The sequence below is a fragment of the Patiria miniata genome, unplaced genomic scaffold (genome assembly GCF_015706575.1).
Source record: "Patiria miniata isolate m_02_andy unplaced genomic scaffold, ASM1570657v1 HiC_scaffold_24, whole genome shotgun sequence".
Lineage (NCBI taxonomy): Eukaryota > Metazoa > Echinodermata > Asteroidea > Valvatida > Asterinidae > Patiria > Patiria miniata.
Genome location: NW_024037063.1, coordinates 20,442,975 through 20,731,332, shown reverse-complemented (window position 1 = coordinate 20,731,332; position 288,358 = coordinate 20,442,975). Strand labels below are relative to the sequence as shown.

Genomic DNA, 288,358 nt, shown 5'->3' with positions numbered 1-288,358 from the left:
ACGCGGCTTTCAACTTTCAACACACAAGAAACATTTATGTCATCACATAATCTGTTTTTCCCTTCACTTAATCTGCTTAAGATTATAAAGTTGCATCATCCATGCCTTTCAACAAATTCATTTATTTTTGTAATAAACTGTATTTCTGGAAAAATAACAATATCAAGAACCATCTATTCTTTTGGTATGAAACTCAAAAATAGTTCGGGAATATATTTTTATAACATTTAATTGTGCAAAATTTGTTTAATTGCAATCGTTTTGCTCACCATCCATGTCATTTCTAAAAAAAAAAAAAATGAAAAAGCTTATTGTTTCGATCAGAAATTGTTTCGATCCAGGATAATATTTTTCAGGTATGCAACTTTTCCTCAGATCTGCTGATTTCCTCTTTTTTTCTTCTCATGAATGCCATTACAAGTTGAAAAACACTGTACAAAGTCTTATGTTGTTTGAAATATCCTTGTTTTTTCCCTTAATTCCCAGTTGCATGCCTGATTTTTAAAAGAGAAAACCTTCAAAAAAATTCATATAGAATTGAAACATTATGCCTTCAAACTGTTTGTGAATGTAATTCAGTCAATTCAGCAAGTAAAATACAGGGGCTCTTTTATTTCTGCATTTTTTTTGTAGACGGCCCCAAGCATATTAATGATCCGCTGAAGTAAATGCGACAGCCACTCCACAGAAATTAATTATTAACGAGCAACTCCACCCCATGTCTGTGTGTGGGGTCATTCAGGGTTCAGGCAGATGGAAATTTTTTAATCTTCCTCGATCTATCCGTCCCTTATGCTTGAGTGAACGCATAATCTGCCCAAGGGCCACACCAGACAATTAATAAACAAAATGGCCGTGCTTTGGCTGCCCCGAATCAAGATTTGAATCCAAAAAAAATGACCAGGAAAATTTTTGGAAAAGATCAGTTAGTGAAGATTAATTAGAAACCAAAGTATTAAAATTGAGTAGAATCTAGTTTTAAATATCATTCAGCTTCTTTTTTGGGGGGTGGAATTATTTTCAGTTGAATATTAACTTAGACACCGATATTCATTTTAATCAGGGCACAAACATGTTTAACACTAACAGAAGAGCTTCATGTTTTTTGTTTAAGCACTACCACAATAGTTACATTGTCCTGTACATGTATCTTACATCACCTTATTTATTTCCTTAACCAATCATAAATTCGTTATTATTTCATCAGAACTTTCTTCGGTGAATGGAGAAAGGAGAATCCTCAGAAAAAAATACATTTGATGCAAAAACTTCCAACATTCATAAAACCTACTAGCAAAACCGAAAAAGAAGAACATGTAACTCAATCACTCCGCAAATCATCATGTGCCCTGCCCTTCTTTTGCTAAATTTCCCCTACTTGGCCCCCTCAAATAAATTATCAAAAAATTTTGAAATAAATTGTCCTACATTCCTGCCTGTACCTTGGCCCATTTACCGTCCTTTTTTTTTTTTCTTCGCAAAATGAGTCATCCGGCATTGGTGCCAGGTAACCTTTTTTTTCTTCCCTTTCTTCCTTTACGTTTTCTCTCTTGCTACCTCGTTTTCACTCGCTGACAGAATGTCCTGACGGTATTCTTGATTTCCGCTTCGCTTTCCGGCTGTGTTTCGGTTGCCTCGCGTTTTAATCCCTCATTCGATTAAACCCCGTTTTTTCCCCACTCTGTACAAGAAGACCTTTTGCATGTTATGTTGATTCGCTGCAGACACGTTGACTTGCTGCACATGTTGCTCACACATGGACATGTACATGTACATGTGTAACCTTGTGTAAGTTTTTTTTCTGAAGAGTTCGGAAGATGTCATTCAGTTTGGGTGTGGTTGTACATGTACGTACATGTACATGTACTCTACATCTATATGTATAAATACATACATTTTTTGGGTTACTATTACTCTAGTTAAGTGTACATTTATACAACACATGAGTAAATCCCTGTCTTCTGATTGGTGGGTGGTTGATCACATGTCATTGAATTCTCCATCCCAAAGCATGGCCAAGCGCACCCCAAAAATATAAAGTTTTACTCCGCGGTAAATAGAAGTTCGGTTGCACGGTCACGTGATTGGTGGCTCTGACCAATCAGATGACGAGGATTTATTCAGGTGTTGTATGAAACAAATAGGCCTAATGAATGTTTCACATTTGTGCAATGGAAAGAATAATTTGTTCTGGTGACAGATGGAACGTTGCTTCGCCTCGTAGAATGGAACATTCCATCGGTCATGTCATGCAATTATTCTTACCATTGCACTCATAAGCATTCATTATTCGTATAATATCACTCTAGACCTAAACCTTTTTCATTTTTATCCATCAACATTCTGGTGAATTCATTTTACTCAGTAAAAATGTCTAAGGTTCTTTATCATACCTTTATAGCTCAGTAATTGCTACATTTGTTGTATTACTGATACAATGTATACACAATGTGCTACATTGTATTAAAGTGTATTAAAGTGTATTACAATCCTAGCTAATGGGCTTTGATTGCCTGCTTACTCAATGGACAGTTTGATACAAAACAGATTCAATTTTGAATATCATTTTTGCACTACCAGTATGTTCATTATATTCATTCCCTGGTTGAATCCATGATCCTTGGATGAACAAAGTTTGGCCTTTCGTTTTTATCCAATAATAATAGACCAGCATTACTTGTAGATAATTACCCTGTGATAAGGGTGTGTTCTACATGTATGCATTTAAAATGGCACCACATAAGGCGGAATATCAGTCATGCAAAATCTAATTTAAATTTGCATGGTTAAATTTCTCGCATAAAAATGCTTAGTCCTTTTTTGCTATTGGCATACATGTACATGTACACGTACATGTACATGTACATTGTATATTCGTGTACATGTACATGTTAGGCATTGAATCTACCAAAGCCAACTTAAGAACATGCAGTTGGTGTGAGAAGCATGAACTTGAGTGTCAATAATACACATTTTGACACGTACTACGTGATACTGCCAAATTCAATGCAGCTGGGGGTGTTCCCCCCAGCTGTCCCCAGGAATTAGAATAATTGTGCAAACCATAAAACAATATTAAAAAGCCTCATTTCCCGTGAGACCCGTGAGAACCGGCAACAATTGGGTCACCCTGCCAAACGGTGGCCTAATTGCCGATAAATCCTGGCGCCTGGCCGAACCAAAATGGTCAACATCTGGATGTGGACGCATGTATTTATGTTAAGAAACATTGATGGGGAGAAGTGTACGGAGAAGTTGTGTCGCGATTCAGGGAATATGTGCAGATGAACATTTTTTTTAAGTGGACAGGGGAGATAATATAAAAATCAACCTGGGAATTGGGGATCCGCTTCAGTTTTGGATAACAAATTTTCTTGAGGCGTTAGAAAATTGGGTGAAAAAGAGGAAAAATGAAGAGGAAAAAAGTGTGCTTGGCAATAAAAATGCTGAAGTGCTTTGTGGTTTACAAGATTTTTGAGCTAAATTTACCAGCATGAACATCGCATATTATGCATAGTTTCTTCATAGTGAACAGGATATTTCGATGATGCTTGTCGTTTCCCAGCCAACAAATTTTCAATAATGATTAATAACACTAGGTACATGTATCTATAAAAAAGATATACAGCTCGGGCGTTTACAATAAAAAAAAAAATAGTATTGTCGGCACGTTCCAGCGTTGACACGTACCACTCCAACGGCTGGGGAAACGATAGGACCCGCGACACCTCTCACCGCGCGTGCCTGAGTGGACGGGGCCGTGTTTATTTTATCATCAGGCGGCGAAGCCCCTTCGCGTTGATCAGGCGTCCGTCTGGTGCGGACTGAAAGATGGCCGGATTTATTTGCCCCGACGAAAGCCAATTTGCTCTCGCTCTGCCCGCCCACGAAATTACAACCCCCCCCCCCCCCCACTTCACCCCCCCCCCCAAAAAGCAAATCTGATTAAAACTGCCTGTTTTTCAGTGAGGGGGGTGTTATTACATGTACATGTATCTTGTCTGTGATACTGGTGAGGTTAATTCATTGAAAGGGGGGGGGGGGGTTCTGGAGGGATTAATTACAATTTACATGTCATGTCGCTCAAAATTTGTAGTTAATTTTAATTTTAGAAAGCTTTGTTTGGTATTGACCATCTAGTGTTGCATGACATATGGCAGTATTTATGAATTTAGTTTTATGTGAGCATTTGTGGTCTCGCTTGCATTTCGTCGTCTGGAGAGTCCCCAGGGACAGGTCTTGAACGACTGCCGATTATTTGTATTTCTCGTTGGCAATGCACCATTAGGTACAATCTTGTTTTACTGCAGTCTCCCATTGGGATGTCCCTGCAGTCTATACCAATTTCAGTTATTGCTGGGATTGTTTTAGCAGAAATCTCTGAATATTGTGGGGGTTTTTTTGGTTGAAGATATTTGTTGTAGCATCTTCATGGAAGAGTAAATTGAGCAGGATTTAGTAATGGGATGATCAGGATATTTTCTTGGAACACAAAAATGCCTGGAAGTTGTAAATGTAACAACATGTATCAGAAATGTAACAACATGTACCAGAAATGTAACAACATGTACCAAAAATGTAACAACATGTACCAATTCAAATTTGAACCCCAGATGTTATTTCCAGCCGTAGCCAGGTAACTCGGACGTGGCCTTAGTTTTATTAAGCTACTGTATGGTCACCTGATCAAGAAGTCGTTATCTGATTGGATGCACACTCTTTGATTGACAAGCAGGAGTTTTGAAACATGGACTTCAACTCCATGTGGCAGCATTTGGAAGTGTTAGATCCCTGACTTGGGCAGCTCCTGGGTCCATGGTCTGTTTCCTTCTTCCATGGTTTCAGGAAAATCTTAAGTTGTCCAATTAAAGATTAGAGTACATTCACTTGGGTCATGAATTGAAGGCCTCTCTCATACTTCCAAAGATTGGAGTTTACTTGAGCGAAGATAATGCTCCACAAACTAAAACTACGGGCAAGATGATTCAGAGCAAGTTCGAATGAGGACTATTATAACCAAAGTTCAACTAACTCTGCTTGAATGAAGGTTGATTGGACTCCTCTAGTCAGCTATTTGGAACCGAACCACATGGCATGGTTGCATCACTGGTTACCAATAGCGCGCGCATCATAAAAGCATGGCAGGGAGCCAGGACCAAGGAGTTTTGCGATGGCATTTTGACCATCGTTTGACTAGAGGCGTACGCACGTTGCGATTAGTTCACAGGCGTAAAGTTAAGTCACAAATCAACCACTAGTCAACTAATGGTTTTCGCCGGAGCTTGCTCTATGAGTGAAATTTAGATACAAGAGATACTTGAGATTCCAGTGGATTGAATTTGTTATCAATCTAGAATTAGCCTACTGTACGGTATGTGGCCCTTCAGTTTTCACACAAGGGCACTAGCGTGAGCTGATGTTACATTCAGGCCTACTCTACTACGGCTCCTGCACCTGTTGCTGAACAATCATTGAATCAGGATACATCCTATCTATAGCCACCCCCCTAATTCCAGGGGCGGAAGGACTCTTAAAAACCTCAGACGCCTTCAAGAGGATTCCCCCTCAGACTGGTTGTCTCAGACCTCGTCCTGTTTAAATAAGAATATTAAGGGGGTGGGGGTTTGTTAGGACTCGCCATCGATACTTCAACGTTGTTAATTACGAGAAGGAAATAAGATGGAGTAGCTTACTAATTGCGAGGGGCAGTGTGCCCAACGTGCAACCCCTATATCATTATCAATTTTGTGCGGGTTTTTATGAGCACAATGTGGCCAGCATTGATACCATGCTTGCGTGGTTTATACTAAATTCCTGTTTTTGCCGTGACGTCATGTTGTAAGTTAGGGTCAAGCAGAAGTGGCTACATGAACGGGATAGTTTGCAGGATATGAGGTCGATTTGTGTCACCAGGGGTCACGCATGACCACTGGCCGTGTCAACCTTTTTTTAGAAATTTAAGTGAGCTGAACGAAGGCTGCTCTAATGGCACCAACCCAACTCTAAACAGGGCACAATTTCATGGACGCACTGTACACTTAATAAGGGCCTTTCATACTGTCATCAATTGCCTGGATCCAACACACAGATTTCAAGAACACCTTCCACACTAAAAATCCAACACGGTTTCTACAATGGGCAACTGGCTTTCTTCACGGATAAAATCAAACCTGGTTCGGACTGGGTTGAGACCCTCAACCCAGGTAAAATAATCCAAAATCTACATCCAACCCCATGTACACACTGGTATTGTGAACGCTACGCTTAGCCTACCGGTATGCTTGGACCCGGTTCTGCATATTACAGGACCCCATGTTAATTTCCAAATTCAAAACGGTCAGGCGAGACAAGAGTATGCACATAATGAAAAGGCACTAAAGCTACAGCAAGTTTGTTGACAAGGAACACTTCCTAGGACTGTATAGTCAGACATACCTCGTACATCACTGTGTCAACATACATGCCAAGGGCTCAACTGACTAAACAAATCAGAATAATGAAAATGAAATGAATTGTGATTTCTGACATTTTTTACGGTTACGCGTACTTGCCACCACAAAGCACTTTTGAAGCTGAGAAAAGGTTTTCCACGTGCCGCACGTACGCCAACTGTCTGTAATTTGATAAATTACCGTCCATTGATAAGTTAAGTTGACTTGTTCCAGTGAATAACCATTCCGAACAATTTGAATAGAATTTTGTGCGCGCTGGGACCAGCTCTAATAGGTTCGCTTCATTTTGTTGCACCGTACCATTCTCTTAAGCGTAATCATCATTCAATGTCATTTTGTGGTTTGTAAGGCCAGATTTTATAAACAAGTAAAGCCTTAGAAAGATGAACTACAATTTTTCTTTAAGGAGGGAAATTTTTCTTCAATTAAAAAATTAAGGTCAACCTCTTCAAGGAAGGAAGCAAATTTGAGGAGTTGTTGTGTCGGAGGAAATTACTCTGGCACCAGCCGAGGCAGGATACCGGTCGCTGTAAGTTGTTTTTACGAAGACACCCGGACTCAACTCTGGAGGAGGAAAGATTGTTTTAAGGAGTCCTCATCAATTTCCTTCTTTGAGTTGTGACCCATGACAGATGCAGTTTTGTATCAACCCCCCCCCCCTCCCCCTCCTGAAACCATGAAACGGATTTATGATTAAGTATAGTCACCGAGTGACAGCATGACTGAAGTAGGTTTAAGAGGATAGGGATGTACATTTTGTTGTTTTAACTTTTGGTGAAGTACCGGTTTTCATAAGCAGTACAGGGTGAGTCAGAATCATCTGGACCCAAATTAAAGAAAGTATTAAAAAATATGTAGCAATTATCAAAACAAGTGCATATGAGGCTGGTATTTTGGACATATTTGGTGGAAGTTTCATGTATATCAATTGAACCATTTTGAAAAAAAAACGCTAGCAAAGAACACACGCTATTCACTCTGACTACACCATGGTTCAACAAATGTATTGAAATCGCGTACAGATGTGACTGCGTTTCAAACAATGCTGTCACATCAGTACGCGATTTCAATGAATTTGTTGAACCATGGAACCGTGGTCTGAGTGGTTTTGTCGTGTGTTCTTTGCTAGCACTTTTCTTCAAAATGGTACAATATACATGAAACTTTCACCAAATATGTCCAAAATATCAGGCTATCCCATATCTAATTTGCACTTTTGATAATTACTACATATTTTTAATAATTTCTTAAATTTGGATCCAGATCAGTTTGACTCGCCATGTTTTGAGGACAGAGTGATTTAAATTTTCTTTTATATTATATTTTTTTTTGGGGGGGGGGATTTTTTGGTGACTTCTGGCTTTCATACTCGTCAGCATGGACAGTAATGACCAAAAAGAATCACACATTGATTGCATACGGATGAATATTTAAAGGAAAAATTGTGAATTATGAGGTTGAAAACAAAAAACAAATTTTTTGGCCGCTTTTGATCAATACAACCGAAGCAGTGTTTAACTTTCTGAATATATTTCAACAATTGCATGTTGCATGTCGTGTGAATCTCAAAACGAGTACTTCCAATGTGTCAAGTGAAAAGAACGAAAAAAGAATTGAAAAAAGGGGAAAGAAATCTTTTCGACCTTGACTTTCAGGACGGATTAAGCCGAGATCTCACGTTGAAACAACAGATGTCATCAACTTAATTGGCTTGTCGTGTTGTTCGGCTCGAACAACAGTGATTGATAGCAGGGGTTTGCCCACTCGACGCTTTTCAAGTTCCGTGCAGAACTCGCAGAAAATTGTTTCAAAATGCTTAATTACGAGTGGCAGGCGATGATCTGAGCTGGTTGTGGCTGTCTAAAGGGATTGCGTGATCGCCAAAATTAACGGCCGTCGCCTGGGCCAATATGAGTCGGCCCGCAGGACTGGACGGATACGCCCGGGTCCGCCATGTGTCATGGTATCTCTTCCTGGAGCTCTGCGTGATGATTTGATGATGTGTTTTCTTTACTTTGAGGGTTGGGAAGAGGGGGGGGGGGGGGTAGCAGAAGAGGGGTGAGGGATAACTTTCCCCGGTACCCGTGGGGATTGCTTGTTGTTTCCTCGCGTGACGGTACCAGTGAGGTGGACTTCCTGCCGTAAAACGCTACTTTGGAGGCCGGGATTCTTCCAGCGCTCGGGGTAAAATTGGATGATTCACAGAATCGTGTAGGTTACCCACGAAGGCCAATTAAAAAACGAAATCTGCTTCACATTAAAATCGAAACTCTAAAGTTGAACTTTTACCAGATTTGTTTTTCCTAGGAAAAAAAAAAAAAGTTACCCAGCGTTACGACAATGGATTACCCTGCAAGAGTATAAAAATCCAACCAGGTCTCAAAAAACTGTACCCAATATTTGTAGATAGATTAGTCTTACCAGATTACACAAACCTGTACTACATTCTTGGACTGTGGCCAACATTAACAGAAAATCGCATGTACAAATACAAACTGGTTGCAGCAGCGTGATTACATACCATATGGAATCTGATTTGGGGTCTAAAGTACGAAAAAGAAGGCCGTAGATCCGATAACGGTGCATCGACCGTAAACACCCCTGTGGACTTTGTCACACCCACCCCTGGTCTGGTTGCGTATTCTGTACGCCAGACTCTTCTGGTAAGTGTTTGTAAACTGCGTCCCGTGCCAAAATACATACACAGATATAACTTTGCGATCTGCTTTTTGTTTTGAAGTGGACTTTTTAGTCGAATCATGGTTCGATTCTTGCATGAAAATTTGTCTGCGTGGTTTTGGTTACCAGATACCTACCACGAAGGCTAAAGGTTTAGTAGATAAAAAAACCTGGCTAATTTTCTTCAACTCGTCCAAAAGGGCCAGGGTAAATTTAGAATGGTCTCTATCGGAAATGGTGTTGCAATAATCCTGTACCACTAACACCAGAAAGATCAGCAGGCTTATTTTTGTGCTGAAATGTAATTCTTGAGAAAGTAATGGCCTTTTTTTAAAGCTCAATATTTTCTACAGGTTGACTGACCACATGGGTGTCTGGTGGGCATGTATTACTAGAGTTGTGAAAATCGAAGAAAAAAATAATCAATACATGTGGTGTTATCCTTAGCTGTGGTTACATAACGGTAATCCCTCCCTAGAATTCTGAAGGTCTTATAAATTGCAGTTTCAATAGCTTTCTAATCCCATTTGTTAGCAGGTAGGCTCTATATTGTCCTTGAACAAACACACACCCCCTCCTAACCCAGTAGCCTAATCTCAACCCAGACAAACTAATCTATACTTGATAAACACAATCCTGGGTACCCCTTCCTGGTAAACACCCCCGCGTAGATTATAGAGTGTCCCTGTGGCTGATCTTTGTTTGCAAAAGAGGGCTATGCCATTGTTTTTTTTAAGGGTATCACTATCAGTCCTGTCTTACAATGATGGAGCTGGAAAATCAAGGATTGATTCAGAGGAGCATGTACCTTGTTGTACGTTTTTTCCTTCAAGACATTCAGTTTTGGATTCAAGGGTTTCGGTGCGTCAGCTTCCGTCAAGAATATCCGATAATGGAAGGAGTGACCAGCACCTTGGCTTCTCGTGCCAAAATCTGACCGGACATGGAAAGGTCAGCTTAGGCCAAAGACCTAGGGTCCCAAAAAAAGGTTTCTACTGGTCCTAGCCTTGTACTTCAGCCGCTTAATCCAGGGCTTCCTTCTCAACACTTGAAAAGCTCTGAGCCCACACAATGGGGAACAATCAAAAGCTAGAGACAAAAATCATGTACTATGGCCAGTTTGAATTAATACTACGTTTGCCGTCCCCAGTGTCTGATTTTCCCCTGTTTTGTTCAATATTTGTGGGGTATATGAAATATATTCCCAGTGCCTTACTCTTTCGAAAATGTGGTCATTAACAAAAAAAGTGAACAATGGTAAAACCAACATTTTCCAGTGAATTAAACCAAAGCAGCTATCCTCGCTTTGTTTCAAAATCTCAATAAGGAATTTCTGTCTTCAAAAGAAAGAAAAGAATGTTCAAACTTCAATCAGAAATTTCATTTCTTTTTTAAATGGGATGCACAAGTATTCTTAATAAACTTGCAAGGAAAAAAACACAGAAGTATAATGGTTTCCTTTGTTGAAAATCACATGTATGATGTAAGTGGGTAATTAGGTAAGATTGAATTTTTGAGGAACTCAAATCGATCCACTTGACTTAGCTCCGGAGCTTGATTTGAAGACAAAAAACACTACACAAGTAACAAGTTACACGAGGACAACAGTTATTTTGGTGACTTGTATTCAAATTGGCATAATATAACACTATTCTTGCAATTTTTTAAAGATTTTTTTTCACCATGTTTGGTTGAAGAGCAAACTTCACTGCATTATAAAAAAAACAGTTCAAAAAAGTGAGTAGGTTAAAAATTCCTGTCATAAGTGGGGTTCCTTCTTTTTGCACCACCCTGTAGAGAAGGTCTAAACCGTTCTTTCGCCAGCCTGAAAATGATTGTTAACTATTTATCCTGACCAACATTCCAGTCCTAGCTTCAAAGATATTCATCTTGTTATAAAGGTTTACATATATAACAGTCTTTTTTTCCTCTAAGTAAATGTGGAAGTTGAGCATCATCCATCATCCAGACGTACTTAATTCATAGAGCAAGGACAATTCTTTGGCACCCCTCTGTTTAATCCCACCCAAATAACCCCCTTTTGTAATCCCCCCATTGTCCCCCTTGATTGCACTAGTGGCCATAGGGGTAAGGGGAGGGCCATTATTGTCCTAATCCTTTCCTGGGCGGTATTTGTTTATCAATTAGCCTGTCCAGACATATGGCTGGGGCACTGGCTAGACGTTGTGATTGGGTCTGGCTGGGTTAGTCTGGTTCCGTGAGGGCTAAATCGCGGAGCAATTCTAAACCAGCATTCATAAATACTGAGACAGTTTACCCATTCCTATTGGTCGAGAGCCTGTCACATGGGTGTTTTGAAGCTGCTGATAAAACACCGCTGCATTCTGCGCCACATTGCAGTACACTCAGCCATGCACCATGCAGCCGAGGCACATACCATTACAGACATGGCCAGAGGGGTGTTTCACAAAACATGAAGTAACATTGTTGAACAAAATCTTTGGAAATTTGTCAATGTTTGACTTTATTAGCTTTAACCTCTTGTACGAGGTCAATGTCCAGCTCCCTGGCCAGTTTTAAATGTGAAGCTGAATTTCATGATGTCTTAAAAGGGAATGTACATCATTGGCTTTTGCTGTAATTTTCAGAAATGAACTATTTGAGAGGTTAGTATAATAGATCAAATATTGTTACACTGACATTTTTTAAGTTTTGTGTTCGAAAAGGTTGGAAAAACCCAGAAAAACAAAAATGTTCAAGTAGTCTGGTTCCCTGACTCCACAAAAGATAAAATGGATCAATTTATAGATGATGGAAAATTGTAAAGCAAGCGAACCAGTCTAGCTGGCCTGCACCCGTTCATGAACATACAACCAATAGCAAACAAAATTTGGACTGAAAAAATGGTAAATTTGGAGCAGTAGTTGAAAAATAGTTAGGTTTTTCCAACGCTGGTCAGCCGACCACCGTTGGAAATGTTTACAAAAATACCATTTTCTTGAAAATGACTTCACACCAGGTGCCATAATTTTACAAGATGCTTGAGACTGTCGTTTACCAACATCCTAGTAAGGTATTTCGTAAAAACTTGGTAGTTTTATTTTTCGATGTTTGCAAATGTTGTATATTCCCTTTAATTGGTATACTATTTGTCCTGCGAATTCACAGAAGTTGAATAGATTTCAGCAATACGGCAAATTTCGCAGCATGTTTTTATGAAGTCAATTTTGTTCGCTTTCGCTTGTACATGATGTATAAAACAGCCTTAAAGGGAAGTTCATTTCTTATTAGAGAGAAACCCCGGAGGACGTGATAATTCATTTTGGCTAAATTTGAGCCAACTGCTTCAAGCAAAAACATAATCACGGCTTGCTTTTGGTATACATTATTGTAAACACCCAGGCAGAGGACACCATGCAGTATTTTGAAGATTGCTTTAATACATGTTTATCCTCAACTTTATAGTCTCGACATCTTACATGTCTATGGACATAAACTATTGCCATCAAAACACCAGTACCAGCAGAAGTGAAGTTCTATTTTTGAAACACCAAGCCTGTTTTTTTTTTTTATTGAGCCCTTGCATAGGAACTGTTATTGTCACAATCAGTTTTGTGTTGACAAACCAACCCCTTCCTTTTTTCTTTTTGTTTATCGAAGAACAAGAGTGTGTTCTGTTTGTCTGAAGTCGCTACCAGCAGGATTTTCACAAATTGCAAAATATCCGCTCTGTTGGCTCATGTCCAGTTTTAAAATAAAGTGGACGTTGACTAATGACAATGGGTCCTTGCCCTTAGTGTGCAGTGCACTTAAAATTCCATAATTTTTTGTCAAACAGTGTGACTGCATTTCAAACAATGCAGCCACATCAGTACCGCGATTGTATTTGTTGAACCGTAGAACCGTGGTCCGAGTGTTTTTAGCCTGTTTTTTTTGCTAGCGCTTTTCTTCAAAATGGTACAATTAGGATTTACACGCATGTACTATTAAACTTTCACTTATTTATTTATTTATTTATTTCTTATTTTAACTGGGTAGCCCATTCAGTGGAATCCACTGATCTCCCATGGGTCCCAGTAAAGAGAAGACAATGTGAAGAAATTACAGTTTTAGAGGTGGGAGGAAAACCCCAGAAGAGTATTCTGAGGAAAACCCAGGCAGGGACTGAAAACCCAATCCACATAATTATTGGCCCAGGCGGGAATCAAACGCGGGTCACAGCGGTGGAAGGCGAGCAAAGTACCGCTACGCCAACCTGACTCCACTTATGTCCAAAATACCAGCCTTTAACATATATCTCATTTGCACTTGTTTGATAATTGCTACATTTTTAATATTTTCTTCAATTTGGGTCAAGATCATTCTGACTCGCTCTGTATAGCCTTATGTGTTATATACCAGCAAATTAAAGTTAGTGTGTGCCATCACTTACAAACATGTAGGTATATATGCTCGTTGACATGTATGTATTCGTTAATACATAAAAACGATCTTAATTTGACCAGCACCATGGTTTGACGTATGTAAAAAGATAAATGTACTGTTGTACCTCTCAGCTTCAATTAAGCTTCCCAGTGTAGCATGCACTGGCTCCAAGGGTTATTCACCAGTTGTTGGCCAACTGCCAAATGGAACTTGGAATTTGGCACAAAGGTGTTTGTGCTGGGCTTGCATTTTTGTTGCCAGCGAATTTTTTTTTAGTATTGTCCAAAATTGTGAGAGTTTGCACTTGAGTTTGTTGTTGTGAGGATCTATTGTCTGAATAACCAAGTTCAGAGAAGTCATCCCTTATTGTTGTGTGTTTGCGCAAGTATGTTGAGATTTTCATTGAGCATCCTCCATATTGGTGTAGTGTCCTGTGATTATATTGCAATGTTTCACCCTGTTACTGGTGGCACCAGACTATTGCAGGAAGCAATTTTTCATACCTCTAGACATTCAAACGCATAATAAAGGCTAGATCAGCCCCAAAGATATTCCATTTCCTGCCCCTTCTAAAGAAAAATACCCATTGTCCAAATTCTTACCAATCCTATTCCTAAACCAAGAAAAGCACCCTTAAGTTAAACCATTTTGTAACCACCTGTCATTAATGGTACAAAAACTGAAAAACAGAACTCCTAAAGTTTTCAGAGGCAAACATTTTTTCCTTTTTGTGAAGCCTTAAAACCCATTGAGTTATGATGTAAAAGCTGGTCCTAGTCCGGTACATGTACACACATTGTACAATTACCTAATGCGTTTACATGTACATGTAATATCCCCTACCAAGAAAATGTGTCCCATGGTCCTTGGAAAAAAAATGTTGGCTGGTTGCCAACTCTACTCCATCTTGTGCCAAACATGTGCACACAGTCAGAATGCCTGCTGCTTTGGGGATAGGACTTAATCATGTAAACACTGTGTATGTGATGGAATTTCTTCTTTCATTTTTTTTTCAAGGTCTTTCAAAAACAGTTGGCCTGGCGGTTTTGATTATTGCATCCTGGCGAACCCTGGATTATTTTTTTGTTGGGGGGGGGGGGGAGGGGTGACACTTTTGTTCCCATCTTTTAAAGTGTCCATGAATGACAAAAAATCTAATAGGTGGACTGCAGTGAGACTTTAAAGGGTACTTTTGTAGGGTCGTTAAAGGAGTTTATGTGTAACTTGTGAGTTTTTAGTAGGTTGGGGGGGGGGGATTGGATTACACAATCTTTTTTGGATGAAAGTTTAGAGGCAATAAAATTTAAACCCATGAAAGCATGCAACTGACAGTGACAGAATTGGAACTTGGTTACAAATGTGATGTATTTGTCCGTTTTTTTTATGAGATTGTCGCTTTGGGATAAAAACAAGTAACCAAGATTGTGCAAAATTCTGGTTGGGATAAATAAGTTTTACAGAAACAGCAAAGGAAGAAGTTGGAAAAGGAATTATTTACACTGCAAAATAGATTTGAGGTACAGTGAAATCTCGATAAGTCAAACCTCAAGGGAACAGGTTCAAAATTTGACTTAAGCAGAGTTTTGAGTTAAGCAGGGTTGTATATCATTGTTATGGGGAATGGATTCTTTGTTTGACTTAACAGTTGTTTTGAGTTATCAGAGTTTGACTTATCAAGATTTCACTGTGTTATGGCAGAAAAGGGTTTTTGAATTGAAGGTAGTAAAACTAGCAACACACAAGTGACTTTAAAGAAAAAGGAAAATTGTGACCGCAGGCAGTACAGTTAATGTGGTCTCCCTCCAAGCTTTGTCCTACTTCATAAAATGCAGGGTCCTTCCTATGCCCCCTGACGACGTCCTGTTTGTGCGGGATAAGAAACCTGGGGGTCACGGGGTCAAAGCTTGTAAGGGATTTCTACATGGGCTCTGTTTGGCACTGTGCCAGAGTCAGGTCAAAGTTCAGGGGTCGGGTCAGTTTTTTTTAATTCAAGTCTCAGGCACTGGTCTCAGCAGCTAAGTCAATATTCTCCCAATCAAAGAAGGACTCTCTGTGCTCTTCAACGAATTCAACTTTCCTTTGGTGTTATTTTCAAGACACACAAAAATAGCTTTTTCCTTTTATTCAAAAGCAAATAACTTTGGGAATGCTAGAAAATTAGATGGTTAAAAATATCAACTAATCACGTAGATAGCAATTGGGTAAATTCACATACGGGAGTCTGTGACTAGACGTTCACATAAAACGTGAACGTTGACTGGCAAGACTTCCATGCTCTATTTGAACGTTGTTCGGAGGAGGAAGGCAAGAATTTGAAGAAAAGCACCCTTGTGCAAGTTACCGTACATGTTAATTCCTAACGTGATGTATTTTTGAATGGACAGACTTAAAGGCTTATAAACTACATGTATTTCACAGGCATGGTTAAGTCACTTATCTATAGCGCAAGCCCCTAGATACAAAAGTAAATCACCTCCAAAATGCCAGGTATTGCATTACCAATGAGTTCACCAGCGAAAATGTCATCAAACTTTTCCTTCCAAGCCCCTCCTCAAGAGAGTGTTTTGCCTGCCCCAGAAGCGGGCATTGTGTAACTATTCAAATGAAAGCAGGGAAACGGAAATCACACAATTGAAAGGGGGTAGGTTGTTTTGAAGTTTGGAAAACCACAACTGTATGGGGTTAGTTTTGCCAAGGCCAGCTGTGCTGCTGTGCTGGGGGGGGGGGGGGGGATGCTCCATGGCCTTGGCGAATGGTTTGCTCATTAGCCTAGCTGGCTTTCCAAGAAGCGATGTTGGAGCCCTAGCGCGTGGGGGGTTGAATGACATGCAGATGGAATGAAGCATGCATGTATTCATTCAGTGCCAGAGCAGATGTTAAGGCACGTTCATTGGTAAGGAAGATTTAGTTATTTTTTGGGTGAAGGACTTTTTTGTGCTTTCTGTGGAGAAAAGAATGGACAAAATATCACCCTTTGTTGGGTGTTTCAATGTATGGTGCCAGTGGTGCAACAAGTGTATTGTATGCGTGGACTATTAAGCTTGGAAATTTGCCAAACATTGGTCGTTCCTACATCAGAGCAGATTTTCTGGATGATCTGAGTTTTGCATAGGAAATGCTCTGTCATCCAGTGTGCTGAAGGAGTCCCCCCCCCCCCCTTGGCATTCATCAAACCCCGCCCACCCAACTCAAAGTTAAAAAGCTAATTGCGTTTCTAATGTTATTTAATATCGAACATTTTTAAATTAAAGAGTTGAACAGCACATTTGAAGATCGTGTTTGGCTAGCAAGGGAAACAAAGTTGCACTTGCAGAACAATTTTGCTAAAACATCAATCGCCTAATGACGTAAACATTGCAAGTTGCAGCCTTTAAAATATCTAGCAGTGTTCATGATGACCACTTTAATTTAGCCATCTGGTGGGAACAGCATGAATAATTTGTTGTGTTGCTGCCACTAATCTAGGCCATCCAGGGTAGCCTTACAAGGTGCAGTGGTGTGTGGACGTGCTACACTAAAAGAGAAAAACCAGTGGTATTCAGCTCTGGTCCAGTGTTCCATTTTCTTAGGGGGGGGGAGGGGAAAGACCTTAAGAGAAAAAAGTGGGGCAATAACTGCAATTTCCCAAGAGGCCCCCATCATATCCTTGCTAGTTCCAAGGACACCAACATTTTTACCAAGGCCGTTCTGTATGTTCCCCTCGCCCCCTTGAATTAAAGGGAATATACAACATTTGCAAACATCAAAAAACAAAACTACCAATTTTTTAAGAAATACCTTACTAGGATGTTCAATTGTTGGTAAATGACAGTCTAAAGCATCCTGTACAATTATGGCACCTGGTATGAAGTCATTTAAAAAAAAAGTGGTATTTTTGTATAAATTTCCAACGGTGGTCAGCTGACCACCGTTGGAAAAACCTAACTTTTTTTCAACTACTGCTCCAAATTTACCATTTTTTTTTTCAGTCCAAATTTTGTTTGCTATTGGTTACATGTTCATGAAAGGGTGCAGGCCAGCTAGGGCCTTACCTTACAATTTTCCGGCATCTATAAATTGATCCATTTCATCTTTAGTGGAGTCGGGGAACCAGACTACTAGAACATTTTTGTTTTTCTTGGTTTTTCCAGCATTTTCGTACACAAAACTTCAGACATGTCAGTGTAACAATATTTGATCTATTATACTAACCCCTCAAATAGTTCATTTCTGAAAATTACAGCAAAAGCCAATGATGTACATTCCGTTTAAAATGGTGGATGGTTTGTGCTATTTTCTTTTTTTTTTGGGGGGGGGGGTTCTTTGTGTTTGAAATATTCTGGCCACCAGAGATTGGTTTCGGAAGCCCAATGTATTGTGTGAACTAGGTCAATGCTTTGCTATCTTGTTGTGAAATGGCAAAAAATGTGATTGTGTCGTGCCTTGGGCTTGTTTTGACTAGATTTTTTTGGGATAAAAATTGGTCTAAACAAGGATGATTTTGGTGTGGATAGCTTCAATTTTTTTTGAGCAAATCTTCTGAATTGTTTCTGTCTGTAGTTTTTGCTGTTTAGAAATTGAACTGCGTGTTTCAACAGCGTGTTTCAACAGCCATTTCCAAAACATTTGGATTTTGTTTGATGTATTTGCTTACAAATATGACTTTTTAATGTCAATCTTGCTTGAGGCTTTTGTAAATGGTAACTGCAGCGTTGCACTTTTTTACTCTGCTGTTTAAAAATCAAATTGGTGTAGAAAATGGTTCAGACCAGTCCTTGTAAGTTGTAAATATTAAATAAAATCTTTGTTTTTTTTTATAAACGTGAGACAGACCGACTGACTGACAGTCTGACCAACTTTTGTCAGATTTTCAAGACAGTTTTCCCCCTCAATTTCTTCAGGCAATTTCTTTGCCCAATTTACATACTCATGCCATGATTAATTGAGTACTAAAAAAAACATCAGTAGACCGAGTAGTGTAAACTACTCGCAAGTACTCAAGAGTAGTACTCGAGTAGTTGAGTTTCCCTGTTCGGTTTATTTGACCATTTTTGTTTTTGTTCACAACTGCAGGGTTACGACGAGAACGGAAACGCCAAGAAGATAAAAATTGAGGATGATGCGTACAGCAAGGATGCCATTATAACATCGGCGTGGTCGGTCGACGGGATGTCCCTACAGCGACCCTCCGCTTTCAGACCTTGGTCCCCCTCTGCTCTGGGGAAAGACAACAAGGGGCTGCCTGAGCACGGCACGGTCCTGGTCAGAGACAGGTGGGTCTTAGCTATTTTCTTAGTTTTCTCACTTAAGTCTCTGGACTTGTACCCACATGTACAAGGTCTTTTCTACATGTACAAGTCTTTTCAACTAATTTGATATTTGAATATGAGACAGTCCTTAAATTTTAGTCCACTTTTTTTCCTGACCCTGTTACGTCTAATCTGACATTAGTGATTATATAATTCTGATGCACTTGTTAACCAGTTAGCGCCGGGATTATTTTGACATTGACCGGACCCAGGCGCGGGATTGTTTTTCACGAACCTCGATGCCAGACGGGTTCAGGCCGCCATCTGCAAGTTGCACACCCTGATATTTCTGGCCTCGCTGCGTGCAGGTTGCAGACAGATACTTCCGACCTCGCTTGTTGCGCGTTTATCCGTCATCCGTTCTGAATACAGCAAAACCTTTGTGTGTATATACACGTCATCCGACATGAAATGGTTAACCCTAAGGCCAAAAAAAAATAATAGTCCTGCTTCCGGTTTCTCTACCTACCTTATTCTGACTGCCCCTACCCTAATTTTTTTATTGGGAAAATGAGAAAAAACACCCAAAACCGTCAATTTCTACCTTTTACCCTGACTACACACAGACGCCTCCATATGATCGCACACCAAAAAAAAATGCAAAAAAAAAATTTCCCTACCAACCTACCCTATTTTCAATTGCCATGTAATTGAAAGCAGAAATATATATTTGTTTGGCCTAACCCCTAGGCCCTTTTGGCTAGAAACCATCCTCAATCCTGCAAAATGTAAAAATTGGATTCAGCCTCAATCCTCCTCCAAAATCATCTGTTATTTCCTGAATTTGTTCAGTGGAGGGGTGACCACTGCCTCAATCCTTCCAAATCCTCCAACAATTACTGTTAATGGGTTGAGGCAGTGCCGATGACATTCAGAAGCTGTGCGGATGATATCGAGAATAATGCAGGGTTCAGTTATGCATGGCTGAACATAAACAATACAGGGTACAGCGTACGAACTCGTCACAATGCATCCTCAAAAATCAACGGACAATTTTTTTGCAATTCAGCCTCAATCCTCTAAAATCCTTCAAAAACCGCCAGGTGAATTTTGGAGGATTGAGGAGGGTTAGGGTTAATGCGGTCGTCCTCCAAGAGTGATTATGAGTAGCAAACTAGCTACCCAACAAATAATAATAAAAAAAAGCTTCGAAGTCATTCTTAATTAACAATACTTGAATAGCAAATTGCTAAGTACCAAGGTAACAGGATCTGATACACCGTGCCCTCTGGAGACATGCACACAATAGGAAACAAAAGATTGTATATGTCTCCACATGGAAATTTCTATACATGTAGATGAATACGTCTACACAAGGTTTTCACGAAATACATATATGGATTATACTCAAAAACTAGGAATTTCCAAGGTATGTTGATCTGTCGCAAATGGTAGAGTTTTAGAAAAGGGATATTAAGTCCGAATTTCAGCCAAGGAAATTAATTCTGGTTAAAATAAGAGCATTTTGAAACTGTACTTTCAAACTCAAAAACTTTAGTACACGAGAACAAAGAAATGTCTCCACAAGGATACAAATTTCAGTATACAGGGACAGTAACATTTTCACACTTTGGACCCTAAATTTATACATGTAGATGACCCATATTTGAATTTCTTTCAACCAAATATTTCATGTTACCAGAAGTAGACGTTTGGGTCAGCAAAGCAATTGCAGTTATAATAGTGCACAAAACTTGATATAATATTTTTAAGAACGCCCATTTATGTATAACTACTGCGGGTAGCAATCCAAATTTTTTAGGGCGATTGGAATTGCTTTTTATGCGTTGGAAATACCTTTGATATTAAACTGTAAGAAATTCTCAGACAAAAAACATTTGCTTTGTGATAATGTAGGCCTATAAATTCAAATAGTGTGGAAGAAATGTGTTTTATAATCCTGGAATATCAGATCTGTTTCCAAGCATACCAAAAAGTACCCTTTTAGATATGTTTTTTTACAAATAAAAGAAGGTCATTTTTTTCAACAGAGTAGAAGTTACAAGTTTTTTATCTCTTTTTTTTAGTACTGTGTTTGAAAGTGCATGTCAGAAATTATTGTCTAAAATCAAACTCTTGTGCGTTACAATGCAAAATCAGTTAAAAAACCAGAACGTTCAAAGTACATGACATGTACATGCACACTTCATTATTGTACAGGAAACAAAGATGTATCCAGAATTTACTAATCAAAAATTCAGTGGGAGTGTTTTGCCAAATATTGACTTGATTCTCTTTGAGCAAGAAGGATTCAGGCCGGTTCATGATACTCAACGCCATAGCGAACACAAACGCAAATTTGTGAACTTGTGAAGTCGTGGCACGATTCCCCACAGCGAATTCACAAAAGTTCAACACATTTCAACGGTTACGCCAGCAAATTTCGCAGTGAATGTTTCGTGACATCCAATTCCCTTCGAATCCACACTCCGTGAAGTACTATAAAGCAGCCTTTACTCAAATAAAAATTCAAATCTCAAGATATATTGAACAAAGTAAATGTACAACATTGGAGTGCATGTACATTGTACATTGTACATGCATGTACATATGTACAGCTAAACAAGAAAATGCAGTGACTACCCTAAAATGGGCCTCTTGCTTGTTCAAGTGCTTTGTGCTGCATTTGTTTACTCTAGCTAGGGGTCACCCACATGCTGTTAATGCATGGAGTTGTGGCCAGCGCAGGCATATTAGACCCCTAGCCTGGCCTTGGGAGGTCTAGCCTGCTTAGTGGGCGGTGGCCATGATAATGGCATTGGGGAGAAAGAAAAAAAGGTCAGGTCGGGTCGTTGGGTCGGCTAGACAGTGTCTGGTCCTTCAGACACTAGACAGATTGACCCAGCCAGATATGTGATCGCCAGGAATGTTGGGTTCCTACTTTCTATACCCCTCCCCCAAGGGATCAATTTTGATTGTTTGTTTGATCCTGAATATTCTGATTTTGTCTGCTTGTTTTTTCCCCCTTCTTGTGTGATATTTTACTTTGATGGTACATGTAGGCCTATAAATTCTTTTTTCAGATTTGGATTTTCTTTTTGTTTGTGAAGATGTTTACTATTTTTCTTCATGAATTTAAGCTGATGTTGGAAAATAATGATGAATTTTGGGAAGCAGTTTGTACATAAATTAAGGGTCCATCCAAGGTGTGACATGTTTACTGTCAAGTTAAACTTGGTACATTGTAATTTGCCATTCAAGTATCATTAAGAATGACTTCAAGGAAATTTGTTTAAATGTAGGATAGGTACCGGTAGTGTGCTATTCATAACCACTCTTGGAGGACGACTGCATTAACCCTAACCTTCCCAAATCCTCCAAAATCCTCTTTGCAAAATTCAGGATTTCATGGGATTGAGGCTATATGGCAAAAAATGTGTGGCTGATTTTGGAGAATGCACTGTGTCAAGGTCATGGGCTGGACCTTGTGTTGTTTATACTCAACCGTGCATAACTTTAGGCCTAGATTATACTTGAAATCTTCCACACTGCTCCAGGATGTCACTGGCTCTGCCTCAACATATTGACAGTGATTGCTGGAGGATTTTGCACGATTGAGGCAGTGGTCACCCCTCCAAGGACCACATTCAAGAAATAACGGAGGACTTTGCAGGATTGAGGTTGCATATCCTAGCAAAAGTGCCTCTAGTTAGCGTTAAGGAGTGCATCAGAAAGCCAGAATTACAAAATCCCAGATGTCAGATGTAACAAGGACAGAAAAAAATGCAGACCCCATGTACATGTACACATGTACATGTACATGTGTACATGTACATGTACATACACATGTACATGTACATGTGTAATTCAAAGATTACTACAACATATGGAAAGGCGCCACGTTCTGCAAATAAATGCCCATTATAATCGCCACTAGAGATGTAATATTTTTTACTATACCCCTTGGGATCAAAGTACAGTATGGTATTCAGTAAGACCAAGGCTGTTCCATTTTTCAAAGACAAGTTTGGCAAGTGGAAGGTCGTTTCAATTTATTTGTTATTGTCGGGTTTTGGGGTCAATGCATGTTACATGTGCCAAGCAGGAGACTGGGGAACTATTGGTCTTTTTATGCAAATAAAGGACAGATGTTTTTAAAGTTTGCTTTTCATGGGTTTTTGGAGGGGGGGGGGGTGCCAGATCATATCAGTTGGAGTGATTAATTATGAGGTTGTCATTTAAGGGGCACTAGGTCATGAAATCCCTGAAAATTTCATGTTTTGGATTGTTTACTTATCCTATTTCAAACATGTGGTTGAAAGGAAACCAAATGTCTTACCGTTCCTGAGAAAAGAGGAAAAATCCCCGGTTGGTTTACATCGGACACGAAGGAGTGTGAATACATTTTTCGTGTCGTTCTCATACAGTGTACGATATGTACACTGTACGTTGTGTGTCTCGGGAACAGCGGTGACCAATCACCAGTGCAAACAATGTGGTTTCTTCAACGTCCGCAAAAGGCGAACACTTAATGAATGAAATCACAAGTAGCATCCAAACAGCTCAAAATTATGGGGTCGCAAAAGTGGACCCGAAATTCGTTTTCGCACGCATAATACAGGAATAACACAAAAACGCCCAGTTTTAAAAGGGTAGTTGTGTGGATGTTTATATCCTACTTTTAAATGTTATTTACGATTATCATCATCTCATTCAAAGCGCGTTTTGTAGCCCAATTGGGCTGTTCCAGGACCTAGTGTCCCTTTAACTGACTAACTGATTAACAGACTAACGGACTAACAGACTAAAGGGACTAATTAGTCCGGTTAACGGACAGAGAAACTAATGGACAGAGAGACATGATGATTTGTTGAGCTACTACCTGCAGCTAAAAAGTGTTTGAAGTCTTTCTTAATGATACTTGAATAACAAATTACAAAGTACCACCAAGGTAACAGGGACAGGAAAAATGTAAAGCTTTGGACCCTATATTGTATAAAATGACCCACATGTGCACTTTTATATCGCCGGCTGCATGAGCTATAGATTTGCCCATTAAGTCCAGTTGGCTTCCCTGATCTGTGGTTTTGGTCAGGCCCCACAGACCACCTGCCTTTGACATCAAATGGTTGATTGATAGCCAGCCACTTGTGACATGACCTTAATGAGGTTGGGAACCAGACCATCTGTTACGGTCGGCTTCCCTTTTTGTTCCCATTGGCGGTCCCATACCTAGACCGGTTCCCACTGTCCCGTGACCTTTTGTCATTGCTCAATATCTGTGGGGATATTTTTTTTATTGAGAGTTCGTGTTTTAGGCCAAAAAAAAAAAGTCTCCGGTTTCTGGTATGGAGCTTGCCCAAAAAGTGGTGTGGCGACGCGGCTTTTTTTTTCTTTTACCTGATTTTTTTGCTTCAAATCATTGAAATGTCGGCTGATGACTGCAAATGGTGCCCGACTAAACTTAGTGCAAATAGATGGGAGTCCAGAGAGGCCACATACAGCTTATTCTCGACCATAACCCAATCTAAAAACACGTTAAAATTGTGCAGCAGCAGGATTCCTGTCAAACCAGTGATTTTGGCAGTTTTGAGACATCATCTTTCATTAAAAAAAAACTTTTTCATTTTGCCGACGCGCATGGCTACGGCGACTCGCGCGCATACCAGAAACCGGAGACTTTTTTTTTTTGGCCTTAACCACTTCTTTTTTTTTTTTGCTTGTGCAAGTTGTGGACATGTTTGCCATGCTTTTTATCTGCAAATTAAGCAATGCCTCAGTATGTTTTTACATAAATTGTGGAAAATGAAAATGTTCATGCACATGTGGGGGATGTACATGTACATGTACATGTATCTTACATCACTCGTACTTAAGATAAAGTCAGCTGGGGTCGGAGAAGGTATGATACTCTCCTTTGATGATGGAAATTGCCAGGGAAATGATACCATTACAAAAGAAGAAAACACCAGAATGAAGATAGTCTAACATACAAATTTTGGAATATTTTATCAATAAACAATGTTATGATTCATTTTTTTGAATCGAGTATAAAGCCTGGTTCATACTCCACGCGAATGCGAATCGAATTTGACGTCCGGGGAGCATTCGCTGCGAAATTCGCCGGAGTTGAAAGGTGTTCACTTCAACTTGTGCGAATTCGCATCGCGAAAACACGCCCTGACGACACAAATTCGCGTTCGCGTTCGCTTTCGCGCCGAGTATGAACCGGGCTTTAAGAATTAGAAGTTGCACATTTTTGATATCAGTTTTGCATTTCCCAAGTTTCGTTCACTGGAATATTTGTTAACTCCATTTCATTTTCCTAGGGTAGTTGTTGCTGTTAGTTGAGAAGCTGTGATACTGACCCACTTACACATTTGCACTTCAGTGCATTTTTTTATCAGCACTGTTAATTTGCCATATGTCGACTATGTATGCAAATCCCTCTGTCCATTAACCTCAATTATTCAAGCTCATGGAAATTGAATAATCAATTAAGGAATTAATTAAATTGAGCCAAACCTTGTTTTCAGTGAAAGGTTATTTGTTGACCTATTTTTTTGTTGGTTGTACTCTTGATTGCTTGGGCTCTATAAAAGATGACGATATTGGATAGTTCACAAATTTTAAACTGATTTCTTAAAATTTATTGGAGAATAATGTGTATATAAAGCGCACATATCCACCAATATTGGTGCTCAAGGCCCTATGTATCATTATTACCCTGCTCATTGGGCCAATGAAACATTCCAAATACAATCTCAGCTCCCTAGGGAGTATACAGCTCCGTGCTGCCATTTTTCGGCACAAAGCAGCTAAAATCAACCACAATAACAACATTGTTACATGTATTTAAACAGCATTGATACGTACATGTATTTATGGTTTGTCTGTTTGTCTCTGTGTCTGTCTCCACAGTCGTGGCATCCCAACGTACCTCAGCATGGGCCCGCCAGTGCTTCTCAACCCAGAGAGGGTCGTGCCCCACACAGCTGCATCCAAGTAAGTAGACAAGTCCCCCCCCCCCCCGACCCTTCACCCCTCTTCCCCCTCCCAACAATACCAAGGTTATTACGCACTATTGTCGCACCTACGCGGGCTGAAATCAACGCGGGGCCACGGTTAGCGGAACCTGGTGCGACGGAAGCAACACGGATAGACAAGGCATGCCGTTCACACTGCCACTACTTTGTATGCGAGTTGGCCTTTCACTTTGGATTTTCTAACCTTGAAGAGCGTCTCAAATCTGTTCTCAACCAGGGAAGAATTTTATAAAAGCCTCCCCTCTGCCTGGCAAATTCAGCTACGCCATCACAGCAGTCAAAATCAATCAAGTGACTGTTTTTAAAAGTTTAGGAATTCCCGTGTTAATTTGATATAGCCATGCTTTGACTGGAGGTGATTGATATGCCAGCTGTACCAACCAGTTACCTCTTTTGTCTGTTGATGGAATTTGACTAGTCACAGTGTTTACATGAATGTGATCTGACTGTTTTTGACTAGTCTGTATACAAATGCATGGCAAGGGAAGTTGTAGAGATTTTTGACTATGTGTGACTGATCAAACAATAGGAGTGTTTTAATTGATTAATACCTGTGTAGAATGCACTCATGTAATGCAGTCTTGACGTGGGTACAACATAGAAAATGTTACATCAGTTCTTACTGTTAATTTTTACTCTTTCTTCCCCCCCCCCCCTGTTGCCCCTCTCTCTAGTTACGACAGTCACTACGCCCCCAACGTCACACTGGCCCCGCCCAGCAAGCCGGAGACGCCCCAGAAGAGCGACGGAACAGAATCCAAGGACTCCAGCTCCGAATCCAGAGATCGATCATCAGGTAAAGAGCATTGAATAGTGGGTCAGGTTGCCAAACTTCCCAAGATTGGATTTGATTCATCTCAGCTTGACTGCGCTTGTCACAGATCGGGGCCCAAATTTCATGGCTCTGCAATACCGTTAGCGAAACATCCCTGCTTAGTGTGGCCATGGAAAAATAAGAATGTTCTTGAACTGTAGCAGAAAATTTTGAGCTTACGGGTAAGCGTATTTCACAGGTTAGCGAGGAATTTTGACTTATGCGCATGTGTACATCCCTTAAGGCCAAAAAAAAACTTGTAGTGTTGCCTTCACATGAATGCAGTATACAATGAACTCCCTAGCATGATTTACTAGGAACCATACCCATCCCGGCAAATTCCAACACCATATGGGAAACTGCACACATATATTTCTAACTTTGATTCTGGAAGTGTGCAACCCAATGTAAAAGACTGTCAGTTTAGGGGTACTGTACCCATCCCGACAGATTCCAACAAAACATGCCGTTGGGTTTTGATGGGTTGAGTTCTGTTAGGGTTAATGCAACATAATGGCATTGCAAAGAACGGCAAGATTAAAGTTTGCTTAATTTTTTTGCAAGTTGGGGAAAAAAAAAAAAATTGGCATATTTCCAGATGTTGAGTATGATCTAAAAAGCATGACTAAAATATTTATTTGTCTAACGTTGTGTAGAATGTGGAGGCAGCCCGACCCGCAAGAGGTGGTCAGACGAGGACGCGATGGCCAGGGAATCCAACATGGAGGAGGAAATCGAAATGGTGCGCGGAATGCTGGAGAGCGACGCGGTGGAGACGCGGGCCGGGCGGGAGAAACTACTCCACGAGCTGGCCCGCATCCGTCTGCAGCAAGAAGAGCGGCTGCAGAGCGCCCTCACAGCCAAGAAAGATCTCCAGCAGGTACGCCAGTAACGATTATAATCCTGGTTTATAATTTATCCTAATCCCATTTTTCAATGAGCCAGCGTTGTTTGGAGTTCGTCACACCAGTTCTGAAAAGTCAACCACAAGTCATACAATCTCAAGTCATGTCACAACCTTTTAAACAATGCCTTAAAGTTGAAAACAACATTGAAAATATAATAGACAAAATATTTTTTACTGCCAGGCAGATTATAATGGTATTTTTGGACAGTTAACGTATTACATGGTGACCACTTTCCACTTGTGCATTCTTCTGCAAGTATCAAACAAGACAATTGTGAGCTCCTTGTAGTCTTGTCAAGGTATCCATTTCTTATTAAAATCAAATTACGGAAAAAAACTTGAGGAGAAGATGCTGTAACTTTTAATGTTAGATAGTGTCCACTTATTAGTGAAAAACCTATTTCTCTAGCTTTTATCCGCAATTTGATTTTAATCAGAAAAAAAAATTTCACTGCAGTATAATCTGCCTTGCAGTGAAAAATATGTGGCCTATTATCTTTTCAATGTTGTTTTCCACTGAAAGGGATGTTTCTCCCAACAATGTACGAGAAAACTAACAGCATGCACGTTTGGTTGCCATTATTGTGTCCTTACACATATAGGGACAGCAAAGTTATTACCTTGTTTTGTGAAAACCAAAATGATTTTTGTTCTTGTACAGGAGCTGGAGTTTGTTCGAGCGACCAAGAAAGAGAAATTGCGAGAAGCGGCAGAGACCAAGCGCAACCTGCGCAAGGAGAACGAAAGGTTGCGCACGGAGTACGAGCGCCGGCTGCGCGAGCTGAGTGACTCCAAGCAGCACCTGAGGAACGAGCTGGAATCGCTGCGCAACCGCAAAGGCTCACACGAGGGTACCGCGGGCAAGGAGCGCGCACGCTTGCGGGCGGAGAACGACTACATGCGCGAGCGGCTCGACGCAGTTGAATCCGAGCGGGACGAGCTGAAACGTCAGCTCGCTGAGATGAGCAAGGCGAGGGTGTCGAACGGCGAATCGGAGGAGACGAGAAAAGCCAAAGAAGAGAAGGCCGACGGGAAGTGGAAATCTGTCGAGGTTTGCCCGAAAACAAACAGCCCTGCTAGTAGTCCTAAATCAGCATCTGATGCGTAGAGAAGACAGGGAAAGATGAACGAATACAAATAAACACTGAGGACTCCAAAATAGCAAAAGGCTAAGAAAAATGATTCAGGAATCAGGCTTGTACAGATTGAGCAAAACACTGTAAATATATGCTGGAAAGTTTGAAAATCACGGGAACTAACAAATAAGGGTTCGGACTGCCCAGAATGCATGAGTTGTAAGCGTAATGTGCGTGTACATAACATTGAAGCATCAATTTTGGAAAGCAGTCTTTAACCAGAAAAAAAACAAAAAGTGCCAACAGTTTTATATCAGGGGTGCCGGCCTTTTTTGCGCACGCTTTTTTGATGCACATGTATTTAAAAACAAAAAATTGAAGAGAAATCGACACAAGATGAAAAAAGGGATTTCTATAAGCCTGTAGCTGAGATTTGGAAGCCTTGTGTATCAAGTAAAATTTAAAAAAGAAACTATGAAATTGTTAACAAATGTTTGCTTTAAAAACTTCCGATCAATGAATCTACCTCATTTTTTGCTTAAAAAAGAAGAAGACAATTTACAAGCTAGTGTGGATTTGAAATGCTATATATATTGTATACGGTGATTGAATTGCATTTAACTTCCAACAAGAGTGCTGCTGTTTGTGAAAAAAATTAACTGTCTCAATATATTTTTTTTGGGTGTAGGCAGAAAACATGCGATGTGTATTTTATCTTCAAAGGTTGGGGAAACTGTGAATATGTTTGTTTTTTCCCCCTGCGAAGGTTTAGGTATTTGACAAGGAAAAGGCTAGGAGGATAATTTGTCTTTTGTCTTATCTTAGGAAAAAATCCTTTATGTTGATGGCGTGGACACGTTTCAAAATACCCGGAGTAATGGGTTTGTGTGTGTGTACAGTTAAGCATTGTTTTGGTTTATTGGAGACAAACATTTACAGTGAACGAACGCGTAGACGGTGTTGCCAAGTGTAAAACTTTAAAGAAAAAAGTGGCCAGTATTAAGTCCCACGATGCGTTGTCCGAGAGGGATAGAAAAAAGAAACGTAACAGGTATTATTGTTGTCAGTGAACATGTGTAAATTGTAGCAAAGTAAGTTGGTTGTTGACTGCAAAGTTTCGAACTTTGGCCCATCGTTTGGGAGGTTTCTTTTATTGTTTTGGAAAGTGGGTAGGATTTCTTTTGGTTTTTCTGTTCGCTAGCATGTATATTCAAATGTTTTGGTGCCTTATGTATCAGAATAAACGGGACATTTTAATGCTGCAGTTTTGGAGAAATGTATTTCGCTTAAAATCTCCTTTTTTTTGGTTTTTTTAATCAAGCGTTCACCTGTAAATTTCCTCACACGCTTTAACAAATTTGACTTTATTTTGTATGTACAGATCGATTATACCCTCCTCTGGAACATAATGGTATGTTCCGGGGTTGTAATCAACGTGCAGAACAGCAGGTCAGGGTATTTGGTTTTCAGGGTTGGACGTTATAATTTGTGAATAATATATATAGAGAGTAAAATTACAAGTATATGGAGAAAAGCTAACTCTGAATTAAATTAACTGCCCTGTTGTTTTGCACATAAATATTTTATGTTTACTATAATTTGAAGTAAACAGGCTTGTATTTGTACTTTTTATGTTTTTTTGTTTTTTGTTTTTTTGCGGTTTCAATTTTTACTTTTGTGATCATCACAGAACTTACATGTATACTTAGATGTTGGCCACCCTTTCAGTACAGGACATTTTCTTATTTACCCCCCCCCCCCTCGCAAAAAAAAAATCAAATTTGAATATTCTTTATCGACCAACTGATCAGTATTAAAAAAAATCATCCTAGGTTTCAACCTATTACATTTTGTATATTTTTTTGTTTTTTTTTGATCGAATTCTACTGGCAGAAAGGATATTTTGTACTGACAAAGTTTGGATCAGTGCCAATTCGCAAAAGCCCAAACGTAATCAGAGCGAGCCGTTCTTTCCCAAATATTTACCCGTTCTGAAAAAAAATTGCCCTGGATACGCATTACAGAAACCCCTATTTTCGTTAGGATTACAACAAGCTCGGCTTTATGAGAGTGAATCGCCATGACGACCCTGTAGTAGTCTGGGAATTTGGACCGTTGCCAGACGTGGAATTATGCTGTTTTTCTCCACGAGAATTACTAAAAATAAACATAAGTCCAATCATTGGCTTGTCCCGTTTCTTAGAAGGTGGCCAACATCTTCCCACATGTCAAATTTTTTTTTTGAGAATCTAAGGGATAAAAATGAAATCGAAATTTAAAACTCAATTTTAAATCACGGGTATATTATTTAAAAAAAAAAAAAGGAAAGATTTTTTTTCAGATATTTCATGTTGTTATATTCTAATCGTAGCTATCAAGGCATGTAGTCAGCTATAAAACCTTGTAGTCAACTGAATTTCTTTCTGGAAAAAAAAAATTCCCAAAAAAAATTAATGCTTTTTAATTTTTGCCGCAGCTTTGTCAGAACTCGGCGTTAAGAAACTGAAATACACCGACAAAGAGCGAGCTATATATATTTTTTTTTGAAAATAGTATAACAGTAATTTTGCAGGAAATATTACATTGAAATGATTTGCCGGCTGCCGTGCCGATTTTCGATTTTTTGCTGTGGTGTTTTGCCAAAAGTTGGAATAAAAAACCTAATCATGATGAAATGAATGGATCAGCTTTTTTGAAAAAGAATTGAGGGAATTGGCAAATAGCGTTGGATTAAGCACAGCGGATAACAAGACAGTAATATGAAAGGGTTACCAGTGATACGCATAGAGTTTGCTTTGTAAAGGCAGGACGCCAGCCAGTATGTTATTTATTGTATATACAGTTGTAAATCCTGACTGATTTTGAGCGTTTTTTTTTTTTTTACTGGAAATTTTATACTGAAGAATTGTTTTCCACTGAGTTCCTCATACATCATTTTGAAAATTGGACAATGGATATACATATTGCTGTGCTGAATTAAGCTGGAATTGTTGCCAAATATAACAAATTCGCACAGATTTAGCCAATTTTTCCGCCACAACTTTGCGGCTTTTGTACAATATTTCTGGCCCAAAATCTCAGAGGAAATGGACAAATAAAAAAACAAAGAGCAAAATTTGCATGTAAGTTGCTTCTGATAAACAGTCCTGTCAGAAAAGTCCTGAAGCATGTAATTTGCAAAATAAAATGATTCAGATTGTTTGTTGGAATAAAAATGACTCGAAACAAGTTTAAAATAAGATCCATTTTATGTCATACTAACATTTTTAAAGATGCTGCATGAGTAAATACACAATTAATACACTGATTTTTTGTTTTGTTTTATATTACATATATCTGTTACATGTGTACCGCTCTATACAACTTGTAGGCTTGTCAAAATAAAGACAAAATCTTAATTTCATTTTTGTTTTTCTACTTTTAAGCGCGCATAAAGTGTTCTGTACAGTGGGGTTAAACTGTAGTATGTATGTGTAAAGCCATATTTCATTTATGTGTACAGTGCATGTCAAAAAAAATGCAAGAAACAAGTTAAAAGCTTATTCTTGCTTTTGAAATCTGCTGTATATATCAATGTTTTACTCGTAAATTTGATTTCATTTTGTCTTCATTGTAATGCATGATTTTAACCTACGTTTGCTTTGACTATAATTGAATCTGTTTGCAAGCTTTTAACGGCAGATTTATTGATGATTAATTTCGTAAACTGTGAGTTTCAAGAACTTTGTGCTTTACAAACATGACATTTTCTTGTAAATAAACGCAAGAGTAGGAGTATGCAGTTGATGTAGACATCCTATGCATGTTTAATAGGTGTCTGTGTATGTACGGCAGCCATTGTGGTCTTGTACCTGACTGCAGCTGTACAGAACATAATGGGAGGAGACACTATACAAACAGGCACCAGTCTAGATTTGGTGCTAAGACTTGTCCTTATAAATGCAGACATTTCGGGCTACGACTTACACTGTTGTCATTGACTGCAATGCAAGGATTAGCCACAGCCGCAGAGAGAAGTGCCCAGCATGGACACAAAATGCCTATCATGCATATAAATACTGACTAATTGTAGAGAAAGCCCCGCAAAATTAGAGTTTTCAAATTTGTAAAACGAGGGGCGAAATTGAAGTAAGGTATTCAGATAATTTTTTTTCTTTTTCATTTTCGGGGAGAATTACAGTGAAATTTACATAAAAAGGAGTTATGCTGATTTCGTGTACATTTGTAGATATGAACATTTGTGATACCATTAACGGGCTAATGTCTAGCGTTGATCAAAGTTGTCTGCACCCCCCTCAAAAAGTGGCTTTAATTGTTAATCAGCGTGGTTTTGAACGTTGCACACAATTTGGAGTTTTGTTGGGCGAAAATGGCGATGTTTTCGTTTTGTGCATTCACGCAATGAAACACACTTGCACTTTTTCCTATTTGAATGGATTTCAAGAAAAAAATCAATGAAGTTTCACCCATAAGAAATTTTCGGACATATTTGCGCGGCTACAGTTTTGTCTTTGTTTTTGTTTTGTGTGTACAGTAAATGCACCAACTATTGAATTATTAGAGGATGTTTTTTGGGTATAAACAGCTGTTATTGTATCTATTCATTTTAAAATTTTCAGCTTTTATGTAATTAAAATTAACTTGTGTATACTTAAACGTGGCTGTTCATGCAAAATATGTTATATTGAAAAAGCAAATTCAAAAATTTAAATTGTATATATTAATTATTATTATATTAAAATTATAGCAAGCAAAAAGAATTATTTCGACACATTATGTGCTTGTAAAATGTAACACGTATACCATTTTTGGAGTCTTTATGAAAGAAGGGGGGGGGGGAAAACTGTAATCTTACATATTGTAATTACAATTGTGCCGTAAATTATCGCATGGATGAACTGAAATTGTCACACACAAAAAACATGCAGCAAAGTATCGTTATCGAGTTTCAAAAAATTGAAAATGCTGAAATGAATAATCTGTATTAATGAACGGAAGGAAAGAAAAGATTTTCAAGAAACTGCAAGGATGGTTAGGATTTCAGGCGTGTTTTTGGATTGTCAGACGTGGCTTTCTGTCTGCCGTGCGGGCCTAGTGCTGTGGTGGGGAACAAATAAAAGTGTAGTAACTGGAAGTAACGAGATTGGACAGGACAAATAAAATGTATGCTTAAGCTACCTCAGGGAAGATATCGTGTAATGGTCGATATTTCTGTGTTTCTTGCCTTTGCATTGGATGATAGTCACTGTTTTGGCCCAATTCTCAAAACCTGATTCATCAAGTTAGGTTTTCTCTTTTCACCGACGTTTAAACACTGTATACTCAGTGTGTTACCTCCCGAGTGAAAGTTCGAAAAAAAAACACTCAGGTGGGACTCAAACCTGTGACCTGCTTTCTAGTGCAGATGTCTTACCACTCGACCACCGAGCTAACAGGATCGGTTGGCTGGTTCGAATTTAATCCGAGTGATTTTTTCCAACTTTCACTTGGAAGGTTACACACTGAGTATACAGTGTTTTTACGTTGGTGAAGGGCAAAACCTAATTTGATTTACATCACCCCGACGCAAAAATTCCATCTTAAAAACCTGATTCCTTTTCTAGCCAAGCATGTAACTTTTCCTCGGATCAGCTGATTACCTTTGTTTCATTTTAGACTTATGCCATTAACCTTCCTGCTGTCTAAACAGTCACAGACAGTTAAAAAAAAAAAAATCTTCTTCCCTGCCATGCCTTTTACACAGGCTAGTCACCAACAGTCATATCATATTTCAAGCAAGCTCCGTGACTAGTCAAATTCAGTCAACAGACCAAAGCAGACAAGTCAGCACAGCTGGCTTATCAAACACCAACAGTCAAAGCATAGATTTGTCAAGTCACAACCAGTCAATCCTGCTTTCTGTACGCTACGAGCTTTTAACTGTTAAAAACAGTCACTTGATTGATTTTGACTGAAAGGACAACTTTGTGCATATTGAATGTTTGCAAAGGAGGGTTACAAATTGAGTATAAAATCTCGTAAAACTTTAAATTGCCCCCTTTTAAAATGTTTATCAAGGGGGTTTAATGATACCTTTACCATAGCTCCATGTTTTTACCAAGGAAATGTTTCTGACAAAATTTGGATGAAATTTTGCCCAAATTGTAGTATATTTAATTATTATTTTGTAATGGAGGGATCAAATTTCAAAATAGGGAAATATCTCCCCCCCCCCCCCCCCCTCTCAAAAAAAAATCATGATCCCAAAACTTTATACAGAAAGCCAAAAATCAAGCTTATACTATGATGTCTTTTTTAACACCTTGGAAAGTTTGAGAGAAATTTTCATGAATTCTGGAAAGTGGCGTAGCTAGTCACGTGGGGGTATTTAAATTTAACACGTGGGTATTTAAATTCAAGTCTGGGACCCTAGACTTCATATCTAACAACTGTACTGATAACTAGTTAGGGTACCATACGGAAATTCAATTTGGTTCAGAGAAACAAAATGGCGGCGTTTTGTGCGAGTTGTCTCTTCAAAAAATGGAAATTTTGGTGGTGTTTGAGGACTGTCTTCTCTCTTGTAAAGGCACAAAGAAAGGTTAGGATTTTCTGCCAAAATGTGACAGAAATGCTCTCTCTATATTGATAGCTGGGCTTCGGTTTTGAACAGTGTCAACCAGTTGAACAGCCATACGGTCAAATGACGGTAGAACTGGAAAGCTGAACAGGATTTCTGCACGTGACCGGAGTCGGCAAACAAATTAGAGAAAAAAATGGTGAGTTGTTTTTATTTTCTTATTTCAATTTTTTTTTTTAGAAACAGCAGTAGTTGTGACGTTGTTACTCATTCTGGGAATGAATATATGTGTAGATGTAAACTTGTACGTGTTTGTAGTCTCTTTTCATCAGTTTATCATCAAGTCGTACGTCATGTACATGTACATGATGTACGCGCGTACGAAAGCGCACACGCACGCTAGTGCCCTCCTTTTGTTTAGTTTTGGTTGGAACAGTGACGCCACTCCAGCCAACCGAAGTCACGAAAACGCTCAACCAATGACCAAAGCCGAAACATATTTCTGGTAACTGTCGCGAAAACACGCTCGGTCATTGGATAGGCGACCGCGCCTACAAGTTAGTGCGCATGCGTATGAGGGCGGTTACTAAGCAAATCGCGCGTGCGCACTGCGCGTTCATGTTGCACGCCAGTACGTACGCCATGTACGACTAGACTCGGTCATTGTCAGTACGTGTGAGAAACTAATGAAAAGAGTCTACAAAAACGTACAAGTTTAATGTTGCTTTAGAGTTTATTTTCCTGATTAACGTCGGTCAGCATCGCATATGGAATTCGTGAACCCCCCCCGGATCAATAGATAAGGACACATAGAATACTAAGACGTAAAAATTACCTTCTCCAACAAGGTAAAAATATTGAAAATATTGGTCATAAATTTTTGCGCCTGGTTTTGAGCACTTCATACCCTGGACTCCCTCCGTGATGTAGGGAGGAAAGGGAGTCCACCTGGGCTAGAAAATGGTGAGTGCTTATGGAAGTTATGGTGAATAAACTTGTTAACTTTTTTAGTCAGTGTGTATGACAAATGGTTGTAAATATTTGTATTTTAATTACGGATTGGGAAAGAATTGCTTGATCGGACTCCTCTTTTATTCAAAAGTTGCTTCCTGTATGATTATTTCCTCCATTTTCCCTCCTCGACTCTCACCTTTTCCTTTCTTCTGTTCCTCTTTCATGTCTTTATTAATAATTTTGTAGTTAGCTATCGTCGTGTAAGTCTTTTGTCTTGTCTGTCTCGTCCGTGTGTCATTATAACGTTGTTTTTCTGTTGTTAGTGTTGTCTGTAAGGGCTGTTTCCTACAAGCCTCGGCTTACTTAAACAGCCCCATACTCCTTACTTTCTTTTGTACATAAATCGAAATAAGTTTATCATTTCTTCAAAGCGTATTTTACTTTTATTATTATTTTTTTCGAGACATATTTATTGATTTTGTTATCTTGTTATTTACCAGATTGCTTTTATTTATGGATGTATTCTCTAAAGGAGTGTGGAATAAATGTCTTTTTGAATTGAATTGAAATCAGTTACATGCGCCCATCATAGAGCATTGGAGCTGGAGTTATGCGCCTCGGTAGCAACCCACTCAAGTTTGAGTCCCAGCTTGACCAATGTTTTTGAAACTTTCTTGTTTGTGTCCCAAAAAATAACAAGTGTCTTCTTTTATTGCTTTAAATCGGATCCTACACTTAATTGCAGTGTATTTAATCTTCTTTAACCCTTACCCTACTAGACCCTCCAACGCATGCCAATATGTGCCTCAAGAAAATCTCCTATGTTTTTTGCATGGCCCTCCAATATCTGCCATGTCATTTCAAGGGTAACTGGACAGGCACTCCAATACATGCCACAGAGAACAATGAGAGTCCTCTGATAACAAAGTGAGTGCCCCCAGCTGGTCAGTATCAGGCACCCTCCAGGGCCTCCAACTCCTGCCAATTGGAGCCTTCACTGTTAAGACAAACTATCTGCCAATAAACTGCAGCTGGAGGGCATTGGCATAACCAACTGACATGCAGTAAACTACCGTCAGAGAGTAAGGGTTAAGTTTCTGATTCAGCGCTCAGGAGTATTTTTGTAAAAGGGAAATAAAGTCCAAAAATGCAAAAGGTCTGACTCCCATCTCTTTAACAAGAAGCCACAAAGATAATGTTACTAGCGCGAAACCAGACGAAGATTCGTCACTACAAATTTTTAACAAGTGGGGGACCGGTTCACGGTCAATTTTCCACTGCCTGTATATTTTTTTTGGGGGGGGGGAGGGGGAGCGTGGTCAGTTTTAAGCTCTGAGCATTTTGAGATAAAATGCAATAAAAATCTCCAAGTAACCATTCTGGGTACTTTCTTAGAACAACTACACAGTTGAAAAAAGGCAGTTGTCGATATTGCGATGCATCGTGGAAATGATTACCTATGGGGAGTTGGTGCTTCCTTGCCATACGATTAAACTATTTAAGAGGGCACAAATGGTCCAAATTTTCTTCCTCACCTCCTGGCATACTGTGTACAAACCAATGGGGGTCTTGACCAATATAGACCCAAGTAATAACATGGCTCACAATGCATGTTTCCATAGGAGGGTTAAGGAAAGCAACAAATTGCACTTTTTTTAGGGTGGGGGTGATTTAAGTTCACCGCCCTGAACTTTTTCAAATCTTAAAAAGTAACCATTCTTATAGGACAGCTGTTATATTTAATGAATTGAAGACAGCTGCACAGTCAAACTCAAATGTACTTCTTTCGTTCAGCCATACAAATGGTAGTTTGTTGATAAATATTCGCACGATATCACTGACTCTGCTCACGCAATTTTCCAGTTGGCGTTGGACTTCAGCGCTAAAAGCAACTGACACCATGGCACTCAATGTCAAAATCAATTAAATCGGTTACAGTTAAAGTAGGGCTGAAAGTAAAGGTGACGATTCACAAATTGTGAGGCCCTAGACGGTCATAGTGTCCTGAGCTCTGAATCACGTGTTTTTGTGATTTGACCCGTGCAGACCATCCCAATGACCCAAGGCCAAGCTTGACCATACTGTAATTATTCACATGTGCCCTGGCGACCCAAATCTTCCCCCCACAATTATGACACGCATCTCGCTTGTGGGGCTTTGTGCCATGGTGTGGATGGTGGGGTCGTGAGTCAGTTATAACCATTGGTGAACCGAATCGGAGAGGCTAGTGGCGAAGGGGGAGGGTTGGTCAGGGCAGTTACAGTGTAACGTTACGAGGAAGGGGAATGGGGGGGGGGGGGAGGACAGGGGGAGGGGGAGGGCAGACCTGTGTCGCCACCCATTTGTCCCATCTTCCTAACCACACAGAAGTTGGGAAAGAGTGTTGCAACCTGACCCTACTTCAGCGGTTGTGTACAAAGTCTATGGAGAGTCAAGAACATTTTCTAAGTATTTCTTAACAAAATTGGAAATGTTTCTCAGTCCCAGATTCGTGTCTTATCTTTTTGCAATAACCGACCTTTATTGAGATGATATATGAAGAAAAAAGCAGCGTCAGGTTGCAACATTCTTTCCAGAATTTGGAGGCGAAAAACAAGATTGTATGATAGTTTAATTAAAACTATGTTAAGTAAACCCCCACCCCAAAGAGCCCCCACCCCCAAGAGCCCCCGCCCCCAGCCTACTCTACTCCCCCAGCCACAATTTGGAGGCAAATTTTATTTACCGAAACCATGGAGTAATCCCCCACTCCCACCCAAAAGAGCCCCTCTACCCATGTCTCCAAGAACCCTCCCCCCCCCCCCCATATGAAACTGTGTTTGGGGTGGACCTCATCTTACATTATTGGGTGTTTTTTTTTCCATTTTCATCAATAACTTTTCGTATGACACAGGTGCTTCCAAATTTATAAATTTATGTTGGAACAATTGGAGTATTTGACCCCAAAATAATGGTCTGAAAAGCTATGCTCTGTATCTAAAAGTTAGGTTTACGTAAAATTAAAGGAAATGTACCGGTACAACATTTGCTCTTGCTGCAATTAAGCGGGTTTGGAGTATTAGAATGTTATAGCAAAAATTGTTAAACTGACTTGTTTCATCTTTTGGGCTTGAACATGCTGGAAAACCAAGAAAAACAACATGTTCTTCTAGTCTGGGTCCCTGACCCCACGATTTAACAGTTTGAGCAGTTTGTTGACTTTTGGGAATTGTAAGGTCAGAGAATCAAGTCCGGAAGGCTTGTACCCCTTCACAGGCGTGTAATCAATTGCAAAGAAAATGCGGAAAAACTTTTATGAAAATAAGTGCAGTTTTTGAAAAAAAAAGCCAGTTTTTCCAACGCTGGTCGGCTGACCAGCGTTAGAAAAATACCAGTTTTTTTGAAAATGTCAGCACACCAGGAGCCATGATTTTACAGGGTGCTTCAGAATGTCATGTCAATCCAGTAAGGTATTTCGTGATAATTTGATCAGTTCCTTTTTTTGATGTTTGTGAATGTTGTATCTTCCCTTTAGTCAGTAATCTGAGGAAAGCGGGATCACTTAGCTTTTTGTCACATCAAATCTTAGGGTTGTGCTGAAAAAAGTACAACCTTGCACGTACCAATCTCTAAAAAAATACTCTTTAATTCCTCAACATTCTTTAAGGTCTCTCTGGCATAAATTTCCCATTTCCTATTTTTTTCTCTTGCCCAGCATAAATTTGACACTTGGTTATCCGTTTTTACCGCTACCCTTTAAGACTGAGCCGACTGGCGCGCAACACTGGGCAGTGGATTGACCAAAAAGTTCATCTTGATAATGCCAGGGACAAAATTGGCCGGGAATTACTTTTTTTAAGCAACATCTTTTCTATCTCTCTGTAACAGAGAAGGATGACTGTAGATCCACGATTGTAAATTTTCTTAATCCTGTTTGCTCAAAACAAAACTTAGAAAACGGTTATTGCTAGAACGATGACTTTTTAAATTGCTGTGTTGGTTGTCTCAAGATTTCATCTAGCTGACTGATTGACCCTGCCAGACAGGAGACTTAGCAAATTAAAACAAATCTAACTCCACTTAAACCTTATCTTTAATCTCGAAATATTTGTGTTTTGGATTTTCTGTCAGGCACTGGGAATCAGAAAAAGGAACTGTTAAATTTAAAAGGAGAGGGTGAGGCAACAAGAGAGGCCTGGGAATTCAATTTGAAAGTTTTGTATGACTTACTGGGAGTGTACTATAAAAAAAGGTCAGGATTTTGTTTTTATAAAAACTAGATAGTTCTGAGTATGTGTATTTGAGTAACTTTATTTTCATTCTAAAATCCAGTTTTTCATTCAGAAATACAGTTCTGTTTTTAATAGGCACATATTCTTATCAACATGCAAAAGATTATTCTGATTATCACCTGTTGTCCAAGGAGCCCTACAGTATCTTCTGTCTAAATGTCTGATATCTAAGCATGCAGCTTTATGCGACCCCACGCCCCAGCCAATCGGAGTTGATAAATAAATTGTGACGTCATTTCATTCCCAAATCAGGACTAAAATCGTGATTGGTCAATTTGGCAGTGATTTTGAAAGACAGCAACAGCCGGGTGGGCAAAGATCTTCAAAACCTAGACACGACCATGATTGGCTGGCTCTATTATTGCTTGGCGTATCGCTTAACATTCATTATGAAAAGTAGCGCGCATCTGCTCAACCGGAAATGTCCACACAAGCTTTAACGTGGGGAAATGACCACAAATATAGCCCATTTTTACACTAAATTCCTTGTATCTTCAGAATGGACGGTCGCACAAATCTGGGGGTTGCAGATTATGAAAATTCATTCGTCTGGCTTTAACTCTATCTATGTCTGGCTTGGAACTTTAGGCAGAAAAACCACTGATCATTTTTTTAATGAAAATGTGGGGTATGAGGCAATTGCCTATGGAGCGGAACAGAAAATGACCATTTGTGAAAGACCTTTGGTTGTTTATCCCAACGTATCTCGAGAACCCAATGTCAGAGCACACTGGGGGTAGCGGTTTTGTAAAGAGGATGAAGTTCTCTTTCCATTCATATAAGATTCGATTTCATTGGTTAAGAAACCACTGATCATTTTTTCGTCAAAGTTTTCCCCCAATGACTGGATTTCTTGCAGAGGTCAGTTGTGTGAGTGCACGTGGCCAGCGTGTTGCATGTGGTACGCAAACCGCAAGGTCAATTGGGCAAGCTGTGGAGCTGTCTCACACACATTGATCTTTTGCGCGTTTGGGCCCCAAACTTTTCATTATGTTACAGAGCGCGTGACCGCAGCCAAAAGAAAAGTCTATGTCTATGATGCGACGATGGGTATAGAATTAGCGCCCGCTGAATGGTCAGAATCTTGAGGTGAAGACGCAGTCTTTTTGCATAATTAATCACTGAATCTGCCTACATTTGCCAGGGTCTATTGCACTAGAAAAAGTTTGGGTTGTTTTTAACCCATGACAACTTTTGTTGTACAATCTCAGCTCAGCTTGATGCTGCCGTTTCAGCACAAAGCTGCAGCTAAAATCAACCACGATAACCATATCTGCCGTCACAGGTACCCATTTACTCCTGGGTGGGGAGAAGCAATGAGTGACAAAGTGCCTTGCCCAAGGGCACACGCACCATAGCCCCAGGCTGGACTCGAACCCACAACCTGCAGAATTACCCGCAGACCATGAGTACAATACTCCAGACCATGAGGTCATGGCACTCCACAGTTTGAACATTGAACTAACCATTATTTTGTGGAATCCATTTTTGGTTTGTAAATCACCACGTTCAACCCGTGTGCATGTGGCTTCAACAGTGGTCCCTGAAACGCTCTGCGGTTTCCACCCAGAATGAAACTCAGACAGTATTTATGCAGGAAAAAGGAAATCGGGTGTGGCTCATTGCCGGGGGGAGAGGGGCCAGAGGAAAGAATGGATCCTTTTTCAATCAAAACCCCAAGATGGACGACATTACGTCCACTGGATTTCCCCGTCAATTTATTACCTTCTCAAAAAAATACCGCACGTGTTTTGGTTTTTGTGTCTCCAGGCAACCCCCAGACTTGTGGTAGCCTTTTTTACTTTAAGTCGGTGCCAAACTTTTTGCCAATAATGTGAAGCGGAGACGGTTGCCATGGCAGCGGATTTGCAGCAGACGGGAAATCCGGACGACACGCAGATCATGTGACAAATCATTTCAACCCAGGAGATATGAAATAAAAATAAATGACGCAAAGTGGGTGTTCGATGCGAGCGACTCGTTAATAACCAGCGTGGCTGCAACCATCGGAGACCACCCGGCTTTCTCAAAATGTGGCATTTATTTAACCAAGTCCACTCGATCAAATGTTACCCGAACATGATGCGGCCAATCTTGCAATTCGAGACTGACGGATCGGGAAGATTGACCGCAAGATTGCATGGAATTTCAGAGATTGCTTGTAGCTGTCCTATAACTTAAAGGGAAAATACAACATTTGCAAACATCGAAGAATAAAACTACCAAGTTTTTACGAAATACCTTACTAGGATGTTGGTAAATGACAGTCTTACGCATCCTGTAAAATTATGGCACCTGGTGTCAAGTCATTTTCAAGAAAATGGTATTTTTGTATACATTTCCAACGGTGGTCGGCCGACCACCGTTGGAAAAACCTAACTATTTTTCAACTACTGCTCCTAATTTACAATTTTTTTTTCAGTCCAAATGTTGTTTGCTATTGGTTACTTGTCTATGAACGGGTGCAGGCCAGCTAGACTGGTTCCCTTACCTTACAATTTTCCGACATCTATAAATTGATCCATTTTATTTTTAGTGGAGTCTGGGAACCAGACTACTTAAACTTTTTTGTTTTTTCTTGATTTTTCCAGCATTTTCGAACACAAAACTTCAAATATGTCAGTTAAACAATATTTGATCTATTATACTAACCCCTCAAATAGTTCATTTCTGAAAATTACAGCAAAAGCCAATGATGATGTACATTCCCTTTAATATTGATCACTACTTTTTAGATGATCGAGTGTTCGAATCAAATTGATATCCATACATTGTACAGGGTGGATAAAAAAAAGAAACCGAGATGTTATTGCTAATTGGAACAGAAGTAGGGCACATGTGAATCAAAGGGAGATATCCTCTGTTAGGGTTGAATCTTCTCTTTAAAATGACACCCTGATCATGTCATTACATTCACGGTTGACTGAGCAGTGACCAATTTTATGAAAGGGTCTATTAAGAGAATTGCGCCACTTTTCAATTGTGGTTTTTGTGGTGTCATTTGTCACTGAGTGAAAAGGCTATGGTTGCCAATCAAGGCAGGTGGAGGAAAAAGAGATTTCACCATGAAAAGTGGCGCAATTCTCTAAATAGACCCTTTCATAAAATTGGTCACTGCTCAGTCAACCGTGAATGTAATAACATGATCAAGGTGTCATTTTAAAGAGGAGATTCAATCTTAACAGAGGATTTTTCCCTTTGATTCACATGTGCCCTACTTCTTTTCCAATTAGCAATAATATCTCGGTTTCTTTTTTTTTTTAATCCACTCTGTACACTGTCCTCACATTTTGCTACATATCCCCTCATGATCTATTCTAGAGTCCGTAGGGGTGGGGGGAGAGGGGTGATTCCAGTGCTATGCAACTTCTGCTACTTGCAAAAACGTTCTTTCGATATTTTTACAAAACAAAACTTAATGAAAGTCTTCCGAATTAGGCAGCTACCATTTTTACCCCTTTGGTGTGTCTGTCAATTAAAAAATTTGTCAGGTACTTTAAAAGATGGGAAGCAAGCATGGGTGTTTCTGTTCCTGACTTCTGGCAGAAACCGTCCCAGTTTATTACAACACACAGTGGCATATTTCAAGGCTGTTTCAAATTCTCTAACTCCTTCTTGTCGCGAACAATTTGTTGCATCCCCAAGACCAGAAATGAATTGTTCCTATATTCATGAACGGCAGCCACGTGGTGCAGGGTTTGTTTCAAGCGAAGGAAGACGCTTATAAAGAATTGGAGGAGACGTAATCAGTGCCTGCTGCGTGACCATAAAAATAATGAACATTAACGTTCCACATGTGAAAAACAGGGCCTGTCATTCGTCAGATGTAAACTGTGTCTCGGATCATTGGTATGTTGTAGGGGAAGGGGGATTATTGCTAAAGAAAATTTCTCGGAAATTGAACAATGTGTTTTCCAATGGTGCATGCTGTGCTCAAGCGAATACTGTGTTATTAACTTTCAAACTAGAAATTCATATGAAAAGAATTTTGTTTGCGTGTGGTGGGATTAATTACGCTTTCCTTATTATTTTTATCTCAATGCTAATTGGAAAATGGAGCATTGTGTTTTTTTCAAGGATGTGCTTGAGGGAACACTGCATCTTGTCATTAATGAAATTCTCAGAAAAGCATTTTTTTTTCCTTCTGTGTGCAGGTTTCTTCATGTGTTATCCTTTCTAAGACTTTTTTGTTTGTTTTGTTTTGTATGCTTGCAGGTATGCTTTAGGCCATTCACATCTCAATTGAACATGTACTACGTTTTAAAAATGTGTCCTGCGTTTGATCCTAACTAACTCTGTTGTTTACCAATGGAATTAAACCAAAATTTCAGATTATGTAAACAAGGCATGACAAAATTGTATGTGAGCGAGTTTCATCAGCTTTGTGCAAGAGGGTGAGATTTAACCATCTGCGCTCGGATTATTTATGCCGAAACTTTGCTTTTTGCAAAAGGCTAAATTTTCCAGCCAACTTCTGCCTTTAAAACCCTAACCGCCCTGAATCCTCCAAAATCCTTTTTGCAAATTGGAGGAATTTGCAGGATTGAGGTTACATGGCAAAAGTGCGTTGCTGATTTCGGAGTACGCACTGTGTCAAGATCTTGGGCCGGACCTTGTGTTGTATAAGCTCAGCCGTGCATAAATTTAGTCCTTGATTATACTTGACATCCTCCGCACTGTTCCAGGATGTCACTGCCTCTGCCTCAGCCTATTGACAGACATAGCCAGAGGATTTTGCAGGATTCAGGCAGTGGTCATCCCTCCATGGACCATATTCAAGAAATAACGGAGGAATTTGCAGGATTGAGGCTATATGCTATTTTTCCATGAGGCCAATTGGAAGAATTTTGCAGGATTGAGGCTACATCCTAGCAAAAAGGCCTAGGGAGTTAGGGTTAAACAGCCAAATGTCACAAATTTAAACAGTATTTGTACAATATTTCTTTCTGAAACCTCAAACATGTGTGCACTGCAGCGTAAATTGTTCAACAATAGGCCGTGCACAACGGCCAATACAAGATCAACAAGGTCCGCCTCCACAGACTTCACGGACTTTGTGTATGTTTACAAAAGGCACGAGGGATAAGCGTGTTTAGACGTCACCCGGAGGCGAGTCGAGGCAATCTTGACGTCTTAACCCATCAGCCGCACCTGTGTTTAAAAACAGTCCTCCGGCGCAAACTGGTTAACAGTTTTAACTTGCTCTTGTATTGGGCATATTTTATTAAGTTCAATCAAGTTACTGATTTGACATCTGACCGATGATTTGATGATATTACCCCACCAGGTCCTTGAGAACATACATAGGAGGCCTCATCTCAGCAGGAGTCTTCATCTATGAGAATGGGCTATTACCATTCCAGTCGGCCACACTTCATGAAACAGCCTATGGACTCCTGGTGGAAAAACAACGGCGCAGGCTGCATGAGAGATACACCATCAACTTAGAGCAACGTTACCTCGGATTCATCAAGGAAAAAAGTAAGACAATTTCATTTACGTATAAAGGCCACAAAAGAAATAAGTCTCTGGTTTCTGGCTGGCGCGTGCATTGCCGTAGCCGTGCGCGTCGGCAAAATTAAAACAAAACTAGAGATCTATGTCTGTTTGAAAACAGAACTATGGGGCTTTTCCACTTATTATTTTTGTATGACTTGATGCTTTTTTGCCAATTTGCAGTCGTGTAAATTATATTTTTTTGTTCAAAGTTCATAAAAAGATATATTGAGCTACCGCCATGTGTTAAATTTTGGAAGTGGAATGAAATTGTAAATGTTAGGCAATTTCATTAAAAAAATAAACCAATGACGTCATGGTGACGTCATTTTGGATTTTGCATACTGGTACCATTATCCAGCTATCCACCAAGTTTCATGACCATCGGACTTTCCCTTAGATGTGTTTTCAAAAATCACTTTTTTGATGATGTCATGATGACGTCACACATTTTCCAAATTTTTTGCATATACCTATTACCTAGCAAAGAGAATGCAAACGAAGAAGAAAAAGAAGGAAGAAAAAAATCAGAACTAAAACAAAGGCTTTTCCGCAACTTTGCGGAAAAGCCAGAAAAAAACATTTTTGCAATGTAAGATGATGTCTCAAATCCGCCGAACTCACTGGTTTGACTGTAACCCTGTTTTTTCACAATTGTATGTGTTTATAGATGAGGTTACGATAAGCTTTATGTGGCCTCTCTGAGCTCCCATATATTTGCACTAAATTTAGTCGGGCACCATTGGCAGACGATGTTGTACTTTTGTGATCGTGCGTCTGGAAGCCAGACTGAGGGATCGATGGTCGTGTATGTGGAACTTGTAAATGCTTTTTAATTAGCGTAATATGTAAGGGAGCAGACTAATGACCAGCCTGGCAGCTCATGCACGATGTCGATGTCGCTGTATGGTCTGATGTTACCGTTTTTTCTGATTTTTGTTTTGACTATCCAAATTTCCCAAATAAAGAATGTTCGTGTCGGTCGAGATCGTAAGCCGTGTAGAATTCTCGAGCCGTATGGCCTGACTGAGGTCACCTCAAGCTCCCCCCGAAGGATACTTTTGAGAGTTTTAAGGGGAACGAAGTGTCATCTGCGACATCAGCCGACATTTGAAGAAAAAAAGTTTGTAGGGGGGAAAAAAGTGCCGCCGCACCACTTTTGGGGCAACTTCCGTACCAGACACCAGAGACTTTTTCTTGGCCTAATCAGATAAATTTCAACCAAAAAAATGCTTATCATGAAGTACAAATTCTAACCCTTGCATACTTCTAAAGGCCAAATAAAAATGGTTTGCTTCCAATTACATGGCATTTAAAAATAGGGTAGGTAGGTAGGGATTTTTTGGGGGGGCCAATTTCTTTGTGCATGATCATCTGGAGGCGTGTAGTCAAGGGTAAAAGGTAGAAAATTGATGGTTTTGGGTGTTTTTTCCTCATTTTCCCCTTAAAAAATTTAGGGTAGGGGATGTCAGAATAAGGTAGGTAGGGAACAGGAAGCAGAACTATTATTGTTTTGGCCTTGTGTGCAAATTATATCTCAAATTTCACCAAAATGTGCAATTTGGAATACACTATTTTGGTATTGCTTAAAGACAAATAATGCAATTTTTGTGATTGTATTTTGACTTGCCTTTTGATGTTCATAGTTCTTCTACTGAATTTTAAAATGTTTTTTTTTTTTCGCCACAGTTAAAAAAATATTTCCCCCCACAGCTTAAAAAAAAAAATGAAAACAAGAAAAACCAAAAACAAAACTTTTTGTTTGTCTTCATGTTTCTTAACTTTTTTTTTCTTTTTTTCTTTTTTAAAATTTTCCCTTTCAAATGCGCTAACTCCCTCACTTGCCATCCCACCCACCCAGAAAAAAGCTGTTCTGATGTGCTTATCTGGGCTTCACGGATGTTACAGCTTCGAAAAGCTGTCTTGCCCACTTTGGGGGTTTGCCCGCAGCATCGTGCATGCTCAGTAACCTTTCCAAAATTGACCTGCATACCTAATAAGCTTTCCCAGCTGGCTGCAGATAATAGTTAGGAATTCTTTTTGTCCAGGCTACTTCAGTGTTATATAATCAGGCCTTTGAGTAAAACAGCCAAAAAAGCTCCATCAAAAAAGCCTGCACCCCCCCCCTCCCAGTGTGTAGAGTTACAGTTATTGTATACATGTAGGTTCACTTGTTAAAAAAACACAATGTAGGATTAAAGATGTTCTGTCCATGCTTCTCAATCTGATTAAAAAAATGTAAACAAAATTTAAAAACAAAATTTAAAAAAATTTAAATTTTTTTTTTCTATTTTCTTAACTAATTTTCAACTTGAAATTATACTCTATTAATCGGAAAATGCGTTGTTTGCAAAAAAAGCTGTAACAAATTTGGTTTTTCAGAATTTATTTTCAACTTAAAGTTTGTTGAAGAAGCGCGCCCATTACTGTGCTCCCAGTACAGTGTAAAACGATTGCCAAATCTTTTTCGCGAGTCATTTTCATGTGGGGACAGGATGCAGCGAGCACAATGTTCTTGAGCAACACTAATCCGGGGGGGGGGGGGGGGGGGGGGTGTCATGCCCCCACCAAGAAAAAGAAGAACCCAATTATCGCACTAAAGGCAGCCACTGTGTACACCACCATCTTTTCCTCAAAAACAAAATTGGTTAAAGTGGTCAGAAATTGCCTCAGATCGCACCACCTGGGAATCTAGAATCCAACAATTTGTTGGGGCTCTTGTAAGCGGGCCACGAAACCCACGCCGTAATTTTTTGGACCCACTGTTTGAGGGACCTCAATTTTTTTTAACGTCCTCCAAATTGACCTATCGCCGCCCCCCCCCCCCCCAAATTGACCTATCGCCGTCCCCCCCCCCCCCAAATTGACCTATCGCCGTCCCTCCCCCAAATTGACCTATCGCCATTTGCGAGTTAGCCACACCCCTTAGACAACCCTATGGAATTTTGGTAGGCTAAGTTTTGTTTGTCTCAGATGTTGGGCGTTCTGCGTCCATTTGTAAATCATGTAATTGGACAATGTTTCACAAGCTGCATTGACGCAATTCTAACGCGATTGTAATGCGATTCTAACGCGATTGTAATGCGATTCTAACGCGATTCACCGTGACAGGTCAATTGTGTTCTGGATCCACCCTTGCCTGATCACTAACGCTGGCCCAAATGCAGCCAGCACGCCAGCTCCTTGTGTAGGAGGGGCCGTATCATACGCCCGACGCCTCATAGGTCCAACGCCTCATAAGTCCGAAATTTCTGACTTATGAGGCGTCGGACTTATGAGGCATACATTTATTTATTCCGCCTCATAGGTCCGACGCCTCATAAGTCCGACGCCTCATAAGTCCGACAACGGAAAAACGAGGCGTTTAATTTGTCGGACTTAGAAGGCGTCGGAGCTATGAGGTGTCAGACCTATGAAGCGTCGGACTTATGAGGCGTCGGACCTATGAGGCGTCGGACTTATGGGCCTTTATTTGGTTAGTGGATGCAATTTTGTCGGACTTATGAGGCGTCGGACCTATGAGGCATCGGACTTATGAGCGGACCCCATGTAGGACACATGACCGCATTGGAAATGCACACTGGTTTGCAGGCTAGCCTGATTGCAAAGTGCTACCGCGGCTGGCCCATACTAGTTGCAGCTTGCACTGATGGCGCGCCCTCTATTGATCAAATAAGACTGGTCATGTGACTGCACATCGGGAAACCCCGGGCGTGGTTCTTGCGAATTGCATGATTGGCCCAAATTGGCTAACACTGGCCCAAATGCAGCCAGCACGTTGGCGGTCCAATCGCTGGTTCCTTGTGGTGGACACGTGACTGCATTGGACACGCATGCCTGGCTTTCAGGCTTTCGTTCCAACACGCATGTTCTGTCAGCAAATTTTGCCCCCCCCCCCAAATTCAAATCGGTCTTGGGACATCCCCACCTAAGTGCTGACACTGTGCCAGTGCAAAACTCAATCTTTTCATTCACTTGGACTTTTCAAACCCCTTTTTCTAGGGCTGTCCATATTCGAATAATTTAACATTCGAATATTCAAAACTGCACTTGACCGATTATTCGAATATTCGAAGCTTGCTGATCAAGTTTTACACACGCCAGCTGCAGCTGCCTTCCTCGCTGGTTAAAAGTTGCATACAAATGAAAAATTGCATGTGGTGTTGGATGTTATGGGCCACTGGAGTGTTATGCAGTGCGTACTGCATGTCCTGGGACTTCACTTAGCTAAAAGAATGGGACCAGTAAATAGTGTTGACAGAAAGTTAGGCGACAAAAAAAAGTGGCCTCTGACAAAAACAACAACCAACTTTACGATTGAAATGACATAGTCGTGTGTGCATGTGCAGTTTTTTTTTTTGAATATTCAAAAAGGCAAAAACTGTTTGAATTTTCAGTTGATGATCGATTATTTTGAATATTTATTGATAGTATCTGGTTAGCCCAAGCTTTTTCCTTTCCAATCTCACTTTTCCTTGTTGTCGCTGATTTTCTGGACAGCCAAACACGCCCACTTTCCTGTTTTGACCACTGTGTGATCATCACTTACATTCGTTCTTGTCTTACAATGTATGTCGCCAAAAAAAAGAAAGACTTGAGTTGAATTTTGTGATTCATTAGAAGTTAGAACTACACGTCCATCCTTTTCTTTTGTTATTCCATTTTTTGTCTAATTTTGTACCAGTCGGAAAGACTTTGTTTCCAAAAAAAAATTACGGGAAATTAGATTTTTGTCGATTTACAGTGTCATTATGCAAAACGAAATTAACATTGACAGCTATTGTGGGGGAGTCTAGCTTTAAATAGCCTTTTCTGCAAATCTCTCATCTTGAATCTGAGTGGGTCTTATTTAGGAGAATTAATCATTTTGCAAATGCGAGTGTACAGACCCTTCGCGGGAGCGAAAGTTGGATCACAGTCGGTCGAGGTGGCGTTTAATTGTTGTCAGGAAAGGGCTCTAGCGCCGTGCTGACGGACACAATTAAAACGGCCCATATCGAATTTCCACAAACCTTGGGGGTGCATTTCCTTTCAGGGGGGGGGGGGGGAGAGACATGTTCAAACCCCCTTTATGGCTTTGACAGGGTGGGATGGGGGGGTTGAATGCAGCACCCTTCAATTCCCCTCCTCCCTAGTTCGACAAGAAAAGGGTAAAGGGTGGTGATAGGAGGGGTAGACATGCTCCAATCCCCACCCCACGTCTCTCTGTGTCTCTGACAATGTGTGCGTAGGGGTGGGGAGGGGTTCTATCAAGGGTGGGGGTCATTCCCTGTCTTAGTGCAACACAAGTTGATGATAGATACATTAGGGACTTTGATTATACTGAAGCACTAGCTTACGGCACAAGTCAGAAAATCAAGATTTGACCTGTGACAGGCCTTGAAATCACCCACATGTTGCACAGAACTTTCAGGAACAGTTTTAGTTGTGTGAAAGATGCTCACCAGATGTGGACTTGCAGGCGGGATAGATTTTGTTCATAAGTTGACATCTTTTGTGAAGAAAAACATTCTCAACATGAGCTCAAATCTGAGCACACTTCAGCCAATCTGACACATGTAGGCCTAATTACTGTTACTGCAGCTGTATCCAAAAAGTAACTGATGAAAAAAAAGCTTATACTTGGTTAAAAGTTAGTAATGGCACTATATAAACACCCTGTGGAATCATTCTTTCTGGCATGTTGTCTTTTTGAAAAAAAATAAATAAAAGAAGGCATTTCCTATTAGATATGCGTCAAGTGACGCATTTTTGTAAATTTCCATTAGTATTTGGTTTTTAATTTTAAAGTGAATCTGTGAATGGGTGAGCGCAAGCATTGACACGAGGAACATGAGCGCGCGGTTGCTATTTTTTTCAGATCAGTGCATGACATCGCGTAGCTGCAACTGGGCCGAACGAGAACATGTCCCGGACGCTGATTTTTGGCGCAGTTCAAAACAAAACTCGGCAACTTTTGAATTGAAACCGAGATCGTAGAATATTGTTTTCTCGGAATAAACAGTACTCACAGACTTAAAACTTAAGATTTTGAGCACTTTTGTTGCTTCAAACCCAAAAAACAATAATGCACAGGTGACAAACGATCCGCCCTACCTTTAAAGACCGGTAGCCTTTTACATTAAAATGAAATATTTGTGAACTCAAGAGAGACTAGTGTTTTTTCTGCCCCAAATCAAGAATTCATGATTGACTGGGCTCAAGTACCGTACAAGCATCTTTTGTTCAGGATGGAAATGACAAATGAAAGTCCGAGCGAAAAGGAAAACAAAATGCTGCCAAGCCTATGATTGTGTATTAGTCACAGGTCTCAGACATGTATGTAAATGCCACGTTTTCGTGATTTACCTAGTTTGACTCAAACAGTTTTTCCTGAAGTTGGGTGTGGTGTTGTGAGGTACAGACTTCTGCAGACTTAGCCTTGATCAAGGCGTTCGATGATGAAATCCGATGATTGGAGGTTATATAACCGGTTGGCCACGAACAAACGCACTCTTGTCACACATAACTTTGCGAAACGCTCATTTTGATATTTTCGTTTTGATATATCAAGTTGTATGGTCTGAAGACTCCAACATTTTTGGAGAATATGTAGCCACAAATTAAAAGAAAAGCCTTCAAACTGGTGAAATAAAGATGAGTTTTTCTTCATGAAAACGAAAATTACCAATTCAGTGCACAGTGTCGTGAAAACAAAATTTACTTGTTTCTGTCAAATCGTTTTTGCATCATTCTTGGACAAGTTGGAACTGCACATGTAGCATTGACTCAATTTATAAAATTTTAGCCCCACCCCACACCCCCCCCCCTCCAAAAAAGGAAAAATATGTTACTTTTAGTTTCATACCGGTACTTTGTACAAAAGCAGTTTGAAAATCAACCAGAATTATTTCAGACTACAAATAATTCGAAATTTGTAAAGCAATTTTTTTTTAAATTAAGATAAGGTTCTTTTTCTTACCCTGTCTCATTCAAATATGAATAATTGGGTATCGGTAGCTGTTTAAAAAACAATACATCATTTTCTTGGGATGATAGCGCACACAGGGGTGAAACTTTATAACAAGATAGTAGTGAGTGTTTATAAAGCGCACATCCACCAGGGCTGGTGCTCAAGGCGCTACATCATTATTACCCCTGCTCATTGGGCCCATGAAACATTCCAAATACCATCTCAGCTCCCTGGGGAGTATACAGCTCGATGCAGCCTGTGACAAAGTGCCTTGCCCAAGGGCACACGCACCATGACCCCAGGCTGGACTCGAACCCACAACCTGCAGCTTTACCCACAGACCATGAATCCAATGCCCTTAACCACGAGGCCACAACACTCCAATGTTTTATATGTGCAGGCCTTTAGGCACTCGGGCTTCGTTGCCATTCTAACAAGGCTCCATTTCCTCATCGTTCTTGGTCTTTCGATGATGAGTTCCTTCCCATCGCATCTTGTGAAATCAATTTTCTTGCATCAGCTATGTTGTCCTTGAGTTGAGACTTCTAATCTTGGAAATTCATTTAAAAAATCTTCACGTAATTGATGAAAACTTTTTTTTTTGCCAAAGGTCAAATGGTAATCATGACACTCCCTCTAGTGACCTTTTATAGTCCTTGAACCGTCATTAGTTGATTTTCAGAAGCAGAATTTGTCTCTTATCACCGAGCCTCAGTAATTTTTTTGTAACTTTCTCTAAGGCAAAATGATATCAAAGGAAATGCCTAATTTCATTTGAGCCGTTCACGTGACATCCCTCAAAATAATGACTTTTGAGGAATCCTCCGTTTTAATTTGTATCCACGCTGAAACTTGAGTATGTATTCGTGTCTCCCCCCCCCCCCCCCCCACACACTAAAAATAGGCATATTATGCAAGGGGGGGGGGGAGAAATTGGTCAAAGATTATCAAACGTTTTCATAGGTTTGTTGGTTCTTTTGTGATATTGCTGAGTTACTGCTGCTAGGCTAGGTAGCAAACTAGTAGCAATACGCGGACATTGAACCACGTAACAACTGCTTTTGCACCATCAACATGTACATGGCCTCCAGTGAAATTTCTTCTTTGAAGTTTTAATATTTTGCATGGGCTATTCCCAAAGTACAGTTAGTAGAGTTTGGACCATTTTTAAAAAATGTTCTGCATGTAGAATTATCAAAGGCTATGAAAGCCCAATTAATAAGCCTTCTTTTAGTGCAAGAATCATTCAAATCACTCGTGTACTTTTCACGTTATGGAATTTTAAACACAAATGCCGTTTTAAAGTTCTGTCCACGGATAACAAAAACGGCAAGTGTTCTTTCAGCAAAATGAAAACAATTCTCATAGGGCTGTATGTGAATTGTGTTTGGGCGGACCTTGGATTTAATTGTTTTAATTCAAGATTGCTACGAACGTTATGTAATGCACGTTTGACCATTGATATGAAGACAGTTCAATTTAAACTTATTATTATTGGTTCATTGGTGTCGTTAGGGTTGTGTTTTGTGCTCTGTTTTATATTTATAACTAAATATCCTATTTTTTCATCTTCTTCAGTTTATCACAGGAACAAGACAAATATTTTCATCATCTGCAAGAACCAAAGGTCGCTGACACCACCTACAGTGTGCGCTCCAAACCCATATCGAGTAAGTGCAATTAGATGTATTCTGCCACACGGCGGTCGTTAAGTTTCAGGCACGATGGCACATTTGGAACACCATTCCTTTCGCCAATTTTCATTTCCTCCTTCTGGATACAGTCCAACCACTACACAAAATACCAGGACTATAACATTACTGCACATATCTTGCCTCCGCTAACACAATTTTCATAAGCAACTTTACAAATTGTTACAAACAATTTAAGAGTGCATTTGACTATCTACAATTATTGGACTTTAATAGTCAATGAAAATAAATTTGTTCGAAATTTAATTGTGGAATAGAACAGATCTCTCAAAGAATTTCTGGGTGTTCGTTTTCAAGAAGTCCATCACCTTGATTGTTTTGAACAGTATGCATTTAATTACAACCGTTCTTTTGGAGCAAATCCAAACTTCATCTGTCTCCTTTTTGTTCTTTGTATCAGCAGCAAGATAGTCAGCCATTCAGTCATTCGGCCGGGGAGCCAGCCAGCCATTCAGCCCGCTGGCCGACCGGCCAGCCAGCCAGCCGGCCGGGGAGCCAGCCAGTCAGCAAGAAGGTAGGACTAACCATTTGGTTCAGCCATTGATTAAACTTATTTTTTGTCGAATTTTGATAACAATGCAATGCTAACACCTTACGATTGCAAAGTTGTGATAAAAATTGGTTTTTGTCTGATTTTTATACAAAATGCAAGGCTATAACTGCCAATGATGTGGAATCTTTGACAACAACAAAAAATTTGTCAAGTTTTGATAAAAAAAAATATGACCATTTTGAATTTCAAATAAGGATTTTTTTGCTAAATTTTGATAAAAATGTAAGGCTTACCCCTTACCATTTTGAATTTGAAAATAAAAAAAATCTTTGCGAAATTTTGATAAAAATCAAAACTCGGCAAGGCTAACTAATCCCTTACCATTTTTAATTTCAATATCAATCAATTTTTGTCCAATTTTGATGAAATGCAAGGTTAACAGACCCTTTGAATTTTTGATGAAGCTTGTGTTTCATTCAATAAAAATGCAAGGCTAGCCACTTACCATTTTCGGAATTTGAAAAAAAAAAGTCTAAACGTTTTGTCAAATTCTGATTAAAAATTAAAGGCATTATGATTTTCAATCCTTGATAATTCATTTTTGTCAAATGTTGATGAAGTTTCAGCCAGCCAGCCTCCCAACCAAACAGCAAGAAACAAGTCAACCATTTTGTTCAGCCATTGATTAAACTTATTTTTAGCCCAATTTTGATAAAAATACAAAGCTAAGCTGTCAAAATTTTCAATTTTTTGATGAAATTACTTACTCCAATTTCAGCCAGCCAGCAGGCAACAAGTCATCCAGATGTGTTCACTAAGGTGGGACTTGCCGTTTGGTTCAGCCATTGATTAAACTTAGCAAGAACTAAGTCAGCTATGTGTTCACTAAGGTAAGACTAACCATTTTCTTTCAGCCACTAGCGCTCAAATTGAGCCAGTGAACACCCAAGACCCTGGAACTCAAGACCCAAGTACAGTTTGCAAGTGGAGTCGTTCGATGGATTGTTCAGAGTGAGTCAGACTCTCAGATGTTTATGTGGAACCCAGCGCGCTCTCCAAATTGTTCAAACTCTTCCGCGTACAATCGGGAAAACCGACTTTTTGACAGTACCGGTACATGTTGTGGTTGTGGGGTCAGTGGTGGTTGGTTTTGTGTGGGGTGGTGGTTTCTCCACAGATCATCGGCTCAAATTGAGCACGTCGGGCGAATGGAGTTGGAGTGCGGCGTAACCCAGTTAATCAGAGTTTGACTGGTGCTCTGATTGAAGTGCGGCGTAACCCGGTTAATCAGAGTTTGACTGGTGCTCTGATTGAAGTGCGGCGTAACCCGGTTAATCAAAGTTTGACTGGTGCTCTGATTGAAGTGCGGCGTAACCCGGTTAATCAGAGTTTGACTGGTGCTCTGATTGAAGTGCGGCGTAACCCGGTTAATCGGGGTTGGACTGGTGCTCCGGTTGAAGTGCGGGGTAAACCCAGTTACAAGGGGCGAGTTGCGTCCGCGTGGTAGGTCCGCCTTCCACGTGGGGCGTGGGTCCTACGCAGCGGCCTGGAAACCCTAGGATGCCGTGCCATAAAGGAGCAGGTAGTGCGTCCCTCTTTATAGGGGCGTGGCCCTGTATTCACAGCCGGCAAACGCTGCTACTTCCTATCAGACCGCATGAACCCGTAAGGGGGATGGACTTAGGGGGGCGTGCATATAGGTTAGGGTGCTTTCCTGGTCCTTCGGGGCTGGGCGGGCGGACCGGACAGTCGATAACTGTGTCTGGCCCTCCGGGGCCTACCTTTTATCCAGCAATGGGCCTGACGATACTGAAAGCGCGTTGGGGCTGGTATCCTGGGACCTTCTCGTGGTGGCCCTGTTTAAACCAACCTTACCAGGATTTTTGACCTGGGCCCAATTTCATGGCGCTGCTTAACAGTTAGAAGAAAAGTTGTGCTGCATGGCAGAATATGTGCTAACCTTAAGCACTATTTCACGGCGCTGATGTGCTAATGGCTGCGTGTGCATGGAGATTTCTATTGTAACGTCACCAAGTTAAGCAAATTTTTCCTCTGAAGTAAGCGTGCCTTTTGCTGTGCTTATGCTTACTGTCTCCATGAAATAGACGGAGGCTCTGTTGGCATAAAAATGTGTGCTTAGCAGCGCGGTGAAATTGGGCCCTGCTCAGTGAACAGTGTTACTTTGTCTTTCTTGCAGCTATATTTGTCTTGCTCAGTGAACGATGATCACATCATATGCCATATATTCAATTCTTTGTAGGTTCTGCCATTACTTATGGCAGCTTGACGTTCAATTTCACAGACAAAAGTTTGAAATGAAATTGCAAACTGAATTTGCAAGCTGAATGTTAAAAAAAATGCAAGGGTACTAAAACTCTGTTCTGTTTTGAATTTGTGCTAAAAACTTAGTTTTGCCTCGTTTTAATGAACATACAAGGCTTTAGTGCCTTATACTGTTTTTAATGTGTGATAAAAATGCATTGCTAACCGCTTTATACCTGTTTTGGATAAAAATTTGTCCCGTTTTGAGAAAAATGCAAGGCTATAAATAAACCCCTTACCGTTTTAAATTGGGGATAAAAAATTAAGTTTTGCGTCGTTATGAAAATGCAAGGCTACTGCCTTACCGTGTTTAATTTGTAGCAAGATGCAACCCCTTACTGATTGGAATTTTTACTACGAACATATTTGTCCTGAATTTAAAAAAAAAATGCTAGGCCTGCCCCTGACCGTTTTGAATTTGTGATAAAACCTTAACTTTTGCCCCGTTTTAAAGAAAATGCAATACTGTTAAATCATGATAAAAACTTACATTTTGCCCCATATATTTACCGTTTATAATTTGTGATAAAAATGCAAGGCTACATGTACATGCATAAACCCTCACTTTTTTGAATTTGTACTACAAATGTATTTTTCCTGAATTTTGATATAAACGCTAGGCTAACTCCTTACAGTTTTGAATTTGATGTCATCACATTTTGATAAAAATGCAAAGCCAACCCCTTGCCAGTTTGAATTTGAAATGACACCTTATTTTTTTTGCTGAATTTTGATAAAAATACTAGGATAACCCTAACCGTTTTGAATTTGTAATAAAAACTTAACTTTTGCCCTGTTTTAAAGAAAATACAATACCGTTAATTCGTGATAAAAACTTAACTTTTACCCCATTTTAATGTAAATGCAAAGCTATTGCCTAATTACCGTGTTGAATTTTTAATACAAAATGTATTTTTCTTGAATTTTGATATCAACACTAGGCTAATGCCTAAAGGGCCTGTCCCATTACATGCGCTCTCATAGGAGACCTTACGGCGACCAAATGTTTTTCATAAATTTAACAATCGCAGCGAAGATGCAAGAAAATGACAACTTTCTCTCCAAAGAAGCTCAAGCTACGCTCATACTGTGCTCTTCCCGCACTTATGATGCGTGCAACTCGCTCTCTATGCGCCCCTGTCAAGCCCAATTACTCGATCTAGTCGCTGCCTCTGCGCTGTCACTGCACCCACACTACGCTCTGCTCGCTGTTGATACGTCCTAGTAGCTCGCGTCGCGCTCTCTATTCGACCAAAGTACGCTCATGTGACGTCACTTGCGCTGTATAAATGCCACGACAAAACGGTCAATACACAGTCCAGTTTCAAAAATTATTCTACAAGTTCATCGCAGTCGAGTTACTTTATCATGGAGACTACATCGACTGCCTTGCGCATAAGCTGCCTCAATGCCACTTCAATGTTGCACGATTCACGCTCGCACAGCGCCCGAGTTGCGTCATTAGGGCGCCCTGGCCAGAGCGCAGAGGTGTTGCGATTGTTTTGAGCATGTTCAAAGACCTTTGCGATCATCGAAGACCATTAAGACCCTCTGGCGAACATGTTGCGACCTATGTAGTGGGCGCTGCGATGTAGTAGTTGTTGTTGCGCCTCATCTATTTTTCAAGGACGCAGTGAGAGCGCATATAAGATCACAGACAGTGTGACAGGGCCTTTACCGTTTTGAATTTGAGTGCGTCCCATTTCGATACAAATGCAAGGCTAACCCCTTACCGTTTGAATTGGTGATAAAAACTTAACTTTTGCCCTGTTTTAATGAAAATGTAAGGCTAATGCCTTACCGTTTGTAATTTGTGATGAAAATACAAGGCTAATTAACCCCTTATTAAAACATTGCTATGACGTCACACTATTGTTAAAAGTGTGTATTCGGATCTACGAATCTGTTACGCTGGTCACAAAGTGTGGATTCGGAATTACGAACTATCAATTTGTCGACGGAAGGAGCCGTGACAAATGTTGCAACCTACCGCCACTTTTTTTCCCCCATATATCATCTCAATGAAAGGCATTCATTGCAAAAATGATGATAAGACATGAATGTGGGACTGAGAAATATTTCCAATTTTGTGAGAATATACTTGAAAAAAAATCTTGACTCTCCATAGACTTTGTACACAATCGCGGAAGTGGCGTCAGGTTGCAACATTTATCCCAAGTCTTTTCATCTCCACTTACTGTTAATGCCAATACTTCTTTTGACGCAATGGTTAAAGTCGAAGAATACACTCGCAAGTGTGGATTCTTAATTTACGAATTCACTCGGCGCTTCCCATTTGTTATAAAAAATGCAAGGCTAACCCCTGACCGTTGTGAATTTCTGAGAATAAATTTAATGTAGTTGCGATCAATTTCGATAAAAAGAATGGAATAGTCCAAAATGGTTGATCCAAAACTGAGATCCAAAAGTGGCGTCGTAAATTTTTTAATTTTTTTTTTTTGAAAAAAAATTTCCACCTAAGGTTCATATGTTAGTTCAGAGTTATTCTTTCAGAGATGTGTTTGGCAAGTAGTGAGAACTCTCCTCTCCAAAGTGAGAGGTTGTGGGTTCAAATTCCAGTTGGGTCTTTTTAGTCTAGTTTTATAGATTGAAACCTGTGAGTTAAGTTTATTAAAAACGTATTTCTACCGGGGGACCCGGATTGTGTAGTAGGTAGGTGTTGCGACCGGGAAGCGGCGGGTCCCCGGATCGAGTACAGCCCTGCGCCAACCCTCCCCCCCCCCAAACCAGCCCTCCGCCTACCTCCCCCCTCCCCCACAAGCCTGCCTGGTCAAGCCCCTCCCCCCCGATTTGTACTTGGGTGCGAATTTTTGGGTGCGAATTTTTGGGTGCGAATTTTTGGGTGCGAATTTTTGGGTGCGAATTTTTGGGTGCGAATTTTTGGGTGCGAATTTTTGGGTGCGAATTTTTGGGTGCGAATTTTTGGGTGCGAATTTTTGGGTGCGAATTTTTGGGTGCGAATTTTTGGGTGCGAATTTTTGGGTGCGAATTTTTGGGTGCGAATTTTTGGGTGCGAATTTTTGGGTGCGAATTTTTGGGTGCGAATTTTTGGGTGCGAATTTTTGGGTGCGAATTTTTGGGTGCGAATTTTTGGGTGCGAATTTTTGGGTGCGAATTTTTGGGTGCGAATTTTTGGGTGCGAATTTTTGGGTGCGAATTTTTGGGTGCGAATTTTTGGGTGCGAATTTTTGGGTGCGAATTTTTGGGTGCGAATTTTTGGGTGCGAATTTTTGGGTGCGAATTTTTGGGTGCGAATTTTTGGGTGCGAATTTTTGGGTGCGAATTTTTGGGTGCGAATTTTTGGGTGCGAATTTTTGGGTGCGAATTTTTGGGTGCGAATTTTTGGGTGCGAATTTTTGGGTGCGAATTTTTGGGTGCGAATTTTTGGGTGCGAATTTTTGGGTGCGAATTTTTGGGTGCGAATTTTTGGGTGCGAATTTTTGGGTGCGAATTTTTGGGTGCGAATTTTTGGGTGCGAATTTTTGGGTGCGAATTTTTGGGTGCGAATTTTTGGGTGCGAATTTTTGGGTGCGAATTTTTGGGTGCGAATTTTTGGGTGCGAATTTTTGGGTGCGAATTTTTGGGTGCGAATTTTTGGGTGCGAATTTTTGGGTGCGAATTTTTGGGTGCGAATTTTTGGGTGCGAATTTTTGGGTGCGAATTTTTGGGTGCGAATTTTTGGGTGCGAATTTTTGGGTGCGAATTTTTGGGTGCGAATTTTTGGGTGCGAATTTTTGGGTGCGAATTTTTGGGTGCGAATTTTTGGGTGCGAATTTTTGGGTGCGAATTTTTGGGTGCGAATTTTTGGGTGCGAATTTTTGGGTGCGAATTTTTGGGTGCGAATTTTTGGGTGCGAATTTTTGGGTGCGAATTTTTGGGTGCGAATTTTTGGGTGCGAATTTTTGGGAGCGAATTTTTGGGAGCGAATTTTTGGGTTACTACTCGATTCAATGTTACTACTCGATTCATTACTACTTTTAACTCGATAAAATGCGAACCCGATAAAACAGGACTTTTTTAATATTGTTACTATATAAACAAGATTAAATGCAATCACGATAAAATAGTTCATTTTTATTATTGTTACTATATAACTAGATAATATTGTTCTATATTATTGTTACTATATAACTAGATAATATTGTACTATATTATTCATGTGATTCTCTATTATTCTATATCCTCTATTGTTGTAATAACACAGTAATAATTCACTCTTTCAAATATGAGGTTTATCTTTGCCTGTTCTCTCTTTTTATTCCAGTATATATTCAATCGTTAATATTCACCAACATTTATTAGTCACTTACCTTTTTTATAAACTTTGCCAGCAAATAAAACTCGTACAACTCGTGCATTAAGACACGATAATCAGGTGTGTTTTTTTTTTTAACTCTAGGACAAATATGACTAAAGTTCATTAAACATAAGATCATTAATCATTAAGAGTAGAAAAGCAAAAGTACTGGTGAACTAATTACAGAGCTAAATCCATTAAAATGTCATCCACATTTGAAAATAAACAATCTGAACTCCTTTTTAAATCTTATTTCCAAAACGCTAATGGGTTGGCCTTGCTTAAGGAAAAAAATAACATTAACATAACATATTCAAAACGTTACGTGGATTGCCTCTATATTTTATATAACAATAAATGGTTTGAAATTAAAGTGAGTGTTCATCAACATTTTGTAACGGTCAAGGTAATAAGCCATTATTATAACATAACATTAAAATACTTTAAGTGGTAAACCTTCAACTTTAAATTCTGAGAAAATTCAACTTTAAACTGTTCAACTTTATTTCCACGTAAATCCTATGGTAAAATTGTCCTACGAGACATTGTTTAGACACATCACTGTTGGAGATGACCCGCATCATGTCATACTTCTGTGGCTTCTTCTTTCAATGGCGAATGTGTGAATTGTAACTTTTCATCTATAGGCCTCTCATAAAATAAATCGGTTCCGGCACACAGAACAGCAGCATGTTGTGTAACTCCTCTTCAGTGTCAGCTCAAGCTGGGCCAAGTAATGCAGGCTCCTTGCATCTCGAGCTTGAAGATGCAGTCCTCAAACCCCTGAAATTAAAAAGACAAAATCCAAGTCAGAAAGCTTGAAATCGAGGATCATCTGCTTTAGTACGGTCAGTGGCCGTGTCATGCGCAGAGCCCTGTTTGACTTCAGTTTCTTGCCTAGGGATCACGCACACATGTCCCGAAAGTATTCGCGAAATTTTATGAGATTGAATTGGAGACATCAGAAATACGTGATAAATACCTGAAGACTGCACTGTTCGGCCAAGATAGCGATATAAGTGAAAAGGTGTGCTTGATTTTGATGGCAAATACAAAGTTCTGCTTTTGACAAAATTGAAGTGTTGTAACGGCACATCAAACAAAAATCATAATAACAAAATCAAAGGCAGATTGTTCGTACCTGTAGGTGCACATTCGACTCTTAAAAAAGGCCGATACCAATGGCAAGTTTCAGTAGGTAGAGGATAGTGTACGCTTCATACAGGAACCTTATGTAATTTTGGTCCAAATCGCCGGTCTTTCAAATGGAAGAAAATAATTTTCAAAGATTTGCCCGCCAACGAAATCAGCATTCTCAATCGCATGGCTTCAGGGGGATGCTAGAACGGCACTGTGTGATAGGGGCATTAGTTTTTAGCTTGCTAAAATATAAGCATGTTTGACAAAACGTAGTGTTCCAATTGACTTTCACAAAGGAAACAACGATCTCATCCTAAAAACCGCAAGGAAGGCAATTGAGGAACTACAGTGGAACTTTTTTTATAACGGACATCGTGGGATCCACAGAAATTGTTTGTAATAGCGATCATTCGGTACAGCGATTTTCACATTAGTGGCGACCTCTTTTGATCATTGTTAATGTGTAGTTGCATTTACAAACCATGCCCGGAGTCACTTAACATGTCCATTAATACTTTCAATTCCGTAGCAGAACTAGTAGTTACTGAAAGACAACTTCCAACACGTGCGATTATTGAATTACACAGTTTTTGAGCTTACATGGGTGGCTTTTTCCTACTATTTGTTGGGGAAGTAATAGCCATTTGTCGCTCTTCTGTTGACATTTCCGACAACAATGTTCAGTACCTTTTGTACATAAAAATTGGGAGCCAAGGATGATGTTCGGTATAGCCAAATGTTCGGTATAGCCAAATGTTCGGTATAGCAGTGTTCAGTATAGGGACGTTCCACTGTATTTGATTGACGGTTCAACTCACCTCTGCGGAACCATTGGACTCTTCTTTTTCGGCTGAATGTCTTCCTTTCTGAAATCAACAAAAAACAATTCAAAATAAGATTAAGGTTCAGGCAAGAAAAGGTTTCAGGTTTAGCTCAACCACGGATCCTCTACACAAGTATAAAAGACTCCTCTGGGCTTGTGTACGATGCAAAAAAGATGTAGAAGAAAATGCGATTGTCATCATCGCCGACAGAAATGTGACCGCTGAAAGACTGCAGTAGACTTTTGAACATCAAAGAAGGGCAAGTCAAAATAAAATGAAATAACCACAATGTGAGCTCTTTTAAATCGTTTTTTTTTTCTCAAAATACCAAAAAATTGCGATACGACAGTTCATGGTGTGACTGATGATAAGTTTGTACAGTTAAGATTTTTCTACTTCAGAACAAGCATTTTTTCCCCCATTTTTTGATTACCACTGAATGATTTTGCATCAATATGGCAGAGAGCTTAGTGTGCGAGTGTAAGACCATGTCAGTAAAAGAATAAAGTTGTCTTACTTTTTTCGTTGATGGATCCGAGGTAACGTTGCTCTAAGTAGATGGTGCATCTCTGATGCAGCTTGCGCCGTTGTTTTTCCACCAGGAGTCCATAGGCTGTTTCATGAAGTGTGGCCGACTGGAATCGTAACAGCCCATTCTCATAGATGAAGACGCCTGCTGAGATGAGGCCTCCTATGCTCTCAAGGACCTGGTGGGGAAATATCAAATCATCGGTCAGATGTCACATCATCAACATGATTAAACTTATTGAAATATGCTTATTACAAGAGAAGATTAAAACTGTTAAATGTAAGGGAGGGAGGAGAACCAGATTTAAAAGACTCAGAGTCTCGAAGTAAAAGATCGAGCTCTAACACAACATCTTCAAGATGTCACAACCACAGAAATTGGCAAATTGGTAACTAGTAGTTACTGAAAGACGACTTCCAACACGTGCGAGTATTGAATTACACAGTTTTTAGCAATACATGGGTGGCTTTTTCCTACTATTTGTTGGGGAAGTAATAGCCATTTGTCGCTCTTCTATTGACATTTTCAACAACAATGTTCAGTACGTTTTGTACACAAAAACTGGGAGCCAAGGATGATGTTCGGTATAGCCGAATGTTCGGTATAGCGACGTTCCACTGTATTTGATTGACGGTTCAACTCACCTCTGCTGAACCATTGGGCTCTTCTTTTTTGGCTGAATATCTTCCTTTCTGAAATCAACACACAAAAAATTCACAATAAGTTCAGGTAAGAAAAGGAATGTCAGTTTACACATTTCTAACTGTATTGGTAAGACAAAACGCTTTATCCTTTGCATACTTCAGTGAACCGTTTAAGGAAAATTGCCCATGCTTCTTCCAGGTTCCCCAGAAAATAGAGAACTTGAAAAGTTGCTAGTTAATAGCAAGTCAGAAGTCAATTTCTTTCAAATGAGACACTGAATAAAAACACGTTTAGCTCAACCATGGGTCCTCTACACAAGGTAGAAGAAAATGCGAGTGCCATCATCACTGACAGAAATGTGACCACTGAAAGACTACAGTTGCGCGATGAGTCTCACACATGCACGCACGGCGCGCTAGTACTTGCCATATCACGCCTCAACCAGAAATTTGGTGAAGTCATTTACCCTTGTGTTGAGAATCCATGGTTAAATTGTTTTAGATTCAGGAGCATGGACAGAACATCTTGACTGCTACATGTAAACAGTTAACAAGTTAAGTCTTATTTGCAAGAAATTTTATGTACAAAACTGACACCAGAAAACTGGTAATTTTTAAAGCAATAAGTGTAACTCTGCCTAATACAAACAGTGCCTGTATACCTACATGGTTGTAACATGCATGGGAAAAATGTGCTTTTCTGATGGAAGCTTTTTGGCTGTTTTAACTCAAAGGCCTGATGATATAACTTTTGACAATAAAAATTCTTAACTATTGTCAGCAGCTAGCTAAGAAAGCTCATTAGATAGGCAGGTCAAGAGTGTAAAAGGTTACTGAGCATGGCAGACGCTGTGGGCAAACCCCCAAAGTGGGCAAGACAGCTTTTCGACGCTGTAACATCGATGAAGCCCAGATAAGCACATCAGAACAGCTTTTTGCAGGGTGGGTGGGATGGCAAGTGAGTGAGTTGTCTCTTTTGAAAGGAAAGTTTTTTTTTTTTTTTAAAAAGTAAAGGTAAAAAAAAAAAAAAATTTTTGAAGTTGAAAAAGTATTTTGATTTGCTTTTTTTTTTTTTTAATGCAGTGGGAACAAAAATGGTTTTTAATTTCAGCAGCAGACTCATCCTAAAAACCGCAAGGAAGGCAATTGAGGAACTACAATGGAACGTTGCTATAACGAATATCGTGAGATCCACAGAAATTGTTTGTAGTAGCGATCGTTCGGTACAGCGATTTTCACATCAGTGGTGACCTCTTTTGATCATTTTGTTATTGCGTAGTTGCATTTACAAACCACGAGCAGAGTCGCTTAACATGTCCATTAATATTTTTTTAATTCCGTAGCATAACTAGTAGTTACTGAAAGACAACTTTGAACACGTGCGATTATTGAATTACAAAGTTTTTGAGCTTACATGGGTGGCTTTTTCCTACTATTTGTTGGGGAAATAATAGCCATTTGTCGCTCTTTTGTTGACATTTCCGACAACAATGTTCGGTACCTTTGTACATAAAAATTGGGAGCCAAGGATGATGTTCGGTATAGCCGAATGTTCGGTATAGCGGTGTTCGGTATAGGGACGTTCCACTGTATTTTATTGACGGTTCAACTCACCTCTGCTGAACCATTCGACGCTTCTTTTTTGGCTGAATGTCTTCCTTTCTGAAATCAACAAAAAAAGAATTCACAATAAGTTCAGGCAAGAAAAGGAATGTCAGTTTTTAACTGCATTGGTAAGATGAAACGCTTTATCCTTTGCAGACTTCAGTGAACCGTTCAAGAAATATTGCCCATGCTTCTTCCAGGTTCCCCAGAAAATAGAGAACTTGAAAAGTTGCTAGTTAATAGCAAGTCAGAAGTCAATTTCTTTCAAATGAGACACTGAATAAAAACACGTTTAGCTCAACCATGGGTCCTCTACACAAGGTAGAAGAAAATGCGAGTGCCATCATCACTGACAGAAATGTGACCACTGAAAGACTACAGTTGCGCGATGAGTCTCACACATGCACGCACGGCGCGCTAGTACTTGCCATATCACGCCTCAACCAGAAATTTGGTGAAGTCATTTACCCTTGTGTTGAGAATCCATGGTTAAATTGTTTTAGATTCAGGAGCATGGACAGAACATCTTGACTGCTACATGTAAACAGTTAACAAGTTAAGTCTTATTTGCAAGACATTTTATGTACAAAACTGACACCAGAAAATTGGTAATTTTTAAAGCAATAAGTGTAACTCAGCCTAATACAAACAGTGCCTGTATACCTACATGGTTGTAACACATGCATGGGAAAAATGTGCTTTTCTGATGGGAGCTTTTTGGCTGTTTTAACTCAAAGGCCTGATGATATAACTTTTGACAATAGAAATTCTTAACTATTGTCTGCTGCCAGCCAAGAAAGCTCATTAGATAGGCAGGTCAACAGTGTAAAAGGTTACTGAGCATGGCAGATGCTGTGGGCAAACCCTCAAAGTGGGCAAGACAGCTTTTCGACGCTGTAACATCGATGAAGCCCAGATAAGCACATCAGAGCAGCTTTTTGCTGGGTGGGTGGGATGGCAAGTGAGTGAGTTGTCACATTTGAAAGGGAAGATTTTTTCCATTAAAAAAGTAAAAAAAAAAATATTTGGAAGTTGAAAAAGTTTTTGGATTTGCTTTTTTTTTTTAATGCAGTGGGAACAAAAGTGGTTTTTAATTACAGCAGCAGACTCGCCCTAAAAACCGCAAGGAAGGCAATTGAGGAACTACAATGGAACGTTGCTATAACGAATATCGTGGGATCCACAGAAATTGTTTGTAATAGCGATCGTTCGGTACAGCGATTTTCACATCAGTAGTGACCTCTTTTGATCATTTTTGTTATTGCGTAGTTGCATTTACAAACCACGGGCAGAGTCGCTTAACATGTCCATTAATATTTTTTTCAATTCTGTAGCATAACTACTAGTTACTGAAAGACAACTTTGAACACGTGCGATTATTGAATTACAAAGTTTTTGAGCTTACATGTGTGGCTTTTTCCTACTATTTGTTGGGGAAATAGCCATTTGTCGCTCTTCTGTTGACATTTTCGACAACAATGTTCGGTACGTTTTGTACATAAAAATTGGGAGCCAAGGATGATGTTCGGTATAGCCAAATGTTCGGTATAGCGGTGTTCGGTATAGGGACGTTCCACTGTATTTGATTGATGGTTCAACTCACCTCTGCTGAACCATTCAACTCTTCTTTTTTGGCTGAATGTCTTCCTTTCTGAAATCAACAAAAAAAAAAAATTCACAATAAGATTAGGGTTCAGGCAAGAAAAGGTTTCAGGTTTAGCTCAACCACGGATCCTCTACACAAGTATAAAAGACTCATCTGGGCTTGTGTATGATGCAAAAAAGATGTAGAAGAAAATGCGAGCGTCATCATCACCAACAGAAATGTGACCACTGAAAGACTGCAGTTGCGCGCCGAGTCTCGCACATGCACGCACGGCGCGCAAGTACTTGCCATATCACGCCTCAACCAGAAATTTGGTGAAGTCATTTACCCTTGTGTAGAGAATCCATGGTTGAATTGTTTTAGATTCAGGAGCATGGACAGAACATCTTGACTGCTACATGTAAACAGTTAACAAGTTGAGTCTTATTTGCAAGAACATTTTATGTACAAAACTGACACCAGAAAACTGGTATTTTTAAAGCAATAAGTGTAACTCGGCCTAATACAAACAGTACTGGTATACCTACATGGTTGTAACATGCATGGAAAAAATGTGCTTTTCTGATGGGAGCTTTTTGGCTGTTTTAACTCAAAGGCCTGATGATATAACTTTTGACAATAAAAATTCTTAACTATTGTCAGCAGCTAGCTAAGAAAGCTCATTAGATAGGCAGGTCAACAGTGTAAAAAGGTTACTGAGCATGGCAGATGCTGTGGGCAAACCCCCAAAGTGGGCAAGACAGCTTTTTGACGCTGTAACATCGATGAAGCCCAGATAAGCACATCAGAACAGCTTTTTGCAGGGTGGGTGGGATGGCAAGTGAGTGAGTTGTCTCTTTTGAAAGGAAAGTTTTTTTCAAAAAAGTTGTTAAAAAAAAAATTTTTTTTTCAAGTTGAAAAAGTATTTTGATTTGCTTTTTTTTTTTTTTTTAATGCAGTGGGAACAAAAATGGTTTTTAATTTCATTTTCAGCAGCAGACTCATCCTAAAAACCGCAAGGAAGGCAATTGAGGAACTACAATGGAACGTTGCTATAACGAATATCGTGGGATCCACAGAAATTGTTTGTAATAGCGATTGTTCGGTACAGCAATTTTCACATCAGTGGTGACCTCTTTTGATCATTTTTGTTATTGCGTAGTTGCATTTACAAACCACGAGCAGAGTCGCTTAACTTGTCCATTAATATTTTTTCAATTCTGTAGCAAAACTACTAGTTACTGAAAGACAACTTTGAACACGTGCGATTATTGAATTACAAAGTTTTTGAGCTTACATGGGTGGCCTTTTCCGATTATTTGTTGGGGAAATAGCCATTTGTCGCTCTTCTGTTGACATTTCCGACAACAATGTTTGGTACGTTTTGTACACAATATTTGGGAGCCAAGGATGATGTTCGGTATAGCCAAATATTCGGTATAGCGGTGTTCGGTATAGGGACGTTCCACTGTATTTGATTGACGGTTCAACTCACCTCTGCTGAACCATTCAACTCTTCTTTTTTGGCTGAATGTCTTCCTTTCTGAAATCAACAAAAAAAAAAATTCACAATAAGATTAGGGTTCAGGCAAGAAAAGGTTTCAGGTTTAGCTCAACCACGGATCCTCTACACAATTATAAAAGACTCATCTGGGCTTGTGTACGATGCAAAAAAGATGTTGAAGAAAATGCGAGCGTCATCATCACCAACAGAAATGTGACCACTGAAAGACTGCAGTTGCGCGCCGGGTCTCACACATGCACGCACGGCGCACAAGTACTTGCCATATCACGCCTCAACCACAAATTTGGTGAAGTCATTTACCCTTGTGTTGAGAATCCATGGTTAAATTGTTTTAGATTCAGGAGCATGGACAGAACATCTTGACTGCTACATGTATACAGTTAACAAGTTGAGTCTTATTTGCAAGAAATTTGATGTACAAAACTGACACCAGAAAACTGGTATTTTTAAAGCAATAAATGTAACTCGGCCTAATACAAACATTACTGGTATACTACATGTACATTGTTGTAACATGCATGGGCAAAATGTCCTTTTCTGATGGGAGCTTTTTGGCTGTTTTAACTCAAAGGCCTGATTATATAACATTGGACAATAAGCATTCTTAACTATTGTCTGCCGCCAGCCAAGAAAGCTCATTAGATAGGCAGGTCAACAGTGTAAAAGGTTACTGAGCATGACAGATGCTGTGGGCAAACCCCCAAAGTGGGCAAGACGGCATTTTTGCTGTCGGGGGAAAAAAATGGTTTTTAATTTCAGCAGCAGATTTTTGAAGATCAAAGATGGGCAAGTCAGAATAACATTTGAGGGTTTTTTCCCCCTTCGATCAGCACCAAAAATTGAGTACAATTGCACATGATAAAAATTGTTTCAATTTTGGGGAAAACACAGCAAATCAATGTACAGAAAGTCCATGGAAAATGCCGGCCAAATTTGCAAGCAGCAGTTTTTCCCTCGCAATGAAATGAAAGCTTCAGATATAGGCCTATATAATTTGCATGAAATGTCAGTCGCACCACGAACCGTCGTATCGCAATTTTTGGTGTTGTGAGAAAAAAAAAACTACTTAAAAGTGATCACATTTTGGTCGGCTTATTCCTTATACATGTACTTCCTGTTTAAGAATTCAATCCGTTTCATTTCAGCTAGAAAATTATAGTATAAATTGCATCGCACGCAATCCCTTTGCTTCTGAATTGCTTAATTTTAAAGATATTCAGCTCCCAAGATATACACGTCACTTTGTAAAACTTACTTTATTGTATTTCATACAATTAACGCTTGTAATTGTGGCCACGTCACAGATACGAGGATACGCCGGTGTAGCATGAATTTAGGTTTCATGAAATACGGACTCATTGGTGGTATTTTGCATGCTCATGCATAGATAATTAGGAGAGGGACCGGTCACGTTAGAGTGTTTAACCAATAAAACGGGAAAAAAAGCGTCCGATTTTCATACGAGTCAGATTTTCATATGACACCAGTTCGTGAAACGATAAATTCACACTTTTCATGCTGGTGCTGTTTAGTTACGTCACAGTGCTACAGGAAATAGCGTGCGAAGCAGCATAATGGTGCAACTTTTTTTTAGAGATATGCTGCATAGTCTAATTAGCCTTCTTAGTTAAGACCTCGGATCAGAATAAAAACATGTGAAAATGAGCACTTGACAAAATAAAAACCAAGTCAATTTGGCCCAAAAATCGAGATACGACGGTTCATGGTGCTACTGACGATAAGTTTGTACAGTTTAGATGTTTTTACTTCAGAACAAGCATTTTTTTTGCAATTTTTTTGATTACTTGAATGATTTTGCATCAATATGGCAGGGAGCGTAGTGTGCAAGTGGCGCAAGTGTAAGACCATGTCAGTAAAAGAATAAAATTTTCTTACCTTTTTCATTGATGAATCCGAGGTACCGTTGCTCTAAGTAGATGGTGTATGTCTCATGCAGCTTGCGCTGTTGTTTTTCCACCAGGAGTCCATAGGCTGTTTCTTGAAGTGTGGCCGACTGGAATCGTAATAGCCCATTCTCATAGATGAAGACTCCTGCTGAGATGAGGCCTCCTATGCTCTCAAGGACCTGGTGGGGAAATATCAAATCATCAGTTAGATGTCAAATCCTTAAAATAACACAATTTTCACTTTGGCATGCACCCTTTGAAAAACACAGTTCAATTTCCGATAAATTTTTTTCAATGATAAATTGCCCCTTCCCCTACAAAATGAAAATGAAATTCTGGGAGACACTTTACATCTGACGAATGACAGGCCCTGTTTTTGCATGTGGAACATTAATGTTCATTATTTTATGGTCACGCAGCAGGCACTGATTACGTCTCCTCCAATTCTTTATAAGCGCCTTCCTTCGCTTGAAATAAACCCTGCACCACGTGGCCGCCATTCATGAATATAGGAACAATTCATTTCTGGACTTAGGGGTCTGAGGAACACATTGTTCATGACAAGATGGAGTGAGAGACTTTGAGTAGTTCCTGATCCGATCAGGACTACCCTGCTAAATCCAACAGAGTTCAACCGGATTTGCTCTGCTCAATCCACATGCCTTATTTTCAGTTGTCTGCTGAATCCAACTGAGTCCAACAATGCGTTATAATGCGGTTCAGTTGCCTGCTGAATCCAACATTTGCATCAGGAATGTACACAAGGAATTTACTGCTCAATCCAACAGGCTCCATCAGGTATATGATATAGTTGGATTCTGTTGGATTCAGCAGGGTTAGGGTTGGACAGACACAACAAAGGGTAAAAATCATATCTGATTTCACAAGACTTTCATTGAGTTTTGCACTATAAAAATTAAAAACCACTTTTTCAAGTGGCAAATTTGAGAAGTTGCAATGCATTGGACTTGCGCCCCCCCCCCTCCCCCCACTCTAGAAATTACATGTATGACATACAAGTCATGAGTCTGCATGTATATAATGTCTCCAACTAATTTGGTAGATCAAATACATTAACAGCGGAGTTTGTTCCCTTATACTAAGGAACCAGGCCCTTAGACACACGATCGACAGGGATGACACCCCTCATTTCATCAATCATTGTGAATTAATCAAATACTCTTCACTTCAGGAAATAACAACCCCAAAAACTCATAAAAACAAATAGCTCATGTTTTGAAGAAGATGCCACAGTTTGTAGCCTACACAAATGTATAAAGTACAAATTTCATTTTTTTTTTCAATCATGTTTCCATCATGCATTCTGTCTTTTAAGTAAATCCCAGTGTATGGTTTACACTGTGTGTGTGTACATACATGCTGCTTGACCCAAAATGTGTTTTCCTTTTAATTCTTATCCCTAAAAAATTCCTCCTCCATCCCTTCCCTCCATGTTTTATCATCCAACATTATTCAACCATTTCAAACATGATTTTCCGCAGCACCGTGTTTTGTCTAAAAAGAATGCTACGTTCATTGCAAAATACATTGTTTTTTTCTTTTGATGAAAATATGTGACTCGAGTCACGAGTCACCATACAAGCTCGAGTCTGAGTCATTTTTCCATGTGACTCGAGTCCGAGTCACAATAAATGTGACTCTAGACCTACAACACTAATTGCCATTTCACCGAAATACCACTGCGCCAAATTACCACTTTGCCGAATTAACACTTCACCTATTTGCCACTTCTCTGAATTACCTCTACGCACAATTTCCACGTCGCCGAATCGGCACTTCGCCCCTTTTGCTACTTCGCCCACGTCCATGCTTGCATGCGCGCATGCTTGGAGCTATAAGGAAAAGAGTTCGACCGTTTGACAATTTCCACGTCGCCGAATCGGCACTTCGCCCCTTTTGCTACTTCGCCCACGTCCATGCTTGCATGCGCGCATGCTTGGAGCTATAAGGAAAAGAGTTCTGTATGTGAAAAATGGCGGAGGCCGGGAATTTTATTTATTTAAAAATTACTAAAATTACTAAAATGGTCCTTTTCCCCTATTATCCAAACCCAGATGAGATGCCTTTACTAAATGCCTTAAGGCCTAACTGGAATTTCACAGACATAGAAATTTCATCAAGTTCTAACACTCCCTTTAAATCGCAAGTTTATCTACCGGTACAAGTGACAAAATTAGCCTGAGACGTATATTTGGGCATGCTTATCCGATTCTATTTCGAAGTGCACTGAGTGAATCTTTGAAAATGCCCCCAAAAAATAACAAAATAATTTTCTGCCCGTAGTTGGGTATACATGTATGTAAGTAGATATTATAATGGTTTTTCAGAGTTGATCATTTAAGCTGGAATTTTCCAACAACTCGACCGTTGAAACAACTTGACCGTTGAGACAACTCGACCGTTGAGACAACTCGACCGTTGAGACAACTCGACCGTTGAGACAACTCGATTGTTAAGACAACTCAACCATTGAGACAACTCGATAATTGAGACAACTCGACCGTTGCGACAACTCGACCATTGCGACAACTTGACCGTTGCGACAACTCGACCGTTGCGACAACTCGACCGTTGGGACACCTCGACCGTTGGGACAACTCGACCGTTGGGACAACTCGACCGCTGGGACAACTCGACCGCTGGGACAACTCGACCGCTGGGACAACTCGACCGTTGGGACAACTCGACCGTTGGGACAACTCGACCGTTGGGACAACTCGACCGTTGGGACAACTCGACCGTTGGGACACCTCGACCGTTGGGACAACTCGACCGTTGGGACAACTCGACCGCTGGGACAACTCGACCGCTGGGACAACTCGACCGCTGGGACAACTCGACCGTTGGGACAACTCGACCGTTGGGACAACTCGACCGTTGGGACAACTCGACCGTTGCGACAACTCGACCGTTGCGACAACTCGACCGTTGCGACAACTCGACCGTTGGGACAACTCGACCGTTGGGACAACTCGACCGTTGGGACAACTCGACCGTTGGGACAACTCGACCGTTGGGACAACTCGACCGCTGGGACAACTCGACCGCTGGGACAACTCGACCGTTGGGACAACTCGACCGTTGGGACAACTCGACCTTTGGGACAACTCGACCGTTGGGACAACTCGACCGTTGGGACAACTCGACCGTTGAGACAACTCGACCGTTGAGACAACTCGACCGTTAAGACAACTCGACCATTGGGACAACTCGACTGTTGAACTCGTCCATTGAGACAACTTGACCGTTGTGACAACTCGACCGTTGGGACAACTCGACCGTTGAGACAACTCGACCGTCGTGTTTGGGTTTGATCATTGGGTTGGGGTTGCTTGACGGGATACAATTGGGTTGAGCTCGGCTGAGACTCCCAGTGACGCAGTGGGGATCTTGTTGCTGTGTCCAGCCATGGTTGGTGCGGGCCGGTTTGATGGGCTGGGGTTGCTGGATGGGGTTGGCTTATTAGAAAATGATGGCGCTATCCCATTCATTGGCACATTTTTAACTTTGGGACTCACCCGAGTAGATGACGTTGACAACCATTTTGTATACATGTATGTATTTCTGCAGGATTAATTTTGCAGAAAGACGACAGGGTTTGAATTCTGATTTCTTTTGGTAAAACCACCACAGCTACAAAACTTATGAACATGGCGACTAATTTAAAAAGTGCGCCCTCAGGTGTTTACAATGTACATATACAACTTCATTACAAGCTGGTTTGGTAAAACGTCGCTGATTCGTCGATGAAAATTTCTATTTAGAAGCCAACTTTTGGACTCAATTAAATAGCAATTAACAACACCATATTAAACAACTGCAGGATTATTATTGCGGAAAGAGGGCAGGGTTTTGATATTTGAGGGAAATTGTGGGGTAAAATGACGTAAAAAAAAAATGAAAATGCTGAAAACAGACTTGGCAATAGTGTCCAAGCAGTTTGGCAGACCGTCGGTGATTGGTTGATGTAGTGCAGCCTGCTTCCCTAGTTCTCGTTCCACATTAATTAAAAAATACATGCTATTTAGTATATTTTGGTCTGGGAACCAGACTAGCTTCCATACCGCGGTGCAGTGTGTCAATTCACATGCTTGTTTAATACCGGAAAATCAGGTTAGAGAGCCGATTAAATAATTAGGGTCAGAACATTGGGGAAGCGACAAAACTTTTTTTAAGAATATCATAGAAAGGAGGTGTCCTCAACTACACAAACCGAGAAGGAAAGATTCCCATATCTGGCCATCAGTAATTTTTCTCTTAAATGACCTAATAAACCTATGTCCTAAAAAAAGTCAAAATTAGCAAAGACAAATTTCGAATTTTTACTGAGAAAACAGACCAGTCCCATAGGGTTTGTGCACAGGGTGACAAGTCATGGCCAGATAATGACATGGGAATCATTCCAAATATATAGGCCTACTCACCATTTCCCATTTGCATATATGCGCATTCCTTCTGAACTTTCCAAATCTATACATAATATATTTGTTCCCAGAATCAGTTGCAAGTTCACATAATATTGCTGTTTTTCAAAACTTTCACACACAAAAAATTCACTCACCATTTTCCCATTCGTGTGCTGGCGCATGGCTCAGACCACGTGCAGAAATGCCGCGACATTCAAATCCCATTTTCAGCCGCATGGTTCTTCAAGTCAAGACTCAAACCCAGCAATTCACAGAGATACACAGTTTCTGACGGATTTCACCAACATCTAAACTTGTTCTTGTGGCAATAAGTGAGGCAAGCAACCTCCAAAACCACGCATTTTCAACAATTTTTGAGAAGAAAACCTTCCAAAACGAAGTCATGCCGTCCATGCTGCCGCATGCTGCAAACTAGAAGTTTCGTCTGGTACCTAACTACCACTACAGTCTTTTATTTCTATGTAGACTGAGGTACCAGACTAGAAAATGATCACCTCCTTCCCAGTCCCACAAGAAAATTTCTCAACCTCTCTCCCAAAGACTTCCATAGTAAAAGCTTTATTTTTTATAGCTTTCTGTTGGATTTTTTTGGTGATAAATTTGGCGATTTTATTTTTTCAGAATTTCCCTATTTAGTAGTTTTATCCCTCCACTGCGATAAGAAATAAGTAAATATAGTTTGGGCCAAATTTCAAATGTTTTTTTTGTGTTCAGAAATACTTTAAGTATCATGCTAAAACTTCTTGTTAGATAAAAATTTTGATGTGAAAATGAATGAACAAACAATGAAACACCCAAATTTGGCCATTAATTCATAGATATTGAGCTTGAAATCAAAGCTAGACAGGCATACGTGCAACTAGGAAGTATGAACTACGGAGCTCTGGAAGTGCCATCTGACTTATTTGGATCTTGACTTAATTTATCCTATGATGACGACATATTACAGACAAGATGATGTCATCATGGGATAATTTATCAAGGGATGACGACGTCTTCAGATAATTTATCAAAGGATGACGATATCCTGCAAGTACAGTTGGATGACCATATCTTCAGACAAAACGGGACGACATCCTGAAAGTAGTAGGATGACGACATCCTGAGATAATTAGGATGACAACATCTTGAAAATGAGACGATTATTGTCCTTTTTTGATGAAAATGCAAGGCTAACCCCTTACTGTTTTGAAGGTTTGATACAAAATGATTTTCGTCGTGTTTTGATGAAAATGGAAGGCTAACCCCTTTCCGGTTTGAATTTACAATGTGTGATGCAACCTAATTTTTGCTGAATTTTGATAAAAATGCAAGGCTAACCCCTTACTGTTGTGAATTTTTGCTGAAATTCAATCAAACTGATAAAAATACAAGGCTCAAATATTCAAAATTGTAAGGGGTTAGCCTCGAATTTGTATCCGAATGCGGCAGTAATTATCTTTTGCTTGCATTTTTATCAAAATCGGACAAAAAGTAAATTCTATCAAAAATTCAATTGCGTTTTGATTAAATTTTAAAAAAAATTCAGTTTTATCACAAATTCAAATTGATAAGGGGTAGCCTTGCACTTTGAAACTGAAAAAAAAAGTTTTTCAAAATTAAAAACAGTGAAGGGTTAATAGCCTTGCTTGTTTGATCAGACCATTAACACGATAACTTTTGTCCAACTACGAATAAAAATGCAAGGACTCATGAATTCAAACCATTTTTTCATGAGATTTTTATTCTTAATATTCAGTACATGATTTTATACAGAAAGATTGCCACTTAAAATAGGGTACTAAAAGAATTATACAGTTGATAGGTTTTATACAGGCGAGTAGGTTACAGAATAAGCATATTCATTTGAATTCTGCTGAAATCCTACAATATTGAGCTACATATTCGTGCATTGTCTCCCCTTCACTTTGGTTTAAACATTACATTGGGGTCCTCGGGTCGAGCACCAAAACAAGAGGTAGGCCTACATGCAGTTGGTATCATCAAAAGCCATGTCAGATTTTCCTTGTGGCTTGGGCTAATGTATTGTGCCCTTGACATGCCCACATGGACCACACTTAGCCACAGCCAATCCCTTATTATAGCCACTGCCTCGCTGTCTGATTACAATAAATGTTTGTTTTCTGAATTGGAATACAACGATCAACTAACGATCGACGCTGATTAATTATGTACAAAAACTTGTCGAATCTTTTAAGGAATTAATTTTGTACAAACATTCTACAACTTCTTCCAAGCAATGCTACATGCTTTGAAGGGTGTGGTACTCGCTGCATGAAAACTGTGCAAACAAAATGCTTAAAATAAGTTCATCAATGCAGTTGTTTGGATTAGGTCTTTTCCTGAAGTACTGACAGGGCTCAACTTAACACGTCCTTCACAAAACAACAAAATCTACCCCTTTCCTACCCTTCAAAGGTAGAGTACATCATTTGCAGCTATCCAAAAACTAACTGATGAAATGATTGTTGAAACACTTACTTGGTTTAAAGATATTATTAAATGATACTAAAGTCTCTGTGAAATTATTCTTTCTAGCATGCTGTCATTTGAAGAAAACTTCCAAAGATGTATCAAATGGCACATTTTTGGAAATTTCCGTTAGTAAAGTGGCTTTTAATTCGGTGAATGGGTGCACACAAGCGTTGACACGATGCATACGCGGCGCAGTTGCTATTATTCGTCAGTTCAGTGCGTGACATCATGTAGCTGCAATCGGCTGAATGAGAACGTGTCCCAGGCGCTGATTTCAGGCGCAATTCAAAACATGACTCGGCAACTTTTGAATTGAAACCGATATCTTAGACTATTGTTTTCTCGGAATGTACACACATTCACATTCACTCAGGTTGTTAAAGCACCCTTATTTAGAGTTTGAGCACTTTTGATGCTTCTAAAAAAAACACTTCACAAATGACAAATGACAAATGATCTACTCTACCTTTAAATCATCAAAACTGAAATCTCGTTCTTTGAATGAAGATTTCTGATCTGAAGCACAAATCCTGAACTTTTACCGACAATGAGGATGCAAATTTCACAGAACTCTCAAAAGTGCAAGCTGTAACGTACAAGCGATCGTGGGTCGTAATTGCGTGAGGGTGGATGCCCACCCCGCAATTCAGATTGCACTTTCGCTTGTCGGCTAATCTGCAATGGTGAGCTCGCTCAGTCTTGCGAACGTCGGCCAGAAATTGACTTTGACAGCGTGCAGCCTAAATGCGCGTCAGTTCAAAGGTCTGGGACCTGTGACGGCCATTGCACTGGACAATCAACGCATTACAAACGCGCAGTTCGCAAGTTAACTGTGAATTATGCATCATTGCGCAACCAATGGATGGGCATTGTACAGTCAGTAATTCCATACAAGTACACCACATCTGATTTAACCTATCAACAATCTACAAAAGTAACCATTTAATAAAAAAAGTCGTCAAACCATTTTACATGCGCTTGTGTGTATAGAGTCATTCATAATCACTTTGCCAACAAAAATATATAATCCTCATCGTAATTACAAAGTTGCACATTCAGATCTGTATTTTAAATTATTTAAAATTTCGTTGTAAATTGTTGAAACATAATTCATAAGAGTGGTCAGTCGAAGTTATAACGTTGTACATATTCCAGTGATTTAAATTCTACATACTAATTTTTTGACCTTCTCAAACAATGTTTTCACAATTGCATTTTTGGCATGCTTATTCTAAATCGATTCTAAAATGTTATTCACTTTCATTCTGAGTTGGAAATGGCCATTTTTGTTCAAATGAAATAAAAAATGCTTTCTTACACGTCTCTTACAAACGAGCATTATTGTATGTACATGTATGCTTGAGGTGTTTTAAAACTTCTGAATTCGTTAAAAATAATCGTCTTTAATCGTTAACTTTTTAATTTACGCTGCAAAAGTAAAACAAGCATGCCAATTTGAGCTATAATGTCATTATCTGGGTTACTACTGGTATGTTAAAAACATATTACACATTACTTTAATAATCATTTTGTAAACATTTTTTAAAAATACAAATAAATCCTTTTAAAACATACGTATCAGTTCGTTGTACAAGAAGCATGTATTTCAGTTGCAAGCAAAAATAAGCAAAACTCAAAGACACCACACAAGTCACAAACATGAATATTTATAAGCACCCATCTGTAAAATTGTTACACCCCCCATGGATTGGGTATCCGTTTGTATATGTAAATCACAGGTGCAAAATAAGCACCGTCTATATCAGAATTGTCAATAATCAATATCTCGGAAATCCAATATCGAGAATATTCGATGAATCGATTATCCCATGTAAAAGTTAAGGACAATAAAGATGACACTTTGATAAAAAAAAATAAAGTGAAGTCCCAATTTCCCATCTCTGGAGCATATTGCTAAAACTTTTTAAAACAAATCTCAGCACTGAGAGTTTATCCAGAACGGGCGTTTTTTTTACATTTTTTTTTTATAGTTTTACATTGGGGAGAATGCAAATTCTAGCGAACGCAGAGCACAAAGCGATGCCGCTTGGCATTTCCCGATGTTTTTATTTCGAGTCCAAGCACAAGTTGCCAACGAATTGTATTTCACTTTACAGCAAACGATAACCACAAAGTAAAAGCATAAATGGGAGATTTATTTTGGCGATAATCTGACGCATTTTCGATATTTTCGATATGATTCCTCAAAATTGAAAATTTCGATATTTCGATATGATTAAAAAATTGCTATCGGTGATATCGATATCAAAATAATATTGAATAATCGAGTAATATCGATATATCAACAGTGCTTTGTGCAAAAATTGACCTCAATAAGTGCAAAAAATTGAAACTAAATGTAACAGCAACTGTCTAACACAAATCCAGTGTTACGGTACAACATATAGTTGAGTCCGTTCCAACTATGGCAAATCTTGTGGTGAAAACATGTACTGCTTTCTATCAAATTAGTTTAATACCGTTCGCAGCAACTATAGATGGTAAAACAAACGCTATTTAATTTGATTCAACTCCTATACAATTTGGAAAACCTGGTTTAATACATGTATCGGTATATATATTGGCTGAGATATTTCAAAAGACTGCTGAATAATCTGTCATATTTTGAAATCGGGCGAAGCCTACAAACAAATCTGCAACATGTTTCAGTGTCCTAATTTCTTTAACAACTAGCACTGGTCAATTTGTCAAATTGGCTCAATTCATTATCTATAAAGAAATTCAACCAAAATGGTTTTTTTCACTGCGCAAAGGTACATTCTGTCAGGATGCGAAGGAAGATTTTGCCGTGTTAAAAAAAAAAATACACAAAAATCTGCACCACGTTCAGTGTCCTAATTTCTTCAAAATAGCTCTGGTCATTTTTCAAAACGACAAAATTCAGATTTCAAAGATTAAGAATTTCATCCAAAACTATTTTTTTTCACTGCACAGAGGTTCCATCCATAAGGATGCAAAGGAAGATTTTGCTGTTATAAAAAGAAAGTATCTATAAAAAACTCAGCCTTTTCAAAAGGAAGTATATAGTAACCTATTTTTAAAATAACGATTTTGACCTCTGACCTATTGATCCCAAGCATTTAGTTTACTGAGTTTTCGTTTGGTAACACAACATTTCTCACTTTGAGATTGTTAAAAAAAGTCCCTTGCAACATGTACACATAAATTGATTCAGAAACCGTATTTCCAATTTCTCACAAAAGTGATTTTGGTAAAGCCTTTGAACGTCAACGTTTTGACCCAATTCCTGTATTTTTACGGATAAACCTTCAATTATTAAAGAAATCATCTCCGAAGAAGTTAGGCAGTATCTGAATCACTTGGCTATGCCAGGGAATAACATGCGCATCTATGAAAGCCACTGGCTAGTAGTTGCAGCCAGTTCCCATAGACTCATGTGTTATTTCTGGCTTCAGGCAAGTGTCAGGACCCTGCCTTATACATGTAATATCTTCCAAACAAATACACAGATGGACAGACTGATGCACAGACCATCATCACCAGCATACATTCTACAGCACCATTTGCCTTTTTCTATCAAACAAAGAAAGTACCAAACGAAACTATTTCTACACGGAAGGCATTTGTATCTAAGTTTGATACGCACCATCTTTAACTTAAAAGCTGCGCCAAATTTTCGGACTTGGCATCAAATTAAAGTTATGTAGTGAGACATGTACAACTATATCTCGTTTCATTACAAAAATATAATCTAAAAAGCGTGGTGGGATTGATAATGTGCAAGCTATAAACAGGAATTTAATGCTTTGCAGTGCTCTGATATTAGGCCTAAAATAACCTAGGCCCCGCTCGATATACAGTTGCACATGCACATAGCAAAAGTTGCAACGCAAGTCTTTGGCACATGTGAAAACGAGTTTCTGAATTAAAAAAAAAAGATTCAAAATCACATGTCAAATATTCCTCTTACAAAAAAAACCACCTGTATATTTGCAAGTACATTGTATCTTGTTGCCTTCAATTATTTCTGAGGAAAAACTTTTTGCACGTTATTTTTTAAATAGTTAAAAAAAACAAAAAATGATGACAGTGCAACTTTTTCTCAGCTGAATTTTGTCTGATTTACAACTTGCCAAGCCCCGACGAAAAAGGAGATTTCAAACATAGGGCTGGACAGCTCAGTTGGTAGAGCACTGAAAACGGTGAGATCAGTTGAGTTTTATCTTACACGCATGTACGTAAAATGGCCCCACACTATGTACAAAAACAATCTAAATGCCTCTTTGCAACATATTCATCCTTTAGTTGTCATGGTTTTTAAAAATTCAGACATTCTTAAAAAAAAGGTTAAAACCAAAAGCAGTTATTTTTCTTAAAAAAAAGTCAGAGGCAGTGAAACACATGTTTTCTTTTCTTAAAAAAGGTCGTAGCCCACACTACATGTAGAAAACCCAAAAAGACTGCACTGCTCAATTTTCCAACCTCGTTGATTTTTTTGCCATTTTCCTCATAAAAACGCCACTGGCTGTATAAGACTATGTAACAGGCTCCCAAAACAAAAACAAAAAAGTGCGAGATAAAAATATCCCAAATTGGATAACAACTTAGGAAATGATGTTACCTTGTTGATTACATATTCTTTCTTTTTTTATCTGCGTACTAAGGAATTAAAATCATTGCAAGACAGTGAAGTGTATGTAAAGGGCAGGCTTCCTTAAAAGGTTGCAAAAATTTTGTTTGCAATAAATAAGTAAGCTGAATTTTAAAAAAAGTCATCAAATTGTTGATAATTATTATCAGATTGCAACCATTTTCTCAGTTTTTTTTACATCAGCAAAAAACGTATATTTTAGTTGTGTCAGACGTGATTTTTCCTTAAACTACAATTAAAAACTTTTGACTCTGATCTGATCTTGTGTGCACAAAGAATCAAATTCCAAAGTATAAGTGGCCAATCAAGAATTTTGACATTGAACTGAGAAACGTTCACATGTGAACTGTGCCCCTTGACCTCATCTGCATATTAACACTTGATTGGCTACATGGAAACTTGCCAGACCAGAAGCTCCGCCTCCCGACCTTTGAACTCCGACCCCTCCTGCATCAGGTAGTTATGGCCCTCTCCGCCGCACAGCACCAGGCTGGTGGTGCTGGTGATGCTCGCCGACACCTGGTCCGTGTGACCTTTGACCTTAGGCACGATGTCGCCTCGGCCGCTCTCCTCCGAGAGATTGCTGCTGCAGGCGCCGCTGTCTGTCGTGCTGGGTTTGTCGTCATCGTTGTCGTCCGCTTCGTGGAAGGCCAAGGAGAAGTACTCGGTCATCGGGGACATTGCAGAGGTGACAAGGTTAGCGGTGTGGGCGCTGGCTTTGGTCCGAGGGGGCGTGGCACGGGCGGGGACCTCCTCCATCGGGGTGGAGTGAGGCGTTTGGGTCGGCGTTGGTGTGGAAGCTGCAAAGATCAAGGAGAGATTAAACACTCGTCAAAATACAGTATCAGCTGCTGGATGAAATGAGAGACTGCTTTTTTAAAACGAGGAATATGTTGCTGAGTGCGCCATCGAGTTAAGCATCGCTGAGTGGTGTTTTATTTGCGAATTGGACACTTTTGGGCAATTGTTCTTTGCCAACCAATATCGAGTTGGAACAACCTCAACGTATGCTCCGATGATTATGTAAACGAGTTACATGTACATAATCAATGAATCATGGATTCCAACTAAATATTGATTGGCAAAGAACAATAGGTAATCATAAGATGGAATAATATTGATTAACAATAGGTGAGTTTGGGGACAGAGAGATTGCATGTTAATCTCCTTTCATCCACTTTGCTGCAAATTGGACCACATTGACATATTTTCCTTTCAATTAACTGTCTATATCTCTTGATGTAGGTGTTGAGAAATAATCATTCTTTAAGCGTATATAAGTTTTTATTAAACAAAATAGGAGCTAGAATTTTTAATATTTTTTCTCCAAATGTATCAAATTTGTTTGTTATTCACACTGTACAGGGTGAGTAAAAAAAAACACCGAAATGTTGGGACTATTGTTTTCGTGAAGTTCTGCATGTAGCCCTTTCAAAATCTAGGATATGAAAGCCCAAATCATAAGCTTTCTTTTAGTGCAAGAATCATTCAAACCACTCATGTACTTTGCAAGTTACAGAATTTTAAAATGGTAGTTGTGTTTAAAATTTCGTAACTTAAAAAGTACATGAGTAATTTCAATGATTCTTGTTCTAAAAGAAAGCTTATGAATTGGGCTTTCATATCTTAGATTTTGAAAGTGCTGCATGCAGAACCTCACTAAAACAATAGTCCCGACATTTGGGTTTCGGTTTTTATTACTCACCCTGTATAGGGCTGAAGTAGTCCTCTTTTCATGAATCAAATACTTGCTTTTATATTCATCCCAGTTATCTGTGACCTGACTAGTGATTTACTTGTGACCGACAAAACCTACAACTCCACAAACTCACACGATTACATGACTGTGATTATGCAAGGCATAACGACAAAGTCTCATGTCTCACTTGGGAAAAGACTCTGGTTCCATTCACTCGTCAGGTTATTCATTCTTTTCCTCTGAGGACTAACATCCCGAACCCCACACAGAATTAACAAATCGTAACTGCGGGTCAGTTTTGCGGCCCTGAGTAATCTAAATCCAGAGATGCACACAACCCTCCAAGGTGACTGGGTCACTTCTTGGCGGAGGGCGACGCTAATTGGCGCCAAAATTAAGCCACATCTTCACCCCCCGGGAAAACAGTACACAGGGTTGAACCCACGGTGGCTGGTGTACATCAGAGCCTGTACAGGTCACCTTCTGAGCTTTCTAAGAACGGAATATGTGAGGCGTTTGTCAAAATGAGACGGAACTGGGCACAGGCCGTAGTGGAGAAAAATGAAGGAAATAAAACAAATAAGGGCTATTTTTTTCCCCGATTTTCAGATTTATTGATTTTTGTAATGTGTCTACAACACATGTTTTAAAGAAACAGTATAAAACTTGTGGAATAACAGTGTTTTTAAGGGAAAATATATTGGCATGTTTCATTTTCACGAATACAAAACTAGAACTTTCAAGGCCTTTTTCTCAGTATTTTACTTTTTTTGACACGAACTTTAAATAGCCATAACTTGTCAACGGAATGTCCGATCGAAATGCAACAAACAGCATGCATTGTAAGGAGAATTTTTCAGCATGCATTGTAAGGAGAATTTTTCAGCATGCATTGTAAGGAGAATTTTTCAGCATGCATTGTAAGGAGAATTTTGTTCTCTTTCCTAATACCTGCAAACCCTCATTTCGACCTCTGCCCAGTTCTGTCTCATTTTGCCAGAACGCCGCACATATTACTTACTGCTCGGCCAAAACGACAAGCAAATAGCAATATTCAGTACGCTAAATATTTGCCTAGCACAAGTGAAATCACAAGTCCATCACAAGAAATACTTGAACAGCTTGAAACTCGACTTGAGACCGGTCATGTTGTTGACTTGTGATTAACTAGCGACTCATTTGTGATAGACTTGCTATGACTTGTGACTTGCTTATGAATGACTGTAATGAACTTGTGATTATTTGTGCTTGACTTGTGATTGAGTTAAGATGGACTTGTGATGGACTTGTGATGGACTTGTGATGAACTTGCGATTATTTGCGATTGACTTGCGATGGACTTGTGATGGACTTGCAAAGGAATTGTGATTGACTTGTGATTGACTTGTGATGAACTTGCGATTATTTGCGATTGACTTGCGATGGACTTGCGATGGACTTGAGATGGACTTGAGATGGACTTGTGGTAGACTTGCGATGGACTTTTCATTACGTTATGATTACTTGTGACTACTTGTGACTGACTTATGATGACTTGTGATGGACTTGTGATTGACTTGTGTTTGAGTTATGATGGACTTGTGTTTGACTAGTGATGGACTTGTGATGGACTTGGGATTAACTTGGGATTAACTTTTGATTAATTTATGATTACTTGTGACTACTCGTGATAATTGTTATGACTGGTGTTGACTTATGAAGAATTGTTACTTGTGATTACTTGTGATTGACTTATGATGACATGTGATGAAGTTGTGATGACTTGTGATCATTTTAATCACAACTGGCTTGATTCAGTCCACATTGTCATTCATTTTGCATTTTCAATGGCACAGTTCAAACTACGCAACAACTCTGGAATTTGTCTAAAATGTTGAGGAAACTTACTGTCATTGCTGTCCTCCTTGGATGAGTAATGGATGCGATCGCTCTGTCGGTTGATCTCCAGTCCCAGCATGAATTTGACCGGCCCCCCGTGGGTGTGATAGGCCACCATGGCCGGCCCATTGACCAAGGGGACACCCTCCAGCCTCGGCAGGGGGAAGTTGACTAAGATGCCCAGGTCACTGCCCACCCACAACGAGCCATGGCAGGCCAGGAGATTGCTGACTTGGACCGAGTGGACGTTCTGGAAGATGGCTTGGGACTTGGGATTCAGACCTTGACGTAAAGCAGATCAAGAAAAGGACAATCAATAACTGGTACAATTATTTATGTATCCTAAGGGCGGTGTCACACAGGGTAATTTTAGGCAACTACTTCCATGCAATCTCCAAGAAGAAAACAACATGGATATTTCGTTGGTTAAAGAGTAAAACCCAATAACTGAATTTATATAACTGACATACAGATCCTTGTCATTTGATTGGTGGAACTCACATCTCGTGACATTCATTATTGCTCCCATTCACGCCGGGGCTCAAAAAGTCCCATTCGCCCATGGGAATGGGATTTACTATTCAACAGTTAGGATCGTCCTTGTTCCATGGTGCGGTATTTGTGTGCAAATGCATGCTGGTGTGCACGTTGAGCGTTGCGTGTATTGCTCCCAAGAGCCAGTAGCTACAGAGTTGGGTTCAAACATTTCATGAAGGGGTGGTTTGGAAGAGAGAATTACATTTCCTACCAATTTTGTATTGAAACAGAAGTTCATTTTAACTGTGAATCAAATGACAAGGATCTATATGTCAGTTACATAAAACATATATTGAGTGGCTTTAATTTGTGAAATGGGAGGAATATTATCGCTGGGTAAAATCTGGACTTTTCCATTTCACGAGGCGAAAGTCCAGATTTTACCTTGCGATAACATTCCTCCCATTCCACTCTGAGCTTCTCAATATTTGTAAATTACATCACCCCGACACAAATTCCATCTTATGAAAAGGAAATTGCAAATTTTAAAACAAAATGTAAGTAAAGTCTGTCACGAGCCAATGTGGCCCATCAGGCCAGTATTTATCTCCGGTTTCAGTGGCATGAAACGACTGAGAATATTTCTATTCCCCCTGGATGGGATGCCGATCCATCGCAGGTTACTCCCCAGCTAATGCCGGCACCCATTTATACTCCTGGGTGGAGAGAGGCAAGTGGGATGAAGTGGCTTGCCCAAGGACACTACGTATGGCCAGCAGCTGGATTCGAACCCTTGACCCTCTGATCATGAGTCACAAACTAAAACCACTAGGCCACACTCCCCACTATTTCACATTGTAATGCCATGTACTGTTTTGAGGAATTTCCATCAACCGTCGCAAAAATGTTCCATTTGGATTAGCTGTTGTTCTTTTAGTTTTGGGGAAGCAGACTTGCAAGGCTGACTCCTGTAGGAGTAAGATCTCTTCATGCAACAGCCAGTGTTCCCACCTACCCCCTACCTATCTTAGCCCCTCCCCTCCCCTGTCACCCACCTGCTACCATCCTGCTGATAGGACTGGCAAGGCTGATGTCTTGCAGGACTTGTAAAGTCTCCGTGTGGAACAGACGGATGATGTCCGACGTTTGGAAGGCCACCCAGACACCGACGCCGGCCACCACCATGCTCTGAACACCTTGGGAGGTATCCTGGTGAACCTCAAAGTCAGTCTGGAGACACAGGAAAGCAAAATATAATACTTAAAAATTCATGTTTGCCATTACGCCAAGAAGAAAAGTCTCCGGTTTCTGGTCTGCGTGCCCATCGCCATAGCCATGCACTTCGGCAAAATTAAACAGTTTTTTTTTTCAATGTAAGATGATGTCTCAAAACCGCCACACTCACTGGTTTGATTGGTGCTGCACAATTTTAACAGATTTTTAGATGGGGTTATGATGGAGTATATGTGGCCTCTCTGAGCTCCTATATATTGTGCACTAAATTTAGTTGGGCACCATTTGTAGAGGGTGTTGCAATTTTGTCATTGTGTGTCTGGAAGCCAGACTGAGTGTATCTGGAACCAGTAAACGCTTATTAATTAGCACAATATGTAAGGGAGCAGACTAATGACCAGCCTGGCAGCTCGTGCACGATGTTGATGTCGCTGTATGGTCTGACGTTTTCTCTGATTTTTGTTTTGACTATCCAAATTTCCAAAAAAAATGTTCGTGTCGGTCGAGATCGTAAGTGGGTGCAGCATTCTCAAGCCTTATGGCCTTACTGAGGTCACCTCAAGCTCCACCCTGAAGGATATTGTTGAGAACTTAAAGGGGACCAAAGCATCATCTACAACATCAGCCATCATTGAAGGTTTTGATGTTCTGCCAGACATGAGACTGAGCAGTTGACCTTGCAGTTCTCATTGCGCGAAGCTAGCAAGCCAGCAGGTTCCACACGCAATGAACGCAGTGAAATATCACTATCTCCACGTAAAAATGGATATAAGTGTGCAACATGCATTTTTATAGACCAGACACGTGGCCGTTCTAGACCAATGAAATAACAGTATCCAAGCACACGATATAATAATGACCATAATCAGGGATGATAGTTTCATATTGACCATCACATGTAATTTCTTCAAATTTACCTGTGAGAATTCGCTCTCCGTGTCAATGATGTGGATATGGTTGCCACAGCCGCACCACATGTGCTGCTTGACGGCTAGGAGTGCCGTGACGGGATTCGAACCAAGCTCTGATATTCTAGGCTCCTTCACCTTCCATTCACCCTCTGGGGCGGGCCAGGAAGGAGGGGGAAGGAAAATTAGAAGAGAATTAACAGTCTACGATATGTTTCTTTTTCATTCCATATCAATTTATCCAAAAAATGTCCAGGACTTTACCAGAAATGTTCATGCTCGTAATCAAACAGACTTTTTGCAAGGCAGCCATCTTACCGTAGCTACAAATTAAAAGGTCTATTCATGCATGACCCAGTGGAACAAAACAACCGCCCTTTAAAACTCTGCATCAGGTTTATATTTACAAGAACTAAAGTTCCTTTCTATGCTTGGCAAGTGTAAGTGCTTTCTTTTCAAAATATTTTTTTGAGCAGCTGTGCCAGGTTTCCTGAAATCGATCTTAAATTTATTGCGCAGAGCTCTGCACAATAAATTTGTTGCGTCTTACGTTTGGTGAAACAGATCCTAGAACGAGTTGCGAGTTAAGATGAGTAATTCTTCCTAAAACGCATCTTAGAGTTTCGTGAAATCGGCCCAGCTAGGGTCTAGCTACATACCTTCTGTCCTGTGGTATATGAGAACCGTGCCGTCCTTCTGGGCTAGAAACATGCGATTGTTCAGGTATTTCATGGACGTGACAGAGCGGGGAACCTTGAAGCTAACCAGACACTGGTTCTTGTCTGTCTGGCTGGCCTCGTAGATGCAAATCCTGGCAAAGAAAGAAAGACGCAGTCAAAAAAATAAGAATTATTCAAACGACAAACTATAACAGGTTTTGAACAGCGCCTTATGGTGGAGTCCAATTTACAGGGGGACACTTAGATTCAAACACCGTTCAAGAGTCAGTCATACAACTCTTAATAATACTAATAATATCGGAGTTTTAAATAGCGCATGTATCTACCAACTATTAGGTACTCAAGGCGCTGGAGATATGTCTATTTTTAAAGAAAGGTAAATAAAGTTTATGAGAGATATGAGACCCATTATGTAGCACCTTATAAGGGTGTACAAGGTGCTGCGGCGCATATTGCAGCCACTGCCAGAAACACTGGGGCAAACCCCTTCTCTTAGTGATAAGTGTTACTGGGTTCTTTAACGTGCATTACACAACACACGGGACCTACGGCTTCACGTCCCATCCGAAGGACGAAGCAATAATGGTAAAGTACCTTGCTCAAGAGCACAAGCACCATGTTCCCATGGTCAGAATTCGAACCCATGTACCACGGCAGACGAGTCGAACACCCTAACCATTGGACCACAGCACCCCTTTTTTTTTATAAAACACCTCTTGCTGGTTTTTTATCCTGGATGGCTGAAACACGGTCACGTGTGATTTACTAATTTAGGTTGGTTCTTGAAATTTGAGTCAGCGTGAACTAGACACATGCGTATTATACTCAAAATTGTTGACAGCTTATTTTTGACAGGTGACAGCGCCCTCCTTATGTCACAAGAGAACATTCTCAATGAATTTGCAACATCTCCTCCGAGACCTGTGAACTTTCTTTCTCACCATGATGTCAATAGCAACCCAAAAACTTTCAACTACAACTTTCATGGATGTGTGGTAAATATTCAAAACCACTAAGCGTACACTCACATGATGTGAACAGCAACTCAAAGCATTCCTTTAATTATGAAACTGCTTATTGTTGAATTGTTTATGAGTTAGTTGTTGAATTAAAACAGTTCAATTATAAAACCCTGAAAATGCCTTCTCCATTTTATAATTTGGACAGAGGTGAGTTATAAAACACATGTGGACTGGCATAATTTGGTCACTAGTGCACGGTCCGGGGTTCGAATCCAGCCGCTGGTCATATATTGTGTCCTTGGGCAAGGCACTTCACCCCCACTTGCCCCTCTCCACCCAGGAGTATAAATGGGTACCGGCATTAGCTGGGGAGTAACCTGCGATGGACTAGCATCCCATCCAGGGGGAGTAGAAATATTCTCAGTCGTTTCATGCTACTGAAACCGGAGATAAACGCCGGCCTGATGAGCCACATTGGCTCGGGACAGACTTTACTTTACTACTAGTGCACGTCTATTACCCCTGGGGCCTGTGAGTGACCAGAGAAGGGTTATATTTCCCTCGGCCATCAGCCTCAGAAAATAGTCCATATTCTTGAGTAATTCAACCTGAATAACCCACCTCCCGCTCTCTGTGCCCAGCCACACCGTCGGCTTCATCAGGCAGAACTCACTCCTTCGCACGCTCTCCCTGAAACTCTTCCCCTGCGTGCCGGCCAGGCCAGCGTTCCGGGTGACCCCCGGCACGGACTCCGCGCACAGAATCCTCAGCTCGCCCAGCTCAAACGTCTCCAGGATCTTGGGGGCCGGGGGCTGGAAGCCTACGATGCTGATGTAGGATTTCTTGTTGTCGGAGCTGACCACCCAGAGACAATTCCTGGTGGCTTCGCTCTCAAGGGTCCTTTTCCGCGTGCTGCGGGAGTAGGCCGGTTCCAAGGGGCACAAGACTGCGCACTGGATCTAAGAGTAAAATAGACTCTATTAGTTATCCTGTGAGCGCGAGTGGAACACGAAATAATGTAGTGCTTCTGTGTCCTACATGCTGCGAGGCCAAAAATATCCCTCGCATAAAATACTTTAAGTTGCAACTGATAAGTATACCTTGGAAATTTCTACTTTTTTAGTAAAATTCATATATTTATTTTGTGAAATCCTTGTGGAGACCTCAGTATTCACCTTTAAGGTTAAAAAAAACCATTCATCGTCACTTCTTTGGTTTAACAATTAAAAAAAACAAAAGGTTAATTATTCAAAAACAGTGGGCCTTTCTGTTTGTTGGTTACCTTTGCTGATTGTCTGGTCGTGAATACGGGCAAGGGTTTCATGAGAAGCGGGACGCCGTAGTTCATCTCGGCGTGAGCGTTGTCGCTGTCCTCCGACGTGTGCCAACCGGGGTTGTTGTGAGGCTCTGGCAAAATCAAACGCATATTTCAATAAATTTAGAAGCCAAAGTGTCACATTTTTCCTGTCCCTGTTACCTTGGTACTTTGTAATTTGCTATTCAAGAATCATTTAGAATAACTTAAAGCAATTTTTAGCTGTCGACAACAGATCAACAAATGGTCGTGACTCTCCATTAGTTGGTTCGTTGGTTTGTAACATACGTCAGCAACAGCCTTGCATGGCTATCAATCTCCTCGTCCCTCAGGCCCTTAATGGGTCTCCACTGACCGCCTACCAATTTATGCAGTCCTGGAAAATTGGTTGGTTGGTTAGTTAGTTAGTAACAAACGTCAGCAACAGCCTTGCATGGCTATCAATCACCTCGTCCCTCAGGCCCTTAATGGGTCTCCACTGACCGCCTACCAATTTATGCAGTCCTGGAAAATTGGTTGGTTGGTTAGTTAGTTAGTAACAAACGTCAGCAACAGCCTTGCATGGCTATCAATCACCTCGTCCCTCAGGCCCTTAATGGGTCTCCACTGACCACCTACCAATTTATGCAGTCCTGGAAAATTGGTTGGTTGGTTGGTTAGTTAGTAACAAACATCAGCAACAGCCTTGCATGGCTATCAATCACCTCGTCCCTCAGGCCCTTAATGGGTCTCCACTGACCACCTACCAATTTATGCAGTCCTGGAAAATTGGTTGGTTGGTTGGTTAGTTAGTAACAAACGTAAGCAGCAGCCTTGCATGGCTATCAATCACCTCGTCCCTCAGGCCCTTCATGGGTCTCTACTGACCGCCTACAAATTTATGCAGTCCTGGAAAATTGATTGGTTGGTTGGTTAGTTAGTAACAAACGTCAGCAGCAGCCTTGCATGGCTATCAATCACCTCGTCCCTCAGGCCCTTAATGGGTCTCCTACCAATTTATGCAGTCCTGGAAAATTGGGTCACTAGGGTCAAAACCTGATGTCTGTACTGAAAACACTACTCCTTCCAGAAATAACATGGCACAATCACCTCACACATGCATGAACATGAACGCATAAAATCATAGATGTCAGATGAAGCAGGGGCAAGTCCGTAAAAATCCAACATACGTCCGACCACATGATGTACAAGGTCGTTAAGGTGGTGGTACCGGTACCTTAGTTTGGTCTGTAATTGTTTACTACTCATTAGATGTCACATAATTAGTGATGAATCACATTCACTTTTCAACAGCAGCTCATTAAAGTGTCTGACATGTACGTCCGAATTCATGGAATCGCCCAGGGAAAACCTTACAGAATAACCCATGAAGGGATTTGCCATCGATGGAATTATAGTTTGCAACCAAAACCCATGATTCTGACATTCTCCTCACTAGAATAAACAACAATAACCATGGTAACTGGACTTGACGACTTACGCAAGGCCAGCTTGGCTGTCTCCAAGGCAGTGATCCAGTCTAATCTGGTTTTAGAGCTGACCGCATCGAACACCAAATTCACTCGCTTCTCCCTGCAGACAAAAAAAAAATCGCAGAATTAAAAAAAACAAATCAATGTCTTCATTTGCTGGTTTTGTTTCTTTGCATACACTGAGCCAATTTGTACATGCTTAGTTCACTTAATTAGCTGTTTCGGTGTACACACCGAAACAGCTCTTGTTTTTGTTATTTTTTTTTTTCTCTTTTTTTTTCTTCCACTTTTTTTCCCATAGGATAACACGTGTTTTCGTTCTACAACGCACTTTTGGACTTTTTTCAATTCCGATCGACTTCAAACCTGGCACACATTTAGACCACCATCTGAAGATGTATGCCGAAACTTTTCGTCATGCTGACGTCATCACATGTCACGTGACGTCATCCTCAAAGAGCATACTTTAAGGCCCTATATCTACAGAACCGGAAGTCCGATTTGGTTCAAACTTGGTATGCAAGTATTCCGGGACGTGTTATAGACGAAAATTGCAGTGACGTCATGATGACGTCATCATGTGATTTTATATGAATTATTCAATTTTTGGACCTTTTACTCATATCTCATAAACGGAATGTGGTAAAATCGAAATTCTTTTTGTAACAGGTTTGTTAGGTCATAGATAGATGCACACAATTTCGTAAAATGTGTGACGTCATCATGACGTCATCAAAAACGTGATTTTTTGATTCACATATAAGGGTATGTCCGATCGTTATGAAACTTGGTGGGTAGGTAGGTATAGATAACAGCATTCAAGATCTGAAGTGACGTCATCATGACGTCATCTGATTTTTTATGAATTTTTCAAATTTTTATATTTTCTTCAAATTTTGCAAAAAATGTATAAAATACGGTCCGATCGACTTCAAACCTGGCACACACTTAGACCACCATCTGAAGATTCAGGTCGAATCATGACGGCATCATGACGTCATCACGTGTCACTTGACATCATCCTAAATCTGCATAGTTTAAGTCACTATATCTAGAGAACCTGAGGTCCGATTGGGTTCAATCTCGGTATGCAGATATTCCAGGAAGTGTTATAGACAAAAATTGCAGTGACGTCACGATGACGTCATCATGTGATTTTATATGAATTATTCAATTTTTGGACTTTTTACTCATATCTCACCAATGGAACGTGGTTAATTCGAAATTCTTTTTTGCAAAAAGTTTGTTAGGTCGTAGATAGTTACAGAATTTTTTTTTAAATGTGTGCCGTCATCATGACGTCATAAAAAATGTTTGTTTGTTTTTACATAGGATGGACACTTTTTGTATAGAATACGCATGTACATGTTCATTCGACCTGGATGAAACTCCTTTACGGCAGTCATTAATAAAACGGTCGAAACAGCTCAGTGTTTGTCCACAAACACATTTCTAGTTTTTATTTTGTCTTCATCAAGGAATTCATTTTGAAAATAAAGAATTCAACTTAATAAGTGTCAACTATTAGTGCTGAAAAAAAATATTGCCTCATATGCTAGGATTTGATGTTTCTGAAGTAGAAAACAGGCCTACTGGTGCATGTGTATTGAGAAAATGTGCCCTAAACGTAACAATAATAATAATAATTATCTTCAAGTAAACTTGAATCCTCAATCCTGATTGGTCGATCCATGGCAACAAGCCGTGCTAAATATAACCATGTAGCACGGCCTCGGTCCATACCGCACTCCGCGTACTGCGCTGTTCCAAGATGCGAGCAACATTACAGATGCATACGCTAAACTGCTGAATGTCTGTGTAAAGCGTGCGAGTTCCAACTGTAATCTGCGTCAAGTTTGCTTGAAGATAAATTCGTTATCACGCTCGCGCTCGTGGAACACGGAATTATGTAGTGGGTCTGAGCCCCACATACCACTCAGCCTTCGGCCTCGTGGTATGTGGGACACAGACGCACTACATTATTCCGTGTTCCACTCGCGCTCGCGGGATAACTTATATTATCTTCAATCAAACTTGTATCCTCTATCCTGATTGGTCGATCCATGGCAACAACAGTGTGATATTATACTGTATCGCATGGTCCATATCGCACCCTGCGTAATGCGCTATTTCATGATGCGAGTGACATTCCAGCTGCATGCGCTAAACCGCTAAAAGGATCTCATGAAGCGTGCTAGTTCCAACTTTACTGTGCGTCAAGTTTGCTTGAAGATAAATTCGTTATCATACCACTCGGACTCGAGGTATGTGGGACACAGACGCACTGCATTATCCACGAGTGTTCCACTCGTGTTTACGGGATAACTTGTATAAGGTGTATTTATAAAGCGCACGCATCCACCAGTATTCGTGCCCAAAGACAATCTCAGCTCCCTGGGGAGCAGACAGCTCGATGCTGCCATTTTGGAGCAAAGCAGCTAAAATCAACCACAATAACCATCTCTGCCCTCACAGGTACCCATTTACTCCTGGGTGGGGAGAAGCAATGAGTGACAAAGTGCCTTGCCCAAGGGCACACGCACAATAACCCCAGGCTGGACTCGAACCCACAACCTGCAGAATTACCCGCAGACCATGAATTCAATGCTCCAGACCACGAGGCCAGGGCGCTACACTCGCAGTGGCTTAAATTCTAGAGCTGGAAATGGAATCAAAGCCAAGATTTTGTAAACGGCTTTTTCTTTGTGGTCTAGTACCCTGACTTACAATGCTACAGCCAGCAGTGATAGCTGTATCTTACTGACATCAGCTTGTTTGATTTCCTGACTCTTTTTTCTGAACAAATTTTAGAGCCTGTAGCCTAACCAGAATCAAGGCCAAGATTTCGTAAAAGGCATTTTCTTCTTCGTGGTCTAGTATCCTGACTTACAATGCTACAGCCGGCAGTGATAGCTGTATCTTACTGACATCAGCTAGTTTGATCTCCTGGCCCTTTTTCTGGATGAGTTTTTGGATGATCTCGGCCCAATCTTCCACGTCCTCTTTGGTCAGTGTACTGTACGAACCCTGCGAACAAAAACAAAATGAACAAATCAAATGTTTTTTTTAAGTTGTTACATTTTACTGTTTATTTTTAAAAAGATTATATTAACGCTGGTCCCAGAGTGCACACAATTCTATTCAATTGATTCAGAACGGTTAATCATGGATGCCTGTCCATGCATCCCATTGGGGAATGGGTAATCCTATACAATATGGGTAATCCTATACAACAGCACTGCCCGACTCACAAGTGACATGCAGTTAATCAGTGCGTCAGTGCGATAGGTACAAAGAGAATGCTAGGCTGCCCGTTGGGAGCACCAATCATCTACATGTCATCATCCGATTTTTATCAACTGCTGTGAGTTACCCCATACTCTAGACCAGTTCATACTCCGCGCGAACGCAGAAGCGAATCTGAGACGTCATACCAAGTTTTTGCGCTGCAAATTTGCAAAAGTTGAGCAAATGTCAATTCCAAATGAAAAGTTGTAGAAAGAAATTGACTGGAGCGACCTCTGAGTAACCGTTCCGTTGCTCTACCAACTGAGTTATTCAGCCCTATGTTGGCGGTTGCCCATTTTGTCAGTTTCTTTGTTCAAGGGGCGCTAGTCAGAAACCATAAACCAGTATATGCCATATAGTCAGGGATCACGCCAGGTGAATTATTTTTGAAAAGCCGTATCCTCTCTGAGTGATCCCCGTTTGCCATTTCCCAGGTCTGTATCGTGACTTGGGCGTGATCCCTGGCTGCATGGCGTATAAAGGTTTATGGCTTCGGACTAGCATCCCATGAACAAAGATATTGACAAAATGAGGAACCGCCAACATAGGGCTGGATAGCTCAGTTGGTAGAGCACTGGAACGGCAATCCGGAGGTCGCAGGTTCAAGCCCTGCTCCAGTCAATTTCTTTGTTCAACTTTTCAACATTTCAATTCCGACGAATTTCGCAGCGAAAGTTTTGTGATGTCAAATTCGCTTAGCATTCACTTTCGTGTGAAGTATGAACCAGTCTTCATGCACCACTTGCATTAAAAAAAGCCAGAAGTGGAGAACTAGACGTGGAAATGTAAGAATCTTCTTGCATGTCGACACTCGCCTGTAGATATGCCCTCTTTCTTACCTTGAGTGTGGTGAGGAGAGCGCCGATTTGTCTGACGACGGCCATGTCATGCATCAGATCGTTGCGTTCCTGGTACATCTGTCTTGCCGAACCTGTGTACGTGTAGTCTGAAAACAAAACCACTGATTATTACAAAGGATGTAGTCTACAATTTAAGTTATTAAATAGCTTCATTTATTGAAAAAAAGAGAAGTATCAAACATCCTAATTGATCATTTTTTTCAAAAGATGAATTGGATAAGCAAATGGTTAAAGATCATTTCTGAAAACTATGCCTCCACAGACTTCACGGACTTTGTGTGTGTGTACAAAAGGCACCAGGGATTAGCGTCTTTAGACATAACCCGGAAGCGAGTCGAGAATCTCGACGTTTTAACCCATCAGCCACGCCTGTGTATAAAAACAGCCGGTGTTATCACGTCCTCCGACTCGAACTGGTTAAGCAAAACACACATTATGTTTGCTGCTAAGCTTTTTTTGGCAAAGCAATTATCTTGTGCTTAGCAGATTTCAGTGCTTCTTACCTGGTTCCTCAGCCTGCTGCGTGGTGATCGTCAGCTTCCCCGGTTCTTGAGACACCTCCACTTCTGTCCCTCCCTCCCCGGACGGCTCGATCACCTCCACCTCACTCAATGGAACGCTCCACCTGTGCTTGCATCTTGGCATGTCAAAGCCAGGAGACAAGCCTGGGGACAAGGTTCTGAAAGGGAGGGACCATTTTGTAAAAAAGGGGTGATATGCACTTCAGTAAGTTCTTCAATAACCACTTTCATAGTGGTGTTTCAAAGTCTCACCAAACTGAATGTTTGTTTTTTAAGTTGAACAAAGAAATTGCCTGGAGCGGGGTTTGAACCTGCGACCTCCAGATTGCCGTTCCGGTGCTCTACCAACTGAGCTTTCCAGCCCTATGTTGGCAGTTCCCCATTTTGTCAATGTTTTTGTTCAACTTTTAAAAATTATTCATAAATGCATAAGACAGTCTACCCATTCCTATTGGTCGAGTTTTAAACGGTTGATAAAGACTGGCTGGCTGGTCTTAAACACTTTTCCATAGTCACATGAAATGTGGACTCCTATGAAGTCTGGTCCCTTTTACCCTTTTATTGGTTGAACGTTCACAATCCTCACGTAGGCATGCGCAATACTAACAGTGAGTCAGTATTTTATGGTCCTAACTTCACACTACACCGGCACAGCTGTGTTCTGCGCCACATCACGCGCCGATCTCCATAAAAGGAACTGTTTACGACTACCCGGAAATTTATAATTTTTGACTTGTTTTGACTTTTGGACCGAAAAGTTTATATTTCCTTTGAACGAAAAGGTATTTATGAATGGGAATAAATATATGCTTGGCCGGTATTAAACACAATATTTAAGACCAGTTTGGAGTCTGGATGCTGATAATGACCCTTGCCTTCAACTCGGGTAATTATCAGCATCCAGACTCCAACCAGTCTTAAACAGAGTGTTTAAAACATCCCAAGCACACATTTATTCCCTTATTATAACGCACCTAGTCAGTTTCCCTTTGTGTTTATTTGAAAATAACTAAATTGTTCTTAAGATTTTAATCAACTATGCGAAAAGTTGGACCTTTTGTACGATTACTGACAACGAACTCACTTTGACACGACCGTCGTGCAGACAAGAAGATCGTTGAGCATGAAGAGACGTCGTTCCTTGCATTTAATAATCTCCCCATGACTGTCATAAGTCTGAAATTGGAAACAGAAAATTACAGAAAACAAAGATGGTGAATTTTGAAAGGATTTGTCTGTTGAACCATGCTCTCCCATGCAACCGCAAGCAATAAGAAAATTTAGTGCAGTTTCAAAGATCAACGGAGATTGTGGGAAGGAACAAAGAAAACAGAAATGGGAACAAAGGACTCCAAGATTAACCGGGCGAGTAACCTAAGAACTCAGTTACTTCCGAGTGTTTGTGACTCATTCTGTTCATGGTTTTTCATCTACTCGAGTACTCGTCTGGCTGAGAAGAAATAGGTACTCATGAGTAGCGATTTGTTTTTACAAGTGCAGATAAGGTTTCAGCAAGAAACATCGTACAAATACTGTTGAAATGACTCTTGCGAATCAGTATTTGTGGCGTTTGGCTGTATCAAAAGTTGGTTGATATATATTGCCTTTTTCAAGAATCTAAATTTTTGGCAAAAAAATCCTGGTACGAACTGATTAACAGAAATGTACTTGAGTACTTCCAAATAATGCCGAGGTGAAACAAATTTTTAACAATGACAAATATTGGTTTGTGCAAGATGTGAGCATGCTTTGTGAGGTGCATGCTAAATTAGTTCAACACATTCACACTGGCCTAATGGACATGAAAAGTCCCCCTATTGATTTCTGATAAGTGTGTGGCAGGCAAAACCTTATAGACAACAGGACACATCTTTTAATACATGTCTCAAGATAGTTACTGTCAGCACAGATCCTCTACACACGGATAAACGACCCCCAAATTCCTGGTTACATGCGTGATACGGCCCGTGCACATCATGCGTGCGCTTACACATGCGGGACTCAGTGCGCAACACTACAGTCAAATTTCTGACGGGTTTCAACAAGATTTCATGTAGGCCAGCGCCCGCTGTCGGTGATCATGACGCGCGCATTGTTCTACATGTTGTATGCATTGTTCTAAGCGCGTATGCGGCATATCAAGCATGTAGACAATTCGTTCCATGCATTTTGTACACAAACTCAGACAAGTCGTTTATCCTTGTGTAGAGGATATGTGGTGTCAGTAACTATCCATCCTTGCATGCATTTACGGTGAAATTTTGGATTATTGTTAAAGACAGTGCAACAAATCAGATTCGCGGATCTGTGTGCGTAATTCATTTAAGTTTACTACAGTGCAATGCATAGTGCACAACGAATTGCATATTCATAGCTGCCAACTTTTCAAAATCCCAATTAGTAAGCAACCCGCGCGGTCATTTTCAACTGCTCCTAATCCTATTATCAAAAGTGTATGTACCAGCTTCCCCAACATCGAGTACAGGTACATGGTTTACATGTGCATACCATTCTTGTTGTGAATAATAATGTACTGTAGGCCAAAAGATAATTAAAAAAAAATGATAATAATATATTTTTTTTAATTCATTTTGTTTTACTGTCTGTATATGTTGTTAAAGTCAAATAAATAATAACAATAATAACATGTGCGCATTTTTTTTTTTTGAGATGCATGCTATCGATGTTGAGTTTTCGAGTTCGTATCGTGTTTTTACACATAATGATTTAGGGCCACCGTATGCAATAAAAATATCTTGCCAACATACCTTGCAAACGCATGCTGATTTATCTTTTCTGGACGTTGTGATAAACTCAAACTCTATTACCAATTATTCCAACCATACTGTTATTAAATTCCATGATTAAAATGTCGCACTGATAGGTCTCATCCCGGCAATAAGCGACCAAATGTGCTCACGATCGTCATTGAAAAGTACTCACACATACAGTACACACAACCACACATCCACGAGATGCACACAAATGGCACACCATTGAAAAATATTTTTAGTCTGGTGCTCAAATACTCCAATGCGCACACTGCAATGATGTCTATCAGGTGCTTGACCGCATTGCTTATTAGACTTGTCACCGGTCCATCCTTTATCCCATCATTTCGCCAGAAACGATACTTTACAAGTATTTTTTTTTTGTTAGGGAGAAAATGGGAAATTCGTAATGTTTTAGTGGCAAATCGTATTTTCGTAATTAAACAAACAATTCGTAATCATTACGAAAAAATCGTAACAGTTGGCAGCTATGCATATTCATTTAATATGCAAAACATGTATAGAGTTGCATTATCGTGCACCCAAAATACACACAGTATGTGTGAAAAAAAAATTAACAACCAGCATGCATTGTGACCAAATGAAACAGAAAGAAATTAGTTTTCAGAAACTGCTGGTGCTAAACTCTGTTTTCCCAAGAGTTTCTCGAGTCTCATTTCCAGAAGTTGCAGCAAACGCATGCATGTTTCAATACAGAAACCATACACACATCACCTGGAGACAAGGATAACGGCTGGAGTGGGAGACCACTTCAAGTGAGAGAGCTGTGAATGGGTCCAAGAGGGTTTACTGTACGACACCAAGCACAATTCAAAATAGGGTAACACCAATGAAAAGGACACACCATGTTTACGTCTACGATCGGCCATATGTTTGAGAGAATGTAACACATTAACAATGCCATTTTTTAAATGAACACTAGAAAAATCTTGTTTACTGAAGAGCTTTTGTAACTTTACTTCAAGCTAAAAAACGAAACAATATAAAATTGTAATTTTTGAATTGTAGCAATTTGTTAACTTTACGTCATTCACCTTTGATTCATGTCCGTTTATTTCCACAAGATGGCATTGTGACTGTCCCTCAATCGTTCGTATACAGGGTGAGTAAAAAAACCGAAACCCAAATGTCGGAACTACTGTTTTATTGAAGTTCTGCATGTAGCACTCTCAAAATCGAGGATGTGAAAGCCCAATTCATCAGCTTTCTTTTAGTACAACAATCATTCAAATCACTCATGTACTTTTTAAGTTACGGAACTTTAAACACAACCACCGTTTTAAGGTTCTGTCCACAGATCACAAAAAAGGTGTGCATTCTTTCAGCAAAACAAAAACAATTCACACACATCCCTATGTGATTTCATTTCATTTTGTTGAAAGAACACTGATCATGTTTGTGATCCGTGGACAAAACCTTAAAACGGTGGTTGTGTTTACAATTCTGTAACTTGAAAAGTACATGAGTGATTTGAATGATTCTTGTACTAAAACAAAGCTTAAGAATTGGGCTTTCATATCCTAGATTTTGAAAATGCTACATGCAGAACTTCCCTAAAACAATGGTCCCAACATTTGGGTTTCATTTTTTTTTACTCACCCTGTATGGCCTATTAACACCGAGTATAGAATGGACTTGTCCAAAGGGTTAATTGGGATGTCCCATGCTCTGCGTGAATTTGAAGTAAGACACATTACATGTAACTGCTCGGACGAAACAAACTACCAAAATCAATTTGGAGCCGTCACATGCAATTTTAGAATGCGCTTTTGGAACAAAAGCTGACGATGCGCATCTGATTATTGATGGGACAAGTTTTTTGTTTAGTTGTGAAATTTCTGGCGTCTGCCTGAAATTTCACCCTCTACTTTGTTAGTTCTGTGAGGTGAAGTGAAATAGAATTGTCCAACGACTTAAAAGGTAATATACAACATTTGCTTTTGCTGTTATTCTCAGAAATGGATGGATGGGGGGGGGGGGGAGTTAGTACGGTATTTTACAGCAAATATTGTTACACTGACTTGTTTGAAGTTTTGTGTTTGTAGATGCTGCAGAAACCAAGAAAACAATGTAGTCTGGTGACCTGACCCAACTTATGATGAAATGGAGCAGTTAATATGGACGTCAAGGAATGGTAAGGTCGGGGAACCAGTCTAGCTGGCTTGTACTGTTTCAGAGGTGTGTAATCAATTGCAAACAAAATGCAGACTAACTAAATAATGGAAATTGGGGGCAGTATTTAAAAAAAGTCAGTTTTGTCCAACGCTGGTCGACCGACCAGCTTTGGAAAATCTACAAAAATACCACTTCTTTTTAAATGACAGCACACCAGGTGCCATGATTTTACAGGATGCTTTAGACTGTCATTCACTAACAGTCCAATAAGGTATTTCACAATGATTCAGAACGGTTTTTGATGCGTGCAACTGTTGTATATTCCCTTTAAGTTTCACCCAGAAATGACAAGAATTTGTCCAAGAGTTGTGCATTTGATGCTCATTAAATTATGTGCATTAAAATACAAAATGGCTTTGAAAAGTAACGTTTGAAAAGTACTACAATGTGTTAACCCCACGATGAATCCTTAAAACCATAGCGTGGTAGTGCGGTTTGGGGCGGTATAAGGAGTAACAGGCAGGGTGCTTTTGGGCGGTACAGGGTGAGTAAAAAAAACCCGAAACCCAAATGTCGGGACCATTGTTTTAGTGAAGTTCCGCATGTAGCACTTTCAAAATCTAGGATATGAAAGCCCAATTCACAAGCTTTCTTTTAGTACAAGAATCATTCAAATCCCTTTTTATTTTGTAAGTTACGGAGTTTAAAACACAACCACCGTTTTAAGTTCTGTCCACAGTTCACAAAAAAGTGTGGGTTTTTTTCGGTAAACCAAAAACAATTCACACACATCCTTATGTGATTTGCTTTCGTTTTGCTGAAAGAACACTGAACTTTTTGTGATCTGTGGACAGAACCTTAAACGGCGGTTGTGTTTAAAACTCCGTAACTTGAAAAGTACATGAGTGATTTGAATGATGCTTGTATTAAAAGAAAGCTTATGAAGTGGGCTTTCATATCCTAGATTTTGAAAGTGCTACATGCAGAACTTCACTAAAACAATAGTCCCGACATTTGGGTTTCGGGGTTTTTTTTACTCACCCTGTACATGGTCTAATGGGTTAGGTTTTTTTTGCACTTTGAAAGTCATATGGGCTTGTGTGTGTTAGTGAAAATGGAGGTCAAACGGCAAGTCAGAAATGAGTTGAAGAGTCGATTACTTTACAATTTTTTTAGTGTTCAAGATGTGAGATCACAGTACGCAAACACACCACAACAAGACAGAGGGGTCAGGGAACCGATCGTGCATCACATCCGACACGAAGTTGAGTCATTGTCAACGAGTTATCGCCAGAGTTTCCAGTTAAAAGATTACACACCTTATTTTCTAGACGCAGGATGCATACCCACATTTCAAGAACTGCAAAAACTATCATGCTGTTTTTTTTTGTTTTTCTTAAAGATTTTCGTGATTTGAACATGATATCTATTAAAATTCCTTAAATGTGATCGCAAGATTATAAAATACCGCCCACAAGTCATTGACTTTTAAAACTTTTTTCCAGGTTTCTGCGCAACTCGGATCAAATGACTCAACTTATTATTTCGAATTTCAAATTTTCGAACTTCTGGGGGAAAACAAAATCTCTTTATACTCACTTCACTCTGAAATCGTTATCAGCCATCGACGTAAGAGATACATGTACATGAAAAATAGTCACGTCAAATTATGCGTGGAAAAAATTGCAAACAAAGACAAACAAACACTGGCTGAGCAACAACCAAAGCATGAATTAAAAGTAGCAAATTTTGCAGAATAAGCTGAGAACTGTTTGACTGGGAGCAAGTCTAATATGACAATTATACATGGTAGTGTCCCCAACATTAGACACAATTTAAAGGTAGAGTACATCATTTGTCATTTGTGCATTTTGTTTTTTTGTTTGAAGCAACAAAAGTGCACAAAGTCTAAAGAAGGTTGCTTAACAACCTGATGAAGTTTTAGCTTAGTGAATGCTGTATATTCCGAGAAAACAATATTCTAGGATCTCGGTTTCGATTCAAAAGTTGCCGAGTCATATTTTGAATTGGGCCTGAATGCAGCGTCTGAGACATTCTCATTCAGCTGATTGCAGCTTCGCGATGTCGCGCGATGAACCGACGAATTATAGCAACCGCGCGCGTGTGTGCGTCGTGTCAACGCTTGCGCGCACACATTCACCGCTTCGCCAAATTAAAAACGAACTACAAACGGAAATTTACAAAAATGCGTCTTCAGACACATCTTTGGAATTGACCTTCTTTCATTGTTTTCTTCAAAATGACAGCATTCCAGAAAGAATAATTTCACAGGGAGTTTAGTGCCATTACTATCTTTAAACCAAGTAAATTTCTCAACAATAATTTCATCAGTTACTTTTTGGATAGCTGCAAATGATGGACTCTACCTTTAATTTTTGCGAGTCAAAAAACAACCTCGTACAAAAGCCAGAATATTTTTTCTAGTAGTAAATTAAAACACCTGTTACAGCTGTCCCACCAAATTCCCTATTTTTTTATTAACTGCATTAGGATTGGCAGCTGAATTTGATTAAAAAACTGAATTTGATAAAAAAAAACTGAATTTCGTTAATTCCGTTCCATTTTCCGGTTGTGGAAAAAGTGGCCAAATCTCCATTTCGCTTTTCTAAATACCAAAACAATTTTTTGTTTTGAGACAGGACATTGTTAAAATGTATGTCAAAGTTATGAAGCGAGTGATTTTAGTATATACAGATAATCCCAAAATAATTGTGCAAGCAGATATCCTTTAATTTCTTAAAAACTACTTAACATGAGTATTTCATCTTGATGGAGCACATTAATTATACTCTGGTGTATTATCAGTGAAAATGCCATGGAAATCCGTTCATGCAAACCAGAGATCTAACAGATTGTAAAAGGCTATGGGTTTTTCACCCATTCCAATGGGATTTACCGTTAGTGATATCATTGAATCAGATTGTCATGGCGTTTTTACTCTGATGTAAATTAAGTTAACTGTGTAAATCCCATCCCATTGGAATGGGTGAAAAACCCATAGCCGTTTATAATCTGTTAGATCTCTGGTTTGCATGAACGGATTTCCATGGCATTTTCACTGATTATACACAAGAGTATAACTAATATGCTCCATCAAGATGAAATACTCATGTTAAGTAGTTTTTGAGAAATTAAAGGATATCGGCTTGAACAACTTTTTTGGGACGCCCTGTATAAGCACAAAGCTGAAGCAAAAGCTTATTGAAAAATTGGGACATGTACGAAGTGAATGCTTACAGAAAGTTGAAATTGTTAAATAAATAGTGATTTTACTTCTTTTATGTAATTTAACATTATAAATTTGTTTGAATGGATGAATTATTCATAAGCAGTTGATCGTTTTGTTTGCAAAATATCTAAATGTACTCACAGTTTGCAGCATATCGTCTTGTCTGATCAACCATCGACTTCTGTCGTTCTTAAACTATTAGAGACAAACGAATGAAAACGATGACTTTATAATGTTGTTTATGAATAAGCCTAGTAAGTCTATAACCGATTCGCTATTTTTCGCCGTCATGGGCTCCGTGTACAAGTACCCCCTCAACGGTAAGAAAGGGAGAGTTGGGGGAGACCACTAGGAGAGACATTTGAACGCATTGCTGACGACGCATGACGCTCACGCGATGACGCTATGGCTTTATGCGTACTTTGCTTCATATGTGCGGCAAACCAGTACACGCACGCGGTGTGTCGAAAAGCGCCCTCTCATGTCTGTGCACGGAGTCCATAACCATGACATTTGTTTTGCTACACAGACCAGCAATGACTGTCTCAATGTACAGTATAAAGGTGAATCTCGCTGAGTAAATAAAAATTCTCATCTAAACACCGAAAAAAAGTCCACACTCATTAGAGGGGTCATAAGTTTGAATCTGATCGTCTGATGATGACATCATTTATATAGACCTTTCGGGAATGTTGTTAGCTACATTTTGATACTTCGTTTGCTACCAAAGACTGTAAATCGTCCAAGATTGACAACGGCTTTAATATGAAAAATGATGCAGTTAGAAAAGTTGCAAATTTAAAGAGTACGCAAGTGGAAATTGCTGCGTGACAATGACACTGCCCGAAACGAACGGCAAGGAATATCGATCGCACAGTGCTTGTTTGCATGGAAGCACATGAAATTGAATTACCTGCATTGTTCAGGCACTTTGCAGTCTTTAAATTGCAACTTTTTAAACTGCATCATTTTTCATAAACCGTTGTCAATGTCGGACGATTTACAGTCTTTGGTAGCAAATGGGGTATCAAAATGTAGCTAACAAAATTCCCCAAAAGCCTATATAAATGACGTCATCATAAGACAATCAGATTCAAAACTATGACCCCGCCAATGAGTGTGGACTTTGTTTTTAGCGGTGTGCAGTTTAGTTTTAAGAACAGCATTTCATTGATAGTGCTGTTATCACGGAATTGTGACTGTACCAGTAAGTGTAGAAGTTTATAGCAAGCATAGCAGTAAATTTCGGCTGGTTGGGAACCAAGTTATGGAATGACTTGGATACACATATGTATGAAAGCCTAAAAGCCACTGGCTAGTTGCTGCAGCCACTTCTCATAGACTTGTGCATTATTTCTAGCTGTAGCCAAGTCATTCGGACCCGGTCTTACTGAATTTTCTAACCTTGACGGAGAACTTGACGTTGAGACATTTCATGAGTTGCTTGACGGCGTAGCGTTGCTCGCTCTGCCGTTTCCTCTCGTTCAGCACGCTGGCCAGGGTTTCTAGCTTAGTCAGGGCTAGCTGGAGCGGCATGCGGTCCGCGTGACCGGCCGGCGTACGCTTTAAGAGATCCTGGAGTAATAAAACACACAAAAGAAAAACAGATACTGCATAAAGTAGCCGCTTAGCGGTTAAAATGAGAGAGTTTGGGGAGACCACTGGTAGGGACATTTGTATGCATTGTTGATGATGCCTGATGGTCACGCGAAGATGTGACAGGTTTGCGATGAGTCAGAATAACTTTGTCGCGCTTACGTCATGCCACACGCATGCGAAATGGCCAGTTTACTGGTTTGCAGGGGGGTGTTGCCTAGTGGTTAGACTACGTGACTCATGATCAGAGGATCAGGGGTTCGAATCCAGCTGCTGGCCATATGTTGTGTCCTTTGGCAAGCCACTTCACCCCACTTGCCTCTCTCCACCCAGGGGTATAACTGGGTACTGGCATTAGCTGGGGAGCAACCTGCGATGGACTAGCATCCCATCCAGGGGGAGTAGATATGGCCTTGGTCGTTTCATGCCATAAACGCCGGCCTGATAGGCCATAAACACCAGCCCGACGGGCCATATTGGCTCATGACAGACTTGACTTTATACTGGCCAGTTTACCTGCCAATTTGCAAGCCAGTTTGCCAGCCACTTTGCTGGTCTTTGAGCAAGGCAGCCAGTTGGCCAGTAACACATCCAGCCAATCAATCACAACACAACTTCACATCAACATACCATGTACCTGGAGAAGACATATGGCCAGTTTACCTGCCAATTTGCAAGCCAGTTTACCAGCCAGCTGGCTGGCCTTTGAGCCAGGCAGCCAGCTGGCCAGTTAGACATCCCGCTAATTAATCAAAACAAATCTTCCCATCAACGTACCTGGAGAAGACATATGAATTGCGGGAAGCGCTGAATGGGTTTCAGCATGAGTGCATAGAGGCTGAGACGATCGCTGCTACTTGTCTGCCGAGTCTGGAGAAAGGAAAGAAAGACATCCAAGAGAATCTTAGCCAATGATCAAAAAGGTAAGGGTGGGAAGGGGTTGAATCAGCACAGAGTTTTACAGGATACCTCGGAATTCAACGTCAAGTTATCGCTCGTTTCATTCTCCTCAACAAGTAGGCTAAAGGTCCATCACAAATCAACCTCTAGTTGGTCAATGGTGCTTGCTCTTAACTTGATCTAGAATCTACAATACTGGCCAAAATGGTTTGGACACTTCCTGAGCCTGCCACGGTCACCCACTCCCCCGCTCCCCCGGTTAAAGGTTGTCCTCTCCAGCTGATGGAGCACACACCGCGCAATGAGAGACAACATTGAAAGGGGGCCGGGGGGTTGGGGGCCCAGCGAGATTTGGCCAGGATTGTAGTCCACCAACCCACCCACCTACCCACTCACACAAGCATGTATTTGCCTGCAATCGGGGACCCCCTGTTGTCCCTCTTTTGTTTGTACCCTAGCTTTTTAGGAAGACCTCCCATATGTTTTGTACACGAATCCAAATCCGGGACCTCTCGGGAATTGGGGACCCTATTGTCCTCTATTGTTCAACGTCCCCAATTGAATGCAGAAACAAACTCAACAACCCAACCACCAACATAGCGGCCTCACGCTTAAGTTTTGAGGGGTGCTGTGGTCCAATGGTTACGGTGTTTGACTCATGTGCCGTGATACATGGGTTCAAACCCTGACAGGGAACATGGTGCTTGTGTTCTTGGGCAAGGCACTTTACTATGATTGTCTCTCTCCACCCAGGTGTAGTAAATGGGTACCTGGTAGGAAGAAATGCCTTCAATGCTTCAGCCCCGTAATGGCAGCCGTGCTAAAGCCAGGGTAATAATAAGAGCGCCAGGAGCGTCACTTCATGACGGACATGAACGATATAGAAGAAGCCAATATTGTTATTATTAGAAGACAAATCGGTCTGTTTTTCTATTTATTTCCTCACCTCAATGAAGTTTCTGAATGCTGGCTTCTGGGCGGCCGCTCTCTTGGCTACTTCCATTGCATTGGTGAAGTTGTTGACGTAGGCACTGTACACATCCAACACCATCGCCTTGGAAAACTGGGGCATTAGGAAGACGGAAGAATTGGTTAAAACGTTTACAGCAGGATTTTTACAGAAATCAGTGATTGATACCAGCAGATTCTTCTTATTTTTTTTTCAATGGAATCCTGTTACAATACACCTGCGAAGCCAAACAATTGCTGCAAACATCAGAGTTGCAATCTTGCCACAACGTCACTAGTTTGCATTCGCTTTGGTGACTGGTATTAAATGGTCTTAGTCTTACCGAGGCAGCGAAGACGTCCCCGATTTGATCCAAGGAGTCCCAGTTCTTGACGCGGCTGGACAGTGCGATCTGGAACATGAGATGGCACTGGTAGATGCCACGGACTCGGTAGAAGATCATACGCACTTTCTCCTTCTCTAGAAGAGGCGGGTGACTGTCTAGAAGGGGCTTTTCGTAAGCCTTGGGGAAGAGAGAGGGAGAAGAAGAAGAAAAAACAAAATTGCTCAAAATCTTTAATGCTGCATAATAACAACCTGTTGTACATGTAGTTTTACGAATAGCTCAGTGGCTACTACACATTTTGAGAATACGGAGGAGAGATATGTAACAGGCTTCCTTTGCCAATGCATGTAAAAAGTGTGACTGCGGGCACACTTTTTTGAAACCACCTTCAGTGATCGTTTTCTTTTGATCAAGACCATTTCTGGTGGAACATTTTCACAGGATATTTCGAACCGTCCCTATCTTCGCTTTGAGCAAGTTTTTCCTCATAAATTTAGTAGTTAAGATTCCGGCTGATTACCAATGTTCTCCGTGCCTTTAATCGCAAGATGTTTCGTTACATCAGTACTCAACTCTTTCAAGAATGTCTAAATGAGACGTTAATTTAAGTTACTTCATCCGTGCTCTTCAACAAATTCAATTTTTGTTCTCTTGATCAATGTTAAACTTGTCTGTTTTATTCCAATTTTTTTGGCCATCTGCAACTCCTGAAAAAAAAAGGGTTTTATTTTTGGCCACACAAAAGAGTCGAGTTACGAGCAGACTAGTTCCCAGCATCATACACTATCGATACTGATTGTGGCGCAGGAACCAACATACCCAGCGAGAACAGAATTATTTTCGGGACAAGTAATTCAAAATTTGCAAATTAATAATTCAAAAACTGAGGGGGGGGGGGGATTTTTTTTTCAGTTGACGTCTCATTCAAAAGTGAATAACTTTTGTATCGCTAGAAAAGTATCAATTTTAGAAAAGGAATCTATTTTTCAGGATGAAACTGGACAACATCTTTAATAATACCTGGATTAGCCGCTGAAGTGATAGCATGTAAGACCTCTCACTGTCAATGATGGATTGGACCACATGTCGACGGACAACCTCCTCAGTTGTTAGGCCCTTGGGTTGGGGAGGCAGAGCCGGGGGCGGGTGCTTAATCTGCGACAGCTTGACGTCAATGTAGTGGATATCATCCTTGTCTGAAGATGGTGAAAATTAAAAAGGACTTGTGTGGAAAAAGTCTGTCACATGTTTCGCTCTCATCAACCTCAAGTGTTGGGCAAAAAATGCAAGATTTTTGTTGTTGTTCGTTTTGTCTGACTTCCATTTGCAACTCTTAGACAAAATCTTGTGTACAACTATTTTTGCTGTCTACTTCCCAGCTTTGAGGCACGAAGAGCAACTGTAGTCTGGACATGGCTGGATACAATGAAAAAGTGGTTAGGTTAGGTTAGGTTTGGTTCGGCTTGGTGGAGTTGGGTTGTATTGAGTTGGGTCTGGTTGGGTCGGGTTGGGTTGGGTTGGGCTAGGTTCGAGTGGGCTGGGCTTGGTTGGATTGGGCTGGGTTTGGTTGGGTTGGCCTTGGTTTGGTTGGGTTGGGCTGGGCTTGGTTGGGTTGAATTGGGGTGGGTTGGTTTGGGCTGGGTTTGGTTTGGTTGGGCTGGGTTACACTTGACCGATTTGGCTTGGGTTGGGCTAGGCTGGTCTGGGCTGGGCTGTGTTGGGCTTGGTTTGAGTGAGCTGGGATTGGTTTGGTTGGGTTGGGTTTGGTTGGGTTTGGTTGGGTTACACTTGACCGATTTGGCTTGGGTTGGGCTAGGCTGGTCTGGGCTGGGTTGGGTTGGTCTGGGCTGGGCTGTGTTGGGCTTGGTTTGAGTGAGCTGGGATTGGTTTGGTTGGGTTGGGTTACACTTGACCGATTTGGCTTGGGTTGGGCTAGGCTGGTCTGGGCTGGGTTGGGTTGGTTTGGGCTGGGCTGTGTTGGGCTTGGTTTGAGTGAGCTGGGATTGGTTTGGTTAAGTTGGGCTGGATGGGCTAGGCTGGACTAGGGTGCACTGGGCTGGGCTGGGCTGGGTTGGGCTGGGCTGGGCTAGGCTGGCTGGCTGAGCTTGGATAGGTTGGGCTGGGCTGGGCTAGGCTAGACTGGGCTTGGTCGGGTTGGGCTGAGTTGAGTTGGGCTGCGCTGGGTTGGGTTGGGTGCGGCTGGGCTTAGGTGGGCTGGATTGGGTTGGGTTGGGTTGGGTGAGCTGGGCCTTGGTTGGGTTGGGTTGGGTATGGCTGGGCTGGATTGGGTTGGGTTGGGTTGGGTGCGGCTGGGCCTTGGTTGGGTTGGGTTGGGTACGGCTGGGCTTGGGTGGGTTGGGTTGGGTACGGCTGGGCTTGGGTGGGCTGGATTGGGTTGGGTTGGGTTGGGTGAACTGGGCCTTGGTTGGGTTGGGTTGGGTGCGGCTGGGCTTCGGTGGGCTGGATTGGGTTGGGTTGGGTTGGGTGAGCTGGGCCTTGGTTGGGTTGGGTTGGGTTGGGTTGGGTACGGCTGGGCTTAGGTGGGCTGGATTGGGTTGGGTTGGGTGAGCTGGGCCTTGGTTGGGTCGGGTCTGGTTGCAATAGGTCAAGTAGGGCTGCACTGTCTTGGGTTCGACTAGGTTTGGCTAGGTACCTTCATCCAGGTCTTCTTTCTCCTCCTCCTTGGGTCCAGCATGTCGTCCAAACAAGAAGTTCCTCACCTTGTCTAGGTTACTACGACCTCGGAACTCTTTCACCTAATAAGAAATACATATAAAAAATCCACACAAGCATAAGAAAACGTAAAACACAGAGGAACATAAACAAGTCTTCAACTTGTTAGTAACGTTCAACACTCTCCATCTAAGAGAAAATTAAAGTGAGTCCTGAATTAACCTATACCCTATGGACATGTGAAAGGGGTCTCAGTTAAATTGAGAAATTGAGTTGGGCAATAAAATGGAGTGTGTGTACATATAGATTATTTTGGGACAGCTAGTCCAAAACTCGACAAAATATGGGAAAGAGATACTTTCCAACTTTGTATCTACCCACTCAAGTTTCAAAGTGGTATCAAAACACAGTACAGTCTTTGGCCAAGTTCGCGCAAGGACTATAGTTGACCAATGGTTAACTAACGTTTGCCCGAACTCTGTCTAGTCAACGGTGGTTGACTACGCTAGTCGACTATTTGGAACCAGCCTACTGGGGTTGGTTGCTTCGCTGGTAACCAATAGCCGCGCGCATTCATAACGCTAGCAGAGAGCCAGGATCCAGAAGTTTTGGGATGACATTTTGACCAGCGTTTGACTAGAGACGTTCGCACGTTGCTATCAGTGCGCAGGCGTAAGGTACGTCACAAATCAACCACTAGTCGACTAATGATCCTTGCCCGAACTGGGCCTTTGCAGACCCCTGTACATGTATGTCAGAAAATGTTGAATTTCTCTCTTCTACTCATGTTTTAACAGTGAAACATATTAGGTTGTTCATTTGAGAGAAATTCATGATTTCACAAGAACGCATCCTAACACACTGATCCATTGAAACGCGCCCACTGCGTACGTGGGCAACAAGTACACCTCTCCAAAGCCTTACTGCATGTTCCAGCTGCGTGTGGCGTATAGTCCATGGGACGAGGCCTTTTTTTTCACTTGCCAGGCGATCTGGTTTGACGAATGTTTTCTAATATCCCGTATTTCATAGCAGAAAAATCAAAAGTGACAATGAACAACGTTCTCGCATTCGTGTTTCGATTGGGACTTCACAAGGTTGATGTTCGAGGATACAGCCATAATTTTGTTTCGACAATATGAAACTGAGAGGGGATGAAAACCCACCAATAATACGCAAGGTCTGTGTACAGCCTTAAAAAGAGCCAATCAAATTGCATGTTTTATAGCGTACACAAAAGTCCAAGATGCCGACGTTATTGGAGCCCACCTTCGCAAGACTGCAATTGAAAGTGCTCCGAATATCATTCTACTTTTCCAAAATAGTTTGAGTGTGTTATACACTTTCCAAATGACATACACGTAGGCGTCATGCAGTCTTTCAGGGATCACAACATTTCTGAGAATACATCGACAGCTGGCTGGAATAAGGCCCGCAACAGTCGCTAGTTCATACACACGCGCAAGCCGAGTGCGACTGCAATGCATAAACGCGTAATGAAGAATTTTTGGCATCCTGATGAGAAATGACCAAAAAAACAGAATTTAACATAAAAGAAGCATCATCTAGCCTGCACTCATTGCGTGCGAAAGGATTCTGGCTTTGTCAATAGAGGGCGCTGTTTCTTATTTTTTTTTTCTCATGATGAATTCTCGGCGTTTTTATCCCAGATTTTCTCATTCCCAAACTGTGGAAGCGGGAACATATGTTTTTCGATAGGGTACATCATAATCTACATGTCTGGAAAGTTTTATATAATTCGGCAAACCAGATCGCCAATCTCAACAACTAAAGTGTTTTTGTCCTCTCTTCCCATGGACTAGTAGCTTCATCAACACTTATCAATCTTTTGTTGGACATTTGATTGCACAGGACAGCTGTGATTGGTTCAAACATCATGTGGGCGGAGCCTAATCAAACAGTCTATCAATCAAACAAACTACTTCAGTAAATGCTCTACCACAACGTGTTGAAAAGCAAAGCAAGTTCTGTCTATTTGAAGCCTTTTTTTCCCGAAAGCAAACTCACCCAATCTAGATACGACTACAGTGCGTAGGTGCAGGTTGCCAGATGGGGTGACAAACAGTGACAGAGATGGGATGACAGATGGATGGTGAGTTGTGTTAGAGACAGGAGCAAAAACATTTATGGAAGGAAAAGTTGACAAGACACAGGTCATGGTTAATTCTTCAAGACGTGTTAGTGGACTTGCACTGTCAACATTTTAAACATGTATACAAATCTGCATGATTAACCCTGACCTTCCGAACTCCATCAAAATCCATCCTCCGATCTATTATTATTAATTGGGTTAATTATCACCATTTAGCAGCTCAATAGCTGAATTGCATAGTGATTTACAAGTAAAGGTAAATTAACTTAAAAAAAAAAAAAAATTACGAGAAAAATTAATATGCATACAAAATCCACAAATACAATCGATAATACACTGTAGTAATTGAAAATTTAAAACAGTTAAAACTCCTATGTTGAATTATTGATGAGTCTAGTGAGATAGGGTACCGGCTTTTTCTAAATCTCTTGGATGAACTGGGATACTCCTCAAGTGTTCTACTCGATCTAAGATTCATAGTGTGTGAATTTTTTGATATAGGGAAGTCCTTGCGTACAATCATCAACATCTACTTATCCAATCTGGCTGTGGCTGACTCGCTTCGCCTTATGATTGACTTTATAGCTGCACTATTAAAACCTTTAGAGTACAACATCTTACAAGTCGAAGAAGCATTCCTAATTGTGCAGTACACGTTCCTAGCAGCTTGTAATTTCTTTGTGGTTACCATAGCAGCTGAGAGATTCTCTTCAGTGCACAATCCTCAGGACATTCAACGAAAAAGCTTCTAAATCTCGAGCAGCAAAGATATCAGCAGCACTCTGGGTGCCTACAATTATTGTTGGTGTGATTCTGGTATTCATTCCAAATCCTGTCTTCAGTTACATCCGCTTTGGGATTTTGTTCGTTATCAACATTGTCTGTTTTATAGTTACTCTTGCTTTGTACATCTATGTAGTGGTGAAAGTTCGCAAGCAATCAGCCCTGTTGCCAAACCGTCCCAAGCGAGCAGGCAAGGTCCTCCGAATGATTGTAACCAATACTGCAATTTTCTTCATTCTGAACTCACTGGGCATTGCAGGTGCAATTGTTGTGATAATAGATATATTAAAATATTGTAGTCCTGCCCAGGTTGTTGCGTATACAGAACTAAAAAAAATTTGATATCTTCGCGCTATGTCTCGAAATCTTGCAACTCGTCAACAGCTCAATTAGGGGCAAAGGGAACTCAATAAATCTGCCTGATTTAAAAGCACTTAGAGCAAATTTTGTACAATATAGTAGTTCTTCTATCATAAAAGTGATCCAGACACAGAGTACATGTAGATAGAGCATGTTCGTATTAAACCAATGTACAATTGTATTGACTTCCTAGAATAATAGTACAGGCAATATAAGGTTTGACCTCAAACAAATTGCAACAGAATTTTTTTCACCACAGTGCATTTTTATAAGGTCCCTAAAATGACATACTAAAAGTCTTAAGAAATCGAGGTGGTGGAAATATGCCTTATTTGCATAAATCCAAAATGGCCGCATATGTTAGGACTTTCGCATTGATTTGGTCATATTTCTCATACTAGGTGGATTTTAGAGGTACTTAAAACAACAGTTTTAGTCCTTTTACATTGATTTACTTATTATTTAAGTCCTAGGTAAATTCCAAGATCCCTATGTTTCCGATTTTTTTCAAATGCCGTATAATTTGCATAAATGCCGTATATCAATTTGCCTAATTAAAGTTAAAATAATGGATGCCATGTATAGACATGTACCGATCGAGTGTTCACTGATAATCCAAGTCAAATTTCACACCACAGTGCATTGCTATAAGGTCCCTAAAAAAGTTGTTAAAAATCCAAGTGGTGGAAATATGCCTAATTTGCATAAATTCAAAAGGCCGCTAATTACATGATTTTCATATGATTTGGCACGGCCATAATAGTATAAAGGCCGTTATGTACTTTTGCTTTTTTGTTTGTTTAAGAAGTAATTTTTGCCATATTTGGAAAGAGTTTACCTCCCTAATCCGGAAATGCATTGAAGACATTTTTTCCCAGCTACCGTGTGGCGGCCATCTTGGATTTCAAAATGGCCGCCATTTTCGGCTTATTTGCATAATGAATTTGGACTCGAATGGCGTACGAAGTCAATTTCGGTGGCAAACCCCATACATTTGATACCAAGTAATCTTAATGACCCATTGCACCTGAATGTCCTATGAAGTCCATGTATTTGAATGAATTCAAGTAAATCACTGTGGACGGGGTACTTACAGTTGATGGCAGCCATATTTGATATTTCATAATTGCCGCCATTCTGAACTATTTGCATAATAAATTTGGACTTGAATGTCGTATGAAGTCACTATTGGTGGTGGCAAAGCCCATAAATTTGATACCAAGGAATCCAATTAGCACATTTAGGCATCCCAAATGGATGGCAGCCATATTGGATATTCAAAATTAGCGGCCATCTTTGATTTCATTTAAATAATAAGGTGGCACCTGAATGTCGTATGAAGTCCATTTTGGTGGCAACCTGCATATGTTATTGATACCAAGTTAATCATTGTTGATGGGGTACTCCACTGGGAGTATACCCCATCAACAATGATTTTCGTGGGTGTTACAGTGCAACCGATAAGTGTATAATTATTTTCGCCGATCATGTGTTTACTGCGTTCCGCTCATTATTGTTTTATTTTGTATATACCTGTGCACCCCGCCATAAATGAAATCGTCCGAAAGTTTTAACCAATAACGTGTCATTCAGTCCCGCGTAGACTTTACTCATTCACTTAAAGCTAAGGCGTTCGTGGAGTGTTAAAAAAGCCCTTCTATCTTACGCAACAGCATTTGTATAAGGCCATGGTAATTGTCAGAGAACGCCCACCCTAATTGTTGAACAAATCACGTCAGTCAGTAAAGAATAGATTGTTTTGTACTTTTCGGAAACGCCGTTTAGGGCCTTTTGTGTGTGGTATGTTGGAGTTTGTTTTGTTGTAAGAGAGAGAGAGAGATAGAGAGAGGCAGAAGACATTTTGACTTGTTCGAGAAAAGACAGAGTTTTGGAGAGCGATCGTGTGCTTGAGAGACCGGTTGTAACTTCCCTCGCATCAGATATCTGAGAACAGCAGATCATAGCCGTTGTGGATCCGTTTGATCCCTATGGGAAGAGAGACGGAAATTCTGTTCCGTATCTAGAATTTGGTAAATTCGGGCCAAATTCCAGTCCCGGTCGTCTTTGACATTTCCTGGCAACAGTTCGCCTCCCCAAGAAAGCTGCACGGCAAATTACCGTAAGTAGAGTAAATTTGTGATTTTCCTGCCTATTATATCTAAGTTCAAGTATGTCATGAGCCTTCAAGATTGGTGATAAGAATTATTAAGTTCATTGTGAAATAACGATTCTGATTGAACAATTTCGAGGAGATTGGAGTTAACTATTTAGCAGTGAGAATTTTGATGATATGCAATTGTGAAAATTGAATTTGATGATATGTCAAAACTAGATCATAATCTATATAGATATTTGAGAACTAGGAAGGTTTTGGATTTATATTTATTATAGATGGCCTTTTTGTTGAGAGTATTCCCCTGTCGACTCTAACACCGACTGGAGAAGGAGTCTACCACTGAGGTGCTGTAGACGGATGTAGAGTCTGTACCGAGGCGTAGCCGGCCGAGTCCTGTGAGTTGTGCCCACTACACGGTCTTGCGAGCCCTCACACGCCGGAACTCCAACGCTTTAAAGTTTGTAGAAACTGGTAAAAGGGAAGTGCCCGAACTGTACATAATTAAGAGAAGTCTGGTAACGGAGTTACATTTGGAAACAAATTGAGAGTGTCTGATTGACTGAACAGTGTTTTTTTTTTATGATTTTGTAATTAATTGATTGAACGTACTTTTTATGATCCTTGTCATCGATTGATGTAATAATTTGGAAGTGAGTTAACTGATTAATTGAACATAAGTGTTTTTATGATCTTGTCATTGATTGATTAAATAAGTTGGAAGTAATTCACCTGATCTGAAGTTGAATTGGGAATCTTCTTCCAAGATCAAGAGTGTGATTTAAATTGAAGAATTTGATTATAAGATTTTGCTGTACATAATTATAGTGCTCAGAACTTGGAGAGTTGTTAATATAATTGGAGATATTAGAAGTTTGTTCTTTCTTGTCATTTATTGTGTCTGTTGGTGTGTCCTATAGGATCCGGGGTTACCATTCCCAATTTTTAGAATTAGCCAAATTTTGGAGTGGTGACAGTGGGTTCATTTTTTATCAAATCATGGGGTTTGCCACCAAAATGAACTTCATATGACAATCAGGTCCGAAGTTAGATACAAATTAGGCCCGAAATGGCGGCCATTTTGAATTCCAAGATGACCGCCACATGGTAGATAGAAAAAAATGTTACCAATGGATTTCCAGCTTAGGAAGGTAAAGTCTATCCAAATAATTATGAGAACAATTCCTTCTTTAGCAAAGAAAAATGCAGTGGCCAAAAATATGACATAATATGCTATCTAGTAATAACTCTCGTCTTAAGTTGCTTTTCGGGGTATTTTAAACAACATTTTGTCATTTGACATTGGGGCCATTCAGTGTCAAATCACCCCCCCCCCCCCAAAAAAAAAAAAAAAAATAAATAAATTTGAAACCCCAACCTCTTCAAATTGGATCATATTTAGTTTATGAGGTAATTTCGGCTGAATTTTTTTTTAAGTTTTAGCACCATCGGACAAACAGTTTTTGCGCTACCGCCCAGGCAATTTTGGTCAAAATGGACATTGCTGCCATTTTTAAATTACCATATTTCTATAATCTGTGAGCCTAATGTGTTAATCTTAATTTCTTTTGAAAGGTTACATCATGAGAAATCCAAATTTACAATTTTTTTTTCATGTCGGGGTTATTTTAAGTAAAATGACATTTTGACCTTTAATTTGACCTTGAATTTGACCTAGAGGATCACCCGACATTGAAACAAACTTGGATGAAAATTAAACCCCAAGATGTTCGCTACAAAATTTCAACAAATTGGGAAAGATATTTTTTGTTCGGTTTTTGGCTCATCTCAAAGTTGGCATACACGTTGCAAAATGTGATATCCCTATGCAGTGTACTAGTGGATTTAAAGTAGGGATTTGTTTGTCCCTGAAATGTGTTAAAATTATTCCTTTTATTTTCTGAGTTAATTCATCAATCTTTTATTTTTTTTTACGGCCGTAAAGTGTTATGTAACTTCCGAGGTGGGTGCTAGGTGAATTATGCAAATCGTAATTCCTTTTCCCTTTGTTTCATACCAATTCCGGGCTTGCACCCATGCGGGAGGGGTATAAAACCATCGCCCACGTATTTTCGGATTGAGGTTTGCGGTTTTTTGGTTTATTTATTTCCCGTAATATATAATTTGATTTTTGTGATTTGTAACTCCTGTGTTGAATCCTCTGTTCGTTTGAGTTATTCCTTGATTTTTGGTCCGAGTAGAGCGGCGCAAGGGTTCGCTCTGCGACACAGGGATATCACATTTTCCAACACTTATACCAACTTTGACAAGAGCTAGAAACCTTAACAAAAAATATTATACCCATAGGAAACATAGGATCTCATAAGGTACCACGGACTGGAATGATGATGAAATCAATGTCAAAGGACAAATTGCTGTTCAAAGTACTCCAAAAAGCAATGCAGGACAAGAGTTATGGCCGAATCAAAAATCATGTAATTAGTGGCCATTTTGAATTTATGCAAATTAGGCATATTTCCACCACTTGGATTTCTTTCCTTTTTTAAGGAACCTTATAGCAATGCACCATGGTGTGAAATTAATTTATGTACATGACTGGACTTGGATTATCAGGGAAAATTTTATTGTGACATGTCCACACATGACAGCCATAATTTTAACTTTAATCTATGCAAATTAATAAATGGCATTTATGCAAATTATTATCGGCATATCGCAAATTTGGAAAACATAGGGATATTGAAACTTACCAAGGTCTAGAATAATGAGTAAATTCGCCTGATGATCGCCACGCAGTGTGCGTGTGCGTGAAACCAATGGTAGCAGAATAGACTGAACCTATATGTTATATATAGATTCATATATATATATCATATTGCAGATAGTATATATATATTACAGCATAATAAATGAATATAAATCATCTACAGATCTTTTCTGAAGTCAATGGGCATCTCAATAATAAATTAAGATCAACTCTCTGTGTTTAGTATTAAATATATTGTTGCAGCATCACTAAATATTCCATTATAAAGTAGCAAAAAAAGTGGTACTGGGTGTGGTTAAGAAACACATTAGAAAACTACTTTCCACCACTCGGATTTCTTAAGACTTTTAATATGTTATAGAGGATATTTTTCTGAGTAATAACCTTTTTAAATGGTTTCTGTTGCAATTTGTTTGAGGTTACCCCTTAATGTTTAGCATAATGCCTGTACTATAATACGGCAAAGTCGTTTTTGGATCAACGCAATATCGTTACCGGCATAGCAGCGGTGAATTTGTGGTGGATTTCGGCGGATTTGGTCCTAAAGCATTACATGTATGTGAAGCCGAGTCAGTGATGGATTTTGACGGACCTGGTACTGTTCTTAGTAAAACTCAGTAAGGAGTTAGGGTTAATCAAGAATACAAATTCGGGTCTTGCCTAAGGTTGCACAAGTCTCCTAGGGCTCTAAAGGGTGAAAATCTACACTGGAATTTCTAGCAAATCTACAGAACGTGTGTGAAGAAAAAAAAAATCTTTCTAAACTGGTTAGACCGAAATCGAATTGTGGAATTCAAACCGAATGTTAAAAAATACGGATTTGAATCCCACCACAATGGAAGTTACATGCAATACACATTTTGAACAGACACGACATATCACATATTCGCAATTCTTATATAAAATTTCATTTTCTTATAAGACATGACATATGGCTGAATATCATTGCACGGATGAATGCTTCATTTGAGATGTGCAACCCACTGACGTGAACACATGCCCAAGAGGAAACAAACAATGGCGCCACGTCAGCAGGAAGCCAACCGCAAATTTGCAAATACATCCATAGATGTCAAAAAAATTTCATGGGGAACTGCACTTTCTGGCAAAAAAAAATGACCGCATGTGTTTATTTTGCGAGGAGCCTGTTCAGTTGTTGCATAATCAGTTGTCACTGAAATTTAATTTAGAAAATTGAAATCTCCAGAGTCTCAACATACGGGCAATATTTAAAGGTACGGTGCAGGTAGAGTATATCATTTGCAGCTATCCAAAAAGTAACTGACAAAATTATTGTTGAAAAGCATATTTGGTTTAAAGATGGCACTATTAAAGTCCCTGTAAAATTATTCTTTCTGGCACGCTGTCATTTTGAAGAAAACAATCAAAGAAGGTCATTTTCCAAAGATGCGTCTAAAGACACATTTTTGGGAAATTTCTGTTAGTAGTTTGTTTTTAATTTGGCGAAGCGGTGAATGTGTGTGTGAAAGCGTTGACACCACGCACACCTGCGCACGGTTGCTATTAATTATTCATCAGTTCAGTGCATGACATCGCGTAGCTGCAATCGGCTGAATGAGAACATGTCCCGGACGTTTATTTCGGCCGCAATTCAAAACATGACTTGGCAACTTTTGAATTGAAATTGAGATCCTAGAATATTGTTTTCTTGGAATATACAGCATTCACTGAGCTAAAACTTCATCAAGTTGGTTGTTCAGCACCCTTCTTTAGATTTTGAGCAGTTTTGTTGCTTCAAACGAACAAAATTCACAAATGACAAATGATGTACTCTACCTTTAAGTTGGTGCATAATCAGTTGTCACTGAAATTTAATTTAGAAAATTGAAATCTACAGAATCTCTACATACAGGCAATTTTTAAAGGGACTATCCATCGCGGTATTTTTTTCTATGATTTGACAAGAATTCTAATCAAAGAAGGAAGATTTAGAGTAAGGTATTCAATGTTTCAAAATAATAAATGAATGGTGATAAGTGGTTTGGAAGGAATTTCGAAAAGAGAATGCTTTTGGAAGAAATCTGCAATGAAAAGGGGTTGTTAAAAAATGATGATCATCGAGAAAATGAGCGAGTTTTTCCAAAATGAAATTGTTGACAATGTCATGAAAAACGTGTCCTGAAGAAAGATTTTGGCGAGTTGAACTGCAATGGCATGGAAATTTAGAAATCGCAGTTGCTATTTCATTTTGCAAGTAAAAAAATGTTAATCTTTGATTACTGCTCCTCACTTTAACCATTAGCATATTTGTATTACATTGTATTTATTCCTTGATAAATCCATGAAACCATGGAGTGCTGGGCAGTTTGGGGCGGTTCGTGACTCAAAATCAGAGGGTCAGGGGTTTGAATCCAGCTGCTGGTCATATGTTGTGTCCTTGGGCAAGCCACTTCACCCCACTTGCCTCTCTCCACCCAGAAGTATAAATGGGTACCAGCATTAGCTGGGGAGTAACCTGCGATGGACTGGCATCCCATCCAGGGGGAATAGAAATATTCTCAGTTGTTTCATGCCAAGGAAACCGGAGATAAACGCCGGCCTGATGAGCCACATTGGCTCGTGACAGACCTTTGCTTTTTTTTCCTTTTTCGGAAACCTAGATATTTATTATGTAGTTGGGACAAAGGTGAAGGAAAATAGTGTATCATCGCACCAAATACATAAATAAAACTAACTTTACATGAATATGTACCCTAGAACCAGGAACAGAAACTTTTTGGCCTCAGATTTTGAATAGACGCTTTGAATATCGCTGTCCAACCATGAAATGCAAGCGCAGGAATAATACAAAAAAGACTAGAAAATGAAACCACCACACAAAGCAATGCTTTTATATTTTTCGACAAGCCTCACTACCATGACTACATGTAGCTAAAAGCCCCATATTTGAACAGGAAGTGTAGCACATCAAAACTACGTACTGAATACATCACTAAGAATACTTTTGAAAATAAATTGGGGGGGGGGGTGCATTTCTTTAATTATAGCTTTACTATTTTTTTAAGCTGTGAAACTAGGCGTTGTCATACACACTCTGCTACGGAATATACCTTTCTCCGTTTATGTTTTTGTTCTTCGCTCATTTCATCATTAGAACCTTCTTCCTATTATCAATTGATGGAAAAAGAAAACAAACATGCACAGACAAACATTAAAAACAGACAACCAGACACAATAGAAGTTGGGGGAGTCTTGTTCAAACGCTAACACCTCGTGCAATTCCATAGATTTCTAACTGCTAGCTGCGTCATTTCCCAAACACATGGTGGAATAAAAGTTAACGTTGAGGCCCTGAAAGGGATACTTTCTACGTTTTGCGATCATTACCTGTGGTTTTTCATCCTCCTTACGGTCCATCCCGTACGTCGTGACCAATGAGCGTTGCCGCGTGGCGGCCTTGTTGTCCAGCGATGCTCGTTTCCCCGGTGCGGGAGAGTTGGGCTCGATGACGTAGCTGTGGACCAGCTCGCTGTCGCTGTCTTCGTCCGAGTAATCGTCCCATTCCTCCGAGCCCCAGCTGGAGTCCGAGTCCTCCATGATTGGTTCGGCATCCTCATCTTCGTTGATATCAAGGAGGTCTTCGTAGAGCAGGTCATCATCGATGAAGAAACCTGAACGGAGGAAATGTTAGAGCAGAGAGAAATATCAGAGTTGTACTGATGTCAACAACAATGCCACAACTAGTGGGCGTCAGGTTGGCGTAGCGGTTCTTTCCTCGCCTTCCACCGCTGTGACCCGGGTTCGAATCCCGCCTGGGCCAACATGTGGATTGGGTTTTCAGTCCCTACCTGATTCCGTGGGTTTTCCTCAGAATACTCTTCTGGGCTTTTCCTCCCACCTCTAAGACTGTAATGTCTTCACATTGTCTTCTCTTTACTGGGCCCCATGGGAGATCAGTGGATTCCACTGAATGGGCTACCCAGTTAAAATAAGAAATAAATAAATAAATAAATAAATAAACTAGTCAATCGTAAATCAGACACAAGTCAATCACATGTCAATCACAAGTCAATTAGGAGTCAATCACAAGTTAGTCACAGGTCAATCATGAGTCAATCACAAGCCAATCACAAGTAGGATCATAAGTGAAGTTACAAGTAACAGGGGATAACATAATTCATATGATTCTTTTTCACTTCTCTCGAGACTTGATGACTTGCGATTGACTTACCGTACATTAGTGACAGACTTGACCACATAACAAATAAATTAGACTCTACATTTAGAAAAGCCCTCTTGTCAGGCTGTCCAAAAATTCACAGATCTGTTTGAATCATTCTATAAATTTGTGGTCCACTTTTTTTTCCCGTCCCTGTTACATCTGACATCTATGATTGTATAATTCTGATGCCCTCCTTAATGCAGTCATCCTCCAAGAGTGATTATGAATAGCAAACTACATGTATCTACTTGGGGTGTGCATTTTAACAAGGGAAACGGGTACCCGATTGAAAAAAATGGGTACCTGGGAGAAACCCAACCCCCAAATTAAAATCTCGGAAGTTGCTGTTGAGATTGTCCATAGAGGTCCTCACGATTAAACACTACCACATTGGTGCGTCAATACAGCAAGATACAAGTGTGTACAGTAAGCTTTGTCGTGGTGTAAACTGCAACTTTCGCGGGCATCATAAACGTGAAACATGTTTTGTTCACCATGTAGCCTGGTTTTCATGTAGAAAATTCCCCACAAATGACTTTCAAAACCTTTCTTTTTCCACTGTCTGAAAACTTACTTAGTAATTTGTAAAGATACGGTCACCCGATCCCATAATCTGGAACCGATACCTGACATCAATGGTTGGGTACTTGGGTACCCGGTTTCAATGCACAGCCCTACTACATATTCAACAAATAAAAAAATCACTTGAAGTCATTCTTAATGATACTTGAATGGCAAATTACAAAGTGCCATGGTAACAGGGACAGGAAAAATGTCACACTTTGGACCCTAAATTTATAAAATTACCATTAGTGCATGTACATTTTCGTACAGAGTGAGTAAAAAAAAAGACAACCCAAATGGCGCCCACTATTTTTTAAAGAAGTTCTGTATGCAGTGCTTTCTAGATCTATGATATGAAAGCCCAATTATTGCTTTCCTTTAGTTAAAGAATCGTTCAAATCGCTCACATACTTTCTAGTTATGGAATTTTGAACACAAACACTGTTTTTTAAGCTTGTCCACGGATCACAATAAAGGTTTTAGTAATATTTCAGCAAAACGAAAACTATTCACATCAATAAACACATCAGATCACTCTCATAACCATGGTAACTGGCACTCATCATAGCATTTATATAAAACCCTGCTGCTTCCAATGTTAAAATAAAGTGCTTTATAATGTCAAGAGTTTATAGTCTTGCCCTGCCTTGTACTTGGCTAACCCGGAGACTTATGGGACTATTCTGGTATCATTTTCAGGATACGACATGGTTTTATTTTTACTGAAATATACATGTACCTTAAATGTGATCCGTGGACAAGGTTAAAAATGGAGTTTTCTTCAAAATTCCATAACTGGAAAAGTACATGAGCGATTTGAATGATTAAAAGAAAGCTTATTACTTGGGCTTTTACATCCTAGATCTGGAAAGCGCTACATGCAGAACTTCTTTAAAAAAAAAAAATAGGGGGCACCATTTGGGTTTCTTTTTGTGTGTGATCCACCCTGTATTTTAAAGGGAAAACATGTACAACATTTGCTTTTGCTGTAATTTTCAGAAATAAATGGATTTGGAGGAATAGTATGATAAAGCAAATATTGTTACACTGACTTGTTTCACGTTTTGGGTTCGTAGATGCTGAAAAAAAACCAAGAAAACCAATCATGTTCTTGTAGTCTGGTTCCCTGACCCCACTTAAGATGAAACAAAGCAATTTATAGACGTTGGGAATTATAAGGTCAGAGAATCAGTCTAGCAGGCTTGTACCCCTTCACAGGTGTGTAATCAATTGCAAAGAAAATGCGGAATAACTAAATATAAAAAATTAGGAGCAGTTTTGAAAAAAGTTAGTTTTCTCCAACGCTGGTCGGCCGACCAGCGTTGGAAATTGATAAAAAAAAATACCCGTTTACTTAAAAATGTCAGCACACTAGGAGCCATGATTGTATGTGATGCTTTAGACTGTCGTTCCCTAACAATCCAGTAAAGAATTTTGTGGTAATTTGATCATTTTGGTTTTTGGTGTTTGCAAATGTTGTATCTTCCCTTTAAGCCCCTTATGTCCCTCCAACCCGACAGGGCAAGTAAAAAGCATTTTTTTAGCCTCAAACATCGTCCATCGACTCTGCGTTCCTGTTACCGTTTCCCCAAGCTAGCTGGATCCAATGTACCACATCTCCCGTTGTCATTCTATCCGACGATCAGACACTTTAATTTCCGCAAAGCAAACCCAAACACCGAGGTACCCAGGGGGACTGTAAACCGATATTATTAGCGCAGACGGTGCCAAAATAAAATTTTAAAAAAAAATAAGAAGAAAAAGCTTTTCGGTTTTTCCTGATTTATGAACATCTTTTCTTTGTAATATGAAATGCGAGGCAGTATTTGTCCAAATTACCAACAGTCGCGCTCCGAGCGTAGTAAACCGAGATCATTGGCAAGTAGATTGCGACGTGCACCCCCACTTTGACTACTGTGTTTGTGTTTATAAATGCCGGCGATAAATTTTTCTATCAAGACGTACCGCAACACGGAACAGATTGTAATGAGTTTTTGATGTTCATTATCGTGGCTTTAATGTTGCAATCAGTTGTAATGGACTGTTCTCCTTACGACTATTAAAAAAGCGATGGGGAACAATTTCTCTAGTCGAGGCTGGTGTAGATCTTTTTTAAGCCCTTCAACACGTTACTGCTCGTCTGATGAGCCTGGTCGACACTTTCTACAAGATTTCCCGAAGGACTTGTGGTTTCAGACTTGCAATATACTCCTGGCTTTAGACAGCTCACGCATGCAATCATGTCCAGAGTGTTGTTTTTATAATGTGCTCGCGGCTTGACAGTGGGCAGACGACTCTCCGTGTTTCTTGGGCCGCTCACGAACGCTCGAGCTTGTCAAGCTTCAAATGCAGACTACTTGAGCAATAATTATATCATCATACACCTTAATGTTTCTTAATTCATTTATGCACCAATGAGTTGTGAAGGTAATCACTTGCTCAATTTTACTTGATAAATATATTTCATTTTCTGTTTTGTAAATTTGTTTTAATAATTAAAAAAAAAAGTACCACTTCAAATTATTTTTTAAAAATCTTTACTGAATTGTGGAATTTGGGATGTACAAAATGCAGTCTAATTTTTCCCTACTTTTTTTTTTCTTCAATATTTGGTGTTTTTTTTCAATTGGTTGGTTGGATTTAAAAAATAATACGAGTTATATAATTACTGAAAGAAACAGATACATGATGGAAAGTAGGAATGTCAGAAAGGGTGGAAAGATTATTTCAATAAAAGCAAAACTACAGTATCAGTCAAATCTTTTCAAATGATACAAATGTTAGATTTTGAGAAAATGGTCTTTGATTACTTCAAGGTATCATCTTTTTCAGGTCGGAACATTTAAAATGGAAGTTGTTGAAAAAAATTAAACAAGAACGCACAAATGTACCGGTATAACCGGTTAAAAAAAGCTAGTTCTAAGCTCAGTATTCTATATGTACATTGTAAGTATGAAAAAGTTAATAGAGCGTGCAAGTTGACCTAAAAATTCCCCAATATTTTATGAGAATACAGCACATCCGGGCAGCATGTAGAGGATCTACATGTACAACATGTATAACTTCCTAACTTTTGCATTTATGTTGTGTCCTGACTGGGCCCATCCAATCAAGGGCAATAAATGGGTATTTCAAAAGACAAGAAAACATTACAATTTACAACATACTGAAAATATAGCGAATTGATGACTATCATAAAATCAAAATTGTTGACCTCAATTTTCGTTCAATCGATCGCGCGGATAACAATTGGGTAAATTTAAACACGGGAGTCTGTGACTAGACTACTCAGTGTTTGGTACCGAGATGTTCACATGAAAAGTGAACGTGGACTGGCGAGACTTACATGTACACACTCCATATCACTGCTTACATGTACATTGTATGTATGTTTATTTATCACAAATTATTAACACCTCACCCACAGATTGTGTCTTGATTGGCTGAGAGTGAGTCACATGGTACTTTCTATTTTTGCTATCTTTCTGTGCACGGCCAAAAGTACTATACCTGTAGCAACCAAAGTACTATACAATTAGCAACCAAAGTACTATACAATTAGCAACCAAAGTACTATACAATTAGCAACCAAAGTACTATACAATTAGCAACCAAAGTACTATACCATTTAGCAACCAAAGTACTATACCATTAGCAACCAAAGTACTATACGCATGGCGCGGTATTTGTGTGCAAATGCATGCTGGTGTGCGCTTTGAGCATTGCGCATAGCGGGTATTGTTCCCAAGAGAGAGCGCCACGGAGTTGGGTTAAAACATTTCGTGAAGGGGAGGTTTGGAAGAGAGAAATACATTTCCCACCAAGTTTGTACTGAAATTGAAGTACATTCTAAAACTGTGTTCAGATTTCAGTAACTTAAAATATTGAAACAAAGCAGAATCTGTGTGTGTGAAGTGTTATAAAGCATTCTATATTCCCTCGGCTTTGCCTCGGAAAAATAGAAAGTCCATGGATCACCTCGGGAGGCTAGTTTTACTACACCACTTGAAGCATTCAATATTTGTATACTATGCCTATACCTGTTGTATCAAGTAACGCGTCCCACTGCAACTGACGTTCATCTCTACGCACTGGGCACGGCTGCTCTTTGACATACTCTGACAGAAGACTTGGGAACTCGCTCAACACCTGCGGATCCATTTCCAACCAGGCCTCCGAGTAGAACGGTTTCTCCATCGCGACAGCGCCAAAAGTCCAGCTTTCGCTTTTCTTGTTCGCTGAGATTTTTGTTGGTTACACGTATGTCCGCTCAAAATACAAAAAGATTAGTGCAAGAACTAGTGTTCCACGCTCACGTTCAGCTCTGCTGTGCCAAGTCACACTAAATCCTTGCTCCGAATGAATAACAACTAGAACCTTGCACAAATATTGTTGATCCGTGCTCACAGGGAAAAAAACCCAGGAAATTCCCCTTCTAACATGTCCAAGAATACACTACTGTTTGTCCGTGATGGCAAGAAAATATGAATCAGGTAAAAAACAAACAAGGAAATTCCATGTTGAAATCCCAGTACTATTGTTTTTCACTTTCACAGTCCTTGGCATAGGAAATAATTAAGGATGCAGGAAATCAGCTGATCCGAGGGAAAGTTCAAGGGCTAAAGTTTACCACAGTCATGCTTGAAGTTCTCTTTACTCTTTACTGATTGGTGTAACTGCAAGCATCTGTTCCTTGCTCTATGCTGCAAGAGAGATAACAGCCCTTCCGAAATATCAATTAGCAAACTTCCAGCACCAAGCTACATCGTAATTGTAAGTAGAATCTCTATGCAAACGTGTTCTCTAAAGTACTCAAAGAACAATCTCCAGAAATTCAAAGATACCAGTAGCTCCAAAACTCACTCCCGACAATCAGTTGCACAAACTCCAGAATCTTAACATCTTCCTACGACAAGGCTGCATCAGTACATCTGCGATATCATTTAGCATTCGTGCCAAAAATCCACTCAAAGTTGTGTGTTATTTCTTAACAGTTCGCATGCATCCATAACTGCTGCAACATTCATTTAATTGCCTTGCTGAACCATGCCAAGTCACTGAAGAACTACAACTTTTGTTCCGTCGATACAAGAGTTAAAAAAACATCCAACAGCTGCTCCTCAAGGTACATGTATTACAGGCACAAAGAGAGGCTCATCTTATTAATCAAAAAAACTGTTTTGACCACTGCTTGATATGGTTTACCAGCTGACTGTGAAGAGCACATGTACCCACATGTACACAACTGTTACATAACACTTTGCCTATTATAAAGTTAATTGCCTATTTCTGACTGCATAATCTTTGTGTTTCCGCATGAGTGATCATGATGGTACATGTACATGTACATGCAGTAAATTAACAATATCTGTATTGTAATTCTACAGGCCTGGGATTGTGTGGCATAAAATTGTATAATTTTTTTCTTTAAATTGCTACACTTTGTTTATTCATTTCAATTTACTGCTTCCCACAAACAGAATGGGAAAATTCCACTTCTCTTTGTGATTTTGGGGTTCTTTTCTTATTGTGATGCTGTATTTGTGATGCTTTTGGTCCAAAACAGACTTTTTTGAACAGCTTGTAAAACACATAGCTTGTAAAAAACATACCTTTTTACATGTACATGTGTAAATATTGTTTAAAATATGTATTTTCCTTAACAGTTTGAAAACAGTTTAATTTTTGAAAATAGACTTTCCGTGGTAAAGTGATGCCCATTTGCAGTTTGTTTATATCAGTGTCGCGTGTGAAAATGGAGATACAGTTGTACTGCCTATAGATTTAAGTTTTGGGTACACTTCTAAAAATCATTTCAAATTCTTTTAGCTGTTAAGATTTCAGAGAAATAACAATAATGCAAATACAAAAAAAATAAAATAATAATTTTAAAAAAGTTAAAAATTTGGAAAATCAACCAAAAAAATCATTCATTTTCACAAAAATATCCATTCGTGCTCGGCCCCAAAACATTGTATTTTGATCTATCACGTCACTTTTAATAAATTTTTTACACCTATATGTATGTGTTTGGGCAATTCAATTCAATTCATTCATCACTGTCTTAGAGTTGTTTAAATTATAATTCTTCATTAAATTTTCAACGCCAAGTTAGCAGTTTGAGTACTGAGCTTAACAATAAATACAGTCAAAAGGAAGATAAAATTTGAGCTGATAGTTTGAAAACTAAGCACATTTTCCAATGCCTGTCCAATTTATGCATTCACAGTGCCATTAAAATATTTCCCGGGGATCTAGCCGATCTATTATCTTAAGCTGCTTGGATTTGACCTAAATGGTTTTGAGTCCCGGTGGTACGGTGCTTGTAGATTAACCGGATTACACTGCCGTCCCAAGACGCGAATTTTCCATGAATTATTCTTACAGTGGGCCCTGAAGTAATCTTGTTGGAGATGTTTTTTTTTACTGCCATGACGTTTGTTTTCATGTTTTTGTCCCTTTGGTAGGGTTTAAATTGGTTGTTTTTATGTAATCAACTTGGAAGACAAATATTTATTGGATGCCAACAGAATTTCAAAGTGCATGTTATTTGCATGTTTGTTGTACCCACAGGAGTAAGGCCAGAACAAGCATGGCAATATTTTGCATACTGTAATGGAGAATGGATGTTTGGGCATATTTGAATCTGTAATTTGTTATTTTTACGAGGATGGAGATGACAGAACATTTTCAACTTTGAGAAGTTGATGTTGCGGGGGTGTTGCGGGGCTGGGGAGGTACCGTAGCCTTCATACAAGGCTACCGTGACTTGGGCAGGCATTTGACTGAGATGTGAAGCCATCCTATTGAGTAGAGACTACACACACCAAGTGACAAAGTCACACGGCCTTTTGCACTTGGTCAAAAATTCTTATGTTTAAATAAGAGAATAAATATGAACTTGGCCTGTTTTAAACAAGTCTGTTTAATACTTGCTAGGGGCGTTCAGCTCTGGCCATTATCCGTGACCAGGCTCCTAGCCAGTTTTAAACGAACGTGTTTAAAACCAGCCAAGATTAGTTCCCATTCATAAATACTTTTCGGTCAAAAAGTCAAAATACATCGAAGTAAAAAATGGACAAAATTCTAACCATTTTCTTCAACAATTTTACTTCATATTTTGTGAAACAACCCTCTGGCCATGTGCATAGTGCTAACAACCTCCTTATAAGGAGATTGTGCACTCGGTACGTACTGAGTGATGTGGCTAGAACGAAGCGGTGTTTTACCGGCGGCTTAAAACCACCCACGTGACGCCCTATTGACCAATAAGAATGGGTAAATTGTCTCAGGTATAAACAAGTTATGAATATTCTTTATAATTTCTCAGCATATTTTTTATGCAAATAAGCTGAACTCGCAATGGCCGATCACAGTCGACGGTTCAGATGGACATGAAACGTGATCCCTGGTACGCGGTAAAAACTGGGTCAAGTACTTCCCGGTACATGTACGATAATGGCGACGCAACGGCTGCTGAATGAGTATTTAAAAAAAAAAAATAGTCCTGATGCTCCCAATAGCTGATTTCTCGCCTAAAGTTTAGGAACAATTCAAAAGCGACCCGGCCAGATTGAAATGCAAAAGGCCTCACGACTTGTCACTCAGTCTGGACTGTGTAATCTCTCCTGGAGCTGCCTAACGTTTTGGATGCTCTGTTCCTAATCCAAAGTCATGATGGTCTTGTCAAAAGACTAACAGCAGGTTCATACTAAGCGCGAAAGCAAATACAAATCTGTGATGTCATGGCAAATTGTTTGTGCTGTAATTTTGCAAAAGCTGAATACATTTCAACCCCGTTGAATTTCGCTTGAGGTACCGGTACACTAATGAACTGGCCTTAATCTTACCCCCTAACACTAACAGTTCCCCAGAACTACCCTACTCAATCCAACAGAGTCCGACGATTTCTCATAATGAGTTTCCTGCTCAATCCAACACAGCCCCACACAACCCAACATGCTAAGTTGTTGGTACCTGAACATATAAAATGACTGGCATGCTCAATCCAACAGAATCCAACTGTGCCTTATTTTTCTGTTTGCTGCTGGATCCAACAGAGTCCAACTTGGCATTATTTACCAGTACCCAACAGAATCTGACTCTGAATGTTTTCAGTTGCCTGCTGAATCCAACAGATTTCAACAGGAATAGATACAAGGTATTTAATACAATATGTAAAATAAACATATATATAAATATAATGTGCCTGTTTGTTTTTACGCAAATTGGGTTTTAGTTTTCACAGACTGGGGGAACTTTTCATTTTATTATATTTTAATTGTTTTCTTGTGATGTGTTGTGTAAATTTTATCAGGAACATGTTAACATATCATATTTAGTGTAATGCTATAGTATTATTGTAATATTTTAGCTGTTAAAACGAAATTGTAAATCATGTGCAATTCAGCCCTTGGCTGCGATTCATGATGCTTTATAATAAACCAATTCGAAATTAAATGAAATGAAACACCGCAAAAAAAGAAAGTCCACACTCATTGCAAGGGTCATAATTTTGGATCTGATCGTCTTATGATAACGTCATTTACATGTTTATAGGCCTTTGGGGAATGTTGTTAGCTACATTTTGATACCGCGTTTGCTACCAAAGACATTAATTTGTCCAAGATTGACAACGGTTTATGAAAAACCATGCAGTTTGAAAAGTTGCAATTTAAGAGATACGCCAGGAGAAATTGGTAAGTGCCAACACACGTGGCCCTAATTGGCCCCTATCGACTGCACAATGTCCGAGCAAAGTGTGGGAACTTCAATTTCACATGTTCCCATTTAACAGTGCGATTGATATTCCCTGCCGATCGTTTCGGGCAGTGTCACATTATCACACAGCAACTCCTAATCGACTCACGTACTCTTTCAATTTGCAACTTTTCAAGCTGCATCATTCTTCATAAACCATTGTCAGTGTTAGTTGATTGACAGTCTTTGACAGCAAATGGGGTATCAAAATGTAGCTAACAACATTCCCGAAAGGTCTATTTAAATGACGTCATCATAAGATGATCAGATTCAAAATTGTGACACCTCCAATGAGTGTGGTCTTTCTTTTTTGGGGGTGTTTAGTTGATCCTGTTGGATTGAGCAAGGTTAGGGTTTTTATGGGGAAAAAGGAGGGTGGTGGGGTTAGGAGGTTTTTCAAAAATATTTTTAGACCAACCTTGTTCCCCCTCGTCAAAATTCATATCTTCATAAGGACCGTTCTCCTCAGCGTCGCATTCCAAGGCATCAAACTGAGCCGACAGACGGGAGTGAGCTTGGGCATACTCACCCTCATACCCTAGAAACAGACAATATGAAATCAGTTAAACAAGTTGTTTGTTAGACAAGTTAGTTGTTATAGTTGTTTGGTATGTAACCAAAGTTTGGGGCATCAGTGATCTCAATTTTGTCGTGACATTTTGGGATACATGTTCAATGTACAATGTACGTACATGTAGCCCTCACTTTTTTGCCAGGGGCATGTTTTGGCTGTCGTAACCAAAACTTGGTTCGATGTTTCTCATTGGTTTATAATTTTAGCCACTTGGGTAGTGCATTTACACTTGTTTTTACTTCACAACCATGTTTCAAAAACTATCAACCAATGACAAACAACTGAACCAATTTTTGGTTATGGCCGCCAAAACATGCCCCAGATGAAAGTTTTTCAGTCTTATTATTCAGCAAGTTAGCATGATGTTTTGATATGTGCAAACTAAACGAATAAAGATGGAAGTAAAGTCTCATTCATTGGGTGATTGGTACAAACCGGTCACCTTTTTGAAATTGTTCAAATTTTTCTTCTAAAGTTGTGTTTTTTTTAACCGGACAACGACTCTCCACACCTTTTTCTCTAAATTGTAAATGGTATAAACTTCAAACTTTGAACAAACATCAACCTGCTTTCAAATTTTCTAAACCATACACTATGAACTCCATGCACAAACACATTATGGTGTTTTGTTATCACTTTTGAAAGCTGGGGACACACTGTGTGCATGTGCGTATTCATGCGCGTAAAGCGCGAAGCACGCACAACTCGTTTTTGTTTTGAATATGCACCAAACCCATGGCGTCTTCGCGTGAGCATCATGTCCCTCCCAGTGACATCACACTGGCTCCATGGGAAAGTGCACATGTATGTAAACAAAGTGTGACGTCATCAGTACAGAGGCTTATTGGGGAACAGAATCACTTTTTACTCACAACTCGCCCCTCCCCCTTCTGGTAATGACACAAGCATAGTGCCAGCTTCAGCAAATTCTCCCTGGTGTGTTTTACTGTTTACATGTAGGGTAGATCATTTGTCATTTGTGCATTTTTTTTTTCGTTTGAAGCAACAAAAGTGCTCAAAATCTAAAGACGGATGCTTAACAACTAACCTGATGAATTTTTAGCTCAGTGAATGATGTACCGTATATTCCGAGAAGACAATGTTTTAGGATCTCGATTTCAATTCAAACGTTGCCGAGTCTTGTTTTGAAGTGCACCAAATCAGTGTCCGTGACATGTTCTCATTCAGCCGATTGCAGCTATGCGATGTAACACACTGAACGGATGAATAATACCTACTGCGCGCGCATGTGCGTTGTGTCAACGCTTGCGCGCACTCATTCTCATATTCGCCGAATTACAAATCTACTGCTAATGGAAATTTCCAAAAATGCGTCACTTGACGCATCTTTGGAAATGACCTTCTTTTATTGTTTTCTTCAAAATGACAGCATGCCAGAAAGACTAATTTCACAGGGAGTTTAGTGCCATTACTATCTTTAAACCAAGTAAGCTTTTCAACATGAATTTGGTCAGTTACTTTTTGGATAGCTGCAAATGATTTAGGTCTACCCATCCCTTTAATATCAAGTGCAGTGCTTCTGTCATTACCGGAGGCCTTCATAAGTGTAATGTGATTGTGTGTCCAGAAATACATGTATAATGAAGTGTATAGAATCCTAGGTGGGGGTTAAAGAGGTTGTGGAATGCTCGAAGACATTTCCGTCATTTTTCGGGTATATGTAGCCTAAGGTGTGATGAAATAAAAACGACTATCGTGTCTGTCATGAAATGAGTGCAAAAGGTACTTTTGAGAGCCGTTTTTCAGGTCCTGTTTCGACCCGAACGTGCAATTTGTGTAAAAGTCGTCGTTGGGGGCAGCAAACAAAACATAGTAAATCGTGACGTAATAAACAGGACTCCCGATGCAGCGTAGTATAAACGAGTCCTGTTTATTACGTCACGATTTACCATGTTTTGTTTGCTGCCCCCAACGACGACTTTTACACAAATTGCACATTCGGGTCGAAACAGGACCTGAAAAACAGCTCTCAAAAGTACGTTTTGTACTCATTTCATGACAGAAACAATAGTCGTTTTTATTTCATCACACCTTAGGCTACATATACCCGAAAAATGACGGAAATGTCTTCGAACATTCCACAACCTCTTTAAAATTAACTACAGCACGCATGTTCCAAAAGCCCGCTGCACACAAGAATTACATAACGGTGCATCTGCTGAGCAAACAGTCATTTGTGGCCATTTGCTCAGCACGTAGCTCAGAAAATATCACCGTGTGCGGTCAGTTTTTGCTTTGGGTTTTTTGGCCTTGTTGTCAGCGACTATATTTTAGAGGACGAGCTGGTTGATTTGTGGCGAGATTGACCTTGTTTGTACAATGTTCAGTCACCTGATTTAAAAATTCAACCAGCTTGCCTTCTAAAATATAGCCGCTGACAACGTCGCTGACACTTTCTGGGGGCCGCCATCTTGAAATCACGTGAACACAGTATGTGTGCTTTCTTTGGCTAGTTAATTTTTTTTTTGCTTAGCACGTGGCTCAGGTTGCCTGCACACAGTGAGTTTTCCGCCTCGAAAGGCAAAAAAAATCAAACAGGATGGACATTTGCCTCACGAAGCAGAAAACGCAGCAAAAATTGACCGCACACATTTTGTGAGCTATACATGTATACGTGGTTAGCAAACGACCATGAATGACTTTTTGCTCAGCAGATAGCTCATGTGTGTGGCGGGCTATAAAAATGTCATTTATATGTATGGGGGTGTTAATGATGTGCTGCATACCAAAGGGTCAAAAGTCAAGGTTCAAAGGTTGCATACATACAGATGCTGACAGTATGAAGATGAGTGAAGGATGAAAGCAGACAGCCAAGATGACAGACCGGTGATTGTTTACAGACACACCAAGTTTCAAGTCAACAACTCAACATTACCATACCTTCGTAAATTTCATTCTCATGCCAGCCTTGGTTTTCCCCACGCTCACCTCCGTTGGACCGACCCTCGTTCCCGGGTCCTTCGCCGAGGCACGTCACTTCGTAGATCGTCGGATCCGACGAGTCCTTCCCATCATCCCTCTGGCCGCTCCGGGGGGATGCAAATCTCGGCTTGATCGCGGTGGCGTTGCTATCAGTGGCGTACGACAGCATGGCGTCGTAGCTGAGCGGGTCTGGCTGTTTCCGCGACTCGACGATGGCGGCCAGTTTCACAGTCTGGTCCCTAGCCTCTCGGTAGTTGCTCGGCATTTCCAAGTTCGTCGGCCGACTTTTCCGCGGCTTTGTGTTCCCGTTTGCATCTATGTTGCCGTTTGCATTGCCTTGCGCTGGAAGTTGGTTGTCGGTTCCTTCGTACTGGGCTTGGAGGACTTGAACCCCTGCCATACTAGGGGGTATGACATCATCATAAATGTCCTCCTCTGGAATCGGAGGGTGAGCCAGCTCCGACTTATTGTTGGAATTATTTTCGTGAGTGCTGCGTTGGAATTGGACACTGGAGACAACGTATATATCCTCGGGCTGGTCGCTTGGGTTGACCACATCATCGTAAATGATCTCACTTGGGTCAGTTGCTAAGCGACTGACCTCCGGCGTTTGACCTCCTGTGACCTCTGGAATACTGCTTTCTGATTGGCTGCTGGGGGGTTTGGAAGGACTGGGCTGCTGGGAATGTGCACCATTCTCCTGTCTGGACATCTGCGATAACAAGATTGTCATGAGAGAAAGAAAATAACCATGAATATCAAATGTGTCGAAATTAAAAATCGAAATGTCAAACCAAATCTTATTATGAAATTACAGTGTAAATTTGGGATAATCGTTGAGATCATTTTGACAAGTTGCCTTTGAATAACACGACGTATCTATCGGAGTGTCCTTCTATAAATTTGGGATCCACTTTGTTTTCTGTCCCTGTTACATCTGACATCTATGATTGTATAATTCTGATGCACTCCTTAATGCAGTCGTCCTCCAAGAGCGATTATGAATAGCAAACTACCTATCCAACAAATAAAGAAATCCTTGGACATCATACTTAATTAACCCTAACCTTTCCAAATCCTCAAAAATGTTCTTTGCAAAATGGAGGATTTTGCAGGATTGAGGCTATATATGGCAAAAATTTGTGGCTGATTTAAGGTTTTAGGCCGCACCTTGTGTTGTTTATGCTTAGCCCTGCATAAATTTAGTAAAATGTAGGCCTACTTGAAATCCTCAGCACTGCTCCAGGATATCACTGGCTCTGCCTCAACATACATTGAATGTTATTGGTGGGGGATTTTACAGGATTGAGGCAGTGGTCACCCCTCCAAGGACCACATGCCAGAAACAGCAGATGGTTTGGAGGATTGAGGCTGCATGCAATTTTTACAAAGAGGCAGTCGGAGGATTTTCCAGAATTGAGGTTGCATCCAAGCAAAAATGCCCAAGGAGTTAGGGTTAACGCAGTCGTCCTCCAAGAGTTATTATGAATAGCAAACTACCTACCCAACAAATAAATAAATCCTCAGACGTCATTTTTAATGATACTTGAATTGCAAATTACAAAGTACAAGGTAACAGGGACAGGAAAAATGTCACACATTGGACCCAAAATTTATAGGATGAGCTAGAGGTGCATGCATAATCACAGAGTTATTAAACTCATGTCTCCGTGCAGCATGACTCATAGCCACAACATGTACAGGTGACTGTGTGTCTGTACGTCTGAACAGTGAGTCCCACACACTTCAGGGACCTAATGTACTTGTACCTAGACACATACTCAGGGATGGTTGTTACTGATTAACCAATTAAAGCTGATCACACATCGTTTGTCACAAAGGACGAGTGTGTCGTGTCGCTGGTGAAAAACAAATCGGCAGGCCACGTAGTTAAAAGATTCTGCTTGCGTTCGCCATATGGACTATGCAATGTAATTTGTTTTAAATGCAATCCTTGAAAATGCACCTTTGTGTCCCATTTAACCTTATTTCAAATTTTCGTTTTGCCATTTTCAAGGCTATTTTGGTGACCGTTAATGCAAATTTCAAGTGTCATGTTATTCCGGGCAGAAACCTCAATGTTACAGCTACCGTATTTCAGCACCACAAGTTGCCAGAATTTAGGATATTTTGATGTCACAAATTTTCTTTTCTTTGGTGATTCGTGGTTGTGTCAGTACATGACTGTAAGCCTATGAGCACGCTTTTCTCACAGATGTTTTCAATGAGCAAATTTTGGGTTCACAATTTAAGAACTTTCTGGATCAACCCTAACTCCCTAGGGGGTATGCAAAATCGTAATAAAATTGGAGGATTCAGGACTGTTAGGGACAGTCTGCGGGTAATACACGATACAGTGCGCCACCAAGAGCATTCCGCAGTCCATTTTTCGCAGTGCATTGTGGGAGACGGTCCACACATTCGTCATGACATGGGACACTTAATATTGTTAGCTTGTGCAGTCAGTAGTTTCGTAATCATATGATTTGATTATCTTTTTTCTTTTCGTTTATTTTTATCAAGATGCATGGTGTTTTTGTGTGAGGCGACAGAATGCTATGCCCCGATCTATCAAACATTCCTCAAGTTGTCTACTGGTACTTGTTCCAAGTCGCGGCAAGTCTAACGTAAACTTGAATAATGGACTCTCCGTGGTAAACTCTTGGTGGCACACTGTATTGTGAATCGTCAGCATTCTGAAGGTTGTGGGCTCGAGTCCAGCCTTGGGCAAGACACTTTTCACTCGTTGCTTCTCTCCACCCAGGGGTAAATGGGTGAGGGCAGAGATGGTTATCGTGACAGATATTAGCTGTTTTGTGCCACAATGGCAGCATGGAGCTGTTTACTCCCCAGGGAGCTGAGATTGTCTTTGAAATGTTTCTCTCGCCCGATGTCAGATCATGGATAATAATGTAAAGCACTTGATCTTAGATAGTGCTAAATAAGTATCCACTATTATGAATCTTTATTAATTTAAAGAGGATTATATACTCTGACCCTCTAGGACAAACAAAAACTGCCAGAAAAAAAAAAGTTGCCTTAAAAAGGGAGTCAGGTTGGCGTAGCGGTACTTTCCTCGCCTTCCACCGCTGTGACCCGGGTTCAAATCCCACCTGGGCCAATATGTGGATTGGGTTTTCAGCCCCTGCCTGATTCCGTGGGTTTTCCCCAGAATATTCTTCTAGGGTTTTCCTCCCACCTCTAAGACTGTAACTTCTTATCATTGTCTCCTCTCCACAGGTTTCTTCAGGCTTGTGAGCTACAATGCCTAGGGCGCTTTTGAGGAATCCTATGGTTTAATTACCAGAAATGATTAATAATAATAATAACAATAAAGGCAAGGTATTTCGTGTATATGTGCGGTACTACTTTGCCATGGAATGAAAAGAGACAAAAAAACTGCTGGCCAAAATTGACCGGTCACAAATTAATTTGAGCTGCCACGTGTGATTAGAATTCATTTAAAGTACACAATTACTTCGGACAAACATGGTAAATGGTGGGTAAATGGTCGCTGTCCGACAGTACGCAATTTCACCCTCTGCTTTGAGCTGGTCGTTCACCCATGGATAAGTGTGGTACGGTTGCACCCAAATTGGATTTGCAACGGTACAACTTCAGTTCAGGGCATTGACACGTGACATGTGTAATGTGTATCACGGGGGAAAAGGCCTGTTTTTGACAGCCTATTTTATTCTCAAAATATTATTACATGAATAATTAAAAATAGAAAACAATACCTGCTAAAGCGTATCAAAGTAAAAAGGTTATTTAAAGGGCCCATGCAATGCAATTTTTAATGCAATCTTTGAAAATGTACCCTTGTGTCCCATTTAACCATATTTTCAATTTTCGTTTTGATTTCAAGGATATTTTGGTACAAGCATTACTTTCACTGTGTGGACTTCCGAACAAAAGATGTCCACATAAACCAGGTAGCAGCGACGTTGTGTGGACTTGCCCGCGTCCACACTGTGTTTCCCCCTCTCTGGAAAACAGGTTTAGAGGCATTTTGGGGTTAGGTTTATCGGAAGCAAAATGAAGAGAAACACACAAGGAATCATATTAAACAAATTGGTTTCAAAGAGTTTTCACAGTGTGAGTAAAATGAGTTTTTTCCACAGGTTTTTCTGAACTACATGAAAACAAAGGAATGTCCACACTAGGTATGTAACGTAAACATGGATGTGCCTTTTGGGGTTTTATACTAATGCAAATTTCCATATTCATGATCAAAAGTGTGACATCATTTCAGGCAGAAACCTCAATGTTACAGTTATTTCAGCATCAAAAAGTTGCCAGAATTTTGGGTCACTCCATCATCAACTGTCTTTTCTTTGGTGATTCGCTGTTGTGTCAGTACAAGGCAGTAAGCCAATGAGCAAACTTTTCTGACAAATATTTTCAATAAGCAAATTTTTGGTTCATGATTTGAACAGAAAAACCCTTAACTGAACAATGTCTTCCTGAAATGACATCACAGCAACAGCGCCCTCAGTTGTTTGGAAAAGCATGGAAAATGTTTCAATGTCTAATTAATAGTGAACATTTCATACCGCGCCATATCTGTCAATATGACACTCCTGGCGCAAATTATGTCTATTATTAAAGAAAGGTAAATAAAGTTTATGAGAAAATATGAGACCCATTATGTACCGTAGTATCTTATAATGGTTTACAAGGTGCTGCGGCGCATATTGCAGCCACTGCCAGAAACACCGGGGCAAACCCCTTCTCTTAGCGATTAGTGTTACTGGGTTCTTTAACGTGCATTAAACAACACACGGGACCTACGGCTTTACGTCCCATCCGAAGGACGAAGCAATAATGGTAAAGTGCCTTGCTCAAGAGCACAAGCACCATGTTCCCATGGTCAGGATTCGAACCCATGTACCACGGCACACGAGTCGAACACCGTAACCATTGGACCAAAGCACCCCAAATGAAGAAAGAAGTGCACTTTTCAATAAATTAACCAAAAAGGGATGTCTAATATTTATTTCATGTAGAAGAGTAGAGAGTTGCACAAAACGTGTTCCTAAGAAAAATTCACTGCACACGGACCCTATAAAATCCATGCAATGGGCACTTAACAGTCACTACGTGCATACAAATCCAACATTATTGATGTAGGGCCTACCAAGTTGAGAGCAGACTAGGGTTTTATCGAAACCTGAGCTTCTTTCGTCTGGCTTTGACAATCGGGAAATTTTAAGCCCCTATACCATTTCTCAAGCCCATGTTCTTAAAAAATTTCACAGAAATCCTAGAAATAAAATAAGGCGTCTCTCTCTCTACAAAAAAACCCCTTTCGTTTGACTACGGTATTGACAAGGCTGTCAGATTTCTGGCTTCGCGACGACAAGCGGCGCCGTTTCATAAGCAGGACCTGTTCTGGGCCTTGGGACGTGCTTGCCCGTACTAGGTTGTCTCTAGCTTATCAGACCTTGTCCTAGATATTTCACAGAGAAAGGCGACTTCGCCTTGAACTTCCCAGCGTCGGAAATCTTGGGATGTAGTGGCGCGATAAGGCCAGGGTCAGCAAGCGTGAGTAAACACAAGCTTCATTTGAAGTCAGACATTTCCAGAATATGAAATCTTATCCAGGATCAGGCTTATTGGTTTTTGTCACAATGGTTTTTTTTTATTTTTTTTTAATGCTTGACAAAATTTCATAAGAGGATTAAACTTGAAATTGGAAAAGATTGATGACCAGATGTACCGGTACCGGTATGTTTGTTTTTACATGTAAATGTTTTATGTAATTCTTTCAGTCCTGAAGCACATCTTGTGTACAGTATACACTGCAGGGTACACCCCGGCATTTAGGCCAAAATCCATCCGCCAAGCTCATGATTAAAAGTTATACACTTAAATTACTCTATATTAGAGAGTTCTGAGAGCCATGGAATTGGGGAATAAGCCATATTTGCAAGTTAAATTGAATAAAATCTGGAACGCTGACTTAATCCAATGCTTTGCACGTGTTAACTTTGTATTCTCCCGACCAAAGAGACTGTTACTCACATGATTCAAGGCAAGCTTCATGCTAGCAACACCCAGCTCCAGCATGGTCTGGTGTCTTTGTGCCATTCTCACCCATTGTGAACAATATTTGCTATAAAATACTAACCCCCAAATCCATTCATTTAACTGAAAATTACAGCAAAATCAAATGTTGTACATTCCCTTAAGTGCACACTTGTACATGTTTTACTAAGGAAAAGAAAGTAGGGGGAAAAAAACCAAATCTTTCTTTCAAAAAAAAAAACATAATCAATATGTACCGGTACGGTATGCAGTAAATCTAAATCATAAGCAAATTCATGAATTCTAAGTCAATAAGAAACAGGCTGGTTAGACCACTGGTCTCAACCATGCCAGCCTACATTTGTACATGTAGAGATTATAAATGTGATAAAATGCAAAACCCCCTAGACGCGAGATCACGTACCGAACGGCGCATGTTGTTTCACCTGCCCTAGAGTCCTCATTCAATTTCAGGCAGGAAGTAAGTACCATTGCTCCACCTTAATTCATGCGCATGCATTACTTGCCACGTTTCTTCCTTTTTTTTTTCTTTTTGAGAACAGTAATTCTGAAATGTAATAACCACACTAAATCTACAGTACAAGTACATTCATGAACACAATGCAGAGCATGGCTGATGCATTTTAATACACATTATCATGAACTACAGGGTGAGTCAAAAAGAAAGTGACCTGGATTAATGATTTTTTTTTTTAAAGCAGTAAAATTTGATAAACAAAGGAGTACGTCTTAAAAGAGCATGTTCTTTCACTCATCTGAAAAAAAAAGAAGTTTACAGAGATTGATCCATGCTACCGTATGAATGTTTTACTAGCTAAAAGAACCTTAATTGTACTATGTGTTTTTATAGCTGTCCATGGAATGCCATTAAAAGCTACAAAGACCATATCACCGGGAAGCCATTTTTGATCTTGTTCCCTGAATTTTATTTGCACAAATACATGATTTTGTCGTGCGATAATGTGCGTATTCATAGACACGCACAAATCAATGAGCACGTTTACAGAACTACACGACAAAGTCGTGCGACTAATCACGCTAATTGCAAAAATCACGCAGCATATCGCGTAGTTGTCTCTTCACACACATGGCTGTGCGTCATTGCAACACAACATAGTCGTTGCAACAAAATCACGCATGTGTAAATATATAAGGCCTTATAAATAAACCGTTGAATGGGATGGTTCCAGAATATAAATGCATTCCCTGCCTCACTTTCAATTTTTTATGTGGCTTAAAACATTAGCGTACATGTATGATTAATCACAATATTTAAATTATTCATCAGAGCAGACTGGTATTAATTAACTTTATTCCATAACTTTCATTTCTATTCGCAAATTCCAAAACTGAAGATTTTAACTCGCTTTCAATTTAATATGGCAGACCCATGAATAAAGCCTATTGAGCCGGGTGAGAATTTCAGATACAGGTATTCAAATACAAATGAGATTTGAATAATAGGAGTCAAGACTGAAACATTATTTTTACTGTCCGATTTTGTATTTTGAATATGAGGAGCAAGTCAACTCTTTTTTCCCCCTAAAATATTGATGGGGATTTTTCTCTGTTTTCCTCTGCATGTTTTTGTTCACTCGTGGAGGTAGGAAAACGCCCATGTTTCATTGTATTTTATGGGTATTCATCAGCTCGTAGAACGGTAAATGATCAGTGGTGGACAGCTGTATTTTGTTATCTTATTATTGTCATATCTTGGAAATAGAATACATGCAAATGAAATGAAATGTTCACAGTTACTATTGTTAATAACACATACTTTATCCCTATTATTTTATGAAATAGAGAGAGCCACATATTTTAAAATTTTTTTTTTTAAATTGGTCACTTTCCTTTTGACTCACCCGGTATACCCTGAATATTCTCTAAAAAGATTACATTGGGCAAATTGGAAGGATATTTTGTCGAGCAATCGCTGGCCTAAGGATGCAAGATTTCAAGTTTTGATTAAAAAGTCCAGCTGGTTATGAATGTGTCTCTTCATGCAACTGAAATCGGTCTTTCAATGGTCTTCTTTGCATTCGCCGGCAAACGTTGAAGTAATTTATTTACTCCTTATCAAGTTTGCAGCATTTTTTTCAGGGGGGGGGGGGAGATTGTGTTTTCTTTTGATACTGCTAGAAGAAATTTCTTTAAGTGACATATAACATGATACATGCACAAAAAACGAAACAAAATTATGAAAAAAAGGTCAGCAAAAGGTTGAAAGGCCTTGGATGTGAGTCCCCAGTCAATTTTATATACAGGGTGAGTCAAAATACAGGGTGAGTCAAAAAAAAACCGGAACCCAAACCCCATAAAATATATTTAATATTTAAAAATATATGTAGCACCAAAAATAATAATGACTGGAAAGCCAATTTCATGAGCTACTTTTAGATGAAAAAAATTACTGAAATTGCTCAATCTGTTCAAAGAATATCACCATTTAAACACAATGACCCTAAAACCTGTCTCGTCCAAAAAAAGCAATTCATTGTGTGTTTTTGACTGTTTGGAACAACAAAGAAAATGACACAGAGAATACTTGTTTCAACAACTGTCACCAACTGTAGCACACAATATTTTGATTAACAACCCTGGTTAGGCAATCAATATGATTTATAAAATCTACTTTTTTAAAAGACGGGCCTTCAAAAGGACTTTGTTGCATATTGTTAACGTTTAAACTAAGATTTCATCGCTGGTGATATTTGAAGACAATTGTGACGACGATTGTTGAAATTGCATTTTTTGGACGAGACAGGTTTTAGGGTCATTGTGTTTAAATGGTGATATTCTTTGAACGGATTGACCAATTTCAGCAATTTTTTCATCCAAAAGTAGCTTATGATATTGGCTTTCCAGTCATTATTATTTTTGGTGCTACATATTTTGTTAAATATGAAATATAATTTTTGGGGTTTGGGTTCCGCTTTTTTTGACTCACCCTGTACAGTGTACCGGTACATGTACTTTTCGTTTTTGTGTTGTTCACAAGAAAAGTTAAACTTCTACAGTTCAAAACAAAACCTCTTGTGTTGCATGTACATGTACAGAACTTTGCACATACATACATATGTACCGGTACATGTAAGTATGTGTATACAGTGTACATGTAGTTGTTGTGTTAGTGTCTTCTTCATTTTTGTTGGCTTGGAAAATGTTGCCATTTCATCCCAACTTATTACATGTACATGTACATATTTCATTGGCAATGTATAACAACACAAAATAGTATATCGGTACATGCCACAACACAAACTTGTAAGTACTACATGTACATTAAGAAAAGCATGTCCTACTTTTGATCCTAAATAAATCTGTTGTTTACCGATTGAATTAGGCCAAAATTTCAGATCATGTAAACAAGGCTTGACAAATTTATACTAGTAGTAAATTTCATTGATTTGTGCAAGAGAGTGAGATTTTAACACGAAAAGAATACTCACTTTCAGAACATGCAGAATGTGGTTACAGCACTGGAGACGGTGGCAGAAGGCGCATGCTGCAGCCGAAAACATCTGAAGGAATGCAGGATCACCCCTGATGTCATTGCACACCTCCTTGATCATGTGTTGCGCCAGACGATCGAGGGGGTGTGCAATGACATCAGGGGTGATCCTGCATTCCTTCAGCAGCTTTCGGCTGCAGCATGCGCCTTCCGCCACCGTCTCCAGCGCTGTATCGACATTGGAGGACGCCAAGTCGAAAGTAGCAGATTCTGAAAGTGAGTATTTTTTTATATGGCATTGAAATCTCACCCTCTTGCACAAAGCTGATGAAACTCCCTTCACAAAATTTGTCATGCCTTGTTTGTATGTTCTGAAATTTTGGTTTAATTCCATTGGTAAACAACAGAGTTATTTAGGATCAAAAGTAGGACATGTTTTTATGTACACTGTACTACATACACTACATAACAAACATGAATCCTGTGCTTATGCGCTATACAGTACTGCTACTCTGTTTGCGATATTTGCACTCATCCGTAGAAACAACGGCAGAAACAGACAACAATCTCGCGGGAGATATATCTTAATATGTCAGGTCTTGCTCAAGGGGGGGAGAGGATATCTCGCCGACTGTCACCGATGACAGGTGATTGATTAAATGATTCTCACGCTCGTCGTTTCGAGATTCCTCTGCGAGTGTTAATGCCGGGCATTAACGCAGCGGTGCGCGGACAATAGCGACCGGTAAATTAGAAGCCTGATTGATTTGTTGTGACGCAGTTGAATGTCAAACCGGAGAAAAGTCGGGTTACTGATCAGATCTAGTATTAAATTTTACCTATCCGTTGGGAACTCAATCATTACTGAAAAATCCGGACTCGTTTGGGAGTTCTTAAATTCCAGCTTTGACACTGAGTCCCTCGTGTCAAGCTACGCTGAGTCCCTCGTGTCATGGACGTAATTGTTTTTTTCGTCCGAGTTCGAGAACATTTTGACTATAATCTACAGTGTCATAAGTCACAATTGACTTCAGTTGATTCAAATTTATAAAAAAATTGTAAACATCTATCAAATTCCAATTTTTTTGTGAGAGATGAATTGTTAGTATTTAAACCCTAACCTTCCTCAATCTTCAAAAGTCCTCCAAGCATTTTGGAGGATTTTGGAGAATTGAAGAAACAAGAGAACTTTAGATTTTAGAATGGTGTTTGAAGAGGAGGGTGATTTTGGAGGATTGAGGAAGCATTTGAGAGGCAGGACTGTCTGATGATTTTGAAGGATTGAGGCGCTGGGAATCCTTCATTTAAACATAAGTGCAATATTTTGGAGGATTTTGGTTGGTTCCTAGCAAAGAGGGCCTAGGGAGTTACATGTATGAGTCACTGTACCCAACCATACTGCCCAGCCTGTTACTCCCTGTACTGCCTGAAACTGCAACACTCTAGGGAATAAGTACAATGTAATACAATGTAATACAAAATGTAATACAATGTAATACAGTGTACATGTATGCACAATGTAATACATGACAATGTAACTACATGTACCATGTGCCACTACTGTTGTACAGACTGTGTTAAAGGGAATATACAACATTTGCAAACATCGAAAAATAAAACTACCAAGTTGTTACGAAATACCTTACTAGGATGTTGGTAAATGACATGCTAAAGCATCCTGTAAAATTATGGCACCTGGTGTGAAGCCATTTTCAAGAAAATGGTATATTTGTATACATTTCCAACGCTGGTCGGCCGACCAGCGTTGGAAAAACCTAACTATTTTTCAATTACTGCTCCACATTTACCATTTTTCTTTAGTCTAAATTTTGTTTTGCTAGCTATTGGTTCCATGTTCATGAACGGGTGCAGGCCAGCTAGACTGATTCCCTTACCTTAAAATTTTCCGGTATTTTTGATCCGTTTCATCTTTAGTGGAGTCAGGGAACCAGACTACTTGAATATTTTTGTTTTTCTTGGTTTTTCCAGCATTTTCGAACAAAAAAACGTCAAACATGTCAGTGCAACAATATTTGATCTATTATACTAACCCCCCAAATAGTTCATTTCTGAAAATTACAGCAAAAGCCAATGATGTACATTCCCTTTAAAGGTGCAGTAGGTACATGGATAATTTGCCCTTTTTGTGCATTTTGTTTGAAGCAACAAAATTGCTCAAAATCTTAAGTAACTTCAGGGTGCAAAACCCTGTGGTACATGTACACGTATGTATGTGAGAAAACAGAGATAATGTGCAGATGTGACCACAATTTTCAGGGGTCTTGTAACTTCATGTGTGTTTCATGTAAAAAAAAAAAAGGGTACTTAAGGCCAAAAAAAAAAAGTCTCCGGTTTCTGGTATGCGCGCGCGTCGCCGTAGCCATGCGCGTCGGCAAAATGAAAAAGTTTTTTTTTCAATAAAAGATGATGTCTCAAAACCGCCAAACTCACTGGTTTGACTGGAATTCTGCTGCTGCACAATTTTAACGTGTTTTTAGATGGGGTTATGATCGAGAATAAGCTTTATGTGGCCTCTCTGGACTCCCATATATTTGCACTAAGTTTAGTCGGGCACCATTTGCAGTCATCAGCCGACATTTGAAGCCAAAAAAAAAAAAAAAAAAACAGGTAAAAAAAAAAAAAAGCCGCGTCGCCGCACCACTTTTGGGGCAAGCTCCATACCAGAAACCGGAGACTTTTTTTTTTGGCCAAAGGGCACTTATTTTGAAACCACCTTCAATGTTAATTTTCTTCCAAATGATACCAGTTTTAGACAGAATATTTTCACAGGGTATTTGACACCAGTCCTGTCTTCACTTTTGAGCAAGGTTTCTGTTCTAAAATTTGTCAGGTAATTTTTTTCAGGTAATTGCAAATGTTCTTCCGCGGCTTTAAGTCAGATAACCTGTGTTTCCATTCTAGTAGAATCCACTCAAAAGCAAAATTGATGTGCAAAGCTCCTGTTCCTCCATCCCCACCCCTCACCCCCCCTTCTTTCCCTGGTAAACTAATAAATTCTTGCATTACATGCTGTCTCAGTCTCCAGTCCCTATGGACTGCCAGAAATTAGTGGAAATTTGAGAGCTTTTACGTGATTTTTATCTCCAAGAGCATAAAAAGCTGTATGCCATCCAGCTGGGCCCAAGAAAAACCACAAGACCCAATCTAACAAAATGAGGCAAATGTCGCCAGAGTTGCTTTTACCATGGAGCTATAAACACATGCTTTTACTATGGAGGGAAAAAACCTAATGAGCTTTTTACTAAGGGAATAAATGTGTGCTCTGGAGGTTTTTATCACTCTGTTTAAGACCACTTAGAGTCTGGGTGCTGATAATTACCCGAGCCGGAGGCGAGGGTAATTATCAGCACCCAGACTCTAAGTGGTCTTAAACAGAGTGATAAATACCGACTGAGCACATATTTATTCCCATTCATAAATACCTTTTTGGTAACAAATGTCAAATAATTCGTTCAAAAAATACCGATTTGTTCAACAAGTTCACTTCATGCTTTTTGAAACATCCCTCTAGCAAAATAATGGAGTGTTCAGCTGGCGAGTAAGATGTAAACAGCCCTTTTATGGAGATTGACGCGCGCGTGGCATGTTCTGAGCGATGTCGCGCAGAACGCACCTGGCGCGTTGCGTTTTGAATTTAGAACTATAAAATTCTGACTCGCTGGTAGTGTTGCGCATGCCTACGTGAGGATTGTGAACGTTCAACCAATGAAACGGTAAGAGGCACTGGATTTTTAGGGGTCTACATTTTATTGCGACACTGGAAAAGTGTTTAAGACCAGCTAGCCATGTCTTTATCATCCGTTTAAGACCGGCCACGTGACGGGCTCTCGACCAATAGGAATGGCTAAACTGTCTGAGGTATTTATGAATAATTAATCTTGCATTGTAGGGAAGTCAAAAGTAACAGTTAACTTAATTACCTACATACATTGTCAGGCCGCAAAGAATTTGAATGTTGTAAACAAAATAATTCAAGAACTAAACGTTGGTTGAATATTTTTATTCGATGTGTTATTCAAAAGTGCATGTATACCTTTTTTTACTGCTAGGAAAATAGCAATTGAAAAAACAACTCTTATTAATTAAAGGGAATATACAACATTTGCAAACATCGAAAAATAAAACTACCAAGTTTTTGCGAAATACCTTAACAGGATGTTGGTAAATGACAGTCTAAAGCATCCTGTAAAATTATGGCACCTGGTATACTGTCATTTTCAAGAAAAGTGGTATTTTTGTATCAATTTCCAACGCTGATCGGCCGATCAGCGTTGGAAACAACTGGCTTTTTTTTTCAAATACTGGCCCCAATTGACCATTGCACTTGTTTGCAATCGATTACAAACCTATGAACGGGTACGAGCCAGCTAGACTGGTTCCCTGACCTTACAATTCCCCAATGTATGTAAACTGCTCTGTTTCTTCTTATATGGAGTCAGGGAACCAGACTACAGGAAAATGATCGTTTTTCTTGGTTTTTATAGAATTTTCGAACCCAAAACCTCCAAAAAGTCAGTGTAACTATATTTGCTTTATATTTCCAACCCCCCAATTCCATCCATTTCTAAAAATTACAGCAAAAGCAAATGATGTATATTCCCTTTAATACGGGGTTAAATTTGAAATACATGTAGCGTGGGGTGCATCTAACCCTCAGTATGCAAACATACATTCTATGCCAAGTTGTCTTCTCAGTCAAAATCAATCAAGTGACTGTTTTTAAAAGTTAAAAATTCCCAGCCTGCATACTGCAGGATTGACTGGCTGTGACTGTTTATGTAACTTGATACAGCTATGCTTTGACTGTTGGTGATTGATAAGCCAGCTGTGCCTACCACTTGTCTGCTTTTGTCTGTTGACTGAATTTGACTAGTCACAGTGCTTGCTTGTATTTGTAATATGATCTGACTGTTGGTGACTTACCTGTGTAAAAGGCATGGCAGGGAAGAGGATTGATTTTTTTGACTGTCTGTGACTGTTCAGACTGCAGTAGGGTTTAAGATGCAAATTTGAGTGACATACTACACATCAAACTGAGGACTAGAGAATCCCGTTCTTCTACACATGACAAACTAAGTGTGAAATACGCCTTTAAGACTCATTTTGTAAGATCAAGTGTACCGGTATGTACATGTACACGAAAGAATGGAACACATGTGTGGGAATACCTCCACATGTGAGAAACCGTTTTCCCCGGTTGCCTATCTACCGCTAATGGATTTGTGTAATCAATAGCCGGTATCCCGAGCGATACATGATCCACACATCGTCGGATTGATTTCGCACAAATCTCATTAATGTGACCATAGGGACAAGGCCGCCGACGGGCTGGGAAAATAAAATTGCGCATACTGAAGCTATTTTTTGGTTGGAATATGCAATATGCGAAGTTCTACAACGTACTTACTGTACATTTTCAACAGCCCCCCCCCCAAATATATTTTGTTCTATATTAGTATTTTCAGTGAGCACTTATTTTCTATTTAAGAATTGTTACAAATTGAAGTAGGCCCTACATGTAGGCCCCTACTCACATTTCAATAGAATTTCTTATTCTTTTCCAAAGGCCTCAACAAGTTCTTTACAATACAGCAACATTTTTGGACCATGAAAAAAAAATATGAATAGAAGCATACAATTTTCTACAAAAAAAAAATCCCAAAAACATGTTCCTTACATTTTTTGTTAATGTCTTCCAGCAAAAATGGACAGAACATTTCGTCAGCCTTTTCACGAAGGGATGAATTGGGCCAGGGGGTGTTGAACAGTGATTTTGAGAAAAGCCAGTTTTAAGTTGGTCACTTTTTGAAATAAAGATTTCGCCTATATTTGGAGTCAACAAATTTTTGATACAGATAGCAAGCTGAGATCTTAAACAAGATGTAACAATTACAGTATAATAGATCAATTAATTGCAGAGTAATTCATCTCCATAGAGATTTGTCTGTTCGTGAAAACTCAAAATCCCACACGCCTGTTTTTTGGGCAAATTGCCCATACCCTTTGCCCAAATTCCTCTCTTCGTGAAAACTTAAAATCCCACACGCGCGTTGTTTTGCCCTTCGCGCACACTCAATCCGTCTCTTCGTGAAAACTTAAATTCCACATGCGCGTTGTTTTTGCCCCATAGAATGTGATAGAGTTTGCATTTGTCTCTTTGTGGAAACTCGAAATACGATTCAGGTGAAATTTCCCGACGTGGATTGTCATGATTTTGTTGATTTAAACTGATTTTGACAAAAACACTTCGCCAAAATATTCCTTGCTGTTCACTTAACCGATTCCGGCCAGAAAAAGAATTTGGAAGAAATATGTTTTTTTGGCCTAATTCGTCCCATCGTGAAAACGCTGATGATTTGAGTACATGTACATTCATGTAAAAACAAAGAAATTCCAGACGCTTACCTTTGAACTGGCATCAATGGGCATTGGGCTGTACACCGGCTCGCCCATATCATCCTCCATTTCATAAGCCCCGCCCCCGTGGGAGGGACTTGCCGCTTGGACGAACGCCGGTTTGGGTTTCAGCGAGGGTTTGACCAACGGATCCGCCATAGTCGGAATCGGCCAGTCAGGATGTGAAGGATCCCGCGCCATTCCAAAAGGATTATGAGTGGCTCAACGCTGGCGGACAAACGACATCTTTGAAATGATGAGGTTTTAGATTCCCTGGTGATTCAGAGTAAGTGATAGATCAGCTGAGCGTTAGGCCTGTGACCGGCCCCGTTGCCTGACGACTGGGAGACGACTTCAACCTCGCATGTCAGATAAAACTTCGCACTCGCTTTCAAACTCCGTCCTTCCACCTGGCCGTAACCTTGCCCTAGCTGAGATGAAATTGAGCGGGAACGAAGAGAAAGAGAAAAATAAGAGGCTGTAGTCATGAGGAGTCGAGGAAATTACAGCCCTGTAGGAGAGCGTGTGAAGAGGAAACTCCCCCCCCCCCCCAACGATAAAGGTGTCCCTCCATGTCCGTCTCCATATCTTAAAGTGGTTTCTTGTCAAACTAATGAACAACTGAGTGTCCTTGGACGATGAGGAAAGCGTATATTAAAAACCAGCGCGGGACGAGGAGATAATTTAAGTTGCGCAGGGGAGCAAAACAAGAAAAATGGGAGAAATTCACAATTTAATTTTGGACGCGATCAGTGGATGAGTGGGTGTAAAGGATCAGACGATTCAATCTGAAGCACACGCATGCACGCACATTGTTTACTGCATGTGAAAATGGTGATCCTTAGAAATGTCTTTAACTCATCAAAACATGTACATGTACTGTACGTTGTTTTGTTTACACCCTAACACCCACATACCGTAGGACAGTTGGAAATGTAAACTGAAACACTCAACTAAGGTACCGTCACGTATACTTGAATGTGTACAATCCATGAATTCATGCGTAATATGCCTTCTGGACAAGGATACGGTGATTTAATTTTGGTTTCCGCAAAATATCCGACAGGATTTCTGATCATTGAGGGATGAAAATTCATCTCCTCAATTGCAGAGGAACTCGTTGACGTGTGAGGACGGCCTTACCCTAATCCCCTGGGCCTTTTTTGCGAGGATGCGTCCCCAATCCTTCAAAATCCTCCAACTGCCTCCATGTGAAAATTGGATACAGCCTCAATCCTACAAGATCTTCCGTTTTTACCTCCGCCAAGGAAGTTATGTTTTCATCGAATTTGGGTAGTTTGTTGCTTGGTATGGTAGGTTAGTCGGTTTGTCTGTTAACAAGAAGGTTATGGACGGATTTGCATAAAAAAAAATAATTAAGGGGTGGTCCTTGGTACTAAGTACAAAATCGATAAGATTTTGGAACTTGTGATCTGGATATGGGTCTGGATCCAGGATGTTTTAAAGGATTCTTCGCCATTTATGCGAGTATTTCTTTTGGGTGTACTGACAATATGACAGGAAATTGTTTAGCCTTGGTGGAGGTTTAATTGCGCTTTCTGAGTGCTTTCTAGCTTCTTGAATTTGTTCAGTGGAGGGGTGACCATTGCCTCAATCCTGCAAAATCCCCCAACAACTACTGTCAAAATCACATTGAGGCAGTGCCACTGATATCCAATTGCTGGCTCATTCGATTGTGCCTTCAACGAGAGGCCACAAAATATCCTCTATAAAATGAAGGACCTTTTTTTTCTAACTTTCCAAAGTCCTGGACATTTCAGGTTTTTACCTCAGTATCGTTTCTCAACTCGTCGAAACAAATTTAGCCTGTGGTCGCTGCAGGGGGCCGGGGAAGCACATGAAACATAACACGCTGCACACTTCTGCAAAGCCTAAACGAATGCTAGCTGCGAGCACAGTTGACCTAGAAATGAACGCCGGCGTTAAAAGCCAAGTTGCCGTGGCCGGCTACTAAATGCATCCGGAGCGAGACCTCGTTCCGTTGCCCCGCATTTCACCAAATTGGGAGTTAGCATAAATGCAATTCTCTCAGGCCAGGTCGGGAAGGCACAAAATTTGTGTGCACTGTAACAATTTCCCTTCAATGGTGAGAAAATTGGGAGCGATTCGGAAATTCAATTTGCGACACGAGGCTAGTGATAAAAGCATCACTTTGAAAAAAGTGATAAAAAAAAATTGAAGATGCATTTCAGAAATCGATGAAGACACATTACAGAAATCAACGGAAATGTACACTGATTTTTTTTTAAGTATGCGTGCATTTAGAAACTTCAACAAATGTTGATGACCATTCTTTTATACATGCACATGTATAAATGGAGTTTATTAAATGAACATGTTCAAAATTTACATTATATAAAATTTGGGAAAGAATATTGCAACCTGACGCTGCTTTTTTTTCTTTATATGTCATCTCAATGAAGGTCAGTCATTGCAAAAATGATAAGACATGAATCTGGGACTGAAAAATATTTCCCATTTTGGTTGGAGATACTTAGAAAAATGTCTTAACTCTCCATAGACTTTGTACACAACCGCCAAAGTAGCGTCAGGTTGCATCATTCTTTCCAAAATTCGCGATAATTTCTTGTAATTATGCAGATCGATGCATTATTATCATTTTTTCTACTACTATAAATACTGGATTTTGGATAAAAATACCCCAAATTTATTTTATTTTATTTTATTCCCCAAACCTCAAGCCTATTCTTATCATACTATCAGGCATAATGTGGTTGTCTACGTCTTTCTCGCTTGACGACACTATCAATATTCACCAGGTGATGCTGCAGCGATTGCGTTGTAGCGATCATGCACGCAAGCACGCAACGCGGGACGGTACGGCACGTCTGCATTGTCAGACAGCTAAGGTCCCCCCTCAACCCTTTCCGTTCGGGTATTCAAATATTGAAGTGCCGGGGTAATTATTCTGCTGATCACAGGACTTGGTGTGAAGTATCGCCATCTGCTCATTTGGGAGTTGGAAAAGTGGCTGTGTTTAATTAATGAACTTTGCTGAGTCCCGCATTTACATGAAAATTGTTTTGTTCAAAGCTTAGAGTGTCCAAAAGAAATGAACATTTATTTATAATGTATGCACTGCATAGCCAAGGGGCACTGTTTTATGGGGAAGTTTTCTATCTACAGAGAAGCATTTGCACTGAAATTTACCAAAGTTCAACATGGAGGCCTCTGTTCAACGTTTTGCAAATTTGTAGTGATTTTTCAGAAGCAGAATATGGTGTTTCAAAATGAACTTATTATTTACAGCATGTTCGTACATGTACCGGTACATGTAAAAATCTACACATGTACATCTCAAGTACATGTTCACATATTGAAAAATTACACTCAATTCCAAAATGTATGACAGTTTAGCATTTAATTTCAATTTATATTACACACACACACAAAATGGTCCAGTAACTGTCAAATAAACAAGTCTACCAACCCCACCATCTCTGGCTGTCAAATTCAACAAAACAGTCAAAATACAAAACCAAGTGACTGTTTTGAACAGTTGAGTGCTCCCTGCCTTCATAGAGCAGGATTGACTGGCTGCGACTGTTTATACTTGATACAGCTATGCTTTGACTGTACATGTAGGTGATTGATAAGCCAGCTGTGCCTACCACTTGCCTGCTTTTGTATGACTGAATTTGACTTCATTCTGTGCTTGCTTGAAATATGATCTGACTGTTGGTGACTAGCCTGTGTAAAAGGCATGGCAGGGAAAGAGGATGGAATGTTTTGCCTGTCTGTGACTGTTCAAACAGTAGCAGGTTAAGTCAGTACTTAACCCTCCTGCTGTCTGAACAATCACAGACAGTCAAAAAAAAATCAATCCTCTTCATATTTCAAGCAAGCACTGTGACTGGTCAAATTCCATCAACAGACAAAAGCAGAAAAGAAGTAGGCACAGCTGGCTTATCAATCACCTACATTGTACAGTCAAAGCAAAGCTGCATCAAGTTACATAAACAGTCACAGCCAGTCAATCCTGCTTTATTAGGGCTGGGAATTCTTAACTCTTAAAAACAGTCACTTGATTGATTTTGACTGAAAGGACAACTTTGCACAGAATGTATACATTTGCATGCGAGGGTTTTAATACACATAAAATATATTGTATATGAACTACATGTTACGACCAAAACTGCCATTAAATAGTACTTTGTACGCAGTTTGCAAAAAGCCTTTAAAAATTTAAAAATATCGGATACAGAATTTCCGATGCAGCTGTAATAGACCACAGTAAAGAACATACCGACATGACAATTTGCATTGTCGTGCAATGGCCGCCCTTTCGAGACTCCTCATAAAATAAACATTTCATATATTATTCATCTCCCGTGCAAGCGACTCAGAGAGGAGAAAATATTTTTCTTAGCATCTGATCAGAGCGAAGAGATTCCGCGATCAAACGCTTATTTCTTATTGTTCAATGATGAATGACTAAGTGCTTGCAAAGATGGCCAGGACGCACATTAACTGGAAGGCCATTAAACGACCATTTCGGCAGGAAAAACATTTTCATTTTAAAGTGATTTTTGTTGTCTGACCAAAAAAAAAAAATGTCTTGGGGAATCTACTGTTAAAGGGAAAATACAACATTTGCAAACATCAAAAAACGAAATGATCAAATTATCACGAAATACCTTACTGGATTGTTAGGGACTGACAGTCTAAAGCATCCTTTAAAATCGTGGCTCCTGGTGGGCTGACATTTTCAAGAAAAACTGTATTTTTCCAACGCTGGTCGGCCGACCAGCGTTGGAGAAAACTGGCTTTTTTTCAAGAACTGTTCTTAATTTTTCATATTTAGTTATTCTGACTTTTCTTTGCAATTGATCACACACCTGTGAAGGGGTACAAGCCTGCTAGACTGATTCTCTGACCTTACAATTTCCCAAAGTGTATTAATTGCTTCGTTTCATCTTAAGTGGGGTCAGGGAACCAGACTACAAGAACATGATAGGTTTTCTTGGTTTTTCCAGCATCTACAAGCCCAAAACATGAAACAAGTCATTTTAACAATATAACATACTAACCCTCCAAATCCATTTATTTCTGAAAATCGCAGCAAAAGCAAATGTTGTACATTCCCTTTAAAACTCACTCCAATTAGGAAAAGACCTTGGATTATAAAAAAAGGAGCTAAATAACGTGTAATCATTCACAAGTAAATCCTAATTGTGGAATTAATTTGATCCAAGCGCACACTTGCACCTGCGGACATTACTTGCAGATGATCGTGATTGCGAGCCGCGGCCATTTGATTGAAGGGACATTCTTTGGTCGCTGTGTGACATAAAATTGGGCTCGTCTGATTGTTGAAGCTTTACCCCTTGTTAACTACATCTGACATATGACTTTCACTGATTCATCAGGTTAGTACTTTTCACTCCCTACCTCAGAGCGTAGTTTCTACTTTCACAAATTGTGTCAAAATATTACGAGGGGTCATCAAAGTTTGGTCACGTGTGTGACATCTGACGTAAAAATGTTATCCGGCCCATATCGGAAATTCACGATTTTCTCGAAATTTCTAAGGACACACACCCATACTTATGTTGGATAAGACTATATAAGTCTTTTGTGATTTACAGAATGTAGTTTATGTACACCCTCTGCTTTATTTTCACTAAATGGGAATTGTTCTGTGGTCACGTGTGTGACGTTTTCATCGATCAGTGTGTGTGACATTTTGTAATTAAAATTATGCTTATTTATGCACGGAAAGACCAACTCATGAAACTTCTTAAGAAATGTGTGTCTTAACTTACAAGCAACACTTTAGTGAACAATAAAGTTTGTGTTACAACTTACATTACATTAAAAAACTTAAATTACCCCCCACCCCCAAAAAAAACTTATGATTTAGGTCAAATTTCTGAAGAATCGCCCTAAACTGTAAATGTCTTGTAAATGTTTTGCTGTAAAGCCCCCCCCTTTTAAAGCTGATGTCTGGATCCGCCCCTGGAGGAGGTTATGTGAAATTTATAGTCAATTTCCCTTTTTATAATATTCATTTAATAATGTGGTGCTTATAGCACTTTGTACCAAAGGTCTCATGCGCTTCACAATTATTACCCCTGTTCATCAGGCCATGAGACCATTTTTCTACAGCTGTCCAAGATCAGCGCATTCTGGTCTCTACCCTCACAGGTACCCATTTATACTCCTGGGTGGAGAGAGGTAATTGTAGTAAAGTGTCTTGCCCAAGAACACAAGCACCATGTTCCCAGTCAGGGTTCGAACCCCCATACATATAACACAGCTTGTGAGTAGAACACATTAACCCTTACCCTACTAGACCCTCCAACGCATGCCAATATGTGCCTCAAGAAAATCTCCTATGTTTTTTGCATGGCCCTCCAATATCTGCCATGTCATTTCAAGGGTAACTGGACAGGCACTCCAATACATGCCACAGAGAACAATGAGAGTCCTCTGATAACAAAGTGAGTGCCCCCAGCTGGTCAGTATCAGGCACCCTCCAGGGCCTCCAACTCCTGCCAATTGGAGCCTTCACAGTCAAGATAGTTTATCCTCCAATTAACTGCAGCTGGAGGGCATTGGCATAACCAACTGACATGCAGTAAACTACCCTCAGAGAGTAAGGGTTAACCATTGGACCACAGCACTCCATGTACTATCCGTGCTCTTCATCAACAAATCCTTTTTTTTCCCCTGGAACTTTATATACATGTATCTTGACAAATTCCAAGTTGATTTTTTACGCCTTATTCAGAAGCGAAATGTATAGCAATGAAAAAAAACATACATCTACCATGAAAAGTACATTTTGGCAGTCCTATTACATGAATGCCTGCACTTGTCATCCAGCGTGTCGGCCAGGCCGACAGGCAACAGACTTGGAGGATTAGCCAGGAACGTCTCAAGTCTGTCGCAGGGAAGTGATAACGAGGATGTCACTTAACATGATGGAGACTCACTGAGGCTAATAACTGTTGTTAAAGGCGAACATTGTGTGGTACATGCACATAGACTGATTTCATGATACTAAGCTGATAATTTTGCTTAACAAATTCACGCTTAGCAAAAATCAGCATAACAAATTCACAAGCAAGGCAGAATACATTTAAATGTACCTGCTTTCGCCACACAAATATTTTCTGTGCTGAGTAAATTTCTCTTGTTAGCAACTCCATATAATTAGACTCAGGGCTCGGAGCAAGTTTCAATGATTTTTTTACAGCTTAAAAAAATGGATTTGTAGCAAAAATGCTGCGTGATGCAGAGGCACATTTATTCATTTGTACGCCAGTTTTCATCGGTTGCAATGTGTTACCATTCAGCACTCCAGACTCAAGAACCATTGAGATTCAATCAAATGAGTCTGGGAGCTACACGTAGATCTAATTAGGCCATCAGCCTAGGGTTTGGTCAGTATCAAATCAGTGCATAAATGTTTATAGTGCGCATGCGCAAGGTATACCGCCCCTAGAGTGGTAACAAGCATTTTGATGGACATTTTGGGGAAAAAAGTGATAACACCCAAAAAGCTGCCCCGCTGCATGCTGTCACATATTTTCCAATTCTGGAGGTGTATGCCTTGCCAAAAATCGCTAGGACGATTATTCCCCTCATTTGATACCAGTGGCCAAAATTTTGGACCGAGGCTGATGACCTAAATCTAGCGGTAACTGCATTTACCGGTAGTTTGGGAACCAGGTACCCTATTGAAGTAAAGCATGGATAACCTTTACAAAAATCAAATTCATATCCCTAAAGTTACTGTTCAAATTGTTCAAAAGTGGGCACAATACCACATCGATGTGTACAATGCAGGCTAAGGATTTGCAATTTTGAAATTCCCACAAACGTGAAATCTGTTTTGGTTTTCTATGTAGCCTGGTTTTCATTTTGTAAATTTCACACAAATGGCATGTAAAACCATTCTATTTTATTGTCTGAGAAGTTACTAAGTAATCTGTAAAATTGGTTACAGGTACCCGATCCCATAATTATCTGAAAACAGTTCCTGACATTAGCGGTCGGGCACCTGAGTATCCAGTTCCGATGCACAGCCCCAGATAAGCTGACGTAAGTAATTCCCTGTTTTTGATGTCCCCTAACGTGGCGCGGCTCCTAACATGCCTGTGATGCGATCAAGCTAAATGAGTCGTTTGTCGACCCTGGTCAATTTTGTTTTGTACAATTTTGAAAAGAGCACAATCTCAGCATTACTGATGTAAAAACCGCATGCTGATACCATCTTTAGTTCAAAAATTATGGAAGTCGGAACACCAAGAAGTCGGAACACCAAGAGATGAAGTTACATGTATGTGATGAAGTGGCCCTATTTTGGTCTGAATCTCCAAATGAACTACCGGTAAGTTCTCGACAAACGACTCATTTATCTTGATCGCACCACATATGTGGTGCACTTTGATTTGTTCCCTTTAGTTTCATGCTAGAGCAAAAGTTTTATCTCAAATGTAAAATATTTTACAGTCTATTTCATCAAGCTCTAAATCTTCCCATTCATCATGTTCACAAACCTTGAGTTTACCCACATGTACAAATGTACCCGTGACAATGTTAGTCTTGCAAGAAATGTTACTTTGGCGCCATTGTAACATTCTTGGGTTTATCACAGGGCTTACAAAACATGTTGCAGCATAGCACGGCTATCGTAATTTCGTGAAATTCAGTGTTATGTTTCAACCGTACATCTTCTCCAATCAAATTAACTTATAGGCTTCAGGACGGAGTCCCAACAAAATAAATCGATACGCACTCTGACCCTCAAGCGATTCAGGCAAAATTAGTCTGCGGCTGCTTCCGTCAGGTCACATTCTCCATTTTTTTTTTCTGGTCCTGTTGAAAATTTGCCTCTTAAATTGTTCAGTGTGATGTATCACATATATTTTTGGACCACTTTCCGACTTCATACGGGGTACTGCATAATACCTGAATGTATTTTTGCTTTTAGAGACAAATATGGATGCACGGAGTCATTTTTGATCAGCCATTGGGCATCGTAAATGAGTAAAGATTTTGACAAGTGCTGCACGTGTTAATTAAAACATGATTTTACTTTTTCATTTTGTCCTAGCACTTTGTGTGTCCAGTCGATTGGCCCTCACAAATACTGTGTCCGTTTTGATGCTATTTTGAGTCGACTACGAAAAACATAGACTTGTTTTTTTTTCAACTGCTACATGTATTTTTTCCTATCAATATAACAGTTATTCAATTTTTTAGAATGAGACATCACTACGAAAAAAATAGACTTGTTTTTTTTTTCAACTGACTACATGGTTTTTTTTCCCTATCAATATATAACAGTTATTCAATTTTTTTCAGAATGAGACATCAAGCAAAAAAATCTACTGACGTTTATTCGTTGAATTAATTTCTTAACAAAATTTGAATTATTTGCTGCCCGACAATACTGCAGCTCTCGCAGGCTGGTTCACTTGTGCACAAAATAAAAGCCGTTTATTCGGCGGGTTGCATTTTTTAATGAGCACAGGGGCATGCACCTTTAATATCTCTGAACCTATAGTCGTCACTCAACAGCACTACATTTTGACTTCAACACAGCTGAGATGTTCGCTGGCATTTTATATAAATCTTCCCCCATCAAAACTGCATTTTGAAGGAAAGTACACAGTGCACAGTGCGTCAGCAATTTTCCCTCTCAAGTGGCGCCCCAAGGGAAACATCAGCGGGTATAGAGTACACAACAAACACTCTGTGGCGCTACACGGCGAGATAACGGCAAATTAAAGCTACGTTGGTGAATTCTGGCAAGTACGAGTATATGTTCAAATGTCTTCATGTATGCTGACTTAAAGGTACATGTCAGCATACATTTGCTTTTGCTGAACATCCTAATTTTCAGAAATGGGGGGATTTGGGGTTTTAGTATTTTTTAACCCTAATTCCGTCAAGGCATTTTTGCTATGATGCAACCTCAATCCGGCAGAATCCTCCAATTGCGCAGCCTCAATCCTACAAAATCCACCGTTATTTCTTGAATGTGGTCCTTGGAGGGGTGACCACTGCCTCAATCCTGCAAAATCATCCAGCAATCACTGTCAATATGTTGAGGCAGAGCCAGTGACATCCTGGAGCAGTGCGGAGGAATTCAGGTATAATCTAGGCCTAAATATATGCACGGCTGATCATAAACAACACAAGGTTCGGCCCAAGACCTTGACACAGTGCATCCTCCAAAATCAGCCACACATTTTTGCCATGTAGCCTCAATCCTGCAAAATCCTCCATTTTGGAAAGAGGATTCTGGAAGATTTGGGAAGGTCAGGGTTAAAGCAAATGTTGTTACAAAATGACCTGTTTAAGGTTTTGTGTTTATAGATGCTGTTCTAGCATGTCTAGTGTACACAATGTAGTCTGGTTCCCTGAACCCTACTTAAGACGAAACAGGGCAATTTATAGACATGGTTGGCAGGTTAAGGAACCAGACTAGCTGGCTTGCATCCATTCACAGATATACATGTGCTAACCGAACAAAATGTGAACTAACAACATTATCAATTTGGTAAATTGGGGGCAATATTTGAAGAAGAAAAACAAAAAATAAGTTTTTTCCAACGATGGTCAGCCGGCTATCATTGGAAATGGATACAAAAATTCCACTTTTCTTGAAAATGACAGCACACCAGATGCCTTGATTTCACAGGATGCTTGAGACTATTATTCACTTACAGTCAAGTAAGGTACCAGTATTTCAAAACAATTTAGTAGTTTGGTTTTTTGATGTTTGCAAATGTTGTATACTACCTTTAGTTACCCCTACATACTTCAAGCGTTCACTGATATGTGTGGTTCTATCAAGTCTATGGGAAGTTGGGTACCCACACCCCCCCCCTCAATTTCTCACAGAAACAAAGCCAGCCAACATCCCTGGAGAAAAAAAACCGCATTTCCTTGCAATCCCACCCGAGACAGCCACGCAAATTACTGATTAACTTTGCAAGCTGGCGGGCAGTGCGGGCAAACCGGATACACCATTGTGTGATCCCCGGTTTGAACTGAGATATGAAGGAAATGGCTAGTACAAAAAATGTACTTCATCAAAACATCATCTATAGAGTTACAGTCAATTGTACTGAAGCATGCACATGTGCTACCCTAAGGAAGAACTAGTAGTGATGGCAGAAATCGGAGATTTCAAAATCCAGTTATCCTAATAACAGTAAATACGATTTCAACTTCAGTTCTCATTCAGCTCGAGGGCATGCTAGCAAAAAGTAACGAGTGAGGTGCCACATGCAATGCCCTCCCAATGACTGGGTATGGTTTGCAGGATTCGATGAACGCTGGGCCTTTATGAAAACAAGTACCAAGCGGTACGACCCACAGCAGTTCCACAAACCGTACAACCGCGAATTCTGCGATGCAATGGGGCGTGATCTAACATGCAATTTAGACGCATGCGCATCAGTGGCACAAAACTGTCAATATTCCATAGAAACTCACTGGCAAAGCTGTAATACACGCGTGGCATGGAAACATTAAAGAGGTTGTGGAATGCTCGAAGACATTTCCGTCATTTTTCGGGTATATGTAGCCTAAGGTGTGATGAAATAAAACGACTATTGTGTCTGTCATGAAATGAGTACAAAGGGTACTTTTGAGAGCTGTTTCTCAGGTCCTGTTTCGACCCAAACGTGCGATTTGTGTAAAAGTCGTCGTTGGGGGCAGCAAACAAAACATAGTAAATCGTGACGTAATAAACAGGACTCCCGATGCAGCGTAGTATAAACGAGTCCTGTTTATTACGTCACGATTTTTCTCATTTTACGAAGAACCCGACGACTGTTGATTTCAATTATGCGCTCGCCGACCGACAAATTACTCGATGAATTTCAGTTTTATAAATATATAAATGCACATTACAAAAGAATGGGACTTTGTCATTTTGATATATATGGGTCTACTCTACAATAAAAAAATATAAAAAACAAAACGACTTTCAGCATTCCACAACCTCTTTAACGGGCCGAGTAAAGTGTCCACCAACCAACCCACCCACCCACCAACATAAGCAGCTCAAGCCCACGACACCACCGTGGGGGGAAAAAAAACACTCCAGAGCTGTAATGTTGAAAAATTGATGAGAACTCTCTGATCAATCGAATGGGCAGGCTATTCATGAACCAAGAAGACAGCCAGCAAATGAATGCAGTTACAATCAGAGACCATGGAGCAAATTGGGGATGTTCCAGCTGCTTTCTTTAGCCTGTGTCACAATGCAAATTCATCTTATGGATCCTTTAAAAAGACAGACGCCATCTTGAAAAATTCGTACCGGAGCACCGGCAGCTTAAAACTCGCTGCACAAAACGATCACTATTACATGTACAAACAATTTCTGTGGATCCTGCAATGTTCGTTACAGCGGCGTTCCGCTGTGCTAGGAGTGGCAATATGCTAAAGGACTGGTTCAAGTTTAAAGGGCATTTACCGTATCGCTGACAGTTCTTGCAATTGACCTTTACAATTTGCATTTGATACGATGAGTAAAACCTGATCACATGTCACCGAACGTTAAAGCTTTGGTGTCTCGGTTAGAAATGTAAGACTTTGTCGAAGCACAAATCCAGTTGTAAATTCCAATATGCGCAATAATTATCAGTGTATACATGTACAATGTACATGTCCAAAAGTGTTTTTGGTTTAAATAATTTTGGCGTGTTAAAGGCAATACAACATTTGCTTTTGCTGTAATTTTCAGAAATGGATGGATTTGGGGATATTAAAGCAAATATTGTGTACATTAACCTGTTTGAAGTTTTTTGTTCATAGACGCTGGAAAAACCAAGGGAAAAAAGGTGTTCTTGTGGTCCGGTTCCCTGACCCTACTTCAAATGAGACGGAGCAATTTATAGGGGAAATCGTCAGGTAAGGGAACCAGACTAGATCGCTAGCACCAGTTCACAGATGTGTAACTGATTGCAAACAAAATGTGGACTAACTCAATTTGGTAAATTGGGGGCATTATTTGAGAAAAGTCAGTTTCTTTCCAACGATGGTCGGCCAACCATTGTTGGAAATTGATACCAAAATTCCACTTTGCTTGAAAGTGACTGACCGCTCACCGGATGCCAGATTTCACAGGATGCTTGAGACTATTATTCACTTACAGTCAAGTAAGGTTTTTCATAATAATTTGTAGGGCTGTGCCGAATATTCGGATATTCGGTTATTCGATCGATAAACGAATATTCGAATATTTATTTTCGAATAGGAATATTCGGTGGTGATATGCAATGAAATAAAAAGGTGAAAAAACTTTTTTTTTAACAACAAAAGTGTATTCTCAAAGTTAAGTTTCAAGTTGCTGCCAAAAAAACCCATAAAAGTAGCTTGTATATATGCCAAGCAATAATGCCATACATATATTACTTCTGCTTTGGGAGTGCTTGCAGTAAAGCCAACCCATTTTTTTAACGCCGGACTGCAACACCAATCGCTGATGCTTCCGACAAGATAAACAAGACATTTTGTCTTTCATGTCTTCACAAAACACTTCCTGACACCTTTTCATATCAAACTTCTAGCATGAGTAGTAACGTTTCCGTTGTCCGTATTTTTGTTTGTTGTTGTCCTACTTACAATCCCTACTTTCAAAAGAAAACCGCCGCTGTTTTTCCCCGATGCGATCCTGGCAAGTTTCCCCGATGCGATCCTGGCAAGTTTCCCCGCGCGTTGGTGTTACATGTACATGTGTGCAGCATAGGAAAATGCAGCGTGGCAATGGAGAGGAGCACGTGTTAATTTGCCCACGTGCGCAGTGGGAGGGGCTTACTGGATCGGCTATTGACATCGCGAAAATGGCATGCCAACATCGATGTAGAAGACCTCTGCAATCTCATGCAAAGAACTTGATTTCTTTTTTCTGTGTGGGCCTTTGTATTTTCCGTTTTCATGTACTTATTTTAAGGGACGTACTGCTCGCACAGGGTCGCACAAGAAGCGGAACATTACACTGATACAGCGAAGCCAATTCCCCCCAAAGTTTTCCATCGCCTGTTCAATCGTGTCGAATGCACGTGGTTATAGGGAATCGCCTTGCACGCAGTATGCTGCTCACAGCACGTGGCGGTGTTGTAGAAAACTTGTCATGAACCCCATCATTACATTAAAACGTTTTGAAAACCTTGGTTCATTTACGTTACGGACTCTGGGATTTTTCTAAAAGAATTTCTTGTTTACTTTTAGGGGTAAATTTATTATGGCTGTTAGATGTTCGCCCCAATGCCTCCGTAATTATATACATGTACATGTACAAAATAATCTAGTTCTCTCAACTGATCAGAGCACCCTTTTATCGAACACATATTCGTTCGCTGTCCGTCAGCTTTGTTCGCTGGGTTAGTCTGCTAATTGCACCCAATATTTGCACAAATAAAACATACATAAACACTTCAAAAACTAGTTCAGCAATTATACTTTCAGTAATAATAGCGGGAACCTCTGGCTTATGTCCTCCAAGTCGAGCAAAACGCAAGAAAAAGGGCAGACAACAGAGAGGATTTCAAACTCAAAAGAGCTCTCATTTATTTCGCCAGACAGACTTTGCGGTCAACTCACCGCACCGTACCCCTGATTCCCAGCATAGAAAACCACAGCTAGACAAAATGTATCAAAATGTTGCAAGTTGGAATATCCAAACCTTTTAGTGGCCTATTTGTTAGAAAGTTATCTCCAGAGCACGCACTTAGCCAGACAAAAGAACCGGGTCAGCGCACCTGTGCCCTAATTAGCCCGCCAACAATGCGCCCGCCGGAGCTCGGCTGGCGATTTTTTTTTTTTTTTTGCTGAAATGTCACCCTTCGTGTTTTGGATACACGGCTTATAATACATCCCCTGTGGGCAAACAAGGAAATACTGCTTTGCACGTGTCAAGCTAAGGCGTGTGTATGCCGCGCCCACGCCCATTATTTGCATAAACTTAAATATGCATTTACAATTCAAAGACCCATATTTCATTGAATAAAGATATTAAATATCATAGGTTTTTTTCTTGGAGTTTTTGGTTGTTGAGAATAAGTTTATTTAAAATGATATAAAATCATTTCCTCAATTCTTGGTGACAAAAGTGCGAGTTATTATTATAAAAGTGATTTTTTTATCCTCAATACTGTGACTAGGAAGTACACCGTTTTGTAGACTTCAAGAAGCTTCCAGTAATAGATATGCTCGGTTCCTGTTTGCGAGTTAAGGGTTGGAGAGTCACAATAGCTGACGCCACCCGCCGTGTTTGGGGTTCACGGCTTAATACGTCCCCCATGCAAACAAGGAATCCGTCACTCTAGCTTCTCTGGTTATTGTTAATCTTTAAATTACTGACGACTGAAGAACAACTGATTGTTGTCAAATACCTGACTTACCTGTGAAGAAATCATGCATGACGTGCGCACGTACGTTGACTACATGTTCATGTATGGCATATTTTTGCTTTTGAGGTAATTTGGAATGGCCAAATAACCGAATATTCGAATATTCGATCGATTGGAAGGTCGAATATTCGAATATTCAATTATTCGAATTGACTCAGCCCTAATAATTTGACAGTTTTGTTGTGTGATGTTTGCAAATGTTGTGTATATACTTTTAAACACAAAATGTAAACTTTCGCCGTAATTCACTGTGAAAAAAAGTCGACATTTGATGTGGCATTTGTATGCAAGTGGGTAAATCCAGCGTTATGAAAGGAAGTGTAATGTCCTTAACAGAGCCAATTAACCATGATATCTAATAAATGATTCAGAGAAATGATCCAAAACTCCTAGTCTGTAATCTCCTTGACCATTACCAGACGATTTGGAAAATCATACGTTTTCAGGTTTATTCACTGAGCTCTTAAAGGGAATGTACAACATTTGCTTTTGCTGCAATTTTCAGAAATAAATGGATCTGGAGGATAAGTATGTTTTACTTTTAGCAAATATTGTTAAACTGACTTGTTTCACGTTTTGGGTTCGTAGATGCTGGAGAAGCCTAGAAGACCAATCATATTCTTGTAGTCTGGTTCCCTGACCCACTTAAGATGAAACGGAGCATAGACTTTGGGGAATTGTAAGATCAGAGAATCAGTCTAGCAGGCTTGTAGTCTTCACAGGTGTGTAATCAATTGCAAAGAAAATGCAGACGAACAAAATATAAAAATCTAGGAGCACTTTTTGAGAAAAAAGCCAGTTTTCTCCAACGATGGTCGGCCGACCAGCGTTGGAAAAATACAGTTTTTCTTGAAAATGTCAGCACATCAGGAGCCACAACTTAACAGGGTGCTTTAGACTGTCATTCTTAACAATCCAGTAAGGTATTTCGTGATATTTTGATCATTTCATTTTTTGATGTTTGCAAATGTTGTATCTTCTCTTTAAAGGGAATATACATCATTTGCTTTTGCTGTAATTTTCAGAAATTGATGGAATTGGGGGGTTGGAAATATATAGCAAATACAGTTACACTGACTTTTTTTGAGGTTTTGGGTTCGAAAATGCTATAAAAACCAAGAAAAACAATCATTTGCCTGTAGACTGGTTCCCTGACTCCATTTAAGAAGAAACAGAGCAGTTTACATACATTGGGGAATTGTAAGGTCAGGGAACCAGTCTAGCTGGCTTGTACCCGTTCATACATGTAGGTGTGTAATCGATTGCAAACAAGTGCGATGGTCAACTGGGGCCAGTATTTGAAAAAAAGGCAGTTTTTTCCAACGCTGGTCGGCCGATCAGCGTTGGAAATTGATACAAAAATACCACTTTTCTTGAAAATGACAGTATACCAGGTGCCATGATTTTACAGGATGCTTTACACTGTCATTCACTAACAGTCCAGCAAGGTATTTCAAAATGATTTGGTAGTTTTATTTTTTGATGTTTGCAAATGTTGTATTTTCCCTTTAAAGCTCTGTTACGGACATTACATAATTGCCCAAATAATAAATGTGCATGTCTGTACGCACACTGAATGTGCAAACTGTGAGTGCCCCTGACAAGGCTCTGTGGTACATTATAGGAATTCCCTAGAACCCAATGCGATGAGAGTAAATCAATTCCAATTTGTTTAGCAAAAGCTTCCGCTACATCCCTCGGGAAAACCACAGTACATGCGCATGCAAACATACCCAGCAAACGTCGATAATTTGTGATTTCATTACTTCCAATTACACGGAAAACTGTTTTTTTAAATGCTTGGACAAAGTACGACAGTTACAGTAACCGAACATGAATGTGTTGTCAATATTCTAAAAAAAGGTTGCAATCATTATTGTATCGACCTCGGTACTTTGAACCCTTACGGGAGACGGTGTAAAAACATGGACCATATCACAATGGACTTATATCGCGTGGAACATTCACAGGGTTAAATTAAGACCATGCTCAGGAGATATTCTGACTGTTCAATGTTTACTCACGGTGTACTATATTTGTCTTAGCAAAAATGGATGCGTACACTTAATGTCAGCTGTAAGCTCATTCTAGGCAGGTGAAGAAATTCAACCCCAACTACGTGACAGTTCATACAAAACATGGTTTGCTAAAAAAAAATTGAAAGATACATCATTTTCCGTGACCCAGATCTTAATAAAATACAGCCAGTAAACATTATGAAACACTAAATGTTGGTGATTTCCGGATCTCCGAAAACACACCTTTAAGGTGCTGACGCATGTCAATTTGAACAACAGGGGGTACATAATACACTGGAACATGAATTAATAGTATGCATCATGCGAAGGGCCTACTCACTGGCTTACAGAACAGCAGGGAAGATACAATGTACTTGAAATATTCAAAAGTCTTCCGGGCATTTCAAAGTGATGCAGCATGCAATTTACATGTACTCAGGGTATGTGCAAGAGCAACGCCTTCACTGTGCGGTTTATCATATTCTTACGGTTTTGAGTGTGAATGCATTAAAGTACATTTACTTACTGGAACCACACTTGTACTTCCCAAACCTAAATGTTAGCCAGCATTTTGTGTCGTGCCTAGAGGCCACTGCCATCGACCGGCCAGATAGGCCACTCCGATACTGAAAGGTCAACACCGGCTACGAAACCCAAATGTAATAATCGCCAAAAATTTTCAGCCCAAGCAAAGTGACTGACTTGCCATGCGCTGTTTTTTTTTAAAGCTTTTGCATAAGGCTCCGTGGGGAGTTTGCTGTCGTATCATCTAGCGTTTGCAGCTTTCAGACGTTGTGTTTTTCAGTCAAAACAGACCGGGTTTTTTTTGCTGGTTAGTCCTTTTCGTCTGTTTTCCCAGTGCACAATGAAATGTCACATCGCCGATAAAAGCCGGTAGCGATTGTTTGATAAGAAATTCCAGGACGCATCATCTTCAATAGTGACCTCTGTCGACTGTCATCAACATTGCCCAAAGCTTGAATTTCAAGTTAAAATCTAGTTGACTACGAACTCTTACTAGTACATGTCTGCGTGAGTGTACCTTACAATGTATACGTTGGCTATTTCTGAGTTCAATAGCTGTGTGCTGGAACAGAAGTCTCATGGTGCCATAAGGACAACAACAAAACACACACATCGGAATTTGAACTGAAAAAGGTGGTTCACAATGTACGTACATGTACCAATACATGTACCGGTACATACACATACTGGAATTTGTATCCTTGTGGAGACATTTCTTTGTTCTCATGTACTAAAGTTTTAGAGTTGGAAAAAGTAGTTTCAAAATGTTCTTACCGGTATTTTAACCCGAATTAATTTCTTTGGCTCAAATTCGGACTTAATATTCCTTTTCTCAAACTCTTCCATTTGCGACACATCAACATACCTTGGAAATTCCTAGTTTTTGAGTAAAATCCATATATTATATCTATTTTGTGAAAACCATGTGGAGAGGTACATGTATTCATCTATAGAAATTGCCCTGTGGAGACGTACAATCTTTTGTTCCCTATTGTACACACGTCTCCAGAGGGTACAGTGTATCAGATCATACGTAACGGTACGTGTACCGGTATGTGTTTGAAAAGGTTTAGAGCATACCAGAGGTGTGAATGACCACTGATAAAAAATAGCCGAAAACAGCTCAAAAGGGTGTAAAAAAAACTTTGGAAATATCTTATACTTTTGTAAACAGTCAAGTGAGAAAAAAAAAGCTGAAATCCGAAACAAAAACAGCTGAAAGCAGCTAACCCTAACCGTCCTGAGTGCTCCAATTTTAGTACGATTTTGCACACCCCCTAGCTGAGATTTCACACCCCTGGCCTACACTGTAAACGTGAGGTTTTCTGACAAAATGAGTACAGGGCAGAGGTCAAAATGAGAGTTTGTAGGTATTAGGAAAGAGAATAAATTCCCCTCACGATACTGTTTATTGGACTTCAATCAGACTTTCCCTTGACAAGTTATGGCTGTTTAAAGTTTGCATTTATTATCATGTCAATAAAGTAAAATACTGAGCAAAAGGCCTGCAAAGTTTTGAGTTTTTGCAGTCATGCAAATGAAAGTCGAAATTGTTTTTCCATAAAAAAAATGTATTTAAAGCTATAGTCCATCATTTGTAATTAGTGCATTTTGTTCGTTTGAAGCAACAAAAGTGTTCAAAATCTAATGAAGGATACTGAACAACTAACCTGATGAAGTTTCAGCTCAGCTTCATCATCAATAAAGTAGACATCATCAATAAATCTGAAAATTGACAATAGGCCTATTAACCCCCATTTAGTTGTTTGCACTTTTCTCCACTGGCCTGTGCCCAGTTCCCTCTCATTTTTTCCTGAATGCCTCACAAATGCACTGAGCATACAGAGCACAATTTAAGGACAAACTTGTCAGATAAACAAGAAAATCTGACTATTACGACTAGCAAAAATATACTTTGGAGACTAAGGCCAAAAAAAAAAAGTCTCCGGTTTCTGGTATGCGCCCGCGTCGCCGTAGACATGCGCGTCGGCAAAATGAAAAAGGTTTTTTTTCAATGAAAGATGATGTCTCAAAACCGCCAAACTTACTGGTTTGACTGGAATCCTACTGCTGCACAATTTTAACGTGTTTTTAGATTGGGTTATGGTCAAGAATAAGCTTTGTGTGGCCTCTTTGGACTCCCATATATTTGCACTAAGTTTAGTCGGGCACCATTTGCAGTCATCAGCCGACATTTGAAGCAAAAAATCAGGTAAAAAAAAAAAAAAGCCGCGTTGCCGCACGACTTTTTGGGCAAGCTCCATACCAGAAACCGGAGACTTTTTTTTTTTGGGCCTAATGATACACGAAGTTTGTACCATTCAATGCATAACATTCTCAATACCATGACACGTTTGCACGTGATCGAGTCAGAGTGCACACAATATTTCCTTCAATTGCTTCCCTTCACGGTCTACTGACAAAGAAAGGCACAAATAAATATTGGCGGTATGCCAACATTCAGTGCAACAATTGCCCCAAAAAATCACTTTCAAACAAACTTAAGCCTCATCCAGAAAAAAAAATGGCAAATTTTTCCAAGCTCCAAGAACTTCTTTGTATGTCTACTAAATTTCTACAGCATTGACTGATTACTCTCCAACAAGTGTTCGCACGAGCTCGCAAAGCCTGCACACAGCTTCCAAATTGAACTATGCCCGACACCGAAATCCTACTTCTTAATAAGAATTACTTCAAGGAATGACCCAAGAATAAGTACAACTGACCCAAGAATAAGTACAACTGACCCAAGAATAAGTACAATTGACCCAAGTGAAATGGACCTTTAAGCTTGAACTTGAACTGCAGGGCAGAAAAAGTACAGGTTAGCTGAGGTCAAGGAAAAAGTGCACCATCTCCAACTAAATATACAGATAATTAAGACAGTCTTTCTCAAAATGAACAACGCAAGACGCCAATTTCTGTGAGCTTTAGAGTTTGTCAAATATACTGTGATTATATTTTTTCGTCTTGTGCGGAGACGAGCTATGCAGGCTTGCGGGTTTTTGATTTATTTTTATGACTGGACAAGGCCACGCTTTTATTTGTTTCCTCCAATTAGGCTTCAATTGAGGGAATGAGACAGATGAATTTAATATCCTGAGTTTGGGAGGGCAGGCGCCGCGGCGAAGTGTCAAGTCCGCTGGGGTGGGTTTCCTGAGCAGAGGGAGAATGGCCGTGGGGCATTTGGTCTCAGGCTGGGGGGGGGGGGGGGGGGGGGGGGGGGGGGAGGGGGCGGTGTGGGGGAGATCAGAGAGGGGGGGGGGAGACTGTGTGAAAGGGGGGGGGGAGGGGAGTGGTTTGGAAGACCAAAAGAGAAATAGAGTCCAACAATTGCGTGGGGGTTCTTAATATCAACAAGTCCAATTGTCTTGTGATTTTACCTTCTTAAAATTATAATTTTTGAGATTCACAAGGCCAAAAAAAAAAACAATGCTGTGTTTCAGGTAATCTGACTGACCCTAAAAATTTGGGGGTTTGGTAGATCGGCAGTAAAAAGTTGTTTTATTTTTTGTTTTGTTTTTTATTTATTTCATTGTTGGTCTTTCTTGTTTTTGGAAATTTGTGATAAAATACCCCAAATACAAGTCTTAAATTACGCACCGTGTGCATATTGCAGAATTAATGTTAACTGTAAATGCATGCGTTATACTGTTAACAAGGTAGGGGAGTCAGGTTGGCGTAGCGGTATTTCCTCGCCTTCCACCGCTGTGACCCGGGTTCGAATCCCGCCTGGGTCAATATAAGGATTGGGTTTTCAGTCCCCACCTGATTACGTGGGTTTTCCTCAGAACATTCGTCTGGGGTTTTCCTCCTACCTGTAAAACTGTAATTTCTTCACATTGTCTTCTCTTTACTGGACCCCATGGGAGACCAGTGGATTGATCGAGTGAATGGGCCACCCGGTTAAAATAAATTCTTTAGTCACTGTACAGCGCCCAAAACCGCCCTGCCTAGCCAATTTTAGATTTCATTTGCGCATACATGTACATGTGCCAACTCGCCTTGACGACCATATTTTTGGATAATAAGCAAGCCTAGTCTGCAAACACACGTTTTGTGCGAACGGTTTTCCCACTTACATGTAGCTTGGATTTCTTCACATTCAATGCTGTAAAATGGTGATTTTTTGGATGATAGGGAAATGAAATAGTATTGAACTACAAGTCGACCTATATTCCCGAATGCTATAAAAAATTAATAATGCCAGTAGAAAGGTGAAAACTTATGCTGTAAAATTTCAACCAGCGTACATGGTCATGTACCGGTATGTGTGTAGTACATGTTTTCACAGCTTTTAAAAAAATACAGCGCAAATATCGACACATATTTGGAGAGCATAGTTCATTAGCAAATCTTTCCAATTAGGTAAATCTTTATTGAGTTATGGCCAATTGAAAACAAGTGCCGCTTTTCACATCGGTTTGCCGTTGCGATACACTACCAACGGGGCGCCCTCACGTGGGTTTGTTTAAATCCAATTTGTATCCCACAATTCATTGCACGCCCAAGACTTTGATTTGGCTGTAGTTTCCGAGATCGTCCCAGCACTCAATGGTTTTATGGTTTCGTTGGTGAATAAACACAATGAAATACATGTACAATGTACCGGTAGTACAGGACTGTGCTAATGCCAGGTTAAACAGTTAAAGGGAATATACAACATTTGCAAACATCGAAAAATAAAACTACCAAGTTTTTACGAAATACCTTACTAGGATGTTGGTAAATGACAGTCTAAAGCATCCTGTTAAATTATGGCACCTGGTGTGAAGTCATTTTCAAGAAAATGGTATTTTTGTATACATTTCCAACGGTGGTCGGCCGACCACCGTTGGAAAAACTAACTATTTTTCAACTACTGCTCCAACTTTACACTTTTTTCAGTCCAAATTTTGTTTGCTATTGGTTACATGTTCATGAACGGGTGCAGGCCAGCTAGACTGGTTCCCTTACCTTACAATTTTCCAGCATTTATAAATTGATCCATTTTATCTTTAGTGGAGTCAAGGAACCAGACTACTTGAACATTTTTGTTTTTCTTGGTTTTTCCAGCATTTTCGAACACAAAACTTCAAACATGTCAGTGTAACAATATTTGATCTATTATACTAACCCCTCAAATAGTTCATTTCTGAAAATTACAGCAAAAGCCAATGATGCACATTCCCTTTAAATCAATAAATAAATGAATGCATCACACAAGTATCGCATGCAACAACAACAAAACTTTTCAAAAATTAAAATGAAGAGGGAAACAATGAGATTTTACCACCCACCCACCCACCGAGACAAGTTATTTTGGAAAGAATGTTGCAACCTGACGCCACTTTTTTCTTCATGAAAAGAAAATTTTCTTGACTCTCCACACTACTGCTGAAGTGGTGTCTAGTCTGGACATTTAATACATTCAGACAGTCTTTCCACAGCACAGTGAACATGGTAAAATTACACTTTTCATTACATTTATTTATCAAATTCACGTGCTTTCCAATCATTATCTCACCTGGTACCTGCAGAATTGGTCAAGTATGACTATGAATATGAAGTATCATTGTCAAAAGCTGTGATTATTTTATGGATTCCGTTCACGTGACACTGATCATCCATGCTGATACTAGAAATAGAAACGCGTACATCTACCCACAGCTCAGCTCATGCTCGGCAAAACGGTCGGAGAAAAAAACAATGCAAAAACCAAATTACAAGCTCCGAAATGAACATGCTGGGTAAAAAATGAAAGCAACATACCTTAGCTTGGTCTTGGTGGTGAAATACTGCCGGCTTTGCTTTCCTTCCGCCAAGAAAATAGTAAGAAATCTACATCAGTTGCAGCAGGCGAAACAGCTCCCACCGTATTGGTTTCTATTTTGCTACCAAACGAGGGCGCCCTGCATAATCTCAAGCGCCGTAACAAAAAAAAATACTTCCGAGTTTCACCTAAAAAAAAATATTTGTTTTTCAATTGTTATTTTCCTAGCAATTTAAAAGTTATTCACAAATTCCACCGACGGTTAGCTACTGAATTATTTCTTCACATAAAAGTTGAATTATTGGTTGCCAGTCATGCCAGATAATAATTCGGCTCTCGCAAACTAGGGCGGGTCACCTTTTTCAAGTAAAAATTTAATGAATTTAGCTTTTCCAGAGCTAGAGGGTGATACTTGTCAAATGCTTGTAGTCTTGCAGACGACCAAAATCGATTACAGTAGTTTTTCCGATTTTTTTTTTTTTTTTTTTTTTTTTAAGATTATCGGGTTTACATCTTTAATAACTGCATCTTTTCTTGTTTTTAACTATCCAAACAACAATACTCCTTTAAATGTACATGACGAATCTGTTCACACCATTTACACAGATTCGTGAAACAAGACTATCAACTAACCAGGCATTGAAAGTCCCTCCAGCCAAAAAGGAATGCTATGCCAAAAGTTTCGCTGTGAGTGGTGCGAATAATTTGGAATAATCTGCATGTATATAGATTCCTCAGCTCAGGGACATTCAAATCAGAACTAACCAAAGCAAAAATAGTGAGTGATATTTAGTTCAAAATGCGCTGATCTAGGGAGCTATATATACTTAGTTGCCATGGTATTAATTTGGAGCCGTATCGGGAATTTCTCCGTGTTTTTCCGATTTTTCTTTTTTGATTTTTTTGGGTGGGGTTTTCGCCCATCCCGTGATCAGTAATTCATGCCTTATATTTAAATGTTTAAAATATGTACAATGTATTTAGCTTTTGTTTAATAATTCTGGGATATATACTAAATATTAATGATCGTGGTATGTTTCACCAATATACTTTTCCTTACGAATTTAACTGTTTCAGTACTTATAATTATTAATAATTTGTTATATTATGCAGGACCCCAATGGAAACCAGTTTTTAACTGTTTGGGCATACCCTGCATGCATGGGCGTCGCGAGGGGGGGCACTTGCCCCCCCCCCCCCCTGGAAAAGGAAAAAAAAATAGAGGCACAAAGGCCAAAAAAAAAAGTCTCCGGTTTCTGGTATGCGCGCGCGTCGCCGTAGCCATGCGCGTCGGCAAAATGAAAAAGGTTTTTTTTCAATAAAAGATGATGTCTCAAAACCGCCAAACTCACTGGTTTGACTGGAATCCTGCTGCAGCACAATTTTAACGTGTTTTTAGATGGGGGGTATGATCGAGAATAAGCTTTATGTGGACTCTCTGGACTCCCGTACATTTTGCACTAAGTTTAGTCGGGCACCATTTGCAGTCATCAGCCGACATTTGAAGCAAAAAAGTCAGGTAAAAAAAAAAAAGCCGCGTCGCCGCACCACTTTTTGAGCAAGCTCCATATCAGAAACCGGAGACTTTTTTTTTTGGCCAAAGACAAAGTGGTGTTAATTTAATGAGTTGGGGAGGGGGGGGGGGGGGCAAAATGTCCCTGCCCCCCTCTAAAACTGATAAATTGAGAATGTGTGGAGAAATACAATCATTTTTTGGCCAATTTTTTTTTGCCCCCCCTCTAGAAAAAATCCTGGCGACGCCCATGCCTGCATGTGGACTAAATCTCGTACGCATCGATAATAATTATCATAAGGGAAAATTCCCTCTTCAAAATGTAAAAGCCAGATTTGTTTTTAAACGGCAAGATGTTTTATGGTAGATTAAAAAAATGGCAACTAAAATATAGCTTGTTTTGAAACGATTTACTATAATGCAGTTTTGCAACTGCCCATCACTTGCATTATCGTATAAAAGAAATCTTAGCCTCAGTAAAAAAATCCCAACTTTCTTTTCGCTTTTTTTTTTGCTAGTTTGAACAATTTAATAATTTGACAATAGTAAGGATATTAAAGATATACTGTAAGTGTAAGTGTTTATAAAATAAAAAAAAAAATGTAATGCACGAAATATAAATATTATAATCATGGCGAGTATGATGATTTTGAGGGTGAAATTGGTACAAGGTAATTGAGAGATCGTCATCACAATTATTATTAATAGGCCTAATACTTCAATCCTTTCGCCATGAATAAACCAGACTCGCTAAGCCCAATCAACTTGTTAATGTACTGCCGGGTGTCAACGATTACAGAAAAACAATCCACATTATGATCACAGTTAATGACCTGATGAGTCAGGTTACGTGGTGATGGATGAGTCATTCATTTCATATCATTATGATCGCATCACTAGTGCGCGCGAGCTTTTACCAAACCTCGGCTTCCGTTTGAGCTCCGGCTCCGCGCAATACAGCATTTTCAGGCCCTGGAGATGTTCAATATTGAAAGGTGTACACTTTTATGTTTCGAGAACATCGAATACTCAAATATCAGATATAACCTTGAAGTGTTTTTACTTAAAATGGTCGTGTGGAAAAAAAAAGGATTTGAGTGCTGATTCGAAGTTTGTTGCCGAAGCCGAGCTCAGAAGTGGGTTTAAAAAGGAGGTGTAGTGTCCTAAAGGGGCGTGCCTGTCGCTGGGGGGAGGTCCTAGAGAAATATGACAAAAACCCTCCGGTAAATGGCGCAAATATTATATTCAAGTTGAGAATATTTTGGAATTTATCAAATCATTTTGATAATACTCTTTGCCCGGCCTCCTATCATACTACCGAGTAGCTGTAAAAAAAATACCACCACGCTAGTTACGTGTTATTTTACAAAGCCACACATACTTCCACGTTTCTCATTTTACATTCAACGACGATAAAAAAACCCGGAAAAATACGTGTCAATTGCTAAATCACCAAACAATATCAGAGGAAAATACAAAGAAATCACAATTTGCAAACTGGAAGAAACTTCACTTTATTATTCAAAGTGCCATTTATGAGGTGTCCTTATATGGTGCGATTGGTCACGACTCTGGCTTTTGATTGGCTAGATTTTTTAGCCCGTAGGAAAACGTCACAAATGCCCGGATGTCCGCCATCTTGGAAGGAATCGTACGTGAAGTGGTTTTCTTTCGAGTTTTGGGCGCAGGTTTCTCATTATTTACTCCGGGCAGCATCATCTGAATAACAATGGTAAGTCGCAGATGCCCTTTTCTGTGTTCGATGTGCTCTAAAACAAAGTAGTCCGTAAAATAACTGAGCAATTTGCGCAAATATCGCTGCGTTTTTTGCGAATGGGCTCCGCCCGTGGCATCACCGACCTGAGACGATAGAGGGCGCCATTAAATTCGTCAAAAACACGGGCAATGTCCGGTGTTTTTTAACCTAAAATGTGTGGAATATGAGGATTTTAATGGAATAAAATCATCTCCCCGTGCAATAAAATTGGTTATTAATTACCCCTATACATGGAGTAAGTGGAAAAACGTTTGATTCTTTACAGAATCATAAAAATAGTCGAGACTCAATACCCTTTTCCACCATTTTTTTTTTTTTTTACATGAAAATGAATCATGCAATGTACAAATGAGGGTGGGGCAAGGCCTGGTTCGGCGAATAAACAACATAAAACACAGGGACATTTAAATATATGCAATAACTAGCAGTACATTGTACCAACAATGTTGCTTTAGACCAAGGTTCTGGTACTTAAACCGTACACAACTCACTAGTAAACACAAACTTAAAAAAAAAAAATTAAGATAAAAAATATGAACAAACAACCAACACTCGACCCCTCCCCCTTTTAATAAAACAAATTGCAATTTCAGCAACAATGTACAGGAAACAAGGAATCAATCTGTCACTTAATTTTCTCATTTTCTGAACAAGATCACAGAAGTTGCTGTGTGGTTATTTTTTTGGTTGCTGCAACACTAGCTCAACTCAAGAGTATAGTGGATTTTTAGATGCGTGGCCTGGCCAAAGACCAAACTCATTCAAATAAATATTTTTCTGGACTAGTCGATGTCCAGTGATTTCTGTACTTAATTTCAATGATTCCTGATAATTATTTTGTGGAAAGTACCTTTAAAATTTTGACCTTTAGTTCCATCATGGTGGACTGTCATCCACTTCCTGGTTCTGTTAAAATTTATTTCCTCAATAGAAAATGTACAGTGACTGTGAATTAGCTTTGGTGTTTGTGTCATGTTCCCCTTAGGCCCTAGATATCATTGTGGGTTTCATTTACAGTTTTTCAAAGACAGCAAGGCAACAAAGATTGAAATTATTTACAAGATTAGTTCCTTAAATCAATTCTTTGGTTTCAAAGTAATTCATGACATACTCGTCTGAATACTGTACATGTACGTTCATGACATACATTTATTGAACATGTTTTTCTTTGTAAGGAAACAAAAACAAATGGTAACGAGCTTAGGAAAACACAAGTGACGAAGTAAAACAGGAACTTTGTTGAAGTGTATTTTGATATGTATGCACTTCCTATGGACTTAACATGTTGTACATGTAGGGTACATGTACATGTTTGTGTACATGAGCATGCACATTTCTGCAAAAAATAATTGAAGCATAGGGGTGTCGTTTACGGGTAGTATTGTAAGTAGATGCCTGATTGGGGGAAAAACAAACATGGGTATTCGGGTATCTGTTAAAGAAAACCAATCCCAAAGTTCAAATCTCGGAAGTTGCTGTTCAGATTGTTCATAAAGGTCTGTACATAATACTACCACAATACAGCATCAATACAGCAAGATACAAGTGTGTACAGTGAGCTATATAGCTTTACGGTGTAAAGTGTAACTTTCGCGAGCGTCAGGAATGTGAAATATGTTTTGTTTTCCCATGTAGCCTGGTTTTCATTTTGAAAAGTTCCCATGAATGGCATTCAAAACCTTTCTTTTTCATTGTCCGAGAAGTTAAAGTAATTTGTAAAGTTGGTTACGGGTACCCGATCCCATTATCTGGAACCATTTCCAAATATCAATGCACAGCCAATATTACAGCATCTTTTTGTCCCTTTCCCCGATTTACAACTTAAAGGAATCAATATTCTTCATATTTGTGGACAGAGGTTTATTTTTCTGAAAAATGCACGTCAATGTTTGTGTACATTATCTCTACAGAGTTGAACAGCCATGTTTATGAATGGTCTACATTTTCAAAAACCTTGGACATGTCCTTGGTTGAGTTTTATTGTCCACCTTTAAATCACATATCGTCACTTCCCGGTGCATAATTCTGAAGAAATTAATTTGAAGTAATTAATTTAATATCATGTGCTTAGAGTCGTAATCAGTCACAACGTGATGTGGCCAAAAATTATTATTATTTTGGCAAAACTATCATAACTTCATCACTTTGTGGTGCATCCAGCATTTTATTTTTTTTTGGGGGGGGGGGATGGGAAGGGGTGGGAGGGGGTTACTCAACTTCTCTCAGTCTGGAAATGAAATACATACATGTACATGTTTTAATGCAAATTAACATTGTACATTTTGCTGCCTTTTCTTTTCCTTGTCAGGGTGATCTGGACAGACAGCTGGACTGTGCCTTAGACTTGATGAGAAGGCTTCCACCGCAAGAAATTGAGAAGAACCTCAGTGACCTTATAGACTTGGTAAGCGTGGTGAAGACCAATTTGCGTTGGGTCAGCGCAGAGACTAATGGGGGCGCTCTTTAGGCATCATGCAAATGGGGGGCGGGGCTGATATTTCACTGATGGCAACTAATGAACTGAATGGCGCTCGTACATCTGTGTTTCGGGGCTGGAGTAGGGCTGGAACAGTGAAAAGACTGATTTCGCTAAGTCATGACCCATGATGTTTTTAGCCAATCACGGCCGTGACTTATGTCCGACATGCGTACACAAATGTCTGACCTGAATGCATTTGCATATGGCATGCGCGTCGGTAATGTGAGATTGACTTCTGATCGACTAACGATGACTTGAGATTGACATGTGCTTGACTTGTGACTGATATGCAGTTGGCATGTGGTTGACTCGTGATTAACGTGATGGACGTGTGATGACTTGTGTGATGACTTGTGTGATGACTTGTGTTTGACTCGTGTTTGACTCGTGTTTGACTCGTGTTTGACTCGTGTTTGACTCGTGTTTGACTCGTGTTTGACTCGTGTTTGACTCGTGTTTGACTCGTGTTTGACTCGTGTTTGACTCATGTTTGACTCGTGTTTGACTCGTGTTTGACTCGTGTTTGACTCGTGTTTGACTCGTGATTGACTCGTGTTTGACTCGTGTTTGACTCGTGTTTGACTCGTGATTGACTCGTGATTGACTGGTGTTTGACTGGTGTTTGACTGGTGTTTGACTCGTGATTGACTCGTGATTGACTCGTGATTGACTCGTGTTTGACTCGTGTTTGACTCGTGTTTGACTCGTGTTTGACTCGTGTTTGACTCGTGTTTGACTCGTGTTTGACTCGTGTTTGACTCGTGTTTGACTCGTGTTTGACTCGTGTTTGACTCGTGACTGACTCGTGACTGACTCGTGACTGACTCGTGACTGACTCGTGACTGACTCGTGATTGAGTTGTGATTAGCTTGCGATGATTTGTGACGACTTACAACTCTTGTCTTTGACACATGTGCTGTACTTTTTAGGTACCGGATTTGTGTGAAGACCTCCTGTCGTCCGTGGATCAGCCCCTCAAAATCGCCCGTGACAGCTCGGCAGGCAAAGACTACCTTCTGTGCGACTACAACCGAGATGGGGATTCCTACAGGTGGGTAGGGCAGAAAATGGGGGGGGGGGAGGGAAGGCTGTATTAAATTCACAATGATTCACAATGACATTTGTTAATAAAAAAAAATCATTTCACTCACCGGATTTACGGAACATTTCTTTCAAAATCAGGTCACCGTGGAGCAACAAGTACGACCCGTCGCTTGAAGACGGAGCTGTCCCTTCGGACAAGCTGCGCAAACTGGAGATAGAAGCCAACATTGCCTTTGATACCTACAGAGACTTGTGAGTAAAAAAGAAATCTCCCACAAAACCCTGACGGAATATTTATTGGTAACACAGGGCATTTCTTCATAGAATCAATTTGGGAGTGAATCTTGAAAACATCACTTATGGCGCCTGACGCTCACGTTAACGCAAAGACGATACAGGTTTGTGTGCATTCAGATTAACGTGCGCACTTCGCGCCATACGCATGCGCACATGTATGCGCGCATGCAGTGTGTCCATCCCATTGGGGCTTCAAAAGTGGTCGCAAAATGCCGTCTACTTTTCGTAACCCTTCCCGGATCCTGGAAGGGTTTTTTGTTTTGAAGTAATTTTTCTGAACCAGATGTAAGTGGCACCTTTGTGCTCTCTCTCCAATGCTGCAGGTACTTTGAAGGGGGCGTGTCTTCCGTCTACCTGTGGGATCTGGACCACGGCTTTGCCGGGGTCGTCCTGATCAAGAAGGCTGGGGATGGGTCGAAGACCATCCAGGGATGCTGGGATTCCATTCATGTGGTTGAGGTCCAGGTAAGCTATGAGTTTTGTTCGTCACAAGTTAGTTACAAGTGGATCAAAAGTGGATCACAAGCCATTCGCGAGTAAATCACAAGAGAGTCTGAAGTCAATCACAAGACAGTCGCAAGTCAATTGCAAGACAGTCACTCGTCAATCACAACAAAGTCGCAAGTCAATCACAAGACAGTCTCAAGTCCATCACAAGACAGTCTTCAGTCCATCACAAGACAGTCGCAAGTCAATCACAAGACAGTCACTAGTCAATCACAAGACAGTCACTAGTCAAGCACAAGACAGTCGCAAGTCAATCACAAGACAGTCACTAGTCAAGCACAAGACAGTCGCAAGTCAATCACAAGACAGTCACTAGTCAATCACAAGACAGTCACTAGTCAATCACAAGACAGTCACTAGTCAAGCACAAGACAGTCACAAGTCAATCACAAGACAGTCACTAGTCAAGCACAAAACAGTCGCAAGTCAATCACAAGACAGTCACTAGTCAAGCACAAAACAGTCGCAAGTCAATCACAAGACAGTCTTCAGTCCATCACAAGACAGTCACTAGTCAATCATAAGACAGTCGCAAGTCCATATCAAGTCAATCACAAACACATGTATCACAAGTAGATCAGAAATAAATCAAAATTCAATCTCAGGCCAATCACAAGGAAATCACAAGTTGGTGTCAATTCACAAGCGAAACAAAGCCAATCTGAAGTCAATCTTGAGTCGGTTTCAAGTTGGTCTCACGTATATGGCAGGTAAATCACAAGTCCATCTCATGCCAATCACAAGTCAATCGAAAGTTGACATAGCTGTGTGGGCGTGCTTACTACATCAACTACATGTATGCAAGTTTTCTCTTGTAGTTAGAACAAGCCGTTCTTCTGACCATTAATTATGACTACGACAGTTGTCCTTAGATTTGTACCAAAACAACAACTGACTATTCCAATTATAATAATAAATATTCGGTAGTGGCAAGTAAAAATTGGTAGTGAATATTTTGTTCATTTATTTTTGGTTTCAGGACAAGTCAAGCGGCCGCAACGCACACTACAAGTTGACGTCCACTGTCATGCTGTGGCTACAGGTAAGCGACACAAAATATTTTTCCAATTTTGTTTTTGATCACTTACCGACTTTAATTTTGATGTACCAAGAGATTTAAAGATTTTTGAAATGATATTGAAGAGATGTACGACATTTAGAGATGTCGGCAAACCCTCGACGTGATTTACAATTTTGTATTTGTGTTCGCAACAGACCAACAAGAGTGGTTCGGGGACGATGAATCTGGGCGGGAGCCTGACGCGACAGGCGGAGAAAGATTCTGCCGTGAGTGAGGCCACGCCCCACATCTTCAACATCGGCAAAATGATTGAGGTATCGTACCACAAGCTCCGATAATTTTTTCCCAAACGGTTGAACCGATTGCCGCTTGTAAAGGAAACAAGATCACGCCCCATTGCATTGCAAAATTCGCGGTCGTGGAACCGCTGCGGGTTGTACCGCTTGGTACTTGTTTCTAATTTACGTTTGAGCTGCAGGGGCGGCAGACATGTTTTGTTAACTTTTTCTTGCTGCTCGCAGACGCTATGAAGAACAAATTGGGTTTGAAATTCCGTTACTAAATTTTTGTTTGTACAATATCAAAAAGTACATGCACGCGAATGAATCTTGCATTGATTTTTGTGCCGAGTAAAATCACCGTTTATAATTTGCATCTTCATTTTTTAAGGAAATGGAGAACAAGATGAGGACTACGCTCAATGAAATCTACTTCGGAAAGACAAGAGATATCATTAACGATTTAAGGTGAGTGACCGTTTTAATTATGCGCCACGATAACCAGATATGCTGTATAGCAAACTGCTGAATCAATTTTTAGAAAACATATTCACGCTTCGAGGGTTCCGTCATGGATTTTAAAAATCACAACATAGGGATAAATTTTTTTCTCAAAAACCCTCAGAAAACACTAAGTGTTAATGAAATGGTGGTGTAAGGCAAAACCCATTATTAAAAAAAAATCGTATTTTATTTGTGTAATGTTAGGAGCGTTGGTAGCTTAAACGCCATGGATCAACAAAAGCAGATAGCCAACGAATTGATAAAAAACTTCCAGAGTCGCCAAAAATAGGTACGTCATCCCCCCCTGAACCAGCATCATCCATGCGATTTATGTTATTACACTCGATAAGTCTGTAAGAGAAGGGGGATTTTAGGGGTGGAGTTAGGGGAGGGGTTTATGGACATGAATATGCATTGGCCATCTAAATTGCGCACCGACGATTGAGGGCGTATATATCAACCTTGGTGAACACCACAGAATTGTTTGGGTTTTTAAAAATATTTTTTTGTTTTATGCACAAATACTGGTTTAGGGGATGACCTATTTTTGGCGACTCTTGAGGTTTTGTAAGAACCAAGTTTTAGTATACATCTCTGTGCTTAACCAGTTCATGTCGGAGGCCGTGTATACACGCAAAGGTTTCGCGGTATTCGGAACGGATGACGGATAAACACACAACGAGCGGGGCCGGAAATATCTGTCAAGTGACCCGCTCGCAGCGAGCAAGGCCGGAAATATCAGGGTGTGCTACCCGCAGATGACGGCCTGAACCCGTCTGGCATCGAGTTTTGTGAAAAACAATTCCGCGCCTGGGTCTGGTCACTGTCAAAATAATCCCGGCGCGAAGTGGTTAAAGGGTTCCATCATGAAGGGCAATAACCCAATATTACACAATTTGTTTTTTGTCAGGAGCGTGGGAAGCTTAAACGCCAAGGGTCAACAACAGCAGCTAGCCAAGGAATTGTTACAAAACCTCCAGAGTCGCCAAAAATAGGTGCGTCATCCCTCCTAAACCAGCATCGTCCTTGCGATTTATGTTATTATACTCGATAGGTCTCTAAGAGAAGGGGGATATTAGGGTGGAGTTTCAGAAAGGGGAGGGGTTTATGGATATGAATATGCATTGGCTATCACATTTGTGCACAGACAGTGAGGGCGCTATTGATCAACATTGGTGAACACCCAATTATTTTTTTGAGGTATGATTTTTTTATGCATACGCTTCGTTTTCAACAGATGTTAAATTGCCGACACTGAATACATGTTTCTGTTGGTTTAAAACAATTCAGAGGGGATTTTATCAAATTTTCAAACAGTTTTGGAGCAATTTTGGGTTTGGAAGATATATATTAGTTGTTTCATGAAAGGCTTGTATTTATTCATTTTTTATATACACATACCCCACTGTCACATGAAGGCTAAAGTTTCACTATAAAAATTGTATTTACCTGTAGGAATATGAGAGAAAAAATTGGCAGTAGAACAAATGATTTAGAATTCATTCCAAGCATTGAAAACGATACTTCTTTTAAAATTTACATTTTTGAGTAAATTTTTTTTTCGTAATGCCTTTCAATTGCCTTTTACAGGCTTGCAAAAAAAAATATGGTTAATTGCATTACTAACTCGTTATTAAAGCCTTGTGTTTATATTATTAACCGTGTAAATGTAGAAAGGAAAAAAAAATCATGTGATTTGAAGATCGTTTTTTGTTTACCAAAAAAAATATGGATTAAGAAAGTGGATATTTAGTTTAATTGTGTATTTTGCGCTCTCGATCCTAGAGTAAAATCGTTTCCTTTTTTTTTTTTGGATGAAAATTGCAATGGAAAAAATTATGGCATGTGTAGGTCTATATTTCTTCCAAATGAGGGAAAGTGGTACAAAAAAAATATAATATTGCTAGTATCTTGCAGGAAAACCAATGAGGAAATATACATGTACTGGTATTGTAACCCATTATGGCCTTATGAATGACTTTTGGTTACTTATACTACATGTACTGCACTTTATGATAAAGCGAACGACAAGTTCCAATTTTGCACTGTATTTCAATGCGTTGTAAAATGTGTTGCATGTTTCTTGCAAAGACTTAAGTTTGTTAACCCTTGCGTTGATTGAGGGCTTACACATGCTTTTATATTGTTGTTTCGGCTTCAATTTCATTGCAATGCGCAGATCATGAGAGTTTTTGAAAAAAAAAAGAAACATTCGCTTTACAATGAATTAAGCAGTACAAAGATTCAGCAAAAATATTGCAAAAACATTTCTTGAAGAAAAACTGTCCCAACACTAAAACAAATTCATTTTCACTGCAGTTGTATTTTAAGCAGAACACTTCTGCTGAAATTTACATTAATTTTGAGACCTACTTTTGAATAGTGCCGTGCAAACTGGTCCTGTAGTTTTGGGGTCAGATACGAAACAAATCTTTCAGATAATGCACGACAAATTCCGACACCTTTATTTTCTGTAGTAAAAGGCTTTTTAAACTTTGCAATGTCAACTTACTATTAGGGCTGTTCATTTCGGATAATTCAGTATCTGTTTACTCGAAACTGCGTTCGACTGAATATTCGGATATTTGAAACTGCCACCTGTAGGTGCGTGCTGCGCTGGTAAATAATTGCATGCAGAGCGCGTGAAAATTTGCGTGCGGCGATCGATATGGGGCACTGGAGTGTTTTGCAGCAAGTAGTTTATAAAGTTCCGTCAAGGGCTTTAACCTGCTGAAAGGATGTGAACAATGTACCGTCGTTGACAAAAAAAGTTACTGTCGACAAAAAAGTGGCATAAAGCGTTGCAACTTTACGATAATATAGCATCACAGTCGTGTGTATGTGTGTAGTTGTTTTTGTTTTCAAATATTTGGTTGAGGCTCGAATATTTGACTATTCGGTATATTTAGGACGGCCCTACTTACTATACATTTTCTGTTATGCGTACCACATCTCGGATTCGGTTATGGGTTAAATTTCTTTTGCGTTGCAGTGTAGGGTTTAAATATTCACAGAGCATTTTGCGATATGTAACATTGATTTTTGTAAAATACAGTCGAGTCTCGTTAATACCAACTCGTTCGGACCTAGCCAAGTTGTTTGTTATATCAGAATTTTGTATTAAGAGGAACATCAGTCCCATTCATTGTGTACATAAATGCACAGTCGGGACCAAGGCTTTATGTTTGTTATAACCAGAATTTGTATTAACAGAGTTTGTACTAACGCGAGTCGACTGTAACGGTTACACTTTCCCAACATCAGGGCTGTAGAAACTGTAAAATATTGCTTTTTTTTTTAACTCTGTGTTTTTTTTGCCGATATACTAGCCTGTTTATTGTAGCATTACGCATTTCAAAATGGCTACTTTGTGCAAGATAAACAAGTCATTGTAGATTCTGCCAACAAAATCTATCCGAAACTTTGCAAATTTTCAACAATTTATGTAAAATTGTAATATCGTTTGCGTTTTAATTTTTGCAAAATTTAGTTTTTTATTTGAAGTATCTTTCAGAAAGATTCCTGTAATAAATATTATGAGTGTAAAAAAAAAACAGCAATGACAACAAGGAAAATTTGATGACGTTTTGCAAAACTGTTTTGTTTAAAAAATTTTCATGTTACTCAAAAAAAGAGTCAAATGGGATGACAACTTTTTGTTATAAATAAAGGAAAGCAAACCAAACGAAATGTGTTCTCATTTATGGATTTGTGGTGTTCTTTTTTATTGAAATTATTACAAAAATTGGCTACTTGCAGTGGATATTTCTTTTTAAAAATTAAGTACATTTATTGCAAAATATATGACAAATTATCTGTTGGGATACTGATTTTCTGTGGGGACAGGGTATAAATTAATTTGAAAAATAGTGCATTAGGAATTTAATTGAGCCTTTTTTTAACCTGAAAAATCAAATGTTTATATTACAAAATATTGGCTACTTGCAGGGGATATTTCTTTTTAAAAATTAAGTACATTTATTGCAAAATATATGAAAAATTATCTGTTGGGATACTGATTTTCTGTGGGGACAGGGTATAAATTAATTTGAAATATAGTGCATTAGGAATTTAATTGAGCCTTTTTTTAACCTGAAAAATCAAATGTTTTTTAACCTTACAATTTTTATCTCGTAAGATATCTCGACTTGAGAAAATTTTTGTTGGCCCTTAACCCTCCTATGCAAACATTGTGTGCCAAGTTGTCCTTTCAGTCAAAATCAAACAAGTGACTGTTTTCAACAGTTAAGAATTCCCAGCCTACATAAAAAGCAGGATTGACTGGCTGTGACTGTTTATGTAACCTGATACAGCTATGCTTTGACTCGGGGTGAGTGATAAAACAGCTGTGACCACAACTTGCCTGCTTTGTCTGTTGACCCAGTTTGACTAGTCACAGTGCTTGCTTAACAAATGATCTGACTGCTGGTGACTAGCCTTTGTTAAAAGTATAGCAGGGGAAGTGGAAGTGAATTTTGACTGTCTGTGACTGTTTAAATAGCAGGAGGATTAAACCAGCTAAGATTCAAAGCCGTGGTATTAAAGGGCTCTGTGGTACGTACTATATAACTCTTTTCTGTCGTATATGTAGGTCTATGACATCCCTATTACAACTACATGTAAATTTATGTCAAGCAATAACTAAATCCTGTTACAAACTGCAATATTTTGTCAACAAAATAAACTAAATCTCTCAACTACTTGCCTGAGGAATGGAGAAAATTCAGACTTCGACCAATTCTTGCAAGAGATTTCATTTTCGAGTTCTGGTCACGTTGCTACATCATTTTTAGATCGCAACTTGTTCAATCTGTTATTCATGCCTAGAAACAGTTAATCAAGCAAAAAATATTTATAATAAAAATAGTTCTAAACAATATTTAAGTTCATACAAAAAGGCCTTTGACCTCTATAGTTTTAGTAGTAATTCATTTTGTATACTCTGCATATGGGATGCAATCAAGCTAAATGAGTCGTTTGTCGACCCTGGTCAATTATTTTTTTTTTAACAGATTTGAAAAGAGCACAATCTCAGCATTACTGCTGTGAAAACCGCATGCTGGTACCATCTTTAGTTCAAAAATTATGGAAGTCGGAACACCAAGAAATGTGAAGTGATGTGATAAAGTGGCCCTATTTTGGCCTGTATCTCCAAATGAAGTTCCCAACAAACGACTCATTTAGCTTGATCGCATCACATATATTTAAAGACGCATTCCCCGTGGCTATTTTGAGTTTCACCTCGAAAAATAGATTTGTTTTTCCATTGCTATTTTCCTAGCAATATCAAAGTCGTTTACTTTTGAACGAAACATTGACAGAAAAAAATCCAGTGACGTTTTAGTCATTTAAATATTTCCTAAAAAAATTCGAAATGTTGGCTGCCAGACATAATTCGGCTCTCCCAAACAGGGTTCATTTGTGCGCTAAATGAAACCCATATTTTAGAGAATTTCAGACGCCCAAAATCGGAATGAAATAGGTTTTTCGTTAAAACCAAAACATACCAACTGAAAATTTGTAAGGAGGGGAAAAAAATATCAATTTTGGGAAGAGCATGGGGTATGCATCTTTAAGGAAAACAAAAACAAAACTTGGTTTACCTTATGGTCCTAGTGAAAGAAAACATAGTTTTACCAATGCACTTCTTCTAAGGTGGAAAATGAGTTCAGACAACTAAATACAAAAATAAACATAAAACAAATCAACACAAAAATTAAGTACACAAGCTTCAAAAATTTGACAGTCATTATTTTTCACTCGTCATGCATATATTCATACATGTTTAAAAAATGAATATTTCATATTCTCATTTTCGGATAGCTAGTACCAAAAAAAATGAAATCTAATATAAAATTGTATTTTGGCATTATTTCATAAAATGAAAGGTTTAATTTTAATGCAGACTTTGAATTGGATTACTGTGTATCTAACTCACAGAAAATCTTTCTTGGAAATAATTATTGCAGTTTCGTTTCCTCATTTTGGAGCAAACTTGGCCGCGGGCAGAATCTTCTTCTGCTTGACGCATTCCCAGATCCAAGCGGGTGTGACCGCAATTTTTCCGGGTGGGGTGGCCTCCTGTTCCTATGGAAACGGGTAAAAACAATTTCAACAAAATAACGGAAAATGTCACTTTTGGTTTTGTATTAAAATCGCACTACAAACATTATATTCGATATATCGATTATCCCATGTAAAAAGTTAAAGACCATAAAGATGACACTTTGATTTAAAAAAAAAATAAAAAAACAATCTCACTTCCCAATTTTCCACGGCTTTCTCTGCAGCATATTGCTCAAACTTTTTAAAACAAATCTCAGCACTGACAGTTTGTCCAGAATGGCTGGTTTCTTTTGAGGTTTTACATTTGGGAGACCGCGAATTCCAGTGAACGCAGAGCACAAAGCGATGCCGCTTGGAATTTCGCAATTTTTTTTTTTTGAGTGACAAGCACAAGTTGCCGCCAAGTTTTATTTCATTAGACAGCAAATGTTAAACACAAAGTAAAAGCACAAATGGGACATTTATTTTGACGATAATCTGACGCATTTTCAATATCATTCCTCAATATCGAAAATGTCGGTATTCAATATGATTAAACAATTGCCATCATCAATATCGATATCAAAATAATATCGAATAATTGGGTAATATCGATATATCGACGGTGCTAACATTTAATTTTCCGTCTTTTTTTTTTAAATATGTGTATCGTCACCCTCCCCCCAAACAATTGTAGCCATTGTGAGAAACCGGTACTAAATTTGTAGAATATTTTGTTCTGCTTTGTGCATCTGGTGTACATGCAGAATGTGTTAAAAAATAATTGCTTCACACACAAAAAACTTGTTGCAAATGATATCTGTCGTGCATGACTTCCAAAAAAATATATATGTGGAGGGAATTTATGTATAACAATGTTGTTTTCTGTTAAACGACTATTTAAACGCCACCTGACATTATATTCTTAACACTTACATGAACAATTGCTTCATATTAATTTACAAATGCACATTATACACTCACCAGTATGAACACGAAACATTAATATTAAGAAGTAAAATTTTGCACAACAAAGGATATATACCCACCTCGGCCTTTTCGTCAATCACGAAGTGCGTTGCGTTTGCCTTGTTGAATTCCGTCAGCACGTCTCCGTCATACGCGACGACGTAGCGTTTCAGTTTGTAATAATCGGCGATTGTCTTCGGCATGTAAATGGACACACCAGAGAAGATGTTGGCAAGTCCCTAGAATAACATTAGCAAAAGGAAAAAAATTTGTTCAATATTTCTAATATTACAAATAAGGGTTCCTCAACGGTCCACCGTAGTCTTAGCTCGAGACTGGATTCTATTTCAAATTGGCCAGTCTATATACAATGGCATTAGTCAGAAGCTTTTAAACCTGTTTGGATCATACCCAATGTCACGATGTTGGTAGCCTTGGTCAAGGCGTTCGTCATTTTTCGTCCGTAAGCGGTTAACGATCGGCGGCATATCCTCGCTAAGCAGTGCATTCAAAATACAGCGCGAACCGCGACCTCATGCGGCCACTATTTATGCAAATCATTTGGATCCAGACAAAAGCCTTGGTTCAATCGTCCATGTGAGGTTTTGGGGTGGTGGTCATTATGCTAATAGCCTAAGCTGACCTTAAAAGTCGTTTTCTTCTTGGTTGATCATTGCGTGGAAACTTGCATACTATACATGTAGTTAGCGAACGGTACTGGCGAGACATGTACTGTACATAATACATACACACACGTTGTGTGTCGATGTCTCACATTATACACAGCACCAATGCACAAAAAATGTGGTTTCTGACACGTCCGCAAGGGCGAATAGCTGCAAATGATTTGATGACGTCATGATTTACCAAGGTGTGATTGGACACTCCACATATTAGCCCCGCCTACACTTATCTGTATTTGCATATAAGGTCGAGTGCTGGAAGTCTAGCGTAAAATAAAGAAAAACATAAGCTTTCACGGACGATTGGACCAAGGCATTCATCTGGATCTAAATAATTTGCATAAAATAGTGGCTGCATGAGGTCGTGATTTACCAAGGTGTGATTGGACACTCCACATATTAGCCCCGCCTACACTTATCTGTATTCACATGAGGTCGTGCGCTAGAAATCTAGCGCAAAATAAAGAAAAATATAAGCTTTCGCGGACGATTGGACCAAGGCGTTCGTCTGGATCCAAATGATTTGCATAAAATAGTGGCTGCATGAGGTCGCGGTTCGCGCTGTGTTTTTAATGCACTGCACAGCGAAGATATGCCGCCGATCGTTTACCGCGTGCGGTTGAATAATGACGAACGCCTTGACCAAAGCTACGATGCTGGCAGCATCAGCAATGATGAAGAGCTGGGAAATAACAATCAGGGAACACTCAGAGAAAATGTGTCTTTGTTTTGGTTAGATTTGACACGATTTATGGTTCTACACACCTTAATTGGGCTGTGCGTGCTCGGTTTTGCCGTACTGGTCGTAGCGACTGAGCTAGCCTTAGCGGGACTTGTTGCTTGTATCTACAGCACAGTAATGAAGAAAAAACAAATACAAAAATCAAAAATCCACAAAATAAAGGGATTTCTTTCAATTCCATGATCAGGTCTTGCAAAACGGATTAAAAAAAAATTCAACCTGTAAATAATATTTACAATGTTTCTGGAACATTTGTGTGGCGTTCTGGCAAAATGTGACAGAACTGGGCAGAGTTCGAAATCAGGGTTTGTGATTATTAAAAAAAAAAATATAATTCTACTGTTTGTTGCATTTCAATTGGAAGTCCCATTGAGAAATGGATTTTAAAGTTTGCATTTATCGTGATGTCAAAAATATAAAATACTGAGAAAAAGACCAAGAGTTTTGAGTTTTGAAAATGTAAGATTCATATTATTTGCCATAAAAACACTTTCATTGCACGATTTTTAAATATTTTTTTAAAAATAATGTGTAGTAGACATAACAAAGGTTACAAATATCAATATGTCTGAAAATCGAAAAAAAATTCACCCCCATTCATTTTTTGCATAATTTGTTTCTACCTCGGCCTGTGCCAAGCTCCGTATCATTTTGCCAAAACGCCTCACATTTAAAGAAAAAAGAATAAACAGTTAGATGGGTATTTAAAGTCCTTCTTAATTTTTAGGACTTGCCTATCCCATTTTGGAGAGACCTTTCAGGAAAGTGGCAGTAACTTGGTGTTGGAAGTCTAAAAATCTTGGGCAAACTTTTTCCATTGCTCTAATAATCACAGAACTGAAAATTGTCTTGTGAAACAGCTTTAAGTTTCCACAGACTTACGAGCCATATTGTTGAGCACGTTTGAGGACCAGCTTATTAAGTGACACGACCAGAAAATAATAGCAAAGCTAGATTTAAGTTTATATAAAATCAGCTGGACCCAAAAGTTTCAATTTAGGGCATTATTTATTAGGTAAAATCTCATGATGTCAAAGTACTATGTGACTACCACGTAAAATATCCGTGAATGCTTTATCAAATTTGCAGTGTTGGCTGTGTTTTACTCACAGTTTTTGCAATCCATCACAGCTTTGATAGCTTGCCCAGCTTGCCCAATACCTACCACGCGAGGAGCCATAGATCTTTGCCTACTACAATGGCGACGTTGACTTTCTGATATCCGAATGCAGGCTGGGTCATGCGTGTCAGTGAGAGAGCCATATACAATGGAACGCCGCAGTAATAAACATCGCAAGATCCACAGAAAACGTTTGTAAAAGCGATCGTTAGGTATAGCGAGTTTGAGCCGCCGGTACTTAAAATGGCATCTGTCCGTTTAAATAGCGCCCTCTTGTGCCGTACTTGAAGTGCCCCTCTTTTGACTGGATTGGTTAAGTGTTTATTTATTTCCCCTATTTTGTTATTTCGATGTGCAAAAGTATTCTTTATGAGTGGCTTTCCCCTTCTGTTTCTTGGAAAGATAACAGCCAACTATCACTCGTCAACATTCAAACACGACGTAACCGTGGTTCGTTTGGCATTCAAGAATTTAAAATAGCCTAAATAGCGTTGAATATAACCGGTAGATTGTTTGTTAATCTGTTGACTTTTTTTTCAACAACAATGTTCCGTATGTTTTGTACATTAAAACCGGGAGCCAAGGACAATGTTTGGTATCGTCGAATGTTCTGTATAACGGTGTTTGGTATAGTGGCGTTCAACTGTATTCACTACACAGTGACTCAGTCAATCAGTCAGTCAGCCTGTTAGTGACTGGATTAGTCAAAGGAAAACAGCAAACTAAATTACAAAGACGTAACTACAAAAATCAAAAAGATCTTCCAACAGACAGGACTAACCTTGGTGGGGCTAGGGCTGACTTTCTTGCTGGGCGATCCACTGTCGTCACCAGGGTGGCTGAATGTAGCTTTGTGTTGAGGGTTGGTTTGGTAGCACTGTGCTCCATACTTGCATGCTGGCTTGCCCTGTGTAAACCATATTAAAAGGAACATGAACATAGGATCATTTTCTCACATTTGAATTATTTTCATGTGTAGTGACAAACTTAATCAAATCTGAAACGTAATTTACAACATTTGCTTTTGCCGTAATATTCAGAAATGGATGGATTTGGGGGTTAGTATTTTATAGCAAATATAGTTACACTGACCTGTTTAAAGTTTTGTGTTTATAGATGCTGGAAAAACCAAGATAAAAATGCTGTTCTTGTAGTCTGGTTCCCTGACCCAGGGAACCAGACTAGCTGGCTTGCACCCGTTCACCGGTGTAACCGATTGCAAACTAAATGTGGGCTAACTAAATTTAGTAAAGTAGGGGCACTATTTGAAAAAATTCATTTTTTTTCTCCAACGATGGTCAGCCAACGATGGTCAGCCGACCATCGTTGGAAATTGATACAAAAAATTACACTTTTCTTGAAAATGACAACATGCCAGCTGCCATGATTTCACAGGATGCTTGAGACTAAAAAGTGTGTCTGCGGGCACACTTTTTTAAAACCACTCTTCAATGATTGTATTCTTTCTAACGATACCATTTCAGGTGGAATAATTGCACAGGGTATTTGGCACCACCCCTATCTTCGCTTTTATCATTATAAAAAATTTAAAATATTGTTCACCTTTATAATTATTATACATGCACCTGGTCGGTTCCCTTTGTGGTTTATTTGATTCATTTGACAAAATTGTAAATCATTTATCAATAGAAAGCGGAATACTGCTTTTTGGGATGGAAAAGGGGGGGGGGTATGAACCCATAAACCCCAATAAATTAAGTCCTGGACAACTCCAGAGTTATGTTACGTCCGTGACAGAGTTATCAAGAGCTCAGTGAATAAACCTTAACAATTTATTTTATAAATCTTCTACAGGTTCGATGTTCAGTCAAAGTTTGAAGTTCACGCTACAAACCGTTTTGAGGAAAAGTTGCGCTACAAGTTTTGGATCATTTCTCTGAATTGTTAATTAGATATCAATGGTTAACCAGTTCGCGTTGGAGGACATGATAACACGCACTGGCTGTTTCTATGCACAGGCACGGCTGAGGGGTTAAGACGTCAAAATTGCCTGGACTCGCCTTAGGGTGATGTCTAAACACGCTAATCCCTCGTGCCTTTCGTACACACCCACAAAGTCTGTGAAGTCTGTGGAGGCGGACCGTGTGTTGGCCTTGAATTGGCCGTTGTGCACGGCCTATCGTTGTACAAATTACGCTCCAGTGCACACCCCGGAGTATTGAAACATATGAGGTTTCGGCAAGAAATATCCTACAAATACTGTTGAAATGACTCTTGCGAATCAGTATTTGTGGCGTTTGGATATATATCAGAAGTTGGCTGGAAAATTTTGCCTATTGTGAAAATGGAAATTTTTGCCAAAAATATTCCCGGCGCAAAGTGGCTAACTGGCTCTATCAGGGACTTTACACTTCCTTTCATAATGCTGGAAATGCCCACGCACATAATGTCGTCTCACCTTTGAGCTAGTCGTGCCGTTGCCGTTGTCTATCTTCATCTTCTTGGCAGGGCTGGGTTTGCTCCGCTCTTCTTCCGATTCCTCATCAGTTTCTCCCTCATACTCATCCTCCTCGTCTTCGGAGACACGCTTCTTCCCTTTGTGCATCTTGGCCGTGATCTTGGTGGGCGTGGCGGTCTTCTTAGAGATCAAGTCTGGGATGTCGCTAGTCTCCTTGGATTTCTTGTACAGAGTCTGGCAGGAGAAACAAATCCATGAAAAATTACTCAGTTATTCACTTAATTTAATTCTTTTTTGGTAATGGCACCATGGGTTACACACATAGAGCTATATTAAATTACTAGAGCGCTAACTTCGTGTACAAAGTAATGCCTGCTGGGCGCATCCATGTTTGTGCACAAACCTATGGAGACCTAGATATTTTGTACGGCTTTTGTACGGCTATTTGCATATCTGCGTTTGTATTCCAAACCGGTGCGTTATCGAAGCCAATACGCCCAAAAACGAGACGCACGATCAGCAAATGAGCGTGTCATTTTGCTCTACGCAAACAGCTCAACGTGTGCGCGTAATCGCTGCAGATGCTTTTTGCCGTCAGGTTTTTTTAACCGTCAATGACGCACTTTAGTTGTTTGCGTATATTCTACTTGCACGTTGCATGTAGAGTACACTTTCAAAATTCAATCCATCTAATTTCATTATGTTCTACAAACACGCACATGAATTCAAAATGTCTGCCCCAGGATGGCTTCAAAGCGTCTCCGCGCGCAGAATGAGGAGTTAACGCTCTAGTAATTTAATATAGCTCTATGGTTGCACAGGAAGTGATAAGGCACACCATGGTAGGCATGGGTGAATCCAGTTTCTTCTTTTTTTGTTTTAGTTTAGTCATGTGATTTCTTTCTGGTGATAAACTCAACGGTTATGAAGTGCAACATTGCATTGTTGCATGCTTGGGCAAAGCCAACAACCCAGATGTATAAGTCCACCACGGTTGGAGTCGAACCTTGGCCACAGAGTTTGAAGGCAAAAAAAGTACTACTGCCCCAATCTGACTACCATAACTGCCAGATCCAGGCAATCTTTGCAGTACCTGTGTTTTTGGACAATGATGTCGGGGTAGGATGGGGATGTTGGGTGGGGGATGTTGGGGTGGGTGGGGGATGTTGGGGTGGGTGGGGGTTGTTGGTGTGTGAATTGTTGGTGTGGAGGTTATTGATGAGGGGGTGGGGTATGCTGGGGTGGGAGCAGGGGTATTAGGATGGGGGAGAGGTGTTAAGCTACTAGACTGACTGACCTTTAACCTATCCAGGTTGTTGGCTGTCTGCCAATCCTTGTCGTCCCTGAATCGACTGACCCGGGGGAAGCGAATAGAGATACCCCCAGCGGTGTGGTTGTCTGAACTCGTAAACTCCGCTCCCATGATCTCCCAGACCGGAGCTTTCTGGAATAACAAGCGAGGAAAAATTTATAGCAGAAAAATCGTATTTAAACCAAAGCTTCTGAATAAGATTGAGAATAGAACTGGAGGTGCTTGTTTTCAGGGTAGTAAGTCATCAGTGTTCATCTCCTGTAGCGTCCAGTGGCGTAGCCACCGGGGGGGCGTGGGGGGGCGACCGCCCCCCCATGAAACCTTGTCGCCCCCCCAGTAGCCCCCCCACTGAGATTTTGAGTTTCTAAAAAAATTATCATTGATCTACATGACGCCATGGGCCCTATTATGTACTACAATGTATCTTTTGCTTAGAAAATATTGGTTAAAGTGGTCAGAAATTGCCTCAGATAGCACCACAGAGCATTTAGAATCCAAAAATTTTCGGGTCCCTTAAGCGGGCCCCGAACCCCACGCCTATAGCTCAGAATTCTGGTAGCTGATTCAATGACTCCAACCTCGAAAACAATGTTCACAAAATTTTCTTATGCCTTTAGCTGAGAAAACCTCGAAAATTATGTTTAAATTATTATCTTTTGTGCTAAGATAATTATTGGTTAAAGTGGTAAGAAATTGCCTCAGATCACACCACAGAGCATCGAAAATCCAATTTTTTTTTCGGGGCCCTTAAGCGGGCCCCGAACCCCACGCCAATAGCTCAGAATACCGATAGCTGATTCAATGTCTCCAACCTCGAAAACAATGTTCAAATAATTATCTTTTGCTAAGAAAATATTAGTTAAAGCATGGAGGAAAGTCGTAAGAAATTGCTTCAAATCACACCACAGAGCATCGAAAATCCAATTTTTTTCGTGGCCCTTAAGCGGGCCCCGAACCCCACGCCGTAAGGGCTTCGCGCTTGCATCAGTTATGATCAAGGTATGTCCCCCCCCCCCCACTTTTGAGAACCGATTGACGCCCCTGCTTGACGCCCCCCCATGAAATGTTCCAGCCCCCTCCAGTGCCCCCCCACTGAAAAATTCCTGGCTACGCCACTGGTTGCGTCCCTCAGAAGCACTTATGCTCTGCATTTAGACCACTGAGGGCCAATATTGATGTTTGTAATTACACCCTGACCTCATTCCGACCTCTGAACTTTGACCTCACCTTGGGATCTTTGACCACGAAGTCCGGCACTAGTCCTCTGCTGATGTTGAGCCAGCTGGGTACCTTGGAGTAATCCTTGCTGATCTTGTCCATGGCTAGGTCTCGGTTCAGCTTGTTCAGGGTCTGGTCGTCGATTCCAGTGCACTTGGTGACCGTCAGGAAGCGGTCAGTGGATGGGTCGTGGACGCCCATCAGGAAGGTGGACATGATGCCACCTGGGGAGGGGTAGGGGTGGGGGTAGGGGTGGGGAAAGGGGTGGGGAATGAGGTCATTGTGGGTAGGGGTGAGGGTGGGTAGGGGAAGTAGTTGAGATGAAAATTGTTACTCTATGACGCACGTTGATCAAAAACATGCAAACTTATTACTATTTGGCTTGATTTTGTTTTAGTTAAGTTTCATTGTTTATAATTGTTTATAATTGTTTATAATTTGAATAAGGGAATAAATGTGTGCTTGGCTGGTTTTAAACACTCTGTTTAAGACCACTTGGAGTCTGGATGCTGATAGTTACCCGGGCCGAATTCATAAATACCTTTTCGGTCAAACAATCAAAACTTTCCAGTCCAAAAGTCAAAACAAGTCAAAAATTATAGATTCCCAACAATTTTGTTCAAAACTTTTTATCTCAGGTTTTTCGGGACACCCCTCTAGTTATATTATGGTACGTCCAGTCTCGTGAGTGTCATAAACACCTCCTTATGTGGAGATTGGCGCGCATACTGCGTGATGTGGCGTGCATACTGCGTGATGTGGCGCACAACGCAGCTGTGCCAGTGCATTGTGAATTGAGGACTATGAAACTCTGATTCACTGGTAATTTTGCGCATGCCTATGTGAGGATTGTGAACATTGAACCAATAAAACATTAAAAGGAACCGGATTTCATAGGAGTCCAAATTTCATGTGACACTGGAAAAGTATTTAAGACCAGCCGGCCGGTCTTTGTTTTAAGACTGGCCATGTGACGAGCTCTCGACCAATAGGACAGGGTAAACTGTCTTAGGTATTTATGAATTATAGTTATATTGTAATGCTGAATATATCCAGAATCCAATATAAACGGAGCTTGATAGCATACCTTTGCTGCCTGTTCCGTAGTATCCTCCAAGGACGATGAGATCGGCCGTGTCAGCCATGGCCCCTTCAGCTAAGTAATCCTTCTTCACTTTGAGCCAATGTCTCTTCCCAGGTTCGTAAACACTCTACATACAACACATATCAATACCACAATTTTTTGCTCAATATTTACCATTGTTTGCCACGTGGTCCATTTCTCAAAACTGATCACTTTCCAGCGTTGGCTTACAGCTTCCTGAATTAAGATCCCTGACTTAAAGAGACTCTGACTAATTTACAAGTCCATTTTTGTGTCTAAAAAATTTCTCACTTTAAAAAACTTCTGATTTTAATGCAAAAGGCCTATCGTTGATAGTATTTAAGCCAAAGCTGGTGTCATACCCGAGGTTTAAAAAATGGCATTGGTGCTTGGATTCACTCTATGATCTGAATGGCCCAATTAGGAAGATTATGTGCCCAAGTATCCCCACTGCCCATGTTGGAATATGTTATTGGGAAATGCACATGCACAACTACGCTGAACCTTCATCCCAACTGCCCAAGTAGGAATCATAAAATGGCTAAATATATCCAAACAACCCAACTGCCCAAGTCTGAATGTTAAGTGCAAAAGAATAATTAATCTGATGAAGGTGACCAAGTATAACCAACTGACCATTTTGTCTTTGAGCACTAGGCCTTCCAAACCCTCACGAATGACGCTCATGATCAAGCTGGACAAGTCGCCGGCCACCTGAATTAGATCAAAAAAGAAATAATGAAAGATAAGCAGCAATTCACAAATGGTGCACCACCTAGTCTTGTTCCAAGTCTGGAGTCGGAATGCAAGTGCAGTAAAGCCAATGCGGTAGTAGAGGTTGCTATCAATAAAGTGAGTAAAATCCTGTCTTGAGCACTTTGGCAGCGCTACCCAGGAAACTCAGAGCATACCTCGGAAAGTCAGTCAGTGACTCGGTCAGTCAGTGACTCAGTGACAAGAGGTCGGTACTTTGTGTCCAGTAAAAAACCCACATTATTCGGGGAAAAGAACTTTCAATTATGGGCCAAGTTCGCGCAAGGACTATAGTTGACCAATGGTTAACTAACGTTTGCCTGAACTCTGTCTAGTCAACGGTGGTTGACTACGCTAGTCGACTATTTGGAACCAACCTACTGGGGCTGGTTGCTTCGCTGGCAACCAATAGCCGCGCGCATTCATAACGCTAGCAGAGAGCCAGGATCCAGAAGTTTTGCGATGACATCATGACTACATGCAACATGAGTGTAAAACTGGGTTCCTGAACCACAGGTTGTAGTTTTTAGAGGAATCAGAAGGTTCCTTTTCAAAATTGCCAGAGAAGGAATGGAGTCTTCTGGAATTAGGCATAAGCCCCGCCCACCTTCTCTAAATGGTTATGACTGAGTTTGACTGAGCTACCATGGTCACCAGACCATAAAGTTGCGATCTGATTGGTCAATGTATAATGTATGATTGACAGGTGGGACGGGTCCATTGAGTAAAAGGGAAAGCAGGAGTGAGGGGCTGGATGAGACAGTGAAAAGGAAAAAGCAATGTTTCAGAGAGAAAAAATCTAAACTCACCGTGATGTCTTTGGATTCTGACAGCATGATGTGGTTTTTGACCGGAGTCAGGTTCTGCTCCAGGATCTTTCTTCTCACTTTCATCGGCCTGAAAAACGAGACAAAAACGGTCGGCACACTCATTGCAGGGAAACTCTAGAGGGCGCTGTTCCCATTTGGCACAATGTGAGCTCGACCCCTGGACTCTTTCGCAAGTCCCACTGGGCGGGGGGCACACCACGTGTGCGTACTCGTTTTGCACGTATGGCTCACGGTATGTACAACTAATTGCTTGTCTGTGCAGGGGCCTTTTTCACGAAACTCGTCTTATCTTGCGACTCATCTTAGGACTTAAGACGAGTCCCCACTCTAAGATCGATCTTAGCTAAGACGCGTCCTAAGACCGATTTCATGAAACCCATCTTAAGCAAGACGCATCCAAACTACCAATTTGATGGCTGTTTCATGTTTGTGTTTACCGCTTGACGAAACAGTCGTTGAAAAGAAACGCGCAAACCGAATTTCCCACGCGTACACATAGAACACGAACTTCAGCCAGAAAACTTACTCTACTCAATAAATTTCACACCCAAGTTAGTTGTACACAAGATGCGATCATGTTATTCTTGCTCCCCGTTTCATCACTCTATTTTTAAAAGTCGGCCAGTTGTTGGCGTATAATTAATATAATCAAAATCTTTCAAATCTGTTTCTACAGCAGTTTTCTTCCTTGAAACTATAACTCTAGGCCAACATATGTCTTTAACGAGAAGATGTTGCAATGGTTTCCAGACGTTTATGCAAATTTATGAGTTAAGACGACCCTCAGACTGATCGTAAGTTAAGACGAGTTCAGCAGAATTGCTATGGAAGTTAGGACGTGTTGAACGCGTCTTAAGTTCGATGAAATCGATCCTAGGACTATTAACACGACAGAGCGCCCATATATCACCAGCAAAAAGACAATCAGCCTTTTCTGGGAAAACTTTCACCTCAACTTCTTTGGCATAACTTTAGAGATGACCCCTAAATTTGTACCTGTCCATCAGATTTTCACCGTTGAAGTGAAGACAGTCAAAGATGAAGAGGCAGACGTTGGCATCACTGAAGGCGTTCCGCTTGTGCTTACCCAGAGAGCCGAAGGGTAGGATCTTGCCGCTCTTGTCCACCATCAGGATCTAAGACGGAAGACACAACGAAAGGAATGAGATCAACGGTCAGGGAAAATGTTGCAAGAGCAACCGCTGTGTCGATTGATTCAGGTAGTTTTGAGATACGAGCCATGGGCAAGACTAACATAACTGCTCCAAATTTGGCAACACATGGTTTGGCAGTATTATTTTCATCATCCTCCCAATCACAGTCCCACAATACAGGGTGAGTAAAAAAACACGAAACCCAAATGTCGGGACCATTGTTTTAGTGAAGTTCTGCATGTAGCACTTTTAAAATCTAGGATATGAAAGCTTGATTGATGAGCTTTCTTTTAGTACAAGAATTGCTCAAATCACTCATGTACTTTTCAAGTTACTGACTTTTAAACACAACTACCGTTTTAAAGTTCTGTCCACGGATCACAAAAAGGTAAGTGTTCTTTCAGCAAAACGAAAACAAATCACATAGGGATGTTTGTGTATTGTTTTTGGTTTGCTGAAAGAACGTACACCTATTGTGTGATCCGTGGACAGAACTTTGTGGTTGTGTTTAAAATTCTGTAACTTAAAAAGTCCGGAAGTAATTTAAATGATTCTTGTACTTAACAGCTAAAAGAAAGCTTATGAATTGGGCTTTCATATCCTAGATTTTGAAAGTGCTACATGTAGAACTTCAATAAAACAATAGTCCTGACATTTTGGTTTTGTATTTTTTTTACTCACCCTGCATGCATCCCACTGTGTACCAGCCCACCATAGAAAGGTCGAGGGAAAATGGGTCAGACATCAGCACGAGTCTGCAGGACATCGTGAATTCAAGTCCCATTCAAATACATAAGGTTAAACAATTTTCTCACCCACTTAGACATTTCTGAGACACATCAACGAGATTTACATATGGTTCACAAAAGTTCGACTATCTTCGCTCGAAGCCACTCTAGCGGCCTATTTAGGACCAGGGTACTGAGGTTCGGTGGAATCACTGGCTACAATGGCCACACCCTTCATAGCGCACAGCAAGGAGTCAGGATCAAACAGATTTGTGATGACGTTTTCACCATCGTTTGACTAGAGACGTTCACACAAAGTGCGCAGGCTGAAGTTGCTAATCGACCAATGGGCCTCAATCTAACTTGCTGACCTAGAATACAGTGAAATAACGCGTTTGTTCCTATGCCACCCCAAACTGCCGTGTCTGTTACTCAATATACTGCCCCAAACTGCCCAAGCAAATGGTTTGATGGCTTCATCGGGGTATAAATACAGTGGTTCTTGTTCTTGGTTGGTTCTTCTCCTAAATACTCCATGTGGGAGTTTATACAGGAGGCCAGAAACACCGGGGCAAACCCCTTCTCTTAGCGATAAGTGTTTACTGGGTTCTTTTACGTGCATTTATGCAACACACGGGACCTACGGCTTAAAGTCCCATCCGAAGGACGAAGCAATAATGGTTAAGTGCCTTGCTTAAGAGCAAAAGTGTCCGCCGGCGGGCTCGAACCAGTGTCATGCAAATCAACAATCAAGTTGATGAAGTAAAACAAGAGCGAGTGCACAATAAGCTCTGACTGTGTTGCAAGAAGTCTTGCATGAAATTGATCAAAATGATCCCTGCCAGAGCTTAAAAATGCGATGCCCAAACATGCGATGCCAATGGTACATATGGAACACCATGCTTCTGGTCAATTTTTGTGACAGACAGACCTACCAACCACCAAGTGACATAGAAATAGAAGCTCCTGCCAGAGCTTAAAGCTATAGTCCATCATTTGTAATTAGTGCATTTTGTTCGTTTGAAGCAACAAAAGTGTTCAAAATCTAATGAAGGATACTGAACAACTTACTTGATGAAGTTTCAGCTCAGCTTCAGCTTCATATTCCGAGAAAAACAGCATTCTAGGATCTCAATTTAAAATCAAAAGTTGCTAAATCATGTTGCGAATTGTTTTGAATTGCAGCTTTACGCGATGTTGCGCACTGATCCAACGAATAATAGCAACCGCGCGCGCATGTGCGTCGTTCCAATGCTTGTGCGCGCTGCGCCGAATAACAAAACGAACAACTAATTTAAATTTTCCTACGGTGCTTCTTAAGAAGCACCATTGGAAATGCCTTCTTTCATTGATTTCTTCAAAATGACAGCTTGGCAGAAAGATTAATTTCACAGGGAGTTTAGTCCCATTACTATCTTTCAACCAGTATGTTTTTCAACAATAATTACGCTTGTTACTCTTTTGGATAGCTGCAAATGATGGACTCTGGCTTTAAAGATCATTGTCATCACTCACCTCACTATCCAGTATGATGCTATTGCCATGGGGGCAAGCCTTGGGTAGGTAGTCCTTGATGTGCACCACCTTGTGGGGTAACACGGGCTTCAAGCTGCGGCTGAAGTACTGGAACGTGTCGCCTTGCTTGTGGATCTGTACACGCTCACCGTCGTATTTGATCTCGGCGTACATGCCGTTGGGGCACTTGCGCATGGCCATGTCCACCGACTTGCAGGCCTCGGCCTGGTGAGCAGACAAAGAAGGGATTCGGTTTTTGTCAGTCCCAGAGGGCCAGGTTAGTGTCTGCTTTGTACCTATATCACTGATTGTCTGACTGACTCAATCTTGTGACTTTGACTGGTTGTAGATTGGTAAAAGGAGCTGGGCAGTGCCATTGTATAGGATTACCCTGTAACAGCACTTTGTGAATACCACATGTATGAAAAGACTTTTGTGCACTATTGGGACCAACTTTACTAAGTCTCCTGATGATGACTAGAGCAGGCTAGTCGAAATGTTGAGACCAAAGACAAGTTCTTTCAGAACTTAAAGCAGGACTGTTCTTATCAGAACAGAAACTACTTAGCGAAATTTGATAATAAGCAGGACAAGTTCTTTTCAGAACTAAATATTTTCTAAGCAGTAGTTATTACCACATGGTGTTACCGCAAACCGAAACAATAACTTTACTAATGCCATGTATATGTACAAACATACCGTACATTTCTGAACTGCTAGAAAATGCAATAGTAATGTCCATTGTGTCTTACTTCGTAACTGCATATGGACGTGAAAAACTGCTTATAAAAATTTCAGCAGTTCTATTTGGTGGATTGGTTTCTGCCACTAAATAGATAATAGCCGTAATGACAATAGGAAAGACTGGGAACCAGACTACTCGTCCCAAGATGGCAAACATGTAATTTGGCACAATTTCATGGCTCTGTTAACCACAGAATTCCGCGCTTACAGTCATCATTCTGTGCTAACAGCGCCAGCAGAAATATTATGTGCTAACCCTGTAAGCACAGAATCCTTAGCTACGGGATGTACGCATGCACAGAAGCTAAAATTCCTGCTTACCTGTGAAATATGCTTAACGTAAGCATGGACGTTTCTGCTACCGTAAGCAGGCATTTTTCGCTTAGCTACGGGATGTACGCATGCGCAGAAGCTAAAATTCCTGCTTACCTGTGAAATATGCTTACCGTAAGCATGGACGTTTCTGCTTAGTAAGCAGGATTTTTTGCTAACGGTAAGCATAGCCATGAAATTGGGTCCTGTCCTAAACCTATGACATTTCAGCAGTTGCTAATTTGCATAGAATGTGGGCCAGTGGGGAGGGGAGGGGCTTGAGAATGTGGGAGGCGGATAAACTTACCAGCATAGGAAGTACAGGTGTCAGAAGCGTTGCGCGAATGCTCAGTTTCTTGCTCATACCGGGTCTTCCGTCCGCTGCCTCTTTGTTCTTGGTGACGCGGTCGACCACGTCGCGCAGGTTACGCGAGGCTTGGAATGCTTGGTAGGCGTTGGGGTCCAGGGCCTCAAGTCTGTGGATAGTTAATCACAAAACACTGCAATAATGATGCAACGTTAACACTTTTACACAAACAAAAAAATCAAAGTGTGCACAACAATTTTCCCAAATAATAAAATGGAATCCAAATTTCAAACCGTGTATTCTTGCGATCTACCTTCCAGTTTTTTTTACTTCAAGGAGGCCCGTCAAATTGTGAACTCAAACTTTGCTCATTTGAAAACATTTGTGAGAAAGGGTTGCTCATTGGCTTACTGCCACGTATATAACACAACAACGATATCAAAGAAAAGAAAATTTATGACAGCAAAATATCCAAAATTTGAGCAACTTATTGCGCTAAAATAGCTGTAACATTGAGGTTTTTGCCCGGAGTGACATCACAGTTTTGCTCATGAATATGTAAACTTGCATTAGCATAACAACCAGAAATACTGCAAGTTAAACTTGCGCGATCCCCCTGGCATGCTGGCAGTATTTAGTCAGTTAATTGGTAAGCGCACTTTTCAGTGTACCTAACCAAAATCAACAATGACCTCATTTGACCCCTGGATGACCTTTGACCTCGAATGTCTCAAGTTATCTGAAGTCCCCTACCCAAAGATTATTGTCACCAAGTTTGGTTGAGATTGAAGTCTGACTTTTCATATGACAGCACTAAACAGTTAACCTAACCAAAATGGAACACACGTATACATTGTACACACATGCATACAGGTTGTGTTTATGGTGTAATCGAGGATGTTCTTTTGTTCCTCTTCCCTTTTCCTTTGTTTATATTCATACTTTTTTGCAACAGCTCTCATTGGTTTTGTACACGTTTTCTAATCGAGGTCATCCTCGATTTGGTTCCTTTCATTTCATTGATGGTGTTGCACGTGTGTGTCCTCGATTTACACCATAAACACCCACAAACAAACACACAGAAGGAATGACCTATCACCATATTCCCTTTCTTGACTTAAGAGCCAGGGGGATAAAAAGGCACCAAAACACCCTTCAAAATGGCAAAATGAAAAATTGAAAATGAGGTTAAATGGGACACAAAGGTGCATTTTTACGGAAAGCATTAAAAAAAGATTACATTGCATGGGTCCTTTATTAGGTACATTACTGGTCTTGAGATTAGTGTGCACTTTCGACACGGTCATTGATTCCAGAAATAATATATTGAGCATCAAGAAGCACTATCTGCTGTGTGCTTATGTCATTTTCGCTGCTAATGAAAGAGTCATCAAGGTCGTAGTAAAGTGCTCTTGTACATGTAAAGAGCATCCTACGGACAGATAGGACTGCATGATGAATGAAGTACTGCGCCAAACAGCGCTAATAGACTTGGGCGTACTCTCCAAATGGATAGAGGCTTTGCCAGGGGGTAATTAAATAACTACAAGCTGAACTTTCTAGCCCACGTTTTTTGTCTCTTCGGATCATGTCTAATTAATCGTGTTCTCTTCGTTATTAATAAATGGCGCGGACAAAATTACTCCATTTGCGTAAAAGTACCCTTCACCCTTAAAAAACATTTTGGATATTAGATAATTATGAACCGTAAGTAGGACATCTATTAAACACAATACATTAGGCCTCGTTACGACAACAGCTAGCAGCAGCACAAATATAAGTAACATAAAATTGTGATGCTAATATTGCGTTTTCCATTATCTCAACAATCTCAAACCACTTTACAATTATTCACCGTTCATCAGGCCATGGGACCACACGGCAGCCGATATCAGTGCACATTCCGTCCTCTACCCTCACAGGTACCCATTTATACTCCTGGTTGGAGAGAGGCAATTGGAGTTAAGTGTCTTGCCCAAGAACACAAGCAACATGTTCCTGGTAGGGTTCGAACCCGCGCACCATCTTGCATGAGTCCAACGCCGTAACCACTGGGCCATGGCGTTGTGTCTCACTGACTGGCTGACTGTATGCCGGGCAGTACTATCTTATAGGATTACCCCATAACGCCACAGAATGGCTCAATTCAACCACTGTGTTGCGCCAAAGTGTCCTTTAATATTGGCACCCTTTGAGCGTTGAGGGGATACTTACATGTGCTTGGCTCCAGAGTTGATGCGTAGGTCGTGTTTGATAAGTCGTACCACCATCTTGAGATCGTTACCAGTGCAGCGTTTGGCAATGCGGGTCAGGTGGCGCTGTTGCTCTGTTTCTTTGGTTAAGGCCGCCATGCCCTCCAGAAAATCATCCACCTGGATGCAAAAGAAAAGAAAGGTTCAAATATGATCAAAATGAGATCAAGATGAGATCAAAATGAGATCAAAATGGGATCAAGACAGGATCGAGATGGGATCAAGATTAGATGACAATGGAATCTAGATGAGATCCAGAAGAGATCAAGATTGGTTTATGATGGGATCAAAATGGGATCAAGACAGGATCCAGATGGATCAAGATTAGATGATAATGGAATCCAGATGGGATCCAGAAGAGATCAAGATTGGTTTATGATGAGATCAAAATGGGATCAAGACAGGATCCAGATGGGATCTAGATTAGATGATAATGGAATCCAGATGGGATCCAGAAGAGATCAAGATTGGTTTATGATGGGATCAATACGGGATCAATACGGGATCAATACAGGATCAAAATGCAATCAAGACAGGATCAAGTTGGGATCAAAATGCAATACAGACAGGATCAACATGGGATAATGATGGGATCAAAATGGGAACAAGAGGGGATCAAAAAGGGATAAATCAACACAGGATCAAGATGGGATCAAAATGGGATCACAATATCTAGGATCAAAAAATGGACCTAGAAGGGATCAAATTAAGTTCAAAATGGGATTAAAATGAGATCACAAGGGGATCAAAATTGGTTAAAGATCAAGACAGGGTTGAGATGAGATCGAAATGGAATAAAGAGGGGATAAGATGGGACCAAAATGGGATGAAAATTGCATCAAAGTGGATAAAGAAGGGATCAAAATGTGATTAAAACGGGATCAAAACTACATGTACATACATGTAGATCCAATTGAGATGTAAATAAGATCAAATAAACTGATAATGCTTTAACACCAAAGAGGTTTGGATACCTTACAAAAAATTATACAACTTTAATATTAAAACCGTGTCTGTGTTTCAGACTAAACAAAAACATCTCTCTTAAAATAGAAACATGCATTAATGATGTACATTTTGTAACTTGAGCAAAGCAAACATAATCCAGACAAAAACAACAGCTCATGCCTCTCTCGATCTCTGGAGAAAAAAAAAATCAAAATTAAAAAATAAAAAAGATCATAACTGCATCTGCAACAATAACATCCCCGGGATAGTTGATCCATCATGCTCGGTTTTGAGACAAGGGACAAAATATCAAATTTCCTCCGCGCAGGGGAAATCCGAGTGTGGCTACGGAGGGGCCAAGGGGGCTTAAGAATCATTTAGGGGTAATCGGAGAGGCCGTTTGACGGTCCAGACGAGCCCCGTTGATGGCTGGTAATTGGTTGATTAGGTCAAGGAACAGATGGGGGGAGGGAACGCTTCGGTTCGCGAGAAGATTAGACAGGCTCTCGTAACAACATTCATCCGATACTCGTACAGTGTGTCGGGGGACGTTACATCATGCGATCCAGTTACTTGCTAGTGCTGCCCAAGGGTCATACTGCATCGGTAGTGGATCTGTGTATAATCTCACGAGGGCGCTATTGCATATATCCTGCAAAACGGGAGTTGTCTTGGACCTGGGTTCTTTAAGTCCAAGAGAGAAGATTCTAAGCTCTATGTGTCTAGGTTCTCACTTAGAATGTGACACACATAAATGACAGAAAAGCAGAGTCTGTTTACAAATATACTTAAAAGTTAAAAGGTACCAAAGTTATATTTCAATTACTTTTCACAGTGCGTAGTGGTTCTTTCCTCGCCTTTCACCACTGCAACCCAGGTTCGAATCCCGCCTGGGCCAATATATGGATTGGGTTTTCAGTCCTTACCTGATTCTGTGGGTTTTTCCCCAGAATATTCTTCTGGGGTTTTCCTCCCACCTCTAAAACTGTAATTTCTTCTCACTGTCTCCTCTCTACAGGTTTTTTTTCAGGTTTGTGAGCTACAGTGCCTAGGGAGCTTTTGAGGAATCCTAATTGGTTTCATTACCAGAAATAATTAATAATAATAATTATAGTTATGAAACTCCATCCTGTACTCAAATATTCTTCCGTAATTTTCAATTTCCACATTTCTAACCTTGTCATCATTTACATAATTAAAAAATACTTTGAATGTTCCTACTAAAAAAAAATTCGCATGACTCGTAATATACTGTCCACTGTACTTTAAAAAAAAAAACAAGTCCACCCACGGTTACAGTACCGTACATGGTCTGATAAACATAAAAAAAAAAAAAAAATTATACTTTGGATGAAAAAAAATGTCGAAAAACGGCCCCATGGCCTTTTGCTTTCTCAATATCAAAACATGAAGACAATATGATACTCTGGTTGTTGATGAAACACAGGGTAATTTTCTCAACCATGACCCAAGGGCAAAAACCGCTGATATTTAATTTGAAAAAAACGGAGCCTGCGTATGCCCACAAGGACACTTGATTAGATAAGGAATGTCGTAAGGGTGAAAATTACGGAAATTTTTTTCGGAGTGCGGTATTAACATATCTGTGACGCAACTGATGAACTGGTATCACCGTGTTAAAAAAAAATCATAACCTGATTTGAGGGAAAGTCCAACGATTTTTTTTTTTTTTTTTTTTTTTAAGCAGAAGAGTCCCGGATTTCTGTGGCATGCAACAAAAGTGTTTGTGTGTTAAAAAAAATAAACGGGGGAAAAAAAAAGTAACCCGATTCCAGCAAAATGTCAAATACGGTGTCGCGCGCTTCTGGGGTGATGGCGAGAAATGCGATTAAAGGGGCCATCAATTGGATTAAAGGTGCCAATTGAAGTTAATTTTGGGAGGGCGAAATTCCGCGTAAGAGGATCAAATGCGCGGTCAGGGAACATCATATTGCACAAAAAGCCTTGTTATTCTGCGCTTACAGGTCCTAGCTTTTAACTCGGTGTAGGCGAAATTGGCGTGTGAATGACATTGCTTGTAAGATGATAGGATGGTATCGGAAGCTGTTAAAGGTCACACGCATGTACTGTATGTAGTGGTGACAATTGGATTATGGGCACAATACGGAATCATCTTATTTAGCGATACAAATTAAGTTACACTTTTTTATTTCTTTATCTCATTGAACATAAGTTTGAGTGACGTGTTCTTGAATCAGACGTAATTGGGTGAAAAGATTATAACTGAGAAAAGATTTTTAATTTTACATTCATGAAGATTTTATAAATTTTTCATTTCATTCAAATTTATAGTCTTGGTCATAAATGGACTGCTCAGAACATGTACAAGGTGGTGCATAACAAGGAAACTCACTTTTGACAGCAATTTTCACCTACTTGTTGAGAATATTTCAAAAATTCAATTTAATAGTATTAAAATATTGATCGTTAAACATAAGTGATGAAAAAATTATTACATATGCATATTTTGTCTCTAAGATATGGTAGTTTGAAACTTTCATGTGCCAAACCTGTTTGTCCACGGACGGCTACATTCCATCCGCTTGACCGAGCTCCCGAGCTTGATTTGAAGACAAAAAACACTACACTAGACTTACACGTGGACAACAGTGATTTTGGTGACTTGCATCCAATTTAGCTTAATGACACTATTTTTGCGATTTTTAAAAGATTTTTTCTTCACCACATATGGTTGAAGAGCTATACTTTACTACATTATAAAAAACCCAGTTCAAATAAGTTAAGTAAGTACATGTAGGTTCAAATTCCTGTCAAAAGTGGGTTTCGTTCTTTTTGCACCACCCTGTACAATCTAAAAAGTAAATTTGTACAATTTAAATATGCATACCTTTCTTGAATGTATATACTTGTGCATTTATACTGTAGAATAAAGAATATTTTAAAATTTAATCTTTACTTGATTTGTAACAGAACTAAAATATTCCACTTCAGTTATTAAAAAGAGAAATTTCAATCCCAAACATATGTTTTCCTTTATAAAAATCTTTGCTTCGGTGAGGCTTCAGACTGACACATGAAATGTAAAAGAAATATGTAACTGGACAAAAAGAGAAAGATTAAATTTACCTCGTGAATGGACAATGAGCTTTTCTTTGAGGGAGGGCAAACCGTGCTTTCCACAAAGAACTTCTGGACAGTTTCAGCAACGTCACCTTGGTCAAGATCGGTCACCATCTCCTCCAAATTGGTGCCAAATATCTGTAAAAAACAAATGAAAATTAGTAATAATTAAAAGTAGTAAGTAAAATCTGTCATGAGCCAGTTTGGCTCATTAAGCCGGCGTTTATCTCCGGTTTTCATGACATGAAATGACTGAGAGGATTGATCCCAGTCCATTTTTGTCTGTGTAAGTTTACTCCCAAGCTAATGCCAGTACCCATTGGGTGGAGAGGTTGAGAGAGTCAAGTTGGAGTAAAGTGGCTTGCCCAAGGACACAACATATGGCCAGCGGCTGGATTTGCACCTCTGACCATCTCATCATGAGCTTGAGATCACAGCAATCTGGTCTTTACCCTCACAGGTCACATTCATACTCCTAGGTGGAGAGAGGCTATTGTAGTAAAGTGTCTTGCCCAAGAACACAAGCACTGTGCTCCCTGTCAGGATTCAAACCCATGGACCATGGCACATCAAGCCAGGAGATCAGTTTTCTGCAGCCAAAGTTGTAACGAGTCACTAAGTTTTGTGACTCGAGTCGAGTCGAGTCATTTTAAAGAAGTAACTCGAGTCGAGTCGAGTCACAGTGTGTAGTCGAGTCGAGTCAAGTCGAGTCAAGTATTTAGCTCGTGTCAATTCAAGTCACAAATATTTGAACACTATACACTAGTCACTTTTTGGCTTTTTTATTTTTACATTCCGGCTTCTACATGTGGTGACACCACATTTGCCTCTTAATGAAAATAAAAACGGGTTGCCAGGTGATTGCCATTCAACTAATGGGGACATTGATCAAACCATGTATGTAAACATTATTCGCGAACATTCTAACGTGACGTAAACAAAAACCGGCAAATATTTTTGGCGAAAATTTGCTTTTATTTTTGTGACTGAGTCTTATTAGCCTTCCTAGAGTCGAGACGAGTCATTCTGATGAGGGACTCGAGTCGAGTCGAGTCATTTGCTTGCAGTACGTGACTCGAGTCAAGTTGAGTCATTTGCCCTTAGGGACTCGAGTCGAGTCGAGTCGAGTCACCAAAAATTGTGACTCGAGTCGGACTCAAGTCATTACAACTCTGTCTGCAGCAGCTTAAGATCAGCGCAATCTGGTCTTTACCCTCACAGGTACCCATTTATACTCCTAGGTGGAGAGAGGCAATTGTAGTAGTGTCTTGCCCAAGAACACAATCATCATACTCCTTGTCGGGGTTCGAACCCATGGACCATTGCACATCAGGCCAGGAGACCAGTTATCTACAGCAGCTCAAGATCAGCACAATCTGGTCTCTACCCTCACAGGTTGAGAGACAAACAATTGTAGTTAAAAGTGTCTTGCCCAAGAACACAAGTACAATGTTCCCACTTAGTCCCTTGGCAAATGTCAAAACCTAAGCTGGAGACAAAGTCTAAGTTTGGGAAATGGCCCTAGGGTTTTCTGCTCACCTGACTAAACACCTTGGCCAGTTGTTTACTGTTGATGTTGTAGACTCTCTTGACCACGCCCGGCAACAGCAGCTTCAACAACAGATACGTGTCTCCTTCGAAACCATCTGTAGGAAGAGAATCATGTATAAACCTAGTATCTTAAAGATCAAGGCGTGTAGCAATAATCTTCTGCTTAACCAGTTCGCGACGGATGACCTGTATACACGCAAAGGTTTTGCAGTATTCGGAACGGATGGTGGATAAACACGCAGGGAGCGAGGCCGGAAATATCTGTCAGCGACCCAATCGCAGCGAGCAAGGCCGGAAATATGAGTGTGCTGCCCGAGGGTGATGGCTTCAACCCACCCGGCTTCAGGTCGAGTGTAAATTAATCATGCGCCTTGTTCCGTTCTTGTCAAAATAATCCCGGCATGAACTGGTTAAATGATAGCTATAAAGTTGAACAAAGAAATGGACTATAGCGGGGTTTGAACCTGCGACTGCCAGATCGCCGTTCCAGAGCTCTTCCAACTGAGCTATCCAGCCCTATGTTGGCGGTTTCCCATTTTTTCAATGTGTTTGTTCAAGGAAGGCTAATCAGTAGCCATAAACAGGTATCTGTCGTGTAACCAGGGATCACGCCCAAAGTCACGATGCTAGCAACATTGGCAATGCTGCATACCCAGGAAATTGCAAACGGGATCACTCAGAGAGGATACGGCTTTTAAATAAAAATCATCAGATAAACCACACAGCTGGTGTGAAACGCAGCAGCCGAAGTCATAAAAACAACTGCCAGCAACAAGATAAATCTAAGCACGATTACACGCTAACTCCTCATGACGAACATAGGTGAAAGCCACACGTAGACTACATTAGCTAAGCATTATTTATCTGCTAAGAGGTTTAGTTTATCGATGGCTGACTGACCTCCAGATGATCCCTTCTTGATGAACGTCTCCACTTCCTTCGTCTTGGCCAGGTAGGCTGACTGATCCGCGATGCGAGCGCAGAGCTTACGGAACTCACGGAAGGAGTTGTCCGGGTGTTTAGTGTCGGTGGTTGCTGACGCGACCGAGGTACTTGTTGATGGGACGTCGGAGTTGCTGGCTGGATGTACATGAAGGAAAAACAGGGGAGAAATAATAGTTTTATTTATGAACCAAACAGGCTTCTTTTATTGGTTGATGTTCCAACATGTTAACCCTAACTCCCTAGGCCTTTTTGCTAGGATGTAGCCTCAATCCTGCAAAATCCTCCAATTGGCCTCATGGAAAAATAGCATATAGCCTCAATCCTGCAAATTCCTTTGTTGTTTCTTGAATATGGTCCACGGAGGGGTGACCACTGCCTGAATCCTGCAAAATCCTCCGGCTATGACTGTCAATAGGCTGAGGCAGAGGCAGTGACATCTTGGAGCAGTGCGGAGGATGTCAAGTACCGGTATAATCAAGGACTAAATTTATGCACGGCTGAGCATAAACAACACAAGGTCTGGCCCAAGACCTTGACACAGTGCTTACTCCAAAATCAGCAACGCACTTTGGCCATGTAACTTCAATCCTGCAAATTCCTCCAATTTGCAAAAAAGGATTTTGGAGGATTCAGGGCGGTTAGGGTTAAGGAAGCTACTACATTTTTACACGTACTTAACTCTCGCGACAGAAATACCTGAAATATCGCCTGGTTGGTTGTGCCAGGGAAGCAGTATCCAAAGATTAGCTCCCGGACTTCAAACTATGCAACAATTGCAAACACAAGTGAGGTTTCTGGTGGTACCACACTAAAAATCGATTTGAATATCTCCCTTTGCTTCGTGTCTTGAGGTAGTCACATCAGACACCTCAAAACCAGTTATTGTGCACTCTTCCATTGTACAGGGTGAATCAAAAAGAAAGTGACCTGGATTAATGATTTGCTTTGCTACAAAGCAATCAAATTTGATACATCAATGAAAAATGTCTTAACCACTTCGGGCTGGCATTATTTTTGCCGAAATTTCGATTTTCGCAAAAGGCAAAATTTTCCAGCCAACTTCTGATCCTACAGCCAGACACCACAAATACTGATTCGCAAGAGTCATTTCAACAGTATTTGTATGATATTTTTCTTGCCCAAACCTCACATGTTTCAATACTCTGAGGCGTGCACTGGAGCGTAAATTGTAGAACAATAGGCTGTGCACAACGGCCAATTCAAGATCAACACACGAGGGATTAACGTGTTTAGACATCACCCGGAGGCGAGTCGAGGTAATCTTGACGTTTTAACCTGTCAGCCGTGCCTGTGTGTAAAAACAGGCAGTGCGTGTTATCACGTCCTCCGACGCGAACTGGTTAAAAGAGCATGTTCTTCCACTCATCTGGAAACAAATTTACCAAAATTGATCCATGCTATCAGAACTTATGCATGTTTTACTAAAAAAGAACCTATTTTTATAGCCATCCATGGAATGCCATTGGAAGCTATTGAGCTGAATGAGAATTACAGATTACACACAGGCATTCAAATACAACTGAGATTTTGATCATTTGAGTCAAGACTGAATTTATTATTTTTTTCCTGTCAGATTCTGTGTTTTGAATGTGAGGAACAAGTGATCTTTTTTTTCCTGAAATGTTGATGACGACTTTTGTCTGCTTTCCTTTGCTAGTTGTCGTTCATTCATTAGGTGGGAAAATGTTGACGTTTCATTGTATTTAATGGGTATTCATCAGTTCGTTGAACGGTAAATGATCAGTGGTGGACAGCCGAATTTTGTGATCTTTTTATTAAAATAGACATGACTTGGGAATAGAGTAAGCAAATTACGTAAAAATATCACAGTTAGTAGTCAATAACATGTTATTTTTATCCCTGTGTTTGTTTTATGAATTGGAGCAGGCCATGTTCTTTAAAATATTTTTTCTTTAAATTCAGTCACTTTCTTTTTGACTCACCCTGTACCGTATATTAACTCTTTCCTTACTATTGTTGGTCTGTCACACTCATAGTAAAATCATATTTATTGGGTTGCTTAAAGGGAATATACAACATTTGCAAACATCGAAAAATAAAACTACCAAGTTTTTACGAAATACCTTACTAGGATGTTGGTAAATGACAGTCTCAAGCATCTTGTAAAATTATGGCACCTGGTGTGAAGTCATTTTCAAGAAAATGGTATTTTTGTAAACATTTCCTACGGTGGTCGGCCGACCAGCGTTGGAAAAACCTAACTATTTTTCAACTACTGCTCCAAATTTACCATTTTTTCAGTCCAAATTTTGTTTGCTATTGGTTACATGTTCATGAACGGGTGCAGGCCAGCTAGACTGGTTCCCTTGCCTTACAATTTTCCATCATCTATAAATTGATCCATTTTATCTTTTGTGGAGTCAGGGAACCAGACTACTTGAACATTTTTGTTTTTCTTGGTTTTTCCAACCTTTTCGAACACCAAACTTCAAAAATGTCAGCGTAACAATATTTGATCTATATACTAACCTCTCAAATAGTTCATTTCTGAAAATTACAGCAAAAGCCAATGATGTACGGTACATTCCCTTTAAGTGAAATTTAAATTTAACACTCCTGCTATTTAAACAGTCACAGCCAGTCAATATTTCCATCCACTTCCCCTGCTGTACCGGTACTTTTAAGGAAGCTAGTCACCAAAAGTCAGATCAAACGTCAAGCAAGCACTGTGACTAATCAAACTGGGTCAACAGACAAAGCAGGCGAGTTGTGGTCACAGCTGTTTTATCACTCAACGGGAGTCAAAGCATAGCTGTATCAAGTTACTCAAACAGTCCCAGCCAGTCAATCCTGCTTTACATAATATAGTGTACATGTAGGCCGGGAATTCTTAAGTGTTGAAAATAGTCACTTGTTCGATTTTGATGAAAGGACAACTTGGCACAGACTGTATGGTTGCATCTAGGCGAGTAAATAATGTGAATATAATGCAACTTTAATATTTCTTTATTTACATAAAAAAAACATTTAACAGTGATTAAAAAAAGAAAGAAGTGAATTCAAACTTAACACAAGCCAATAATATAAGCCTGCTATCAGCCCTGCTCAACAACAAAAATCCATACAGTCTGCAATGTTTTAACGACGAACAAATCCGGCAATATCCTTAAGACTTGCCATCCTCTAATCTTAAGGTGTAGAATAAGCAAATAAATTGCCTGAAATGTTAGCTTCGAGAAATTGTCGATGATCATCATGGGTCTTAATGGGTCCTCAAGGCTCACGACAAAAAATTGACCTTTCAGCAGGTGGAAAGAAGAAGTACTGACACCACCCCCCCCCCCCCAAGCCTCGTCATTAAACAAGACAGCCAACTGTTTTAGCCGCTATCCAGTGACAAGTTTTACAGTCTATTGAAGTTTGCCCCTAAGGCTGTAACTATTTCTCTAAAGTTCTGCCCGGCCAACTTGCCGTGGAGCAATCGTTTCTACTTCATTACCACTTCATCACAGTTCAATGGTGTTCAATCGGATGCTTACGGACCGTACATATGTAACGGCTACTTCAGAAGTTGTAAAACCTGCGTGTAGCAGTTTCAAGCCCAAGGGATGAATGTACAATGTACATTGCGTAGATTTATGCAAAATGCATGTTGATACATTTGCCTGGCCAGTGGAGTAGGTTAAAAACAGCCCTAGAGGTGTATCCAAAACTAGCCTGAAACGTTTACTTTGCAGGGATGTAATCGAGTCCGATTCAAGTCCATCACAAGTCCAGTCACAAGAAACAGTGGATGAACAAAAACAAAGGAAAGCCTTTGTCAAAGCTAACATGAAATAGCTTGTGAGTTGAATTGGGACTGGAGGACTTGTTATGGACTAGACTACATGTACAATGTTTTTGTACATCCCTGTTTTTTTTGCCATGACCTGCATATTACAGTATTCAATTGTTCGCGGCTCGGCACAGAAACTTGGTAAGCACGGAAGATGTAGCGAAACAGGTCACCGGCCAAAAATTGCACGCAATGTCCATTGCTTGTAACTGGTACCTTGCTCATTTTTACTACGCAGAGAAATCTGTTAAGCACTTTTTTTTTACTTAGAAGCTACCAGTACACGTAATTAGGCCGAGGTGAAGCAGAAATGAAGTATGACTTGAAACTTGGTTGGTCTATGTGCCACTTTTATCGGCCATTTTGATGTATTGCGGAAACACAGTATGGGGGCACTACTTGAAATGGTTAAATTTGAGTAAATGCAAAAGAGTTTAACCACTCCAAATGGCGCCCTCCTTTTATGTCCTTTTATATACCAGCTGAAAGAGTGTTTTCGGATCTTTCTACCAGTGTGGTTTATTCATAGTGTTACCATTACAAAAAAATGAGAAAAGTGCTTCAGAAGTATCCACGCACAATTTGAGATATGGAGTGCCATTTGGTCATGTGGTGAAATGGCTTGCAGTTTGATAATTGGGACCAGATGAACAAAAAGGCATAACTTTATTATATTTGCACGTATAGACTTCATTTTTACATCACAGAAAAGAGTAAGGTTCAAGGAACAAACTTTACACACAACATCTATGATTTTAATCACTCCTTGGCAGTGAAAATCTGGGTTGAAAAAAGTGAGTTTTTCACTCGTGCTCATTTTTTTCACGCTCTGGTGATTTCCGCATGACTGAGCAAACAATTTGGTCCTGGGGAGAGCCAGGTCAATAAACAATGTGGGCATGAAAGGGTTAAAGACAGAAATTTGTTAAGCACAAACAAAAACGTTCTCACTCGGCCAATTGCTCTACGCAACATCAGGCACTGAACTGACAAATAATAGCAACCACGCATGGCGGGCATCGTGTCAACGCTTGCGCGCGTCCACTCACAGATTCCCTGAATTACAAACCAACTAGTAACAGAAATTTTTTTAAATGCGTCACTTGACGCATCTTTGGAAATCACCTCCTTTTATTGTATTCTTCAAAATGACAGCATGCCAGAAAGAATCTTTTCACAGGGAGTTTAGTGCCATTACTATCTTTAAACCTAGAAAGCTTTTAAACAAAAATTTCTTCAGTCACTTTAAGGATAGCTGCAAATGATCTACCAGTACTCTACCTTTAAAATTCCATGTTATGGGAAACAACAACAAACTGAACATGAACCAGGCACAACTTGAACACACGACATAAAATTTTGGCTAGTAAACCTGACTCTCTGTGCTTACTGGCGTCACAAAATTGTCCCAAGTAGTGAAAGGGTTGTGAAACTTACCAGTGGGAGTTGGAGCTTTCTTGGAGGGCGAGACGACTTGGCCAGAAGGCGAGAGCTTCGCCTGAGCTGCTTTCTTTTTGGCTGGTGTTGAAGCCTTGTTCTTGGTCTTTGTTGCAAGGTCTGCAAAAAGAGAACAATTCTTTGAGTCATGATATTACTTTGTTTTGAACCATTTAGTCATGTACCGCCCCAAAAACCCTGTAGCACCTGAAACCACTTGAGCACTCTATGGTTGTATTGATTCGTCGGTGAATAAACACAATGTTGTAGTACAGTCGCTAAGGCCAAAAAAAAAAAGTCTCCGGTTTCTGGTATGCGTGCGCGTCGCCGTAGCCATGCGCGTCGGCAAAATGAAAAAGTTTTTTTTTCAATGAAAGATGATGTCTCAAAACCGCCAAACTCACTGGTTTGACTGGAATCTGCTACTGCACAATTTTAACGTGTTTTTAGATGAGGTTATGATCGAGAATAAGCTTTATGTGGCCTCTCTGGACTCCCATATATTTGCACTAAGTTTAGTCGGGCACCATTTGCAGTCATCAGCCGACATTTGAAGCAAAAAAGTCAGGTAAAAAAAAAACAAAGCCGCGTCGCCGCACCACTTTTTGGACAAGCTCCATACCAGAAACCGGAGACTTATTTTTTTTGGCCTATTTGAGTTACATTGTAACTTGGTGCAGTACATGTAGAAGTGATTTGTGTCGAAAAATAAATTCTGTTAACCCTAACCCTCCCAAATCCTCCAAAATACTCTTTGCAAAATGGAGGATTTTGCAGGATTGAGGCTATATTGCAAGGTGTGGCTGATTTTTGGAGGATGCACTGTGTCAAGGTCTTGGGCCGGACCTTGTGTTGTCTACATACCTGTTCAGCCATGCACAAATTTAGGCCTAGATAATACTTTTAATCCTCCACACTGCTCCAGGATGTCACTGGCTCTGCCTCAACTACTGACAGTGATTGCTGGAGGATTTTGCAGGATTGAGGCAGTGGTCGACCCTACAAGGACCACATTCAAGAAATAATGGAGGATTTTGCAGGATTGAGGCTATATGCAATTTTTACATGGAGGCAGTTGGTTTTGTAGGATTGAGGTTGCATCCTAGCAAAAATGCCAAGGGACTTAGGGTTTAATAATCTAAACTACCATATTCTTTAACCCTCCCTTTCTGCCTGGCAAATTTCAACAAGGCCAGCCCAGCAGTCAAAATAAATCAAGTGACTGTTTTTAACAGTTGAGTGCTCCCTGCCTTCATAACGCAGGATTGACTGGCTGTGATTGTTATGAAACCTGATATAGCTAGGCTTTGACTGTAGGAGATTGATAAGCCAGCTGTGCCTACCAGTCACCTGCTTTTGTCTGTTGATGGAATTTGACCGTCAAAGTGCCTACAAGTAATACGATCTGACTGTTGGTGACTAGTCTGTGTAAAAGGCAATGCAGGGGAACAGGATTGACTTTTTGACTGACTGTGACTGATCAATGAAAAGAAGGGTTAAAATGCACCAAAATGCTTCGGAAGATTTCGTAGAATTCAGGAAGATGGCGACCAGACATTATTACCTTGAACACACGAGGCTGATGCCCCTCAATAAATGACAAAGTACCGTATGTGTCATTGGTTCCTGCACTGATGTTGACATTTGCTGATATAAAAAAGTTTTAACAAAATGCCTTAGGAATGAGGGTTTTATCAAGATTCACATTGTCAACTAACGATAATGCTAAAGGCAACAAAGATACTCCAACCGTTTCCGTAATTAAACTTTTCCAGGTCAGGCCACTTTTGGAATTTTTTTTCTTCTCAATTTAAAACAAAACATGATAAGATCTCTTTGCTTCTACGCTGCTAATGTAATTCAGTAAAATCAGAATTGATCCCCTCAAACTAAAGCAATAAATTTGACGAAATTAAAAGCGACTCTTTTGGATGTTTGCATTTTGCATTTCCTCTTGAGGGCTTCCAACTCGGGAGGGACGAATTCTTAAAACCGACATCTCAAATCAGAATAAAAACACATTTTTTTTTAGTAATCCAGCAGGTATAACTGATAACTCTGAGCATCTAAACACCTCCCGTTTTATACACAGTGACTTTTTCCCCCTTCTTCTTTTGTGCTACAAGCGGACGCTTCGATGAATTCCAATGAGGCAATTAGCTCAGTGTCAGTTAGGACAAACCAAAGCGACCGGCACCGCGACACTACATGCACATGTACTAGAGTCAACAAAGGCCCCGGGCAGCTAGCAAAGCCAATCGTGGAAAAGAGTTGCCGATGTTGTCAACGATCACGAACAGATGAAGGGGGAAAAAGGAGGGGGTATAAAAAATAGAGTAACTTTAGAGTAAAGGGTGGTCATCGGGAAAAGATAAGCCTGACAAGGTGAAGTGCTTAGCAAAGACGACTGGAGATGTGAGCTGTTCGAGTGACGGCTTTTGTGGATTGCTTCTTGAGGAGGATCACTGTTTTGCACGATCGGTATCTCTCCTGCCCCGATCCCCACTCCAGATTTTTTTCCTTTTCTTGGTGTTCTGTCGCGGGAGGGCCCGAGGAACGGAGTAGGCTCATTTCCTGCGCCGGCGCTGGCCGGCGCTTGGCCCGCGCTCAGCCTGAGAATGCCGAGCGATATCCCCCCAGGGGGGTTTTCGGCTTGTAAGCTGCGCGTTGTTTTTGGAGGTGGAAATCTGCACTATTGAAAACACCAATTGTCAAGACCTTTTTTTGCTATGAATCACGCACATGTGCTTGATGTGTGTCTCAAATTCGATGAATGTCTCATGGTATTTTAGAAGAAATCTGCTTTAAAGTGTTAACTACAGGAATGCATTTTTTTTATTCTAGAAATTTAGGGTCGTACATGTAAGTGTGACATTTTTCCTGTCCCTGTTACCTTGGTACTTTGTAATTTGCCAATCAAGTGTTATTAAGAAAAACTAAGAAAGTTTTTATTTGTTGGGTACATGTAGGTAGTTTGTTATTCATAATCACTTTTGCATGCTTGGAGTATGACTGCATTAACCCTAACTACCTCAACTCATCAAAATCCAAATGCATGTTTTGTTGGAATCTGTTGGAGTGAGTACTGCACTAGTAAACTGATTAAATGCTTTACATGGGGTTAGGCATACCACCATAATCAGAGTCCAACAGTTTGGGTGTTGAGTTTACCATATGGTGTTGGAGTTTGCAAAAGTGACGAAGGTTCCTAGTAAATCACTCAAGGGGGTTAGGGTTTAACCCTAACTACCCCAACTGAACTCCATCAAAATCCATCCCCCCATTTTGTGGATTTTGGGGGACTTGGTCCAGAAGGCCTGGCATGACTAAATATTGATGGAGTATGATGGACTTGGGCCTAATGGCCTGAAGCAGTGCTAGGGGTATCCGATTGATTTTGCCTAGCTTCCTGTACTGCTATTGTGATAAAAGCCATGTGTAGCAAGTCCATGAATGTCAACCAGTACGTCAGGGGTGGATTCCATTATGTCATGTACAGTTTTTAATTGGACGCACAGTGATTGATGGATTTTGATGGACTTGGTCCAGTTCCTAGTAAAAGACGCTAGGGAGTTACATGTAGGTTAAGGAGTGCATCAACATTATCAAATCATAAATGTCAGATGTAACAGGGACAGGAAAAAACGTGGACCCCAAATTTATAACATGACCATATTGTACACAAATGTTAACTTGTACATAGAACCTGTCCATAATGATAGACAACGGAAAACAATATTGTTTTTTTTTAAGGTGTTGCTTGAAGGAGACGCAGTGCACATGTATACATGTACACATGTTGTATTCAGAAATCAAGGTGCATGTACCGGTATGTATGTAAATTTACAGAAGTAGTTTCATCTCAAAAATGAATTTAATGTCACATTTAGCAATGAGCTCAGTTTAACATCTAAAAAAGAAAATCAGGACTGCAGTTGCCATGGTTACCTTGGATCAGTTCCTTGATGGTCTTCTTGTCCTCGTCCTCCATCAGGTCAAAGCCTTCCAGATCCTCCGGGTCGTCAATCTTCTTGGTCGTGGGCCGCGCCCGCAGCAGTGCCTCAAACATGCACTTGATGTGATGATACTGCTTCATGTCGCCGCCTTCCTCTGAGAACGGGTTGGAGACCAGCTTGGCGATGCGCGCTTCCTTCTTTGCGATGCCCTGCTTGCATTTCTTGCACTTGGAGGTGCCCATTCGGGCGTAGTCGACCGAGTACCGGTTGTCGGCCATTGTTGGGTTTTTCCCTCCGGCTGTAGAATTTGTCCCGCAGAGGGGCTTGGCAGATTTGGAAATGGCTAGAAGTCACTTAGTCTGCTGATGAAAATGAAATTTTGAAAATGAAATTTTGAACTAACAAAAGTACATGTATGTCATAGTCCTAAATTCACACTACACTGGCACAGCTGCGTTCTGCGCCACATCGCGCAGTACACGCCACCAATCTCCATACATGTGCATACAAGTATAAGGATTTGTTTACGAAAATTCAGTAATAAGTAAAAAAAAAAAAATTATTCACCCACTTAAGCCCGCAAAGGTAAACCCCCCCCCCCCCCCAAACAAAAATTATTGCAAAACCATTTCCCTCTATTAAAGCCCACCTTAACATGTAACGTCTATAGCAAAAAGTAATTTGAGGTATTGGACAAAAATAAAATGTATGGACAATTTCATGCCAACAGTCAAGTCAGTTTTTTTCCCAACAATTTTAATCACACCATTTTTCCAAGTACAGGGGATATTATTGGCTGATCTTAAACAGAATTGTTTATATTTTTGTACCTGTTATGGTAACAGAGTCAAAACAAATCACAAAATATACATTTTGAAGAAGATTTTGTTCAATAGTTTACTTCATGTAAACTACGTAATGGTTCATGTTCACGTATGCATGTGCCTCTCGCGAGTAGTCGTAAACAACTCCTTGGAGATTGGTGGCCCGTACTGATCGATGTGGCGCAGAACGCAGCTGTGCCAGTGTAGTGTGAATTTAGGACTATGACATAGTTTTGTTAGTGTTGTGCATGCCTAAGTGAGGATTGTGAACGTTCAATCAATTAAAGGGTGGTAAAAAGAGACCAAAGTCCAAAACTTCATGTGACACTGGAGAAGTGTTTGAGACCAGCCAGCTGGTGTTTTATCAACCGTTTAAGACTGGCCTCGTGACGGGTTCTCGACCAATAGGAATGGGTAAACTGTCTTAGGTATTGATGAATTTGAATTTAAATTAACAAAGTTTCACAAGATTCTCCTGATGAATAAAATATTATTGCAGGCCCCAACTACGAGACAAAAAAATACACTGTACAAATCTGAAGATAATATGCACTTTTTGCACCCACATTAGACATCAGTCTACAGACATGACAGAAGTGCATGTACAATTCAAATCATGTTTTTACTACAGAAATACAATTCAAATCATGTTTGTTCTTCACAAATCTTGTGCCGAGTCGACGCCACCCAGATGTCAAGAAAGCTAACAAAGACGCTACCGTGTAACAACAGTTTGTAACTGTCCGCGTCTGTGTCAGATGGCGCGAGCCTGCCGTCTTCGCAAGCGTTCAATTTAATAAACCGGCCAATTTCGTTGACACGCATCCTGCGGTCGGCTTCACGGCGTCGCTTCTGGCCCGTCGCATCCAATTCAGTCATTCCTTCTGTTCCGCCTCTACTTAATCCCCCCTCCAGTGATAATCCTAGCAAATTGATCATACCAACGCCAGATTTCGGTGCCCTGGAGCCGAGGGGGGGTTGGAACTTAATGAATGGGGCTGCGCATATCAGACATCCACGCAAAAATCTGGGCTAATAAAATTTACCATAAAGAAAAGACGATAAGGCGAGACCGGCTTTTTTTTTCGGGGAATGTTTGAACAGGATGACTGGACAATAAGCTCGCAGCGAGATGCAATTGCCGCATTAGCCGGTGCTCCGTTTTGCAGTCGGTGCACAGTGGTAGGAAGTGATTACACATGTTGAACCGGCATAGTTCGAACAAACTAGCATGCAACATGTGGTAACATTTTCATAAGAAACAACAATGCTGATAATAACATACAAGGGGCTTGATTAGAAAAGATGGCATTAAGGGGCTATAAAAACATATATGGGAAGGTAGTCATATTTGAAAACTGAATCCAGTGGCAATTTTGAAAAAGACCCCCAAAAATCTTCCTCCTTATTTTCAAGGTATTTAGTTTTAATCACTTGTTCATTATAATGCTCTTTACATCAAGTTAATTTGTTTCCCTATTATCCCTGCCTTAATTAGTGAAGTCAGTATTAAGGATTCGAAATTAAAATGTGTTGAATATATTACGCACTGTCGATATCAGAATTTCAATAATCGATATATATATTGTAAATCCAATATCGAGAATATTCGATATATTGATTATCCCATGTAAAAGTTAAAGACCATAAAGATGACACTTTGATTTGAAAAAAAAAACATCGTAAGTGCCCATTTCCCACGGCTTTTTCTGGAGCATATTGCTCAAAACTTTTTAAAACAAATCTCAGCAGTGAGAGTTTGTCCAGAACGGGTGGTTTCTTTTGAGGTTTTACATGGGGGAGACCGCGAATTCCAGCGAACGCAGAGCACAAAGTGATGCCGCTTCGCTTTCCGCGATGTTTTTATTTTGAGTCACAAGCACAAGTCGCCGCGAAGTTTTATTTCATTATACAGCAAACGTTAAACACAAAGTAAAAGCACAAACAGGGCATTTATTTTGACGATAATCTGACGAATTTTTGACATTTTTGATATAATTCCTCAATATTGAAAATTTCGATATTTCGATATGATTAAAAAAAATTGATATCGGCAATATCGATATTAAAATAATATAGAATAATCAAGTAATATCGATATATCAACAGTGCGTAGAATGACTGGTTAAAAAACCCAAGAAATTATAAACTTGTTAAAAATGGCCTTGAATTAAAAAAAAAATTATGAAAACCTTAAATTAAAAAGATGTACGTAAATGTTCACAGGTTGTCCGAGACTGCCCATGGTGTCTCAAAAAACACCTGGACATCTGAATAAAAAAAAACGAAATTATAAATGACTGGTCAGCATCTAGAGTCCCCACTATATTTTATGAGAAAGAACAAAAACAGTTCCTGCGGTTTGCTAGTGGCAGCGACCGGCCCATGCACAGGAAATTACAAATCGGTACCCCCGGGGATCTCCCTACCCCTGGGGATTTGACCACCCAAGGGACAAAGGTGCTCAGGTGAATAAATGCCTATCACCCCCCCCCCCCCCCCCAACCTGAGGGTGTATAAGAGCCACTTCGTTCACCTGCTCCAAAGGAAGTGGGAAAAAAATCTGTCCTGTGCTTGGCCCGATGCCCTTACTAGTCCCCCCAGGAAAAACCTGTCGATAAATGACTGATGCTTTCCCCGGCTCGCCACAAGACACAAGAAGGTGCGTGGTGCGACAAAGAAAAGGGCTTTAAGAAACTGTTTCCAATACAACAAGAATATCTCACAGGATTCTACCGGCACGTAAGTTGTACGTTCCTCACATCCATGGATACAAGTACATCTGACACAGTGCCAAGTTTGTACTGACGGAACAAGGTTGAATACAATCAAATGCTTCGCCACACACCTGCACGCTTTCCTCCTGATGCGAAACGGCAAAAACATCCCCCGGTCAACATTGATTTTTTCGGATGGCCCTGGCAACAAAATTAGCACAATTTCATATTTTTTTGGGGTGCCTGCGTCCACAATGAACTCTTTCCAGGAAGTGCATGATGTAATTAGGACCCACGGTAAGACAAAAGAAGGAAAAAATGGGAACAGGTAAAGGGGGAAGAGAAATTGGAAATTCAATTATTTTAATCTTTGAATTCGAAATTCAATTTTTGTTGTTCTGATTATTGTGGTCTGCATGCATCAGCCACTGTGAAAAGTGTCCACACGTAGTTAACCACGTCATAAATGGTGCAGTAAACGCCAGTGTAGTAAATTTATGCAAAAGTGCAGTGTCCTTGTAAATTGGAAAAAAAAAAATGCGTGGAGTAACTTACAACGCACAGTCAATTTGACCTTGGCTTTCTTACAAGTGTACAATGTACCGTATACATGCACATCGTACAATGTACGTACGGTATATAGAAACAGTAAACAAATTATTTGGTCTGTAAATTGTCAAATGTCCACTTATATTATAATTTCATCCTCTGTAAGATACATGTGAACATGCATACATACTTTTGAACTTCGTTAAAAAAATCCTAAGAAACACAAGTACATGTATTGTAACTTTTAATGCATTTAAGGCCAAGTAAAAAAAAACATCTTTTTTGAAATTCCTTAATTCATATATAGGCCCCTATAATTTGTAAAAGGCCTATATTTTGCATACTTGTTCAATATATTGTCGTTTTCTTTCCAATACAATTGTAGCTACATGTATGGCTCCATGCGCCAACAAAAGAGGTCGCCTTTTTGCCAGTTTTGAAAGCTCTTTGGACAAATCATCAAGAAAATTGAAGTGTCTATCTGCTATCTTGGAAAATCTTGAAAAAGCCAGACAAGAAACTACTTATTTTTTTTTACTCGCTCAAGATGCACTCTCCATGGATGCTCTTCCGAAACGTTTTTTTTTTTTAATTAATTTATTTTTTTACGTATTTGACAAATTTTCAACTTTTATATATTTTTGTGTTGAAATTTAATGAAAAAAATTATCGTTTCAGAGGGTTGAGCGACTAAGTGCCAACCACTGGTTGGTTTTGCCTGGTAACCTACATGTATACAGAAAATATAACCTGGGTACCAGGCAAAACCGACCTCTGGTTGACAAATAGTCGCTGCCCGAACATGGCATTTTGGTCTGGTCGTTGCTGCATAAGGGATTATAGGCTGTGATAGGTGAGTTTTTCCTTGTAATTTTATCGGAAATGGAAAATACCAGCAGAAAAAAAAAATGACCATCCCCTGGCCATGTGACATCCGCATTTTAAGTATGGTTGGTACAAATTAGTTCCAGTTTTCCTAGAGAATCTCCCCGTGTCATGAGCAGTCCTTCATTTAAAGAAAATCCAGGAGAGCTATAAATCGCTCTCCTCAAATATTCGAGGAGAGCCTGCACGCAAAACACTGTACGGCAGGCAGTGCATTGCACTGCGCGCGACTATTACATTGACTGGTTACCGCATTTTCATTATGCCTTCATTGGGACTTAGTGCGCGGCGCAGCGGGAACCAGTCATTGCTGCACTCGCACGTACGGGCCCACGTGTTTTCATGCAGCTCTACGCGATATGCAAATTGTGCACGCACAGTATACAACCGCTTGTACACACACGATCTTATACAGTACGTACGAGCTCGGTGTTCGTTCATTTTTAGCGATGTCCAGCGGCATACTAACGTGAGTTTGGGCATTATACCAACGAAAAATACGTGTAGCTTAAGACTTAAAATCCTTTGCGTTTTTATAACTTCTTATTTTTAAACTTCCCGTGTTTGACGAGCCCTCTTTTGGATTTCTGAGGAGCGCTATTTTTGGCGCTCCTTCGAGACAATCGAGGAGCGCAGTAGGAGCGCCTGCGCGATCGCGCTCCTTAAAAATGAAGGACTGCATGAGCCTAGAAAGCTGGAAATTCAAGCTTCAGTATAGGGTGAAAAAAAGGGGCGTCACGATGCAACACACTTCCATCATGAGAATTTACTTACATTTTATGTACCGCTGCACTGCGCCTCAGAAGTGGTTCAATTTCCAAAGTACCGTACTTTGTGCCCAGTGCACTCACTCTGAAATTTATCATTAGCCTTTGCACCCTTTTATAAAATATAAGGCCTTATACTAGTAATAAAACAGAACCTAATCTATTTTTGTCACTCCTGTAATCAACTGTAAGTTGCACAGGTCAGAACTTGTTATGTCCAAAAATGCAACTAAGGGTACTTCTCCATACAACAATATTACTCACAGCTTCCCATATAATACAGTTATGTTTACTATAGCTATTAATTTTGGGAGCGTACAACTTCATGTACTGTGTGACACATACAGCCGGCCGACAAGCCACGACAAGCTAGCACTGTGAATCATATTCATAATACACAATTTTAACGTGTAGTTCGTGCTCATAACAAGTGATCAAAATTGAATTACATCACATTTTTTTTCAGGAAATAAAGACCCATACTGATTCTCAGAATGCTTTTAGTTTTAGAGCATGATAAAGTAACTTGAAAAGTAAAACGTTATTTATGGAAAGAGCTGAATTCAGTGACACGAACTACACGTTTTTCTCAAACTTGTACCCAAACAAGTACTACACACAACGTGGATTCGGCATGCACAGAAACGCAAATGGAGTTATAGGTGCACAATAAAACTGGCGTTTTGAGCAATTATATGACATATAAAATCCATAAACCAGTATTTCCATATTCTTCAAAGTACAAGCTACGGTAGAATGTGTATAAATATTTGTAGGAAGCGTACTTTTTATGATAAAATTAGTTTCAAACTTGCCTACCTTCCGCCCTTTGTTGTGAACTGCAGGCAGTGCACGAGCAGACGATATTCCTGCTGGTACTCTGCGTTAACGTAATCGATAGGGAAATTGAGTGGAAACCAGTGTAAGAAGGTTGTCTAGTGCCCTGAGATTACAATAATGTGCGTCATAAGGATTTTGCAATAACTAGAGCACCATGCTATTTAGGGTTTCGAAACATCGGTTTCGTTTTGGTATCGGAGTTCATCATTGTAAAACCTTTCATCTAAGCCAGAGGGGAATAATATAAAGTTGGATTTAATATCATTTCGTTGACATTTTCTGAAGAAAAACTGGAACCAATCTTGTACAGAATTTCTATATCAGGGACCAAAAAACCTATTTTTAAATTGAGACCACAAGTCATGGCAAAAACAAACAAAGCCTGATAATCTGCAGCTCGTGCGGTGTATTGTCTACGCGCGTCATAACAGCGACGCCATAGCGGAAAATGAAATTAGAAAATACCTAGTATGATTCAAGGACGCTCAATATCCACTGCCAAATTAAATCTGATAATGTTTACATCAAACAATTATGGCGAAGATACTATGAGGTAATTGTTTTGGGTCGAAAACTGTATTGTTGTTTACAGGAGCGGCGATTTTTGGTAAACACTAGGTGGACATGCGCAGCGGACTAGCAGCATGAGCATTTCAAAAAGTGTGGGGGGGGGGAGGGGTGGACGCCATCTTAATTATTCCAGGGGAATGTTCTATAATGTAAGTATGCACAAGCCAGGCCCCCCCCCCCCCCCCAATCCCCGGGATAACTGCCCATGGTCGTTTTGACTCAAATGAACTCAGTTCATAATACAAGCCTTTCAAAAAAATCTAACACCTTTTTGTATAATCGGTAGGTAGAAAATATGTATTATTATACAGGGTGGTCCACCCCCCCCCTCCGCAATCCATACTTCCAATATCCAGGGACCTTAACCGTTGACATATATGGCTAGGAAATTGTGTTAGAAGGAAATGATATACGAAGAACTCCCGCGATTTGGTTCAGTAGTTTTATTTCCAGCCATGGGCGTCGCCAGGATTTTTTTTCTAGAGGGGGGCAAAGCCCATCCCCCCATCCCTATATTTTCCAGCATTTTCCCGATTGATCATTTTTCGAGGGTGGGCAGACCATTTTCCCCCAACCCATTAAATTAACAATAATATGATTTCGCCCCTCTTTTTCTATATTTCCTGGGTTTTTTCCTCCTTTTTTTTTTGCTTGACCGGGGGGGGGGGGGGGAGCAAGTGCTACATTTTCCACTTTTCGGTAGCACAAGGGGGTATTAGACCGCCTACCCCCACCTATCCCTATCCCCCTACCTCCATCTACCCCCTACCCCCCCCCCCCCCCCCCCGGAAATCAGCCACTGCTTCAACGTGCACGACGGAGAAGCCGATGCATGAAGATTATTCAATTTCAATTTCAGAGGGAGGCAAACCCTTGGAATGAGGAAAGCCCACAAAATCAGGCAGCGAAATGAGAACCCGAACCTCATGTCGAGATTCGAGCCGAGGTCACAGAGGCTGAGGAAGTCAAGAAAGTACCAAGACGGCAACCTCACGATCACACATTCAAGGGTAATTTGAGGGGAGAAGCTGTAAAACTCGACCCATTTATTTTGTAAATGGGTAATGCATTCTATTATTAAATTTGGACCACTTGTTTTCCTGTCCCTGTTACATCTGACATCCTTGATTTTAAGATTTCGAGAGTCCTCCATATCAGGGCAGAAAAAAAATACCTGAGGCCACTTAAGTTACTCAATGTGGTAAAAAAAAAACACCAATATCCTGATAATCTGCAGCTCGTGTGGTGTACTGTTGTTTACGCGCGTCATATCTCTGGCGACGCCATAGCGGAAAATGAAATTGGAAAATACCTTGTATGATTCAAGGACACTTAATATCTACTGCCAAATTAAATCTGATAATGTATATAGCAAACTATGGCGAAGAAACTACATTTATTTGTTGGGTCAAAAAATGCACTGTCGTTTACAGGAGCGGCGACTTCTGGTAAACATTTTCATGGGTGGACACAGGGGACTAGCAGCCCGTGAAATCTGGGGCGGGGGTGAGGTAGGTGGACGCCATCTTAATTACTCCGGGGGGGGGGGCATGTTCAATCATCTAATGTATGCACAGTTGCACCCCCCCCCCCCCCCCCCCCCGTCCCCATCCCGGCCCCGGGATTACCGCCCATGGTCGTTTTGATTTCAAATAAACTCAGTCCAGTACCTCGTTTCAAGCCATTCAAAAAAATCCTAATGCCTTTTTGTATAATCGTTAAAATCGTTATAAATGGGCCAAGCTGTAAAACTCGACCCATTTATGTTGTAAATGGGCAATGCATTCTATTAATTTGGACCACTTGTTTTCCTGTTCCTTTTATATTCTGTCATCCATGATTTTGTGATTTCGATGCACTCCTTAATGCAGTCGTCCTCCAAGAGTGATTATGAATAGCAAACCTCCTACCCAACAAATTAAAAAAGATAATTTGAAGTCATTCTTAATGATACTTGAACGGTAAATTAAGAAGTACCAAGGTAACAGGGACAGGGAAAAAATGTCACATGAATGACTCATGTTATATGTTATCGAGTCGTCCCGGTTCATTTTTAATCAATCGTTTTATTCACTTATAATACTTGTTCAATAAAACACAAGGTGTTGCACAAAAATGAGTTCATGCCAAACATAATCTAATCCATCTTTTATTGTCGCCGTTTTGTTCTATACTTTTACAAACACATCCCTTATTATCTATATATTCGATTGTCCAGTTAAACAATACTTAAAACTCTTGTAACTTCAAGAACTATTTTACATCATAATTCAAGATGAATTGAACAAACGGACAGAACTGATTAGAAGATCGTTGTGGAACTACAGCGGCCTCAGTGCTATCTGCAAAAATGTATTTTTTTCTTTCTCTAATATTTAGTAGGTGATAGTTTTACAAATTAATGGACAAAATAAGGTGCTGAAAATATGGGTTGTATCGGAAGAGTTTATTTCAAAAACGCGACACGTCCATTTTGAAAAAGCTGAAATTTTGCACTACAGAAAATAGTACAACGGCTGTTTCTAAAGTGTATTTTTCGCTTTAATGTACTCTCAAGTTGTTTAAATATACAACAGCCGTCAAATAGTACTTGCTTTTGGGCAGTCAGGAGAGAGAAGGATTGGGAAAAAAATGGCGTACATCGCGCTTTGGAAAAAAACTCTTCTATAGTCAGTACCATTTGGAGAAACCGTTTGAAACTGTTTGATATGATTTGTGTCTTCTTTTCATGAGGCAGCCATGTTTGTTCAGTCACATGATCCCAAAAGAAGACACAAAAGAATAACAAGACGTAAAAGTTGGGTATTTTACTGACATAACCGCAGCGGTCGATTTTCTAAGATATTTGGGAAAGCAACCATTCGAATATTTTTACTAGTCAAAGGTTTTAGTAAAACAAATCTGATGAAATTGACTACTTCCGGGTCACGTGATTCAGAACTTTGGCTCTGTGTAACTTTTATGATCCATATCGGGGTAACTTTGACTTCAAATTACGTTACATGTAAAATCAGTTTCCTCCATTGATCAGTGCCTCCATTAAATTTCTCAGTACAATACAAGGTTGAATACGAAAGTCACTCTTCCTCTAGAGGGCGCCCCAGATCGATATACAATCTCGAGTCCGTCTTCCTCTGGAGGGCGCCCCATCAGGGGGAAAAATGCCATAATATTTAACACCCTTACAGGACAGTACTGATTAATCAGAATGCATGTGAAATAAAATAAACACAACTTCTATTACAATTTTTTTGAGTGTCCCGAAATGCACATTTTAAGAAGCATAAATACATAAATCTACTTTTGCATGTAAATTGCAAGGGGTCGTTTTGATGAAAAATGGAAATGATGATTCTAATATTGGGCGAAATTGTACATTGATTTAATCTCTAGGAAGATGGTAATAACCTTCAGTTAGATCAAAATGGTTGTGATAACTATAATTAAGGGAAAATTATTGAGCAAAATGACAATTCAGATAAATGCAGCAGAAAGAGGTTTTCGTAAACAATTTCACGTTCAACATTCGCACGTGAAATTGGAACGATAGTTTTTTCCTTGACATCTACGGTGCCTAATAAAGGCCAATGCAGCTGTGCGTTCTGAACAAAAGTCCGTGTGCTTATGTTACATAAAGGGTGCAAAGTGGGACATTTTGATTATGGTTGGGAACGGATACCGTCAAAAAAACCAGCTGTGGATTACGAAGGACGCATTTTTCTGCCACATTCGTTTTCTTTTTCTAATGAGATCAGTTTGCTCTGGTTAGAAAACTTGCAGTTTGGGGGAAAGATTCTTTTGAATATAGCTTGTTGGTCACCCTAGAGAATGCTGGCGTTTTACTATCCGAAAGCATTGGTGTCGGTGACACCATCTACATACAGCATGGTAGGGCCTGCTCGACATTCACCAAAGTCCTTTGTGAGTCCTAGATTTCACAAATGACCCAGGTGATCCAGGCTAATCTCCTTTTGGAGAAGAATTACATCGTACCACGATAAAAACAATATATCTCCCATGATTGTCGCCCCTCACCGACCGAATATTACGATTTAAGTTCCAGTTTTGTAGTCCAAAAAGTCCGGTACAGCCATCTCTCTGTATTCTGGTTTGGTCCGCTTCAATCCGGTTGAAACCGGATCGCACGATGGCTATAAATAGATCGTATATCTCTTGCGTGATGATTAGCAGTCGACCAAGCCCCTGCCCTTCCAGAAGTCGGCCATGCATTTGTCTTTCCTGGATCTCCTCTTGGCGGCGTTGGAGGCGCCGTTCATCTCGGCCTGAGCGCGTTTACTGAGACCCTCCTGTAGTATCTTGAGGTACTGTGGCCGGGCGCGGTTCAACAAGCCCATGAAGCCAATACTTGCCTACAACAGAAAACAAAGTAGAAAAGAAAACAGAGAGTTCTTAAAATAATCCTCACTGATGAGTAATGGACCTAATTCTTAAAGTTAGTATATACATGCTTTCCAAAATTTCGATTTTCTCTTCTGAACGAAATTGAAATAAATATAATGTCCTGTAACAAATAAATGTGCTTGTTTGTTTTTGCAGGCCTTTATACAGTATTAAAAAGTCTTTTTAAATGGCGCGCTCCATTTCCAGTTCAGAAATTGGGCACACTATATTCTGAACGAATTAGGAGAGTCCCGCTCTTAATTCAAAAGTTGAAATAAATTATTTGATTAATTGTCGTGGGCCGATTTTTTTCGTGCGATGTCTCATTGGAAAGCTCATAACTAATGTAATGCTAGAAAATTATCAGTTCAATTTGAAAATCTATGTTTCAAGGTGCCACACCCAAAAAGCACGTATACACCAACTTTAAGCGAATGGGGCGCTTTAAAGACCTCATTTTGGTAGATTTTAATCCAACGTAGCGTCGTGGCTACAGCAAAAAAAAACACCATCTTTTACAATCTTCATTTTTCTAAAGATTTCTAGCTAAGTTATTTAACTGCTTCAATAAACGTTTTTATCTAGAGTCCGCTTTTTTTTCAAGTTACAGCGCCCTAAATTGCACAAAAAGTGTGGCCTAGAGCGCGCCCTCAAGCGTTTGTCTAAAAAGATACCACTTTTTTCTTCTCAAGTTCTTGCATAGAATTATTATTGATTTGCGTTTCACCATCCACTTTTCATTGCATACAAACGTACTGAAAGTTTCACGAATAAAAAAGAAGAAGTTTACCCAGAGAAACGGAACGTAGGCCCTATTTTGCGCGTCTTATTAAAAGAAAACCATTGACTGGAAAGTTCACGAACCCACTGCGCGTGCGCGAAGGGAAGTTTATGCACGAGACAGAAAGACCACCATTGAATTGAGTAAACGTGAACATTAAAAGACAGTTACTGATCATAGGGAATAAACAAGGACATCAATTCGGTTTAATGTTGACGTCAGTTTGATGTAATGTCCACATGAAATAGATTAGAAAGCACACACAATTTAACAAGGAAGAAGCAATTTTAGTTAACCGATAAAACTAGACAAATTTGAATTGGCAAATGTCAGTTGGACAAACAAACAAGCAAGAAAGGGATCAGCTGCAACCAACCAACCAACAAAACTAAAGGAAAAAGGACACACAAAAAACCAAAACAATGCAGTAACATTCCTGTACAGGTCTACAACCAACCCCCCCCCCCAAAAAAAAAAATCTCATTCGTGCCTTCAAACGAAAACGACGTGAGCCGAGAACGGATCACTGCCTTAAACACGAGCGAAAATCGCCGCTTTCGTGCGTGTCCCACTTCTTGCGTTTTCCCATCACATTGTTTTACCGTACACATATCGGGGGGAAGATATCAACGGGAAATGTATCGGGTTCGGTTGCTCCACCTACCCGGGGGCGACACCACCACTTAAAATCACGGGAGTGACTTCCGATAGTATTTGCGCAGTCGGGCCGGGCGCCCGATGTTGCAGTTTTCACCCTTCGGCGACTCACAACGGATAAACGAGACGGGTCAAACGCCGCATGTTTTTTTCCTCAATCTGACTTTTTGACACGGGACGAATTTTACGCCACAGAAACCTAGATTTTTGTGGGTCAACTATTTGGACGCGTGGATGTTGAGACAACACTCGCAGTGTTTTAATCCACTTTGACACGATTTCTGTGGACTCGCGAGCTGGCGAGTGGGCTTGAATCGAGAGGGAACATGACGTCCAATCATGTTGCAAATATAAGCTCGAGGAGATGTCGCGAAAAGGACACAGACGTACCGATGGGAGCCCGTCGGCTACCCGATGTGCCCTATAAACTCCCGATATGACTTTTGCCCTTTTCGCCGACAATGCTTACATGTTGTATGTATCAGTCTTAAAACAAAACCCGTTTTTAGCTGCGGGAAAGCAACTCTGTACAAGTACTCATGTTTCCCGTTGGTTGGTTGGTTGGTTGGTTGGTTGGTTAGCAACAAACTTCACCAAATGCCTTTTTTTGGCAATCAATCACCTTGTTTCTTAGGCCCTCGCGCAACAACACGTGCTTAAGGTCTCCACTGACCAGATTTATTGCAGTCGTTGAAACTTGGATCACGAGGTCACTCATTTCGCATTGGGGCCAGCACTGTACTGCACACAAATTGGGTGTTCCACATGCTATAAAACGCTCCATGCACCAACTGACGTTCAACAAAATAATGGGTATCCTTTTCAATTGACAGTCATGACCACGTGAGTAATTGTGCATTAAAAGAACAGACTTTTACATCATGAACATGACTTATGGGCCACAGCAGGGCTATTGGGCCGCAGCCTTCGAGATCATTACGAGCTTGTTTAAGTGCCAAGATCTAGACACAAGTTGAGCGGGGCTCTTAACGCAATTTGATGACTGAAGCTCTGAGGGTGCCTACGGGTAGCAACACCCTTGGGTGACCAAGTTGGTCTCTGAACACCAGGCTTTTGAGTGAGCAGTCATGTAACATACAGGGCAGTGCCGAGAGCGCGAAGCTGATTTTGGCGCCAAAACAGAGGCTCGAGTTCCCGCCCAAACTCTCAACAGAGTGACCTCGTCAGGTTAAAAGGGGGACAACGGATATTCCAACTAATACAATCTCCACTTTTTTTTACTGCACGGAATTTAAAACCGTTTGCAAACAGACATGGCGACTGTCTGGTATCGCCCACAAGCATTGACCAGGAATGAACCGTGTGGAACGTCGCAGGAGGCAAACATTGTCACGAAGACAATTTTTATCCATCTTTTTTTTTTGCGGGAAGTGTCAAATCGGATTAGTAACCAAGACTCCCGCTATGAAATTACAACAGGTTGGCTGGCATTAGGGCCTCCAGTAGTTAAACATAGCTCATATCTTCTTCTTCTTATTTATTCATTTTCATGATGAGTTGGGCCCAACTGTCCCCGTCAAGCATAGTGTTGGAAAGAGATGGACCGCTCATAAAAACGGTTGCATTTCCAAATGCGAGTTATTATTAACAAGTCTTTATTTTCTCGGCACTTCGGTATGTCACGTGTAATCAAGAAACTCATCCACGTGTAAAATTGTTTTGTTTCTTGAAGGGACAAGCAAACTAACATAATAAAGCGCTGGGGATCTGGCCCGACCACAAAAAAAGACTATTTCTGTTCCACCTGTCTTTCGTCTTTATTGGGTTGTCAAAAGCTTTCATATAATTAACACGCATGAGCTGAAACATCTGATAAACGTGGACGACACCAACGCAATTGGCATGGTGAATTCACTCAGGTTCGGCTAGATCAGACATTCTTTGGGTTCAATATTATCATGAAGCTTTTAAAATCATCTTACTATCTTTTTGCTTAACTAGTAACATTAATTCTGGGTACAACTGTTTTTAAGCTCTGGCAGAAGCTTCTTCAAGTCACTTTGGTGTCGGTCGGTCGGTCGGTGGGTCGGTCGCCGACAGATTGACCAAAAATATTTTACAAAAATTGAGCAAATGCCATGCCGTCGTCAGTAAATGCACTCTAAAACTTGTTTGTGACAATTCGTAAAGCTGTTTATGAAAAAGTTGTAAACGGAGGCAAGATATGTGCAGTATTGTTATAGTCACGTGGTATTTTCTGCAGTGGTTGGACGGTATCCAGAAGGAGGCTATGAAATTTGACGAAAAGTATGGTGTTCCATATGTGCCATCGGCGTCGCATTTTTCGCCAGAGCTTATTGTGCACTCGCACTTGTTTATCATAATCTACCAATGTTAAGCCTGTACTTACTTATAATTCACGTAAACACCATTTCAAAATAATAAAGGCATTTGTGATCCAACAGTGCATGATCGCAATAGTTCTTAAACCACATGTAATTGAGAAAACAGCTTTTCGTCTCTGTTTTAAAAGGGCATCCTGATAATTACAATAGCAGGTATTGTCTTGCCAGATGTTTGTCCTTTCTATTTTTATTCATCATTTTGTTCAGTATGAGCAACTTTCTTAATGTTTTTTAAACGTAATTTAACCGCAATTCAGCTTTTGGCTGCTATAGTTGAATAAAACAACAACCATTTCAAATCAAATCAAATCAAATCAAATCAATCCAAATCAAGGGTGCATTAAAATATGTAGTCCGGAAAACATATGTGAAAAATCTTGACTTTTCAGTGTCCGTGTGTAGTATCTTAAAGGTAGAATATATCATTTTGACCCTATCAAAAGGTAACTGACGAAATTATTGTTGAAAAGCACACTTGGTTCAAAGATAGTAATGGCACTAAACTGCCTGTAAAATTATTCTGTTGATATGCTGTCACTTTGAAGAAAGCAGTAAAAGAAGGTCATTTCCTAAAATGCGTCTTAAGACGCATTTTTGGAAATTTCCGTGAGTAGTTCGTTCTTAATTCGGCGAAGCCGTGAATGTATGTGCGCAAGCATTGACACGACGCACACGCGCGCGGTTGCTATAATTCGTCGGTTCATCGCGCGACATCGCGTAGCTGCAATCGGCTGAATGCGAACGTGTTCCGGACGCTGATTTCAGGCGCAATTCAAAACATGACTCGGCAACATTTAAAATAAAATCGAGATCCTAGAATATTGTTTTCTTAGATTATACAGCATTCATTGAGCTAAAACTCCATCAGGTTGTTAAGCAACCTTCTTTAGATTTTGAGCACTTTTGTTGCTTCAAACGTAAAAAAAAAATGCAAATTAATGATATTATACTCTATCTTTAAAGGGCGCGGTTTAATGAGCTTTTCATTGATACCTAATCCACTCATATAAAGACATGGATGACTGAGCACCATTGATTTCAATGTTTAAAAATAATCATCTGCCAAGCTCGGTTGAATCTGAGCATGGAGATGAGGTGTCCAAAATATAACACCGCCACTGTGCTCTGATACTCTAAAAAAAAAAATAATAAAAAATATATAAAGAGTGATGACTCAGTCTTAACGGCCATTTAAAACCTTGCAGTGTCGTGGCCATGATGACTTGCAGGTCACAGGTCATGCAAAATCTATCCAATCAGAGCGTGAAATCATCAGCCTGTCCCAGCGTCCTGTTTGCAGGGCGGGAAGTACGAGCGAAAGATTCTGGGTCAATCTATGACTTGGTACTTTTTGGAGTATGACTCTGTGTTGCAATGGGAGGGACGCACAGTCCACAGGGATGCGCAGTGATGAATAGCCAGCTCATGCCAACACTATAAATCAGACCACTTTTTGGCGAAAGATTATGAGCTGATGTTTTGTAACTTAATAGTGCTCAGTCATCCGTGATTGCAGAGGTGCAAGTAAGGCATTTAAGGCGCATGTAATGCGCCCAATTGGGCTACAAAACGCGTTTTAAACGAAATGATGTTAATTGGTTACATCAGAGCATTTAAAAGTAGGATATTAATGTCCACACAACCATTCTTTAATAACCAGGCGTTTTGTGTTATTCTTGCAAAAACGAATTTCGGAGGTCACAATATTTTGACTCTCAAAAATCGAACTGTTGGGTGCTAGCCGTGAATGCTGCCGCATAATGTTCCAGCAGTGCATCGTATTCTGCGGACGTGCGAGAAACAATATTTGTGTATTGGTGCTGTGTGTATTATGTGTCACACACACAACGTGTACCGTACATTGAAAGGACACGGCTGGAAATACGTATGTGCATTCCTCAAAAGGTCCGCCACGTCAGAAGTAACCAACTCCGGGATTTTTCGTCTTTTTTCAGAGATGTGCGACATTGGGTTAGTTTCCTTTTAACCAGACTTTGACATCGAATGAGTAAACATTCTAAAACATAAAAAAATCGTCTATTTCGGGGCGTAATGCCCCTTTAATGAAAACTTATACACAATCCTGCTACCACCATGACAACAATGTTCAGGATCATATCAATATACTAATCCATTATTTTCGGTTGACCTTTTTTGATATTATCCACAGTGACAGGAGCCGACATTTTATAAGCCATCAGACAGAAATGCATGCATCAGATATCAACAGAAACGCAAACCAATTTATTTGCGATACCTACATTTCAATTAAATATTAAAATCTCAATTCTATTTTATCGTTAACCGGCACATTGCAGTCTATTTCCCGCGGCGGTTTCGGCGCGTTTTAACGTCGTTTCCCGCCTTTTCTCCCTGTCTCGATATTTCATCCTAGATATTCACTACTAACAGTTCAACTGTTTTGATTGAACAGCCGAAAAGTCTGAAGGAAAAAGCAAAACACCAAAAGAAGTGTGATATAGTATAACAGACGGCAGAAGCTTAAATGTGACAAAACAATGGGAAATATTGATAAACGATTTTGTCAAGAGGCCCTCCAGACAACTAAAAAGGCGCGCGCGGGAAGAAGAAAAAAAAACCGCGCGAATTCTTCCCACCGATTTCAGTTGGCACGTAAAGGGCAAAATCCTTTTTTTTTGCCAGAACGCCGCGGAACTGGTTTGAGTGAGCTTAGTCGAGCTGTCTTAGTGGGTCAAACATTCACGATCACCCCACTCTAAAAGCGACGGGGATTGAAACAATGTCGCAGTTGCAATGCAAAAAAAACCGGTTGAATTTAGATGAAACGCCATTTTGCAATGGTAACGGCTTTTTTCGTCCTGTTTATAATGAAAGGCGGTCCTGCATAAATCCAACAGCGACAACTGAACAAAAAAACATCTGAATAGAAAGTTTTCTTTAAAAATTAGAACTGAACGCCTGTAATTCCATAATTCCTGTCCGTCGACAACGTCAGCCATTGCTGCTCTGTCGGGGAATACTTTCAAAAAAACGGACTGAAAAACGTCGGTTCGCGATGTTATTTTCCACCCGTCCGAACTGACGATAATAGGGACTTAGCGGCCAAAGCCACATCCAACTGCACGTTCTAAATGGAAATGGGACTTGATTGCGCCATAACAGTCAACGATATCTGTAAGTGAAGGGTTTTTAAACAGAAACGTATGGACTTTGCACTGATGAAGTTGTGGCAAAGCTTTTACGAAACAAAACAGCCAATTTATCAGGCAATTTGTTTTCTACTTACACTTCATGTTTTCATTTGTGACTTTGATGTAGCATTGGAATACTCAGCAAAATTATGCGCTGAGCAGAAATCGGCCGATTACCAGTCACAGCAGTGTATACCTTATGAGGTTTTGGCTGGTAACCTATTTTTGCTTAGCAGTTATAATCTGTGCTAACATGAAACTGGTCCCATGTCTTGTAGATTGTGGCTGCATACACGCGCAGTCAAGTCTCCTTTGTATTTTCAACGTGTAGTTCAGTGTGCCGTTGACCATCGAGGTTGCAAGCCAGTATTGAAATAAGCCCCAACTTTCCCGCGCGGAGCGAAATCACGATTTGCATGCCCTCAAATTCTCCGTCATGCAAGGGTGTTTGCGAGCCCTGCAGTTGAGGATTCGTCAAACTAAAACTTTGTGTTTGTAGTTCTGTGAAATTTGGATGAAAGAAGGCCCTAAAATTGCTCTATTGTCCAATGGATCAAAGTGACCCTTTTTCAAAATGGCGACCGTCCTCAGGACTATTTTCAGAAGTGATCATCTTAAGAGTAAAATTTTCCCCTGACGTCATTTTATTAATCTCCCCGCCCCCCCCAAAAAAAAATGAACAGAAAACAAAAGATGATGATATAAGCTTGAGTTTGATTTGTGTCTCAAACACCTTGGAGAGTTGTGAGTATTTTCCCCTGGTTTTATTTAAGGGTAGAGTCCATCATTTGTAATTTGTGCATTATGTTCGTTTGAAGCAACAAAAATATTCAAAATCTAAAGACGGATGCTATAACCTGATGAAATTTTTAGCCCTTGGAATAATTTCTCAAAGAGTTCAGTGCCATTGCTATCCTTAAACCAAGTAAGCTTTTCAATAGTTATTCGTTCAGTTACTTTTTTGGATGCAAATGATGTACCCTATCTATAAGGGAGGGCATTTATCATTGGGGTCTATGGCAATTTATTTATTGGTCAGCACCCTTTATTAATCACGGCTATCGTCATTCTGGCCCCGGACCCACGCACTATATCGCAGTGACGCCGACACTTGTGGTCAAGGGACCTCGGGGTGTATGTAATTGATGAGATGGCCAATCAACGTCAAAAATTGATGGGTTTTCTTTTACGCTTGAGAGGCGGCCTGCGCGTCAAGCCTAATTCGAGCTGGCATCAATCAGACCCTATAAATGCCCCGTCAAATAAACCTAGCAAATAGGGAGAAAAATATAAATAAATATAAAAAATTAACCACGATTGGCTTTTAGAGTCCCATCATATATACATTTCAGCCATCCGTCCATTTTCCAAAGTCTACACGGCCTCAGAACGGTTCAACAAATAATGAAGTCAAACATATATCCGAAAAGGAAATATTTGCTCACGGAAAAGCGAATATGCTAAAATAGGTTTGTGACAAACGCTGGGATAAGAAAAAGTAGAGAATATTTATTACCTTACTATCAAATTTCGTGTTGTGATAGGCGAGCAAGATGACATTTTTGTTGATGGGAACACCTTTTTACAGAAAATTTCCAAACTGTTTTAAGAGGAACTCTTTTTGGGGGTAAAATACTTTTAAAAAATACTAAAAAAATTCGTGTTCGTTGGTTAAAGAGGGCCGGTGTATAGTCCTCACTGACTGATTCACTGTCACTTATGAACCGGGCAGTGCTATTGTATAGGGTTACTCTCATACCCGTACGCAAATGAATGAGCAACATCCGACCTTGTGTGGACCACGAATACCTTTTATGTGAATAGAACAGAATTGTATGTGCGTTTGTGACATGTCTTGTTTAAATAAAGGAGTTCTATTGTTAGAAGTTGTCTGCATAAAGGAATTTTCTTAAAAAAAAATAAAACTTAGAACGATAAAAGGTGTTTTTCTTTTTCATCTTTTGACTCTTGCCTGAAGCCAATTACCTGCCTGTGTATCGGCGTGTCCAATCAGTGTCTATTGTGCCCCGCAAAGGCATTATGACTGTAATAACAGACATAATTATTATTATAAGGCAGGGCCTGCCCGTGTAGATACGATTCATCAATGTCGTGCTATAGGTGGACAGGGCCCCCGTTACGGGTAATTAAATCTAAATCTTGAATAAATTTTGCCTTAAAAGCCCCTTTGGTCGGTCGCTTGGCCTTGAGGGTTATAGCGCCGGTGATCCGGCGTCAATTTCAATCGCAAAAATCTCTGCAAACACAGGCCCAAAAAAAAATTGCAGGGATAAAAAATCCTCTCGATAACAATGCAAACACACCTTGAACTTCGCCATTCTGCCGAAGGGAGGGGGATTCAATTAAGAATCAAACCAGATTTCCGGGGGAAAAATATTACTTCTAGGATCGTCAACAACAGATCGCTATTGACGTCAAAAAACTATCAATAAACGAAATTTACTGAATCAATTTTTCAAATTATTGAAAGTTACTGCAGTTTTTATTTGTTTTGTCCGAATGATTGCGTGTGGCGTAAAACACGTAGGCACGAAAAAATAATTATGAAAACCTTGAACCACGAATCACAATGCTAAAGAAATGTGTGGCTATACTGTTTGGATTGTTGGTTTTGTTAATATTTTTTATAAAAAGAAGTGTAAAATATTTCTGGCAAGCAAGCTTAAAATTTCAGCGGGTATTCCGTGCCTTTGCGGAAAATTAAATAGACAAAAATACCAATAAACAGAAAGACGGAACAAAAATACTGCGCTTTATTTTGAAGATATCGATCTGTTTGTTCAGAGTTTGTAAACATTTTTCTCTGAAAAGAGGTCTGAATAAAATGATTGCAAAATAAAACAAGATAACCAAATTTTAAAAATAGATACGTAGCGAGTTTGCAAAGTTGATGAGCTGAGCACTTAAGTGAAATATAGGTTTTCGGGAACTGTTCATATCTTTTGAACAAGATGACATCCATATACAATTTTTTTAGGAAGATACTAAAACTGGCTGACATTTAATCTCATTTTCGATCTTCGAGAATGAATCTAGGCGCGCAGGGTAACGGATTTAGAGCATCTTCAACGACTTTAAAAATAACATCTTGTCAGCGGATACCGAGATTGTTTTCTTTATAAACATCGCCAAGACTGGCAAAAGAATTCTCGCTTCGATTGAAAAAAACCCGGGCCGCATTGTTGAAACTGGGCCACCGTTCGCACATCATGCATTACGCAGTAATTCGGTTGAGTCTCTGGAGAAACGAAATACAATTTGGACCCAAAAAATTGCAGTAGCAGGAAAAACATTTGGCTAAAAACTGGATCAATCTTTAAATTATCACTACATTTTTGTTGTTTTTGTTTGTTGTTTTAGTTTGTGTGGTATTTGCAAAATGGATGGGTGTGACGATAAACGCCCGTTGTCACAACCTAATAACGTACAGTAAGTTAAATACAAATTTATCACGATGTTAATAGTTCGAATCCCGCCTGGGCCAACATGTGGATTGGGTTTTCAGTCCCTGCCTGATTCCGTGGGTTTTCCCCAGAATATTCTTCTGGGGTTTTCCTCCCACCTCTAAAACTGTAACTTCTTCTCATTGTCTCCTCTCTACAGGTTTCTTCAGGCTTGCGAGCTACAGTGCCTAGGGCGCTTTTGAGGAATCCTTGGTTTCATTACCAGAAATAAATAATAACAATACTAACGAAAACTGATCATGAAAGTGCAATAAACTTTAACACGCAGGATGGTTAGAGTTTAGGGGCGTGGTCGGGGAGGGGTTTTTACACAACACAAACTCGACAGTAAACACTATTTTGCTAACTTATGATTTCCTAGTCAGACTTTGACCTTAGGCACATTATGACATTCATGCAGATACCGTGAGTATCTCCCTACGTGTATATCTACACTACCGGAAGGATATAAATGCACGATCACACGGACTCCTTTGATGACACCGAATTTCCCGACCGACGAATAGTACCGACTTTGTAACCGAATACCCCGCCTCGCCGCTATCTCTCGTACCGTTGTAAAGCGCACGCTGTGTGTGACGCCTTCGGTTCTTTTGTCGAGGTTTTCCTTTCTCGAAGTAACCGAATACTCATTCGGATAATGCTCGAACACAGAGAGTTTTCAAAGGGGTTTAAACAGAACTAGATTCTTAGGCTTGTGAGAATACGAGAATCGGATCTGTTCAGCATTCGACGAGGACTCTGTTTGGACGCGACACGCCTATATTCATCTCCAAATTGTTGACGAGATTGAATATCGATTCTTGACAATGGCGATGCTGTAGTACCGTGTTTTTTTTCGTGGCGATGTGTACGAGAGGTCACCTAATGTCCCGGAATGTAATTTCACGGCGAATGCGGTTCGCAATCGCATAAAAACAAGAGCAAGAACGAAAAAATAAAGGTTGGAGAAAGAAAACTGAACGTAAAGTAGGCTAAGATGGGGGTGGGGGTTACTCCACTGAAGAAGAGCATCAGTCCGAATGATGATTTACAAAAGGTAACAATGATACAAAACAACGATATGTGGGTGGAAAAACCTAAAATAAGAAGAGATATATCATTCGTGTCACATCATGTCTGTCCTGTCTTTAGCTGTAGCCTAACAAGTAAGTGTACACGATAAGCTCTGGCCGCCTTGCGCATGAAAGTCTTGCCTGAAATGATTGTGCGTGGGACCGCCGTCCCACGCAAAAATCACGCGCTGAAAATTGACCAAAATTTGCCCCCAAGTTTCTCATAAAAATAACATTACTGCCTTTTATCTTGCCTCCATTTACACAATTTTCATAAACAACTTTCCGAAGTGTTACAAACATTTTTTGTTAAGTATTTAATTTCTTTTGTTTGCTTTTTTCCCCATAAATTAAAATTTGGTAGTTATATTTTATGGGAAACTTAGAGGGCTCGTTTTTGGTAAATTTTCCGGGACAGACATGCAAAATAAAAGCGCATGCGCATCGATCGAGACAAAGTCTGTTTACTTCGTGAAGAGTGTATTTACTGACGACGGCATGGCATTTGGTCAATGTTTGGTCAAATATTTTTGGTCAATTTTCTGGGACAGACAGGCAGACAAACAGACAGACCGACAGACCGACCGACCGACCACCAAGTGACATGTAGCAGCTCTTGCCTGAGCTTAAACATTTTATAGGCCTACTCTTTATAAAGTAAAATGAAACTTCTTGCCCAGTTTATTGGTACTAAAAATGAGAGTTGTCTTTTTGTTCAATTACAATTTAATTTTGTCGCAAAAAGAAAAAGACAAAACGAACAAAGAAAACGATCAACTGAAACGTGCTTTCTGCTTCGAGAAGTTGGTTTGAAATGCGTTTTAGTTGGGTATAGTATTGAAGGCGCACTATCCGATGGTTCTCTAGATGATCATGAGCTACTAATGGAAAAAGCGAGTTGCTGGTTCCACCAATGACAACGTGTCTTCAGCTTTTAGTCTCTCATAATAGGCCCAGGTAAACCGATACGAACGTAACATATCGAGAGCAGCCGAGTAGCCATCACCATTTTTTTTTACAAAAAAGGTCTGGCCTTCAAGATCTACACAATACAAGTTCGCCAACCCTTTTAATGCTTCAGAAATTGGGTCGTGTGTCTTTTCTTTTCCTTTTTTTTCCTTCACGGAAGCGAAATGTTTTGTCTGTAAAAAGAAGCGCGCGGAGCGGCATGCATTTCGGTAACAAATTAACGATCGTCCTCCGTGTCATTCCGGAGAATTTAATCATGTTTGGTAAAGACGGTGGTTGTCACACGAAAAGGAAAATGCTCTTAAATTTTTGAAAGGAGGTTAAAAAGCTCGTATGTTTGTCACAATTCTTGTTTATCAGATCCTTTAGCAACGGAGATTTTTTTTTTACAAAGACGTCATCTAATTACCAAGAGGAGTAACTCAAAAGAAAAGAAAAAACAGAAAAAAAAACCACCAGAACAAAGCTTCAAGGTTTCAAACTTGATTTTCGCATAATTTGACCTTCTTTTTTTAAGATATGGTATAAACCTGATGAAGAAAGTGTGCAGTAAGCTTACATCTATTTACTTTCTTTAGCACACAACCCGTCGACTATCAAATATCCGGATTTAATGCATCATTGCCCATGGATGTTAAAACTTCACAATTTCTAAATCAGGATAAAATTATGAAAATGACAGTGATGTTCGATGAAATGAATAAAATATCATTACATTTGTTTCGTGTTTTCGATTGAAAAACTATTTTTCAGTTGGATGAACTTACGACAATAAAAACTTTATTCTTTTTTAAAATTTGTTTCAAAACTTTTTTTTATATAATCTTCAAAAGGACTTTCATACTTAAAATTGATTAGGCCACACATTTTTTGAACTCTCATGCAACTGATCAAATTTGTTGCGCATATTTAATTCGCGGGAAAAAAAAGAATTTCTGTAAAATGAAACAATGACATTTTGTAGAGAAGGCGAAGCACACGCACATGTCTGTTATAATTTCACTACGCGTGTTATTGAAATGTTGCCTGCGCTGAACGCACGTGCCGGCCCACAATTTATTTTTTTGGCAACTAATAATAGTCACCGACCATATTGCGCATGCGTCACTTGTTAATGGTAAGGTTCTCGGACTTGACTGTCCTTTGAAAAAAAAAAAATCCTCTAGAGCTAGCTATGAATCTGAAATAAAAGGTGAGTTTAATATTTTTCCAAAGAAGGAATTGATTTAACAAGATTAAAGAAATACAGCCTTCAAATCAGGTGACATTATTTCAGTCACGTGATTTGTTTCACGCATGTCTATTAAGGTAAGTGACCGTACTTGATTGCAGAAAATAAAACTGCGGCCGGCCCTTTAGTTCGATCGTGTGTCGTGCAGGACTTTTGACTCCGAGAGCCCGCTCGATAATTTCCTCTCGAGAAGTCGGAAGTCCTCGTGGATGGCCATCATCACAACTCGGGCGGTGGGGCTGTTTTCAGAAGGATACCGGTACGCCTTTTTTATCAAAATGGGTCTGAACTTCATGGCTAGTCAATAAACGCAGCACGCGATGCTTGTGATTAGCTTTAGGTTTGTGTTATAAGACAGATAATACCAGTGGTTTATATGGCTTTGCTGTTCCATTCGTGAGGGCTTGATGTAATTACTTGCACGCATGAATGGAAGACGGGAGAGAACATCAACGACAACGACAACAACAATGATAACAACGACAATGGCAACACAACAACAACAATGACAACAACAACAACGACAACGACGACAACGAAAATGACAATGACAAAAAAACAACAACCACAACGACAACGACGACAACGACGACAACGAAAATGACAATAAAAAAAACAAAACAACAACATCAATGGCAAGAACATAGACAACAGTGACAACGACAATGACAACGATAACAACAATAGCATTAGGAACGAGAACAACGACGACAACAACAAGACAACGACAACAGCAGCGACAACAAAAATGAGAACAACAACAACAATGAGAACAACGACAACGGCAATGAAATCAACAATGATAACAACAATAACAATAATGTAATCAACAACAACGACAACAACAACAACAACGTCGACAATAACGACAACAACAATGACAATGAAGAAAAAACTTCAACGACTGCAAACGACGAAAATGAAAACATCCACAATGCACATAACGGCAACCGTTACATCAACCTCACTTTAACGAGAATGATGGCAACGGCATAATGATCATACCACGGTCTCCAGCCAAGGTGCAAAGTACTAGTGGCACTTAATGACCATGAATCAAAACTAACCTAACATTTATCTTACTTTAGAATGAAGTCGATTGCTTGGATTAAACAAACTTCGCAGGCAGTAGACCTTTGAAATTTCCGGGCCAAGGTTCTTAGCTTTTTTACTCCGGATCCTCGATGTAAAAATCTAGATCAGATCTCAATGATTTTAAGAACCTGTTTGTTTTAATAATGGGTCGTTTTAATTTCAGAATGATGGATATTGCTTGACGAAAGTCTCTGAACACTGCCTTTTTGCAAATGAATGGTACATCTTGTTGGAACGCCAAAAAAGCTGGTTTTTTGCAGTTTTACTGCTTGATCTCAAAAACGCGACAAACAATTCATATGAAATTTTGCATACCAGTAGAAACATTCACGCTTCGCACACGTGCAAATTTTTAACTCAATCGAACGAAGCGTTTCGAAACTACGATCATTAATATTCCACGTTTCCGTCCCGAAATTGGTGCGTTTTTCTATACACGGGAAAACGAAACCGGGAGATTTTTCGGTACCCACGTCAAAAAAATTTACCTTTTTGAAACTGTGTCAAAACGTTAACTAGACGTTATACATCCCCAAAAAAGTGTCGGTCTGACTGTTAAAATAACTACAAAACCATGAAGTCAATTTGGAATTTTTTTGATTGTACAGGTACTCCTAATCGTTGGCCTCAAAAAAGTTCTCCTATGAGTTTCATATAATTTCATTAACAAATCACTGCACAATGGTCATAACGTTTTTGGACACTGTGACCAAGTTCCTTGCCTTAAGCAATTTCAGTGCAATGTTGTGCAAAATCATGCATGTTGTGAAAAAAAGGCTGATTTGGTTTGGGATTGGAATCATTTGCCCTTGAGCATTAAAATGTGATATTGCCATGACGACTGATAGCCAGTCAAATGATTCCAATCCCAACTGCAGTCCTTTTCACAACATGCAGGATTTTACACAGCTTACATAACACAGCACTGAAATTGAATAAGGCAAGGAACTTGGTCACAGTGTCCAAAATGTTGTGGTGATCAATTGACAATTGTGCAGTGATGTGTGACTGAAATTAAATGAAACTCGTAGGGGTTTAGGCCAAGGCTTAGGAATTTTTGCACAATCAAAAATTTGTAAATTGACCTCATGGTTTTGTAGCTATACCAAAAAATAGTCAAACGGACAAATTTTTGGGACATGCTGTGGTGTACAAACTCATTAGGGTTCGTTACGAAGAAAAATATGCGACGTGATGTTATAGGGGAAATGAATAGACGGGGATTTTACGGCTGTGAGAAAAAAGATTGTTAACTCCTTCATCATTACAGGTAACGTAATTATGACCCTAACGTAATTACGTAATTACGAACCTGCCGTAAGTCACTGACCAAACGAACAATACCATTACGACCTAGTACAAGTTACTTCAGATAGGTGCTAGACCTTTTCTCTGTTTGCTCAAAAAATGTGACTTTGTCCGTCTTTTGGCTGCGAAGAAAAGAAGCGAGTGCACTCTAATCTTGCGTTACGCGGAGTTTTATTTGAACGCTTGTAAGACTGGTGTATGGTGGGTGTCGGGTATTTGCCCAGACTATCCTGTTTCATACGGTAATTTTCCGCCGAGTGACGGCGCTGAATGTGCTGAAATGCCGATGGGCCGTGGCAGCTTTTTGCTCCATTGGTAAAAGGAATTACGGCTCCATTTCAACCGTCAGATTCCAAAAAAGGAATTTGCCTCATTTGCGTCTTGAATGACAACTTCGTGGGGGCGAGACGGGACATATAATTCCCCATGGCAATGTCCTGCTGGTTCAAAGTCGGACGCTGCGTTTGTCGCATTTTAACCAAATAGTGGAACATCATTAACACAGTATATGGCAACATTGTATATCATTGGGGACGAGGTTGGAAATACTGAATGAACCTGGGGATGTAGGGGATACGTGTAGACTCTCAAGTGTTCTCATTGGACATTTCGATGTCACGAGGTCCGAATAATCAATGTGATTGGTTGTTTCCTGCAAAGAACTGATACTGTGGATGTTAATAAGCTTGCACCAACAATCTCGGAGGTTGCTGTTCCGATATTTGCCTCATCATTGATAAAAAGCACTTTAGCGTTCTGGCAAGGTGCATTTCTTAAATTTGTAGGTCTCTTCTTGGACGATAGCGCTCCTTGCATCACTGGCAAACCTTGCACTTGTGTAGGCCCAATTATTTAAATATCACTGGCAAACCTTGCACTTGTGTAGGCCCAATTATTTAATAGAAAAAGGCAGCGCACTTTTGGTAGCAGCATCTGAAGCTCAAACTAAATTCCATCAGACGGAAAAATAAGAATCAAGTTTTGTCCCCTGACGAAGTTACCACTTCCAATTAGGATGAAGAAAATGTCATCCCGTAGAAGTAGACCCAATGTAAGTCATTTTCCCCCCCCTTCTCTCTATCTATGATGAAGGGACAACGTTGGCCTTAACAGCCACGTAACACAATTACCTTAACAAAGAGTCTTCATTTTGACAATAAGCAACGAAGGTCGTAGCTCAGCACCGACCGAGGGAAAGTAATGGTTAATAAAGTCAGGCTGGGTTAGGTCGGATGTAATCGGAATGATTCAGAGGGGAAAATAGAAAGCAGCGACAGACAGAAACTCATCTTCAAAATAAATTAGCTTTTCCTTCCCCGCTACCGATTAGGATCGGAATGGAACGAAATGGTTAGCCGGTGCTTGACATTTCTTTAAAAAACGGGATTTAATTTCAAAAAATAAATTACACATGGAGCGACTGTAAGCTCCATTAGACCCGTGGGATTCATAAATATAACGCAGGGATGATTTTTGAAATCGGCTGAATTTCTCGAAAATACATTTCTAGAAAAACAAATTGTTCGGGGAGTCCGTTCCTACCAAGTTTCATCAGCAATCACTTTCAAAGCATAACTGCCGTTCTTAAATGTTCATGACGGACCATTACTCTATTGGTCACGGGCTGTCACGTGGGGATGATTTATGAACCTTTTGAAATACCACTCAAGTGGAATCAAGTTATGAATGATTCTGTAATCGTAAAAAGAAAATTAAGCCAACTCCAAACTATTTTCTTACAACGATCTTTTACAATTTCTAAACATTCAATTAAGTTTTAAAAGACCGATTTTTAACAGCATAAGCCAAATGAGTCTTTTTTTAATATTGAATTACCGACCGTAATTTCGTACCTATAATGGTCGTTGGACCTTAATAAACAAAACGTTTATCAGAACTTGTTAGTCATGCCATGAGCTCTTTCAAATTGGCGGCCATGTTTGTCTTGCACCCGAACGCTACACAATGCACAACACACAGCACTTGGATCATTAAAAGGCACCAGCCTATCGCCTTGTCGGCCATTTCATAGTTATGGTTGGGAAGAATGGTTGACGGTTCCATTACAGCCAATACAAACTCTACACACAAAAGGTCGCTGCCTGACCTAATAAGGGCTGATTTCCTGTTTTGTGCTAATTATTCCAAACCAACAAATCGGCGGGGGAGTAAATAAAGGACTCAAATTGGCGCTGACAAATCGGGTAAAAAAAAAGGCCCGGGGCAGGTAATCAGTCGCGGGTCTACAACCCGAGAACTCCGGAGCGAATCACGGGGGAAGGACACGTCACCAGAAGGTACAATCCACGGGGATAAACCGTCATGACAGCTCGGTACGACAACAGAAAAAGCAAGGCGCTGTTTTTATTTGTTCGGTTGGTATTATCCTCGACTGTGTTTGGCGCGAGCCCACCACCTCCGTGCGAGACTTAGGATGAGATTTTCACGAGGACAGCGCAGATGCGAGCGCTCACTACACGGGAAGAACAACCCGCGGCACGGCGTCCGTTCGTCAGTGACTGATCGCTCCTCGCAATTGACTTTGAAAGGTGGATCCTGTATCACTAAGACAAGGACGTCCTCGACTTAAAAAAAAAATCTGAGCCGAGTCCGATTCAAACCGGAAAGAGTTCCTCCGGAAATCTTCAATTTTTTAGTGAGGGTCATTTTGGTTCGGCGTCGACTTATCCGCGCTGTTATAGATCCGGAGTGATGGACGGCGATAGCGGGAGAATTAACCGCATGCCGAGGTTTTATTCCCCTCAAATATTTCTGGCTTGAGGGGGAAAAATCCCGGTTAGCCTCGTGCACTGCATAATAAAACGATCAAACCATCCGACCCTCTCTTGCGAATCTTTTTTTGATTGATCGCACATATCTTTCGAGACAAACAACTTCCTTTTATTTTTTAATTCTTCATGTATGTATAATCACAGTTTGTACAATGATCCTCGCACAATGACCCTAGACACGCATGCGCAAAATGTGACGCAACAATTCTCAATTAAAATCCCTTAAAAAAAGCTTCATTTAGCCATAAATAACAAAAACAAGTGCGAGTGGCTCTGGCCGTTTCGCATGCAAGTCAAAAATGCATGTGACGCTCGAGAATGAGACGCCGATGGTATGTATGGAACACCATACTTTCGATTGACAATTGATAGTTCAAATACAACAGAATTTACTTTCAGACGTCTCAAACTTTCCAAGTGTGTAACGCAGTTTTAGATTCACGTAATATTTGACTCCAATCACGTGATATATTTCACGCATGCGTGTTATGCATGCCCAAACCGACGTCGATTTTCGACGCACGCGCGCGGCACGGAGTCCTAAATTTACGATTGTCATGGATGTTCACAAACATTCAAAGATACACGCAACACGAGTGATTACAGCGCACCGACGTAACGTCTAATTGCAGAGACCATACATCACTCGTCACTTCTTTCCGGTGTTGCAAGTGAAATTGATCGCCAGTTTTTTCCCAGCCCGACGGCTCGGGATTCATTAGCCCAAAAAGAGTTGAAAAAAAGTCGCCGTGTTTGTTTGTATTTCACCAATTTCATACACGAATGTTGTAAAACAAGGATGTATAACGGTAAAACAAAAGTATAATGAGACGTGTTTTGGTAAACATTTAAGCGCGCTCGCGCAGTTTAATTTCCTCTAAATTACGGAACGGTGCCGTCCAAAACACACACAAATTGTGTGTCTGTTGGCGTATACAGTTTGTTGCCACATGCATGATTGATGGTTGCATGAAATGGGATCCCGATTCCTGATTCCTTGTTCACTCCAAAAACCAATTAGCTCGGCCATCGGTCAATGAAACGCTCATTTCAGTCGCTGGTTGACGTGAAAAACGGCGGATTGGAAAATGCATTTCCAAGAGATTTTTTTTGAAATGCACTTTTTTTCATAGACTGTATTTAAGAAGTAAAGATATTTTTTTTATCATCATGTTAGCTTGGCCACTTCAGTAAAGACGTATTTCAAATTGAAGCCGAGGCTCTTGATGCTGAGCCACTGTATGAATTGAGGACCTTTTCTGTTTTTAAATTCTCAACAAAAGACAGTACTGAGACCTCGGTTTGAGTGTCAATTTGGCATTCGTCTATTGGATATCCATGTCCTAGCATTACATTCACTGTGTGGACTTCCGAACAAAAGAGGTCCACATAAACCAGGTAGCAGCGGCGTTGTGTGGACTTGCCAACGTCCACACAGTGTTCCCCCTCTCTGGAAAACAGGTTTAGAGGCATTTTTGGGTTCGGTTTATCGGTGGCAAAATGAAGAGAAACACTACAGGGAACCATAGAAAACAATTGGGTGGAAAGAGTTCTCACAGTTTAAGAAATATGAGTTTTTTCACTGGTTTTTCTTAACTACACGAAAACAAAAGAATGTCCACACTAGGTATGTGACGTTAACATGAACGGGTGCGTCTTGTTCACACATGGTCGTGTAATAATTTGGGGAAATATTATTAGGGGAAATATTTGGGGAATTGTGCCGTTGATGACACAAGCATGGCATTTGGCACACAGTCAGAGTATGTCATGAGAAAGATATTTGGCTAAAGGGCCATCGCAGATTTGTTGGTTGAAAAACAAGCATGTTTCAAAATGGCTGCCATTGCTTGTTATTCCACCTATATTTTTCAAAGGACAAATCTGCGATGGCCCTATAGCCAGATATCTATCTCATGACATACTCTGACGGTGTGCCAAATGCCATGCTTGTATCATCAAAGGCACAATCCCATCACCTATCTGCCTAATACTAAGCCGCTGAAAGTACATTGTCAGGGTTTAAAAGGGGTCTTGCAAGGGTCACGTGGCTTTTTATAGACAAATAACACGTGACGTCTGACAGGTTGCCGTCAGGCCAAGCGTCTTTCTCATGTCCCCCTTCCCAATATTGTGCATTGTAAAGGCATAATTAATTTTTTTTCCATGCATTTTCAGTTGTTCGTTTCCAATAATAACCCCACTCAAAATCCAAAGAAGAATGTTCCAAACCTAACCTGTTGAAGTTGCAGCTCAGTTGGTATTACACCTTCCGAGAAAACAGTGAAAAACCATTCACACCTTTTTGATCACGAAACACGATTTCGTCTATAGCACTCTTTATTTAAAAACAAAATGAGTCAATTGACTGATCGTTGGAAATCACCCACAATGCTTGATTTCTTCTAAATGACAGCAAGCCAGACGGAATAATTTCACGCGGTGTTTAGTACCAGTACGATCTTTAATTCAAGTATAATTCGGTAGCTATACTTCCGAAATATATACAAATGATCTAGGCACTATGTGCCTTTAACGTGATTTTATTTTTAACACCGCTAGTTTTTAAAACATAATACACGCATGCGCAATGTGGAATGACAGCGATTTTCATCTTCGCGTAGAAGACGTAACGCGGCCACAACATGCAAATTAGTAACCAACTGTGACAGCGAATCATAAATTTCGTCTTCGTTCATCAATAAATCCCGAGGCAGCCATAACAATCGTATTTTCTATGTTTAAATCTCGATGTAGATTTGCAATTTGCAACATAAAAACAAACGAGTATCATTCCCTCTAACGACAGGCATCGTCCCATGTTTAATTCCAGCTAGCCCCAGACCATAAATTGTCCCGATCGCGAATTCTCCCCCCGTTTTTTCCCTTGCCGTTGTTGTGTTCCGGTTCTTTATTTCACGGAGTATATCGTCTTTCATGTTTTTATGAAGAAAAAAAAGAAGAAGTCTATTTTAGAATTGGCCTATTTTTGCGTAGGTTTTTTTTTCAATAATACAAAAATACATACATCGTAAGCCTACTTTTCCTTTCAGCCTATTTTGGTCACAATCCACCTTTTTATATACATACGTCATACATGATCGATTGAATTAAACAAAAATGGGAGTTTAATAAAAACAGGAATCGTCAATGGCTCGCTACAATACATTGGCTGAACACTGATAACGGTACGTTTGGAAGCTCAGGCCTGGCCGATTCCATTAGCAAAACGTTCTTATCATTTTAAACATGCCAGAAAACCACCGCACATTTGAAATTACAGTTTCTTTAAAATTGGCTTACTTAAGAGGCGAAAGTTACGTGAAGTAGGGAACAACACAAGCTTCAACAAATTTGCTAATGTGTTAGAAAACAATCAAACAAATAAAAACGAACGCTGATGTGTGCTGCGTTTGTTTCCCAATAGATATGAGCTTTTGTTGGATACTCTAACTGCGCGAGCGCAGATTTTACGATTGAAATTCGAGATGAAAAGTCAGCCGTTTTAATAATTGCGACGTTTCAAAAGGCATATGAAATATAAGAATTTTTTTCTGAAGTACAGCAGTCTGAAAACTTTAGTCAGCACTTTTATATAAACATTGTGTATATGCTTTATGCAAATCGGTATATGCAAATCGGTACTTTACGCATGCGTGCGCATGTTTTAGGACCGTTTTAGCATTTTGCACGCAGTCAAAGACAAGTGCGCGATTGCCCGCGAACATACAGGGTACACGTACGGTTCACAACTACATTCCATATGATTCGCAAGATGAAATCGACCCCTTCGTTATTGTTGTTTTAATCCTCCCAAGGAAAATGTACTTCGAGTGAAATGATGGGAAAAAAATCGGAAAGCTTTTATCTCCTCCGTAGTTAACCACATGGGTTGCTTTTCAAAAGAAAAAAAAAAACCTGGAAATATCTCGTGATGTTTTTAAGCGCCAAGCCAATTTCACTAAAATGGTCTGACAACATGTACACGGTACATTGACTTCTATCAGCGATCAGGCGGCTGTACGCACCGGCAGATTCCGCCATTTATAACGGCGCAGGTGGTGGGATTACAGCATGTTAAACGGTTACCATAGTTACAAAGGAATGTAGCTACGAAAATATTAATCAACAAAAGATAGGGTTATTTTTAGTTGTAAGTTCACTGACACTGTAGGTGTGAATACAACGTTTAAAATGAAAAAAAAAAATACCGGTAGAACGAAAGTAGAATCGAGCTATTTCAGAATCGCGTGGGAAACAAGAGCTTCTAAAAATACCTTTTATTCAAACTAGATTTTTAAGCTCTGCAGGAGTTTCTACATGTCGCTTGGTGGTCGGTCGGTCGGTCAGTTTGTCTATCCCCGAAAAATTGATCGAAATACGCCACCTAAGTTTCCCATAAACTATAACTACAATTTTTTTAGTTTAAAAAAAAAGGAAACAAAATAAATAAAATACTTAAAGAAAACTGTTTGTAACAACCACCGTTTTAAACTTCTGTCCACGGATCACAAAAAAAGTGTGCGTTCTTTCAGCAAAACGAAAACAATTCACACATATCCCATGTTTTCGTTTTGCTGAAAGAACACTGAACTTTAATTTGTGTGATCCGTGGACAGTATCCTTAAAACGGTGGTTGTGTTTAAACCTCCGTAACTCAAAAAGTACATAAGTGATTTGAATTATTCTTGTACTAAAAGAAAGCTTATGATTTGGGCTTTCATATCCTAAATTTTGAAAGCGCTACATGCAGAACTTCACTAAAACAATGGTCCCGACATTTGGGTTTCGTTTTTTTACTCATCCTGTATTTGAACTATGTGTACGCAGCGGTGAAGCAATGTTAGCTAATGAAGTAAAGCTTAGACTTTTTTAGGTGAGCAAAACGGTTCGATTGTTGATATTTCGACGCTGATAAAAAATGTAGGGCTTTCTCATGGATGGCTGGCAACCTTGGTCATGCTGCATTCCGTAAAAAAAAACACATTGGCGGTTCTTGATGTGTGCATTCGGCGGCAGTGATACAATTAAGGCGCTAGCGGAAAATTTACAGTCAACAATGACTGAAAAAAATAATGGGCGCCTCTGCGCAAATTAGGGGTACCATCCATATACGCCTAGGTAATAAAACGTCAGTAATATACCACTGGTTTGTCTGCTTTCGTGAAGTTCTGATGTTCAGACGTATATGACCAAGTTAATTTGCGTGGCTAAGCTTTTGTTCGTAGTTGCGGTAATTACACAATGATTGCTAGGGCCACTAGGCGCTCCCTTAATTATCTTTTAATTGTTCTTTTGCACGAGAGTGGTTTGGCAAACTGCAGAACGGGGAGATAATGAGGTTTTGATCTCAACTTTGCTTCTTTCTTGTGTTTTTTGTTTGTTTCGTATCTGTCATGGTTTGGAGTCTCGCGTGTGATGAATTCGACGTAATTATTCGAGAAAAAAATGCCATGAGAAAAAAATCAAAGGTCTCAAAGTTTGATTGTTAGAGTTGTTCCACGATGACAAAAAGGGGCTATGAGGTAAAGGGATAAACATAAAACTAGCTTAAATTGACAGCGGGCCTTTTTGAGGGGTTTCAACCGGTTTTTCTGGTAGAACAAAAGCTTTGGGTGAGTTTTTGATAGAACAGATGATTTTAACACAAACGGACGCATTATTTTAAGCCTAGTGCCTAGTGAAACAAACAAACAAACAAACAAACAAACAAACAAAACAAAAAGGAAGCCGTCAACTAAGAAAGCATTAAACGACATTAACTGTATCTGACAACATGAATAAGCACGAAAAATAAAGACTACTAGAAAAAGGTACAGAGGTAAATAAGACATTTTTAGCGTTTTGTTTTCTGCTACTTATCTAATTGTAAACCACAAAGTGAAGTACGCAGACAATAATCACCGCATAGTCGGCATGAAAAGGCGAACTCCTAAAGACTTTCACCAATTGTATCAAAATGTCTTTTTCATAATTACGTTCCAGTATGCAAATTGTTTATCAAAAAACAGACATTTTTTTTAACTGACAAAATGACCACAGAATTGTTGCAACGTTTGAGGTAGGCCTATTTTAAGTACTTTTTTTAATTTTTTTTTTATAAACGCCTATAAACTGTACCACAATCTTACGGATCTTGCCAGTACGTTTGTTTGAGCTCAGAAAATGGCCGAATGCAAAGTTTCACCAAAATAAAACATTCAATTTGTAACTGTACTCCCTGCATGCTTGATTTGTTTGACTGTTACGAGAAAAAGGAGAGAGTTTTGATTTTTCAAGGATTGATTTTGGTACTCACCCCTTCCGTGTCTGTTAGATCGCTGTCTCCGATATCTAATTGACTGACAACCAGGAGAGCGCAGAGCGATAGAACGATAAGCCGGAGCAGAGGTGAGGCATACATTTTGGCGGGAACAGGAATCACCAAGGCCGGTGCCAGTAGAAAAAGGAGAAGAAATTTGCGCGGGAAAACAACGCTGGATTTCTTTGTGGCTTGATTAGTACGTGTGTGCTGTTGCCTGCTGCACTAGGTTCACTGCGTTACGTCTGCTATCGGTACTAATGCAGGACTCCCTCGGCCGCCGCGTTATTTCAAGTCGTTGCTGCTGAGGGGCGTGCACAAATCGCCAGCGGCCTCGCGTGATTGGCTGCGAGTTCGGTGACGTCACGTCTACGTCAATGTCACAGACGACCACGCGCTGTTATGCACACGCATGCACACGCAAACCAGCGGCTCACCGCTAAAATAACTGGTGATTTTCCAGCCCGACCCTTTTGTGTTTTGTTTTGTGGGCAATTTTTGCCGACTCCGACGGTAACCGTTTTCACGTTTTTACGGGGGAGGGCATTCTGCTGACGTTTTTGAAACGAAAGGGGTCTGATTTATTGATCAGAAAGCGGGGAAATGACCATCAATAATAAACGACCAAAAGTGGATATGAACAGAGTCAGCATTAATTGCAACAAAGGAATAGGCGCGTCACGCTACACGCTTGAGCCATTAGGGTAAAGCATATTGACTCGCAACGTCAATAATACAAAGTTAGCTATAATCCCCACCTGGTTTATTGATGGAAAAAGTTTGGAGGAAAATCTATTAGCTCAACTCCAACTACCAAACTTGAGACTTTTCTCTATGGTTCATTAATCGCCGACGAGGAGTTATGACTACGAGTAGTCCAGTGCAGAAACGCAAGCCTGCTGTAAAGTGTGGAAAACAGCGTTTTGTCATGATAAGGATCATTCTCGCGAGCCCATTGGACGGACCTACCGCGTGCGCGTACTGGTACGCGCGCGTATCGCGCGAAGCACGCGCGCACGAATAATTTCTGAATGTGCACAGAGAGCCATAGACTTGCGTTGGAATGTCTCTCCCAGTGGTTTCCCCAACTCTCCCTCTCTTACCGTTGAGGGGGTACTTCTACACGGACTTCATAGATAATGTTAAGACAAAGCACAGCACATGAATGACAATGAATGACGGCCCGGTAAAATATTTATCCAAAGTCGATTACAACGAGCACTGGAGCATGGAAAATAAATGTCGCGTGCCAAAAATCAATTTGAGACATAGCTCATGGCAGTTAAGTATGTAGCAATCACAAATGCATGCACCAATGAGGTTTCATGTATACCAAAATCATCATTGTTCATTTGTTTTCTTCCATCAAAGAGCACCACAGATGGAAAATGAATTTAATTGTTCCTTTTTAACGGGCTGTATAATATACACACTTACAATAGGCATGGCTTTATTATCAAGCTTTAGTCACACACAAAAACGGAAATTAAAAGTCAATAGTGTTATAGAGAGAGGCGAAAATAAATTGCTTTGTCAGAAATTATTGCATCATTTTCAATTTAGTCTGAATATGTTTCTAAAATCCAGCGGCCTTGGCTCTCTGCCAAAGACGGACCGTTCTTAGAGATTGTTTGTTGGTATTCTTTGTTAGAGGGAAAAAATCTATCAACGGCTTCTCCTGTTCGAAGAAGACGACGGTCTATTGAAATATTAACATCAATGCGGCAGGACGGAAGTAAATGAAAAAGTGATTGTTTCGGTGCCAGCTGAGGCACTTTGCTTGCACACAAAGGCGTCAGAGGTTTAACACATGGATTTAACAGAGTAGCTCGGCCGCGGTTGTTGGGACCCCCCGCCCCAGCAAAAAGTGTGAGTAATGAACAAATTAATTGAAGGTTCGGAGCAAATTGGTTTTGATGTGATTTCAAGAAAAGCTTCTCGCTGAATGTGCAGGAAAGGAGCATGAAACACGAATGTTAATGTTTTTGTGCAGATTTGTTTTTCAAAGGATCAATGCCATTTACCGCTTTGCTTGAAAATAATCTTCAATGAGCCCTAGCCTATACAGTGTGTATAAAAAAAAATGCAAACAAAATATAACGGAATGCCAGACGAAGAATGTGTAACCAACATAGATAATATAGGTATGGTTTGAAAGAAAGCCTTTCCACTTTAAAATGAGACATCAAACGTCCAAATCTGAACATTTTTGACAGAGGTATGAGTGATTTTCCAAGAGAGGTCAAATTGACCATGGGACCAAGTTTTCAATTTCAATTAGGACCAAGGTTGCCTAATTGCCTCTGTGTGAATGTTTGCCTGGCCTGCCAAAAAAAATGTGTTCAGCGAGTAAATGTAATTTTAAACATTTTCTTGCTATCACCTCATGCTAAAAATGTTTAGCATGAAAACATGTTTACAAACTGATACATGTAGCAAGAAAGTGTTTAGAATTGTGTTTACTCGCTAAACACATTTTCTGTAGGCAAGGCAATCGTCTACCCGGTAACTGTCAATCTGTGCATTTATCATGAAACAAAAACATCACAAATTCAAACAACATTGACAATTAAATCATGCCTAAAATAAGCCCCTTTATCGGTAAAGCACTCGTCTGCCTCTTAATAATTGGGGGAAAATAAAATAGCGGCGAAAAAGGTGTTGACATGCGCGCGTTATCCCATAGTGCACCGCGAGCGGCATTTTACGGGTCTGCCCGTAAAATGCAACGTGTAGTTCATTACAATTACTCACAGTGAACATTAAAGGGGTACTGCGTCCTGAAATCCACGAAATTTTCATATTTTGGATTGTTTACTTATGCTATTTCAAACATCTGGTTGAAAGGAAACCAACCTAATGTCTTACCGTTCCCAAGAAAAGATGAAAAAAAAAACCCGGCTGTTTACATCGGACACGACGGAGTACGCATACGTTTTTCCTGTCGTTTCGGTCAATGTAAGATACACGTTGTGTATGTCACATAAAATTACACACAGCACCAATGCACAAATGTCGTTTCTTACACGTCCGCAAAAGGCGATCACTTTGTGGCTGGAATCACAACTAGCATGAACAGCCCCGACTTTTGGGGGTCGCAAAAGTGGACCCAGAAAGTCGTTCTCGCACACATAACACAATCATATAACAAAAACGCCCAGTTTTTTTTAAGGATAGTTGTTTGGATGTTTATATCCTACTTTTAATGTTCTTTCCGATTTGAACAGCATTTCGTTCAAAACGCGTTTTGTAGCCCAATTGGGCTCATTCCAGGACGCAGTGTCCCTTTAACATAACTTTCACCGTACAAAAATACGGTATTTTTTTTAACAGTGTACCTCACCGACTGACTGACTGACTAACTGACTGTCACTTGTGAACCGGGCAGTGCTTTTGTATAGGATCACCCCGTATACGCCAACGAATGTGCTCAATCCGACCCAATCTGTATAGCAAATTCTGAATCAACTGAATGTGATTTTGTGCACTCGGGGACCATCTCTACCAGCTTGACTCGTCTTGTTTTCATAATGTATTTCGCGCGAAGAAAATATTAAACCAATGACCAACCTGATATGCAGCCATAAAGAATAATGTTTGCTTGACAAACCCGACCCTTTCTCATAATTTTCTTCCAAACCATACCATTTCACACGGAATAACAATTTTACAGCGTCTTTCATCTATCTTCAGTTAGCGCGACATTGATTTTTTTTTCTCATTAAAACAGTGGTTTTGTTTCCATTACTCATGTTCCTATACGTGCCCATAAATAAAATATTAGTGGCAATTTGCGATTTTTTATGCCAGATAAACATTTAAGTCTCTTCCGTTCTATGTTTTGGGTTATTTTTTAGGAAGTCGATGCATAAAGTAGTGATTTAGGAACACATCAACCATCAATGATTGTCTGCATAACGACTGTAATTGATCAAGCATAACTACAGCACATATAGATGGACTAGTTTGCTCGACCTCGCTAATTCGGAGAACTGCAGTCTATGTGCGCTGACCATAACATGACTACTTTAGCATACTTATGTTTTATACAAAGTGCATGCTTACCAGTTTTCTTGCTTCAAAATATGTAGAATCTCGTCCACCCGGCGCATAGTTGATTTAGCAACGGAAGAAACATTCTGCACAGGAAAAAAAAAAGGTAAATGGTACATTACTACGTACCTTTACATGATGTTATTGAGATTATACCAACAATTGAAAAGAGAATGAATATGACATGTTATAATGTCATCATTTTTCTGTGCATTCTGAACACCAGCCTGTGAGAGTTTTAAGTATTTTAAAAAGAATTTTGAAGTAAGGGGATTAATCAATGGTGTTCAAGGGAATTTGTATGCTGGGGTCCGCCAAGGTAGGCGCACTTGCTTCCACTGCGCGCCAGACGAAGGTAGAGGGCGCCCTGCTCAAAATCAGTAGGAGATCAGCAACCCACAAACGAATATGCAGCAACCTTACATGCGTAATGAGCCGTTAGTTATAAACCCAAAGCAGGGATGTGACCAAGTCTATCCCAAGTCCATCACAAGTCCTCAAATCCAGTCCCTATTCAACTCACAAGCTAATATCTAATCAAATGAGCTTTCACATAGGCATTCTCTACCGTTATTTGTGACTGGACTTGTGACTGGACTTGTAATTTACTTGTGACTGACTCGACTACGAAAAAAAGTAATTCGTCGTCAAAAGCAACGCTATTACTGGCCCTAATAAGATAAAGCAAAACTGCGTAAACATCGAGAGACAAAAAAGCAAACTCGACGATCCGAAATCCTGGTTTATAATGTTGCACACTCGACGATCCAAAATTCTTGTGTATTATATCCGCCTCACATATTATACCAAATTTTCAATTAGTTCTGAGTGCGAAGTGCGTATCAAAATAGGACCTCACAATGCTTACATACGACCATTCAAATAGAGACGTCGATTACTAATTACGCAACTAGTCTTTTCTGATACAAAGGGAAAATCTGTGGAATTTGTAATTACCAGGCTATATATGGATGCAGGCACAGATTAGATGTTCAGCAGTGCAGGTACCTTTTCGAATGATTGCTTTTTGTCCATGTTACATACAAGACTTACATCATCATTATCTCACAGGAAGTACCGGTACTTCCCGACCGGAGAGGTACAGACAGGGATTTTTTTTTACCATTTTTTTCGCACAGCGGTCATGTCGTTAAAGGTACATAGCATCAACTGCTGTTTGTGTAATTTTCTCCCTTTGAAGCAACAATATTACAATATCTAACAACTAACATGTAGAACCTTTAGCTCAGTGGCTGCTGTAAGTAGTAGGTGAGGGGTAAATCATGCCTTGTTTGGGGATCTGTGCGGAAGATTGAGGATCAAGTTGAGGATCTGTGAGGAGGATCTGCGAGGAGGATTGAGGATCAACTTGTTCCTCAGATCAATCCTCAACCAAGGCCTGTCATCCTCACTCCAAATCCACAATCCCCGGACAGATCCTCAAGTTGATCCTCAATCCTCCTCACAGATGCTCCTCACAGATCCTCAATCCTCCTCACAGACCCTCTTCATAGATTCTCAAGTTGATCCTCAACTTGATCCTCAATCCTCCTCGCAGATCTTCAGACAAGGCACGATTTAACCCTCACATACTACTACTGTACATTCTGCGAAAAAAACAGAGAAAACATAATGCACAATAACGTTGTCTTGAATTTTTTGAAGAGAATTTTGTGTTCTCTGGGACCAGCTCTGAGCTCGCCTGGTCATGTTCAAGTCAATAAAAAGGTAGCGCCAGGACAGGAATTCGATCAATTTCTATCGACCTGTTCAAACCAGTCCCAGACACTTTACGACCGCGACAAAATCAAAAGTGGGTCATTTACAGAAATACACAAACAGATGCACTGTACAGTAGCACGGTCCAATTAAACGAAAACGACCGGCCGACCCTAACGAGGTCCCCTAATAGGTACGGTGTCGCTACGCGGTCCATATTATTTCGTCGCTCAAAATCGACGAGATATGCATTTTGGCGGGAACTCATGGGCTATTTCGACGTGTCATAATTGTACAGCCGAGCCATTTCGTCTGCCGAAAGGTAGTCTAAATATTCCCCGTTCCCAATAATTACTGTTCACCCTCAGCGAAAAATCGGTAATTTGTAATGACTTGCAAATTTGGTTTAGCATTAAATCAGACATGGCAAGCACGGACTATACAGGGTGAGTCAAAATTAAATAACGAAACCCAAATGTCGGGACCATTGTTTTAATGAACTTCTGCATGTAGCACTTTCAAAATCTAGGATATGAAAGCCCAATTCATAAGCTTTCTTGTAGTACAAGAATCATTCAAATCATTCATGTACTTTTCAACAAACACCGTTTTAAAGTGCGTTTTTTTTCAGCAAAAGGAAAACAATTCAAACACATCCCTATGTTCCTTCACGTACTACTAACGTATAGCACAGTATAAAAAAAGCTCAGTAAAAGAAGCGGGGAGAGTGATATTATGCTAAGGTGAATACAAGTCACCAACATCAGTCTTGTCCACGTGTTATTCATTGTAAATTGGACATTTATGTTTAGTTCAAAAAAAAAATGAAACCTTGCCAACAAAAAGCTTTGACCTGGTAACTTTTATTGAGGCTGTCCGATTATTCATGTCAGTGTTAAGATCGTCTACCCAAGGAACTGTAGGCTTAACTTCATTGTTGCAAACCATTTACAATCAAAACGAAGTAGAACTAACAATCCTTATTTGAAGTGTGCTAATATTTTGTCTTCAAATCAAGCTCCGATAGCTGAGCTCAGTCAAGCGGATACCTCCGTGGACAAACAGGTTTCGCACATGAAGTGTTCAAACTACCGTTGCTCTGAGACAAAATATAGAATTGCAACGATTGTTTTCGTCACTTCTGCTTAAAGGCCAGTACTTTAATAGCTACTAATCAAAACTTTAAAGTAATTTTTAAAAAAAGGTGATAATTGCTATCAAAAGTGGATTTCCTTTTTTTTGAACCACCCTGTATACTGTTTTGGAAAACAAAACGTGAAATTTGATTCGCTTTATTCTTAAATTTACGTTTCTGACGATAAAACTAAAAGGTAGGCTAAGTTTAACAAAGTGACATATTTTTTTTTGCAATTGCGGCTGGCGAGAGTGGGCGTGTTCATCTATTCAAACCGTGAACGAAAAATTCCAGAGAACAAAAGAGAACTATATCGTCCACGATTCCCAGCTTACGTCCGCGACTGGGGTCGTGTGCAAAACATATGGGAGTCTTCCTAAAGAGTACAAACAAAGAGGGACAATAGGACGTCCACGATCGACGGTGTACGTTTGTTTTGTATGGGCGGGGGGGGGGGGGGAGACAGTGAGACAGCGTGCCAAAATATGACAATGCTGTCAAACAATCGATTTTTGGAGAAAAAAATAGCGAATCACTATTAACCACACTTCAATCTCACCAGAGAAGCGCGAGTCGGATTGTTTCCAACCACTTTAACTTTCGCGCCGTTTCTATCGATTTCGCGACAAATCGAAGCTGACTTTCGCGCAGAAAAATAGAAATCATTGTGCTTTGTCAAAAATACCCTCAATATTCCCGAAAACTTCTGTCTTCAGTGTCCGTGGGTGTATTGGATGAGTGGGAACTCCATTTCTAAGAGAAGAAAAAGGTCAAATTAGTTGGTTATTTTTTTGGTGGGACTGCGTTGGTTGTGTGTGAGGCAGAATAAACAGAATGGACATGGAAGTGGTTTTTGTGGAGCGAACATGTGTTTGTACGCGGAGCAGCTGCGGGGAGAATGATATGGGTCGTCACGTTTAGGGTTGGAATTGTGAAGAGGGGAAAAAAGATAAAACAAACAAAATGAAGACGAGGAATCGAAACACACACCAGAGGTTAAAACAATCAAGTCGTTCTCATTTTCATTCAACGCATAGTGTTTTTTTTTTTACTTTAACATTTTATCATCGAGTCTTTGAATAATGAAGATTTCCTGTGATTCTGAATTTATATTATACTGTAGATTTTTAAATCAAATTATATATTTTGTTGTTGTTGTTGTTGTTGTTGTCCTTCTTCTTCTTCTTCATGACTTGTTATGGATGGATCATAGAGCAATTATACAATTTGTTTTAAAGCCATCTGTTATATCTGGAAATTGTTATGTTTTGTCAGCCAGCTATATTCTTGCCTTTGATACACTTGTAATTGTTGTTAATGTTTTTAACTCTCAATCTTTTTTATGTCTTATTTTATTAAATTTGAATTTCAATGCGATCTTATTTTTTCATTACAACTTTTTCTCTGTGTTTTAAATTTATGTTTGAATGTTACCATTCGAGTTAGGATCCTTGCCAGCTTGGATTGGATTGTTTTTGTTTAGTTGTGTTTATTTCCGGGGATTGCTTGCTGCATGTTTGTACACTTTGGCCGAATAATAATAATAATAATATAGGTTTTCCTGGCCAATTTCCTAAAATGTTCATTCACTTCTGAAAATCGGTCATTCATTTTCGTCTGAATTTGAATGCACGTCTTTAATCCCATTTCAATTCAACGAAAGTTCAATCGTTTTCATTGTCTGTGCATTCGGTTTTGAGAAACAGACGGCAAATTACGTTATACTTGTGAATTCATTTACGCAAGCATACCTAAATTGCCTTCAGGTACAGCTAATTTGATTGACGGTTAATGATAAAGAAAGCCCTATAATTGAATCTGGTGCCGATGGCATTAAACTAAACGTAAAGTAGAATGGTGAATGTTTGAAATCGTCCTCTAAAAGCGAAAAAGACGTCTTGCAAACGAATCTGAATGGACATAAACGAAAGGTGCTGCTCAATCACTTAATTGATTGAACTGAAATGGAATCGAATGCTCTGGTAGCGAAAATCAAACGCGTGTTCAGAGCGATTCTCAAATTTAGATGAAAATGAATGACCGATTTTCAGAAGTGAATGGACATTTTAGGAAATTGGCCGGGAAAACCTATAATAAAAAATGCAGGGTTTACATGCTTTGGTAAGGAGGTATTATTCATATATCTTGCAATAATTTAATGACAAAGTAATTGTTAAAAATACAAGGTTAATTGAAATATAAGTAATTTAGAAGTAGGCCTACATTAATTAATCATTGTCCTGACACCAGTAAGCTCTGGTCAGTTGCACAGAATGTGCGTTAATTATTAATCAAGTTTGCTTTATAATTTATTTACCGAAAAGGTTTATTTCAACTGCTACATGTCCTTCAAGCCCGCTCGAATTGTAACAAAAATACTAGAAGTATTTCAACCCTCTGGCATGCTGGCACTATACAATCAGTTAGTAAGCACACTTTTTAGTTTACCTAATCAAAATCAACAATGAACTCATCTGACCCTAACCTGACCTTTAACCTGAAATGTTTGAAGTCATCTGAAAACCCCCTACCGCAAGATTATTGTCACCAAGTTTGGTTGAGAGTGAAGGCTGAATTTCCATATAACTGCACCAAACACTTAATCTAACCAAAATTAATGGAACACACGTTAACACACACGTTTGTTTTACATACTTGAAGTGGAAATTCCTTTGTTTTCGTGTAGTTGAGAAAACTCGGTACAAAAAATAACTTTACTTAGGGCCTAAACTTTGAAAACTCGTTCAACCCCAAATTCATTTTTTTTAAATTTCCTTGAATGTTTCTCTTCATTCAGCGACCGATAACCCTAACCCGAAAATGCCTCTAAACCTGTTTTCCAGAGAGGGCGAAACGTCATGTGGACACGGCTTAGTCCACATAACGTCAACGCAAGTTGCGTTATGTGGACATCTTTTGTTCACATGTCCACATAGTGACTGCAAGACAAACTCACTAGCACGCACATCTGTGTTTTACTATACTCATGAGGACCTGCCTCTTTCCTTCTTTTGTTCCCTTCTGTTTGTACTTTAACTTGTTCTCGACAAAAACTTCTTCCGAGGACTAGTGCCCAGATCCTCGGGCAGCGTCGGGCCCATTGTTATCACACACACCCCATTGTCTCAAGTCCTCAGTCGCATAGGATAACCTGTACACACCCAAGCACACACAGACGGAAAACACTTTCGCAATATCCCCCTTTCTGGCTTAAAAGCCACTGGGCAGTCAATATGAAATTAATGAAATAAGTGAAAACAAATACACGAGCATCATACAAGACCTCATGCAGAAAAAAAACCCGTATTATTCGGGACGGAATATTATGGTGTCTTTTTTTGAAAATCGATTTTGATCTACTTTTTGAATCACTAACGCAACGTAACATTTTGAGCGAAAAAAAATTGTGAAACAAAATAGCAGAATTAATATACCACTTTACTCATTTTGGTACGCTAGGGAACACCATACCAAATCAACAGCAAGGAGTGACACAATTTCTGCAATTGAGACTTTGTTTTATTAATTACGAAAACGAGACGGTGGCCGATAACAAATATTTATTTCATGTCCCAATTAAAGAAAAAAAATCTATTTACTTAAGGATGGGAGGAAAAAACACTCAGGAAATTTCAGAGCGAAAAAAAGCGAGTAGTGAAAGTGATCGGGACAAAAGTTGTCTGAAATCATTTGTCTGAAATTTTTCATTTTGGCGGTAAAATAAATCCCTGCCTGCACTGAAGTGCGTATTAAACGGCTTCTGGCATCTACATGCAGGCGGTTAAATTTCGGAGAGAGACAGCTCTGCCGAAAAACTCTTTTAATGGTCATAAATCACGGGTAAATGAACGAGGAGCGATCGTTTAAAAATAAAACCGCCGCGCTCTCTCGGTGATTTGTGGGCTGTGATGCGGCCGTCGGTTCACGCGCCACGCGCGCATTTATCACTCCGACCACATGACGTCATCTCCGCGCACAAACTGGCCCAAAACCTTCACCCATCCCGTACACGAAACACAAATCTAAACTTGTTTGTTTCTCTTTTTCCTATTATTATTCCCCCTTCCCTGGTCCTTGACTCAGATAATTGAGCGATATATCCCGACAATGACTGTGTGTTGATGAAGAATAAAAGGATCGTTAGCGATCGTTATTCACACATCGATTAATCACACTCCAAAAACGTAATGAGCCGATGGTTTCATTTTTACGGCTGGACTATTTTAAAATGATGTTGACTTATTTATTAAGTTAATTTCATTCCTTTTTAGGGCATGGGGGGGGGTGTATTGTACGATAAGGAACATTGAACTGCCTGAAACGAGGCCCTAACTCGCCCGTGTAGAAAACAAATAGATTACTTTCGATTTTGTGTGTGAAACTTGGTAGGTGTATATTGACCAGTTGGAGTGGTATACAGGGCGAGTCAAAAAACCCGAAACCCAAATGTCGCGACCATTGTTTCAGTGAAGTTCTGCATGTAGCACTTTCAAAATCTAGGATATACAAGCCTAATTCATATGCTTTCTTTTAGTACAAGAATCATTCAAATCACTCATGTACTTTTTGAGTTACGGAATTTTACATACAACCATCGTTTTAAAGTTCTGTCTGCGCCACGGATCACTAAAAGGTACGTGTTCTTTTAGCAAAACGAAAACAAATCACATAGGGATGTGTGAATTGTTTTCGTTTGCTGAAAGAAACGCGTACTTTTTGTGTGATCCGTGGACAGAACTTTAGTTAGAAACGGTGGTTGTGTTTAAAATTCCGAAAACTTGAAAAGTACATAAGTGATTTGAATGATTCTTGTACTAAAAGAAGCTTATGAATTGGGCTTTCATATTCTAGATTTTGAAAGTGCTACATGCATCACTTCACTAAAACAATGGTCCCGACATTTGGATTTCGTTTTGGGTTTTTTGGACTCATCAGTCACCATGTATGCTGTGCATGAGCGAATGGCAGTGTCGCTTAAAGGGACATTCGGCCTGGAATGCGCCCAAACTGGGTGTTTGTGTGTTATTCATGCGAGAATGAATCCAGCCGCACAGTGGTTCACATTCTGCGGACGTGTAAGAAACAACATTTTGTGTATTGGTAATGTGTGCATTATCTACCACCACACACCGTGTACGCTGTGCATTGAATAGACACGACTTGAAATACGTATGGGTATGCCACAAAATGTCTGTTGCGTCCGATGTAAACAACCAGGCCTTTTTTCGTCGTTTCTCGGGTTTCTTAAGGGCCATCGAGAAACAGGAGGTTTTGATCTTGGGTGCGATGGTCACCCCCACCCCGTCACCCAAACCCCCATCCCCACCACCCCCACCTCGACTCACCTCATCCCCACCCTCAACAACCCCACCCCCACCTTTCGTCTAAATATCTGAACATTTAGAGCAAAATGGGGCAATATTGTGACAGTCTTACCATTTAAGGGTAAAGATCATTTCTGGACCACAAGCTGAACAAAAAGCTATAGGACTGGACTTCTTGTACCAAATACTCTGTGAAATTATTCCGCCAAAATGGTATCAAGAAAGCAGTAATTGAGGGTGGTTTAAAAAAGTGTGCCCGCAAGCACATTTTTTTAATGTGCTTTAGCAACGGAATCCAATTACGAGACACGAAAAATTGTGCAAATGTTTTCCCCGTTTAACATTTTCTAAACATGTATAGTTGGCCACTGATCTAAAACTTCTACAATTCTGTTGCTTCAAATGAAGCAAAAAATTCACAAAACAGCGAGTGATGTTATAGACCTTTAAACAACGAAATGTTAAAGGACCCACATTGGGATCGGTCACAAAGTCAATTGCCCAGAACGCAGGCAGCAAAGGGAGTGATTGAGAAGGATTGAGGACTGACCGTCCGTCAGTCGATACGTTTTCGTGCAGATCACCCGGAGACCGCGCCTCGCGGTACTGTACTGCACGAGACACGAGGCGCGACGGTTCAACGACAAAACCCAATCGTGCAGAACGTATGCCGCAGGGGGAGCTTGGCCGTTCCGTCATTACTAAGACCCATTCGTCTTCGTCGAGAGCTTAAGCCTACGTAAAACATTAACTTGAGAAGAAAAAAAAGATACATGTAAAAACTGGCTATCTCAGGCTTTTGGTTTTCTACATGGATATGTGAACGATGGCCTTTTGCTAAAGTAAATGGCGTCTCTGCCCTCAAACGCGTTAAAATATCTGTAAACTGATGCAAACAAGCGTTTATAATTATGTTCAAAAGCGTTTAAAATTGTGTTCAAAAGCCGTCATCATTGTGTTCAATAGCTTTTATATATTTGTGTTCAATAGCGTTAATAATTGTGTTCAAAAGCGTTTATAATTGCGTTCAAAAGTGTTTATAATTGTGTTCAAAAGCGTTTATGATTGTGTTGAAAAGCGTTCATAATTGTGTTCAAAAGTAAAAAACAAAATTGCGTTTTACGGTGTATTGCTTCTTAATTGTTATACTCAGCACATGAGATTGCTGCGCAATACTTTATGCTGAACAAAACGTCTCGAACTTGTTTTCAAAGTACAAACACTGTTGTTGAAATTAGTATTTCGCCAAAACACTTTTTTTTTTACTGAAACAAAACGCAAGGTTTTTTTTATTTTCAAACGCTTCATTAATTGACCGGGCGTCGCCGTTTATTTGGCGGACACTTCTCCCATCGTGTCCCCTCGAGCCAAACTGCAGCTCGTGCTTTCCAAACGTTTCCGCATTTAGAACACATTTTCACCCCTCTTCAATGGGGCTACAGTAATCTGGACACTACAAGTGTTTTTTAACAAGTACATGTATCAAGTCGAGAAACTAAGTTGGTTCTCTTCTGGATAGAGAGCAGACGACTGTTGTGTGTTTGAAAATGGGGAAAAAAGGTCAAAATGAGCAAAAAAGGCGCAAGAATGATTTTTTTTCATTAAGTTTAAAGTAAAACTCCGCTATATAACGAACGCCGCTATAACGAACATTTGCCTATAACGAACATCGCCATTAGCTCCCGAAGTATTTACATTCTATTACAATGCACAATCACTATAACGAACGACCACTACAACGAACGGCCACTATTACGAACATGTTTTTAAACTCATCGTGTTTGTTATAGTGGCGTTCTAATATTTTGAAATATTTTACGAAAGATAACTTCGATTGGGTTTTTCTTTTTTCATAGTAATTCTCGAATCTCTTTTCTCTTATTTTCCCTTTTTATAAGTCTCCAGGCGTCCACGAATTTCTTTGCCAGGGTATTTCCAAATTTTTGTTTCCCCTAAAAAAAAAAGAAGCTGGATCGGATCTCTTAAGCTGCAGGCCAACGACTTCGTGTGCAGACATGAGTCACGTGATTGTGCCATGTAATTTCTGGAAGGACTAGTGTTTTGAGTAAGGCTTTTGACCCCAGTGACCCAATGATGACCTTTGACCCCAGTTTGATCATGTGACATGTTGGGGCTGGGCTACTGATACTTTTGACAATCGGTCAATTGGTTGAAATCGGTCAAAATATGTAGGAGCAATAGACAATGTTAACGTTTGTTACTAACTAACGAACTAACGGAGAAACATGATGATTTGTTGAGTTGCTATCCCGCAGCTAAAAGTAAAAGCTGAAAACAGAATATGCGAGAACTGAGCTGAACACCAACAAATTACACATCACAGTCTGAATATAGTTTGGTATTAACAGAAATGTTGACATTAAAGAGTCGCCGGATCCGCAACTTGATAACTTGACAGCGGATAGAGAGGGACACTTATCACGGTGTCCCCTCGATGACAGTTGGAAAAAAAAACTTCGTCAGTAATGGCTCAGACTTAAGGACATCCTCAAGAAGCTATCAGCGAAATTCAGCCTCCTTCATCCTTTGATTTGCCTCCTCTTTTGCCAAACTCCGTTTGCTGATAATTTGTCCCCGTCTTTGAATATTTTGGAAGTAAACAATTTAAGGGACCTTTCAGCTGGCCCAGAGGGGCCAGCATAAATTCCTATTTTGTAATTGACTGACTTGTCACTTGTGAAGTAGACTTGCTTTAGTGTGACCTTATCCCGAAAGTTTGAAAATAAGATTACCATGCACGTAATGCCAATGTGTTAAATCTGTCCCATTGTGTAGAACACAATGCACATGCATGAGTCACGTGATTGTGCCATGTAATTTCTGGAAGGAGTAGTGTTTTGGGTTAAAAAAAAAATCAGGAATTTGACCCCAGTGACCCCATGATGACCTTGGACCCAAGTTTGGTCATGTGACATGTTGGGATTGGGCTACTGATACTTTTGACAAAGTTTGGTTGAAATCAGTCAAAATATGTAGGAGCAATAGACAATGTCAGCGTTTGTTACTAACTAACGGACTAACAGAGAGACAAGATGATTTGTTCAGCTGTTATCCGGCAGTAAAAAGAAAAAAGAAAACAAAAGAGTGTTTTGTCTGAGAAGATTTAGAGGAACAAACTCGACGTTTTGGCCGCTCTGCTCTGACAGTCATCATCAGAAACGGGCGAGTAGTTTAATGCAGACTTACCAACTTTTCTATCGTTTGTATACACTGAGTGCCATTTTGTATGGGCGGCAAAAAGGGCTTAATTGAATCCGTGCTTGGAGACAGATTTTGCCAAACGATGCACATTGATACATGTACCCTCATCATTTAAGAAAAAATAATTCAATTGGGTTTCAGAACATTTACAACTAACATTCATTTTTGGAAAGTTGGCCTTCTATAGTTTACCAACAGTGTTTGGTAAAAGTGCCAATGGCAAAGTGAGGTCCACACACGCAACATGTAAGGCATTTTGTGTGTGCTTCCGACAACACCTTTATGCAGCTGTCATAATGCACTCAATCAGCTCTGTTTGTTCAAGGCATTGTTTTTTTCCGGAGGGGGGTATCGATGAGGAATCACAATACTCGAGGGCAATACGCGCGTCAAAGGGAGCGTGCGCTCGCAGGAGTGAGATGGGGCTGTCCGCGCCGCCGCACCCGCCGAGTTCCGTACGCCGATCCGGTCTGAAACCGCACCCGAGGAACAACACCGCCTAATGACGAGGATGACAAATCACGCTCATTGTTGCCAAACTACGGCAACCAAAATATGCCAGTTTTCCCCTCTCTACTTCGAGTTTGCCCACTCGAGCAGAAATCTCAGGAAGAATGGGAGATGGCGGTATGAGGACTGCAAACATCCTGAAAAAGGGGGAACTCATACATCATACTTAATTGAGGGGAACGAGAGTCGGTCAATACACCTTACATGAAAAAAAAAATAGAAAGAAGAAATATATTTGATGACGTATGTTGTTAACATTTGAAAGTTTTTTTTCGCGGGAATCCTTGAAATGTGCCATCCTGCTCTATTCACCTTTGTTTTCACTCTTGGTGCTTCAATTTTTATGTTTCTAGGCTTTGTGTGTGTGTTTTTTTATAAATGGAAACAAATTCTAATTCTAGTTTTATAGTCCACACAGCAGCTGTTTGGGAAAAAGAAGTTGCCAGAATTGTTATAGATCGTTGTGTACATGTACTATACAGCCCAAGGACAGACAGACAGACAAAGGGAGAACAACAGATTCTTTGTTGTCCTCGAGAGTTCATCTTTTGTTGAAATCGGTCCTCGATTGTGCACGTGTGCTTAGTCTATGGGAGAGTGTTATAGGGGCAAAGGGAAACACAAAGCCTTGTCCTCGAGAGTTATGTTAAACATGACAACATGTGTGTCCATACTTTGTTTTGTGTACAAAAATTACATTCACTGTGTGGACCTCTAAACAAAAGAGGTCCACATAAACCAGGTAGTAGAGATGTTGTGTGGGCTTGCCCATGTCCACACGAGGTTCCTCCTCTCTGGAAAACAGGTTTAGAGGCATTTTGGGGTTAGGTTTATCCGTTGCAAAATGAAGTGGAACACTCAAGGAAATCACGGTGAAAGATTTGGGTTGAAAGTGTTCACAGTGGGAGTAAAATGAGTTTGTTTTCTCCGTTTTTTTAACTACACAAAAATAAAGGAATGTCCACATTATGTATGCAATATAGACGTGTGTGTTTCGGGGTTTTATTTTGTGTTTGACGGTTGCTATGTGACGTCACAGCAACAGCGCCCACGGCATGGGCGTTACTAGGGTGGGAGGGGTGTCACTTTACCAGATGACCCGGGTCAACCTTTCTGAACTCTCATTGGACATATTTTTGTTTTACATTTAGTGTATGGCTATACGTACTCTGTACTTGATCACAGCCTCACACTGTCATAGATAGCACGTGGCTCTGACGCACGCTAATAAAAAGCGCGCCAACGTGACGAAAATTGGCGCGAATTGGCGGAACACGCACTGTCATAGATAGCACGTGGCTCTGACGCACGCTAATAAAAAGCGCGCCAACGTGACGAAAATTGGCGCGAATTGGCGGAACACGCAGCCGCGTGGGGAGTCCTGTTTTAAAGAGTCTATTCAATGCCGAACAATTGTTTTTTTAATTGGTTAGATGGATCAATAGAAAAACAGAATAACACAGTCCTGTTTTTATCTTCGTTTTATCTTATTATCACGGAAATAAACCGGTCTGGTGCCCGAAAAATTGCAATAAACAATCGTCGGTTCCTTCAGGTTTGGGAAAAGATTTTTAAAAAAATCGTGACGTCATACGTAGGAGTCGGATTCCCAACGACCATAATTGCTGTTATGGCATTAACGCGGCACTAAAGTAAAATCCATTGATTAACCAGACTCCTTCTTGCGTCATTTGATTTTTTTGCTGCCCTCAGCGACGACTTTTAGACCAATTGAACAAGCAAGCCTGAACGAGACATTAAAAAAACTCTCAAAATTATCGTTTTTATTTTACATGCCAAAAATAATTGGCATTATATTTAGATTTTTGCCTTATACGCTTTATTGACGCGGATATCTTCCGGGAACCCATAGCCGCTTTAAGGAATGACCGGGGTGACAATATCATGAGGTGTTGGGTACAAGGTTGCCAACCTCGCAGTTTGTTGTTTACCTACGTCTAGGCCAAGGGCACGAGGTTGGAAAACATGGCTATAGCCTTGTTCAGCACATTCTGAACTAGGCGTTACATTTTACAAGATAAATGGAATATGTTAATTGACACCCCCCTCACCAACCCCACCCCCAACAAACAAACAAACAAACAAACAAACAAACAAACTGTGTTTGACCATCAGCACAAACCCAAATAAGACCTTAACCAATACAAAAACATTCGTAAATAAATACATTTATGAAAATGAAAAGACGTTGTATTAACCTTTATCGATAGGGGAAAATGGTGTTCAGTATTAAGATATAAACGTATGCTGACAATTTTGCTATTTTTAGTAATCCATGGCGTCATCTCAGTTTTGTTTCATAGGGAATTCCCCATTCATAAAATCCTATCCAAAAAAGCCAAACATTGAAATTGACTCAACCAAACATTGAATTTGACTCAACAGTAATTTCCCAGCCAGAAAGCTAAATTTACTCACGGCGCTCATTTATCAAGTTCCACATAACACATAGACAGTACGGTTTTTCCATCAAATTTTTCAATTATTTTCTTGTTTACTAAGGCGGTTGTAATTGTGGAGGGACTACCTTTCTCCGAAGTACGGAGTGGATTACACGGCTGAGTAGGCGGCGCGCTTGACGAGCTAGCCCGTCAATAACGCCTCCAGCCCCTGTCATGTTCGCTGGATTTTCGTGCCCATAACCACGTGTTTTGAGATTATTTTTTAATCATTGTGTTTTTTTCAGCACTGAAAAAAAAATCCGGTCAACAATATCTGCATGGCTTTTCTCTAAAGTTTTTCACTTTATATTTTAAAGAGTGTCATGGAGTGAATTTTATCCTCAACTATTTTATGCAAACATCCATGTCAAATTGGATTGAATAATGTGGAGTCATGTTGTTGTATTTTGAAAACAAAATTAGCGGACCTAACGTGTCGGTCTCATGCAAGACTTTTTCAACGGCAAATAGATTATTTTCAAATGATCTTTGCCCTTCTTATGATGTCCATGTTATATTTATTTCTTATTTGTAATTTTTATACGATTTGGTTCAGTAACTCTGTTCTTCAATTAACAATGCACGCATGCTTTCTGCAAAAGAAAATACTGTCACCCAGAATGCAATTATAGCTATTGGGCCATTTTGAAATCAAAACGAGGCAGTCTTGCAAAACGCGGACTCTTTCTCGTCGTTACTATAATGTTTAGCTCAGCTATTATTTATAATAACCCACGTAAATGGTTGAGTCATGCCATTTTGGCCTCACTTTCGACCGAACCCATCCAAAAATTCGGCTTACATTACAAACTACAAAAATCTCTGTAATTTCAAACTGCGAGGCACGCTGTGTTGACACCGCACCGCGCGGCCAGCGGTGCGGGTCGCCAAGAGCTGCACTCCCGGGCGCACTCCCCCTGACGCTCGCTAAGCAATTAACGTCTCCCGTCATTTTCAACCCCCTCCGTTCCAATAAACGCAAACTGCATTCTTAAGGCCGCACCACACAGCGTCCAAGATTTAATTTCAAGCGCCATTAAACCCTTTATTTTTTTATTATGCGATTCGGTGCATGTTTATTTCATTAATGGGCCCACGACTAAGCTACCGGCGAAATGGGATATATGGCGAATTAGGAAAAATGCCTCGGCCCACCGACCGTGATATGAGTGTGAGAACCATGGGGTTTATCATAGTTTTATAGGAGCTCCGCTGCTTCTGGATGGAATGAATGTTTTGTTCTTGACACAACCAACAAAAAAAGGGGAGGTTGAGAAAGGGGATAATTAATGGAATTAGGCCTACTTGTCGTTAAGCCAGGCGAAGCAATAACTGAAAGTGTGCTTTTTTTTAATAGACTTTACGCACGATTCGGCCATACTAAATTGAAAGCGAGGTAAAATCTCATTCATTTCTGGAACTGGCGAGTACATATGAAAGCAATGAAATAAAAGTTCATTTCAAATAAATACCAGTCTGCTCTGATGAATAAATCAAAATTTGTGATTGTAAACGTAATACCCTAATGTTTTAAGCAACAGTAAAAGAAAATATGAAAGTGAGGCTTGGAACGCACGCCAATCATAAATTATTCTGGCACCATCCCATTCAACCGTTAACAATTTATAAAATAGATTCAGGGAACACGATCAAAAATGGCGTCTTCGTGATTAAGGTATATTGGTGTTGACGGTAGGACTGTTGATGCACAACTGTGGATACAGCACTTATACATAATGCCGAAGATGCGCGAACCGTCCCCGCATGTTAGTGCCATACCGCACCGGTAGGCGGTGCGCGGCGTGTGAACTAAACCCGGCCAAATACCGGATTTACCGGACCCAACTCCGGATCAAAATCAAATCGAATTGTACTTGTACCAAGGACCACCCCTAAAAGAAATTTCATGCAAATCCGTCCATAACTTTTTGAGTTATATGTTGTTTATAGACAAACCAACCACCCAACCAACCAACAAAATCCGATGAAAACATAACCTCCTTGGCGGAGGTGATAAGGACCTGTTTTTTCCCCTGTTACCGCAAAGCAAGAGTGGCTGACACACGTTGCAAGTGCACTGACCTACACTTCAAACATCATTTTCGACCAAACATTACTCCCACTGTCTGCTTCTGCGTGGCAAACGGGCGGTTTTCATGTTTGTCTGACCATTTTCACGGGTTTTGGTTAAGCCCCATTTAAGAGCAAAAGCAATTTCGAGAATAGATCCCCGACCAAAAATGACATCGCCGTGCCAAAGCCAAAAAAACAAGTGGTAGTCCAGACAGCAAACACACAAGAGTGCGTTGTCTCAGTGTGGGTGCGCGCACGTACGTCACGTATAAGGGCCGCGAGTAACCGGCAACAGCAGGCCCCCGGCCAAGGAAATGACGCAAGGGGAGCCTTCGTTTCGCGGTAATGACACACCAGAGGGCCTTAAAAATCGGACTGGTACTGGGGGCAGCAGTCAAGTGTTTACGGCAAGTGAGAAAAAGAGACGAGATTTGTACGGACCTGTGACGGGCGAGGCTCAGTTGTTGCCCCGGTCATTTTAGGCCCATCTCCCCTCTGATGAGTTTTCGTGGTCGGTGGTGGAAACTTACGATGTTCTGGTTCGAATCCCACTACGGCAGATCAGAGAACACCTGGAAATTAAAAAGAGAATGTAGCATTTTTCTTCCAGTAGTCTCCCATTCGTGTTTCCTCCCCACCTGTCTATAGAATAAACCTAATGTTAAAGGGAATGTACAACATTTGCTTTTGCTGCAACTTTCAGAAATAAATGGGTTTGAAAGATTGGTATGTTATAGCAAACATTGTCAAACTGACTTGTTTCACGTTTTGGGCTTGTAGATATGCTGGAGAAACCAACAAAACCAATTATGTTCTCGTAGTCTGGTTCCCAGACCCCACTTATGATGAAACGGAGCAATTTATAGACTTTAGGAAATTGTAAGGTCAAAGACTCAGTCTAGCTGGCTTGTACCCCCTTCACAGTTGTAATCAATTGCAAAGAAAATGCGGAATAACTTAAATATGAAAATTAAGGAGCAGTTTTTGAAAAAGGCCAGTTGTTTTTCCAACGCTGGTCGGCCGACCAGCGTTGGATAAATACAGTTTTTCTTGAAAATGTCGGCACACCAAGAGCCAGGATTTTACAGGATTCTTTAGACTGTCATTCCCTAACAATCCATTAGGGTATTTCGTGATAATTTTATCATTTCGTTTTTTGATGTTTGCAAAATGTTGTATCTTTTCTTTAATTGTACAGATTCTTGTATACATTGTATAGATACGTGTATACATTGTATAGATACGTGTAAACATTGTTTAGATACATGTATACATTGTGTAAATCGTGTGCACTGCAGCCATCTTTGAGGGTGTGTGCTTTTGTTCAACAGGGACACCAACAAGTAAAACCTTCGTGCATTCATTGTTAATGAATTAACATAACAAAACAAACCTTAAAGATGGCTGGTGAGTGCAATCAATCTATTACATTGCCACGTAATAGCTGTCAGCCGTACTTAAAGGGTCCATGGGGTGACTTTCTGAGAAACACATTCTGTGCAACATTTTACTCTTCTTAAAAAGTATGAAAACTATGTTGACACCAGTTTTGGGTATGGAAATACACTTGAATCATTTAAAATTGTCCACGCTTTTCCCGGATAACTGAGGGCGCTGTTGCGATGATGTCATTTCAGGAAGAAGACTATGTTCAGTTTAGGGGTTTTCTGTTCAAATTGTGAACCCGAAATTTGCTCATTTAAAACGTTTGAGAGAAAAGGTTGCTCATTGGCTTACTGCCATGTTCTTACATAATAACGAATCACCAAAGAAAGGAAAATTTATGACAGCAAAGTATCCAAAATTCTAGCAATTTTTTGTGTGGCTGAAATAGCTGTAACATTGAGGTTTGTGCCCGGAATGGCATCACGGTTTTGCTCATGAATATGGAAATTCGCATTACCAAAACAAAAAGGCTCCAAAATACCTTCAAAATGGCAAAACGAAAATTGAAAATCAGGTTAAATGGGACACAAAGGTGCGTTTACAAGGACACCATAAAAAAATATACATTGCATGGGCCCTTTAAAACAAGAAAGGCAAATCTTGTATAGCTGGTCATAATAGATCAGTTTAATCATATCAGATCCCACAATCAATTGATTCACTGGCAGTCTTATCATACATCTGGTTTGCACAATAGACCTTATTCACTAGTAGGAAGCCATTTTGGTCTTGTTCCCTAATTGTATTTTATAAATTGTGAATCGTTCAATGGGATGGTGCCAGACTATTTTGCATGCTAGCCTCACTTTTTTTTTTAATCGTGGCTTAAAACACAAGGGTATGTTTCATCACAAAGTTTAAATTATTCATCGGAGCAGTGCTTTCACTTCTCTTCGCAAGTTCCAAAAAATGAAGGTTTTACCTCGCATTCAATTTAATATGGCCGGTCGACTTGTGAATAAAGCCCACGGACCGGATTTAGCCCATTCATTGGCCTTACGGGGTAATCCTATACGACAGCACTGCTTGGCTCTCTTCACCAGCCTACAGCCAGTCTAAGTCACAAGTGGCAGTCAGTGAGTAAGTCATGGGGAGTCAGTCGGTCAGTTGGTAGTAGTCAGTTTAGTGAGATAGGTACAAGAGTACATGGGATGGCCTCTTAATAGAAATAGAGCTATTTCCACCAGTGACTGCTCACGAGTGCGTCTAGTTGGCTGACCCGGGTGAGCACCGAGAATGACGTCAGAGCTAATCGAACAGCACGGGGCTGACCCGTGTCGACCCGGGTGAGCTAAACGAACGCACCCTCAAAAGAACTCGATATTTTCGTCGTCAGTTGAGATGGATATTTCAGGAGTTCAAGAATCCCTTTTCAATCAAAAAACAAAATTGCTCATTCAAACCTACATTCACTCCTCGGAACAGATGCACATTGTGTGCCAATGACATTCCTGTCGCGACGCGTTACGAAAACCACAACACACAGACATAAAGAACGACATGCCAGAACGATCAGTACATGTAAAGAGCCCTCTTGCGGCCAGAGGGACCACATTACTTAGCTCGTTCCCCCCGCCCTGCAAACAGGACGCTGGTAAGGGCTGACGTCATTTGAGTTCTCATTGGATAGATTTGCGTGACCTGTGACGTAGAACACGTCACACAAACTAGCTTCCGGTGCCCATCATGCGTAGCGTGCGCTAGCTAGCTGCATGCGAAGGTCAATCTGTACTTCCTTCACAAGATTCTGTGCAGTCAGTGGCCGTGTCACGCAAACAGCCCTGTTTGACCTCAGTTTCTTGTCCCGAGGTCACGCACGCATGGCCCAAAAACCGTACGCGAGATTTTACGAGATTTATTCGAGACTACAGAAATCGTGTGCTTTATTTTGATACTAAAAAATAACTACTTTTGACAAAGTGTTGTTATGGCCTGTCAAACAAAATCATATTTTTTATCAACAAAAGCGAGGGCCGATGGTTTTTACGTGTACATTCGATTCTTAAAAAAGGCCGAAAAAACGGCAAGGCTCAGTAGATAGAGGAATGTATACGCTTCAGTTTCATGTGAAACACGTGCAGGAGACTTCTAATGTTTGGTCCAAATCGACGGTTGAAAAATGAAGACTTTTGCGAGATTTCATGATTTGCAATCACATGTATACGTGTAAATGAACGTAAGTACGCCGACGTTGGCCTGAAAACATTGTGAGTAGCGTTCTTTCGTTTTGGACGTTAATGGAAGTTGTTGGAAACATTAGGTGTACCGCGAATTCTTAAAATATTAACGACATCATATTCACGAGATTTTTTGTTGATAAAGGTTAATTCTTTCCTTTGATTACCTCAACATTCGGGAGACTTTCGTCGTTCTCGGAAAAAAACCCGGAAATGTCATGACCTAATTTTTAGTCGATTTGTCCGTGAAATAATATCGTCAAAATGCATCGAAATCCTTTTTTTTTTTTTAGAAGAAAAAAAACCTTGATGGATGTATGAAGTAGGTCTTTAACTACCTTAGACAACTTTGTTTGGATCGGTTGTAGTTTGCCATAAAAATTGCGAACTTTCTGAAGAGCCCTTACCAGCGCCCCGTTTGCAGGGCGGGGGT

The 288,358-nt window shown here is 40.0% G+C and overlaps 6 protein-coding genes and 1 non-coding gene across 21 annotated transcripts; 3 read left to right on the top strand and 4 right to left on the bottom strand.

The window, feature by feature from the left end:
- The first annotated feature begins 16,350 nt into the window (after positions 1-16,350).
- On the top strand, positions 16,351-33,775 carry LOC119731781 (ski oncogene-like). The gene is made up of 6 exons (XM_038205048.1): positions 16,351-16,410; positions 18,570-18,769; positions 25,667-25,750; positions 26,466-26,587; positions 27,262-27,485; positions 28,174-33,775. Exons 1-6 carry the CDS (start codon positions 16,366-16,368, stop codon positions 28,618-28,620), a joined length of 1,122 nt encoding a protein of 373 aa, XP_038060976.1. The 5' UTR covers positions 16,351-16,365; the 3' UTR covers positions 28,621-33,775.
- Positions 33,776-61,599: 27,824 nt separating this feature from the next.
- LOC119732380 lies at positions 61,600-76,320 on the bottom strand. 6 transcript variants are annotated; one of them, XM_038205841.1, is made up of 7 exons: positions 76,007-76,315; positions 71,414-71,603; positions 69,488-69,535; positions 68,011-68,058; positions 66,417-66,464; positions 64,803-64,850; positions 61,600-62,448 (listed from the first exon to the last, which is right to left on the bottom strand). In XM_038205841.1, the coding sequence occupies exons 1-7, from the start codon at positions 76,031-76,033 to the stop codon at positions 62,441-62,443; spliced, it is 417 nt and encodes a 138-aa protein (XP_038061769.1). In that variant the 5' UTR covers positions 76,034-76,315; the 3' UTR covers positions 61,600-62,440. The 6 variants fall into 6 exon arrangements, 5 of the variants coding, with proteins under 5 accessions (XP_038061769.1, XP_038061772.1, XP_038061771.1 ...); XR_005271551.1 differs by lacking the exons at positions 61,600-62,448; positions 64,803-64,850 and adding exons at positions 63,654-63,671; positions 64,147-64,336 and having other exon boundaries at positions 76,007-76,312; XM_038205842.1 differs by lacking the exon at positions 61,600-62,448 and adding an exon at positions 64,214-64,336 and having other exon boundaries at positions 76,007-76,317.
- A 4,220-nt stretch (positions 76,321-80,540) lies between these two features.
- LOC119731760 (rho guanine nucleotide exchange factor 10-like) lies at positions 80,541-177,770 on the bottom strand. 5 transcript variants are annotated; one of them, XM_038205006.1, is made up of 26 exons: positions 177,654-177,770; positions 153,944-154,365; positions 137,974-138,727; positions 134,917-135,036; positions 124,340-124,623; positions 114,923-114,937; positions 112,875-112,977; positions 111,242-111,417; positions 110,219-110,398; positions 109,873-109,989; positions 108,804-108,896; positions 107,835-108,005; positions 106,572-106,625; positions 104,780-104,785; positions 99,358-99,449; positions 98,256-98,431; positions 97,732-97,838; positions 96,495-96,631; positions 93,613-93,704; positions 92,100-92,224; positions 91,439-91,776; positions 89,835-89,986; positions 89,185-89,327; positions 88,090-88,264; positions 86,567-86,839; positions 80,541-83,780 (listed from the first exon to the last, which is right to left on the bottom strand). In XM_038205006.1, the coding sequence occupies exons 2-26, from the start codon at positions 154,133-154,135 to the stop codon at positions 83,368-83,370; spliced, it is 4,488 nt and encodes a 1,495-aa protein (XP_038060934.1). In that variant the 5' UTR covers positions 154,136-154,365; positions 177,654-177,770; the 3' UTR covers positions 80,541-83,367. The 5 variants fall into 5 exon arrangements, with proteins under 5 accessions (XP_038060934.1, XP_038060937.1, XP_038060935.1 ...); XM_038205009.1 differs by having other exon boundaries at positions 138,022-138,727; XM_038205007.1 differs by lacking the exon at positions 104,780-104,785.
- Trnaa-ggc lies at positions 97,441-97,513 on the top strand. Its single transcript has one exon. It is a non-coding gene; the product is annotated as a tRNA-Ala (tRNA).
- A 2,996-nt stretch (positions 177,771-180,766) lies between the features above and the next one.
- LOC119731763 (F-actin-capping protein subunit beta-like) lies at positions 180,767-190,759 on the top strand. 2 transcript variants are annotated; one of them, XM_038205017.1, is made up of 10 exons: positions 180,767-180,899; positions 183,253-183,348; positions 184,353-184,474; positions 184,606-184,719; positions 185,088-185,229; positions 186,251-186,313; positions 186,487-186,606; positions 186,962-187,038; positions 187,279-187,363; positions 187,985-188,118. In XM_038205017.1, exons 1-9 carry the CDS (start codon positions 180,897-180,899, stop codon positions 187,361-187,363), a joined length of 822 nt encoding a protein of 273 aa, XP_038060945.1. In that variant the 5' UTR covers positions 180,767-180,896; the 3' UTR covers positions 187,985-188,118. The 2 variants fall into 2 exon arrangements, with proteins under 2 accessions (XP_038060945.1, XP_038060944.1); XM_038205016.1 differs by lacking the exon at positions 187,279-187,363 and having other exon boundaries at positions 180,768-180,899; positions 187,985-190,759.
- A 1,697-nt stretch (positions 190,760-192,456) lies between these two features.
- Positions 192,457-233,685, bottom strand: LOC119731761 (DNA ligase 3-like). Of its 5 annotated transcripts, none has more exons than XM_038205015.1 (20): positions 233,600-233,685; positions 227,031-227,400; positions 223,083-223,202; positions 217,784-217,963; positions 216,872-216,978; positions 215,339-215,470; positions 211,245-211,402; positions 209,031-209,199; positions 207,668-207,892; positions 205,267-205,406; positions 204,250-204,337; positions 203,324-203,401; positions 202,670-202,793; positions 201,592-201,806; positions 200,350-200,496; positions 199,053-199,286; positions 197,415-197,540; positions 195,537-195,617; positions 194,169-194,327; positions 192,457-193,161 (listed from the first exon to the last, which is right to left on the bottom strand). In XM_038205015.1, the coding sequence occupies exons 2-20, from the start codon at positions 227,314-227,316 to the stop codon at positions 193,054-193,056; spliced, it is 2,877 nt and encodes a 958-aa protein (XP_038060943.1). In that variant the 5' UTR covers positions 227,317-227,400; positions 233,600-233,685; the 3' UTR covers positions 192,457-193,053. The 5 variants fall into 5 exon arrangements, with proteins under 5 accessions (XP_038060943.1, XP_038060939.1, XP_038060940.1 ...); XM_038205011.1 differs by having other exon boundaries at positions 193,044-193,161; positions 227,031-227,397; positions 233,600-233,683; XM_038205012.1 differs by having other exon boundaries at positions 193,044-193,161; positions 227,031-227,397; positions 233,596-233,669.
- A 2,621-nt stretch (positions 233,686-236,306) lies between these two features.
- LOC119732103 lies at positions 236,307-264,057 on the bottom strand. The gene is made up of 2 exons (XM_038205490.1): positions 263,802-264,057; positions 236,307-238,560 (listed from the first exon to the last, which is right to left on the bottom strand). The coding sequence occupies exons 1-2, from the start codon at positions 263,904-263,906 to the stop codon at positions 238,375-238,377; spliced, it is 291 nt and encodes a 96-aa protein (XP_038061418.1). The 5' UTR covers positions 263,907-264,057; the 3' UTR covers positions 236,307-238,374.
- Positions 264,058-288,358: the final 24,301 nt, after the last annotated feature.

Coding starts and splice junctions, on each gene's coding strand:
- LOC119731781 (XM_038205048.1), top strand. CDS start 16,366: ATGTATTCATTCAGTGCCAGAGCAGATGTTAAGGCACGTTCATTG. Junction 25,751..26,465: donor CCCCACACAGCTGCATCCAA/GTAAGTAGACAA, acceptor CCCTCTCTCTAG/TTACGACAGTCACTACGCCC. Junction 26,588..27,261: donor ATCCAGAGATCGATCATCAG/GTAAAGAGCATT, acceptor AACGTTGTGTAG/AATGTGGAGGCAGCCCGACC.
- LOC119732380 (XM_038205842.1), bottom strand. CDS start 76,033: ATGCGCCAGCACACGAATGGGAAAATG. Junction 66,465..68,010: donor AGTTGAATGGTTCAGCAGAG/GTGAGTTGAACC, acceptor TGTTGATTTCAG/AAAGGAAGACATTCAGCCAA. Junction 64,851..66,416: donor CGTCGAATGGTTCAGCAGAG/GTGAGTTGAACC, acceptor TGTTGATTTCAG/AAAGGAAGATATTCAGCCAA.
- LOC119731760 (XM_038205006.1), bottom strand. CDS start 154,135: ATGGCGCGGGATCCTTCACATCCTGACTGGCCGATTCCGACTATGGCG. Junction 109,990..110,218: donor GGGACGTCTTCGCTGCCTCG/GTAAGACTAAGA, acceptor CTAATGCCCCAG/TTTTCCAAGGCGATGGTGTT. Junction 97,839..98,255: donor GCAGCAGGCTGAGGAACCAG/GTAAGAAGCACT, acceptor TTTTGTTTTCAG/ACTACACGTACACAGGTTCG.
- LOC119731763 (XM_038205016.1), top strand. Junction 183,349..184,352: donor TCAGTGACCTTATAGACTTG/GTAAGCGTGGTG, acceptor TGTACTTTTTAG/GTACCGGATTTGTGTGAAGA. Junction 186,314..186,486: donor CTGTCATGCTGTGGCTACAG/GTAAGCGACACA, acceptor TGTTCGCAACAG/ACCAACAAGAGTGGTTCGGG.
- LOC119731761 (XM_038205015.1), bottom strand. CDS start 227,316: ATGGCCGACAACCGGTACTCGGTCGACTACGCCCGAATGGGCACCTCC. Junction 217,964..223,082: donor GAAAGCTCCAACTCCCACTG/GTAAGTTTCACA, acceptor ATGTACATCCAG/CCAGCAACTCCGACGTCCCA. Junction 197,541..199,052: donor ACGGCACGACTAGCTCAAAG/GTGAGACGACAT, acceptor TGGTTTACACAG/GGCAAGCCAGCATGCAAGTA.
- LOC119732103 (XM_038205490.1), bottom strand. CDS start 263,906: ATGTATGCCTCACCTCTGCTCCGGCTTATCGTTCTATCGCTCTGCGCT. Junction 238,561..263,801: donor ATCTAACAGACACGGAAGGG/GTGAGTACCAAA, acceptor TTTCTGTTGTAG/GCAAGTATTGGCTTCATGGG.